Below are 282,992 nucleotides of genomic sequence, written 5' to 3'. Positions count from 1 at the left end.
AAACAAGAGAGTTAATTTCAGGACAAGCCTGTAAGAGTGGGCTTTTGGTCCGAATGGGAGCGGCTGGTGAAAGGCAGCTTTCCTTAAGCTATAGAATACTGTACCCTTAAAAGGCAATCTGAAAGAAAAGTCTTCAAACAGAGTTTAGACCTTTAAACAGAATTTCAAAGCTAGATTTGCATCTCAACATTGAAAATCCATCAACACATTTATGGACTTAAAAACACTCCTAGCCATTTGTTAATTACCTAAACAACATGGTAACTCCAGTAAATGAAAAGCCAGTTCAAAGGTCCAGATGTTTGCATGGTTACTTTAAAACAAATAGTTGTAGAATTAAAATTATAATTTCAATACAATGAAGGCAAGAAAAAGGGAAAACGAAAAATAGTAATATGCACAAAATATCTGTGTTAATGAAAAACCATCCAAAATATTCCTTTTCTTCTCAAAGTGTGCTTACATTTTTAAAACCTGAGAAACATCCCTAGACTTAGGATGCTCTTTTATTAACGCTACACACACAATTTGAAGAGAATAAAGATTGCTTCTTTCTAATCCCTCTACCTCTACATCTTTAACAAACTCTTACCAACAAAAATCTGTTCGAAAGTGAAATAATAGGCTGAACAAGAAGGAAAAGAGCCTCATTTTCCTCAGCCTCCCTACGGGTGAATGTGAAATAACCCCAATTCAGCTTTGGGTTTTAAAAGTAAAAGTTAACATACGCATTTAGAAAATAAACCTGAAGAGAGGGAATGTACCTCTGGGTAATAAACCCTTCTGATTCTGGAGTTGACAACAGAAACAACATGCTCATTAATATTTCACCGAATCACAGATTTCCCAAATAAAAGAGAAGCAAAAACATTAGAACTTGTGTTTTCAAGTGCTACTTAGGTTAAATGCCTGTCTTAAACCAGACAATTATCTTCAGTACCCAAATCATTAAAACTAACTGGAATGTTGTACTGCAACTGTTCAAAGTGGCGAAATTACCCATTTCTTCTCATGGCTAGCTCCCAAGGAATTGAAGGGAAACTCTCAAGTAAATCTTAACATTGAACAACAACGACTAATAGTATTTCATCAATCATTTTTAAAAAGCCTGTTCCCCTTCTATAGTTCGGTTATCTTTAAAACTCTGCCTCTCCAAAGCTATTTCAATGTTGAGGGTTAAAGATATGAATTAAACATTTAAAATCTGAAGAGAACAATCCATGTGATAGAATCCTTGCATTTCACAAAATGTTATTTTAAGCATTTGCAGAGTTAAATAAATGTAGCACACATTCTAAATCCGATCAAAGATTCCAAGAACCCGACATTTTATGTACCAAAAGGTCCAAACAGAACCGATGCAAATGTCAATCGCTCTCTCTCGGCTGATTCTTAAATGGTTTCACTCGTACCCAGAGGAATGAAATCAGCAACCCTCTCCACACACTCTAGTCAACACTCCAATTTTCAAAGCCGCAATTCGAAAACGTCAGTTTGGGCGGGGAGCAGTGAGGGTCTTGAAGAAATCAAAAAATTCATTTCCTCCTCCGACAGGTCTACCAAAAAATGGCAAACCAAATTCAGCCCATTATACAGCACGGGGACCTCCCTTCCAAGGGCACGGGACACAAACACAGACGCCGCTGCGAAAGCGCCTGGCCCGACAGAAACGTTAAGGGGGCCAGATAAGAACGAATTAGAAACCTCAAAAGGGTCCCGCTGAGACAACGAAAATCAAAGTACCATTTATTCAGGGGTAGACAGCAACGAACCCAAGAAAGTTTCCCTCGCCGGACTCTGGGGCCTTTCTTTCTATCCAAATTCAGGCTCAAGGCAAATATATTTGTGGAAGTCCCTGCCCCTATTTACGTCTCAGCTGCTGCCGGGGCCCCACCATCGCTCAAAGGGCAGCCTCTCCAACTTCACATCCGTTCCTCTGGCCCTCGGACAGAGGCAGAGGCGGCTACGGAGCTGAGCGAGCTCCGTGGGGCGGCGAAAACGCCGTGTTCGGGCCACCCATCCTTGGGCCTGGCTTCATCTGCGATGTCAGCACCAATGTATTTTTTATTTTTACAACGCATACTGGGCGGGTGTATGCATTGCGGGGGTGGGAGGGGGGGGGTTCAACAGAGGAAAGGAGGGGTTGGTAGTGGAGCCTAGAACCCTCCTTCCTCTCCCCTCCTGCCAGGATTGCCGGGCAGGGAGTGTCGGCCAGGTTTGGCGCACTGTCCCAGGCCCCAGGCGAAGGTGGCTAGAGGGACTGGGGCTTAGGCATCGCTAGCAAACGGCATCATTGGTGGTCTCCAGCGTCTGCCGAGGTAGGATTGCCTTTTTTCCTTTTCCTTTTCTTTTCTTTCTTTTTTTTTTTTTTTAAAGGGGCGTGTGATTTTCTTCTTTTTTGGAGATGGGAGGGAGTTTGTCCCTTCGAGCGCTCGGGAGGGAGGGGGCGCGTTGCTGCACTGCCAGGGTCCCCGGAGGGAGGGTGCGGGGACGTCTACAGCGCTCCAGTCATTATTCCTGGGGCATAAGAAAACACTAAGAGGGGACAAAGTGGGCGGCACCTCGAGCTAAGGCAGTGGCAGCAGAGAAGGTCGCGAGGGGCTTACCGGGGCGGGCGGGCGCTGTCCTGCCGCAGGTGAGGGAGGGCGCGGGCTGGAGGGAGGGAGGGCGCGCGCGAGGCAGGCGCGAGGCAGGCGCGAGGAAAGGGGGAGGGGAGGAGGGCGCGCGCGCGCACACCTGTCCTGGACAGCGGCGCGAGCTGAGCTGCGCCTCACTCGGGCTCCGCCGGCTGAGGAGGGAGAAAGGCGGGCTGGCAGGCGGGGGCGGGACGCCGAGGGGAGGAGGAGGAGGCGGCTCGGATGGCTGGCTCGGCTCTCGCTCGTTCTCCCTCCCGCTGGCAAGTCCGGCTCACACCCTGCCTCTCCCGCTCACTCACAGCCCCCTTGGCTCTCCCTCCTCCTCCTCCTTCCCCTGCGGGATCCGCTCGCCGCCGCCGCCGCCGCCGCAGACGGCAAGTCGTGGCAGCCAGACGTCGGCGCGTAACCCGGCGCTCCGTGCGTGACTCCGGGCGACGTCAGCGCGCGCTCCCCGCTACCCACCATCTCCCCCCCACCTTCCTCCCGTGGCTCGCGCCCTCCGCCCTCGCGTCCCTCCGTTTCAGTTGCCGCCGCGGCGGCGGCTGCCGAGCGCGCTCCCTCCGCCCCCCAGCTCGCGCGTGCGCGCGCCCTCCCGGCCGTTGGCGCGTCAACAGCCTGCGGCCCAGGCCTTGAGGCGGGTCTGAGAAGGGGGCTGCCTGCCGCTTCTCGGGCCGCACTTTCTCCGCCCACCTCCGGTAGCGCCCCCCGGAGGATTTATTCCTCGTTGGGCTCAGAGGGCGGAAGCCAGGCTCAGACGGGGACAGAACCCTGTAGGGCCTGCGTCAGCTCCAGTTTAGGGCCCTCAGCGTCGTTGTCGGTGCCGCTACCGCTCGGTCACCCCCCCACACACACACACATCCCGTTCCGCCCGCATCTTTCTGGAGGCGACAAGCCTTTCATCGCCCGGGAGGGTCTCACCTTGGCCTTCAGACGCGCGTCCAGAGGGGCTAGAAGGGCGGAATTAGCATGAAGAAGAAGGGGCTAGTCCAAGTTCAGGCTCTAGCCCCAGGAATCCTTGACAGGAAGCGTGGGGTGGCAGCCCAGCCTCCCACGCAGTGTAGGTGAAACTGGGCCCCTTTGAGGGACTGTGACTAAGGACAAAACCCTGATAAATATTACTTATGCGTCCTTGGGTCGAGAGGGAGAGAGTAACAGGGACGAGTTCATTTTCAGAAATTGCTATACTAGGGTGAAATGTAGAACTGTAAAAAGTCCTTAAGAGTTTTCTTGAAATCTTAACCAAATTTGACAAGGTTTTTGGTACATGTTAACTTTCCCCCTCACTTTGGATACTGCCACATCTCCATCCTGCAACACTGCGTACGAAAATTATGGACTGCAAAATAAGCAGAAAATAGCCTTGCCCATCTTTATCATTATTTAAATAACTCTCAGGGAAGTCAATCTGTGATTAAAGAAAACTGAATCATTGTTTTAGCTTATTTAACTGAATATATTTTGAGGTTACTTTGCAGTACACCGTGAGGTACTCTTATTAGGCAAAAGGAGACTTTTAAACTCATTTAATTATAGGACCTTTTCCAAGAAGCTTATCTAGCTAAGACTTAGAGGCAGATAGAAGAGAGGGGAAATTAACCCCATTTTATAGATGAGAAAATTGAATTACAAAAGTATGTCAGTTGTTGAGAGTTGCATGGAGTCTGTCACCCAGAGGAGGAAACACCATGCATGGGTCTTTTATTACCAGCTTTAGCCACTAAACCAGAAGTTCCTCAATAGTTTTACTTCTAGATATCTTTTAATCCCCCCCCCCCCCACACACACTTTATGTATTAGAGGAAGCGACTGAGGTCTGAGAGAAATTTGGGGGATATTCTTGGAGACCTCAAATCACAGATCATTTTAAAGGGTTTGAATTTGAAAATTTCTGCCATGGAAAATGACAGCAACACTTCATTGTGAAACAAGCTTCCCTACTAACAAAACAATGTTTTTTTTTAATCCCTAGGTATGAGAAATGTTTTCCTTATAAAGTTTAAACAAATGTTTTTATTTAAGAAGTGAGAAAATTTTTGACACAGCCTTAAGAATGATGGGTCATTTCCTTTGAATTACTTATTCACCTCATCTTTAGGTGGCAGCACTACTGTATAAATATCTCTGAAACTACAGTCTTCTGCAACTTGATATCCTAAAGAGGGTTTGGTCTTAAATGCTTCCAACTATATAGTGGAGATTAGAAGCTGGTGAAAGTACGAAATCATAGCAGAGGTTCTAGAGGAGGAAAAACAGGCTTAATTCCATGGATAAAATGCCTGGAGCTACTGAGGGAAAAGATTCGAAATTTTTTTTTAAGCTTCTTAATATATTTTTTAGCTGTATAAGGAGCAAGTAGCATCTTTACTCCAAAGATCTCTTACTGAAACAGCACAAGATTACCTTCCAAAGCAAATCGTAATTTCTCAGTACTACATATTTATCAAGCATTTACAAGTGTAAAGTTGTCTGTTGTATAGTTGCCGGTATTCGCTATAATTTTAAAATTCATTTATTAAACTGTGTCAAACTTATGAAGATCCTCAAAAGGGACCCTGTTGTTGACCCCTGTGGAAGGGAACTCATCTTGTCTCCTTTCCTAACTTCCTACATTATTTATTTATTTATTTTGTCTTTTTGTCCTTTTAGGTCCACACCTGCAGCACATGGAGGTTCCCAGTTCTAGGGGTCTAATCGTAGCTGTAGCTGCCGGCCTACACAAGAGCCACAGCAACGCCAGATCCGAGCTGCATCTTCAACCTATACCACAGCTCACAGCAATGCCAGATCCATAACCCACTGATTGAGGGCAGGGATCAAACCCACAACCTCATGGTTCCTAGTCGGATTTGTTTCCACTGAGCCACGATGAGAACTCCTCCTACATTTTTTCCTGAAAAAAAAAAAAAAAAATCATTCCTCAAACTCAGAGAAATGAGAAGATAAGCTAAAACAAACATAAAATGGTAAAAATTTACAGATATTCTATACCTTAATTTCTCCCACATTTTTTGAAGGTTGTGATATATGGGGTTTATGTGGAGCAAGTGTGTTCCAAGTAGGACTTTGCTGTAATCAATTTCTTTTTTTGTCTTTTTTTTTTTTTTTTTTTTTGCCTTTTCTAGGGCCGCTTCCCACAGCATATGGAGGTTCCCAGGCTAGGGGTCTAATTGGAGCTGTAGTCACCGGCCTACGCCACAGCCACAGCAATGCGGGATCTGAGCCACATCTGTGACCCACACCACAGCTCATGGCAACACCAGATCCTTAACCCACTGAGCAAGGCCAGGGATCGAACCCGCAACCTCATGGTTCCTAGTCGAATTCGTTAACCACTGCGCCACGACGGGAACTCCTGTAATCAATTTTGTATACTTACAGTAATTCTCTCCATACCCCTTTATTCAAGCAACCAAGCAAAATTGAATTTACACGCATTTTAAAATAGACTGCATTAGATTTATAATATAAATACAACTATCAAAGAATATAGAGGTATGACCATCAGGAGTGGAAATCAAATCATTTCTGAGTAGAGGATGAAGTGTTAATAAAGTCTTTCTGGATGGCAGCTTCCTTTTTTCTCAAGTCAAACTTGGGGAAGAAGTCTCAAGAAAATAGGTAGAACTCAAAGTTAGCAGTATTATGTTAAGATTTTTAAGCTCTCTTGTGCCAGCAAATCATGCAGCCTGGGGGCCTTAGCTCCAAACTTCTGCCAACTTCATTTTGGCAGTAAAGTGTTCTGTTGAACAAAGTTTGCACGTGTTTGGGGTGCGAAGTGGTTCCTCGGCCATTTATTGGTTTTCTTCCAGTTTAGGGACTTGAAGACAAGGGTCAGAAGCATGAGACTTATATAGTTCATTTGTGCCCTGAAACAGACTGTGATAGTGAATTTGAGTTTTCACTTAAACAGGGATAGCTTTCTCTTTGTTGGTGTCTAAGTTATTGAAATGGACCCTTTAGTTTACTCCTTAAATGCTAACACGATATTCAACTGATTCTTAGAAGCAGGTTAGCAGGATCCTTTCTGTTGAGGGTGTAGAGCTATGGAAAAATCACTCCTCATCCTCTTACCCACAATACCACCAAAATATATTTATCCAGATGAAACTTAGTAAGTAATAATATGTGACTTGAGAGCAAAGGGACTATTAATTAAACAATCTCACTGTCAAATTATATAGAAATATGAGTCTCTGATTTTTTTTTTTTTTTTTTTTTTTTTTTTTTTGCTTTTTAGGGCTGAACCTGTGGTATATGGAAGTTCCCAGGGCAGGGGTCAAATTGGAGCTGCAGCTGCTGGCCTACACCACAGCCACAGCAACACCAGATTCCAGCTGAGTCTGCAACCTACGCCACAGCTCATGGAAACACTGGATCATTAATCCACTGAGCAAAGCCAAGGATCAAACCCGAATCCTCAAGGATACTAGTTGGCTTGGGTTCGATATCACTGAGCCATAACGGGTACTCCCAAGAATCTATTCTTGACTGTCCCAGAGATCTATTGTGAGACATTATACAAATTACTTGGTCTTCGTGAAAATTAATGTGTTGTCCTCGAATACAAAGTTGAAAGTTCTTTTTTTTTTTTTTTGTCTTTTTGTCTTTTTGCCTTTTCTAGGGCCACTCTCGGGGCATATGGAGGTTCCCAGGCTAGGGGGTCTAATCGGAGCTGTAGCCGCTGGCCTATGCCACAGCTACAGCAACTTGGGATCTGAGCCACGTCTGCAACCTACACCACAGCTCACGGCAACACTGGATCCTTAACCCACTGAGCAAGACCAGGGATCAAACCCGCAACCTCATGGTTCCTCATCCAATTCGTTAACCACTGCGCCACGACGGGAACTCCCGAAGTTGAAAGTTCTGACACACACTCAGTAAAACATTATCTTTTGGGTAATGTTGATAGATTTATTCTGAGCCAAACACAATTTCTCTGGGGTCACTCAACAGCTCATGTTTACTCATGTTTTAGGGGTACAGTTCATGGCCACTAAAGCTAAAAAGGAATTAAACCCATCAATTTTACCTCATTAGCATACTGCTGAACCAAATGAGCCAACAAGTAAAAGCCAGCAAGGTAAAAAGGGAGGCTGAATAAATACGTATGTGTGTTGGGACTGGCTATAAAGTATATCAGTTTATTATATGAGAAATGGGGGGATTTCCAGGTGATGCAGTGAGTTCAGGATTTGGCACTGTCGCTGCTGTGGCTCTGGTTACTGCTGTGGCACAGGTTTGATCCCTGGTCCAGGAACTCCACATGCTGTGAGTGCAGCCAAAAAAAAAAGAGAGAGAGAGAGAAATTGAGGGTTTTGCTTAGGTTTACTTTGAATAACTTTCTATCCAAGGTTTTGGTTTCCGAGGGAACCAGAAGATGAGATTTTTTTTTTTTTTTTTTTTTTCCTAAGACCATGCCCTGGAGACACAGCTTTTCTCCACTAGTTCTTCTGTAATATTCCACATTCATGGTACCCAATATAAAATTTTTAAGGCATACTGTTAATATTTACCAAGGCATAATGTGTCTTGGGGGTAAAAATCTAATATAATTTACCTCAATTGTATATAAATAAACTTTAATCGATTCATGCTTTAGCTTTTCTGTTTTCCCAAATTTTTAGGTAGGCGATCCTTTCTCTATTCAGCGTGGTTGTCAGGAATGCGGCCTGGGTAGTCACATCTCTTAGGTTTAAAACTCTGCTTTCACATTCCTAACTGTGTGACTTTGGGCAAATTACTTAACCATGATAGGTCCCAGTTTCCTCATTTATCAAATGAGCATAATAGTACCAGATGCCACATAGGGATATTATGGGGGTTAAATATGTTAATTCAGAAAAGTCATTCAGAAGAGGATCTAGCGCATTAGTAAGTATTCCATACAGGTGAATTCACACCCGCTGTGGCACCAACTTTTCCTGCCCTTCTCTCAAGGCCCCAGCCAAGTTCTCTTAGTTTTTTTTTTTTTTTTTTTTTTTTTTTTTGATTTCAGGCTCATGGGCATTGGCCTGAGATGAAAACTGTCCTCTTCCTCCCCACTAGATGCATTGTTCTTGAAAACCTCCAAGTATTCTTCCCTCTTCTGGGTTTTGGATCATTTTACTCTCTATCTGAACGGCTGTTTATGGTTCTCTAGAGTAGTGTCCCTCCCATTTACACACTGAAAGGTTTTCCCCTGCTGACCAGGGTATGAGTTTCTTGAGAGTAGGGGCCGTGTCAATTATGTCTATTACTTCCATCCCTCCCCCCTCCCTGCTGCACACCTGCGCGGCAGCCACATCTGCGACCTACACCACAGCTCATCGCAGCGCTGGATCCCCAACCCACTGAGTGAGGCCAGGGACTGAACCCACATCCTCATGGATGCTAACTGGATATGCTTCCTCTGTGCCACCATGGGAACCCCTGCTCTTTTTTAAAATTTAGATTGGTCACAAATGTATATGTGTTAATATATTATTTAACTTGCGTGTTTTTGAGCTTTATAAAAATGCTATCATTCCGTATATAGTTTTCTGGGATCTGCCCTTTTAAGTCAACATTATGTTTCTAAGAGTCATTCATGTGGTTGTATAGAATGATTGTTGATTTTCAGTGCCGTATAACATTCTACAGTGTGAATATATCACAATTTATTCTCCTATTCACACATAGTTGGGTTGTTTCTAGCCTTTAAAAAAATTATAAACATTGCTGCTTCAAAAATTTTATGCATGCCTCCTGGCCAGATATACAAGTGTTTTTCTTGTTCATGTACCTAGGTCTAGGGTGCTGGGTTGTAGAATATGCAAATATTCAGTTTTATGGGATAATTAATGCCAAACAATTTTCCACTCTTCCTACAGTTTATAAGAATTCTACTTTTTCTTTTTTTTCTTTTTTTTGGCTATGCCCTTGGCATACAGAAGTTCCCAGGCCAGGGATCAAACCCAGCCATAGCAGTGACATTGCTGGATCTTTAACCTGCTGAGCCACCAGGGAACTCAGAGAATTCTGCTTTTCTTCTCTTTTCTTTTTTTTTGTCCTTTTGTCTTTTCAGGGCTGCACCCGCAGCCCATCGAGGTTCCCAGGCTAGGGGTCTAATCGAAGCTGTAGCCACCAGCCTCCACCACAGCCACAGCAATGGCAGATCTGAGCCACGTCTGCGACCTACACCATAGCTCACGGCAACGCTGGATCCTTAACCCACTGAGCGGGGCCAGGGATCCAACCTGCAAACTCATGGTTCCTAGTCGGATTTGTTTCCGCTGTGCCAGGACGGGAACTCCCTGCTTTTCAATACTTTGTATTGCTACACTTAATTTTTGCCAGTCTAGTGGGAGTCAAATTGTACATAACTACTTTTTATCGGACAGAAGATAGTCATCTTTACCTAAAGCTTTTTAAACTTCCTCTTCCTTTCTACCTTAAGAGTTTACAGCTTCATTTGACATTACTGTGCCTGAGTACTCCTTTGAGAGAAAGTCATTTATTTGTGTAACAGTTTCTAAGGGTATAGGAGTTCCCGTCATGGCTCAGCAGTAACAGACCTGACTAGGATCCATGAGGATGCGAATTCAATCCCCGGCCTCGCTCAGTAGGTTAAGGATCTGGTGTTGCCATGAGCTGCAGGGTAGGTTGCAGATGTGGCTCGGACCTGGTGTTGCTGTGGCTGTGGTGTAGACCAGCAGCTGTAGCTCCGATTTGACTCCTAGTCTGGGAACCTCCATATGCTGTGGGTTTGGCCCTAAAAAGCAAAAAAAAAAAAAAAAGTTTCTAAGGATATAAAAACTGAGATAGACTGGAGGCTGCTAACTGGGTAGTTTGGATATTGCTTGTAAGTTGATCTTGCATAAATAGCAAGTTACACACAAACTGAAATTTACTAATGCTCTGCAGAATTGGAAATACACAAAATTGTAGTTTTTATTCAATATTGGCCCATCATAAATTAATCTGATCTTGAGTTTACATCTATCTGCAAAACTATTTTAGGTAAAAGACTCCTGAAATCCGTTGACCTCAAATATTTTCACTGAATCAAGTTTAGTAAAATTATCTTTTGAGAGTTCCCTGATGGCCTAGCAGGTTGGGGATCCGGAATTTTAACTGCTGTGGCTCGGGCTCCATCCCGGGCCTGGGGACTTCTACATAGCATGGGCACAGCCAAAAAAAGAGATTTCTTTGTTTATTTCCTTGTATTTTAATTTACCAGAGGTTCAAATTACCTTCTTTCGACACAATTACATGATGCAATGCAAATTAATCTCTCAAAGAAATCTCAGTACTTGTCTTACTTCTGTTGTCCATGGACTTGACCACTGCACAATAACCAGAAAAATAAGCTCAAACAGATGGTACCCTAAAAGTCTTTTTTTAATTGAAAAAGCCATCTTGTATATAAACAGTTTTCATCAATAACTAAAAACACATGGAGATGAAAAAAGAATCCAAGGCAAATGGCAATATATGTATATTTTTGAGAACTTTTAGAGCTCCTTGTGTTTATTGTCTTTAAAACAAACAGTTTGCCATTCGTCTTTTTTTTTTTTTGGCCTTTGAATGAAAAATTTTCAAAGGCAGGGACTGGGTGTTTGTTTTCTATTTCTTTATTATATTGTTAAATATAGTATCTTATCCCAAAGGGAAACTCAGAGTATACGAATTGAGTGCAAAAGTCCCCTCTGTACCATTAATATTTGTTGACTGACAAAATGACTGAGTGAATATTCATGACCAAACAATAAGAAAGCTGCAGTCACTTTCTTCTTTATTGTACTGTTGCTATTTTTGGGATAATCATTCATCAGGGTGAATACATTCATGCCAGGTGAGTGTTTTTCAGCTTTATTTATACAGCTAATACGGTACTGAGTCAAGTTGCTGTCAGCCATTGGTTTCTGTCATGTTCTCTTTCACAACCACGTGCCAGCTCTTCCCTTCTATTCTGGGGGAGGGACCTCAGGTGCTGCAGAAGTAAGACGGCCTGCTGCCAAAGCACCCTCTGAGTGGGGACTTTTCTTTTATGTCATGCAGTGCAGGTGGCCTTTTCCTTGGTTTGCTTTTGTTGTTTTGCAAGGGGTAGTCTAGAAGAGAGGCTTAAGCCTTCCCTTTTTTTCTTCGTTTTTTGGCTGGGCCTGCAGCATGCAGAAGTTCTGGGACCAGGGGTCAGATCCGAGCCACAGCAATAACAATGCCCAGTCCTTAATGCCGAGGCCACCCGGGTTTTCTTAGCCTTTGCTTCTACATGGATTGCAACATAATAACATCCTCACTCTCTGTGAGGAGGTAGCCTCTAAGGAGGCTCTGATTCCTGCCTTCTAGAATTCGTCCCCTCTCCACCGTTGTCTGAGGTTTGGGCTGTCTGACCAACAGAATACGGCAGAAGTAGTGGTACGCTCCTGGCAAGATTAGGTTACACCAGAGACCTCAGGCCAACTTAGAACCTCAGCTAGTTCTAAAGGGAACTGTTTCTGGAGTTCCCGTCAAGAAGCAGCGGAAACAAATCCGACTAGGAACCATGAGGTTGTAGTTCGATCCCTGGCCCTGCTCAGTGGGTTAAGGATCTGGTGTTGCCATGAACTGTGGTGTAGGTCACAGACATGGCTCAGATCCTGTATTGCTGTGGCTGTGGTGTAGGCCTGCAGCGGTACCTCTGATTTGATCCCTAGCCTGGGAATTTCCATATGCCCAGGGGGCAGCCCTAAAAAGACAAAAGACAAAAAAATTAAAAAATAAAAAAATTTAAAAAAGAGAGAGAAAAACTTGGATACGTAAAAAGCCATAAGTAGGAGTTTCACTGAAAGATAGTGAATAAAAGAAGAGAGCACACAATAAAAAGAAATGAAATACAGACACATGCTACAACGTGGTTGAACCTTAAAAACATGCTAAATGAAAGAAGACAGCCACAAAATACCGCATATTGTCTGATTCCGCTTATATGTAATGTCCAGAGTCAGCAAATCTTTAGAGATAGAAAGTAAATTGAGGAGTTCCTGCCATGGTACAGCGGAAATAAATCTGACTAGGAACCTTGAGGTTGCGAGTTCGATCCCTGGCCTTGCTCAGGGGGTTAAGGATCTGGCCTTGCCATGAGCTGTGGTGTAGATTGAAGACGCTGCTCAGACTGGACCCCTAGCCTGGGAACCTCCATATGCTGTGGGTGTAGCCCTAAAAAGCGGGGGGGGGGGGGAGAAAGTAGATTGATAGTTGCCTAGGGCTGGAAGGTTGGGGTGGGGGAGTTTGAGGTGCAAAGGCTTCCTTGACAGTTTCTTTTCAAAAGCACTGAAAATGCTCTAACATTGATTGTGGTGGTGGTTGCAAAACTCTGTAACTATATAAGCTATTGAATTGTACCCTTTGAATGTGTGAATTGTATAGTGTGTGAATTACAGCAGACCCTCGCACATAGGGGCTTAAGGGTGCCAATCCCACCCCTTCCCGCCCCTATGTCCCCACCCCTCACCGTCAAAAATCATCATATAACTTTATATATATCTATCTCAATAAAACTGTTTTAAAAAGGATTTTGGCTTCTAATCTTGGCCTTTTTCTCTCTTCTATCACTTCTCGAGGAAGCCAGCCTCTAGGCCTTGAAGACACTCAGCCGACCTATGGAAAGGTTTATAAGGTTTCTAGCCAACAGCCAGAGAGAAACTGAGGCCTGCCAATAACTTTGTGAACCATCTTTGCTAATCCTATAGGTGGAAGGTGGGATCTTGCTGAAGTTTGAATTGGCAATTACCTATTACGAGTGATAGTAGGCATAGTTCATACAAGGCTTAAAGGCATTCGTAGGAGAACAGGAAATAAAAGCAGGCACTCCCTATTCAGTGACGTCAGGAAGTGTCTTTAACCCCCAGGCACAGTATGTGAAGGCTAAAAGTGGACAGAGAAAAGAAAAAGGACCTAAGTCGGAGGAAGGGAAGACTTCAAATGCTGTAGATGAGGAGGACACCAGCGACACGTACACAGATTTGTCCCGAGGAACCGGAGGGGCAAAGAATACGTGCAAGGAGGGAAAGAGCTAGAAGGCGGTGGATTATTTAAGAGTCTATGTAATGGTCAGGAAGTGCCCAGATCCTCTCTCCTCACTCCTACTCCAGGTAGTCAGACGCGCTCCTCTCCTTCACCAAGCAGAAGACAGAAGGTGTGGTCTCTGCAGAAAATGAACTTGGACGTGCCGGGTTCTGAGGAATGGGTATGCAAACAAGGCTGTGGTATGAAAATCATATTCGAAACAGGACAGTCTGTGCTTTCTCCTCCCCAGCTCCAGAAAGCAAGCAGCCAGACTGCTACTATCACCAAGCAGCAGATGGGGGGGAGTAGGGTGCAGGTGGGGTTCTTTCTCTGGAAAACTGAGCTGATACAGAGGAAATATTGACATATACTAAAGAGTGCTTTTTTTTTTTTTTTTTTTTTAAGCCAGCTGCATAGTGTAATAACATTCATAACATATCCACGTCTCTCACCCACCTCTGGCCCCACCCCTCACAGTCCGGCATCCTGGGGCCAGTCACTATCACGACCCTTCCCTGCTAGTGAAACTGACCGCACTGGCAGCCCGAACCCAGCCCGAACACAGTTCGGGACTTGAACCCACGGGCTGGGACTCGAACCCAGACTGGGACTTGAACCCACAGTTTTAAATGAGAATCACTCACCCTGTGTCTGGACTCACGGAGGTTCAGGGTCTTCATGCCTCCGAGCAGAAGGAATTCAGCGAGAGACAAAGTGATAGGCGAGAAACGGATTTATTCAGATAGGACGCTTGTGAGAGCTTCCAGAGGCCAGGCCAGGAAGCTTCTACCCTCCAGAATCCAGTGGGCACAGTTTTATCATCCAAGGGGAGTGGGGGTTGGAAAGGCCCGCCTCTTCCTTTGTGGGCGTAGTAGCTCCTCCTTAGTATCCGGTAAGGTGTGTATTCAAATCAGCTGAAGGGCCCCCCTCAAACCCTCGCCCTTGGTCTGAATCTGAATGCAGGCCTCATCCCATCCCCCACCCAACGACCTGAGGCAATTCTCGCAGCTCCACTAGTCCAGCAAACCTGCCGTGTTCCGATGGGTTTCTTGAACTTACTGTGGTTTCCCAACATCCCCCAGGTTTCCCTCTTTATCCATGATTCCCCTACTGGCATGTCCACAACCACCTGTGCCTACTCTATCCCTACCCCTTGGACCACTGCAGCATTCTCCTATCTGGTTACCTGCTTTCCTTCCTCTGCCCCTAAAGCTAATTCTCACCCTGGCAGTCAGAAGAATCTTTTTATAATGGAAGTCAGGTCCTGTCGCTTTTCTATTCAAAGCCTTCTAGTGATTACAGCTATCAAGGCAAATGAAAACCCAAGTCCTTAACATAGGGTACAAGGCCATACATGAGTGGCCACCACTGCCCTTTGCCTCCCTGACCTCATGTTCTTCTAGTTTCTACTTTGCTTTCTCTGCTCCAGCCATGTTGGCATCCTTGAAAAGGCTAAGCCCTCTCCCACTTCTGAGCCTCTGCATCTGCTGTTCAGCCCACCTGCAACCCTCTTTGCCCAGGTATTGCCTTGGCTAGCCACCTCACTGCCTTTAGGTCTTGCTCAAATGTAATTTTTTTTTTTAAGGATTTTTAGTTTTTCCATTATAGTTGCTTTACAGTGTTCTGTCATTTTTCTATGGTTCAGCAAAGTGACCCAATCGCTCACACATATATACATTCTTTTTTCACATTATCCTCCATCATGCTCCATCATAAGTAACTTGATATAGTTCCCAGTGCTAGACAGCAGGATCTCATTGCTGATCCATTCCAAAGTTTGCATCTATTAACCCCAGATCCCCAGTCCATTCCACTCCCTCCCCTTCTCAAATGTAATTTTTTTTAGGGCCGTACCACGCCTATGAACGTTCCCAGGCTAGGGGTCTAATCGGAGTCGTAGCTTCCAGCCTACACCACAGCCACAGCAATGTGGGATCTGAGCCATGTCTGCGACCTACACCACAGCTCAGGACAACGCTGTATCCTTAAACCACTGAGCGGGGCCAGGGATCAAACCCATAACCTCATGGTTCCTAGTCAGATTCGTTAACCACTGAGCCACGATGGGAATTCCCTCGAATATAATTTTAACAAAGAGGCCTTTCCTAGTCCCCAAATTAAAGCATGTACTTCTTTTTTTTTTTTTTTTTTTTTTTTTTTTTTTTTTTTTTTTTGTCGTTTTGCCATTTCTAGGGCTGCTTTTGCAGCATATGGAGGTTCCCAGGCTAGGGGTAGAATCGGAGCTGTAGCCACCGGCCTACACCACAGCCACAGCAATGCAGGATCTAGCCGCATCTGCAATCTGCATCACAGCTCACGGCAATGCCGGATCCTTAACCCACTGAGCAAGGCCAGGGATCGAACCGGCAGCCTCATGGTTCCTAGTCGGATTCGTTAACCACTGAGCCGTGGTGGGAACTCCAACACATACTTGTCATCATAGTCTCCCTTAGCCTGCTTTATTTTCATCAGAGTTTTATCACTACCAGATATTATGTATTTATTTGCTTAATTAGTTTTTGTGTATCTACCTTGACCAAATGTAAGCGCTTGAGGACAGAGACTTTCCATTTTTGCTCATTGGCACATACCCAGCACCTAATACAGCATCTGGTACATAGTAGGTACATTATGAAAATGTCCTGGCTGAATGAATCAATCACTCAAAAGGGATAATAATATGCTTTTTCTCTTTTGATTTGTTAATGTGATTAGTTATTGAAACAGATTTCCTAATGTTGAACTATCCTTGTATTCCTAATGTGATCCCATTTAATCTAGGGTTTAATTTTTTTGAGAAACGACTTAATTTTTGTTAGTATTTTCTCAGTAGCTTTTCTTTAATTGTGGTAACTTTATCATATTTTTATTCTTTTTGTTTTTGTGTATTTTTTTTGGCTGCACCCATGGCATACGGAAGTGCTTGGGTCAGGGGTCAAACCTGTGCCACAACAGTGACTCTAGCCACGGCAATGACAATGCTGGATCCTTCACGTGCTGAGCCACCAGGGAACTCCAAGATTTTGTTCTTATCCATGCTTTGGATGGAAACAAAGAAGCATTCTTGTTTTTGTTTTTGTTTATTTTTCCCTCAAGGCAGCCTAGCTTTATCTTGCTAGCAGAAGAGAGAAGAGTTTGTTTAATTTAAAGAACAAGGATTCTTTTAGTACATATTTTTGTCCAATGTCTGAGGCTGAGGCTCCTTTTAGCTCAGGTTCCATGTACTGATTTTGTCCATCAAATATAGTGAGAAACTCTCGAAGACGTTTATCTGCCGCAGAGGATTCTGACTTTCTCATTTTCTTTTTTTTTTTGGGGGGGGGTGGGTTTTTTTTTTTTTTTGTCTTTTTGCCTTTTCTAGGGCCACTCTCACGGCATATGGAGATTCCCAGGTTAAGGGTCTAATCGGAACTGTAGCCGCCTGTCTACGCCAGAGCTGCAGCAACGCCAGATCCGAGCCGCGTCTGCAACCTACACCACAGCTTACGGCAACGCCGGATCCTTTAACCCACTGAGCAAGGCCAGGGATCGAACCTGCCACCTCATGGTTCCTAGTCGGATTCGTTAACCACTGCACCACAACGGGAACTCCAGACTTCCTCATTTTCTTAGTTACAAATAAGTCTTTCTAGGAGCCTTAGTTTTCCCTTCATCATAGTCTTTCTGGTTTTCTCTTCAATAGAGTGTTGACCATAATTTAACTGATGCTTTGGGATAATTCTTTGGAACATCAGTTATGTTGCTGTAAGAGAGTCATTCTCATTGGCTGTTGCAGTAGGTATGCCCTTATCTTAAAGAGACTCGGACTTGTGCGTTTTGCTATCTTGTCCGCATTCGCACTTTTGCGCTCCCTTCCTTGTTAGTTTTTCTCTCTGTTTTTCCTTCTTAAGGCCACACTTGCGGTGTATGAAAGTTCTCAGGACAGGGGTTGAATTGGAGCTATACCTGCCGGCCTACACCACAGCCACAGCAATGTGGGTTCCCCGAGCTGTATCCTACACCACAGCTTATGGCAACGCTGGATCCTGAGCCCACTGAGCAAGGCCAGAGTTCGAACCCATGTCCAAATGGAGGCTCATTGTATTCGTTTCTGCTGGACCGCAACAGGAACTCCAGTTTTCTCTTAAAATCAGCACTTTTATTTGTTCTTTATTACCTCCTATGAGTTTTAAAAATATCAACACACTTTTAAAAATGGTGCCTAAAATGAAAGCCAATAGGCCTTGAGCTTGAGGGGATCCCTTCTAGCAAAATGAAAGGCATTAAAAACTTTTGACTTCTTTTTTGGCTTTCCAGAGTTTTTTTTCTTTCATGTTTCTTATTTTAGTCTAGATTACCTACTACACTATTAGATAAGTAGAGAGACAGTACAGAGTTTCCTGGATACAACTCATGGCTAGCTTTGGGCTTTGGGACCAGAATCATAACTTTCCTGAGCCTTAGCAAAATGGGAATAAAAATGACGTTACCCCATAAGGTTGTTGCAAGGCATGAATGGTTTAATACATGTAAAACATTTAGAATGGTGCCTGGAACACAGTACGTACTCAAATTTACCTTTGATTTTTATTGCTATATTCCTAGAGTAACTCTCCCTGATGCTCTTCAAGTGTCTGATGAACACGGTAAAGACGGTCAAGGCCATATTTAAATCTTCTTGTATTTCAAGTTCAGTATTATCGGTGTTATCATCTTCCTGTCTTTTTAGCAGAGAAATTGAGTCATAGAGAAAGAAACATGATTTCCTCAGTCACACAAAACCATTAAGGAATCATGAGTAAGACCCAATTCTCTTTAGTTTTCCCTCCCGAATTGTTTATAAATCAGTTACTGACATCATATGATTATCTATATACATTGAAAACATGGATTTCATATTCAGGGAGTTGGTTTTACTTTATTTTTATTTTTTGGCCATGCCCAAAACATGTGGAAGTTCCCAGGCCAGGGATCAAACCCACACCACAGCAGTGACAATGGCAGATCCTTAACCAGCGAGGCCACCAGGGAACTTCCAGGGGAGTGGTTTGGGATGCATCATTCATATACCACTATATTTCTGCTACATTTCATTGTTCATTAAGATAGACGACTTTTTTTTTTTTTTTTTCTCTCTTTTTGCCTTTTCTAGGGCCACTCCCGGGGCATATGGAGGTTCCCAGGCTAGGGGTCTAATCGGAGCTGTAGCCGCTGGCCTATGCCACAGCTACAGCAACTTGGGATCCGAGCCACGTCTGCAACCTACACCACAGCTCACGGCGACGCCGGATCCTTAACCCACTGAGCAAGGCCAGGGATCGAACCCACAACCTCATGGCTTCTAGTCAGATTCGTTAACCTCTGTGCCACGACGAGAACTCTGAGACAACATCATTATGACCACAGTCACTGAAAACTCGTGTTATCTTGAACGTATTATGAATTGGACTATACGCTAAGGAATTCACTTGCTCAAAGCCTAATTGACTTCTCTGTCTCACTTGGCGTTAAAGATAGGATTACACACTTGAGAAGTACCGAGTTCTCGCTACAACAGAATGATAGAGAGAGCAAGCAGCCTAGGTACACGGTACGGGAACTCCTGTAGTCTCATTTCTACTCCTGTATGCTCCTGTCCAAACAAATTACTCTTGGTGGTAATTTACTCCTTTGATAATGAAAAAAAAATAAGCTTCAGCAAAAAACTTTCACCTGTCCCCCATTGGTGTTAAAAGCTTTTTTTCCCTAGTGGTCCCTTGTAGGGTAAAGTCTTAATTTCTACCCTTGTCACATAGGATCTTTAAAAACTGGCCCCCAGAGACCCAAATGACTTAGGATTCTTTTGTTGCACATGACAGAAGAATTAACTTAAAACGACGGAAGTAAATATGGAGGCGTATTGGCTAGCATAACTGTACAATCTAGGGGCCCTTGATCTCAGTCATGCTTTGATTCAGGGGCTGGATAGTATCACTTATTCCCTCGCTTCATCTCTTAGTTCTTTCTTCTGTTGTATAGAACCATTTGGTGGCACAGAATGCTCACTTCTCAGCAGCTCCAAATTCACAGCATCCTTGCTATTAGCAACTTCAGGAGAAGAGGCCATGTGGAGGCCACTTCTCTTAGGAAAAGTTTCTTTGCATCATGTTGCCCCTTCCTGACCCATCTCTGCAATTTAAGGACTATGACATTGATTCACCAGGTCTGAATCACATATTCACTCCTGAACTGTGGTTAGAGATGCTTCTACCTAGAGTTCACCTTGTTGGAAAAAGAGGGAGAGGAGTTCCCTCTTGGCACAGTGGGTTCAGGATCCGGCCTTGTCACTGCCATGGCTCTGGTTACTGCTGTGGTGCAGGTTTGATCCTTGGCCTGGGACCTGAATTTCCACATGCCATGGGTGTGGCCAAAGCAAAGGGGGGGGGTGATTTGCAAGAGGAAATTAATGTTGTTATCCTTCCTTCTCTAAGTCTCTGCTCAGCCAGGTCAGTCTACTTATGCCTCCTGATCTTTCACGCACATTCTCACTGTCCCCTCAGAGAAGGAAGGGCTGTCCTCCAATTTATGTCCAAGTACGACCCATTTTTGAATCCTTCCCAGAGTGTCCTGTGGATACATGCATCTTTCCCTCTTGTGAATTCATTAATGAGACCAGTCAGGTAAATATATCAGGATGCAAATCAATGAGGATGATGTTATCATAAAAATAATCTTGAATTCTGGGTGCATTTGTGTGTGTGTGTGTGCATGTGGGACAGAGAGAAAGAGAGAAAGGGCAACTCTGGGAACGGTTAAGTTATGGAACTTAATTATGGATATGTATTGCTGTGACATACTGCACAATTTATGGTTAACGTGTCACTGTACTGAGAAGCCATGGCTGGGAATTGCTAATCTATTTGACTCACTGGATTATTGCTCTTAGATCAGAGCTATTGACTCATACTGTAGTAATTTTTCTCGTGTTAATTTTATGATTTTTAAACATACCACAAAATTGGCAAATATTACTGAAAACCTCACACTATATTACTTTTTAGCTTTTTCTATGTCATACCTCAATCCCAACAAGATCAGAAGTTTCTTTGTGCCTTTGTCGGCATTAAGTAGGCAATTAATAAATATTTGTAAATGAATGAATTAAAAGATAACCTGGTGATGGAAAACACTATAAAAAATAGTTCTAGATAATTATAGTGGCAATTTAACAGATCTATTAAGGAAAAAAGTAAATCTCCCTATTATTAAACTTGCTGCACTTCGGTGTTCGTTCCCACATGTTTTATTCACACTTTTATTATTGCACTTACTGTGTCAGATTATAATTTATCTTTTAAAATAACTCTCTCCTCGTCCAAACACTGAGCCATTAGAGAACAGCTCTGACTCTTCTTCATTCTCATAATCCTGAGACGTGGTAGGTGTCCAGTTAATGCTCACGGAAGGAATAAATGCCTGATAATTTTGAGATCAAAATGCTATTTTTACACCCTTCTCAAAGGGACATGTTTCCATCCTCTTTTAGATTTTAACTCAGTTTTCCTTTGAGTCCATTTATAGCAGAGGCAATGGGTAAGGCTGACTTGTTATTTTAGGCCACGAGGCGCAGTTGACTGTACTGCGGTGGCATAACTATGCTCTGAGGTCTATTCACCAATGAATACTTTAGACAGTAGCAACCTGACCAGCTCCTAGCAAGGAAATAACACGGTGGTGGTAGAGAGATATTACCCTGTCGCTGATGGGCAAGATAATTAGAAGGTTATTGCATTAATCTGAGTATGAGGGCATAAGAACCTGATGAAGAAGAAGAGAGGAAACACCTTCTGTGTATGTATTTCTATTACTTTTTGTTTTCTTATTTTAATATGATATTTTGATTTTCAACAGACTTCCAAGACTGTTCAGTGGGGGAAAGAATAAACTTTTCAGCAAATAGCAATTGTGCTGGAACAACCAGATAAACACATGCAAAGCAATGAAGTTAGACTTCTCCCTCGAACCACATACAAAAATTCATGCAAAGTGGATCAAAGATAGGGATCATTATATTTAATAAGGGCTAAACCTATAAAACTTTTGGAGAAAACTAATTGTCACATCTTCATGACTTTAGATTTGACAGTTATTTCCTACATATGACATCAAAAACTCAAGCAACATAAGAAAAAATGGACAATTAGACTTCATAAAAATTAAAATGTTTTATGCATCAAAGGACATTATCAAGATGGTGAAAAGACAACCCACAGAATAGGAGAAAATATGTGTAAGTCATATATCTGATAGGGATTTATATCCGGAATATATTAAAAAACTCTTCTGACTCAACAATAAAAAGACAATTCAATTTAAAGATGGACAAAGAATTCGAATAGGCATTTCTCCAAAGAATGTGTACAAATGGGCAACAAGAACACAACCAGATGCCCAAGATCATTTGTCATTAGAGAAATATAAATCAAAACCAAAATGAACCACCACTTCACACCCCCTGGGACGGTCATTTAAAAAAACAACAAAAAAGGTAGAAAGTAACACGTGTTGACAAGGATGTGGAGAAACTGGAAGTCTGTACATTGCTGATTGGACTGTAAAATGGTGCAGCTCACTGTGGGAAAGTTTGGCAGTTCCTCAAGAATATGGAATTACCACATGATTGGATAATTCCACTTCTGGATATACTGTTGACTCTTTCTTTCTTTTTTTTTTTTTTTTGTCTTTTTGCCATTTCTAGGGCCGTCCCATGGCACGTGGAGGTTCCCAGGCTAGGGGTTGAATCGGAGCTGTAGCCACCGGCCTACACCACAGCCACAGCCACGCGGGATCCGAGCTGCGTCTGCAACCTACACCACAGCTCACGGCAACACCGGATCCTTAACCCACTGAGCAAGGCCAGGGATCGAACCCGCAACCTCATGGTTCCTAGTCGGATTCGTTAATCACTGAGCCACGATGGGAACTCCTGAATATACTGTTGACTCTTGAATAACACAGGTTTAAACTGCCAGGGTCCACTTGCATGTGGATTTTTTTTCAGTAAATATGTACCACAGTACTACAGGATCTGAGATGTATGGACCCTCAGGGTGCATAACCAAGGCTATGGAGGGACAGTAAAGTTACATGTGGAATTTTCAACTGCCCAGAGGTTAGCACCTCTATTCTTTGTGTTGTTCAAGGGTCAACTGTGTATCCAAAAGAATTAAAGAGAGATGTTCAAACAAAAACTTGTACACAAACATTCATAGCAACCAAAAAGTAGAAAGAACCCAAATGTCCACCAACAGGTGACTAGATAAACAAAATAGGTATATCCATAGAAAGGAATCTTAATCAGTCTCATAAAGGAATGAAGTCCTAATACGTGCTACAACATAGATGAAACTTAAGAATGTTAGGCTAAGTGAAAGAAGCCAAGAAAAAAGGGCCAAATGTTGTAGGATTCTATTTATACGAGCTATCTAGAATAGGCAAATCTGGAATGTTAAAAAATTGGGATAGCCCAGAAGCAGAGAGTTGGCTGAGTAAATTAGAGTATCTCCGATTATGGAAGAGTTATATGCAGTTATAAAAGTCATTTTGAAAACTACCTGATGGGAGTTCCTGTTGTGACCCAGTGGTTAACGAATCCGACTAGGAACCATGAGGTTGCGGGTTCGATCCCTTGCCTCACTCAGTGGGTTAAGGATCCGGTGTTGCCGTGAGCTGTGGTGTAGGTTGCAGACGCAGCTCAGATCCCGTGTGGCTGTGGCTCTGGTGTAAGCCGGTGGCTACAGCTCCGATTTGACCCCTAGCCTGGGAACCTCCATATGCCTCGGGAGTGGCCCTAGAAAAGGCAAAAAGACAAAAAAAAAAAAAAAAAAAAAAAAAAAAGAAAGAAAAAGAAAGAAAAGAAAACTACCTGATGGACATGGAGAAATATCCTGGATGACATAGCAAACAAAAAAACATAAATAATAGAGCAGATACAATGAACATCTTCTTGATCAGAAAAACTGTGAAAGGACAAATAGATATAAACCAAAAGGTTAACCCTGGTATCTTTAGCTGTTGAAATTAAAGGTGAATTTTGACAGCAGTCCTTTAATTGTTTGTGTATTGTCTAAATTTTCTACTCTGAAAATGAATACTTATTGTAACTTGAGGAAAATAAATAATGACCGTTATTTATAGCAAGAAATCTACACCAGGATCCTTATAAAAATGTAGAAAAGTATTTGTTAAAGGAGAAAATAGAAATCATTTAGTATCTGCTACGCAATGAGAAACTCTGTAATTGCCTGTTTTGTATGCATTCGTGCTTACTTTTGCACTCACTTTGTGGGTGTGTGGAATATATGTGAATTAGTAAATCCATGTAAGTATAGAGTGTACTATGCCACAGCCACAGCAACACGGGAGCCGAGCCGCGTCTGTGACCTACACCACAGCTCACGGCAACGCCGGATCCTTAACCCACTGAGCAAGGCCAGGGATCGAACCCACAACCTCACAGTTGCTAGTTGGATTCATTTCTGCTGCGCCACGACAGGAGCTCCAACCGTTCTACTTTTTTGTGTGAGCGTGTGTGTGTGTGTGTGTGTGTGTGTGTGTGTCTTTTTGCCATTTCTTGGGCGGCTCCTGTGGCATATGGAGGTTCCCAGGCTAGGGATCGAATCGGAGCTGTAGCCACCGGACTACACCAGAGCCACAGCAACTCAGGATCCGAGCTGTGTCTGCAACCCACACCACAACTCACAGCAAGGCCGGATCCTTAACCCACTGAGCAAGGGCAGGGACCGAACCCGCAACCTCATGGTTCCTAGTCGGATTCGTTAACTGCTGCGCCACGACAGCAACTCCAACCGTTCTACTTTTAAAGCCTGCTCTCTAGAGAACTTGCCCTGGCTCTTTATCCTATCAGTTCCCGTCACTTGGGCTTCCCTCTCATTTTGAGACCCGTCAACAGACCACGGTTCACGGGTTTGTTCCTGTAGATGAAATTCAGTGCAGTGTTGACACCAGCCTTACTCTTTGCCTTCTCTTCGTTCCTTCCGCTCCCGAAGGGGCTGGGAGAGGATGAGAAGCATCACTCCTCCGCTGTTCCTCCTTTTAGTCAGGTCTTCAGCCTTTTCATCGCAAAGGAGAACTCAATTAATGGGAACCATCAGGCTTCCCACCCATTAAGTGGTGACCTGGACAAGGAAAAGAGGGCCATTTCAGCTTTGGGGGGCCCTTGGCTCCAATTTCTACAAGAATAGTAGAGAAAGGAGGTGGCTATTTCAGTCATGAAAGATTGTGTTCTCCGAGGCTAAACCTATAAATATTAAACGCCAATCTTGGTGGTGGCAAATGCCACCAAACTGGATTGCTTTTAAAACTACCCATAACCCTGGCAAATATAATTTCGGCTCTTTTTCTCACACTGCGGTATCCTTTTCCTGACGCCATAGTTTGACAGAGAAAGAATGGAACAAGCTTCATTTTGATTCATGAATGTTGTTTTTATTCGAAATGCCCCATGTGAGGGGAATGCAAATGGACACAAGATATATGCAAATTCACTTGCATACCCAGAGAAGGCAAATGAGGCTTAGTTCTTAGATTCCTTGATCAGGCTCCCTGGGTGAGAAGGCTAAGGAAAGAGGTGTCTGTAACTGAATTACAGAGAGCGTCATGTTTGAGAAGGGAGAGGAGAGATGTTGGCTGCCATACAGCTCCCAGCATTCCAGAACCTGCATATAAAAGTGAGTGCAGCTGCCAAGGCGAGAGAAGGAGCTCAATGAAAGACCGGCCTTCACGGGCCCGCGAGGGCGCCCAGGGCACAGAATCCACACAGCGGGATAAAGTGCAATCTCCAACTTTTCTGCTTTAGGTCTTGACCCCCAAACCCAGCATACATCTTTAAATCACTGACCACCTCTTCCTGCCTCCTCCCTCTGTCTTTACAGCCCAGGCCAGGCCAGGACTAGGGTCCCTCAGGGAGGCACACAGTTTAAGGGGACCCCCCCCCAAGTCAGTAACCAAGATAAATAATGTGTTAGTGGAATACTTTTTAAAAATTCAAAATTAGTGCTAAAAGCCCATGTTAAACAAAATACTTTTTTTTTCCTTTCTTTCTTTCCTTTTTTTTTTTTTTTTTGCCTTTTAGGGCCGCACCCGTGGCATATGGAAGTTCCCAGGCAAGGGGTCGAATTAGTGCTGCAACTGCCAACCTCCACCACAGCCACAGCAACACGGGATCCGAGCCGCCTCTGCGACCTACACCACAGCTTAAGGCAACCCTGGATCCTTAACCCACTGAGTGAGGCCAGGAATCGAACCCACATCCTCGTGGTTCCTAGTCAGGTTCGTTAACCACTGAGCCTCGATGGGAACTCCCCCAAAATACCAAATTTTAAATGAAGACAAAATGCTATTGTGCCTTTGTATGACCCTGCCTCTGTCACTTCACCCTGAACCTGAACTTGGTTCCTGTAAAATTTATTTGCAGGGTAGGTGGCTGGTTGTAGTTTGCCAATTGGATTTTTTTTTAGACTATTGCATTTAAATATGGTTTAGGAGTTCCCTTCGTGGCGCAGTGGTTAACGAATCCGACTAGGAACCATGAGGTTGCAGGTTCGATCCCTGGCCTTGCTCAGTGGGTTAAGGATCCCGCGTTGCCGTGAGCTGTGGTGTAGGTCGCAGACGCGGCTCGGATCCCGCGTTGCTGTGGCTCTGGCGTAGGCTGGCAGCTACAGCTCCGATTCAACCCCTAGCCTGGGAACCTCCATATGCCGAGGGAGCAGCCCAAGAAATGGCAAAAAGACAAAAATAAATAAATAAATAAATAAATATGGTTTATCATGATGACTGAGTTTTTTGGTGCCTCAAATTTGGTCCCCAAGGGGAGCGTGTCACTCACCCTACCCTAGTTCTAGCCCTGTTTCAATCCCTGCTTTTTTCCTTTTTTGACCTTATGATGGTTCTGTCTGTGAACAAGCCTCTTCCTGGACCTGGCTCTGTGTAATGAGACCTGGGAATATGCAGGATGTACAGGTTTTTGCAGAAGCTTTTCTCATTCTTTGCCTTCTTTCTCTGAAATCAGTTCCCTGTCAGAGCATTATTTTTAACATTTTAAAATTTTTTGCCTTTTGTCTTTTTAGGGCTGCGCTATGGCATATGGAGGTTCCCAGGCTAGGGGTCCAATGGGAGCTGTTGCTGCTGGCCTACACCACAGCCACAGCCATGCGGGATCCGGGCCGCATCTGTGACCTACACCACAGCTCATGGCAACACCGGATCCTTAACCCACTGAGCAAGGGCAGGGATCGAACCCGCAACCTCATGGTTCCTAGTTGGATTCAATAACCACTGACCCACAACAGGAACTCCTGGTACTGATTTCAGACAAGTAGGAGGAAGAGAAATTTGCTCTGCTTGTGACAGAGGCTCTTATGCCCAAGTCATGTCTGTGCACAGGACAGGCTGAGATGGTTCGCTTGGAAGAATGGACATTGTGTATATGCCACGACAAAAACGTGTCAGGATATCTCTGAGGCTCTTATGCCTGCGCTGTGTTTATAAAAGAAAAATTATTACTTTTCTTTCTTTTTTTTTTTTGGCTCTGCCCGCAGCACATAGAAGTTCCTGAGCCAGGGATCGAACCCACGCCATAGCAGCGACACTGCTGGATCCGTAACCACTAGGCCACCAGGGAACTCCTACTTTACTTTGGGTTGCCTTCACATTTATGTTCCGTGCTAGGTTTGTGTGAGAGTGGAGTCATTTCACAAGTATTTTAAAACTGTATACTTTCAAGTATACACAATAAGAGGGAGGAAAGGAAAGAGGAGAGAGAATTTAAACTTTGAAGGTGGATCTCAGCCATTCCCCTAAACGTGAGCACGAGAACGGACACATGAATCTGTTGTTTTCTTACAAAGCTCTGTCCATAGCCCTGTACTTTATGGACAGCTGTAAAGAATTTTAGACTAATTTGTCCATGTTCAGTTTTTCCTTACATGTTGATTTCAGAACCAAGTCCCCAGTAAGAGAGTGTTCCACCAGATAGCAATGAATGATTGTTGCTATTGTGTTTTGTAAGAGTATTTTTCCATTTTTAAAAAATGCATTTGGGGCGTTCCCCTTGTGGCTCAGTGGTTTACGAATCCACCTAGGAACCATGAGGGTGTAGGTTCGATCCCTGGCCTTGCTCAGTGGGTTAAGGATCCAGTGTTGCCATGAGCTGTGGTGTAGGTCACAGACGAGGCTCAGATCCCACGTTGCTGTGGCTCTGGTGTAGGCCGGTGGCTACAGCTCCGATTCGACCCCTAGCCCGGGAACCTCCAAATGCCATGGGTGCAGCCCTAGAAAAGACCAAAAAAAAAAAAATGCATTTGAAATCTCTTTACTCAACTACATCTACTGTCTTTGAGAGAAAATGTGGGGCCACAGCTTTCAAACAATGTTACGCTTAGATTTTTCTCCTCGGGGTTGGCAGCTGATGTCAGGACGGTGGGCTCCATACGTTGACTCCCCAGGTTCAAACTCTAGCTCTGCCATGTCCTAGCTGAGTGACCTTGGATAAGTTATTGAGTCTCGGGCTTTATTTTTTTTTTCTCATCCATAAGATGGAGATAATGCTAACACTGACCCATAGGGTTATTGGAAGGACTAGAGGAAATCATGCATTTGTCATGCTCTTTGCCCAGGGCCTGGCGTTTGGGAGGCATTCGGTACATCTTGGCTGCGATTACAATAGGGCCGGGTTGCATGGCTGAAGCGTAAGTCTGCAGTTTGAGGAGCTGCCAGTAAAAGCAGTGACTTCTGACGATGGTGGTAAGATCCAGTCAGGCTTCTTTCTAACAGAAGTCGGGTCCTCATAGGATTCTGGTTAGTTGTGAGGTTTTTTCGTAAGAGTATATTTCGTTAAGTTTATGGACCTGAACAATTGACTGAGTTCAAAGGACCACAGAGAAAATGTGGTACACTTGGAGCAAAATGGTTTGACATAGACTTCGGTAAAATCTGGGTCCTTTTTTAATTTGCACCCACAGTTACCTAATTTTGAGTTGCGTTTCCTTTGCCCAAGTGTTAATGGAAGGTGATCTTCCTCCCGTGGTTGACAGACTTGCTTTGAAGGTTTAAAACTCAGCTTTGCTCAAAGGTCTTAGCGGCTCGGCGAAAAGACCCCAAGGGCAGTTTTCTCCTCTTTTCTGTCTTCTCGTTCTCTTGCCTGGGGAGCGCTCAGCCCTCGTTCTATGATTTCTTAAAGGAAATAGAAAAAAATCCCACCACCCTTCCAATTATTTTATTTCTCCTCTCTTGGCCAAAACGTCCAGGGAAAGATTAAAAAAAAAAAGACTTGTGACCATATGTCCACTGTATCCATACTCTTTTGTAATCAGGGGTGTCTTTGGTGGTTGGCTTTGCAGCCTTAAGCTGAGAAATCCTCCAGCTTCTATTACTCCTTTCTAATCATTTCTTAATATCATTAAAATTGGTTTCTCTAGAGCAGAGGTTGGCAAACTATGGCACATCGCTGCCTGTATTTGATTTGTTTTGGTTTTTTTAAATTATAGTTGATTTACAATGTTGTGCCAATTTCTGCTGTACAGCAAAGTGACTCAGGCATACACACATATATATACATCCTTTCTTTAAATATTATTTTCCATCATGGCCTCTCCTAGGAGACTGGATATATTTCCCTGTGCTATATAGCAGGACCTTGTTTTTCTGTATTTGTAAATAAAGTTTTATTGCAGCACAGCCATGTTCATTTGTTTCCCTACTGTGTGTGGCTGCTCTCCTGCCACAACAGCAGAGTTGGGGAGTTGTCCCGGAGACCATCTGGGCCAAAAGCCTAAAACATTGCCTCTCTAGCCCTTGAAGAGAAAGTTGAGGGCCCCACGGCTGTAGAGCACCTGTAGCTTTCAGCTTTGTATTGATGCTCTGTAGCTGAATAACAGATCGTCCCCAAATTTAGCAGCTTAAGACAGCAAATACTGTTTCCCAGTTTCCGTAGGTCAGGATTTCAGGAGAGGTGTTGCTCGGTGGTTCTGATTTGGGGGGTTTTCATGAAGTTGCCGTCAAGACACTGACAGGACTCCAGCCATCTGAAGGATTGACTGGAGCTGAAGACATCCGAGATGGTTAATTTAAATAGCTGTTCGTAGGAGCCCTGGCTCCTTGCTCGCTGTAGGCGGGAGGTCTCAGGGTCTTGCCACACGGACCTCTCCATGGGGCTCCTTGCGTGTCCTTACAACACAGCAATTGGCCTCCCTCCAGCAAGAGATCTGAGAGAGGGCAAGGAGAAGGCCATAACCTTTCATGACCCAGTATCAGAAGTCACACCCCCCCCTTTTTTTCTTTTTGTCTTTCTGTCTTTATAGGGCTGCATCTGTGGCATATGGAGGTTCCCAGGCTAGGGGTCTAATTGGAGCTGTAGCCACCGGCCTACACCAGAGCCACAGCCACACGGGATCCGAGCTGCGTCTGCAACCTACACCACAGCTCACGGCAACGCCGGATCGTTAACCCACGGAGCAAAGGGGATCGAACCCGCAACCTCATGGTTCCTAGTCGGATTTGTTTCCGCTGCGCCACAACGGGAACTCCCACACACCCTTTTTGCACAAGACTCTAGTTATTAAAAGCAAACTGCTAAGTTCAGTCCACACTCACAGAGAGAATTAAGCTTCATCTTGTACGTTTGTATATTAATTTATTCTAGCTTTGAGGCTTTTTATTTTTTTATTTTTTGGCCATGCCGCAGCGTGTGGAAGGGTTCGGGCCAGGGACTTGAACCTGTCCCACAGCAGCGATCTGAGCCACAGCAGTGACAACACCGGATCCTTAACCTGCTGAGCCACCAGGAAATCCTGGGGCACTTTATGATAAAAAAGGCTGGTCCTTAGATACATACATAAATAAGAACTTAAAATTCATCATATATTTATTTCATTTTCTAGCTTGAATGTCTAGTCAATCTTTAGCTTCATTGATTTTGTCCCCTGGTATATAAGGAGACCCTGCCTTTTCTGAGTGATTTAAATGCATTATTTGTCGATGAGCGTCTCTCATTTTTCCTTTATCGGCAGTAGGATTTATGCCTAGTATTAACACTGCTTCTCATTTTATCATTTTTGGTTCAACTCCACCCCTGTAATAGCCACTATTGAAGGCAGATTTGGATAGACTGTGAAAAACTTGTTTTACCTGAGGCTCCGTATGCTTCATGATTTGCAAAACACTAACAGCCCACAAATCTTGCAGCAGCAATAGTCGGTCCACCTGCCCACCGCTGTATTGGCCATGACTCCTGGTCACCTCCCTTCCCTCCATGGAGAGTATGGTCCATCCCAGCCCAGAGGCTGCGGCCACCACCTCCACACCACTACCAGAAAGCAAATCGGCCACCACCAGCAGGCATAAGTCTCCCAGACAGGGGTGACCCAGGGCTTTCAGCTTCATCTTTTAAAGGAAGGTGTATCAAAGAATTTATGGACATATTTTAAAACCACTAAACCTTAATTCCAAACCATTTTTAAGGTTGTTTGTTTGTTTTTTTTAAAGACCTCCTACAAGAGGAGTTAAATTTTTTTCCATAATGGAGCAGTTAGTAAATATTTTTGGCTTTGTGGGCCATATGATTTCTGTTGTAACAGCTCAACTCTGTATTAGGATGGTAGCCTAGACAGCAGGTAAGGGAATGGGCATAACTGTGTTCCAATTAAATTTTATGTACAAAAATAGACAAGGACTTGGATTTGGCCCATGGGCTGTGGTTTGCCAACCCCTAGTCCAAAAGATTCTTCTTTAAGAACACAAAGTAAAAAACATCGAAGACACATAATTTAAAGTAAAAGATCTGTGCATCTTTGACCCTTATTTTCTTTTTTGGCCGCACCCACCGCATGCAGAAGTTCCTGGGCCACCGATGGAACTCACACCACAACAGTGACAACAGCCAAGTCCCTAACTGCTAGGCCACCAGGGAACTCCCTTTGAGCCTTCTTAACCAAGTCATAAGATCCTGCAAGATAAGAATCACGGTTCATAATTCCTTTCACTCTCTTTCAGCACTTAAAAATCGTTTATCATTTAATGGGTTCAGAATATTCCATTGTATGACTCTTCTATAATGCTTAACCACTTATTTCTGGTCTTTCTGGGTACAAATAAGCTGCAATAAATATGATTCTGCATATGTATTGTATATATATGTGAGTATATTGTAGGAGAGATTTCTAGAAATGTTAATCACTGAGTCAAAGATCATATGTACTTTTTTTTTTTTTTTTTTTTTTTTGGTCTTTTCTAGGGCCGAACCCACGGCACATGGAGGTTCCCAGGCTAGGGGTCCAATCGGAGCTGTAGCTGCGACCTACACCACAGCTCATGGCAACGCCTGATCCTTAACCCACTGAGCGAGGTCAGGGATTGAACCCGAAACCTCATGGTTCCTAGTCGGATTCCTTTCCACTGCACCATGGCAGGAACTCCAAAGATCATATGGACTCTTAATCTGACAAAAAGTTTCAAGTAAATGTTAATGTATAATTTATTTCAACAAATGTACAATATTTCAGGACAATTTAAGGTGTTGAGTGCCTTGAACTTTATTTATAGACTTGTGTTTCCTGTGTGAGAGTCATGGAACCTTGCAAGCCTTTTCTATGCAAAGTAGTACAATTCACTGCTAATGACCAAGGTACCTATTGTTAAGGTGGTGTCTGCAGGTCACAGAGCAGGCGGAAATGAAATATGTCTTTCCTCACTATGTTCTCAGAAACTTTTGGAGGTGTCTCATAGAACTTGTAAATTTCCCAGAAGAGGATAAAGACGACCCATTACCACTGCCCCGGCCACATTAAACCTCCCTATCCTGAAGGTCTTTGTGAAAACACAACAACATTCAGAAGGCAGCATATCCCCTGATCTCACTATCCTGTCAGTGTCTCCCATGGAAGGTGCCAAGGGATTGGCCTTACAGCCTTGGACCAAGAAAAGGTGACGTTTGAAAAAGTCATTCTGGATGAAGGGAATGTGCTGGAGCGGGGAAGAAGGGGCTAAAAGGTACTGAGTACTTTCTCGGTATCGATTCTTTACCCACGTTTCTTGTCAGAGTAGATATTATTCGCTCTCTTTCGCAGATGGGGAAACCTGCTCAGAGGATTCATTGACTTTATGTACCAATCAGTCAAGATGGATTTGAACTGGGGTCTTTCTGCCTCCAAAGCTGTTTCTGCTGTATCATGCTGCTGCCTCCCACTATGCTCGGAATGTACTGATAGTCTCATGCTAGGGACAAACAAGAACTCAGGGCACTGATCTCCCTAGCCTGGCCTTGTGACACTGATGAACTTCGGGAAAATCTCAGCCTTTGTGTGTCTAAGAACAAAGCAGGAGCTGCCTATCGGAACGCAGGCTTTTCAGCAGGTAAAGGGAGACCAGCAGAAAAGATAGGGTGACCAGAAGTCATTACTTTGATTTCAAGGTGAGAGAAACGGAATGATTTAATTTAGTCATATTGTCTGGTCAGTATGCTAATAAGATGATAATACATTTTCTTTTTAGAAATAGTGTGTGCATCGTCTAAAAAACGCACATGGGATAGTGATAAGATAATTCCCATCTAGAAATCATTCAAAGTTGCTGGAAGGCAGAAATTTTTAAGATGTATGTTCTGGGTACTCTTTGAACCACAAGCAGAATGCTGAGCTCCATTCCTTCCCACGAATATTTACTGTGTGGCTACTTTGCTGCAGGTAACTGTGCATGTGTTGATTCGTCTCAATTAGCAACAATCCATCCACTTGACAGATCTTTACCAAGTATGGTCTACGCCAAACTCTGTTCTCTCCCTGGGGAATCCCTGTCTCTGGACTCACTGAGGTTCGGGTTCTTCAAGTGTCCTCGTAGAAGGACCTCAAATATGCTAATCAGAAGCAATAAAAAAGAATGAGATGGCAAATGGAAAAGAAAAGGTGATGGCTGGGGGAATACCTGAGAGAAACAAACTGTTTGCTATTTATGGTTCCAATGAGGCAAAATCAAAACTGAAACTTCTTTGCTGGGCCTTTTTATGATTTTACTTTAAGGGAAAGATCTATTTTACTGTAGTTCAGCTTTTCTACCTAGTAAATATTAGAAACCAATTTTGTGATTCTCATAACTTCGTCTCTCCCTGTTCTTGGAAATTGTTCCTGGATTGCCTTTCTTCCAAATACATATCATCGTATGTATGAACATATACATTATAATATAACAAAAAAACTAGAGTTAAAATTGCACTTATTTGCTCTCTAGTTATTCAGAATTTATACGAAAAATCAGTCATAGGTTGTGCTGAAATTTATGTTATTGGGAGTAGAGGTTTTACAAGATGATAACAAAGTCATCAGAAAAACAAATGGCGATACTCAACTCCTTTAAAGTATTTAATTACCCAAATCAAGCAATTTAACACCTATTTCATATTTCCTGCTTCAGTCTGAATTCAGAATAACAACAAAAAAAGTTGAATTTATTCAGTAAAGAAGCTCTTGTTTACATGACATTCAGCCACGGAATTAATCCCCAAGGGGCTGCTCTACCACCTTAGATCAGCTTTCTGGGAACATTGACAGTAAGAGGTTAAAAAAATAATTTTGGAGGGAAGGGTTATGCTAAAAGGAAGTAGAGAATTAGGGTCTAGAAAATATTACTGGAATCAACACGTAAGAGGTTTTTTGGTGACATCCAGAGGTTAGTTTTGGTAGTGTGGAAACAAATTTTCAGCATTTTAAGGAATGACTACGTAGTAAGGAAATGGAATCTTCTAGAGAACATTCATTCCAAATAGTTCACAGGGAAATGAAAGAGAAAAAGGACGATAACATGGGGGATGAACAATAAGTGCAAATGAAAATTTTTGCAAAAAGGGGGAGCATTCTACATGATGGGAGGCAGCAAAAGAAGACTATTCTAGAAAGGGATGGATTAAAAAGCTGGGTAGAAATGGAGAAATTTTTAAATTAGACTTTGCAAAAGACAAAAAATTCTGTTCTTCAAAGGAAAGTGTGAGAAAATGGGAAAACAAGCCACACCCCGGGAAGAGACGTGTGCAAAACCCTTATCTGATCAAGTGATGGAAACCAGAATATGGAAAAGACTCACTACACGTAATAAGAAAACAACCCAAAAAAGGAAAAAATCGGCAAATGACTTAACAGACCCCATACAGAAGAAGATGTGCAGATGACAAAGAAGTCCGTGAAAAGATGCTCATTGGTCGTCAGGAACATGCCCATGAAAATGACAATGAGACACACTAAATTCCTAGCAGCATGGCTCAAAAAGAAAAAAAGAAAAAGGAAAAACCAACCAGACAAACAAAAACCTCCAACAACTGATAATGTCAAATGCTGGCGAGTATGCAGAGAAACTGGAACTCTCACACATTTGTGGAGGAAATGCAAAGTGGTACAGCCTCTTTGGGGAACAGCTTGGTAACTTCCTATAAGGTTAAACATACGTTTATTCTAGGACGTAGCAATCCCATTCTAGATGTTTGCTCAAGAGAAATGAAGACTTAGACGCCCACAAAACCCTCTATGGGTGTATTTACAGCAGCTTTGTCCATATTATACAAAGCCTGGAAACATGCCAAATGCTCATCAGCATGAAACAAACTGTGGTACACCTGTACCATGGACTACCATTCAGCAATGAAAGGAACAAACTGCAAATACACAGCGCCATAAATGACTCTCGAAGGCATTATGCTCAGTGAAATGAGCCAGATTCGAAAGCCTACATACTGTATGGGTCCCTTTATGTGACATTCAGAGAAAGGAAAACTATAGAGACAGAAATCCAATCCAGTTGCCAGGGGGCTGAGGGTAGGGAGGTACAAGTGTTGGGGGAAACTTCTAGGATGATAGGAACACTGTATATCTTGACTGTTGTATTGGTCACATGACCAGTATAAGTCTGGCAACATTTATAGAGCCTTACACCATAAAAGGATGAATTTTACTATATGTAAATTACACTTCAGTCCACTTGAAAAACAATTTTAAAGAGCTGGGCAGAGAACAAGCTCCTGAGTAAAACTAAGAACACGAGCATGCACGCTTTTTTCTTGCTTTAAAGCTTTGGCAAACATGTTTCCTTCCCTTAAAAATTCTCCCCCTTTCCCTTTTTCCTGAGTAACTTATTCCCCTTCGGTTTTCAGTACAGCATTACTTTCCCCCAGAAAGTCATCCTTGATCCCATAGACCTGATTAGTTTTCCTGCTATGTGTTCCTAACTGCACTCTGATCTAATCCCCATGGCAGAGTGTATCATACACTGTCGCAAGTGCTTATTTAATTGTTTCTCCCTTTTGGGCTGTAAGCTCCCTGAGAGCAGGGATAGCATCCATCTTGGGTGATTATTGTATCCTTGCATTTAGCACAGTGCCAGGAAGAATATTTGTGGAATATATAAAGCAGAAGGTTTGGAATGGTTCAATCAGAAATTGAATATGAAATTGAGGAGGGATGGAAAATACGTGAGTTATTCCCCAAATGACATCTTAAGTTCTTTTTTTTTTTTTTTTTGATCTTTGTTCTTTTGCTTTGCTTTCTAGGGCCATACCTGCTGCATGTGGGGATTCCCGGGAGCCGGGGATCCGAGCTGCATCTGCTCACCACAACACCAGATCCTTAACCCACTGAGGGAGGCCAGGGATCGAACCCGCGTGGTCATGGATAATAGTCAGGTTCCTTACAGCTGAGCCACAACAGGCACTCCATACATCTTCAGTTCTGATCTCGTACCGCAGTTCTATACCATAATTTAGATGGTCTAAGTGGTATCTTCACACAGATGTCCCATTGTAACTTGAGCCTTAATATTTCTAAGCAGAAGTCATTTTCTCCCTCCTAAATTTCATTCAAATTGAATTATTTTCCCAATTATTCTATTTCGGTCAAGTGCTATCTCTGTCCTTATAGTCTTCCAGAAGAGAAATCTAATTACATTTAACTTTTCCTTCTGTTTGCCCTCCGATCTAATTTGATATAAAGAATTGTAAATTCTTCTTTTAAAATGTTCCTCATTCACATTTGCTTTTTTATATTCCCATGATGGTCAGAGAGACTGGTACTAAACAAGGAAACACATATGCGAATACGATATCATGACTTATGATAAGTCCGTGGAGGAGAGAGACAGACAGCTGTTAGAATTATGGGATGGGGAGGACCTCATCTACATAGGGTGGTATTGACTTAAGAAATAGGCACAAATGAAAAGTTGAGACTTAAGTTTTATACGGGGCAAAATGAGGACTATAGCCTGGGAGGCAGCATCTCAGACAGCGCTGAGGTACCACTGCAGAGAGGTTGGGGAAGGTCAGCACATGTGTGATGTTGGTGAACGGAAGGTCCACACACCCAAGCACACACCTTACGGATGTTAATTTCTAGTCTCATGGAGGTTACTGCCAGTCACGGGAGGCAGACCCCACCATGAAGGGTTTTTAGCGATTTTTCTAGATACAGTTGGGCTCATAAAATCTTCTCTTGAAAATATCTATCTATCTGAAGACCTGCTCTGCCAGTTTTCCCCGAGCAGAGGGCCTCACCCCTGATCTCCACCCCGAACTCCTTTCGGGGGTGTTGAGGACCAGCAGGTGCAGGGGTAGAGGCAGATGGCAAGTGCCCACGCCCCACTCCTGTTCAGAGTGGGAAGGTTACATTTACGCTGAGAAAAGGAGAAAGCCAGCAATAGGGAGACTGGAAAGACCATACTGAACCGGAAGACAAGAACGTGTGGAGGATGTGAGGCGGGGAAAGTAAACGGTGTTCAATTGCAGCATTTTCCAGGAACTGAAAAAAAGATGATTATATCCGGAGGGCGGTGAGCAGTGCGGAAGAGGCTGGAGAAGCAGCAGGGACCCGACCACGTGAAATATTGTGAACTCTGGCAAAGGGTTTGGGTATTGTTCTTTCTAAGGGGAAGCGATGAGAGGATTTCATTTATTTATTTATTTAATTTGTCTTTTTAGGGCCGCACCCGTGGCATATGGAGGTTCCCAGGCTAGGAGTCTAATTGGAGCTGCAGCTGCTGGCCTATACGACATCCACATCAATGTGGGACCTGAGCCATGTCTGCGACCTACATCACAGCTCATGGCATCGCTGGATCCTTAACCCACTGAGCGAGGCCAGGGATCGAACCTGCAACCTCATGGTTACTAGTCAGATTCATTTCCACTGAGCCATGACTGGAACTCCCCAACTACTGAAGGATTTTAATACAGGGGATAACAAAATGCAAGAAGTGAGGGTAGCAAGAAAATTGCTAAATATGAGCTTATCTAAATAAGTATTTATTGTCAACAACATTAACGATGATACTAAAGTCTAGATTGAGAAGATGTTAAAACTGAAAACACTATAGCTAATAGTAATGAGCAAGATGGGGGGGAAGTGACTGGAGATGAAATTTTCTAATATCTTCTAATATTCAGGAAGAGAATTAGATAAATTTTACCTTCTAGTGCACATGTTAAAAATGTAAGGATAATTACCAAAAGGATAGAAATGTAAAGACTCCAAACCAATAAAGGAAAAGAGGAATAAATAAAACCAGAACGATCTAATAAAAGTCATGCAAGGAGGGAAAAAAATTTAAAAACTGCAGTATAAATAAAAAGATGCCATAGAATTGGATACGTAAATCCAAATATGTCAGTAATTTTTTTTTCTTTTTTGTCTTTTTGCCATTTCTTGGGCTGCTCCTGCGGCATATGGAGGTTCCCAGGCTAGGGATCGAATTGGAGCTGTAGCCGCCGGCCTACGCCAGAGCAACACAGGATCCGAGCTGCGTCTGCGACCTACACCACAGCTCACGGCAACGCCAGATGGTTACCCCACTGAGCAAGGGCAGGGATCGAACCCGCAACCTCACGGTTCCTAGTTGGATTCATTAACCACTGCGCCATGACAGGAACTCCATGTCAGTAATTTAAATAGATAAGTAGTACATATATTCAGTGGAATACTACTCAGCCATAAAAAATGAACTGATGCCATTTGTAGCAACATGGATGCATTTAGAGACTCATACTAAGTGAAGCAAGTCAGAAAGACAAATACCATGTGATATCACTTACATGTGGAATCTAAAATATGGCACAAAGGAATCTGTCTACAGAACAAAAACAGACTCACAGACATAGAGAACAGACTTGTGGTTGTCAAGGGGGAGGGGAAAGGGAGTGGGATGGACTGGGAGTTTGGGTTTAATAGATGCAAACTATTACATTTAAAATGGATAAGCAATGAGGTCCTACTGTATAGCACAGAGAACTACATCCAGTCTCCTGGGATAGCTCATGATGAAAAAGGACATAAAAAAAGAATGTATATTTATATGACTAACTTTGCTGTATAACAGAAATTGGCATAACATTGTAATTCAACTCTAATTTAATAAAATTAAAAAAATATATAAATATATTAAGCTCATCAGTTAAAATCAGAACTGTTTATATTAGATAATAAGGAAAAAAAGCCTAGTTATATGTGTTTGCCAGAAACATAGCTAAAATATAGAGGCATAGAAGTGTTGAAAGCAAATGAATGGAAAAGATATATGATAGGCAAATATTACCCCAAAGAATGCTGATGTAGTGATATTAATGCCAGACAAAATAGACTCTAAGGTGAAAAGTATTGTTGGGAATAAAGATTTTAAAAAACATATAGTAAAGGAGTAATTTGCAAAGGGTCTTTTTGGGGTTTTTTTGTTCTCTCTCTCTCTCTCTCTTTTTTTTTTTTTCTTTTTAGGGCTGCACCCATAGCACATGGAGGTTGTCAGGATAGGGGTCTGAATTGGAGCTGTAGCTGCTGGCCTACGCCACAGCCACATCATTGTGGGATCTGAGCCGCATCTGCAACCTACACCACAGCTCATGGCAACACTGGATCCTTAGCCCACCGAGTAAGGTCAGGGATTGAACCTGCGTCCTCATACATGCCAGTCAGATTCATTTCTGCTGAGCCAGGTGGGAACTCTGTTATAGCACATCTGAATCTGTATGTAACTTAAACATTTATCTTCAACCGATATAAAGTAAAAATTTCATTGACAGAATTGCAAGAAATAAACATTTTAAGTTACAATGAAAGAGGTTTTTTTAAAAACCACATTTCTTATAGAAACAGAAAAAGTAGATAAAAAATAAGGATAGAGAAGATATGAATAACAGTTAGCAAGACTAAATAGAGTGATTTGTAGTTTCTGCCTTAAGTACACAGGGGATGGTAATAGTGTCATTTTCTGAGGCAGCAAAGGCTGAAAGAGGAGAATGTTTTTAAGCTGAGTGGAAATGGGGTCAAAGGAAAGATGAATCAGTTCAGAGATGTCTGGCCAACCTAACACCTAATGAAGAATTGGGACAGAGGTACCTCATCTGATTCAGCAGCCATAGACTTAATGTGTCTTCTGTGACCACACTTCTTTTCAGAGAACCCTCTTTCTATTTGGGGATTTTTGTAAATTCGAGTTTGAAATTTACCTAAATTAATACTGCCAATTAATTGGTTATGCTGCCACCTAGTGGTATACATTTGGATAGCAGGTGCTGTGTTTGCTTCAGGAAGGATTCCTGTACACTTATTTTTAATTAAAGAAAGCAAGGACTATAAAACCATTGGTTTCATTGTTCAGAAATATTTCCATTATCATATCTATATTATGCACGCTTTTCATACCCAAATATCAATATTGCCGTTATGTTCAACTATTAATATTGCGAAAGTTCAGGTCCCCAAAAATGGAAAAACTGAATGCACAAAAATTATGCAAATAACTAATATTTGTTGAATGCTTACCGAGCGCTAGGTACCACTGCGAGTTCTTGATCTGAACTTCTCATTTAATGTTCACAACATCTCTATAACTACTGATTCTGATTTGAGGAAACTGAGGCATAAATAAGTAGTTTACTCAAAGCTACGTGGCTGGTAAAGAACAGAGCTGAGATTTGAATATAGGTGATACAGTTTTACAGCTCTTAAGCTGAACCATTGTGAACATGGTTTAAATCAGGAAAAACTGAATATAATCTAAATATTTAACAATAGAGAAATGGCCCTGTAAACTCTCCAGCGTCAATTTGATAGACTGTTAGGCAGACATTTAAAATGATAGATTCAAAGATTACATAATACCATAAGAAGATATTTATAATGTGAACCCAGCCAATATTATGCACACAGTATGAATTCTACATCCATATGTGACACTCGAATACTTTTTTATTTTGTAAGTTTTTAAAAACTTGTTTGGAATTAATTTCAACCCAATAAGAAGTTGCAAAAATAAAAACAGTACAAAGAACACTCATATACCCTTTACAGAGTCACCTATTATTATCATTTTACCTCTTTGGCTTTGTCATTTATTCTCTCTCTCCCACCCACCCACATACCACACATAATGGGCCCTTTTTTTTTTTTCTGAGCCATTTAAAGTAAGGTACATACATCTTAATTGCTTCAGCATATATTTCTGAAGAATAGGACCTGGCTCTATAGCTATTAAATTCATCAATTTGCATTGGTGGAATACTTTCATCTAATTCACTGTCTATATTCCAAATTTTGAAGGTGATCTAATAATGTCCTTTATAGGTTTTCTCCTTCCAGGACAGGTTCGGTTTTAGGGTCAGAGACACAGCTTAGGTGCCGTGTATCTTCAGCTGCCTCAAATCTGGAACACGCCCCCTGCCCCTTTGTCTTTTTTTTTTTTTTTGACACTGACATTTTTTGAAGACTGTACCTCCTCCACGCCTCCATGTTTTGTTTTTTTTTTTTTAAATAGAACCCTTTTCATTTGCTGTTTCTCTGATGTTTCCTCATGATTATATTATCAAACGCTTTTAGGAGGAATACTGCATGGATGATGTTGTGACCGTCTCCGGGTATTACAGCTGGAGCCACGTGAAGCCCATCTGCCCTCGTAGATACTGCAGTGTTAATTTTGATCATGCAGTCAAGGTAGTACTTGCTTTCTGCCCTGTACAATCACCTTCTCATTTTTTTCCCTTCCAATTAATAAGAAGTGGAGGAGGGGGGAGATAATTGAAGACCATGCAAATATCCCATTCTTCACCAAAAAGTTCTCTTAGATTTAGCATCTATCAATGACTCTGGCTTGATCCCATCTTTATGAAAATGTTGCAAAATGATGATTTTCCAGCTAGCACCCTGACTGCATTTGCCACTTGTCCCTCATAGGTGGCATGACAACTTTCGTGACCCCTATGCTCTCGTGCCTTTTGGGCCCCCTATTCCGTAAACATTTTTTAAATTATATTTTATGATGGTGTTGGTACGGAGATTAATATGATCCAAGATGTATTTACTGTTATTACTTTTCTCTTTTTTTTTTCCCCACACCCATGGCATGCAGAAATGCCCAGGCCAGGGATCAACTCCGAGCCACAGCCGTGACAACGCCCGATCCTTAACCCGCTGCACCGCCAGGGAACTCCCTCTTTTTGGAAAAAAAAAAAAAGAAAATGAAAACATTTTCAACAACAAGGTCCTACTGTATAGCACAGAGAACTGTATCCAATGTCCTATGATAAACCATCATGGAAAAAATATAAAAAATAATACATATGTGTATGTATAACTGAATCACTTTTCTGTACAGCAGAAATTAACACAACATTGTAAATCCACTACACTTCAATTTTTAAAAATTAAAACAATTTTCTTCATGGGCCTTTAAAAGTGTCTTGGGCTTCAGACACTGTGTCTAATGGATAAGTTGGCTCTGGGTTCTCAGGCTTCTCCTCTGAGCAAACGACCTCCCTTCTCCCTCATTCATTGATCTGTCTCTCTGTCTATCAGTCTGTGATTAGGGATTGCTATTTTTTCAATGGTCTATAATTGACTATTGTTTTTACTTAGTGTGGTGCTCAAATTGTCCTAGATTTGGACAGGGGGAGCCTCTTCCCACGGCCCCCCATGTCCTTGCCGTGTGCTTCCATCAGCTTCTAGCATTTTCTCTCTGGCATAACAAGGTGTTTCATGCTCCACCTCTTCCTACATGGCCCTACCCCTGGAATCAGCCACTTCTCAAAGGAGCCCAGGTCCCTTTTAGTGGGGAAAATTGTTAGAAACCACAATCTGGGCACCAGACCTGCTCCTTGCTACTGGGTTGTATTTGCTTCTTTGACTATTCTTTCTTTTGCCTAGCCAGAGCTGGGAAATACAGGCGCGCCCACGCGTGCACACACACACACACACACACAATACAGGGGCACCTACACAAATGGGTATCCACACAGACACATTCTCAAATGGTAGAAATCAGGGGTTCACACCCGTTTCGCTAATTCCAGTCTAGCTCCGCAAGATTCTCTCCTGCCTTCCCTCAGTCCATCCTTCCATACCTGCCTTCCACACCAAGGAACCTGGTTCCCAACAATTTGTTCCCCCCTAGAGTACATCTAAGACAGTATCACAATTGCTTTGCCCACCCCAGTCTCCAGAGAGTTCAGGACCAGGACTTGCTGGCCCGCTTCCGTCTCTACCCTCTCCCTCTCCCAGACCCAGGATGTCCTGCGTCCATGCGGTCCTTGGATTGGCCCTCCTTTTAATTTTATTCCTGTTTAATTTTATTCCTGTCATGGTATTCCCTTGAAATAAACAGTGTCCCTTTGTCCACCTGGATTTTGGTTTTAGTTTTTCCTCCCTTATTATTTTTGAGTATGCAGGACATTGATATGCTTTCAAAAGTCAAAACTATATAAAAATTTACACTCAGAGAAGGGCCATTCTCTCCTGAGTCCCTATTCCTTGCAGCAAAGACCTTTCGTTGTTTTCTGGTTTGTCCTTCAGAGGTTTCTTTCTGGGATGCTAGTGCATATTTTCTTGTTTTCCCTTTTTCTTACACAAAAGGGGCCTTATTTTGATAACACTGTTTTGCACTTTGCTTTTTTCCATTTAAGATCTCCTGGAAATCATTTCGTGTCAGTTGACAGAGACCTTCCTCATTCTTCTCTAGAGCTGCCTAGGACTCCATGGTACGGGGACACGATGGTGTAGTCCAAAAAACTAGACGGGCACTTTCCAAAATCTTGACATTCCAATGTAGCATCTTGTTCAGCTGGGTTTTTATGTTATTGGGGGTGTAACTTCAGGATAAATTCCTGCAGCTGGGATTGCTGTGCCGAAGGGCGCATGTCTACGCAGTTTTGCATATTCCCTCCAGCAACGTATGAGGGTATCTGTCTTCTCATAGCCTTACCAACAGTGTATGGTCAAGCTTTTGACGGTTTTGCGAGTCTAATGTGTGAGACAGGATATCTCAAAATGCGTTAATAATGTCGCTTGCTTTCGTTATGAATGAAGTTGGATACCTTTTTATAGGTTTAAAAACTATCTTTATCTATCTCTTTGTGAACTGTCTGTCCCTGCCTTTTGCCTAATTTTCCACAGATTAATCATCTATATTTTCACTGTTTAATTCATAGCCTCTAGTCACATATGGTATTTGAGCACTTGAAATGTGGTGAGTACAAATGAGGGACAGAACTGAAATTTTTCTCTCTTTTTCATTGCTTACAATGAAAATATCAACAGCCACACGTGGGTAGCCGCTCCCAGACTGGACAGCGCCACCTGATGGCTCCCTTGGAGCCCACCAAAGTTTGGAAGTTTGCTCACCTACTTTTCCCTAGAATCTGAAAAAACTGAGCTGTACTATGGTAATTCACGAATGAGCCCGTCATTTGCCCTATCTTTCAGTTTTTATCTGTAGCGATTTGATTAACATCTGCATCTCTCATTGGATCATGAGCTCCTCGGGGGCAAGTGCTGGGTGTTTTTCTTTTATCTTGTGAGAAGTAGAGTCCAGAATCTAGAGCATAGTAGGTGCTCAATAAATGAATGGATTTAAAAGCATCCCTGAACCTTTGGTATAAATGAGGATGCCACTCTCTACTCTGCATGTGTGTGTGTGTGTGAGCATGAGAGAGAGAGAGAGAGATGTTTCCAGAGAGAAACCTAAAGATGTGGAGAGGACACCCAGACCAGGTTTGGTTGCAGAATACTTTGGAATCAGAAAATTAGCTGTATTAATAAGAAGCCTCGTACACACTCATTCTATGCCAGATAGTATCCTCAATACTTTCTGCGAAGTGTTTTATGTTGTCCTCATAAAATAACCCTGTGGAATAAGTACTGTTATTGGCCCATTTTACAGATGGCCTGGAGAATAAGAGCAGTCAATTGCCCAAGGTCATAGAGCTAGTCAGTCCCAGGGCGAACATTTCAATTCGAGCAATTTGACTTCAGAGCTACCTTCTTAGCCACCAGACTGTATCGCTTTCTATTCAATTGTGTCCATATGGTGACAGAAGCTTAGGGACCTCAAATGTCTCCATCAGGCTTTTGTCTCAATTTAAGCTGCAGGAAGCCACTGTCTCCTCGAGTTTTAGGCCACTTTCCAGTGGGGCAGGTGGAGGGAGACGGGGATAAGGGGATATAGACATCTTCACGGGATGCCTTTTCTCCAAAATCAAACAGATATTTTTGCCTGTAGGATTTTCTGCCTTGTACTACTAAGGGGAAATAAAGACTTTTCTTTGATAAAACAAAACACAAAATAAAATAATCCCCTCTTCTCCGCCAAACCTCTGATCTGGTAGGAACGATTATTGAAAGCGAAGAGTTACTATAATCTTATTGTGAATTCGCTGGTTTTAAAGGTTATTTTTTTTTTTTTTTTTTGGTTGTTGTTGTTTTTTCTTTTTAGGGCCACACCTGCATGCAGCATGTGGAAGTTCCCAAGCTAGGGTTCGAATCTGAGCTGCACACTTCTGTCCCACACCACAGCCACAGCCATGCCAGATCCGAGACACATCTGCGACCTACGCTGTAGTTTGCAGCAATGCCGATCCTTAACCCGCTGAGCGAGGCCAGGGATCAAACCTGCATCCTCATGGATACTAGTTGGGTTCTTAACCTGCTGAGCCACAGTGGGAACTCCAAATTAGCTGGTTTTATTTAGCTTTCCCTCTCCCCTTCCTTCATCTCTATCATGCAGTTAGGGTTCCATACACAGTCCTATTTAGCTGATATCCCTAATAGTTGACACATTTTTCTATTTAGTTGTTTCTTTAATTATTTCATGTAAGGACATCATCTCTCCCCCCCCCCCCATTCCCATCCCTAGACTCGCCCTCCATCCTTCCCTGTCCTGCTCTGAACCATGGAACACTGGCCCTGTGGGTTATATCACCTGGCATCTCCTGCCCTCTGGCTTCCAGTGGGTTGGAAATTTCCAGTGTGCAAAAGCTTGGCACAGGGGTGGGAAGAAGAGTAGGAAGAGAGGTGGGGCATTTCTTCTCCCCTCTGTCTCCTTATTTGGGTGCCATGTTCTTGCAGTAGCTGCCCGACAGCGCCTCCTACAGGGCTCCAATATTCACTGGGCTCCCATCACACTTTCTTCGCCTTGTTCCTGCCTGTCTAGGGGAGCGAAGCTTTTAGGAAACTCTTACTAGGCCCTAGGTGCCTCTGCATACCTACTGCTTCCTGAACTGCCCACATCTTTGAAAACAGTCCCTTTAATATTTTCAGTAAACTGTTTTGAGTAGGACTTTTTTTTTTTTTTTTTAGAGCTGCACGTGCAGGTACATGGAAGTTTTCAGGCTTGGGGCTGAATCTGAGCTGCAGCTGCCAGCCTACGCCACAGCCACAGCAATGCAGAACCTGAGCCGCGACTGCAACCTACACCACAGCTCACAGCAACGCCAGATCCTTAATCCACTGAGCAAGGCCAGGAATTGAACCTGCAACCTCGTAGTTGTCAGTCAGGTTTGTCACCACTGAGCCACCACAGGAACTCCAAACATTCTTTTCTGGTTGGGTCCCTGCCTGATATATGTCCCATTTAGAAGACTTGCAAAATTCTTGAAAGCATGGAAGAGGCTTCTTAGATTTCCAAATAGGGGTAAGATTAAACAGGCCTCAGGTGGATGGTCCCACAAATTGGATTAGGAGATGTTATCACTATTCCCAGGAGCATTCGAGGGAAAGAGATTCTGACTGTGACAAACACCTGTGCACCCTGTTGTGTGTATCAGATAGAGTTCATCAAACTTTTTTTTCCAGCTTGAGCAAAATGACCTCAAGATTATCCATACCCTTTGCCCTGGGACTCTGAACATCAACAAACCTTGTGATTATTTCATTGGTTTCCTAGGTAACTGGATGCCGAGAAAGGGGTACCCTGGAGGTACCAATTTTCCAACCACTGCAAAAGTATAGTCTTCTCTTAATCAAGAAAATAAAAAGAATACAGTTCCTCGTCTTTCCCCTTTGACGTACATACAATTTCTTTCTTTCTTTTCTTTTTTTTTTTTTGGCTTAGGGCTTCAGCCCTGTATTCAAATGAAGATTCCTGCTACCCAGATCTGTAAACTCACCTGTCTCTCTCCTCCGATACGGTAACCATTTTCTGTCTTCCTCCCTGTTTTAACCGAAGAATCTCTTTTTCTGTCCAAGAGCAGCCCCTCTCCTTGGGCTGTGATGCTCTCCCTCTCCTGTCTTCTGAAGGGCTTCCCTCGTCAATGCTCGCCTTCTCCCCAGAACAGCTTCTTCCTTCTCACTGGAACATTCCCCGTGAGCTTACAAGCGTGCTCTAGCATCTCCTGGGTCGGTAAAAACCTTCCCTCCACTCCACATCCTCCTCCAACCAGTGCTTCATTTCTCTGCTTGTCTGCACAGCAGACCTTTTGGAAAAAAACTGTTTATCCTGGCTGTCACCACTTCTTTCATTGGCTCCACTCTGGCCCCCTTCCAGGAAGCCATTGCTCCACCGAAACAGCTTCGGTCAAGGTCATCCGTGTCCTTCGTGTTGCTGAATTCTGCTGCCCTTTCTCATCTTACCCAGGCTCTTATAATCATTGGACACTGTTAACCAGACTCTTTTGGAAATACATTTTTTTTCTTTTTTTTTTTTTTGGCTTCCATTCTCTCAGTCTCCTTTCCTGACTCCTCCTCCTCTGTTCAACCTCTAGTGTGTTGGGCTGCCTTGGGGCTAAGTTCTAGGCTTGCACCATCCCTATGTGGCTACAGAGTACTTGAAACGTGCCTAGCGTAAGATGAGATACGTAGTAAGCGTAAAATACACTCCAAGTTTCTAAGACTTGGTGTGAAAACTTATGTAAAATATCGCATTAATAATTTTTATGAGTACCCATCGACATAATATTCTAGATCTATTGGATGATTGAAATTAATTTCCTCAGTTTCTTTTTATTCTCTTAACATGGCTACTAGAAAATGCAAAATTGCATATGTGTCTTACGTAAGTTTTATCGGGAGGGGCTCTTCTACATCCTCTTCCCCATTAACTTTCTCTTTTCATCGTCTTGTCTCACGTCATAGCTTTAAATACCATCTAGATGTGGTCCCCAAATGTAAATCTCTAACTCTGGTCTCTCATTTGAAGTCAAGACTTAGACATCCAACTGGTATTTGAATTTCCTTTTTGAATGTCTAAAGGTATTTGAGTAGTATTAATACGTCAAAAATGGAATTTTCTTTTCTACCAGCCCCATTATGGTACCTGCTGTTTCCCATCTCAGGGGCACCATCATCTGTCCAGATGTTCAAACCAAAAAATGTCACCCTGGATCACTCTGTTTTCCTGACCCACTTCACCCAATCTTCCAGCAAGTCTTGTTGGTTCCACCTTCAAATTATACCTCAAATTCCATCCCTTTTTCTTCATCTCCACGGCCACTACCTAGGTGATGTAAGCCACTGACACCTCTCACCCACATCGCTGTAACATCTTGCTAACTGCTCTCTTTGCTTCCACTCTTTTCCTAACAGGCTCTCTCTCTGCTCCACATCTCAGAAGGATCTCTTCTAAATAGAAACTGGAGTTTCCTGGTGGCCTAGGGGTTGGGGACTTAGCATCGTCACTGGGTTGATGTTGTGGCTTGAGTTTGATCCCTGGCTCAGGAACCTTCACGTGCTGCGGGCTCAGCATCCATACGTATCTGACATGCTGCTACCTAAGCTGTTCATGATTTCTCATTGTACTTACAGTAAAATCCAAACCTGCCATAGCTTGCAAGGCCCAGCCTCAGTCTGATCCCTGCTTGTTTCCCTAACCTCATCTATGCCATTCTTTGGCCTTCTTCTAGCCACCTCTAATCTCGTTGGCCTTCTTTCCATACCTTGATCATGTCAAGTTTGCTTTTGCCTGAGGCCCTTCCGATGGTATTCTTCCCTCTGCCTCAAATGCTCAGCTGCCAGAGTTCTGTCTGTAGGGCTGACTCCTCTCCAGCCTTCGGATCTCAGCCCAGATGTCACCTCCTTAGAGGAACCATCCTTGCAAGTGGCTTTCTGTCCTAGTCACTTTCAATCTAATCATACTCACATATTCTCTTTCTTCCTTCCTCTTTTCTTTCTCTTACAGAAACGTTTCTTTCCTTTTCAGTGTCTGTCTCCCTTGAAGAGTGTAAACTCTTCAACAGCAGGGACCTAGGGTGTCTTACTTGCACCTACATTCCCAGCATCTGGTGTGAAGCTTGGTCCAGAGTAGGCAGTAAAAATAGATTTCAGTGATCCATTGCAAAATTAATAGTCATCGAATGGATTTTTGAGAAGAAAGAATGCATGAAACTATTTGGGGAAGAAATAAATCCATTTTGGAATTAATAATATGAAATATCTTAGAAACGAAGGCCTAAAACAAGGAGCTATGCATTCAGTTCCTTTAGTGCCGTTGAGTTTGTCACATTCAGCAAATATTGAGGGCCTAGCCTTTGCACACCGTGCTCTCTCTCTGCCCTCAGAACTGGGAGAGCCGAGACAGAGGGACTTTGAGCCCGAGAGGCAAAGAGGAGGGAGCTATTAAAGAAGGCAAGAATGCCTGGTGGGGAGGCCCGGGGCAGGAGCTAACTCCACAGATAATAGCTCCTGACCCTACTGTTGCCTAGGTTTTAACTCAAGCAGCAACCGTGGCGATGATTTCTTTAGCATCTAGGGTAGTGTGCATAGTAGGCTTGCAACAAATGCTTTTTTGGTAGAATGAATAATGACTTTATGAATTTTAGAGAAAACGCAGGAAAAGTGACGCCTTAAGACTTCTGACCTCAGATGATATGGGAAGTGTCTAGGAACCAAATGAAAAATAAGGCACAAGACCTGGAAATGATGAGGTAGAAACAAGGTTGAATTGGACACTCGAAGGTGCACTAGCCTGAGGATTTGGGAGTAAGGAAATAATTTCTTCTCCTCGTCCTGCTTCACGCCCCCAGAATTGAATCAACCCCAGAGTTCCTGTTGACCTCAGGAGAGGATTCTGAATACACAAATCAGGAAAACAGAGAGAGGAAAATCTTTGAATGTTAAACAGAAAAAACATTCAGCTTGAAAGACATCTCATTTTTTTTTTTTCCCCAATCCAAGTTACACGCCTTGATGTGTAAAAAAAAAAATGAAAGCTGGTGTGAAGCCCGGATGTATGATCTGATCACGGTAACACACAGGACAGATACATATGTGCCCAGATTGAGCTTCGGCTGTGGCCCAGTTTAGGCAGCTTCTGGATTTGAATCTAAAAGTGATATCTGGAAAAGAGATAATAATTTGTGCTCACATGGCGCTTTTTATCCAAAGGTCTCAAGCCACTTTACAAAGAAATAAGTATTATTATCCCAGATGGAACAAGTCAGACAGAGGGGCCGCTGCCCTCTTCTGTGAATTGGACTCCTGATGCAGCCCTGGGCTATAAATTATTGAATCATGTCCTCTCTTGATAGGGAGCTGGGACTACCAATGATGTGACTTAAAAAAAAAAAAAATAAAGTATACCATCAGGCTCTATGCTTAAGAATTTTAGCATGTGTTTGAAGCATATGAAAATGGGTGTTTTTAAAACTGTTGAGTTTGGGGTAAGGTATGGCTACTTAAAGTAAGAAAACAGCTCTTCTAATCAGACTAGTAATAGTTAACATATGCTAAGTATTATTCTAAGCGTACTATATACATTCTTTGATTTAATGCTCATGATTTTTTAATTGACGTATAATTGACGTGACATTATATGAGTTTCGGGTGTATATTACCACCATAATTCGACTTTTGTGCACATTGCCAAGTGATCACCCCAATAAGTCTAGTTACCACCTGTCACCATACAAAGTTACAACAATTTTTTTTTCCTTGGGACGAGAACTATAAAGATTTACTTTCTTAGCAACTTTCAAATTTGCAATACTGTATTTAGATGAGGCAGGAAGCGTGGTCACGTTACCCCTTGGACAGCTGAGATCCAGAGAGGTTACGTCACGAGTCCGAACCGTCAGTTAGGTGAGCGGTGGAGCTGGGACTCAGAGGTAGGCAGCCTGAGCCCATGGTCCATACTCTTTGCCAGCTACTCCGTGCCAGGTCCTGCGAAGCTTTTTGAAGAAATTATGTCACTGAATCCTCACAAACTCCCTAGAGGTTGATATATTATAATCCCAATTTTATTTGAGGAGGACACTAGGGTTAGATCGGTGAAAAGACTTGCCCAAGCTCACATTGCAGTCAGGGTGGAGCCAGGATTTTGAATCATAGACAAAAGAACACGAGGCAAGTAGTCAGGATTGTCGTGTTATTTCTGCCACTAATCGGCTGAGTGTCCGTGAGCAAATGCAGCCGTCCCCGTGGTCTCTGCCTCTTCCTCCGGGGACGGAGGCCATCGGGCTACATGGATGCCGGTTCCTTCCCCGTGCAAATATCCTCAGATTCTCCATATCTGTTTTCTATTTAGTCACTTGTTTGAAAATCCTTGGAGGAAAAGAAATGAACCACACAGAACCTGAGAGTGACTCTGGAAGCCAAATTTAGAAAACAGATCTCAAAGGAGAAAAAGAAAAAGTTTACCAAACGTCTTCATTTAGAAAATGAGACTGTCCTGCAAAGTGTTTGGCTTGATTTGCGAGACCCAGTGATCACGTAAAGGCCGCCCACAGCTCCCCGACAGGCCAGTTCCCTTGGATGGGAGAAGCCATGTACCTGATGCAGTGGCCCTTTCTGGTCACTGAATCGGCTAAAGCTGGAAGAAGCCCATCTCGTGTGGGAGGGATCTGGGAGCAGAAGCCAAGCTTTTCATGTGGGTGTTCTATCTTGAATTCAGTATGTCTATACCATTCTGTCTACTTCTGTTTTTGTTCTCAGTGATTATGATATAGTGACACAGCCCACTGCTACCATGAACCCGTTTTTTCACAATCCTGTGGGGAGTCACGGGATAGTGAACAGGTCCACCTTCCACGTCTTTGGTTCTGTTTGAAAGCATTGGTTTGATCCCCAGGACACGAAATCATTGCCTCCAAAAGATATCTGTATGCCTGTGTTCACTGCAGCATCGATCCCAATATCTAAGGTATGGAAGCAACCTACATGTCCGTCAGAGGATGAATGGATAAATGCGGTATGTATTTAACGGAATATTACTCAGCCTGAAAAAAGAAGTCCTGCTGTTTGCGACAACATGGATGACCATGGCGGACATTGTGCTAAGTGAAATAAGCCAGGCAGAGAAAGACAAATACTACATGGTATCATTTATGTGTGAAATCTTTAAGGGGTAAAAAAAAGGTTCATAGAAACAGAGAATAGAATGGTGGTTGCCAGGGGCAGGAGAGTAGGGGAAGGGGGAGAGGTTGGTGAAAGGTACGCACTTGCAGCTATAAAATGAATATGGTCTTAGAATACAATGTATAACGTGGTGATTATCGTTGATGGCTATTGTATCGCTGATATCTGCTAAGAAAGTGTCCTCATTTTTTTTTCAAAAAGGGAAATATAAGAGATGATGTTTATGCTAATGCAAATGTAGGAATCCTTTCCCAGTGTCTACACAGAGCAAATTTTCATCTCGTACACTTTAAATATACTACCATTTTGTCAATTATATATCAATACATCTGAAAAAAAAATAAAAAAATTCAATGAGGAGTTCCTGTCGTGGCTCAGTGGTTAACGAATCCGACTAGGAACCCTGAGGTTGCGGGTTCGGTCCCTGCCCTTGCTCATCGGGTTAACGATCCGGTGTTGCCGTGAGCTGTGGTGTAGGTCGCAGACGCGGCTCGGATCCCGCGTTGCTGTGGCTCTGGCGTAGGCCGGTGGCTACAGCTCTGATTAGACCCCTAGCCTGGGAACCTCCATATGCCGCGGGAGCAGCCCAAGAAATAGCAACAACAACAACAGCAGCAAAAGACAAAAAAAAAAAAAAAAAAAAAAAAAAATTCAATGAGAGAAAAAGAAAGAAAACCAAATAAGCCCCCAACGTGTGAGCTTGAGTTTGTGATAAAACTTGACCCCATCAGGAATTTGTGACCTTGGGAAAGGCATTTAAATTCTCTCAGTGCTCCTCATTTTTTTGTAAAACGATGCTTATACCACTTGCTCTCTAGTGTTACGAGTTTCAAAGAGCCTGACATTGGGGGAGGTGTTTTGGAGAGACTGGAGGTCCCTCAGATGACAAGGAACACGAGGCTCTGAGACCCCTGTCCCTTAGCGACGTGGTGGTGCAATGCAGAAAGCAAGCCTGAACAGGGATGCTCATCAAGCCTGCCATTTGGGAAAGCTATTAAGCCTCTCTAAGGCTCATCGCTTAGTAAAATGCAAAGTTGTAGAGGCATGGAATTACAAACACGAAGCTCCTGACACCCAAGAGGCCGCTTAAAAATGGTAGCTATTGGCACAACATTGTAAATCAAGTAACTTCAAAACAAACAAACAAAAAATGTTGGGGAGTTCCCATCGTGGCTCAGGGGTTAACGAACCCGACTAGTATCCGTGAGGACACGGGTTCTATCCCTGGCCTTGCTCAGTGGATTAAGGATCTGGCATTGCCGTGAGCTGTAGTGTAGGTGGCAGACGTGGCTCGGATCCTGTGTTGCTGTGGCTGTGGTGTAGGCCAGTGGCTACAGCTCCATTTGACCCCTAGCCTGGGAACCTCCCGTAGGCCATGGGTGTGGCCCTAAAAAGGACTAAATAAATAAATATTTTTTAAAAGGTGGCGCTTCTTATTTTATCAATTACTCATCTACAACGAAGAGTTAGCGCGTTCAGAATATCAAGCTTTCTTTTCTAAGATGTGCCGCAATTCACTTTGATCACTAGCGAAAGGCCAGAGGAGAATCGGGCTGTCCTTCTAGCAAACCAAGGGCCCTGGTCTTCTCTGCTAAATGGCTGAGGCTCATTCTGAAAGCTTATCCTCACACACTGCACCTTAGGGAAATCTAGATGGGAGCCCCTCTTTCTTTTATGAGTCTCTGCCAAAGTCCCCACCCTCTGTGGCTGCAGGAATTCTAGTGGACTGTTGGGATGTCAAAACTTATCTTTGCATTCTAAAGAAGTTAAAGTTACAGTGCCCTCATTCCCAGCTCCCCCTTTTTTTCTTTTTAGGGCCACACCTGCAGCGTATGGAAGTTGCCAGGCTAGGGGCTGACTCCTAGCTGCAGCTGCTGGCCTGTGCCACAGCCACAGCAATGGCAGATCCCAGCCGCATCTGTGACCTACACCACAGCTCACGGCAACGCCGGCTCCTTAACCTACGGAGCAAGACCCGGGATCGAACCTGCATCCTCATGGATGCTAGCTGGGTTCTTAACCCACTGAGCCACAACAGGAACTCCTAGAATCTCATTTTAAAGGAAAAATGTTTTCAAGGGATCCCATTTAATAAATAGTCCTACTGGAAGTAGCATTTGATTGAGAAAACACATGATAAAAAAATCAGCAACGGTAAAAAAAAAAAAATTGGAGGATCTGCTCTTAAAAACATTTTTTGAGAATAGGTGGTATATGAACTTGATAAGAAAAACTTCACAAGGTACAAAAGGGAACAGCATGAAATGGATTCTTCTTGCAAAAAATTCCTCAGGCACCCAGCACCCTTCCCCAGAGCCAACTATTGCTGCCATTTCTGCTGTGTCCTTTCAAAGGTAATCTACACTCCACAACTATTTATATGTTTATCCTTTTAAAAAAAGACAAAACTGGCAGCTTCTCTTGCCACTCTTCTTCAGCGTGTTACACTCTTCTTCATACTTAACTGTTTCTTATACTTTAAAACGGATAGAGGAGAAAAGGCAAATACACAGGTCTATCCATCACAAGGACATCTATTATTGAAAAGTTGCATTGCATTATTGTTTGTCTACACCCTCAGCATGTGGAAGTTCCCGGGCCCGGGATGGAACCAGCGCCAAGAGCAGTGATGAGGCTGGATCCTTAACCTGCTGAGCCACTAGGGAACTCTGCATTGCATTTTTAAGATACAGAAAGTCCTAGTGTGCTATAACTACATAGCACTTAGAGCTTCTCAGCCCTCCGACTGGGAATCACCGGTATAAGTAAAATATCAATAACATTAGACATTAATCTCCACCTTACCCGGCACCAGGCATTGTTCTAAGCACTTTACACTTATTATCTCACATAATCCACATCCTTCAAATCCTCCTAATCTCAGTTTAAATGTTATCTCCTTAGAGAAGCCTTCCCTTATCCAAGTAGACCTACCCTACCCCGTTTCCATTATTTCCTATCATTTCACCCTGTTTATTTCCTTCAGGACAGTTACCTATTTATCCATTTGTTTACTGTCGTCTCCCCAATTAGAGCTTTGAGAGCAGCAACATGTCAGTTGGGGTCACTGCCATATACACAGTGACCAGTCTCATTCCTCGGAGCTTGGCACAGTGGAGCCGTTCAACTGAATATGGATTCAATACATACAAAAGGAGCAAAAACAACAACAAAAAAAACCCCAGTTTTATGATGTAGACCCTATTATAAAATCTCTATTATACAAGTGGGGAAACTAAGGCCTAGAGAGGGAAATAGAGTCAAGCCAAAACTAGTAAGTTACAAAACTGGCTTGACACCCAGTCAAAGTTGCTTGACCCTAGAGCACAAGCTCTTCGCCCCCTACTCTAGTCTCAGAAACGGAAGACAAAGTACAATCTTGGCTGTGTGTGATCTTAAGTGAGTCTCTTTCTCCCCTGGGACAGTTTCTTCGGCTAAACAAATGAGGGTGGAGTGAGTACATTTCTGGTAGGTGTGATGGATGAAAATGGAAAAGGAGACACCGAAGGGGCAGCCCTCAAGGGGCTTGATGGAGAGTTGAGTTTCCATTCTTTAATTCCTACCTTCCTTCCACCATGAAGCATTTGCTGATTCTCATTCTATGCCAGGCACTGTGTTGGGTGGCTCTCTGGCTAGGCATTCAAAGACGACTGGGACATAGTCCCTGCCATTAAGGTGCTTAGTTTGATAGGCCTAAAGCAGACCCATTAATAGCTGCTTGAAGTACAGCATAGGTCTTTGCCATAACAGCAATATGTATGGGGCACATGGCAACACAGAAGAGGAAGGAGTTAATCCCATTATGTGATGAGGCGAAAGGTGTGGAGACCAGGTAGAAGGCTTTGCTGAGGTCCAGGTGAAGGGTAAGGAGCCTTTGGATGGCAGGAATTCACGTGGACTTGGAGAGGAACTAGATACATCAGGGATTTTTTTAAAAAGGTAGAGGCAAAGGACCTGGTGGTTGGTTGGATGAGAGAATCAAATGAGACCGAAGGACTTACTGGAACTGATTGGGTGGCCAAGTATAAAAGGATGCCATTAATAAGGATATGGAATTTGAAGTGGGGTGGGAGAAATGATGCTGCTGGCTTTGAATATGTTGAGTTTGAGGTGTCTCTTAGCCAGAAGGAAAAGTCTAGCTCTCTCCTTCCTTTCCAAGGAGCAGTCTGAGCCAAAGTCAGACATCCTCGGGCCACTTCCCTGTGGTCCACAGTCAGGGATAAGAGTCTCTCTCTACCTCGCTGCAATTCCTGAGCTCCATATCCTTCAAAGACATCAGCTGGGTATTGAAAACTGCCTGGATCCTCATGGATAGAAGGAGACTGGCTTGTGAACTTGCTTTTGAAAAGGAGATGCTGGCTTCAGGGGAACAAGTTCACCTGCCTCTTGCAAGCACCCCACCTTTAGAAGAAAACCATCTGGTATGGGGCAGCTCCGGCCCCGATGGGCTCTGGATCTGAGCCTGGCTCCCAAGAAGCCCCCGCCTCCCTGAGGGAGCACCTTTTTAACAAGAAGATGAGGTTATCCAGCATGCAGCCCGGTCCTGCCTGGCTGCTGGAGAAAGCCCAGAGACTTGGGGCTGGACCCTCTCTCAACTGCCACCCCTGGCTAGGTGTCCTCACAGCCGAGGCAAGACTCCATGGGGCCCCAACTCTCCCCAGAACGACAGGGCTGAGATGCTCCCCCATCTTAACTCAAATCGCCAGCGCTCACCAGGCGGTGGCAGGGCCGAGCACGTGGGTTCGACCGGGGGCTGGCCTCTAGGGTCCTCCCAGGGAAGGGTACGAACAACCCAGGAGGCTGGCCAGTCACCCTGGCCGGCCGTGGCGATAGCCCTGGCTCCTGCGGCCCGGGGCCAAAGGCAGGGGCACACCTCGTGTCCCACTCCCACGTTCGTAGGACCCTGCCAGCATCCGTTCTCTCTACTCCGCCCTCTGCTCACGCACTACCCTTACTGTCATGCCCATAAATCCCAAGAGCAAAAGGAGAGCACGATTCCTCCCGCGTCCCTGCGGGCCCTGAAGCCGGGCACTAAAGCAGCGCAGTCCCAAGCTTCCCCTGCAGAAGCCGCGCTCCCCACTCGGTTCGAGGGTAGAGGGGGCGCGAGAGAGCAAGTGGGCGGACGTCCCATCCTCCGCAGCCACCTCCAGGTCCTGGCGCGCAGGGTGGGAGCGCTGCGCGGCTCCGCGCTGCGCATCGCGGCCAGCTTGCCGCCTGGCCCCTGCCCTCGCTGGGCCGCCTCCCCGGGCTGCCGGTGGAGGGCTACAAGGTGCTAACGTTACGCTGTTTCCGGTTTTCCAGCGGGCTGTTTCCCCTCCCAAGGCGGCAGCGGCGGAGCGGCGGAGCCCCCCAAATGGCCTGGCCAGATGCGGCAGGTTTGCTGCTCAGCGCTGCCGCCGCCGCCACTGGAGAAGGCTCGGTGCAGCAGCTACAGCGACAGCAGCAGCAGCAGCAGCAGCAGCGAGAGGAGCAGCAGCAGCAGCAGCAGCAGCGAGAGCAGCAGCAGCAGGAGCAGCAGCAGCAGCAACAGCAGCATCTCCCGTCCCGCTGCGCCCCCAGAGCCGCGGCCGCAGCCACAGCCGCAGCCCCGCAGCCCCGCAGCCCGGAGAGCCGCCGCCCGCTCGCGAGCCGCAGCCGCCGGCGGCATGAGGCGCGACCCGGCCCCCGGCTTCTCTATGCTGCTCTTCGGTGTGTCGCTCGCTTGCTACTCGCCTAGCCTCAAGTCAGTGCAGGACCAGGCGTACAAGGCACCCGTGGTGGTGGAGGGCAAGGTACAGGGACTGGCCCCGGCCGGCGGCTCCAGCTCCAACAGCACCCGCGAGCCGCCCGCCTCGGGTCGGGTGGCGCTGGTGAAGGTGCTGGACAAGTGGCCGCTTCGGAGTGGGGGACTGCAGCGCGAGCAGGTGATCAGCGTGGGCTCCTGTGCGCCGCTCGAAAGGAACCAGCGCTACATCTTTTTCCTGGAGCCCACGGAGCAGCCCTTCGTCTTTAAGACAGCCTTTGCCCCCCTCGACACCAACGGCAAAAACCTCAAGAAAGAGGTGGGCAAGATCCTGTGCACTGACTGCGGTGAGTCGCCCCCTCCCTCTGCTGGAGAAAGGGGGGAGGGGCGAGCTGGCGGAGAATGGGGGTGGGGCGGGAGGTGCTGCAGGTGCCCAGGCCTGGCAGCGCCCAGCCGCTGGGGGGTGGGGCCACCCCTGGGCAGGGCGCTGGGCGTCCTGGGCGAGGGGTTCGGGGTTGGGGAGAAGGAGGAGCAGGCTCCAAGTGTGGCGGGGCTGGGGCCGGGCCGGGGGAAAGCGCTGGCCTGTGCCAGCAGGGATCTGCGGCTGATGTATGGCCTGTGGGGCTGGAAGGCTGCCATCCTAGCCCAGTAGCGGCAGGGAAAGCGGAGAGGTCCGGGCGGTGCTGGCCCGAGGCTCAGTGAGTCAGGAGTGGCCCTCGGAGGCCTGGCCCGCTCTGCTCCCACGGGCCTGTCTTGCCCAGGCTGGCAGGGTCTGCAGGAGCAGCTGGGCAGACTCCCAGGCTGTGAAGGCCTCTGCTTACAAGTTCTCCTGGGCAATCATGGCCCCCGCCCCCTCCTTCCTCTCCTGGGCTCTGGGCTCAGCTCGTCCACACCGCTGGGCTGGCGCAGGCAGAGTTGGACTTTTTTTGCTACTGTTTTCTGTCCTCCTTGTGGCTGGGTTTTGTTTTTTGTTGTGGTGGTGGTTTTGTTTTTTTTTCTGTCTTCACCGTGATTGCCTGCCTCTGCTAGGCTGGTAGCACAGCCCTCTCTTAACCTCTAGGACTAGTGAGCAGAGTCCGCTTTCCGCTGTTTCTGGGAGATCTTCCCAGGTCTGTTGATGGCGATGACGATGAAATAGAGTAAGTTACTTCTGCTGAATGCTGTAAGTTCAGCTCGGACATCTTACTGGCAGGATGTGTTGACTGCCTACCTCGGCCTCATGATGTTGGCTGCAGAAACAAAACACTGAAATCCGTAGCTCTGTGCAGCTGGGAATGGAGGTCTCCCTCGTCAAAAGTTAAAGAAATGTCCGTTTAAGATCTTGTGCCTGACTCCAGAGCACTTTTTTTCTCAGTTAAGATATTTCAAACCAAATTGTCCCCATTCTGGAGTGTTTGGTGTTAGCCTGTCTTGTGCTTATGCATACTGGGGCTTCCTCTTGTCCCAACTGCGCCTGAATGTAGGGCTTGCGGGGGTGCCTCCGAGCTGGGTAATCACTGAATTGTGATAGCTGTCCTGGTCTGCCATAGAAGTTGGTGTGTTTACCAGTTTACCAGCTGATTCTGGCTGGAGTAAAACAGGCTTTCCATAGCAAAGAACACGTAACAGCTTGTAGGAAGTTTGGCTGTCCTCATCTTTCTAGATCAATCAATGCCTTTGACTTTTGGAAGCTTTTCTTCTACCGCAGGTCCCCTGCCTCCTCCCCGCCCCTGTCCTTCAAGAGACAAATTTTAGTTTAGTGGTGGGTGTATGGCTAAGTGTTAAACTGTTGATCGCTTTACTTTAATCCGAAGAATCTTGCCGTGTCTTAAGAAGGAGGCAAGAAACTTTGGTGATAACAGCAGTTTCTCCTTTCTGATATTGTTCTGAGGAATAGCGTTGACTGTGGTCTAAGGCTGGTGTTAGGCTCTGAGATGTTTTATGATGGCAAGTTGAGACCAGGGGAGAATTTCTAATTCTTTATGAAGCAGTGTCGCCGAGATCCTCTGGAGAGCTGTGGAACTGTGTCGGGCAGTGGGAAATAGATCGTAGACGCATTTTTTGACCCTTGTCCAAGGACAGCTTCTGTTTTGGTTTTCGGCGGGTTGCTTCTGCATGTGCGCTGTGTGCACCGCCCCATCATCCCTCGTCTGGTCCCCTGAGCCCCGAGGGTCATCAGCCCCTGTCCGCCTCCTCCCGTGCCCCCGCCCGCATCAATCATGCTTTGTGTTTGTGAGCATTTCAAAGCTGAACAGCCGAAGGTGGAGCTCGTGGAAGAGTGGAGTGTCAGAAATACAGTCTGCTTTCAGGTTATGGTCCTCTCGTGTGATTAACGGGCGTGTGTGGGGTCGTTTTCAGAAAGATGGACAGGGAACTGCAATCCCTGCTCAGGAGGAGGCCCGCGCACAGCGCACGTTATCAAGGGGCAGGGCCAGGTATGGGAGTAAACATTGCAGAATGCAATGATTTGGGCTTTAAGTTGAGAATCTATGGATACAGGTCAGTCTGGGGGCTTTACGTAGGAGGATTAGAAATTAAAGACCATCTCCTGAGAGGAAACTCGTCGAACTGGTGATAAGAAGATACAAGAGCACAAACTGCCTTTTCTCGCTTCTACAATGGGGTTAAGGTACAGTCAACAAGGAAACCCATCTTCCTCACTAACCACAACACCTTCCTTGTGCTCAGCAGGAAATAACCAACACATTCATTTTCTGTTTTCTATCTCCAAAGAAAGCCCTCTGGGCCACAGGGTCATCGAGAACATTTTCTCCTTGGAGCAGATTTGCCCATTGCAAAATAGGGAAACTGGCCCTGGGAAACTGTCAGCCCGGCCGTTATATTGAGCAACTGTGGTTGAATTGTTACTTTGTTTAGCCCGTGGTGGCTCACGGGTGTCTAGGTCCTGAGAGGGATGGGTCCTGGGAAGCTCAGCTAGAAAACCATGTTTGGGTGGGGCCAGGGCTTTGAGATCCTGGACGCACAGAGGAACTCGTTGTGCTTAAACCTGGGCACTTGCCTCCGGAGCATCAATGCAGGGGTCCGACCGGATCCCTTCTCATTTGACTATAACTGTGAGATGTTGACCTGACGCCCGCGAAGTCCTCCTGGAATAGCAGAGGCTGTCAGAGAGGCATTTTTATAGATCTAATGTGTATCATGCATCTGAAATTACAACCTCTGGTGGTAAAGCGTGGAGTAAAATCTTTGCATATTTCAGTAGATTGCATACGTGGAGATGCCTCTTGGGATTTCTTTGGGAAGGACAGGAAAAGAATTGCAAAGGATTTTCAGGGGGCAGAAACTGTACAATGCTATTAAAGCATTGTGTCCTGCAAATAGTCCTGCATTTTTAATGAGGGTTGTATGTATTTTGGTTAAATCACCCCCGATCGCACTGCTTTCATATATATATATATATTTTTTAAGCTGTTTCCTTATTGAATAGCCACAAGAGATATAACTTAAAAAAAATAAAGCTCAAGAATGTATCTGTGTATGTGTGACTGGGTCACCTTGCTGTACAGTAGAAAATTGACAGAACACTGTAAACCAGCTATAATGGAAAAAATAAAAATCATTATCAATAAATAAAGATCATTTTTCCTTCGGGATTTTCTGAGGTGCCGTGTTCTCGTAACACAGAGCATACTCTGTTGTTAAAGATGGAGAAGGTGTCTTCCTGGGGGACTTTATACTCTTGAGGACAGTTGTAAATTACTGTGGCACCCAGATTCCCATATTAGAGGAAGGTCGTTCACAAAATTCAGTACAGCAAAGTAACTGCATCTTTTAAAAATGCTGTTTATTTAAAGAATCTTTTCTTCCCCAGCCAGCTGGAAACCCAGCTGTGCTGCAGCTTGAAGATGGGAAAGTGAAACTAGATTAGAAACTGACCAGTCCTAGCAGTGGGGACAAGCTTGGTTATAGATTTAAGGGTAGAATTACTGTCATAATGTCATGATTTCTCTCGGTGGCTGCTTTCCTCAGCAGACTGGGATTCTTGGGGGCAGGCACCATATCTTATCTTTGTGGTCTTTCTTCCAGCTCCCCTGTCCCACGGTGTTTGGTATTGCCCCTGGCTTACAGAGGGATTCTCCTAAGTGTCTTTTGAATGGATGAAGGCAAGAGAAGTTTAAAAAGCAAACCTCCAGATGAATACTAAAGCCATCTTAACTCTCCCATCTGTGACACTGAGGCCTGTGCTGAAAAGCCGAGTAGGAGGGTAGCCCTTACCTGTCGCTATGGGAACCTTTTTTCCAAAGGAGTCGTTATCAACTAGAGAACTTCGCTACAACGTGTGTAATCATCGCGCTGATTAGTGTTAATGGGATTTGAGCCGCAGAGAATCTGGGTCCTGCAGGAGAAGACCCTCTTTTATTTATTTATTTTTTGGAGGACAGATTGTCCACTCCCTCCCCCATCCCTGCCCCCGACCATTCCCATGTTTCAACAAAAATAAGATAGCTATCAGCTTGAAATAACAAACAGTTTGGGAGCTAGAGAGGGTGGCATATTAACTAACTAGGTGACTAACTTCTTCTCCGTCCCAGTGCTTTTTACCATCTTTTATTATCTAGGACATTTCAATTTCAGGTCCTAGTAGCAAACACGTTGTTAGTTTTCTCCTTTATAAAATTGTATTTATATTGTCACATATGTCACCGCTTCACGTGGCTCAAAACTTAGGAGGTACCCAAGAATAGACCTGAAGATCTCCTCGCCCCTGCCCTTCGCTACCCAGCTCTGAGGCAGTTATAAAATAACGTATTCTTGAAATGTGTATTTCTCTAAAAGAAACATGTTTTTCAGTCATCCCATGTTTTTTTTTCCTTAGCAGATGGAGAATGTTAATGTTGCCATGAAGCCAATATTATGGTAAATTCTTCCCAAGGAGTATATCTATCTTTTAAACCTAATCCAAGATTTTAATCCGTACCCCACCTTACGAATATGACCCCAGGGTCAGCAATTAAAATATAAACTTTTTTTTTTTTCCCAGATACTTTGCCATTAGGAAGTTTTCTGTGACACTGAATTTTGTGAGTGAGTTTTAATTGGCATGCTCAGAGAGAGCCACAGGTTTGTCACTGAGCATCAGGGCTGCCGCTCTGCCCAGACAGCAGTTCCTACTGTTTCACACTCTTGGTCGGTAATCTCACAGGAGCAGCCATGTGGGAAATCACACGATCCCGTAGATGGAAAGAGAAAACTCCACAGTGCCTGATGGTTTTGATTTTCATGTAGAAGCCGAGGACCCCAGATGCTGATGGAGAGTTTGATTTGACTCTAATTCCAGGGGGAATTACCCGCTTGAATCCTATTTTGAACCGTGTTGAAGCTCGCTGATTGGAACATAGTGTTCACATTTCAGAGGATCAGGGCATTGCCATTTGGATAAGGAGGACAAAAGCAAATATGCAAATCTAAACAGTGGGAAGTCTTAACCCTCAAACCTGTTGGCTTAGTGGCATCGGGCAATTGTGAATATGGATTTGTAAAAGGAATGATGATCTCACTACCAACCAAGTGTCCTCCGTGCGGTCTTTGACACTCGCTGTTGGGTCTGTCTTTTCAGGGTCTGAAGTGTTGTTAGTGTAATTTACACCGAAGGGCAAAGAATCCCCTCCCCGCCACCCCGCATTTTGATTGTGGATGGATGTGTGTGAAATGGGAATTCACTTGTTTCTAGTGAATGAACTCAATCCACTTACTTACTGGAATTTGTTTATAAAAATAAATCCAGTTTGTGCATGTCAAGAGATGATGGAGGGAACTCTTTAGGAAATTGGGGGACGTAGATGACTGGACCAGTGGACTTAAGACACATTTGAAACCACGACTGTCTTACAGGAAATTAAAGTAGGCTCCTTTAAGCACAAGGGCACACACAGATGAGTCTTGGTGTGGAGCGTTTCAAGCAAGCCTGTAGGAACCGAAGCAAACCTGGGGGATGATCGAAGGGCTTTCAGGATGACGTGGAAGAGGACACGCTGTTCGCAGGCAGAGAGCTGGGAAGCTTCGGTCAAAATCTGAGGTCAAAAGTCAGATCCACACTGAGATCATTTGCTGCTAATCGGCTATGATGGTTTCGCTAATTACGAAAAGAGGGCAAGTTAAGGCTCTGGCTAGTTGCTGCTGGCAGAGTGTGGGATGCACGCTCCGTTCTGCAGTAACATTCTCTTCCCACTTTGGACATGCAGTGGGATCCCAATAGCCTCTCCAGGGACCTTCTCTGGGACAGAGCCTGTGGCTCTTCCCTGTGCCACAGCTCGGACCCGTGCTGATCATGCTGCTTGCCTCCCGGGGTGGGGCTGGAGGCAGTTGACACTCCATCCACCCTTGCAGCTGTTTCCAGAGTAGCAGGGGCACGGGTATCCGAGAGGGTTTCTTTATTCTGCCGGCAACGCCGACCCCCCCACCCGCCGCCGGACACACATGATGTCATGTATAGGTTACTTTTTGTTCTCTTTTTGGAAGCAGAATCTTTCATGGGTCTCTTTTTTCTTCACAGATTTCCTGCCCTGTGCAGAGGACATTGGCTTCCCCCTCCTTCTTCCCTCCCTCCCCTGTTGGTACAGACTGAGGATCTGCCTTTGTCCTTTAGGCTGGGATGTTTTACTTGGTCTTGATCTTGATGTTGGTCCAACTGACAGAAGCCAAGCTGAACTAACAGTCCTCAGAACTGAATGAGAGGAAGGTTACCGCATGGCTAAGTACCAGGTCTAGACTGTGAGAAAGTCAGGACATGATTAATTCAATTGCGACAGTGATGCAATTTGGTATCCCAGAGGTTGTAGTACCCAAAGAGCTTTCTTTCAGTTCCATCTTTCAAAGGGTTGCTTCAAAAAATATTTGAATGTGTGCGCTGTGTAAAGAACTAGGTGCTTTAGTGGCATCAGACACAGTCCCTGTCCTCACGGAGCTTACAGTCTGGAGGAACGGAAAATAGAAACAGTAGTAATTCAATCTAGAATACAATAAATATCATGAGATAGACCAACATGGCACTTTGGGGAGGAGAAGAAGAGTCATAAAAGAAAGTTCTGGTTGGAGGATTAAAGAAAGTTTCTTAGCGAAGTAGTTTGCAAGAGGATTCTACCAGCCAGAGAAAGATGAAGTAGAGGTGCTATAGGGATAGAGATCCATTGACTAAATCAATTGCATGCAGACAAGCAGTAGCAGAGGGGCGTGTTTGTAGCATACCAAATACTCAGGGACAGATGGGCAGAGAGTCTGGAGGGGAAGATTAGGTTGATATTTCCACCTGTCTTGAGTGCTGGGCTGATGAGTTTATTTGTAATTATGCAAGTAGTATATGAAAGCTTAGGGTAAAAGCAGCTCAGTGATGTAGTTTCAGTGAATGTGTCTTTCACATATTTTGTTAACTTTATCACTCAGTATTGCATGTTTTCTGGATGATTTTGCCAGTGGTAGTTTTGTTTAATGTTGGTTCATTGCTAGTATGTAGAAAGGTAATTCATTGCTAGTATACACAAAGGTAATTTTAAAAATAATGACTCCGTATCCTGTAACCTTAATAAATTCACTTGTGTTCTTTAGTAGCCTTTTTTTTTTAGATTTCATAAGGACTTTTTTTCCTATGTACGTGACTGTATTATCAGTGAAAAAGACAAGGCAAATCTATTTGCCTTGATTTCATTTTCTTGCCTTATTCCTCTGGCTGGAACTGCCAAGTACAATGTTGAATAAGAGTAGTGAGGATGGGAGTTCCCGTCGTGGCTCAGTGGTTAACGAATCCGACTAGGAACCATGAGGTTGTGGGTTCGATCCCTGGCCTTGCTCAGTGGGTTAAGGATCCGGCGTTGCCATGAGCTGTGGTGTGGGCCGCAGACGTGGCTCGGATCCCGCGTTGCTGTGGCTCTGGAGTAGGCCGGTGGCTACAGCTCCGATTCAACCCCTAGCCTGGGAACCTCCATATGCCACGGGAGCGACCCAAGAAATGGCAAAAAGACAAAAAAAAAAAAAAAAAAAAAAAAAAGAGTAGTGAGAATGAATATACTTGTTCTGTTCCTGGCATAGAAATAGTGAAAGCATTCAGACTTTCACTATTAAATATGATCCTAGCTGAAGACTTTTCATAGATGCCCTTCCTTAAAAAAATAAAAAATAGGAGTTCCCGTCGTGGCGCAGTGGTTAACGAATCCGACTAGGAACCATGAGGTTGCGGGTTCGGTCCCTGCCCTTGCTCAGTGGGTTCACGATCCGGCGTTGCCGTGAGCTGTGGTGTAGGTTGCAGACGCGGCTCGGATCCTGCGTTGCTGTGGCCCTGGCGTAGGCCGGTGGCTACAGCTCCGATTCAGCCCCTGGCCTGGGAACCTCCATGTGCCGCAGGAGCGGCCCAAGAAATAGCAACAACAACAACAACAACAAAACAAAAAAAAAAAAAAAAAAAAAAAAAGACAAAAAGACAAAAAAAAAAAAAATAAATGTTTAAAAGACGTGATAAATGTAGCATAATGACTAAGAGTTTGTGCTCACAGCCAGATAGACCTGGATTTGGAAAGCACCTTCTACAATTTTTAGCCGGGTGATGTTGGGCAAGTTAGTTTCTGTATCTTAGTTTCCTATAAATGGGGGTAGTGATAGCACTTTATAGGACTGCTATAAGTATTAAATGAGATAATGCATGTAAAATCATTAATACAGCACCTCCTCAATAAGTGTTATCGACAAAATCTTATTAACTTAGACCAGTGCGAGCAGGAAGACTAGTAAGGGACCAGCGAGTGAAAATTTTAAGTTCTGGAAGTGAACTGGAGGCAGACAAGGGGAGGAATTCTCACCAAAAACTGTATCTTTCACCCAGATGTTCTTATTTATCTCAACTTTAGAGTCCCTGGGCTGGGCTGGTGGAGGTGGTAACGAGAAGAGAATGGGTTATGTGCGTGGTGTCGCTGCAGGGAAGCTATGTGAGTCCAGGATAGGAATGCTGGTGCTGGGGTGTCCCAAGCAGGCTACAAATCTTGATATGTTCACGGGTCTGTTAGTCAATTTTTTCAGAAGCCCACAGAGAGAGTTTTCTCTCTTTTACACATGGGAGGACTAAGACTCAAACTCCAAAGTGTCCCTTTCAAAATTCCATCATGCTCGTGGGGTCGACCAAGGGTCCATGATCTGGAGTCCTGCCAGGCCTGCTCTTGAATTTCAGCAGATCTTATCTTACACTGTATCGTTGTGAGGAGGAGTTGCTGAAACTTTCTGGAAGATAGCTGAAAGTGTCTCTCTCCCCAACCCCCCCAAAGGAAGCAGATCCCTGACCCATCCTGCTTTGATTTGGGGGTTTCCAGAGTTGGGGATGGGTTCACACTGAATTATTCATACTCTCTCTTTTCCTTGTTTCTACACTGGGTTGGGATGGACCTGATGGCTGCCCAGGGTCAGAGGAGTTCAGGTGTTGGCATGTAACAGGTGGCATTTTGGGAGTTTGTGGGGTTTAATTCTAATTAGGAAGTGGTGTATGGTGCCCATCGGAAGTATGAGACTTGGATTCTTAAATATTTGTAGGACAAAGACTCTTTGCTTTGGGATCTTCCTCTAAATATTTGCTGGGTAGTATTACCTCTCAGATCTTGGTCCAGCACACATTCCTCATCTCAAGAAGGATTCTTTGTTTTTGTTTTTGTTTTTTGTTTTTTTGTTTGTTTTTGATTCTTGGACTTTTAGTATTTACGGCCTGTATCACTTATATGACACATCCTTTAAGCCATGCCCTGTTAATTGTCTTTTGATAGGTCAGGTCTGAGCTCCTTCACATGATTATAAGATCTTTGGGGCCTAAAGCTTAAAAGATGGTTAAGTAAATATTTAATTACTGGTTATTGCCAAGTAAGGGAGCAGTGAGAACTTTGCTTTTTCTAAAGACCACTTTGTCCTAGATAATTTCAAGATTCCTCAAATGACAGCCCAGGGACTAAACCAACCATGGAAAATGTCTTCGGACATTTTGACAAAGGGCAAAATTTTTCTTCTCAGTTATGTTCCAGATTTGGGTTTTTTTTTTTGTTTGTTTTTTTTTTTTGCCCCTTGCTAGTCCATAGTTCCTTCATTTTCTTGCAAACAACTCTTGAGTTTTAGAATTATCTCTAGGTGGTTTTCCTCACACATGTCAATATTTTGGCTTGTGTTTCAGTCCTGTCTTTTAGTTAGCTGGCATTCTATAACATTCTCAAGTTTCACTTGCCGTATAAGCTTTTTGGATATTCCCCTATTCTCTCACTAGAATGTCCAACTTCTATTATTGTGGCCTGTTCGTGCTCCAGGCTGCATACCTTAAAGAGACAAGAGGTAAGACCGAGCATCTTCCGTAGTAATTGAGATCACGCATTAGGGGTGGTTGTACCATTTGGTCTATAGGCGGCTTGGGGGCTTCTGGATGCCAGTACTGGTTCTTAGAGCCTTCTTTTTCTGAAAGGGTAGGGATTTGGGACTCAATGTTTCTTCATGTCTCTCTTTTGGTATGTTCATTTTATTATTATTATTATTATTTTTTTTTTTTTGCAATTTCCTTGAAATGAGGCATTTTCTGCCATGTCTACTTGGCTGAATTATTGGGTGGGGATGGGTGGGGCCTCTCCAGAAGGAGTTCTCGTCTAGAGCAGGGCTCCTAAGGACCCCTGGCCATCACCTTGCAGAAGGCTCTGTCCCTCAGCGTCCTGGAGTCAGAGTCCCTTTGAGTGGTGCCTGTGGCCATAACCGTAATCTCAGCACAGCGCCTCGCCATGTTGCTTCGGGCGGCAATGACCTTCCCGAGCACCGCCCAGGCGATGGCTTCCCTCCGGAGTTAAACTTTCTGTGGTTTTAGAGAAGAGAGTTTATTTACCAGTCAGGGTGGAAAAGGTAAATAAGTAGAAGGTCTGTTGAGGCTGAATTCCTGCTTCTGGGTGAGAAATAAAACAATAGCAGGGCTGCGTCTGGTGCACCTTCACCCCAGCATTGTCACTGGTTGCCTGGATTTCAGAGAAAAAAATGATAAAGAGAAGAATTTTGTAAAAGAAAGAAAGGAGCCTCAGACCTTGGCCTGTCCCACTTGTCACAGGCTTCCAAAGGCAGCCTGAGTGCTCGCTTCTAGATGGCTTCCTTTTCACCGTCTGGTCACGTGGGTCTTGCATCTGAGATCCTCTTACTTGGGTGTCCACCCCTCCCGCCTTTTCCCATTGTGCCCCTGTTTTTCTATTTAGGCCTCTGTCCTGCTGGCTTCTCTCATAAATGTAACAGCCATTCCTCAGCCCCTGTTCCCAAGAACCAGAGAAGTTTCCAGAAGTTTCTAGGACAAAGTTCCCAAGCCTTCCTTGGACTTTAGGTCAGATGGACCTGGTAGGAAAATAGGAACAAGGCAAGAGATAGGTCCCCTGTGTGGCTGGAACCTTATTCAACAAATCGGGCTAAATTTCCTCTCAGGCCCGATTCTTTGGAATAAAAGATGGGTTTTTCCCAAGAAAGTGTCTCCCCAAATGAAATACTTTCTCCAGAAAGGCGGGTAACATTCACTGGCCCCTTGGTAACACGTACATTAAATCATCTTGGCCAAGCACTGACGGTAATCCCTCTCAGATGGCACCTCTGGGGCTTGGCCGAAGTGATACTGCCCAATACTGAGAAGATCTTAGGATGTGGAGCCAGGTAGAATGCTCTGGGCAGAGCAAGACATCACCACCTCTGAGGGAAACTCCTTGCTCCCGAGAAGGAATCTATTTGGTAGGGGGAAGGGAGGCACATGGGTGGCCCCCAGATTGGGAGCTTGCTTTGTTTCTCAGGATGTAGATCATCTGAGTAGGTTTCCACTGTGCGTGGTCTGCACTCAGCTGCCTGAGAGGGCAAAGGGGAGCTGGTGCTGAGACTGGTTCCCTTGGGAATGCTGGTTTCATCATTGGCGGTCTTACCCCAGCTTCTGCCCTTGCTCACACATAATGTGCGCTTTGTGCGTCTTCTGGGCGGTGTCACGGCCTCTGGGCTTTTGGTGAAGGGTCTGCACTTGGCCCAGAACTAGTTGTACCAGAAGAGTTAAAGGCATTGGTTTTAGATTAGCCCTGTGAAGGGATCACCTGAAGCTGTAGTGCTGTATCTAAAAGAAAACATCAAGTTGATGAAGGGTCCCAGTGGGTTCGATGGTCTTCATGGAGCCAATGTATATATATTCAAATATATATACTTGAAGTATAGTTGATTTACAATCTTGTGTTAATTTCTGCTGTACAGTGAACTGATTCAGTTATATATACATTCTTTTTCATATTCTTTTCCATTTTGCTTTATCACTGGATATATAGCTATATAGCTCCTTGTGCTACGCAGTAGGACCTTGTTGCATATCCATTCTTTGTATCATAGTTTGCATCTGCTAACCCCAACTCCCACTCCTTGCCTCCCCCCCGCCCTTCCCCCTTAGCAACCACAAGTCTGTTCTCTATGTCGGCGAGTCTATTTTTGTTTAGTAGATAGATGAACCATATTTTTAAAAGGAAGTATAACGGTTCACTTTTTTCATCTCTGAAGTTAAATGGCAGCCTCATAATTCCAGAGTAGCGGCGAGCATTGTTGCCATTGAAAGAAGAGCAGAAAGGGCCAGTTCTGTATCCTTTTAGGTGATGGCTAGTCAACCACCAGGGGAGGAGACACGGGAGAGGCACACACAAAAAACACGCTTACTGTGTTCCTTGGTCCTAGAGATGGGGACCGGGCAGTCACTGAATGCCACACAGGGTCACAGGGGAAGTGCTAGGTTTTGGGAAAAGACAGGAGAGAGGGGAAAATATTCGGTTGGAACCTTTGTTGGGGTTTCCCTGGGGAGAGGAAGGCAGGGCAGGGCAGGGTGAGCAGTCTGGACTTAGCTAGCTTGAATACTTTTGGTGGGTTCTGAGTGGTCCCTGGTTGCCTGGTACCTGGCCCTGGAGGAGGAAAGGGCTGATAGAGGAGGCGTGGCTAGTTTGCATATCAAAAGCCTGCACCTGGCCAAGTCCTGCCCTGTTTCCCTGGGAGGGCTCGTCCCTCCCCAGTCAGAAATGGCTTTTCAAGATGTCAAAACATCATAACACATAGAAAATAAAAAATGTACACAGTGCACTCAGCCTGCTCCCTACTTGTAGCTGTTTGGGGGCCCAAAGGCTTCATTTTATTTTGCGCTGCTTGGTTCCTTTTTGTCCAAGAGGGCAGTGGTCCTGCTAGTATCCTTCTTTTGAAAAATTTTTGGTTTGCCTGTGAATCTTATCAGGGTTGCCTGCATTAGACAGAACCCATACCTAAAAATCTTGTCAAGCTATGAACTCAAGCTTCCTTGAGCTCCCTGTGGGGCTGCTATGGGAAAATATTCTTCAGGCTCCAGGAATCACTACTTAATGGAAAGCCCTGAAGTTCCTTAGAGGGTCTTTTGTCTGTCTCAAAGATTTTTCGCGGCATTGTGTTTGATCTTCCTGAGATCTTAACAAAGGATACATTCACAGTGTCTCATGCTAAGCTCGTTACCGTCTCCTTACCGTATCCTATTCTGTCCAGGACACCCTCATCCTAGATAACAGCATCCATCTAGTCTCCCAAACCATTAGAAACCACAGAATCATCTTTGGTTCCTTTCTCACCTCCATCACCTATGTTTAGTGCCTCGTCAAGTGATGACAATTCCTTCTACTGCGAGTATCTCCAATTTAATTCTTTCCATTCAGGAGGCTCTAGTTGGGTCCTTATACCTCACTTAGGCTGCCACGGTAACTGTTTTGAGTGGAACTCCCCATTTTCAGAGTCTCTGCTCTCTTCCACCTGTCATCTATTGATGGAATTAGCTTTCTAAAACAAAGTAATTCTCTCTGCCCAACCCAGGCATCCTCAACAGCTTTTTGTTGTGCATAGAATAAAGTGCGAACTCCTTCCCATGGCATGCAAGGCTTTCCACAACGGGCTCCAGCTGCTGTTAAGCCTTTAGCCCACTTTTCCACACGTACCCTTTGCTAGAGCCAAAACGTACTCTTTTGAAAATTTCAAACATAGTTTACATTGTCCATCCCTAGTGCTTTTGCTCTTTGTTTCCTTGCTGTGGTATGTGGTCTTCCTTTTCTTCTCGGGCAGTTGCTAATCTCCTCATCCTTCAAGACCCAGCTCAGATCCCACTGCTCCCCAGTGCTTTTTCTGAGCCCCTCAGTCCTCTTGGACCCTGGCCTGTTTCCGTAGCCCTTCATAGCTCTTCCGTAACCATCACGCTCTATCGCATCACTTAGCGTAGCTGGATGGGGAAGCAGGTATGTGTGTATGGTCCTCTAGATGGCGAGCTCCTCGAGGCAAGATGGAACCATAGCAAAGGATGCATCTCACTCTTTGTGTGCGTCTCCTGTAAGTTAGGTGGCTAACAACTGCTAGGTGACTTGAAAAGAAAATGAATTTTACCGTGGGATGAGAACTGGCAGTTGGGAATAAGCATCTGGTTCACGGAAGGAGACTGGTCCAAGTGGGTAACATACCTTGGTAGAGATGTGGAAGTGGTGAATGTGGGCAGCCACGTTAGTTGAAAATGGGGGTGTGTGGCTTAGTTACAAATTGCTGCACTGGACTCTTTCCTATCATTGTTGCTGCTGTTTATAACAAAAACCACTGAATCTCTGATATGTGGATTGGAGTCTGTGTTTTATTAGTCTCTCTGGGAAGTACCTTAGGATTTGGCGGTTGTGTGTATCACTGTATCCCCGTGTCCTTTATGTTTCTTGGCATGTTATAGGAGCTCAATAAATATTAACTGAGGGGAAAATGAGTGAAGAAATGATTTCTTCTCCTGTGCGATTGTAGGGTACCAACACACACCATACACCCTAGAAGCAAGGCCAGGAGAGCCTGTCCAAAATCAGCCCTAGAGAAGGCTTTATTCATCACACGAGATTTCTCCAGAGTCCGCTTGGTACCCAGCGCTCTCTGCTTTGCCCCAGAGGAGGAGGAGCTATTAGGGCCTCAGGAGGTAGACCGGGTGTTTGGGGGCAAAGGGATGGCAGATCTGCCATGTGCATCAGGCAATCAGAAATGATAGGAGCTACTTTTAGGTGCCAGGAGGAAAGTCTGGGCTGTGTCCTTAGTTCAGGCAGAGGAGACTGTTCAGGCTCTGTCAGGGCTTTTGGTTGTTTTGTTTACAGATACTGAGGGTCCTTCCTGGAAGTCAGCCTCCCTGGTCCAGTCTCAGCCCACAGCTCTCTGTATGACCTTGGGCAGGACCTCCTCATCCCCTGGGCTTGGTTTTGAGCCGACAAATGGTGGTTTCCTCTTCGGCTCTGAGAGCTGGGGTGGAGAGAGTGTTTCAAGCCACTTGGGTAACGTGGCATGGCCTCGGTGTTGAGCCAGCATAGGTTTATAGTTTTCCTTTGAAAATTTTCACAAAATCTTGGCCAGAGGGACAGTCTGGATGTCTGGAGTGCTGGATTGCTTTCTTGAGGCTGTTTCTTTCTGAGCATCCAACACAAAACAGCCTCCCCAAGTCTAGAGTCTGTGATTGCGATAATTAGATGGGAGGGGTTGGGGCAATTTCGGGAGATGAAGGGGCCTGGCCTCTTCCTGCCTTTTGAAATCCACTAAAGGAGCCAGAATGGGGAAAATGATGAAGAGCTGATCAAAAACGGGGAGGGTCCTTCCTAAATGAGCTGGCTCAGGAATGAAATCATCTCACTCTCTCAGTGGCCCCCCAGGACCAGATGCTGGGAAACCAGAATTTAAACTATGGCTTTGGGGAGTTCCCATCGTGGCTTAGTGGAAACGACTCTGACCAAAATCCATGAGGATGCAGTGTCCATCCTTGGCCTCACTCAGTGTTTTAAGGATCCAGGGTTGCCATGAGCTGTGGTGTCGGTCGCAGGCACGGCTCGGATCTGTCGTTGCTGTGGCTGTGGCCTAGGCCGGCAGCCATAGCTCCAATTCAACCCCTAGCCACATGCCTGGGGTGCAGCCCTAAAAAGACCAAAACCAAAAGCACCCAAAAAACCAAAACCAGGAAACTACAGCTTTGGGCAGCTCTTGCCACACAGGGAGCGCAGGTGCCACTTCTTTTCTCTGCCCTTGCCTGCCTGTGGGCTTCCTGCCTGCTAGTGAAGTCTCAAGTGTCCTGAGGGAGGGGGCTTACTGGACCCCTGTGGCTGGATTCCAGGCAAGGGGTAGATGCAGGTGACGGGGGCCTCGGGGGATGTGGGTTTTGCAGCTGCTTGAGCTTTGGCTTGTCCTGGAGACTCTGTGCCTCTGTGTCCATGGGCGGACCAGCTCAAGGTGACCTTCCGTTTGTAGATGGGAGAGTTGCCCTGCGTGATCTCTCCAGATCCCTGAGAAACCCATTTTGCTACAGGGCTGGGTGAACCATATGGCAGCCTCAATTACAGTGATTGTTGGCGTTTGTCAACGGAGAGAGGAGGCTTTTTGGCGATAGCAACTCCCCCAGGTAGGGCTGCCCACACCATCTGTGTACGCAGCATATAGGATGAGCTAGATGGGTAAGCAGTCCCGTTCTCATCCTCTCCCTGCCTCCCAAAGGGGAGAGGCAAGTTCGTCATCAAACGTTGGCTAATAGATATTTATTTTTAGCGCCTCTATTGTTCTTTTCTTTGAGGGATGCTGGGGATGGCGAGTAGACGTCTATCTTGTTGCAGAGAGGTTTGCAGTCTGGTTGGGGATATCCGATGAACACAAATCCGTGGCAAGTGAGGTCAAACAGAAGGTATATAATACTTGCAAAAGGGAAACCAGATTGTAGAATTCAGAGACTCTAATTAGGGCTGAAATTTTCTAGGACGGCGTTAGGGTTAAAGGTTAGTTTTGAAGAATCGAATAGGGTGGCGGGCTTTAGGAGGATAAGGACAAGGCTTCTAGGTCAAAAGAACACTATGAGCAGAGGCAGAGACCAGCAAGCTGTCTTTCCAGAACTAGGAGGAGAGGAGTGTGCCTGGGGTAGAGATACAGGGGAGATAAGATTAGGGAAGGGGGGCAGGGCCGGATTAAGGAGGGGCCTCCAGAGACAGCAGAGGAGTTTGGACTTGGTTCTGGAGGTGATACGGCGTCATTGTAGGTACCGGTGCAGAGATACGGTATGAAGAGAGGAATGTTTGCAGATACGTTGTGTATGCAATTCAGAGGGGGCTGGATTGGGGGCGAGATACAGGTCTGAGAGAGCAAGGAAGGAATTACAGAGTCTTTGAAGCCCATGGAAACTGGCCGAAGAGGCAAGTAAACGATCCTGTCTCTTTCCAGAATCTGTGAGACATGGTGAGGAGCTGGGGAGCAGACCTACAAGGGCTCAGGGGTTCATCCTGGCAAGCTGGGGGAAGTAATAGTGCCATTAGCAAAAATGGCCAAGTTGCAAGGAAAGGAATCTGGAGGAAAATGATGACTTTGGCGGTGATTTTATTTACTTAACAAGTACTTAGAGGACACTTAGTACGTACTTGGCATTGTCCTAACCACTTTATAAATGTTAACTCATTTAGTTGTCGTAATAACCACACGGAGTAAACACTGTTATTATCCCCTTTATGACAAAAGGGGGAAACGCACGTGCACTGAGAGGCGCAAAATACCTTGCCCAAGGTCATGAAGCCGTGTGTAAAGGGTGGAATTAAGATTCCGAACCCAGGCCCTTTATTCTAGCTTTTCTCTGGTTGATGGGAGACCCAAGGAGAAAATACAAGACCGAGTAGATCACATATTTGTTGGGTGCTTCCTTTGTGCAGAACTCTTCGCGGGAAATGTGAAAAATGAGAATGACGTGGCTATACCATCAGGGAGATTGTGAAGTTCTAGAAAAGGGATGGAAGATGATCAGATTGTTGATAAGGGTCCTACATTTTGTGCTGTGAGAGGGTAGCGCCTAAAGAAGGAGAGAGGCGGATACATGTGTGTATACTCAATAGAAATTAGAGACGCGTCTACTTAGAGACATCAGGAAAGACTCAAAGGAGAAAGACCTTGGAAGATGGGGCAAGTTGGACTTTGGCTGCTGGCAGTAGGGAAGGAAGGTCATTCCTGGTAGAGAGAAGTGCTTGAATAAAATTGTGGAAGAAAGAAAATTCAGAACCTCTCTTGGGACCAGCACATGGCACAGCCTAGCTCAGTAGATGTTTGACCTGAACTAGGAGGGGAGGGGGCTTAGTGAGCTACAACCGAAAGCCTGGGTTGGAGAAGCAGTAAGAGAGAAGGCTGCGATTCCCTGGAGAGAGGGCTGGAGGAGCTCCCGTCGTGGCTCAGTGGTTAACGAACTAGGATCCATGAGGTTGCTGGTTGGATCCCTGGCCTTGCTCAGTGGGTTAAGAACCCGACATGGCCACGAGCTGTGGTGTAGGTCGCAGACAAGGCTTGGATCCGGTGTTGCTGTGGCTCTGGCATAGGCTGCCAGCTACAGCTCTGATTAGACCCCTGGCCTGGGAACCTCCATGTGCCGCAGGTGTGGCCCTAAAAAAAAGACAGGAAGGCTGGAGCCCGCATGAGATCAGAGTGGAGAAGGAGACCCTGCCGCTGAGGAGTGGAGAGCTGATGCCCAAAGAGCAGGGGACTCTTAGAGGGAAGACCTTAGAAAGGGAAGAGGGGAGGGCTGAGGATGGAGCCTGTTGTTTTACACATGCAAATATCTAGGCTATTCTTACTTCAGGATGGGCCTACATATTTCCTAAAATCAGGGCCCTTGGCTGGTGGGATGTGGTTGTTTCTCAGTCGGGGGAGACCCTTCTGGCTCTCTGCCTTTGCTCTTCAGGGGTCTCCCAGCCCCCGGGGGAAATGAATTCTTACTGCCTTTGCTCCCTAAGCGGATGCAGACAGGTGTCCTAGGACCCCTCCACCTGGCCCGGAGGAGAAACGGACAAGACATGAGACCGTGCTCCTGTTATGGATGCAGAGGGCATGTCAGGGAACCCCTGTGTGGTGTGACGCTTGAGTGCCTGAGATTCCTCGTCTAGGTCATAGGCAGTGAGCCTCAGAGGAGAGGCCGAGCGTGGTCCATTCCACACTATTTCATACCCCTTTGGGCCTTTAAGGGTCCTTCTTAGGGAAAATATTGAGTGGAGATGGAACTTAAAAACACAGAGGTCAGACGCTACCTTCTTCAGTGGACCTGCTGGGGCGCTCCTAAGCTCAGGCTCCAGCTCCTAAAACAACACGGTCCTAGGAGAGAGATGTCACTTTACACACCAATCTGCCACTCGCTAGCTCTGCGGCCTTAGGACAACTGGCCTTTGGGAGGCGGTTTTTTGTTTGTTGTCATTTTGTGTTTCTTTAACGGAAAACGAGGGTTAGTAATATTTACTGTCCTTACCTAGCGGGGGTATCATGAGCCTCAGAGGCAAGGAGTCTGTGGAAGTGCTTTGGGATGGCAGGTGCTCTCGCAGAGTGAGCCCTCATGACAACCACTAACCAGCTGGCTCGCCCTCCAAGACGAATACTCTAAGAGTGTATAGGCTCTTCCGCATAACCTCGACACAGTCCCTCTGCCAAGGCCTTACCGGGCAAGGCCACAGAGTGGGGGCTGACACACAGCCTGGAGTATTTCCTCGGGCAGGTACTCCCTATTTCATTGGCTCTCTGCCGCACCCCCCCAGCCCACGCCCAAATCACATCTCTTCCATTTGGCCATGCCTTGCAGTTGTCAGCATAGTAAGTGGGTTGGAACCTGCTAGTTCTTTTCTGGGAGTTGGATGGGCCATATATACAAACTTTCTTCTTTCTACACGAGAAGCTATTTCATCTCCACCTCTACTGGAGAAGAGCTTGCCAAAATGCATGGGGGCATTTTGCTGCCTCAGGAAGTGTAGAATTCAGTCTGTCCTGGAGCACTGCGTCCTGTGCCTCTTTTCTCATTGCACAGACCTCTGCAAGCCGAGATCTGGCTTAAATATATATGTCTTGATCTTGGGACCTACCCTGCCTGTTGATTAAAGATGAAAAATCTCTCATGACACTTTTGTCATCGTTTCCTGCTTCTACCTAAATGTGGAAGGCGAGATGCCTTTTGCTTAACTGATGGTTTATATTACTCCGGATTTGACTGACTCGGGCCCTGGGATGTTAGAAGGTGAGGAGCTGGGTCTCCTGTTCCCGCCCTGCGTGTACGCCCCTAACATAAACCCTCCAAGTGAGTCCGATAAATCCTGTTTTAGTTTTCTTTTACCTTTAGATGGCACCTCAGATTCCCAGCTCCTGTCTTAGTACCAATTCTGTTTTATTTTATTTATTTTATTTTTATTTTTGTCTTTTTGCCTTTTCTAGGGCCGCTTCTGCGGCATATGGAGGTTCCCAGGCTAGGGATCGAATTGGAGCTGTAGCCACCAGCCTACACCACAGCTGCAGCAACGCAGGATCCAAGCTGTGTCTGTGACCTACACCACAGCTCACGGCAACGCCAGATCCTTAACCCACTGAGCAAGGCCAGGGACCGAACCCGCAACCTCATGGTTCCTAGTCGGATTCGTTAACCACTGCACCACAATGGGAACTCCAGTACCAATTCTTGTGTCAGTCTCTGATTGAATATCTGGGTGTGGATTTTTTTTTTTTTTTTTTTTTTTTTTTTTTGCGTTTTAGGGCCGCACTCATGGCACATGGAAGTTCCCAGGCTAGGGGTTGAATCCAAGCTACAGCCGCCAGCCACAGCCACAAGTCACGCAGGATCCAAGCTGTGTCTGTGACCTATGCCAGAGCTCATGGCAATGCTGGATCCTTAACCCAGTGAGCGAGGCCAGGGATCGAACCTGCAACCTCATGGTTCCTAGTCGAAACTGTTTCTGCCTCGCCCCGACGGGAACTCCTGGACTTTCTACCTTGTAAATTGAATGGCTGGGAGCCTTCTGAGTTGCTCCCCCCACCACCCCTCCTCCTGTCCTCTGCTGTAGGTTCAGAGAACATAGACTAAGAACTTGCAGTTATGTGTATAAATCCTCAGCCAAAGGAGACAAGGAAGGGATGCTAATATCTACCGAGCTGGTGCTTTTCCAGCCATTACTTCACTGGATTCTCACAACAACCTAGAAAGGTGGGCCTTCCCTTCCCAGCCTTACATCTAGGAACCCGAGGCTCTAAACAATTAGGTGAGTTCCAAGCTGGCCACACTGGTTATAAGCGAGCTCATTGGAACCCATGCTTTCTAGGCAGAGCCGGTTCAAAAACAAAGAGACGTGATAAGGGGATTACCTGCTCTTACTGATTACCTAGGCATTCCTTCCCGGCTCAGGACTCAGGAGATGACAGGTCGGGGTTCTTTGAAGAGTTCTGTGGTTTTTCTCCCCCGCCCAGCCTTGGAAGTAGGCCGGTGACCCAGGCCCCTGGCTGGAGCTGTGCTGTATTCCTCAGCCTCTGATTGGCCCTCGGGCCCCTGCTTCCAGAGGCTCCTGATTCAGGTCAGATGCTGTTTGGTGCCCTAGAAATAACCGGGTTTCTAGCCCAGCAGGACTCCCTGGAGTCCCTGGGCCTGCTGGGGCACTGCTTGCAGCACCTCTCCCGCAAGCTGTGTTTATTTCTATTATGTCATTTGCTTATTATAGGCCGTCTGCTAGGTGTCAGTTTTCACCTCTGCATGCTTCCCTGCCTTTTCTTCTCCTTCTGTCTTTCCCAGGGCTTCGGAGATTCTGGGTGACAGGGACTTCGGAGGCAGCATCCTTAAATAGGTTCCTGCTACAGTTCTTCCTGTGGAATTAAGCTTTTCTGCTGATTTCCCCTCGGGGATGAGCTTTTGTTAGAAGCACTGGCACATAAACAAGGCTCCTTGCCACGGTCCAGGGAAATAGGGCCCAAAGGGTTGAAAAGAGAGCAAATTGGGAGAACAGGGCCTGGACTGGCGGGGCTGGGGTGTTGGGCTGGATTTGTAGGGGTCAGATGCTGAGCTGGGCTTTGGCAGCCTCTGTGTTTTGCTTTTCTGCTTCCTGTGACCTTGGCAAGCTCTTGTCCTTTTAGATCGCTGCGTCCTTCGTGCTGGTTCTGCACTTTGGACTAAAAGATGCTGATTGAATTCTGGTCCTGGAGTTGCAGCCATGGTTCTAAGTGAACTGGAGATGCTGCTCTAGATTCTAGGCTTGCGGGGAGGGGGCGCAGGTGGAGCGGTAGGTGGGGCGCCTGGACAATGACCTGAGAGGCTCTCACTAAGGACTATAGTGCATAAAATAAGGGCTTAGTCTGCCAGGCAGCTAGGCAGCCTCTGCCACCTTCCAGAGTCACTGCATGAAAGAGTGGGGATGATTTTCCCTCCGTTTTTTTTTTTTTTTTTTTTTTTTGTCTTTTTTAGAGCTGTACCCACGACATATGGAAGTTCCCAGACTAGGAGTTAAATCAGAGCTACAGCTGCCGGCCGACACCACAGCCACAGCAATGCCAGATCCTTAACCCACTGAGCGAGGCCAGGGATCGAACCTGTGTCCTCATGGATAGTCAGATTCATTTCCTCTGAGCCACAACGGGAACTCCTGATTTTTCCCTCCTAAAACATGCCCATCTGATTCCTCATCGGCCGCCTGGCCCTTTGTGACCCCACCTTCTCCGCTGTGTTCAGTCATATGCCCACATGGGACCTGGTCACACCTAGGCCTTCTCCGGGAGATCCTGTCACATCACCTGAGGACAGCGGGGCTTGAAGCAGCTCCCACTTGGCCTTGTTCAGACTCAGGAGCAGGGCCGAGGAGGCGGTATGATTTGTACTCGTGTCAAGAGGGGGCCCACGGGGGCTGTTTGCGCCTGGGATCTGCACTGCCCACCAAGACTGCGGGGGCCTGTAGCTGGGGAGGTTTTCTCTGGAAAACATTAGCAGAGCTGACGTTATGACTCTGTGTTTGGAGGGACGAATATAAGCAGACCTTCCCTCATCCTCTCCCCCGCCCTCTTCTTTTTTTTTTTAAATCGAATAAAAGAATCTCTAAATTCTGTGGTGCTTTACAGTTTTCAAAAGTTTCGCACACACAATTTCCTATAATCCCGTAATACCCTCCCCCACGCTACTCTCCCGCTCTTGCTCCTCCCCCTTCCCTCTCCCCACGGGTTTTCACTGGTTTATTCTCTGTGTCTGTGAGTCTGCTTCTTTTTTTGATTTATTTTTTAGATTCCACATCTCAATGATGTCTTGCAGTATTTGTCTTTCTCCATCTGACTTATTTCATTGAGTTTAATACCCCCCAAGTCCATCCGTGTTGCTGCACAGGGCAAAATTTCATTCTTTTTTAAGGCCGCATAGTATTCCTTTACATATATATGTATGAAGATAGGACTATATATGAATAGTCCTATCTTCTGTATCCAGTCGTCTGTGGAAGGACACTTAGTGTACGTCCTACCTTGGCAGTTGTAAATAAAGCTGCTCTGAACACGGCCCCCTTCCCTTCTAATGCACAGAGGAGCTGTCTCGTCATCTGAGGCCAGTCCTCCAGCTCTGCCCTGTGGTCCAGGCCTTCCCACCTTCTCAGGAGTCTGATTCAGTTGACTTTTCTTTCTCTCCACGGTCTCTCCTCTGTCTCCATTTCTGCTCAATCATTTCTATCTGTTCTCAACATACTCAAGCTCTCCTTGAGGGCGATAGGCTCGCTTTCTCTCCTCTTTCATCGCCCAGCTTCGGGAAAGATCAGGCTATACACCTTGTTTCTCTTTCATGACCTCCTCTCTCAGACCCCTTTGGCTTCTTCCCTGATCCCCCCTCCATTAAAACTGCTTTGGGGGAGCTCCAGGCGCCTCACCCTCGTGCACATCTTTCATTTCCCATCTTATTTCACCACTCTGCACTTGAATACCATCAACTAATCCTGACATCTTAAAATATGTTGTTCCTTTGGCTGCCATGATGGTAGACTTTTAAGTTTTCTTCTATCTCTATCCAGTATTTTACATTCTCTCCTTTTCAGCTCTTTCCTCTCCGTTTTTTGTTTTTGTTTTTTGCTTTTTTTGTGCACTCATGCCGTATGGAAGTTCGCAGTGACAACGTCAGATCCTTCACCTGCTGAGCCACCAGAGAACTTCCTCTCCTCAATTTTTAAACGTGAGATTAGCTCAAGCCTCCATCCTAGTTTCTCTGTCTTTCTCCCACCCTCCCTGTGTGGGCAGTTTTCCTGGCTTCACTTGTTGCATCTACACGACGCTCAGATTCAGAGCTTCAGTTCTTTAGTTGGAGACCTGAGCTCCCGATTCATAGAGTCACCTTCTCCCTCCTCTTCTCTACTTGACCTCTCCCAGCTCTCTTAAACCCAGCACATCCCAAACGGAATTAATAACATCAGCCCCTTTCCAAATGTGGTCATCCAACAGCGTTCCCTAACGTAACACCAAGGTTCCATTTTTTTTGGGGGGGGGGGTCTTTTTAGGGCCGCACGCAAGACATATAGAGGTTCTCAGGCTAGGGGTTGAATTGGAGCTGTAGCCACTGGCCTACACCACAGCCACAGCAACTTGGGATCCAAGCTTCATCTGCGACCTACACCACAGCGCACCACAATGCCGGATCTGTAACCCATTGAGTGAGGCCAGGGATTGAACCTGCGTCCTCGTGGATGCTAGTCAAGATTCATCTCTGCTGAGCCATGATGGGAACTCCCAAGATTCCATTTTGGTACCTCCTTCTTTCTTACCTGCCTCCCATGTCCCTCTCTCATCTTATCACTTTTACCTCCTAAATCTCTCTTGAATTGATCTGTTTTTCCCCTGATAGCACCCTGTCAAATACTGATCATCTTTTACCTGTTGGCTTCATTACCAACCTTTTCACGTTGACTTGTGCCCCCTACAGTTCACGCTCACGTCATGTGCTTTAAAAATACACATCTAATCCCATTTCATTCCACTGCCCCTGCTCTGCTCCCGTCTCTTTCCTTAACTTTGACATACATGACAGCCACATCCCTCTTGTCAGGCCCTGTGTGGTCTTACCTGTTCTGACCCCACTAAAGTCCACTCTGCCCACTGGGTCCTTGCTCTGCGCGGGGGCCATGCTGGCCTTCATAAGATATGCCTCCTGCCTCAGGGCATTTGTATGTGCTCTTTTCTGGCTCTCAAAGGCCCTTTCTTCTCCCCTAGTTCATTCCTCTCTGTCCTAAGCTCGGCACCGGCGTGACTTCCTTCAGAGAGACATTCTGAAAGCCCAGACTCAGCCACGGCTCCTTCACCGGCTCACACAATCCCTGCCACGACTGATTTCCTCCACTCCTTCTAGAATGTATTTGGGGTAGTAAGTGAAACGTGGCCGGATGTCAGAGGTCTCTCTCCCCGCCAGACCATTGGCTCTTGAGGGCAGAAGCTGGGTCTGCCATGTTCATGCTCAAGGCAGGGCCCATAGTTGGCACCAGGACTGGGTATTTTTATGAATGAATGACAGCTGAGCTAAGGACGAGGCGGGTAAGAAGAATTTGCTCAGAGGTGTATGCGGGCAATGCTGTCTTCTCAAACAGTCAAATTAGAGTAGTCAATAATAGTTTAGTTTTTATTACAAGGACCTAGTTAGATCATGTGGCTCAAATTTTTAGGTTTAAACATGAGGCAACTAAGGCCCAGAGAGTGCAATCACTTGCCCAAGGTCACGGAATGAGGCCGTGGCAGAATTCTCCCTCCTCCGGCCTGGCTTCCAGGTTGGCACCAGCTCTCCTTCTGCACCACCCCCTTCCTGCCTCTCTTGCCTATATGTCCGCTGGCACAAGCAAGGCTCTGGAGTCGGGAAGAAGTCGGATCGCTTCCTCCTTGACTTGAGGGTGTGGCAGTAGGAGCAGCCGACCCCACAATGGCAGCACAAGGAGCCATTTCACCCCCCTCCTTCTCGTGTGGGAAATGAATGATGCACTGCAAAGGTATCTGAGCCCGTGCCAGCCTCACCCATCAAGATGCGAGCCCTGAAAGGAGAAGCACAAGGCAGGTGTTTGTTGAAGTAACTTGATTTTCCAGTTTCTAGTTATCAGAATTGGGGCTTTGGAAGCCTGACGTGGACGCGAAAGCCTCCAGGAGCCCGGTTTGCACCTTTCGCTTCTGGACTCACGGCACACCATCTGGAAACCCTACCTGTGCTGTCCGATGGTGATGCTTCCCTGACCTCTTCATGTCTAGTCCTTGAGAATTACAGCCTGAAAGATCCAGAGATGGAAAGCTCCAGGCTAGGAGTGGCCATGGAGGAAGCAGGACACTTAGAGAAGGCTGGCACCTCACAGTTCCAGTCTCACGTCACTCATGTTCAGTTTTTGGGTTTTTTTCCTTTTCTTTAGCCACCATTTATTAGTTCTCCATTCCTGTCCGGGGTACTGAGGAAGCAAAGACGAGTAAGTCACATCCCTGCCCATGGAACGCTCACAGCTTAGCGATAGAGGGACCATTCGTTTATCATTCCCTCACCCATTAAATATTTGGTAGGCATCTCTGTGTGCCAGGTACCGTACTGGGCTTATACAGTCATCCTCTGGGCAGTATGGCAAAGTTCCCCCTGTGCATCAAAAAGTCTTCTAAGTGCTCTGAATATTGAACCAACAAAAGCCCTGCCCTCCTGAATTTGCTTTCGGGTGGGTGGGACCGCTAGCCTGGCATATACATAATAAGGAAATTAAATAGTGTTTAGAACTGGCAAATACTATGAAAAGCAAAAAAAAAAAAAAAAAAAAAAAGAATGGAGAGGAGTAAAGGGAGTGCCACGCGGTGTTTGCAGTTTCTATAGGGGGTTATGACGGACCTAACTCGCCAAGTGACATTAGAGCAGAGACTGGCAGCAGGTGAGGAAGTTAGACATATGGTTGGCCTGGAGAGAGGAATTTCACCCAGAGGGAATTCCACCTGAGGTGGAAGCACGCCTGGCGTGTTTGGGGAATGGCGAAAAGACCCATATGTCTGGGGTACAACGAGCCGAGGTTAGAGAAGCAATGGATGCCACATCAGGTCGGGCCTTGGGGTCCATTGTGGCGACCTGGCTTTTTCTTTTAGTGAAAAAAGGATCTCCTGGAACGGTTTGAGGAGTATTATGATCTGACTTATGTTGGACAGGGATCTTGCCGTCAGCTGTGTTGAGATTAGTCTCTCAGGGTCAAAGATGAAAAGAGAGAAAGGCGTTAGGAGGCCACTGCAGACTAGATGAGAGATGCCAGTGGCTTGAAGTAGTGCTGTGCGAACGAGAGAATGAGAAGAGGTTGGATTCTGGTTATTTTTTAAAAAATACAGCCCAGAGGATTTCGTGATGGATAACATACTTGGGGGGGGGGGGGGAGAAAGGGAGGTGTGTGGATCACGTTTTAGGGGAGGTAAGGAGTTGGGTTTTGGATGTGTGACCTGGAGAGTTGGATCTGGGCTGGAGATAGACACGCAGGAATTGTCTAAGGATTAGATGGTATTGCTTCATGACAGTAAACGAGATCGCACAGGTGCCTCTGCAGAGAGGCAGAGCGAGGACCTGGGCCAGCCCAGGATGCTACAATATTAAGAGCTTAGGAGAAAGGGCGGGGTTGGGGAAGGAAGGAAACCAAGCGAGAGCCGTGATCCCAAAGCCACCCAAAGGCTGCGCATCGCAGAGGCGGGGAGAGCTGATTGGTTCAAATGCTGCTGAGGCGTCAAGGGAGACGAGGAGTGAGACTTCATCCCCGGATTTGGCAGTGTGGATGTCACCGGGGATCCTGACAAGAGCAGTGCCTGTGCCGTAATGGAGGTTAAAGCTTTATTCGAGGGCATTTAACAGAAAATCAAAGAGAAGGGATTTATTGCAAGTTCACTGCCAAGGGAAACAGAGTAATGGGTTGGTAGCTGGTAGGGAAGTGGAATCAGAAGGAAGGTTTTTATCCTCTTTTTTCTAGGGCTAAAACACACATACAATCTGCCATGTTAACCTTTGTTTTGTTTTTTGTTTTTTGTTTTTTGCTTTTAAGGGCCTCACTCACAGCATATGGAGGTTCCCAGGCTAGGGGTCGAATTGGAGCTACCACTACCAGCCTACACCACAGCCATAGCAACATGGGATCCGAGCTGCATCTGCAACCTACACCACAGCTCATGGCAATTCCAGATCCTTAGCCCACTGAGCAAGGCCAGGGATCGAACCTGCAACCTCATGGTTCCTAGTCAGATTTGCTTCCGCTGCACCATGACGGGAACTCCGCCATGTGACGCATTCTTGAGAGTACCGTTTGGTGGCATTAAGCATAGTCACATTGTTATGTGTCTGTCACCACTATCCATCTTCATCTTCCCAAACCAAAACTCTGTGGTTATTATCTTTTTAATATGTTTATATGCCGGTGGGAGCGTTCCAGCTTGGGGAGGGGGATTACTTATGCTGGAGGGTGAGGGGAGGTTGTCGGAATGGTTTTCTAGAGTAGGGGAGGGGTGAGAGCTGGTTCACAAGTAGAGAGATTGGCTTTGGGACCAGGGATAATTCATCTTTAGTAACAGCAGGAAAGGCAAAGTTGTGTGCATGGATGCTGATAGGTGCGTGCATGCGGTCGGAGTCCGTGGAAATTCTCCTCTGACTGTTTCCGTTTTCTCAGTGAAGTAGAAACAAAGTCATCAGCTGAGAGTATGGGGGTGGAGTGTGAGAGGCTGGAGAAGAAAGAAGGTGTGAAATCGTCATCTAGGAGAGTGGGTGAGGGAAGGGAAGGGACTAGGGAGGGGCAGTTTTGTAAGGCATCTCTAAGGGCCCATGTCTGGTTCATTGTCATGAATTAAAATGAGACCAGTCCACGTGGCTGTGTGCTTTTCTCCAGCTGCATTCAGTTGCGTGGGTACAAGTACCAGGTTGTATTTAACTAATCTCAAAGTTAAGGTGGGACTAGTACACAGACACAAATGAATGACAGCCCCGTGCCCTGCCCTCAAAGAGCTTGCAGTCCAAGCCAGGAGAGAAGCAAGTCAAAAGCATCGACAGCGTCGTGGGATAAATGCTCTGAGTGGGAAAGTTCAGGGAAGGGACTTGGCGCGAATGGAGATGGAAACCCAGTCTCGGGATTCTCCCTGGAGGAGAGGGATTAGAGCTGGGACTTGGAAGAACAAATGGAAGTGAACTAGTGAAGCGAGAGGGAAGACATCCTCCAGAAAGTGGGAACAGTACATGTAAAGGGAGATAGATAAGACTGACCCAGTAGGTCAGTTTCACCCCAACATGGTTCTGGGCTGCAAGTTAGTTTGGCTCGTGCAGGGTTCCTTGTGCCTGAGAGGGCAGAGAGAGACACAGGGGCCTTGATCCACTGGGGAGTGAGCCATGCAGCCCAGGGAAGCTCGTGGTGCCATCTTGGTAGCATCTTCTGGGGAATCAGATTGGAGGGTGGGAGCTGGGTTGCTCCTGAGTGCCGGAGACAGTGGCCACTGCATAGGTAGCAGTGCGACGTCTTCCTTGGCACACGTTATCTTGTCTGGTCCTCACAACAGCCCGAGGAAGGCGGTACTATTGCATTTATCCCATCATCACACGGGGAAGTGAGACTCAGAGGTTAAGGCATGAGCTCAAGGCCACAGAGGTAGTTGGAAGTAGAGATGGGCCTTTCTCACTTCAGAGCCCACATTCCAACCATACTACGAGCACCCCCCACCCCCCTGCCCCGTCTTCATGCTTTTATCCTTTTGAGCCCATCCCTTCCGTCTCTGATCATACTCATTTGGCAGAAGATTATTTTTCCTGCATGGCTGGGGCACATAGGCTCTTCTTTTTCCTTCTAGGTTTTAAGTTGGCCTTTCAGCGCTGACCCATATGGGATTCGCTGCAGGGCAGGTATACATTTCATTTGGTTTTCGTTGTGCTCTTTTGGTCATAAGCCCAAGTTAGATTCTCCTAAGCTAGCTCAGGTCAAGATGCGCTTACTGCAGGGAAACTTGGGGTGGTGAGAAGTGAGGGAATGCCAAGGGATCCATGAATAGGGCCTACCCGGGGCTGGACCTTTGAGAGACCAGGTCAGACCCAATGGCTTGGTTTCTGGGATATAATAGGTGCTCATTAAATATATGCTGAAGAGAGGAAGCCGATCAAAATTCACACCTGTTGTGAAACCTCTGATTTTCCCACGTGTCGTCTGCATAGACATTGATCTTGTCTTCAGCGGCTGCAGCCAAGTGGGGTACCTGGACGATGGGACATGTCAGAGAGAGTGACACCTCCTCTGCCGGGGCTGCTGTGTGTGCTCCCGCAGCACCAGACTTCCTGGCGGCGGAGGTGCTGTAAAGGAGTAGAGAGAACGGAAGGTCTGGGTTCGAGGGCTAATTCTGTCTCAGCTCTGGGACTTGGCCCGATCCCGCGCTGCTGTGGGACTTGGTTTCCTGGTCTGTAAAGGGAGGGGGCATTTGGCCCAGCTTCGTTCCAGCGCTCGAGCCCTGGGAGTTGTCAGTTGGACCCAAGAGCACAGGACACAGCGGCATCACTTCTGTCTCCCCTTGAAACCCATGGAGAAGTCCCAGCAGGTGGCCCCTCTGATGGAGGAGCGAAGTCCCAAGACGGGAAAGACTGTTTCTCAGGTTTTGTTGGGGCTCTTTCTCTTTCTGCAACTCCAAAGATATTTGGAAGGAAGCTAGGTCTGGCATGGTCACCCAGGACACTCGAGGTGCCAGAAGTGAAAATGCACAAGAAGGACATGCAAACAGGGCTCCTGTCCCTCAGTGTGGCCAGCGTCTTGACATCAGGATGCCCTTCCCTGCCCCCGGCACCGGCCCATCTCCTGTATTTGAGCTCTTGACCCTAAGCTGTGTTCTGTTTGCGTGTCTTACGGCTCTGGTGTGAAACGAACAATTTATTTTTCTCCAGTTGCAGGAGGACGCTTGCTTAATATGAGTAATAAAGTGCTTGGTGCTTATACCCCGGGGCCCGTCAAGTGCCACGTCAGACCCTCTGTGAAGCAGAAGGCGCTGCAGCTCGCACAGGATGTGAGGCAGGTTGGAGGCTCCTGATGTACTTTTGAGCCACTGGAGCTCTTTCAAAGTCCAGGGTGGGGGGAGAACACTGGTGGTTCCCTGGTCCTAGAGCAGGGCTTCTGACGCTGGCCCTCTTGGCACTTTGAGCCAAAGAATTGCTTGTTGCCAGGGCGCACTGTAAGATGTTGGGCAGCCTGTAGCACCCCCTCCCCCACTCACAACCAACACAACTGTCTCCAGACCTGCCAACTGTCCCCTAGGGGGCAAAATCGTCCCAGTTAAGAACCACTCTCCTCCAACTACCACTGCACTCACGCTGGCAGCTTGCAAGACGAGCAAAGCTTTGGAAAACCAGGGTCTTTATTTTTGGTTTCACGTCTGACTCACTGAAGATCCCAGGGCAAGTTAACGGGGCTTCTGTAACTCTGTTTATTCACCTGAAAAATCGGGGGCAAGGCTGCTTTCCTTATTAGAATAGCAATATATGTTTGCTGGAGAAAATTTAGACGCAAAAGAAAAGTGTGAAGAAGAAAATCTAAAATCTTTCAGTCTCTCACCCACCTAGGGATCGTTACTATTAAGGTGTATTTTCTTCCTGCATTTTATCTTATTTTTAAATGTATTTCATTGACGTATAGTTGACCTTCCTGCCTTTTTAAATGTGCGTACCTCTCCTCTCCCCCCCATACACAGCGAGTCAGAAGCCTATCATCCCACATTAGCAAACTCTTCTTGAAAAATGTGATTTTTTAAATGGACCCATAGAAGGCCATCTTATGAGTGTCCCCTATTTTATTTAATCAACTTTGGCTTGTGTAGCGTTTATCATGGCCAGTGTCTCGTGACTAGAGTTAGCGCTGGGACCGCAGCCTTAAGCATTAATCTTTGTGTGCAGCTCTGATTTCCTTAGGATAATTCCGAGGAGGGCAATTTCTGAGTCAAGGGGTGGAAACCTCTGACATATCGTCATGGTACCTTCCAGAATGGTTGTGCTGTTTCATACCAGCAGTGGATGCAACAGCCAAATTGGGGCAATCCGTACTTAAAAGCTTTCTGCAACACCTCAGGCTTCTGCTGAAGCTCAACAATCCCCATTGTGTTTGTAAGAGCTCACAGAAGCCCTGCAGAGTCCAGCGGGGGTCTGCTCTCAGGGGACAGCTGGACAGAACATGAACCAACCGGGGTGGGTGGCGGATGGCGCATTTTAGAATTATTGACAGAACTAAGACCCAAGACCAGAGGGCTCTTTCTCTTCAGCCTGACCCCAGCGGGGGGCGATGTTTGCTAATGGCCCTTTTCTTACTGGCCTTCTGAAAGGGCCGCTGATTTTCAGTCTTTGCCCTGGATGTCTTTGGCGTCCTGTTTTCTAGAGTAGGAATTCGGTGGCCTGTGCCGAAGGCTTGGAGAGTCACATCTGAGAGTCGGCGCTTCCCTCCCTGCGTCTCACCTGCACCCTTTCTCCCCCCCGCCCCCAGGCTCCTGGATGCATTCAAGGTGCCCTTGGAAAAAGCGTCACGCCCAAGGTGCCCGTTCTCATCTTGACATGAGCCTAAGTTGCTTGAGGGGCCAGAGGTGGACTGGGTGACAGGGAGGGCATGTGGTACCTGAGATACTGGGTCCGTGTGGCTGTGGAAATGACCTTGATGGCCCTTCTGGTCTTGGTGACCGCAAGCGCTCCTGCCATGGCTGTCTCTGCCCAAGAGTGTGGAAATCAACGCCGCCAGCAGCGATGCTGTCAGAGGGACAGATTTTTTTTTTTTTTTTTTTTAATTTTTGTTGTTGTTGCCATTTCTTGGGCCGCTCCCACGGCATATGGAGGTTCCCAGGCTAGGGGTCAAATCAGAGCTATAGCCACCGGCCTACGCCAGAGCCACAGCAACGCGGGATCCGAGCCGCGTCTGCAACCTACACCACAGCTCACGGCAACGCCGGATCCTTAACCCACTGAGCAAGGGCAGGGACCGAACCCGCAACCTCATGGTTCCTAGTCGGATTCGTTAACCACTGAGCCACGATGGGAACTCCAGAGGGACAGATTTTGAGGCCGGGTGCTTGCTCCTTTCTTTTGGAGGCAGAGACTTGGGGGAAGATCAGCACTGGCTCTGCCGTGCTCCTGGGGTGACGGTGTCTGGGGACCCCCAGCTTCTAGTCTCAGACCACCTTTCTTTGGCCAGAGGAATTGCAAGTGGAGGTCTCAGCTGAACTGCTAAGTGGTGCTCGCTGATGGCTATGTCAGATCTATTGTCAGGTCCTTTCGTGTTCCCAGAAGTTCGCATTGGTAGGAGGAGAGCTATTTAAAGCTTTGGGGTCCTTCCTTTTGAATCCTCACTTCTGGCCCTAGGGAGCTCAAGGCCTAAGAGATATTTTGTCGGGGGGAGACCTACCCAATGATCCCTTTCCTAGAGGAGAGCGGGTTCCTCTTATTGTACAGGGAGAATTGAGGGAAAGGTGTCTGGAGTTGGGGGATGATGTTTAATTAATGGTAAATCTAGAGATTTCTAATTTTTAATTTTGAGCTCATTTTAGATTCACAGAAAATTTGCAAAAATAGGACAGAGGGTTCCCGTACCCCCCTCCCCTACCTTCCCCTAATATTAACATCTTACGTAATCATAGTAAAATGATCAGAACTGGGAAATGAACATTGGCGCAATACTATTAACTCAAGCGTAGGCCTTAGTTGAACTTCAGCAGTTGTCCACTCAGGTCCCTTTTCTGATCCTCAAGCCTGTGAGGACCCCATATTGAAGGTAGTTGGTTTTCCTCTTTCATTTCTTCTTTCATCTGTGATCGGTTTTTCATCTCTTCTTATCTTTCACGATATAGACATTTTCGGATCAGTTATTTTGAAGGCTGAAGCTCCATTTGGCTCTGATGCTTTCTCCTTGTTGAGGTGAGGTTATGCCTTTGGATGGAATTGCCACAGAAATGAGGTTGCATCCTGCTCGGTGGGGCACTTGGACAGGTCGTGTCCGCTGAATTGCTCCATTGTAAAGCTACCATCTTTCCCTTTATAGTTCATAAATATCTTGGAGGACATGCTTCGGAACCAGGTACATCCTTTTTCTCTTCCAACCTTTGACCACTAGGTCCTGACCCCCATTGGTGGATGCTGCTGGCAACAGTTGTTTGTGGAGCTTGTCTGATGGGAGTGTCTATTTCCTCTGTGCCTTCTGCATGTATTCATTATAGAATACTATATTGTATGAACTAGAGGGCTTAGAGACATAATCTTGATGAAATATATTATGCCCTAATCAAGCTTTTATTTGAGAGCAGTAACTCTTTCCAAAATATGATTTATGTCTTTATGCCTCTATGAATTGCCTATCTGTGCTCACAGGAAACTTGCAAAAATAGTTCAGAGGATTCCCACACACCCCTCCCTAACTTCTCCGAATATTAACGTGTTACATAACCATAGTATGATTATCAAAAGTAGGAAATTACCTGGTTTATTTGAAGGCTATTAAAACAACTAGGCAAGAGATAATGGTGGCTTGGATAAGTGGATAATTGGGGAGGTGATGAGAAGTGGCTGGGTTTTGGGTGTATTTTGAAGGTAAAATGCACAGGATTTGTGAAACGACTGGGTGTGGAGTGAGAGGAGAGAGGAGGGTGGGATGGCTCCAGGATCTTTGCCCCAAACGACTGGCCTTGCAAATTTTTTTTGGAGTTGGCGATGATTACAAGAGATCTCCAGGCAGTTCTGTCCATTAACTGACAAACTCCTCTTCTCTCATCACCTTCCCAATTACGCACTTGATCCAAGCCACCATTATCTCTTGCCTAGTTGTTTTAATAGCCTTCAAATTGGTCTCTCTGCTTCCACTCTTAACCCCGCTTCAGTCTGTTCTGAACACAGCAGCCAGATTAGCCAAAAAAAGAAAAGTCAGTCAGCTCCCATGGTTCTTCTGCTGAAAGCCTCCTCTGGTTTTCTGCCTCACCCGGAGTAAGATGACGCAGGGCCACTTGCATGTTCTGGGCTGTTACCCCTCAGACCCCAGGTCTCCCCGCTCCCCCCCATGGCTCCCACTTTACCCCAAGTGGCCCTCCTTTCCATTTGCTGACTCTGGAACTTGCGTTTCTGCCTCTGGACCTGTGTATGGATTGTTCCTTCTATTTGGAATATGCATCACCTAGAAATCTCCCTTCCCTCCTCCACGTAACCCCAGTGGGGGCTCCTGCTCCTTGGGCTGTTGCATCTAACACAGCAACTCCCATTTCTCCTTGTCCCTCTGTCTGTCCTATTTTTCATCTTGGCTCTGTCCTTATCAAACAATATATTATATGTTTGACTGATTTATCTTATAAATGCTGTCTGTCTTCTTCCACTAGAATTAAAGACTCCAAGAGGACAGGGATTTTTGTCCTTTTTGCTGTCACACCTCTTGTATTTAAAACAGTGCCTGGCAAATAGCAGGCTAGCAAAAGATGAGGCCAGCAAAGTAGGTCTCCGTGAGCTGGTGAAGGACCTTGCTTTGGGTCCTGTGTTAGAGTTTGCACTTCATTCTTAGGGGGTGAGGAGCCCCTGAAGGGTTTCTGAAGAGTGGGTTGAAGTGATTGCAGGTTATAGTGGATCAGCTCTGATGACAGATTAGAAAGAACTGAAGTTCCAGAGAGCAGTTCAGAAGTACCTACAGTAATTGTGGGGAGAGAGGACAGGGGTCCGGAGTACAACAGAAGCTGTGAAAAGGAGAGAGGTGATGCCCTGGAGAGAATTCGAAGGGAGAGTTAGTACATGGAGGAAGAGTTACTCTGGGGGCAGGAGAGAAGGGTTGATGGAAGATAATGCCAGGGTTTCTAACTTGGGCAATAGGATGGTTTATAGAAAGAAGTGTGTGGCCGGAGGTTGGGGTGGCAGGAGTGGGAGGGTGGAGGTGATGATAGAGATAGATCCTGGTAGATCCGCCTTTGACCTCTTTGAGTTCCCTGCTGTCTGACTCTAGAGCATTTTATGGCTGCTGAGCCAGGAGGGGCCGAGCCTGTCCCCAGGGCTGATACCCTGAACTCCCGGGCAGAGCTGCTTCTCTGCCCACCACCTCCAGCATCGAGGAGCCGTGTAGACCAAGCTGGTCCTGGCCATGGGGAGGAGGAGGTGCGGTGCCCGGGGAGCATCTCCCTGGGCCCAGAAGGGAGCCAACAGGGAGCAAGAAGGAGGCTCGCGGAGCCTGGAAGCCAAGTTCAGCTCAGCTCTATTTTGGGTGACATTTACAACGTTCCTTCACCCAGAATCATGCCGCCTGCCTGCCCGCCTTCAGTGTTTCCAGCTGATGGGTTCTCACGCCTACTTAACAACCGGCTTGGTTCAGGGGCTCCTAGCTCGCTGACTACTGTGTTTCAGGGCCCTCAGTGTTCAGGAAGATGCCCAAGGCCCTGGGGGGCCAGGATCCTAAGCTGCCTCCCCCCATGAAGCTGAATCGGTGGCGCAGAAGCTGGAAGCCAGGAGAGGAGGTGACGGAAACGTCCGAGTTCAGGCACCAAGGTGTGGAGGGAGGTGTGGAGGCAAGGGCCTTGCGTTTCCAAGCTTCACTTCCTCAGAAAGAGCAAGTTACCGAGGGAGACAGTGCTTGATAGTGATAGTATTTTGTGTTTCCGCATCGCGTCTAAGAACCTCCCGACACCAGATCTGCCATGGTCCCAGCTGAATCTGTGGGCATGTGCAGGGCATGTTAGGGCTCCGCTGATAGACGGTGGAAGGGACAAGTGTCATTCTTGTATAATTGAAAACTTATTATACACCCACTGTAGGAACTACACGCGAGTATAACGAAAAGAATTAAGATGACTGTGATCCCATTGCTCAGAGGGAACTATGACTAATTCTTTGGTATTGTTCCTTCCTGCATGAGTGTGTGTGTGTGCGTGTGTGTGTGTGTGTAGGCTCGTGTGTAGCACACATGCGGCCGTCTTTGCTCAGGCTCCCTCGGGGCAGGTTTAGAAGGCTCTGAGAACACCCTCAGCTCTGAAGCCTTCTCACTCCGAGTGTATTTCCCATGAAGTCTGGACGGTTTCCGTCCTACGACTTGCCACCTTTTTTCAAAAATGAAGTCGTGCTCATTGGAAGAGACTGTGGGTTCTCCCAGGAAGGGGGAGCTCAGCGCAGGGCAGTGCACAGTGGGGGAGATGAAACTGGGGTCGTATAATCATCTTGCCTCCTGGGCAGTGATTCCAAAGAGCCACAGAGCACCCGCGGGACACTTGCTGTCCCCTCCCTCTTTCCATGAGCCTTGCTGGATGGGGCAGTGACGAGCTGGGTCTGCTCTGGAGCTGGATGCCCTGACCTTGTGGATGCGCGAAAGCCAGGGGCATGACCAAGAAAGCTTTTCAGGGTAACCTGGCTCATCCCTGCAAAGATGCCAGGTCACCACAGCTTGTAAGCCCCAGATTCTCCACTGATAGTTTTGGTCCGGGTGCACCTGAAAGCAGCACGTGATGCGAGGACCTGGAGAAGAGGTGCCAAGAAGCAGAAATGCGGAGCAGCAGGAGCGGGAGGGAAGCCGGGGAGGAGGGAGGCCCGTGTGAGGGGCCGTAGCAAGGTCCCCACTGTGTGTGGTGGCATCTCCTTTCTACTAGGACTTCCTGAGAATCACACCGAGGGCCCGGGAGACCTTGTGCCGGCAGGATGCGAGGCTGAAGCATTCATCCACAGCTCCCATTCCCCGCTGCCTGGGCGTTGTCCCCCCTCACCTGTCAGAAAAGGCCCCATGGGGTTGTGTGCTCGAGGTGTGGCCCCATCAGCAGGACAGGGGTCTGAGCACTCACAGAACAGCCGAGCAGAAATAGCAGGTGCGCTGGGGAATGCACTGTGGGGCCTCAGAGGTCATGCTCTGACTTAGAACTTTTAGAACCCTTCTTGGTGTTGCTGATTTGAGCAGGTTCTTTCCTCTGTCTTAATGACTCTTCCTATCTCCCCCGATCCTGCAATTCTCTGTTCTTAGCCCGTATTTGCAAGTGATGGGGTGTTTCTTTGACTCTGGGTGGTAGATGGTGTGTGTGTGTTTTCAGCTCCCCAGCCCTGATGTCCTTAAGCTCGCAGTGGTGATCTCAGCCTTGTCAGGAGCAGCCAGGAGGCCTCCTGAGCTTTGAGAGAGTCCACCTCAGGTGACTCTGAGTTCGTTCTGCAACTTCTTGCTGCATCACCCATAGAGACAGACTTGGGGGCGATGGGAGGAGAAGAGCAGGGGAGGGAGGTAGGTTACCCTGAGCTGCAGCCCCTGGCTTGGTGGGGCTCCAGTGCCATGCAGACCAGACCCAGCCTGGCTCTGGTTTGGGGTTGGTCTGCCAGGAGGCCCCAGCGCAGGCTCCCCACCTGCCTGTGCCTGGGTTTGGGGGAAGGCCGGCCCACCAGGGCCTTCTCGGCATCTGGTTTGGTCTCAGTGTCTAAGGATTGACCATGATAAAGGCATTTCTGCTGCCCTCTGCGGCGTTTCTCAGAACCATGTTCTGACCTCTGAGCTCTTTTCCGGGCTGCAATAGCATTGGTCGCTCATGTTTCTAGTGCAGAAACCAGAGGCCCAGAGAGGTTACGTGATGTCCCCAAAGTTGCATCATTTGTCACTGGTGGCAGAGTGCCCAGTCTAGGCCTCCCGATTCCCAACTGCAGTTCTTGGCTGTCCACTCTCTACCTCCAGCCCAGCCCACCAACACAGAAGCATTTGGAGGGGCGCGTTTCCCCCCTTGCTCCACCTCTAGCCAGATGGTAGTAGCCCTGTAAAGAGAGGGCTTCCTCCCCACACACCTCGCTGCTCTCGGCCCCGGTCAAGGCAGAGCAGGTGTTCAACCTCCCTGGAGGGACGGTGCTCAGGGCAGCTGAGGGCCAGGGGGGATTCGGCTGGGCCCGTCCCCAAGGAGGACCCTGGCTCAGGGCTCTCCTGCAGCCCCAGGCCCATTTAGCGGGAGCCCGCGTCCCTGTGTGAGATCTCGGCCTGTGGGCTGCGGGCTTGGAAGTTCTGCCTTCTCCACACGCGGGACTCACCCGCCCGCCTTTCCCGGGAACATGCTCCGCTCCAGGGCCTGCCTCGGGCTCCGCGAGGGGATCCTCACTTAGGGCTCTGAGCCCTCGCCCTGGGGCTGGCTTCCGTCTCTGCTTTTTGGCCGCTAAAGCCCCACGTGGCGGAGGCGTTGCCGCGTCCATCCTTCCTCCGGGCTCAGGCAGTGGCGTGTTCCCTTAACCTTTGGGGCAGGTCTGCTTTGTTGACCTTTCTTCTGCCCCCTCGTGCCCTAAGGAGCCTGGAAGAACCGTGTGGAGGCAGAGGCGGCTCGCTGCGTAGCCCCTTAGAGCAGTGCTGCCAGACCACGCGTCCCATGGTTTTTAGAAGACCACTCCGTTTATCCCCGCTGCTCCCTGAGTTGTCAGAACTCTGACTGTTTAAGGTCAAGGGCAGGGGGCGGGGGGTGCCTGAGCTCTCGCAATGTCTTTGGAGGGGCAAAGAAAGGGGGGGGGGCTTTTTTTTTTTTTTTCCAGTTCTTCATTCTCAGGGACCACCCATAAGCCCTGATTAAAACTGGAGCATTTTCCTACAGATTTCCCTCCAGCTTTTCAATGAAATAATGTAACAAATATTTATTGGGTGCTAATTCCATGGACCGTGATTCTGGGACTTCAAAGCAGGACTTGGGGTGATCTCTGTCCTCAAGCAGCTTCTGCTGTAATTGGAGAGACAAGGGACACATAGCAAAGGCCAGGCGGGTTTGAAGTGGCAGGTCTCACGAGGAAGAGGAAGCACTTTGGAGCGATCCGGTCAAGAGCAGCTTTCCTGAAGAAATGAGACTCGGCTCAGGTCCTGGGGTTTGCAGGGACAGTAGGGGTTGCAGCTGTCTCCCACCGGAATAGGTCTTATCCCACCAGGCTAGGATCCTGGCGATAAGGTTATTTAGGTCCTAGGCATTCATCGGAGTATTGTTTATGAGACCAAAGATGCGGAGTAACCTAAATGTCCACCGATGGGACGTGGGTTGACCGACCCATGACCTCCCTGAGTCCCCATAGCGTGGAAGAGCCATGCAAACACTACACATCATTTTTGCAGAAGTTCACTAGTTGACATCAAAAAATGTTCACAATAGATTGTTCAGCGAAAGCAATTCAGGTTCCAAAACAGGCTATGTCCATAGGAGTCCATTTGTATGTGTTCACACAGCAACCTGCTCACATATGACTATTAATTTTTGGGCTTCTCCATTTTCCGATACTTGGCTCCATGTTCACGAACTCATGCATCGAACGAAGCTTTGACGTTTCTCCTTTCTTTCTATAAAAGAATCAGATTGTCCTATATCACGGGCGGGTGGTCAGGTCCAGTGGTCCCCTGTCTCTTATTCTGTGGGGATGACTGCCCTTGGCTCACTCTGGCCTTGGGGTCCTGAAAAGACAAGTTATCTGGGCAGGGATGGGAGGCACTGAGGAGCCTGCTCCCTTCTGGTCCCGATAGCAATGCCTGGGAGGAAGCCGCCAGGCGCTCCTTCGAGTTGTGGGAACCTGCGGAGCTCCTAGGCGCGTGGAGCTGGCGCCAGGTTTGCTCCTCCCATTGGCATCTGCGGGAGCCCAACTTTTTCCATCCATCCTTCTTCAGACTTTGCGTGTCAGTCAGGGAATCACTGCTGCCCGCTGTCCAGCTCAGTGCAGTGCTGGGAAGAAAAAGGTGCTTTTGAGAGTCCAAGCCTCTGGGAAGAGCTTACAAGAGGGACAGAATCCATCTTCTGGCCGTAGTGGTGGGGACAGCGTCTCTGTTCCCTGAAAAGCTCATTCAGATGATCTGTTTGGTCTGGACCCTGTCTCAGCAATAGCTGTCACCTGAATGTCACATTAGGAGAGTTGAGTGCTTGCTTTTTCTTCCCTTCTAGCGGTTTTGAGATTAATGTGCCCAGTCTTCTAATTTGAATGCTAATTAGTATTTTTTAAATACCCCTCTTATTCACATCATTTCCCAAATCTAAAACCTTCTGTCTCTTGCTGTTTTCTCCAGGCTCAAGTCCAGACCCCTCAGCCTGGCCTCCGAGGCCATCCACATTCTAACCCAAACCGCCTTCACGCCCCGACCCCCACTCCTGGCCTTTAACCCCTGGCAGTTCAGCGGAGCGCATCTGTTTGTTCTCTGGCCCCCAAGACACTTGCACTCTGGCTGCTCTATGCGTCTCTCTCTGAATTGCCCTCCTTTGTCTGCGCAAGTCCGTTCCACTCTTCCTCCCCAGCCCAGCTCAAGTCTCTCCTCCTGAAGTCTCCCCAGGCCCCTCGTGTGCACAGGGATCCCTCCTGGGCTAAAAGCTTTTAGCACTGTAGTCTGTACCAGTCTGTGCCACTCTACTTGGCATTTAAAAGTAATAAAGTGTGTCATCTTAAGCATTTCTAAGTGTACAGCTCGCGAGTGTGAAGTCTACTCACACTGTTGTATCACAGATCCCTAGAATTTTTCATCTTGCAAAACCGAAACTCTGTACCTCATGTCCCTTTATGTGGCCCTTTATCAAAGATCCTGTTGCGATATAAACACTCAAGTGTTTATTTCAAGCAGCGTACAGTGAGCATCAGTGTTCCAGCCCTTGGTGGGTTCTGGGGGGATACGAAGCTAGCCGAGACACAGGCACCCAACCCAAAGCGTGCACAGCTGTTATTGACTAAGAGCTGGCCCTGTCATTTGGGTATGTCTCATCTCCCCAAATCAGTGATATGGGAGGGCTCTCCCTGTGAGCCACCACAATTCCTGTTTTGGAACAAGGCAGAGAAGAATACTAAGTAAATGCAGATTTAGTCCTCGGGTTCCCCATGACGCCCTGGATAGGGCTGGGCACGCATTTACCGTGTGTCATTCAGTGTGTCATTTGAGCACATGCCGATGTGTCAATGTGTTCTTGAGCCAGTTGAGGGGTCTTTACGCGCCTAACGAGACTGTGCCTTTTTCAAAAGAAAGAACCTTGTTTGTTCTTTCATCATAACAAGGTTACTCATTATTTTGTCTTACAGTAAATACAATATGTGCTTGTCAAAGAAGTAAAAAAGCAGAAAATACAGACAAGCCAAAGGACAGAAATCCCAGACGTTGTCCTTGTAGTTGTTCTCGCTTCACCCAGAAATGACTGCTGTTAACTCTGTGATTCTGTCCTTCCAGATGTGTGACACGTCAGATTCAGACACACATAAAAAAAATGAATTTTTTAAAGAAATAAAATCCTATCATGGATACAGACTACTTTTATCAGCTTGATACGGTTTCAATAGATTTACCTGTCAATAAACACATTCCCGTAATTAATTTTGATACAACTAATATTTGTTGAGATCCTACACCCTGCCGGGCTCCCCTTTAGATATGAGGAATAAAGCAGTGAACAGCAGCAGATTGAGCAAGCACCAACCTACTTAAAGTTTACATTATGGATTGGGATGAGGGTGAGATGATAACATAAATAAATGAACAGAATCATTCCAGATACTGATAAGGGTTATTAAAAACAAGCAATGTGAAAGTGACTGGGGTGCTACTTTAGATCAGAGAGGCCAGGAAAGTCTCTTTAAAGAAGGAAATTTTGAACTGAGACCTTAATGATGCTAGGAAGCTACCATATAGAGATTGGAGGAAGAACATTATAGACAGAGCAGCTAATGCAAGGACCAAAGTTTGGGAATAAACTTGACATATTTGAGGAACTTAAAAAAAAAAGCCACTGTGGCTAAGAGAGAGTGAGGAAGAGGAAAATTAAGTCAGAGAGGCAGGTGTAGAAGGGACTTTTGTGGGCTCTGGTTAAGACTTTGGATTTTATGCAAAGATCAATGAGAAGCGTTGGAGGAAAGTGGAATGATTGGATTTGTTTCAGGAAAATTGCTCTCCATAAATGTAATTCACCTCATTAACAGAATAAAAGAGGGAGAAGCCCTCCACACAACGATCTCATTAGATTCAAAGAAAATCTTGATAAAAACCAACAACCAACAGAAGAAAAGAAACCACACGAGTGATCTGGTGGCGTCACCAAATAGACTGCAAGAGGGGGGAAAAAAGAGATCCAAGAGACACTGAAAAATTAGGTAAGTGTCTATTACTAAGTGAAAGACGCCAACCGAAAGGCTACGTATGGCGTGAATCCAACTATATGACATTCTGGAAAAGACAAAACTATGGAGATAGCGAAATGGATCAGTGATTACCAGGGGTTGGAGCAGGTGAAGAATGAACAGGCAGAGCACTGAGAACTGTTAGGGCAGTGGAAATACGCTGTCTGTGACTATTTACTGTCATTACACATTTGTCCCAACCCACAGAATGTACAATGCCAGGTGTGGGCTGTGACATAAGCTGTGGGCTTTAGGTGATTATGATCTGTCACTCTGGGTCCGTCAGCTGTAACACAGGTACCACCCTTGTGGGGGATGATGATAATAGGGGAGGCTATACCTGTGTGGGGACAGGGTTTCTGAGATATCTCTGTACCTTCCCCTCAGTTTTGCTGTGAACCTAAAATCTGCTCTAAAAAAGTAATCTTAATAAATTAATTAGGCAAAACTAAACCATAGAGTTTAGGGATTCATGTTTGGATGATAAAACTACTGGAAAAAGGTAAGGAGGTGGCTACCAAAAAGTCAGGAGAACTCTTACTCTTAGGTGGGAGGAGGGAGTAGCACGTATTTGGGAAAGGACACATGAGGCTTCCGGGGATGGCTGATTGCCTTTCTTTTCATGGATGATGGTTACAAAGGTTTTTTTCTCTCTCTCTCCCTCTCTGTCTTTTGGGACCAAGGAAAGCCTTTCCTGGAGTGTTAGTTTTATAACAATTAAGCTGTATATTTGCTTTGTGCTGCTTTCTAGATTGTGTTATTTTAGCTATTGAAAAAGTTTGAAAAATCAATAATCATTCATGATAAAATGGAATGAAAGGGAACTTCCTCACCAGATAAGTGTGCCTATAAAAATGCTAGAGCCAACAATTTCTCAAATGGGGAAATATTGGACATATTCACCATAAAACCAGGAATAAAACAAAGGTGCCCATTATCACTCGTGCAAAAATAGAAGAAAAAGAAATGAAAGGCATAAAAATTAGCAAGGAGGAAATAAAATGGTCATTATCTGAATTCTGTGTCATTATTTGCATAGAAAACTCCAAACAATATACAAATTATTAGGCATAATGGAAGAATTTAGCCAATTAGCTGGACAGAATATGTAATTTTTGTATTCTACACACCAACAGCAATCTAGAGAACAAAGAGAAAACATTTAAAAATATGATGAGACAAAAATGCAATACTTAAGAATAAGTCTAGCAAAAGATGTACCAGTCCTCTATAGGAAAAAAGTGTACATTTTCATTAAGAGATATTAAAGAAGAATTAAATAAACAGAGGGAGATTCTATACGCATACATGGGAAATTTTAGTGTAAAGATGTCAATTCCCAGTTCTCTCCTATTTGACCTACAGATTCCAATTAAAACTCCAACAGGGTTTTTCATGTGACTTGATAGGGTTTCCGAAATTCTGAGAAAGAAAATTAGGAGGGAAGACTTGCCCTGCCAGAGAGCAGGACTTCAGAAACTAAGGTAATTAAGACAGGAGATGCGGTGTAGGTACAAAGATGAAGGAATTGGCCAATAACATAGAGTTCAGAAACAGACTCACATAGACATGAAACTCTCATTTATTAGCAGAGTAGAATGTCAAATCAGTAGGAACATAGCTATATAATAAATGGAACTTGAAAAAAATCGTATTCAAAAAGGTGAAATAGGATCCCTGCCTCATGCCATACTGATGACATCAGTTGCAGATGGTTTAAGAATTGAAATATTAAAAACCCCCCTCAACTTCCCAACTCTTAGTAGAAAATCTAGGTGATTCCCTTTTAGAATTTGAGTAGGGAAAAATTTTTAAATAAGACACAAAAATATTGACTACAAAAGAAAAATAGATACATTTGACCACATTAAGAGTTTTTATATATCAAAAGACACCTTCAAGATAGTGAAAAGACAGTTTAAAGACTAGAAAAAAGATCTTTGCAACACACACGACCAGTAAAGGATTCGTGTTAGAATACATAAAAACCACGCCTACAGATAAAGAAAAAAAATGAGTGAATGATGTTAACATGTATTTCACAGAACAGGAAACACTAAAGATCAATAAAAAGGTGAAGAGAGGTTCAACGTTGGGAGTGATCAGGGACATGCAAACGAAGACTACAATTAGATAGCTCTCAACACCTATTTGGGAAAAACGTAAAAGTTTTATAACAATGAGTGTTGGAAAAGAGGTGGATCCATAGGATCTTCAAATTTTCTGGATGTAAATTAGTGAAGGATTTGGAAGAGAGTTTACCATTCACATACCGTAAAAGGCAGACATTCCCCTGCTAGATACATATCCGAGGGAAACTCTTGTACTTATTCAATAAATGAACCAAAGTGTTCATGGCAGCATTATTTACCACAATAAAAACCTAGGAAAATACCCTAAATGCCCACTAATTGAGAGCCTGGATAAACTAGGTCTGTAAACCCAATGGAATATTAGATAGTAGTTTGAATGAATGAACGATAGTGACATGCAAAAAATAGTGCATGCCACATGTCCTTTTTAGCAAATTAAAAATAACTTTCATAAAATATGCAGATTGAGAAATTCCCATAGATGCCGTGAGACTATATAAAAAAGAGAGAAAGGGAATGAGGATTCAGGATGACGGCTGCCTGGCATGGAGAAGGTAGGGAGGTGGGATGGGTAGGGGGCCTGATGGTTCAATGCAGGTGATTGTCAGCTTCCTAGTTTTACATAAGGTGGTAGGTTTATGGGTGCTCATTACATGAAAACAAAGAGTTACCCAGGTAGCCATTCAGAGAGCTAGTCAGCCCTGGCTGCTCTGTGCAGTGCGGGTTGAAGGGATTCAAAGTAGAAGCAGGGTGACCAGTTAGAAGGCTAAACAGTACGTAGTCCAGGGGAAAGGGGTGCTTTGTACTCAGATGGTGGCAGGTGTGTTGCAGAGTAATGGACAGAATCAGAAATCATTTGGGAGATAAGGGAGGACGTGCCCTGAAGGCATAGATGTGGGAGGCAAGGCATATTCCATTCCACAAAGCTACCGTAATTTATTTAACAATCTGCTCATGTAGCCTAGCTTGTTGACAGTATTTTTTTTTTTTTGGCTCCCTAAAAAGGTCTAAAATGAACATCATTGTAGCTTAATCTTCAAACATCTTGAATTCATTTCTTTTTTTTAAATCTTGAATTAATTTCTTCAGTTTAACTTCCAGAAGTGAAATTGTTATGCCAAAGGATATGCGTGTTTAATAAGGCTTTTGCTACCTGTTACCAAATTATCTTCCTGAAAGGTTGCACTGTTTCAGCTCCCACTAGCAGTAAGAGGCACTGCCCACCAAGGAGGCTTCTCTTCTCCATCAGGAGCTCTGTGTTCAGAACAGTCTCACTGCTGAAGACATGGGTATCTTTCTAGAAATAGCCCTAGAGTGATTTTTTGGTGTGTTTGCTTCGTCTCCCTCTGGCCAGGATCCGTGCCATTCAGAGAGCATACCCTGCTTCCTGTGGTGGGCATCCTTAGCGTTTCGGACTCCTGCAGTGGGTCCCTTTCTGGAGCATGCAGTCCAGAATGTGAGATGGCATCATCTCCCTCTCCTTGGGAAAGGCTCCTAACACATGGATCCGAGAGATCCCTTTCCTTCTTTTCTGTAAGAGTCTTCCACTCAGATTCTGCCTTTCTCCAACCCATAAAGAGCCTTGGGGATCACTAACCAACCTGGGAGTTTTTCTGAGCCAGGTGGGTCAAGGTTAAGCAGACCTGCAAGAGTTCACTCAACACATTACTGAAGTTCATGCCCCGCAGAGCCTCTAGAACGGCACTGTCCAATGCCAAGGCCACTAGCTGCAAGAGGCCATTTAAATTGGAATTTAAAGTAATGAAAAATAAATAAAAACGTAGCATTCAGAGTCTCAGTTCCGCTAATCCCATTTCAAGCACTCAATAGCCACATGTGACTAGTGGCTGCTATGTTGGACGACACAAATAATGGAAGATTTCCAGCACCACAGTGAGTCGTGTCGGACAGCACTGCCAAAGCTGGGTTACTCAGGAAAGAGTCCCAGAGGTCCCTTTAGGTGTGAGGTTGGGCTGGTCGGGTGAGGGTGCCTCAAAGTTCTTGGTATCAACCCGTCTGACTTGCTAGATTTTTCTCTGCTGACCCAGAAATCAGTTCTCATCCAATCATGGTTCTTTGTACCTTTTCTTCACTGGCCTCGAGCAGGGGACTCCAGTTCTCTAACAGTTATGTCTTACGGACTGTGCGTATGTGTGTTTCCTGAGAGAAATCTGACGGCGCGTGCATGACAGTGGCCAAACTAGGCCAAAGCCCTTTTCTTCCAGTGCGGGGTCCTGGGAGGGAAATAAACCCTCGGGGCCACGCCTGACATGTAGACAACCTGAGCTTTCGCCTGGGTTTGCTGTGGTCCCAAGGAAGTCCATTCAACTGGAGCCAGAAATTTCTCCCTTCCTATAACCTCCGTTTCTTCCTGCGCAGTCGGAGAAGGAAGCTGCATCCTAAGATGCAAGAGAGGAGTGATGAAGCTCCAGATTCCATCTCTCTGTGATCCTAGACCTGGGCCCGGCATCTGCCCAGGTCCACACTCGGCAGGTGTCCGGACCCCGCGGTGAGAAGCAGCTCTTTCCAGGGTCCTAAATATAGCCCTGGGAGCCCCACATGCCTCATTTGAGTCCTGGCTTATGCACTGACTCATGGTCTGACTCTAAGTCACTTCCCCTCTCCTCCCAATGGGTCATCATGGGTGGAGGAAGGATAACGGCCCTGAGTCACCTTCCAGAGAGGAGCTAATTAGGGCTCGTGGAGGCAAAGAGGTGACACGCTGAGAGGACGACAGAAGGGGGGATTGTAGATAGCGCTGAGGAGGGGCCTGGCTCCCACACGGCCTGGGCAGGCTGGGCTGGGATCTGCCAGCCTCAGAAGGGCCGTGAACCTCCTCGAATTACGAACGAGAGGACGTGGGTCTAGGCCGGCATGCATTCTTCTGCAGAGGCTCCATAGCTTTCATCAGAGTCTCACAGAATTAAGTAACCGTCCCAGGGTTCCGAGCCCCTGGCCCTCCTGGGTCCTGAGGAGGGGAGATGCCATTCCTGCCGAGGAGCCACACACGTGAAGAGCAGGCTGCCCCGGGACGTCGGAGGGCAGCTGTTTTCAGTGAAGCTCTTGGAACACCCCATGCAGAAGGGCCTGCCCAGCAAGTATTTAATGAGCTCTTCCCCACGGTCAGGCTCCTGGGGTGGAATCGAAAGGCTTTGGGGCTCATTTTCACCTCCCATCCCCCACCCAAGATGTTTGGCCGCAAGTGAGTTTTTTATCTGTGTGGGCACAGCCCAGGGGCAAGGCTGGCGTGCACATGCCCGCAAAGAAAACGGTCATTAGGGAGGCCATCTAGGGAAGCAGAAGGCATCTTAGGCTGGGTCTGAGAACACCCGGCTCCTGATTCTGATAATGACCTTGCATCAATCACCTTGTGACACTGGTTGTCATTTAGCTTCTCTGGGCTCATGATGCCACCTGTAAAATGGGCTGATTTCCCCTGTCCTAATCCTGACAGTGGTTGTTTCAAAAAATAAAAAGGAATTGAGCAAAAATTAGCATTTGTTATATCTTCTTCTCTTAAAGTTGATAAATGCTCATAGTAGGAAGTATGGAAAACCCAGAAACATCGCATGAAAAACAGAAAAATCGCTCACAATTTCACCCTGTTGAAATACATCCTCTTGTAAAGTCTTGATAGTTTTCAAGTTATTTTTCCATGCATATATTTTCTTCTCCTACTAGATCTTAATATTCATGTAATTTTATATATTGCTTTTCTCCTCCATGGTTGTAAAGTGACTATTTACCCAAGCCATTAACTGTTCTTTAGAAACCTGACTTTTAATGGCCGATGTTCCATCGTTTGAAAGAACCAAACTTTAACCAATCCCCAAGAGGACGCCACTTATAAATTGCTTCTAAATATTTCATTATTACAAAGAAGGCTGTGTTGAACAACCTTGTATTTAAATCACTGTCCTGGCCTCTCTTTCCTCATAGTAATGGACCATTGCATAAAGCTGACGCAGTTCTATCTATAAAATGATGTAACTGCAAGTCACTGATGAGAATGATGACAAGCTGTTCATTCATCATGAATGCGCATCCTTAGGCAGCCGTTGCAAGAGGCATTTCTGTGTATGTGAGGTGTCTCCATCATCCCGGAGAGGAGGTAGGGCTGGGGGTAGAACTTTGCAATAGGATTAGTGCCAATTTCTCTCTTTTAGAATTGTCGGATGCCAGGAAAAACAAGTCATTTATGGTAAGAAAGTTTTCAGCATGAGAGGGCAGGAAAAGTTTAGGCAAAGCATCCCTAAGAAAGAACCAACAGACAAGCTTTCACCCAAGTGTTTGAAACCCTGGGTTCCAGTCCCCGTCCTGTATAAGCTGTTAATAATGCGGGCAGGTCGCATTATTTCCCAGGCTTGGGGACACTAAACCGGTCTGACACGGAGGAATGTTGCCAAGATGTCATGAATTGTGTGCGTGTGTGTGTGTGTGTGTGTGTGTGTGTGTGTGTGTGAACTCACTGAAAGTGTAACAGCGCTAGGAGAGGTTGTTCTTTTGCCTTCTCTCATGAGACTGCGGGCTGCTGAGGGTAGGAGGAACCACAGAGAAACAGAGGCGATGAAGCCAAGTGTCCGAGGGATGGGGGAGAAGGGAGAAGGTGCTGGAAAGCACCCTGAAGACGAGCAGCCGGCAGCCGCAGGCTGGGCTGGGCTTGCCTTGAGACCAGGCTTTGCCCTGGGTCAGCTGTGTCCCAGGGACCACTCCCAGCCTGAAGCCCTGATGCCTTCCAAGGAGCAGAGACCTTTCTCATTTGTCCCCAGCTGCATTGCGATTCCACCCTCGGGAAGGCAGTTTTAGTGGCTGGTCTGGTCAAACTCAGAGCCACCTTCTCTTTCAAATCTGCAGATAGGCTGTGCCCTGGGCTGTGGGAACGGGAGAGGCTCTGATCCATCTGCCCACCTCCGGCACAGCAGCTGGGAGAACTGCCGCGGAACATCTCGTAGGAAGTGGCTCCTCCCTGTTCGCAGGAATGTGCAACCCTCCCCACCCACAGCGGCCAGATACCCAGTGTCATAAACAGAGGCCGTGGCCCTGAGCAGTTGGGCCAGTTAATCCTCCAGACGTCAGGGCCTGGCCTGGTAGAGATGGGAGCCGGGCTGATAAAGCCTGATGAAGGGGAGCCGCGGGAGGACACGTCCTGCAGAGAGGGTGGTGTGTACCCCTGGGAAGGCAGCTCATAAAAGTCACCCCCGGGGCGAGGTGGCTTCTCGGCCAGCAGAGAGTCTGCAGGCAGAAGGACTGGGCTTCAGAGCCTGTCCCCCAGCTCATTGTCCCCGAGGGAAAGCAGGCACCTTGCAGGGGGATGGGAGGAGGCTAGAAAGTGAACACTGAAAGGAATCACGGGCATTCACCAAGCACATCCTGAGCCAAGAGAGACGCAAAAGAGCAATTCCACGTGGTCCCGACCCTCAAAGAACTTAAATCTCACTCTGCAGTCCTGGCGGGCACTCTGCTGGTCGTCGTGCCGCTCCTCTGTTCCGCCTGACTACGACTTCAAGAAAAGCAACTAATGAGCAACGGGAGATGCTATAAACGGGCTCGGTCACGTGGTGCAGGCTAGGAGTGCTGTAGGAGTTCAGAAAAGGCAGAGATGCGTGTGGGCTGAAGGGATCAGAACAGGCTTCACAGAGAACGGAGCCAGGACCTAGTGCTGGAAGGTTCGGATCAGTTGTAAGGAGGGAGAGGAGGATGGGAGTGGTCCCCAGGGTAGTGCGGGGATGCTGGGGGTGGGGGAGCAGTGGGAGGGCGGAGAGGCAGCCAGATTGCAGATTGCTTTGAATTCCAGGCCCAGGAGTTTAGTCTTGACTTTATAGCAAATACAGAGTAGGAAGTACCCCTAGTGCGAGGAAGTGCAGGAAGCCGGGCCTTGCTGATGGCTCCCACGAACTCATTCCTCTCAGTGAGGCCACCCAACCCTCTCAGCCACAGAAGCATCTGTGAGAGCTGGGACAGCTTTGGGGATGGCTGCAAGCCCCTCCTTCTCCAGCAGCCCCTCTGCTCACAGCTCCATCTCCCTTCTCCCCAAGGTTGGCAGGCTAGGGCTTGTCAGCCTGGGGCCGAGGAGAGGGCACACTTCCTGGGGGCTTGCTCGGAGCTAGGCTGGGTGCCAGAGCGCAGACAGGAACAGGGCCAGCCTCTGTGTTTGGGGCTCACAGCCTGGTCACCCCAGGTTCATTGCCATGGGCAGCGCTTGACAGACGGCTCCCTTTAGGCTTCCTGGAACCTCCAGTGCCAAATTGGGTCTTCCTCCCAGCATCCTGGGACCACAGAGCCCTAGACAGAGTTCTGGGACCTGTCCCTTTCCTACTTCTCTATTCTTGAGGACTCGGGATAGCAGCCTAGCTCTACGCAGCGCGCCCGCCCCCCACCCCCCGCTCCGAGTTAGCATCCCTGTGTTAAGAGAAGCAGGGAGGCCGAGGCTGCAGAGGCATGGCTGACCCTGGCCAGCGCAGTGGGTTAAGGCTCTGTAAGGGTCCCGACTGAGGGAGAACCAGAGCTGGGGCCGGGTGAGGGGGCAGTGGCTGGCCCCCTCCCCCGTGGCAGTGCAGGTCGGGCAGGCTGCATTTTCCTGCCCCGAACTCAGGCTCTCAGTGTGGGAGGACTGGTTCAGGCCGCTTCTGGGAGACGGGGCTGTTGGAGAAGCAGGGTAGCCGGGGCAGGGTCCAGGCCAAGAGAAGCAGCCTGAATCCGGCCGGCTCTATTCTGGGCCCGCATTTCCACATCCGTCGCACCACAGGAAGCCCTTCTGTGCCCAATGGTGGGGAGCTGCTGCCGCTCTTGATGCTTTTTGCCAGATCTTTGCAGCCCAGCTGCGCCCCGGGAGCTGTGGTTAATCGCTGTGCCTCTCCTGCCCCCTCGGAGAGGCCTCTAGAGAAACCACTTCTCTGCACAGCCAGGCTCCTTGTAGGGGGTCGTCAAGCCAAGAGATGTGTAAATTTTAGCCACTTGGGAAAGGAGAACAGGAGGGAGAGTCCCCAGGGAAAAAGAGCTGCCTGGCAAGCTCAGAAAAGTTTGGGCTGGGAAGAGGGCTCACTGGGAGAGAGATGGGCTGGGGACTGGGCGGGGGGTGGGAGGGTGGGGGGGTGGGAGGCAGGGTCTGTATTGGAACCAAGGGATTGCGGAGATTGGCGCGGGTGTCACTTGGGGCCCCTCAGGTCTGAACAGACCCCGAAGGAGCCCCATCCTTTCCCCGGAGCTCAGTGGACTCGGGGTGCCAAAGTGCCCCTGGGAGGACCTGGACCCTTCATGGAACGCAGAGGACCTGCCTGGGAAGAGTGGGCACAGGAGCAGGGTGTTGTCCTAGAGGGGACACCCCAGATTTGCACTGGAGCAGAGCTCGTCTGCCCGTACATTCCTGTGTGTCTTGAGTTGGACTCTTATTCAAGAGCACCTCTTTATCCCGAGGACAGGGAGCAAAATAAGGTTCAAAGACGACGGACTTTTTTTCAGAGATGCAGTGAACATCCTGCGAATTAGAAAGAGAAGTCTCTCCCAAAGAGCTGGGACTGAGTAACCTGGGGACACCTGATTGGCTTGATCTAAGGTAGGGCCCCTGCCTTGAGTCAGGGAAGAGCCGGGCCACCTCGCGCCAGTGTTCCTGGCCCCCAGAATGGCTGAGTCCTTGCCTGAGTGGGGAGAGCATCTCATGGGCTGTCACCCCCAAACCCGTATGCCTCCAGATGTTCAGGGAGAGAGAGGAAGGCCGAGGCAGTGATCAGTGGACTTGCCGTGGATGGGACAACGTAGAGGAAACTGCCATGGGCTCCGATGGGCTTCAGGGTTTTGTTTCTGGCTTTGCCAAATTTTTTCGTTTTCAACAAAGCGTTTTTCACAGATAGTCCTCCCATTATTACATATATATTACACCTTTTAAAAAAGGACCTCAAAACTTAGTGGCTTAAAATAGCACATATTTGTTATCTCACAATTTCTGTGCATCGGGAACCCAGGTATGACTTAGCTGGGTGCCTCTGGCTCAGGGTGTCTCCAGAGATGGCCGTGCCCTGTCATCCAGGACTGGGGTCATCTCGCGGTCCAAGGAGGGGCTGAAGGATGTGCTTCACGTGTCGCCAGTAGGCTTCAGAAGATCGGCTTCCTCACTCACTTCCTAACCTCTTCACCGGGCTCCTCGCGATTCCCTTCCCACGTTTTCCCAGGACAAGCGATCCAAGAGGAAAGCCGTTGTGTTTTTATAACCTAAACTCAGACACGGCATCCGGTCCTTTACCGTTGACGGTTTGTTACAAGTCAGTAAGTCCAGCCCACGGCCACGGGGAGAATCTTACCCAAGGGCTTGAATACCGGGAGCTGGGCATCCGCGGGGGCCGTCTTAGCGACTGGCGGCCGCATCTCTCATTCCCACCTTACAACGACTCCATCCGCTAGACAAGGAGACATTGTCTACAGGGAGAGGGGAAAAGGCGCTCCAGCTGCCCGGGATCACAGGGAAACCAAGCGGGAGATTAGAACTGGAACCTCAGTATCCGCCTTCTGATCTAGCGGTCTTTCTCTGAGGCCTTGAAGCCGGTCCAAGCCACCGCCCTCGGTTGGGGGTTGGAGCAAACGCGAGTGGATGGAGCCTTAGGGACTTTGATGCTGGCTGATATGCTGCTTGATTCTTCTGGCTGTTTCCAGATTCTCAGGGGCATGGCTCGGGACCATCCCCTCCTATAACAAGCGCAACTTCTATTTCACCCCTTTTAACTTTTAAAAAAATAAGTCTTTACAAGTTTTAGGGTTACAGAAAACATTGTGACAACAGGCCGGAGAGTTCCCGTAGGATATCTGCCATTCGTCTGGTACGTGTGTGGCGACTCATGAACCAATACTGACACCTTGTCATTAGCCAAAGGCCCATTACTCCTTGGCCATTGAGCCAGGCTCTGGGCTCTGTAATGAAGTCTCCGGCCAATCCTACGGGGTTGGCGCTATGATCCTCTCTTTTTTACAGAAGAGGAAAGTAAGGCACAGAGATAAAGTCGCTTGGCAAGACCACCGAGCGGGGCAGCAGCCAGGCGAGCATCTGAGCTCACCCCCCGGGAGTGCCCTCGGCCACGTCCAGCTCCCTCTCCGCTCCCATCCTCCGACTCCCGCTCCTAGGGAGGGACATTTGCACATAAGCACGAACATCTGGCCCTGCTCGTAGGGCTTAAGTTTATGGGAAAGATCAGAGGAAGCGGGGAGACAGTGTTTCCGCGACTCCTCCGTCCGCCCCGGCGTTCTCTGTGAGATGAGGGATTAGATGGGTGACCCCGGTCGCCTCTGCCTCTGCCTTTCTGCAGCCCCGTCCGTCTACCCCCGAGCGCTTGTCCAGAGGATCGGGAGGCTGCTGGTGGGAAAGCGGGGGAGAAGGTGGGTTCTGCTTCCCAAGCACAGGGTCCTCGGCTCCTGTAGGTGGGTGGGATCGGTCCCTCAGGGTCTAAGATCGAATCTCTTGGCTGTCCCAGAGGTGAAGACCGCCAAGGCTGTAGGCTCTGCGTTGGAGCTTATTCTGTGAGCTGCTCCGGGAGCCTTCAGGACTAAGGCCTCTAGGGAAGCCCCTCTGAGCCAAATCTTTTCTGAAACGTAAAAGAAGCCCTGTCTTTGAGGAGTCCGAGTACTGCACAAAGAATGCATTCATCCATCTAAACAGTGACCTGTCAGGGTCCCAGAGGCAGCGCGTTCTCCGAGTGAGGGGGAACGTGGGCTTGAGAGTCGTGTAGACCTGGCCTGCCTCTTACACGCCGGTGACTTTGCACAAGTCTCTGAACTTCTCTGTGCCTCCATTTCCACACCTGCGGTATACGAAAAACGTAAGGATAGCTACCTCCTGGAGTCGTTCTTAGGATTCCATGTAATAATTACACCCAAAATAAATCCTTCACAAATGGTAGCTGTGTTTAGGATCTGTTTGAATAGTAGACCAATGTTAATTCCAGCTCTCAAAATTATTCTTTGACTCTGATGTCTGTTGCCCTATTGGAGTCTCAAGCAGCCAGGAAGTGCTGGGAAGCCCTTGGGTCCTGGGAGATGGAAGGCTTTGCTCTGAGGCGGGGGTGGGGGCGTTGAGCCTCTCCAGCCAGCTCCTTCTCCAGCAGCTGGCAAGGAAGCCTCTAGCTTTGGCAGGACAGCCCCTCCCAGCCCTGACTGTCCCAGCCGCCTGCCTTGGTGCCGCCCGATATTCCCCAGATGGCCTTGCGCTCCCAGGGCCACCTCCCCGGTAGTGACATGAGCACTAGCCACGGGGTCCTCCCGCAGGGCACCTCCAGACCTGGCACGTGGCTCTCTGCTGGCCTCTTTGGTTCCCCCCAGAGAGGCTTGAGCGCTGTGTACCAGCCTGGAGTCCTGGACACTAGGCTCAGTGCGGGGAGTGGGAGCAGCCCCTCTGTGATGGAAGGGCCTGGGCAGAAGGTGAGGCTGGGCCGGGCCACCCAGATGGGTCCGCCCCTCCAGCAGGAAGCGTCCATCTGTGCCGCTCGGGCCCCTAGCAGAACGGAGATGGAGGGATCTCACAGAATCTTCGCAGGGCTGGGCTGGGAAAGATGTTTAGACCTATTTTTTTCCCCCCCTTTTCCTTTTTCTTTTCACTGTGAAAGGCGCAGCATCAGGAAGGTTGGACTTGACGTTGACTCCAAGTCCACTGTTGCCTGGGGTTAGGCCGAGCGATTCTAGGAGGTTTAGAATGCGGAGGCTGAGGGACATCGCTCTGGTTGGTACTGAGGGTGACCTGACATTCGTATCTGTGTGGTACACGTGAGAAATAGCCATTGGTAACACACCCTCGAGGTGCTTGTGTATCAGTGTCCAAGAAACCTTTTTTCCAGAGGCTAGTTGGCTGCCAGCCCACATAGAGGCCCATGGCCCACATACAGACCAGGAAATGGGTTTTCCACATCCCGGGAGCACTCGCTGCATCGAAGGAGTCATTCCGTGGGCCTGTCCCCCTCTGGATTTAGGAAGGAAGAGGCCTGGACCTGTGGCCTGGCAGCAGAGGCGCCGTCGGGGGAGGCGGCCCCAGTGAGGGCCCGCGGAGAGAGCCGCTGTCCCCAGCCTTGGTGCTGAGGTCGGCTGAGCATTAGGCCATTCCCGAGGCCGGGATGCCGAAGGGCCGTGGGGGAGGGTAACGGCTGGAGCAGAGAAGGAGGCTGGATTGTGAGATGTTTTCATTTAGGCACCAACGGACGGCAAAACACTCTTGGTGGATTATTCCGTGCAGAAAACCACAATCGGGGCCCTCGCTGCGTGGGTGATTGTCTTGCTTCTGCTCCTTGCCCTGGGGGAGCTCTGATCTCTGATATCTCGTGGGGTGTGTGTTGGGTGGGGTTGCTGCTTTGTTGGGGGGGGGAGGGATAGCAATAGCATCTCATGACACTCAGAGTCATGCGCTGCCGACCGAAACCCGGACCCCTTCGTGGCCGGCCCAGGGTCTCCACCCCTTCCCCTGGCTCTGTGGGCCTTTCGGAGTATCCTGCTGCCTTGCACTTTGGGAATCGGGAGGCGGGGGAGGACAAGGGGGCAGTCTGAGTCCTCGTCGTGTGCTGGCCTTTGTGGCAGTGGTTTTGGTGAAGAGGAACCCGAGTGAGGACCTAGAAAGAAACGATTCGGGTGGGAGGCACAGATCTCTAAGCCATGGGATCATTTCTCCCCAACGAAGCCTTTATATCTCCTGGAACAAACAAGGCCGGGGAGCACTGGATATCTAGGAATTGCCAGTGGTTCATAATTTTTCTCTTTTTTTCAATTTCAAAAATTACTCCAGAAGTGCTTAGTATAGGAAAGTCAGAAAATATAGATAATTAAAAAAAAAAAAGAAAAGAACAACAAAAGCACAAAGTCTTACCGCTCAGCAATGAAACTAACCCTTTTGGAGTCAATTTCTTCAGACCTTCCACTGTGTGTAAAAAGTCATTTTAAAAACGGGACCGTACTATGCTTATTGTGTCTGACTTTCCCCCCTTTGTCATTGAAGAGGCTATTATAAACATGTGTCCCTGGCACCACTTGGGTTTTTATGCCATCATTTTAAAAAGGTCACATGATATTTCATGTTTGAAATACAGCTATAATTTATCAATTATTTGTCATCAGAAATTTCATTTGTTTTCAATTTTTTCGATTTTTGGTTATGCCAGCTGCGCTTCTAGATAAGCGGTTTTTACATATCCTCCCTTCCTTAGGAGGGATTCCCAGACGGGACAGTAAGGACCAATGATGGCCTCCTCGGAAGGCTTTTAATTCCTCTTGCTAAATTATAATCCAGAAGGATTATGCCAGTTTACCTCCCCTGCCAGTATTTCAGGGCCCATTTCTACACGCTCTCACCAATGTGCTTTTTCCACCTTTAGAAATCTTTTTTTTTTTTTTTTTTTTTTTTTTTTTGCTTTTTAGGGCGACACCCAAGGCATATGGAGGTTCCCAGGCTAGGGGTCGAATTGGAGCTGTTGCCACCAGCCACAGCAACGCCAGATCTGAGCCTGCACCGCAGCTCACGGCAACGCCAGATCCTTAACCCACTGAGCGAGGCCAGGGATCAAACCCACAACCCCATGGTTCCTAGTCGGATTCATTTCCTCTGTGCCATGATGGGAACTCCCACCTTTACAAATCTGATACATAAAATGTTATTTTAATTTATTGTGATTACCATTTAGACTGAACTTTTTAATACGTTTATTAGCATTTTGCGTTCCTTTTATGTCTTTGCCCAGTGTTCCATTCAGGTATTTATCCTTTTCCTATTGTCTTACAAGGTTCTTTTTACATCAAGAATACATATAAACGGCATTTTGTTTGATAACTGTTGCATGTGGTTTTCCCACTTTATCTGCCTTGAGTTCTGTGACATCCTTTGACCCAGAGTATCTATATTTTTTACTGTAGTAAGCATATCAGTATTTACTTTTGGACTACCTTTTGATCTGAGCTGAGAAAGATTTTTCTATTCCTATGTTACATACTCATCCACCATAACTCTTCTAGTGTTTTATTTAACACTTAAATCTTTTAACCATCTGCAATGTATTTTGTGTGTGTATTGTAGGTGCGGTATTTTAAAAAGTTAGTTCCCTTGTTATCCCAGCAGTTATTGGACAATATGAAATGCTACCTTTATCCTATGTGTATGTATAACATGACATTTTATATAAGTGCTGGCACCTCAATGACGCCTTTGTGAGCCGCTGCAATTGTTTCTCACCTTTATAATATATTCTACTGATCCATCTCTTCTGATGCCCCATCCACGCTTTTTAAATTACTGTAGCTTTACAGTACGTTTTAATATCTGAACGTGCACGTTCCCTTTTTTGGCTGCTTTTTGGTCTTGATCTTTCTCTCGGCTAGTCTCGTGTATTTATTCTTTTGACGAATTTGACAATCAGTTATGCGCTTGAGATGTTGACTGGAATGGGGTTACATTTAGAGAGGAGCTTAGGGAGCTTGACATCGTCAAGCACTACATGTTTCCATCAGTGCATGTCTTGGGGTTTGTTTGTTTCCTTCAGTAGAAGAATCAGAGCCTGGTTTTCTATTGGCAGATCTTACACATTTTCTGCCAACCTTATTCCTATCAGCTTGTGCTTTTACTGACACGTTTAATGGAATTTTTTTCATTGCATTTTCTAATTGTACATTGTTCATATAGGTGAAGCGCCTGGTTGTTGTATGTTGGTTTTGTAACTGGAAGGGAAACACGCTTAGCTTCCAGCTTTTTCCTTTGGTGCCAAAGGCCTGTTTGACCTAATTTGAGGCTATTTAATTTCCTCCTGGATCGGGGCCAGAGCTCCTCGCTGCCATCGCCTGTGGCTGTAGCATGGAGGTTGGGGAAAGAACGGCAGGGCCAGTCTGCTCCTTGTCAGCTGCCCGAGGCCGGCCGTGTTGTTGAACAGATGTCCACCTACTTCCCCTCCTCCAGCGCCAGCCACGTGGATTCTGGGAAGTGTGCGATACCAGCCGGTGAGAAGAAGTGCCACATCAAAGCTGAGGCGGGCGGACGGAGCCAGGGGGATGTGGCCCGTTTGGATTACATTCGGTGCCACCAGGGAAAGCTCTCGGGAAGCCGTTGAACGCCATAGGCTTGAGGGCATCAGAGGAGGTCCTTAGCGTGGCCCAGAGGCAGGGTGGGATCTACTTCTCCCCCATGTTAGAGAAGCCGGGGTCAGAAAAACTCCAGGATGGGGGCGGGGGGGGGGGCAGCAGCTGTGCGCTCCTTCTCAGAAGGACGGAGATGCGTGAACTCTCAAAACTCCAGAGCCAAAGAAGAAGATCTAGGTTGACGGAAACCGGCTTCCCAGTGGAGCCTGAAGCTCATTTGGAAAGACGTCGCAGGGAGTGGGAGCTAAGGCGTCCCAGCAGGTTTATACACGGTCCGCTTCGGGGGAATGAGCAGATGTGCGCTGCGTTTAGGCGCGTGGGCGTCCTTCCCGGGGTTGCGCAGCCTCTCGCCCCTCCCCTCCCGCCTTCCCCTCGCTCCCTGCCCGACGGCGCGGCCATCCGCCCCCTCCGCCTTGCCCTGCTCTGTCCTGCGTGGGTTGAATGCGGAGATGGCGGCCCCAGAGGCACCCCAGGGATCAGCCCAGCAGGGGGACACAGGGCCGGAATACCTGGGGAGAGGCAGGGAGGGATGGGGAGGCAGGGAGCCCCTGGGGGGTGGAGCTGAGAACTCTGCGGGTGTCCGGTTCCGGGCAGAGCCCAAATAAGCCTTGCCAGCGTTTTGAGTGTCCTTCCAGTTGAGGTGGGGACATGGCTCTAGTCCTGGGATCCTGCCTCCCTTTATCAGCTGAGTCTTAAAGGTCTGGCCCTGTGCCCAGACCTTCTCCAAACCAGGTCACTTCCTCTGTTCCCTTCCTTGGACCGCTAGACCTCAGTGGAGGCCCCTGTCCTTTTCTCCATCTTCCAAAGAAGCAAACACCGCAGCCTCGGCTGGTATCGTATTCCGGGGTTTGGGACATCTGGTTCCCAGAATGTTCTATTTGACAGCTAGCCCAGTCTCGCAGTATCGAACCATGACCCCGTGGCACGGCATAGAGAATGGGAGGAAGAGAGAGACACCCTCTTTCGGTAGAGCCTTTTAGGACCTTGAAGGATTATTGCATGCGCCTTTGAACTTGTGCCAGTACCAAGCCAAAACCATACTTCTCAGCTGTCATTACCCTTGCACACAGCAAAACAATGCTGGTCGCTGTTCTTAGGTCATGATAGCATACCTGCCCTTCGGGATTATGTATGTGCAATAGTTAACTGGAAGTAGAGAATTGTTCCGACCAGGATAGAAAGAGCATGTCTGTCCCTCTCCCTTCCTGTCTGAGAGGTAACTGTAGTAGGTCAAAGGTCATCATATGTCATGGGGGTGGGTCTGAGATCCCCACTAAACTCTACCATCCTTGAGGGCAGGTGTGTCTTATTCACCTCTGAAGTCCCCACTGCCCCGCGTGAATCAGTGCATGTTTGTAAAGAAAGGGAGAGAGAGATGGTGGCTATGTGGCATCTCGATGTTGGAAGGGACACTAAGATCCCTGTATAGAAGCTGCCCTTCTAGCGTCTCTGCCAACTAGGGATCCTGCCTCGCCTGCTTTCCTCTTAACTCCCACCCATCAGTGTGTCCCACTGAAGAGAGCTCCCTCCCCTTCCTTGCTTCCTTCTGCCCGATCTAGGCTGCACCTCGGAGAAGCCATGGGAGGTTCTGGGTCAGAGTCAGCACCGGTCATTAAAAAAAGTCAGGCTTGGGGACCCTCATCTTGGAGGGTTGCATAAGAAGGGTCCTTTCCCAGCACTGCCCCAGGGCCAGAAGGCTAGGACGCAGCCTCTGAGCCTCGGCTTCAGGGATTTCCCGCCCTCCTCCACCAGATGCGTCCAGCAGGACCTGCTCATCGTGTGTCATTACTTTGAGGACGTCTGGCACCAGGGCCCAGGGTGCGGGCTCTGGAGCCAGAAGCCCTGGGTTCACATCTTGGCCCTGGCAGTTCATTCACCTTTCTCTCCTCCAGATTCCCACTTGCAGAGCAGGATTCGTCCTCGCCCCCACCTCATAGGGGTTTAAATGGGTTAGTTCATATAAAGTGCTGACCGCAGCGCCTCCCATATACTAATCGCTACATAAGTATTAGCTGTTATTACCCTTGTTAAGATTATAGCTGTTCTTGTTCATGTTCTAGAGAAAATTTTGTAGGCAATTCCGCCTTAGCTCTTCCAGATATCCTGTGTGAAATTCTTGGTGTGCTTGTCTGCCACTCACTAGTGAGTGCACTTCCACTTGGGGAAGGGTCATTTCTCATGTGGTTCTGTTGCCACGGTGCCTGGCACATATCAGCCCTGGGGGAATGTTTCTTTAAGGAACGAAAAGCCTGAGGTTTGTATTTAGGCGTTGCCACCCACCAGCTGTGAAATTGTGGACCGTCATTTTACTCCTGGAGCTCGACTGTTTTCATGTGTGCGACGAGAATGACATTATGTATCTCTCCGGAGTTTGCAAAGATTAAGGGAGATGATGTATGTGAAAGTCTTTGGGGGGAAAAAAAAGCCTTATTTGGATAAGGATACTAGAGCTTAAGTTCCCTGAGGGCCGGGATCAAGTCTGGTAACGTATTCCACTGCAACATCTCCGCGGTACCTTGGATCTGGTTAGAGTGTCTCAAGTATTTGGTTAGATGAATGGGTGGTTGGAGGGTGAACGACCTGAAGTGAAAGAAGGAGCCTGTACAATTGTATTGTCTCATCTTTTACATCCCTGAGCTCTCTGCCTCTTCCGAAATGACTCAAGGACCACGTTCACGCCCCAGAAGAGTCCACCCTTCCTACTTTAGCCTGGGATACCAGGCTGCTAAGGGGCGGAGTGATTCTGGCCAGAGCTCCGGCACCCTCCGCCCCAGCTTTCCACCAGGTGGCAGGGCACCACCTGTCTCAGCACCGTCTCCAGCGCCTTCCTCCTCTCTCCACCAGGTGGCGCAACAGGCTGCGCCTGCGATGCTGCGCTGCCCTCTGGAAGGGGGCCCCTCCTCCTGGGCCCAGGCTCCCTGGAAAGGCTAACCTGGCTGCAGGTGCACCCAGATGTCTCCGGCTTCTCTCTCCATTTAGGGCCAGCTGATGCCCTGCTGCCCCTCTGGGGCGGTGGAGCAGGGCAACCTGGAGGCCCTGCTGTCTGAGTCCGGTGCAACCTGTCAGAGAATCTACCCCGTTGCTCATCAGTGTGTCTAGAGTAGGGCCGATGGGAACAGGCCCTCCGTGCAGGTCAGTCGGATGGAGATTCCCATGTGGGTGGCTGATGGATGCGCCAGCTGGGGACCCACCCCCCTCCCCCTGCCCTTTCCAGCCCCCCTCCCTCTTCCAAACCCCCGCTGTCTCCCTGCACCACCACCCTCCCCCCCCAATCGGCACTGATCTGCCCCGTTCCTCCTTCACACAGCTGGGATAATGGCCAGGCCCAGGCCGGCCTTGCAGAGCCGGACAAAAGGCAAGCGTGCCAGGCCTCTTCTCTGGGGGCGGGGGGTTGTCCACATCTCGGGCTGCTCCTTAACTTCTGGGGCTCCAGGCCCAGCTCCCCCCCGCCCAGGCCCTCTCAGCTCTGGGCCCAGACCTTGGTGTTCCGTCATCAGCTACTTCCAGCTTCTTGATCCCAGGCTCCTCTTTCCAGCCCCTTCTCAGACAGACTAAGAGACGTGGTGATGGTGGCCCCGCCTTGGCTATTTCATGGAGGTGGGATGGCCTGACGGGAGGCTGCCTGTGTCCCCTAGGAAACCAGAAGCCATCTCCCTCAGAGGACTGGGGGTCCCCCACAGCCTCCTGTCCCCAGGATCACAGCACCAGCAAGCCTTGGGGGACCACAGAGCCCTGCTCCCCTTTTGTAGTGAAGAAAGTCAAGACTCGGGGTTGAAGGAATTTGCAAAGTTACGCGACAGCGTTTTCTGACCAGAGCCCAGGCCCGCTGTGTCTGTGATGAGGCCTCGCCAGCCCCCCGCAGCCCTGTCCAGCTTTTCTTTCTCCGGGTCCACCTCACCCACAAGCAGCAGCATCTGCCTCAGCTTTTCTTCTCCCACCCTGTGGCCTTGGTGGGCTGTGGGATGTGGAAGCTCCTGGGTGGGGCTCTTGGGGAGGCGTGACCTGTATCCTGAGAGGCTCCGTGGGTTTTCTGGTCCTCCGTCTGGGAGGAGCGCTTCTTGGACCCCTCCCTGCTTGGAGCCTGAGCAGGACGTGCGCGCCGTGGTCTCTGGAGGTGCTTGCGATCTAGGGAGGAGGTTGACTCTGTCGCTCCCGTGACTGCACGGCCCATGGCCCCAGCAACACTCTGTCCTCTCCTATCTCACCCTGTCCCCATGGGCCCCGCGGCAGGGGCCCCTCCCACGCGGTTCCCATGTGCCTGGCATCCTGGGGCTCCTGCCGCTCCCTGGGGCGGGATGTTCCTGGAGAAGCAAAGGAAGATGCGCCGATGGAGCCGCTGGGGGAGGCTGGGTGCCCCGCACCGCCTCCCGGGCTGCTTTTGGACTCTGGTCCTCACCCGCCCGCCCACCCACCCATCCATTAGGGACGCAGGGAGGAGCATTCACCCTCTGCCTGAGCCCCGGTGGCCTGAGCTTCCGTTTCTGAGGACTCAGGGGATTTTCTCAATCACAAGCTTAATTCTTTTCCTTTCCTGCTTATAGCCCTTCAGCGGCTCCCCCTGCCGTTTTCCAGGCCCTCCGGGGCCGCCCGCTGGCCTTTGCAGCCTCTCTCCGCGTGGCCTCCCCATCATGCCACGCGGAGCTCCCATCTCTCCGGGTCTAAGCCGCACGCTGTCACTTATGGACCCTTGCCCGCACTGAGCTTTTTTTTAATGACATTCTCTCCTGCCCCCACCCTCCGTTCGGACCTCTCCGACGGACTGACCTGTGGCTGTCTTGGATATGCCTTCTTTACCAAGTGGGAGCATCGTCTTAAGGGAAGGGGCCAGGTTCTGGGGGGGTTATTTCTTTTATATATATTTTTAATTACACGGAAGTGTCCTCTGCTGCCACTTCCACGGAACAGGCACTCAGGGTAGACGTGTGGAAAGTGGGGTGAGCTGATGGGTGGGTGAGCAGGCGGGCCTTCCTTGCAGCACTTCCTGTCATTTGTCATCTGGACCCCCTGGGGCTCCAGGTCCTTCGCTCCTGGGTTTCTAGGCCATAGGGCTCCGGGGGCAGAGGTTCTGTGGGCAGGGGCCATTCGTTCATTAACTATCCCGAGTCCCTCCCGGGTGCCCAGCGCCGTGCTGACCCTGGGATATGACCCTCAATAAGGCAGACATGGTCCCTGACCTCATGGAGCCTGTAGCCTAGGGGAGGAAGCCAGCAATGGGAAGCAAAGACGAAAACAGCGCACGTACGTGTTGTGATCCGTCCTAGAAAGGAAGCGGATCGGATGCTTTGGGTGCCGTGGCCACGTCCTCTCTCCCCCGTGGCTGGTGCGCCTCTGGCCCTGCAGAGGCCGTCAAGCCCCCAGTCCCATCTCTGCAGATTTACTCCCGAGTCGCATTCCGGCCTTGGCGAGCGCTGTGCTGCGTGCTCCTGGGCACTTTCCTCTAGCCCTGACTGCGTCTGGGATGAGGGCCCTGCAGGGTGGGAGGAGGGGGCTGAAAGGGCAGCTTGTGCCCGGCTGCAGCGGGGCAGCCTCCGGGAGGGCCCGGTTCATCAGACGTGTCAGGGTCCTTGTAGCTGGTGTCTGCTTGCGGGAGGTGGGTGGTTCCTGGTGACCTACTGGAGCATCAGCAGGACTGATGAGGGGGTCGGGGGGGACGCAGAAGTCACCTCCTCTTGTGGCAGCTGGAGCTGCTGCTGCCAGTGCTGCTCCCAGGCTGGGCTGGGCTGGGCTGGGCTGGGGAGCGTGGTGCCTCCAGCTCTAGAGACAGCTGTGCTGGCCTGAGCCGCTTTCTCCTCTGAACAGCTATTTGTCTTCTTGGGAAACCCATGGCTTTGGTTTGGGTCAACTCACGTTGAAAGTGTTGGGGGGGGGTCCCCTCTGGGCTGCTTTCCATGGACCCAACCTGGGACATGGGGAGCTGCTTGGATTCCTCGGGGCCATTCCCACGGGCCCTCGGAGGTCTTAGAGGGGGGCATTGCCAGCTTACGCCCCAGGGCCGGGGGTGGGGTGGGGGGTGGCCTTCAGGAGCCAGGTGAGGAGGCTGGAGGGCCAGCCTGACCCCTGTGGAGTTAACAGGGTGGCGGCAGCTCCCGGCCCCGGGGCAGTGCGGACATACAGCATCTTGGCACCTGTGTCTCAAGGCACCTTTGTTTCCCCTTCTGGGGGGAGAGTGGATTCCAGCTACAGGTTAGAGGCGCCTGCTGGCCCGAGGCCAGAGACTCCACTCTCTCCCAGGGAGACACGGTGGCGACTCCTGACCTTGGGCCACACACCATCCTCCCGGGCGTAAACGTGGCCTCTACTGGCTCAGGGAAGAAGAAGCATTCTGTGGGGCGGGGGCCACGGGGGCTGTTGGGAAAGGCCCTCCCCGCTCCCTGGACTGGACGGGACCCAGCCCACTCATGACCTTCCGAGAGCGAGTGGAGCAGGGGGCTGAGGAGGAGAGACCCCGTGACCCGGGCAAGACCTCCGAGTCAGCGGTCCAGCTCCCGCCTCCTTTGTTCTGTGGGTCGGTCTATAAACGCCTGTGCCGAGAGGCCTGGTACGCAGTCCCCGAGCGTGCATGTGACAGTGTTTGTGCTTCAGAGAAAGGGCATGTTTATGGCAGGGCTGGAGACACGTGAGGGGAGCGCATGTGTTGGTGATTATGTCTTAGCCTCTGGGGGTTCGTGTCCCTTGAGGCTCTGAGTGTCTCAGTGAATGAGACCAGGCTGCGATGTGGGGTTTCTGACACACACTCTGGGGTAGGCCCCCGTGTGTGTGTGTACCACACATTCTCTCCGGAGCACCTTCTCCAGGCAGGAGGGGGACCCAGCGCGGAGTCCCGAGAGGGTAGCACCCGCATCAGAGGGCCCGGCTGGGAACTAGAACTCCTGCTCACTTTGCAGGCCCCTTTCTTGCTTGGCTTTTCTTCCCGCCCGTGCCGTTCGTTTCGCTCTTGGAGATACAGAGAGGACGCGAAGACCCTAAAAAGGCTGTGTGGCCAACGGTCTTGCCACATTTGGGGGCCGGGCACGGCCGGGCTTGTCCGAGAGTCAGAGAAGTGAGAAACTGGGCAGCACAGCGAGATGGTACAGCTCCTGGAACAGAGCTCCCCCGTTTTGTTTTGGTTTTTTTTCCTTGTTCTTTTTTCCTGGCTTGGAAATAATAGGTCTTCAACCTGAGATTAGGAGAAAAGGAAACAACCAGAAAAGGAACCAGTTTGAACAAAGCCAGATTGCTGGACGTGAACAACACCCCCTGTTGTGTTGCGGCCGTTCTCACCTGTTGTGGTTCTACGTGCCGGGCCAGGGGCTGGGGGTGGGGCAGGGCCCAGCGGGGACATGCACGCTCCCTGTCACCACCAGGGATGGGGAGGGGGGGGGCGGACAGCAAGGGAGGTACACGGGGCTCCGGAATCGGGCAGGACAAGGTCCAAGCCTGCCTTGGTTGGTTGCTGTTCAAGCCTCACCCGCCCGAGTCTCCGGTTCTCTAACCCAGACGGTGCTTTGCGGACCCAAGGGGAGGACCCACCGGAGCGGGGGGCACGGGGCCTGGCAGTGGGAGCATAAAGGGACGCCTGCACGTAGAGGGCTCCGTTCTTTCCATGGCATCAGAGGGGCCAAGAGAACGGGGATTTGCAAGGACACGGGGCTTAGCCGCCTGTAAAAGTAACCCTCGTTGTCCAAAGGCCACAGCGGACAGACCAGCCCGCTTCAGACGGGGATGGGTTTGCCCATGGGGGCGGCGCCTCTGCTTTCCCTGGACACACAGGCCCCTGTGTGTATGCACATGCGTGTGCAAGTGTGCGTGGGGCTTCGGAGGCAAAAACACGTTGCCCCAGCCCCGTGAAGGCGCTGAAGCTGGGAAAGCACTACGATAGCGAAGGAGGGAAAATACCCATTTTTTTTTACTGCGTAAAAATGGAAGTATAAGCTCATCGATGATGATGACAGCAAGAGGACTCAGTTCTACACGTTTTCAGGTTCTTTTCCCTTAGAGGTTCTTATAAGATATTGAGTGTAATTCCCTGGGCTCTCCGGTAGGTCTGTATTCTGTACTTATTTTATATACAGTAACGTGTATCTGTTCATCCCAGCCTCCTCATGTACATCCCCCTGCCACCTTTGTAACCTAAGGACATGGCCTAAGGCTTTCTCCAGATCATGCTGGGCAGCGGCTGTGCACATAACGTCAGGTTGTTAAGCAAAGTGAGCGGTGCTGGGGCGTCCGGTTCATGCAGGTCATTATCTGGAAACTTCTGGTTCATTTGCTTCCCGTCGATGCGCTCTTTTGATATTGACTGAGCGCCTGGCGTGCACGCCCCGTCAGTCACGGGAGGTTTGGGTCTCTAGAGAACAAACCTAGAGACAAGAAAGCTGAGGGGGAGCCCCCCCCCCAAAGGACCTTCACGTCTAGAGGGAGCTTTGATGCGACTCCATCTTGCCTGTGAACCAGAGAAGTTGTCTGTTTCAACCACAGCAGGAAGGAATCAGGCTAGATTTGAATTCGGCACATATTTGGCCCTGATGTTTTAAAAATAAATAAGCAAGCAAGCAAGCAAGCTTCCTGACAGGGCTAGGCCCAGGCAGAAGCAGCCCCATGTGTTGCCACCCGGTCTGCCTGGGGCAAGCGGTGGAGTAGGTGACCCCTTGAGGACCTGGCCACGCCCGGGCGTCTAGAATATTCCACTGGCTTGGATGCTGATGTACTCTGAGACCTTGGGCAGATGACTAAGCGCTGATGAGCCTCAGTTTCCCTCTCTGTTAAACAGTGAGGGGAGGGTTTCCCTCCATTCCTCCCTGCCTCCCAGGGCTTGGGAAGGGCGAGGAGCCGTCTCTGGAAGGCTGCTTTGATCTCTGAAGAAGAGGTCCCTAGATTTTCACTGCGGGGAGTTCCCGTGAAGGTAGTCTGAGCTGACTGCCCCGGCTCCACTCTTACTCCACCCCGAGTCCATGTGCCTCCCTCGCGGCTCAGGATCCCCAACGCGTCATCTTGGGGCCCCTCTCCCCCGCCCCCAACACACTGTGTGCCCGGGAGGAGCCAATTCTCATGGAGACGTCAAGGGGCTTCCCGCCTCCATTTCTTGCTGGTTCTCTGGGCCCTGCCCAGAACCTCGTCTAGTGTGTATCCTCTTCGGTCCTGACTGTCCGAAGTCTGCTGGTTTCTGGCCAGCCCATCCCCCCTCCCCCTCCGAGGTTCAGTTTCCTCCCCACTCCATGCTCCATAGCTTGCGTCCAGCAGCATACGCCTCACTCGGTGCTTGCTTTGTACTGACGCCTGGTACATGCATGGTCTGCCGTGGCTACTTAGCAGCATCAGCCGAAGGAAGACCTATGGGGAGCTAGACTGGGGACTACCAGGAGCTCGAGGGAGCGTGGAGGGGGGCAAGGATGCTGGGAGGTCAAGGGCTAGTTCTTGGGCCCGGAGGCAGCTACCCTGGAAGAGGAGTGCGGGTGGCCCTTGTTGCCGGTGTCTCCTGCCACCTGGCCGACGATGCAGTGACTTGTTGCTTTCGGGACAGGTCAGGGAAGCAGGAGCTTTGGCGGGGAGCGCACACGTTGGGGAAGCCAGAAGACATTCGCTTAGGGCTGTCACGCTCTGCCCCCCGCCCCCATCATCCTGGGATCCAGGTTCAAGGCCATTGCGTGTCCCCAGGCCAGGGCTAAGGTTAGAGCAGAGGCGACTACACAGGCTTCCTAGAACTGGACTAAACAGGCGGAAAAAGAGCTCTTCTTTTCGGGGGGCTGGAGACGGCCTGGTCTCGGCTGCTCTTTGGCTTTAGCGGCCCCTCTTCCAGTTCTCAGGAGCAGCCGGGGGCCACGCACACCCTAGAAACCGAACGGGTGATACAGCCGCGTGGCCGGGCAGGGCCTTCTGGAGCGGGTTTTATTGACCAAAACGTCCCTTCCCTGGTCAGCCTCCCATTAGAAGCTCCCCAGGCGAGGGAGGGCCCTGCCGCGTCGGACCAGACGTGGGGGTCACAGAGGGAGTCCAGGCCCATGCAGATCACCCCCTCCGGGTCACTGTCCCCGGGCTGGGGGGAGAGGGAGGGCCTGGCCCCGGGGAATGTCCTATTCTTCTGGCTGCCGCGGCCAGGACCAAGGCTTCCACATGTTTCTCAAGAGGCCGGATTGTCCTTGGGAGGGATGTGTCACACGCAGGGCTGGGGCCGGAGTCCTGGCAGGAGGGGAGGAGAGGGAGGCGGGCTGGGATTCTCGGGAAGACCAGGCCGGAGGGGTGCGGCCCCGGGAGGGGGAGGCTGCAGGAAGCTAGCAGGGCAGATGCCCCGATGTGTGGAAGGGCAGGTGAGGGCACCCGCCGGGGCTCCCCCTTCCCCACCGACCACAGACCCACTCGGCCCCGCCACCGGCAAGGCCTCGCACCGTAAACAGCCTGAGTCAGAGCTGGGCCGCAGCTTACGAGCGTGTTGGTTCTGTCATTAGCAGTAATAGCAGCATCTCCCCCCGATGCTGGTGCCTTTCATCCGAGCCTCTCAAAGAACTTGACAGAACAGCCAAGGGCTGTGTTATCCCCACATTACTAATGGAGAACCCGGGGCCCAGACGAGCCAGGCAACTTTTCCAGGGTTCACGGAGGAGCTGGGAATGGGCAGGTTCTGTCCGGCTTAGGCAGCGGGTTCTGGGTTCTTAGGCGCACACGCGATTCTTTCTTCTGCAAGTTGCCGATACCGAGCGGACACCAGCAGCAGGAGCAGCTACTGCTCACCTGGCACGTGCTGCGGGCCAGAGGAGGTAGGGGCTAGGGTGTGATTCGAACCGACAGAGAGGGAGCAGAGTCACAGCGGAGGGAGCTAACTTTCAGCTCAGACAGCAGGGGAGCAGGAGCATCAGGGTTCAAACCTCAGCCGTCTGGTGCCAGTGTTCTAGCCTCAAGATCACACTCCCGATCTGGCCCATCTCTCGGGCAGACCCTTTGCACCAAGGCAGAGCTCCGCCGCAGTGCCAGCCTGAGGAGAGGAGAGCCCCCGGCCCCTCCCGCCTCCTCCTGGGGGGAAGCGGGTCGGGGGAACGACTCCCCAAGAGCCAGGGCCGGGATCTTGGCTCTCAGGAGGTTGTGGCGAAATTCCCGATTGGGCCTAAGTTCTGGCGAATCGGAGCCTGGGATCCAGGGAGAGGCGTGTGGCCTCACCAAGCTCTATTCGCGCTTTCCTCTCTGCCAGCTGTTCGGGGGCTGGGGTGGCCCCAGAGCCCCCTGGGGCAGTGGCTAGCGTGGTCAGCGTGTTCTTCGAGGAGCGCCTGCTGCCCCTGCTCCCAAGACGGGGAGGAAGCCTTTGTCCCTGGCCCTGCGCCCTGGGCTCCACAGTGCCCGCCTTCTTCTCAGTGATGGCCACGGCCCAAGCACCGTCACACACGGCTTCTTGGCCTGGTTTCCCCGAGGCCCAGAGACCCTGCCCTGGTCTGCCCTGCCGCGCTTCTGAGAGTGACAGCTAGGTGAAAAGCCAGCCTGGGGACCTGGTTCTGGGGGGCCGGGGGGCAAGTCCCTTAGGCCCTCTGATGGCCTTTGGCTTCCTCCCCTGTGACCTGAGGATGTCACTCCAGAGCTGAGGCCTTTCCCTGGCGCTCAGCTTCGTGCCTGACTCCTTGGTGCTTGATGCCCAGAGGGGAGAGTCTCATGGACATGCCTGGGTCCTTTGAAGGCTTGAGTGGTGGGGGGCGGTGGGGGAGGAAGGTGGCCAGGAAACACTGGGAAATCGAGCTGGGTAAGGCCATTGGCCATCTCGACGACATGCTTCTATTTCAACTATTTGTAACTTTCTGCAAAGTTCATGGTTTGGGGATTTTTTTTTTTTTTTTTGGCCATTTTTTCCATATTTGGTCATGGCCTGGAGCAATGATTTTTGGAAAGATAGAGGAAAAATCCCTTCAGCTGTTTGTAAGCATTGCAAACACCCACAAAAAAAAATATTCTTTTTCCATTTAGAAGAAGCAACATGTAGTTATGTTTTCTTTTGCAGCTCAAATAACTCCCAAACAACTCCAAAGCCTTCAAACTTGGCTAGTAATTAATCCGTAATGAGGGGACTGTACACTATGTGCTCAGCAAGGTTTGGACAAAAAGAGGTTTTGGATTCAGAAAAGCAGGGATGCTTGACACAGCGCTGCCCTCTGCCTGCTCACTGGCCCTCGCCCCCTCAGCAGCAGCCCCACCTAACAAACGGATGGGGACATGTCTTGCGAGCCAGGCATGCGGTGGCCCCGCTTTCTGCCTAAAGATGCTGCTGCTTTGCCCTTTGAGTGGCCTTGGCCGATTTCACAGCCTGAGAGACTGAGGCTGAGCAAAGCTGGAGTCAGGCCTGGCGCTGCTCTGGAAGGTGAAGTGAACTGGGCTTTGGAAAGCGTACGTTTGGGGGCCTTGTCCCAGGAACTTTCCAGAATGGGCTAGAGCAGTCACCATTGCTGGCGTCCCAGGAGGCACCGGGCAGGAGAATTCAGAGGACTGGCCCCGAGGCACGGAGGGACAGTGGCTCAAGTGTCCGGAGGAAGTGAGGGACTCTCCCTGGGCTGAGAAAGGGAAGCGTCGCCCGTCAGGCCGCACACCTCTGGGCTGCTACATCCCTCAGAAACCAGTGTTTGGGGGTTCTCCCCTCTCCCAAACCCCTCTTGGCTTCTTTCAAGTGTTTTTCGATCCTGCTTGCTCCAGCCTGGCAGAGGCCATGCCAGCCTTCGGTTGCCCCTTCTCCCTCTGACATATGCATATAAACACTGGCAGTTCTTGACAGGGGAGCCTCAGCCCCAGGCACGGGCCGCATCCCTCTGCACATCGGACGGGGCTTAGAGCGGGCTGTGTCTGGGGGTGGAGTGGGGTGGGGTGGGGGAAGGTGCCGGTGTGGACAGACCGCAGAGGCCTGATACCCAGGGTCCAAGCCTGCCCCCCTTCCTGCATGCCCCTGGCAGAGCTCTCTTCTCCTTCTTGGCTTCCTACCCGCGTAGCAAGTGAGCAGGGCTGTGCCCTCCCCAGGCCCCTTCAGGGCCGGGGAATCTGACTCGGCCTCATGGTCTCAGGATTCTCCAGGTATGTGCACACACTTGCACACACATCGACACACACACAGCCGAGTTTTGACTGGGGCATGGTGACTGGCTAGTTCCCATCCCCACAGAACAAGAGAAGGACCTGACTCTGGGCTGGACCGAAGCCAGACACGGGGACCCACTTGGACCACCGGGGGAGCCTCGCAGCCAGCAGCGAGGGGGGCGTGTGGGTGGGGGCGTGGAGAGACAAGCCTCGAGAAGGCCCTGCGGGCTGGGCAGTAGACGAGGGCCCTCAACTCGCCTATCGGCCAATGCCAGGGGGTCATTTTCTCCCATCTGGCTCCACATCTGGAACCAGCCAGATGCTCATTTCAAAGCGCTGATGAGGCCTGGCGGATTGCCTCGGGGAGAAGGCCTTTTGGTGACACTGTCTTCCAGACCCTGTCATCTTCTCCAGATGGTAGCCCATTTTTCAGCTGTGCTTCCCCGGCCACACCCCCTCTACCATGAAGCTGGGGAGGGGAGGGGAGGGGCGGGGGGCGGCGGCCCGGAGCGGGCCTCGCTTTGGACCCGTCGCCTGGCACGGGGGCCCGCAGCGCATCTGAGTTGCTTGCTGGGCGGCTGTTGACCTCGGCGCCTCGGCGCCTCACCCGGTCTCCCGGAACGTCCACGTCCTGCCTTTGGAGATGTCCACACTGCCTTAGCCGCTCCATCTGACAGCCACGTGACCGCGGCTCCAGTTTATGGCCCTTGCCTGGGAAAGCCGAGCGGGTGAACGTCAGGAGAAGCTACTCGTCTCCCCTTCCCCCTGCCGGGGGCCCAGCTCGGCACCATCCAGACCCTCAGATCCTCTTCCTCAGCTTCCGAGAGGAAGGAGCAGCCACCAGCCACCCGGCACCTTTGGGAAGCCCACTCCAGGGACCGTGGAGGATGCCGGTGAGACAACAGCCGGGTCCTGCCCTCAAGGAACTTAGCGTCTTGGGGGAGGGAGGGGCCCTGCGAGAGCGGAGAGCCCTCAGAGGGACGTCACCGCCATATGCCGCCTGCAAGGGCAGAAAGTCAAAGAAAGGAGAGCACGGTGAGGCAGGGTCAGGGAAGGCTTCCCGGAGGAAGTGCCAACCGGTCAGGAGAGCGACAGCCCAGAGCTGGCTAACCCGACCTCTTCAGGCCCCTGATTACTACAATATGTGTAGGGGGAAGGGCGACCAGGCAGCTTTCAGGGCTGACAGTGACTCCCACCAGCTGGAGAGAGAGAAGTGGACAGAGAGGACACTGTGGGTGGCGTCGGGGACTTGTTGAGAGGACATTTGTTTCTTGTTCATCTTGGCTCAGGCTCCCTTCCTCGGCCTCCAGCGCCAGCCCGGCGGTGGGGTCCGGCCTTCCTCTCTCTGTCTCAGCATCTGCTTCCTCCTTGGGGCACCTGTGCAGACCTTCTACCTGCACGCTCCTATGTGGCAGGCAGGTAGACAGGCAGCATGATCCTCAGTTTAGAGAGGAAGAAACTGCGAGTTGGGGCCTTGTCCCCAGCTTGTCCCCAGGCCGCTTGTGGCTAGGGGCCGTCCCAGGGTCCTCCCTCCTCAAGGGCGGAGCACTCCTGCCACACCACCTGGCCCAGGGCACGCGAGGAGCTCCTGCTCCCCGCACAGCCCGGAGCCGTGCTGCCGCCCTCAAGGAGCATCTAGCAAATGTCTCCTTACTTATACTCCAGCTCAGTGAAGATGGGCGTGTGCTAAGGTGGCAGGTTATCAACCTCCTGAGAGACAAGTGTGACAGATACGAAGCAGTTAAAAATAGTTCCAGGCACATGTCTTAAGGGCCAAAGGGAGCAGCAGTGCCCTTCCCGTGATTCCCAGGTACCCACAGGCCTCGGCCCCAGCATCCTAGTTCAGCTGACGCAGTCTTTCCAGATTTTGCTCCTGCCAAACCTCTCTAGCCTCGGCTTTCACTGTTTCTTCTCACGGTGGTCCATGCTGCTTAACCCTACTGAGCTCATGGCGTTTCCCAGATTCATCACTCTCTTCCTCGCCTCGTGAGGTCCCTACTGCGGCCAACGCCTCTCTCGGCCTTCACGCTGCTAACTCCTACTCAGCTTTCAGGAGCCCACTGGTTTACCACCTCCTCTGAGACGCCTTCCCTGATTTTCCTTGCTGGTCTTGCCTCTGTGCTCCCGTTGTGCTCTGTGCGTAGGCTGTCTGAGCCCAGCACTCAAGACCACTCCCGCCTGTAACTTCCATTTGCTTGTTCGGTTCCCCCCAGACTGTAAGCTCTTTGAGGGCTTAACTCTCTTCTTCGCCATTTCCTCCCTGCTGCCCAGTGTGGTACCTACAGCATCGCGTAGGATGCTCACTTGACACGTGGTTTGGGCAGAAGTGAACTGAGCTAAGAAGTGCAAGAAGGAAGGGGATAACAGCCATGGTTGGGCAGGTCAGGGAGACGGTGCACCGTAGAGAAGGTAGAACTTGGGCGCGGACTAGAAAGGGAATGGACCGAACAAGAATAACCGCACAGACGGCTAACGTTTCCTCTGTGCCAGGCTCGGTCCCAAGCACTTGCCGACGTTCCCCTAACTTACAGAGCCCCTGCGAGCCAGGCATCATCGCTCTCCCACTTGTCCAGATGAGCGGAAGATAAGAGCAGAATAATAATGAGGTGGCAGAGATGAAAAGGCATTTCGTGACGAGTCGGAGGGACTTGGCGGGATGCGCACAGGGGCCTCTCCAGAGAGCAGCCCAGTGGAGGGCAGGGTTCAGGAGCCCCAGGACGGAGAACTGATGAGGTCCGGGCCGCTCACTCTTGGGGAAGCTTTACATCTGGGCTCTTGATTTAGGCATTGGGAAGCCGTGGCTGCTCTCTCAGCAGGAGGTTGGTGGGGTGGATCTGGGCAGGATGCTGATGAATGAGTTAGGGGGACGAAAACAGGCGAGAAGGCCAGAAGGAGGGCGCCGGCGGGACGCCCCTCGCGCCCTGCTCCTCTAGAGCCATTCTCATCCCCCCCGCCCATCACAGCGCCGACCTGGTGGCCTGGGGACCGCAGGGCTGGACAGCAGCTGCAGGTCCCTGGGGGGCCCCGGCCTGCTCTTCTCTGGCTTGGCGGAGGCTGGCTGCTCAAGGCTGTGACCGTGACCTGGACTGGGCTGGATTTCTGCTCCACGGTCACTTCTGCTAATGAGAAGCAGTTGTGCTTGCCTCGACTATGGAGGTGGGAGAGGGGGAGGGGAGGGGAGGGGAGAGGAGGGGGGAGAAGCCCAGGGAGGGCCCCCTACTTGCTCCTGCGTGACTCCCCCCACCCTGGGTCTCCTTGCCGCTGGCTGCCAGCAGCCACCAGCCCTTACCTCACAGGTGACCTGCCCTCAACTCCGCCCATTCTTCTTGGCTCTTTGGGTTCCCAGAGAGCCGTCGAGCCCAGTGTTGGGGGTCCCCTCACAGCTGCCTCCCGCTCCCCTGCCTTCTGTCGGGTACAGGGCCGGGGCCACAAGGGCCGCGCTGAGTTCTGGTTCTCAGGGCATCTCTCTCTCCCTCTTCCGTCTCCACCTCAGCTTCTCAGAGGCCTGAGGCCTCCTTAGCCCAACAGGACAGCTCACGCCCTCTTCTCGTCATCTGCCCAAACCCCTCTTATCTTTTGAGACCCCGTGTCCTCCAGGAAGCCTGCTGTGACCACCCCAGCCTGTCATTGTTCCAGAAAGAGCTGGCTGGGCCCAGGCCCAACGCCCCCAGGTAGTAAGGCAGCCCAGCCCTGATATCCTGGCTTGGAGTCTTTGTGGCTTGTCTGGCTGGTTCTCTCAGGAGAGGGGGTGGGGGGAGCGGGGACAGGGAGGTGTAGACCTTCTGCATTCTAGTGCTTTCCGGGCTGGAAGCATCCACCATACCCAGTCTCAGGAAGGCCAGGGAACGAGGCCCAGAGTTGCTGTCTGGCTCACCTACTTCTAGCTCTTCCCCGGATCCGTTAACCCTTAAACCCCAGTCACAAAGTCTTCAGTAGCTTTCTCCGCAGGGTGGGCCACACATCTCTCAGCTCAGCCCTCGGCTCCTCCCAGGTGCGGGGCTAGGCCCATGCGGGGTGGGGGGGCTAAGAGCTAGTTCAGCCTCTCTCGCCACTTGTCCCCTCCCCCAGAGGTGTGTCAGAGGCCGCTCCCGAGGCCTCGCTCTTTCTTCTCCTCTCTTTATTGAGGCCTTTTTTATGGCGATGCTGTAGCTGATGCACATATTCCTGAGTAATATGTTCAGGATTAGGCCGCACAATGAGGTTACAGCCCCCTCCTGTGCAGCCCCCTCCCAGGGGAGCTCGCCCGACATCTGGCCGGCGTGCATCTGGCTCGGGCTCACAGCTGGCCAGATGTTGGATCCCCGCGAACCCCGGCCTGCAGCCTCGTCTGCTCAGGGCTGGAGCTGTGCACACACGCGCACACGCACGCCCGCCCGCCCGCACACCCCACTCCCTCTGTTTGCAGCCCTGAGGCGCTGAGGTCATCCAGCCCTCCGAGGGGAGCCCGGCCTCGGTGTGATTATTCCTCCTGCACGGCGGTAGGGCGGGCAGGCCGTAGGGATGCATCTGCAGAGGTATGCAAATATCAGGTTCCCTGTTTCCAGCCCAGACAGGCTAGTGGGAAGGACCCACTTGAAACCAGGCTCTGAGGCTGGAGCCCAAGCTCCACCCGGGGCCCAGCGGCGCTTAGCAGGTTCCCTGCACACTTATTTTGAGGCGCTCCAGGCCTTAAGACTCTCCTGCCTCTCACTGAGCCTCCCCTCCGCACCCTTGGGCCACCCACCCGCCTCCTCCCCACGTGGTCTCATCTTCTGCCTTTGCATTCCCGCCTTTTGTCGTCTATGGCGAGTGCAGCTTCAAGCAGCAGAGGCTGAACCCGGGTGGACCTTCCACTGACAGGTGACCTGCCAAATTTGTTTGCCCAGTGGGGTTGGCAGAGGCTGGGCAGGGGGATCGGGGAGGGAAAGGAAACTGGCATTTAGTGGGTGCCAACTATGTGTCAGGCACTGAGCGAGGTGCTTTAAATATATTATCTTGGTTAATCTTCGCAAGCACCCTGCAAGGTGGCTATTATTATCTTTGTTTTACACACGAGGAAAGTGTGGCTCAGAAAGGTTAAATCTCTTGCCCAAGGTCACATGGCCGGGAAGAGGCAGAGCCAGATTCTAAACCTGGTCTGTGTGACTACACATCACAGGCCCCTCTGCCGTGCGGTCTCCCTGACAACTGGCTGGTGAAGGCCTGTACCCGCCCGCAGGTCCTCCTTCCTGGCCGCTGTATTCTCTGGCTCTTCCAGAGCTGAGACCCTGGGGCTGTGAGCTTTGGCTTTCCTGCCAGGCCAGGCAGGACTGCTGGGGAAAGCGGGAAGCAGGGGGTGTGCAGAGAGGGGGTGCGGGGCTGAGGTTGCAGGGTTATAACCAGTGGATTTTCTGCCTGGTTGGTCTAGGGCCCTGGGGACCGAGGTTTCAGAAACACAATTAGAAGTTGGGGAAACTGGGTGATAGAGGATGAAAGGCAGGCGGATGGGTCCAGGCGGCACCTGGGGGGAGCTTGGGGGCCTGCCATGGCTGTGGGGCAGAAGGAACTTCATTAGAGGGGAAGAAGCAAGCCACAGTGCCCAGGCTGCTAGGGTCGCTTTATCATCCATCGGCCCTCCAAAGGGCTCCCAGCAGGTGGAACATTCCACCGGCACTCCCAGGATCCCACTTCCTGACCACAGAATGTGACATTCTAGAGGGGTCTCAAGGGGTGGATGTGCGCCCTCCAGCCTGTCCATGACTGATGAGGTGCCCATGGCAGCTCTGGTACTCGGTCCCTGGGCTTAGAGAGAGGGGACAGCAGCCTCTTCCGTGCCTCACCTCATGCCAGTACATGGCTGAAGTCACGAACACTGCTCTCTATCTGTGCCTCGTACAAAACTGTCCTTGTGGGGATGAAACTGAAACACAAAGAAAGTAAGTGACTGGCCCAAGGTCACATAGCCAGGAAGTGTGTAAGTTATCCTGTCTGTGTCCAGAGCTCGGCTCCAGAAGGAAGCAACCTGGGGCAGTGGGAACAGCATCAGTCGAGGGCCCCATCCAGTCTAGATGGAAATCCCAGCATCCCCCTCTTCTCTGGGCTGTGACTCAGCCTCTTGAAGCCAAGGTTTCCTCCTCCGTGAATTCCCAAATTCAAGGTGAAGATCAAGACAGTGCAGCAGGTGCTCAATCAACGGGAGCTGTTTCTGGCAGCAGCGGCCAGGGTACCAGCTGTGCCTATGGTTGGAGTGGAGCAAGGATGTTCGGCTGGGACAGGGCCAGTGAAAAGCGAAGTGACGGGAACAGTGACGTGTGAGGTGAACCTCTGTTTTGAGGACACGAGGGGTCCATTCAGGCTCGGTCTCTCAGGAAGCCCAGAGCTGAGCTTCTTTCCCACCATGGGTACAAAAAAGGTTCCATATGTCGGCGCCCTGCGCTGGACGTGACCAGATGTCAGGTGTGCACTCTGGTTCAATCCTGGCTGCGGAGAGTGTTTCCCCAGCAGCTGGGCGCAGTTAGGCATCTGCAGGAGGCATGGTCACCCGGAGCATGGCAGGACCACCCCTCCCCGGTTCCCTAGGAACGAGGTCACTGCACAGCCTTCGAACTGGCAGCTTTTTAAAGAGATGGGAGTGGGAAAGGGCTCATAGGTTTCAGGGAAAAGAGAGGCTTAAGCTCCCCCTGCATCAGGAACTGTCTGCTTTGGAAGAAGCTGAATGTTGTCCAGGCGGCATATCGTAGCCCTAGGGTGCGGTGTGGGGCAAGTGTTAGAACCTCTGGTGCTGCCAGGCAGTTCCCTGGGGATGAGCAGACCGCCCCCCTCTCCCACTGTCCCCTGGGGTGGGTCAGGAAGGTCCAGCCAGTCAGGGATGCTCCAGTGTTGACCATCTGTGCCTGGCATGGGCAGCTTGTTCTCTGCCGTGTGGCTCAATCCAGTTGACATTTTTTGGGGGGGGGCAAGTTGGAAATGTTGAAACAGGCTGGCCCAAAGGCAGTTCTACCCTGGGGAGCCCAACATTCTTTTTCTACTCATTATCCTTTGAAATCACCCTTCTCATCGGGTCTCCCCTAGGAACAGAATGGGACACCACTCTCTTAATACGTTTTCACTGGTCTCTTTGTCACACGCGGGCTGGTCCTAGTGGCAGTTTACTGCTTGGATGGAGGCAGGAGCCGGGCAAAGACTGCAGCCTTCCTGGCTGTCCTTTAGGAGACCCCCGCCTCTGACCAGACCCCTGCCTCCGAGGGCCTCTGTTACTCCCCTTGTCTTCGTCCCCAAAACCAAGGTGGGTGGAGCTTGTGTGGAGGAAGCTTCTCAACATGAACACCGAGCCCCGGCCAGGTATCCAGCCGGGTCTCACGTGGAGGCAACCCCCCCATGTGAAAACCTGAGAAATGCGACTTTAGAGGCCTTGAGGAAAGCTCTCTGCTCCCAAGAGCAGCCAACCCTGGGCTCATGCCTCAGCCTAAGACGTTCTTCTCAGGGAAATTGTCAGCTCCCTAGTTAAGACAAAAGAGAAGCAGAGAAGAAAGACCATAGACGTCTGGTAAGAAATAGGCTAACGTGTTTATAGTCATCATCTTTGGACGGTACAAGTTCTAGGGATTGTTCTGTCTCATTTACATTTACCCATGAATTAGTTTTGGAAAAAAGCAAAAAACACAATTCAAATCTCCCTTAAAGATCAAGTTAAGACATCAGTCGTTGGTGCTGCCCTAAAAATTAGCTCTGGGTCTTTCCCCAGGAATAGAGAGTGCTGCAGGGCCGGAGATCACCTCTGATTCCCTCAGCTTAATATGGCACATCCTGCCTGGTACCCAGCACCATCGAATGTCTGTGGAATTGACTGACTGACTGATTTTGAAGAACTGATGGGTGGAAACGGCAGAAATTTGGTAGAGGAAAGAACAGGGCTCCTTGAGATGCTTCGATGGGCAGAGTGAAGGGCTTCTTTTTCTCTCAAAGGGAAAAGGGAGGCCGGAGACCGTTTCTGTGATGGTCACACTAGTCCTGCCAGTTTTCTTCCTCAATGAAAGGCTGACAGCCTGGATCTTCGGGGAACCCTATCGAGGGAGATTTCAGTGATTAGGTCTCGGGAGCCTCTGGGTCGTCGACGTACAATTTCTCCACATCTTCGCCAGCCCTTGATAACGTTTCTTCCAGCCGTCCTAGAAGAGGTGAAGCGGTGCCTCGTGGTTGGCTTGTTTGAGAGGTAGAGCTCCGTGTTAGATTAAGCTGACATGAATTTCAGCACAAGTTATAACTCATTACACTTAAAATCGTGCTCTGTCACAGTGCCGACGTAAAGCAAGAAACACTTGAACGTGCTGCATTACCCTCTCCTGTTATCCTTGCCTGGTACTCTCTGCTTCATGTAAACTTTAACATTGAGCTCGTGGCATCAAAAGTCCTTCCTAGAAGGTGCACGCGGACTGTATCCCTTTGGACTTTGCACGTGAGCAGCAGAGGTTTGTGCGCATGTCGATAAAGGGTTGGCGTTGACATTCCCAAAGTCTCCTCCGCTGTCGCAAAGGGACCTATAGCTTGGTTCTACGTCTTTGAAACCCAAACTCCCATTCATCCTTCCCAGTTGTATGCTGTCCTGCCACATGTCAGCGAGGGCTTAAAACACATAAAACTGACCATCTTGACCCGTTTTAAACATACAGTTGCGCGGCGTGAAGGAGCTTTACGCTGTTGTGAAGCCCATCTCCAGAACACGTGCATCTGGCAGATCTCCAGCTCCATACACATGGATCGGCTTCCATTCTCTCCTCTTCCCAGCGTCTGGTGACCACTGTTCCATTGCCATTCCTACGAATTTGACTACTCTAGGTCCTCTTAAGTGAAATCAGGCAGCATCCATCTTTTTGTGACTGGCTTATCTTGCTTAGCACAATGTCCTCAAGGTACCTGTATTATAGCGTGTGTCAGAATTTCCTTCCTTTTTAAGGACTAATATTCCGCGGTACACATAAACCCCTTTTTTCTATCCGTCCATCCCTTCATGGACATCTGGTTGATTCCACCTGTTGGCTACCGTGAATAGTGCCGCAGATACCCCCAGAAGTGAGATAATTGCGTCATATGGCAATTCTAGGTTTAATTGCTTTGAGGAGTCACCTTACTGTTTGCCCCGATGGCTGCACCATCTCACCAACCCTTGCTATTTTCTGTTTTGGGGGATAGAAGCCGTACCTCCTGATGGGTGTGAGGTGACATCACTGTGATTTTGAGTTGCATTTCACTGATGATTTGGGATGGTGGGTGTCTTTGAATACACTTGTTGGCCAGCTGTATATCATTTTTAGAGAAATGCCCATTCAAGTTCTTTGTATATTTTTAATTAGGTTTTTCGGTATTTTTTTTTTTTCTTGTTGAGTTGGAGTTCTTTAAATATTCTGGATATTAACTGTTTCAGATTTATGATTTGCAAATATTTTTTCCAGTTCCATACTTTGCCTTTTTATGTACTGACTGCATCCTTTGATGCTCAGAAGTTTTAAAGGTTGGTATAGTCTTATTTGCCTATTTTTGCTTTTGTTGCCCATGTCATACCCGAGTGTCTCATAATTTTGATTTGCGTTTCCCTAATGGCTAATGATGTTGAACATCTTTTCATGGACTTATTGGCCCTTTGTCTCTCCTTTGGCAAAATGACTGTTAAAAGTCCTTTGCCCATTTTTTATGATCAGGTTGGTTTTTTGTTGCCCATTTTAAATTGCTCATTTTTAATTGAATTATAAGCTTTCTTCATGGAGTTAGAGAGGATTGTCATCTTAACAATATTAAGTCTTCTGATTTATGAGCATAAGAAATATTTCCCTGCATTTAGTTCTTATTTCAACAATGGTAATTTTGAGAGTAAGTTTTACACTTTATTTATAAAACTTATTCCTACATATTTTATTCTTTTGGATGTTATTATAAAGTAAGTTGTTTTCTTAATTTCATTTTTGGATGGTTTATGGCACGTATATAGAAATTATACTTTGTAATATATTATAGAATGCAGACTATAAAAATGATATATATTATTCTTACAAATATAAGGAATATATTCCTTGTATCCTATAGCCTTGCTGAACTCATTTATTCTAAATTTTTTTTAGTGAATTCTTTAAGATTTTCTATATACAAGAGCATGTTATCTGTAAATAGAAATAGTTTACTATTTCCTTTCCAATCTGGATGCTTTTATTTTTCTTAGCTATACATTTTTTTCACAGTTGAAAAAAAAAATCAAAGAATATTTGTGACATATGAAAATTTTATGAAATTCAAATTTTGGAATGGAGAGCCACACCCACTTGCTTGTATATTGTCCCTGGCTGTTTTTCACACTTTGATAACAGAATCGAGTAGCTGCAATAAAGACCATGTATGATACTGTCGTCACTTTACTCCACTACAAATCACGGTGATGCACTTTTAGCTTCAGTGTTTCCAGTGACAGTGGCTAACTGTTCTACAAAATTTTATTATTTATTTATTATTTATTTATTTATTTATTTTGGTCTTTTTAGGGCCGCACACACAGCATATGGAGGTTCCCAGGCTAGGGGTTGAATCGGAGCTGCAGCCACTGGCCTACGCCAGAGCCACAGCAACTTGGGATCCAAGCCACATCTGCGACCTACACCACAGCTCACAGCAACACCGGATCCTTAACCCACTGAGTGAGGCCAGGGATCAAACCTGCAACCTCATGGTTCCTATTGGGATTCATTAACCACTGGGCCACGACGGGAACTCTAACCAAATTTTTTTTTATTACCAGTGCACACTCATGTCAAAACAAGAATAGACAAGTGGAGACTTTGAATGTCAGACTTTTGAGGCCAATGAGGACTGTGGATTATTTTGTTATCAAATTAAATGACAAAGACTCATTTATTATGTAACAACACTATAGCTCTGCTAAAAGAATAGACATCATCACCACTAAACTAATTCGTCACAATACCCCCAATTCACAGCAAAGCCCTGGTTGGAAAAATTGGAAAATTTAAAATGAAATCTCATTACCGGAGAATTCTTCACAAAAATAAAAAATGAAAATCAGGCTCCAAAGGAAGTTTCCAAGTGGCTCCTTTGTTAGTAAAGCAAGGAAGGCTGTTTACAAAGGGCGAGTTAATTAAATCGTGTTTGACTGTAGCAACCAAAGAATGTGTCCGGAGAAAATAAACTCCCTTAAGACTATTTAGCCTTTCGGCAAAAACAGTTGTTCAAAGAGCTAAGGACATTAGGAGCAACATAAACAGTAAACTCAAAGACAAGGCAAACGATTTCAAGTGGTTTTCCTTGGCTCTGGATGAGGTGATGGCGTTAATGATACTGGACAGTTATTATTGTTTATTCAAGGAATGGATGCCAAGGACGAAGTGACTGAAGAATGAGCCTCAAAGGACGGTCTGCACAGAGCAACTATCGACGAGAATAGTCGAGAAAACGTGAATTCAGTGCAACCTGAAGTGGAATCTGCTAAGATGTGCTGTAACTGCTGATGCCAAAAACATGTATCAAACAGAAAAGCCTTCGTTGGGCAAATTACACAGCTCCTTAAAATGTTAATGGTGTTTACAGCTTATAGTTTTTCATTGCATGAGTCACTGGCAAGTACTCTGAGGACAGTGTTTTAATCTGCCATGTGCTGTTCAACCAGTAGTGACAACAGAGAACTTTGTATCTTTACAGAAATAGGTATAGATCTAAGGATATACACTCTTGGGAACTTCACTAGTGCACTTCTGTGAGTTTCTGTCAGAAATAAGAGCTGAATATATTAACTTCTCCCACCATACAACATTTTGGTGGCTTAACAGTAGTAAAGTTTTACGGTGATTTGTTGAGCTCAGAGCTGACATAGAAATCCTTCTAACCAAGAAAAACCACCTCAGTCACTCAATCCCTGAAAGGCTTTGGAATTTAACCTTTGCAAAGAAGAGAAGCCAACGGAACACTTCCCAACCCATTCTATGACGCTGGTACTGTCCTGATACCAAAATCAAACAAAGACATGAGGAAAAGAAAACTACAGATCAAGATCCCTCACAATCGGAGTTCCCATCGTGGCGCAGTGGTTAACGAATCCAACTAGGAACCATGAGGTTGCGGGTTCAGTCCCTGCCCTTGCTCAGTGGGTTAATGATCCGGCATTGCCGTGAGCTGCTTGCAGTGTAGGTTGCAGACACGGCTCGGATCCCGCGTTGCTGTGGCTCTGGCTTAGGCCGGTGGCTACAGCTCCGATTCGACCCCTAGCCTGGGAACCTCCATATGCCACAGGAGCGGCCCAAGAAATAGCAAAAAGACAAAAAAAAAAAAAAAAAAAATCCCTCACAACCATAAACACAAGTGTATTAATTATATTTAGAAAAATCAGTATCTTGAAGGACCAAGCAGTGTTTATCCCAGGAGTGTAAGATTGTTTTAACCTTAGAAAATTAATGTAGTTAACTCTATTAACAAACAAAACGATCAGCTCCACAGATGTAGAACAGCATTTGATGGAATCTGACAAGTATTCATGACAAAACCTTTCAACGAACAAAAGGGAACTTCCTCACTTTGATATAGGACATCTACAAAAAACCTAGAGCTGACATCATACTTGACAGTGAAATATTAAAAGCTTTTGCCATAAGATTGGGAATAAAACAAGGCAAGGATGTCTGCTTTTGTCACTTTCACTCAACATTGCAAAAAAACAAGAGGAAAAAAAGTTGTATAGATCAGAAAAGAAAAGAAAAACAGTCTTTATACACAGCAACAGGGTTGCCTATGTAGAAAATTCTAAGGAAACTACAAAAAAAGCTTCCAGGATAAGTGAGTTCATTTGCAGGATACATCATCATTATACAAAAATCAAAGATGACTCTATCTTCAAGGAGTGATTATCCAGGACACAAGGGAATTTTATTCGGGGTAATACCAACATTCCCTAACAGAACTGAAACTTAAACACCACCACTTGCAATAGCATAAATATGAAAAACTTAGGGAAAACTTTGACAAAAGATGCATACGACTACACACTGAAACACCGCTGGGGAAAAAATAAGATCTGAGTAAATTGTGATATATTGTGTTCATGGAACAGGAGACGCAATACTAAGATGTAAATTCTCTGTAAAGTGATCCATGGATTCAATGAAATCCTAATCAAAATCCCAGCAGGCTTTTTAGTAGAAGCTGACAAGCTTATTTCTAATATGTATGTGGAAATGCAATGCACCCAAAATAGTCAAAGCAATTTTGAAAAAGAAAAAAGTTGGAAACCTTTCACAACTTGGATTTCTTATAGACATCTTTCTTATAAACTTATTATAAAGCTACAATAACCAAGACAGTGTGATAGTGGCACAAAAATAAACATGTAGAACACAAGAGAGTATCCAGAAATAGATCTACACAGATACGATAAATGAAGTTTTAACAAAGGCCTTAAGCAAGTCAAAGGAATTCTTAAGGGGAAGTGATTTTTTTCTTCAACAAAAGGTGCCGAAACAATTAGAAACCGAATGCCAAAAAAAAAAAAAAAAAATGAAACCTGATCTTGCCTCACGCCATTAAAAAAAATTTGCTCAAAATAGATCATAGACTTAAACATAAGAGCTAAAACTTCTAAGACGTAAACACAGAAGAAATTCTTAGTGAACTTGAGTTTGGCAAAGATCTCTTAAACAGCACTCAAAAATATGAAACAGAAAGGAAAAATAAATTCGACTTCAAAATTTAAGACTCCTTTTTAGATTAGTGTTATGAAATTGAAAAGGCCAACCAGATTGGAAAAAAAAATATTCAAAACCTATCTAACAAAGGAATTATGCCTACACTATATAAAGAACCCTTATGTCCAGAAGGGAGTGGTGCATTGGGGTTTTTTGATCTAGGGGATAGTTATTTCCAGGGTTTTGCTGTTAAGATTATCAATTAACAGTAATTCCTGTAAAGGATACATGCACTAATTCCTATACAGGACACATGCATTGATCAAAGGATACATGCATTTAAATTTTTGGCAGATTGAAACCAGCGTCCCTCCATATAGATGACAACAGTGTATACACGAGAGCTATAATAGCACCTGCTGCATGGCTTGCTTCACACACCAGAATTATCCTGCATCCTGTACGCCCAGCACCTGATACGGCCTCCAGACTTTATCTCCCCCCACCTGTCCTTCTTTGAAATGACAGAATCGTACTTGACCCACTGGGCTTCCCTCCTTGACCTTGGCTCCAGCATTTCCCCTCCGGCCTGGGAACAGGGAAAGGCCTCTTCTCCACCTTGTCCTTCCATACCCTGCTCTCAAGGACCTACTCTCATCCCACCTTTCCAGATGCACGTGCCTGAGGACCGTGAGCCTCGGAGAGCTTGTTCATCTCTGAGCTGCTGCATTTCGATTTGTGCCCCACAATCAAAGGCTTGATCACATCCTCTTTGTTGGCTAATGTTCGGGTCATTTCTGTGGCCAGCTAGATTCAAAACTCCTCCAGGATTGGGATTTTTTTTTTTAATTCCCTCTAGAATATCAGCAAATTGAGTTCCTTCTGTGTGACACCTTGGCTTGGGCACTTTATATTATCGTTTCATCTCGTCTTTACAACAAGCTTGTAAGGTGGATGTGGGTTTCCTCATTTTACAGATGAGGAAACTACGCCAGAGGGTCAGGCGGTCGATCCAAAGTGACCTGCCTCTGAGGCTCAGTGACTAGGCTGGCATTCCGACTTGCACCATCTGATTAAGAGCCTCTGTGCCCTTGGCTTTTTGCTCTAGTTGGACATATAACCTCTTGCTTTTTTTTTTTTTTTTTTTTTTTAAGCATAGTCTCCATTTTATTGTCTTTTGAAAGGATAGAACTCCTTCAGCCTCTAAAGGACCCAGCTCCTTACATGGGCTTTGGTGGAGGTCGTGGGGCAGCGCCTGCAGGTCTAGATCGGGGTGGAGGTGTTCGATCCTTCCAGGCTTCCCCGAGAACCATTGCTGACTACCTTGCTCTGAATGGTACAACTCACGCAATGATGCCGTTTCACGTACAGCCTGGGAAGCACGTAGGCATGAAAACACTCGCTTAGGAAGTGTCCCTGACCGCCTCGGCCTCTGCAATGTTTCCCATGACGACCTTTTTAATGGCCTTACTCTGGGGCACGCGTTGGGCAGGGTTGGTGCAGTGAATAGGCTACACGTGGCCACGCCCCTTTTGGGCACAGCCCTTGTTCCTTCTTTTCTTGGTCATCTTGGAAGCGAAGATGCTTGGCTCTTCGCTGGCCACCAGTCCAGGTGTCACCCTGTACAACAGACCCGGACACCCCTGTTTGTTCTTTGGATGGGCTCTGCTGGCTCCTCCTTCTCGAAAGCTCTTGTCACTGCTGTAGCGCAGGCCACCCTTCCCATCAGGATCCACCCAGGGGCTGCCACTCCCCTCACCCCTCCCTGGCAGCCCACCTGGCCCTTGCTGTCCCCTTAGGGGCTTTCCCTGGCCAATCTGGCCAAGCAGGGCCCTGAGCAAGGCCAGCAGCAGACACGGAGTGTCCGGAAGCCAGCGAGGCATGGCACTGGGTCAGCAGAAGCAGAAGCGTGTTCGGTAGAGATGGAAAGCAGCCCTCCTGCTGGGAGGAGAGAGACACAAACCAGAGGGAAGCTGGGTCAAAGTTTGAACTGAACTCTGCTCCTTTGCTATCTCTGAGACCTAGAGGGGTTTGGTTGTCTTCGTTGAATCTTTTTCCAAACCTACCCTATACATGGCGGAAACAGACCAGCCACGAACCATCTCTTTGCAGGGACCCTTTCGGCATCAGCGTGCCTTCAGCGCCCTATAGACGCAGTCACCTCTGCGCTGCCGGGTTACTCGAGCATCCACAGACTGGGAGAGGAAACTTTTTTAATCCATCTGCCTCCCTTTCCCTGGGGAAGGTATGACACAGCGAGTATGTACAAAGACACCGGATCTGCTTTAAGCTGGGTCTTTGGTTCCGTCTGAGAGCGAGTATATACAGTCATGACTCGGAATGGGACATTTTCAGGAAAGGGGGAGAAGGGGCTTTGGGAACACACACTAATCCTGGTTTGCCCACAAATGACCCTACCAACGTGTCCATACAGATGCCCTCTCAGAAGCTGAGGGGCAGATCTTGAGTTAGGAATTACGTTGAAATGGCTCATACCAGGTGCCAGGATGCAGTCAAACAAATGAGCGGTAAAGGGCCCCGCTGCTGCTTTTCACCCTTTATCCTCCAGGTAGAGTCAGAATCAACTGGAATATGGAGGCGACCCTGCTCACTGACAGAATGACCCAGAGCTGAAGGGAAGGCTGACGTGTGAGGGACTCGGCAGGTGCCGGGCGCCATCGGAGGAAGGCGTCTGAGGGATGGAGGGGCCCTGAGAAGTGAGGGTAGCCACTGTCTTGATAAAGAGGAGAAGCAATCCCGAGGCGAACAACATTTTGAGAAAAACCCACGAGGGGCCTCCTGGGGTGCCATTTCCTTGGTACTTGGCTGGAGGTGTGGCTTCTCTGCTTGCCAGACGCTTCCGTCCAGCTGGGACCACATTCCCACCTTCCTTCTGCGGCCTCCCAGCCGCACCCTAATCTCACTTATTCTCCCGCCTTCCTCAGGAAGCGAGAGGTCTATTCGGCGTCATCTGACAAGCACCATGAACACCCCCCGTGTTAGGTGCTGGGAGGGCGGTGAGGAGCAGAAAGGGGCCCTTGGAGTTAAAGATCACAGTCTCATCAGGTCAGTGAGGCCACGGGAATCAGGATGGTGGGAGGCGGGATGCAGCATCTGGTCCCGTTCTTTAGGGATGCCTGGGTTCAGAGATGGAAGAGATGGCATCAGGAGCCAAGGGGCCAGAAGAAGCATCGCTAGGAAGGAGCAGGGTGTGGTTGAGAAGCAGGTGGACAGAACCATCAGAACAGACACAATACGGACGCCTTGAGTGGCAGGCCAGAGGATGTGGCTGCTACTCAAGGGACCCTACTTTGAGCAGAGGAGTGACAAGATAAAAGCTTTGGGGAAGGTTTCATCTGGCAACGTTCTGTGGGACTTTTGGGGGGATGGCGACGAGAGAGCCAGCACGCAGCAGGGAAGGTGGGAGACTCTGGGAGGCTTGACTGCAGCGGTAGCGATGAGGAGAGAGGAAGCGGTGTGAGACGGACATCATGCTGGCAGAATTTGCCAGACACAGCCAGGGGCTGAACGTGACACCAAGGGGGTCACAGACAACGCTGAGTGTCCGCTGCAGTGGCCAAGAAAATGCTGAGGCAGGTCACGAGCAGGCTCTAGGAGAAGATAAGAGTGATTTGCAGCTTCTGAGCTCCATCTTCCAGGATCCAGCTGGAGTTCAGAACCTAAGACTCAACCATCAGAAGAGGCCGGGGTGGGAAACTCACTTGGGTGTCCTAGGAGGAGCCGTGGCTGTCGCCGTGAGGGTTGCGGAAGGCCGCGGGAGGGGAGTGAGTATTCCAATGGCCAGCCCAGTACCTGGCCGCTCTCACATCCTCGAGGAAGAGAGGGGTAACTGAGTGGATGAATGAGCTGCGGGAAGAATCCTGAGACGCGCTTACACAGACAGAGTGCGAGAAAAAGCAAGAGTCCATCACTGAGGGTGAGAGAGACACAGCCTTCAGAAAGCTGGGGACACCAAGAGGAAGAGGGGGCCTGGGAGAGGGAGACCTGGGAGGGGAGATGTCCAGGAAGGAGGTGGCCCCCAGAGTTCATTTTAGCAGAAAAGTGGAGACTCTGTCCGGACGGCTGGCTTCGCTGCTGTGAACTAGCCACGCGCCAGAGCTTGGCGTCATGATGGGACCCGGGGCGCATTCACGCCCATCTCATCATCTTTCCCGTTTCGTCACGATGGCTGCTCCAGTCATCAGAGTGTTGGCCACGGCAGGGGGCCTGGGGCAGGACAGGCTGGCGGGGGGTGACGAGGGCTCCTTTGTGTCTCTTGCCTTTGGCCGGCCGGGGAGGAGTCCAGGGCAGGCAGTGGGGTGACAAGATGAGGGCTGAGACGGTTTTGTTTTCTAAGACAAAGGGGCTTTTCCCAGGGCAGGGGGCAGAATAGGGCCTGGCACCCCATCTCTGCAAAGGCTGCATCTTGGCCTCCCCGGGGGAGACTAGACACAGCTGTGAGCTGGTGGCCGTCCCATCCAAGGTCAGTGGCGTCATTCTGGGGATGGCTTCCTTTGGACCTGAGAGAGGGGGAGATGTGGGGCCAGAGAGTACTGTCCTTTAGGCGTTGCTGGATCTTTTTATAATTTTCATTTTCCCCTCTGCTGTACTCCTGGGGGGGAGATCCTACAGCCTCTAAGCAGGGAATGGAGGTTAAGAGGGGGGTGAGGGGAGGGGGTGAGGGAGGGGGAGAGTTGCTGCCTGGAACGCCCCCCAGTGAAGGTTCCAAAGAGGATCCAAATAGGATGGGGCTGTAGGGCGGAGGTGAAGCATCTGGGCCCATCGCGAGCCCAGTACCCCCAGGAGGAGGGGCTGGGGAGTCTGCTACTCCCACCATGTGCTCTCCCAGTATGGGCTCCTCAAGAGGCAGCTGGGACCTTTGCCGGGTACCCCTTCTTGAATGAGGCTCTATCTTGGCCTCTTAGAACAGGATTGTACGAGGATCTTGACTCTGCGGAAGAATCCCGACATGGAGCCCTGGCCGAGGGCTGCTGGCACAGACCCCAAGCGCCATCCCCTCAGGAGCCAGGAAGCTTCTCTTCCTTCTCCGGTCACAGAGGGTGCAGTGTCCAGCTGCCCGGCGGACAGTCTAGATGGAATGTGCTCAGAGGTGAGCTCAGGGGATGCAGGTCACCGGTGGGGCCCGCTGCTCCCACTTGGATCAGACCTCCCCCCAAGTAGAGGGAGCGGAGGTTCCCTCCCTGGAGGGGTTGACTGAGCATTCGCTTATCACCTTTGGGCTGGAGGCAGATCACTTCTAGACCAGCAAAGGAACAAAGCAGAACAGCCCAGGCAGACGGCTTTCCTGCCCAGATGTGCCTCTGCACAGGAGCCCTGCTCATTCCCACGCCGTGGTCCACTTGATGGGAGCCACGGCTCTGTCCTCTGGTCACTGTGCAGAGGCCGTAAGCACAGCACCGTCACTCGCCGCAGCCAGCCTGGCGTCTGGGCAGCAGGGGGATTCGGGAAGGGGCAGCGACTTTGGAGGGCCACGGAGAGCCAGGCTTCTATAATCATGTGACTGCGCACGAGCACGCCTGCCCTGTGTGCACTGTTCCCTGCAGAGCCTTGTGCCCTTGCACTGCCTGTGTAGCCTTATCCTTCCCCATGGGCACCTCGGCCCGGCTCAGAAAGCACAGAGGCAATGGTTAAAGGCAGGGAGCCCACCGACCAGGCTCTACCCTCTCCCTGGATCAGAAGGCGGCTCTGGGGTCTCCCGATCCTGCTGCCCTGTCAGGGGTGATGGGATGACTCAGAGGCTGCAGTGGCCACATTTACTGTGCCTGCCAGGGGCACGTGGCAGGGGTTGAGGTGGAAGGAAACAAGGTGAAGGTGCCCTGGGTGCCAAGGATGGGCCCTGCCAGCTGGCAGGTGCAGCCTCCCTGTGTCCAAGGATGGCCGCTTGGAAGACCCCGTGGAGTAGGGTGCAGTGGGGGCCAGGTGGTTGAGGACAGATGGACCGGAATAGTGTCCTGCCTCTTCCCTCAAGTCCTCGGCCTCTGCAGAGTCCTCTTCAGACACCAGGAGCCTATCCCAGCACGGTTCCTCCCCTGGGCTTGGCTTGGCTGCAGGGGTGTTGGCACCGCCCAGTGGGCTGGCTCAAGGGCTTGAACTGTGCTACTCCAGCAATGGCCCCCGCTCCGGGGGTCTAGGCGATCTACAGAATAGAAGGGGGTCTGGAGAGGCTTCTGGTCTACACAGCAGCAGCAATCAAAGAAAGAGTCGCCAGGAAAGGTGGGAAGCCTTTCCCAGCCACCTGGCGACATACAAGTGTCCCTGCCTGTGACCTTAGGGTTCCGTAGGTCCAGCCCCAAAGGATCTGCGATGGCTGCTGCTTTGGAAAGCAATGTCTCAGCTTCCCACCGGCATAGAAACTTCTCGAGGGCAGAGGTGGGTTCTGCCCGCAGCACAGCACAAGAGCAGTAGGAGACGGCAGGCAAGGAAGTACTGCGTTGGTGCCGCGCAGGCAGCCACCAGTCGATTCTCCCGCAGCATCATGAACCCAGGACTTTCACTCCATATGAACTTTTCCACCTTGACACTGGTTTGTAGTCAGGACTTAGCTCCTGGGTCAACAGTAAGACAGCCAGACAGAGGACGTCGCTGTTCAACCGACAGACCCCGCGGGCCCCGCTCTGTCCCCAGAGCTTGCTGAGCCTCACGCCTTCCTTGACCTCCGTCCCGCCTCTTGCTCCTGCCTCCCGCTGCCTCTGCACAGGCTGCCCCTGGTCTCGACCGCTGCTCCTGTCCCGAGGCTCAGGGAGGCCCCAAGCAGCGCTCACCGTCTCTTCTCAAGATCCCCCCGCCAACATCGTTCTCACGCTTCGTCCCGACCCCTGCCCCAAGAGCTGTTAGCAACTTAGTGCCCTGGCCCTCCTCCGAGGAGCAGGCTCAAGTGAGCGATGCTCTGTGTCCCAGAAGCAGCAGCGAACAGCCATCCGTGAGGCCCTGGAAAGGGAGGTGGCCGGTGGAGCCTGTGCCAAGCCCCATCGGCCCAGGGAAGCCTGACGGAAAGATTCTTTCTGGAGGAAAGAGGAGATTAGCTGAGCCTCCCCAAAGAAGACAAGCAAAGAGAACACAGAAATATTTCCTTTAAAAGGGAGCAAGAGCAGATGGAAAGAGGGTTTATATTAATGAAATCTCCGGATATTAAGGATGAAATGAATGCCAGGGAAGGTTATTATCATTTCATTAGAACACAAAGGAAGAAACAAACACGTTATTATGTGAGACCAAGAAGTTATGAACAAGGGAATCCAGCAGGGAAGTTATTAGCTGGGTTAATTAAAACAGAACAAGCCGGTTGAGTAATTCCGTCTGTAGGACACAACAGGGAAGGCATAATTCATTGCCCTTAAGAAAAATATTCAGGTTTTTTTGTTTTTTTCCTTTTTTTCATTTACCAGAAATCTTGCCCTTTTGATATTGTCTGGCAAACCAAAAAGATTTATTCTTGTGAAAACCTAGTTGATTTATCAGCGGGAGGTTTTATTAGGTAGAGTTCGGTTCTGATCAGAGGAAATGGAAACCCACACGAAACACTTGAGCTGTCCTCTCTTCTCCACTTCCTCTCGCCATCCTGAAGCTGGGAGTCCTTGGCCCAGGACATGATCCCTGGAGCCGCCGTGGCCAGTCTTTCTAGCTAGCCCTCTCGGCACCCAGCACAAGGGGGAAATGGCCAACAGGAATGTCGCTGCAGCACGGGGCCACCCGGTCATAGGGCCTGGGGAACCACCTGCATATCTGAGCTGCTGCCCCGCTTCAGGGAGCTTAGAGGTCCCACAGGTGGCCCAAAGGGGATTCCATCGGCCCTCAGGATTTTGCTGGTCTCTTGTTTGTCAGGCTTTGTGAATTACAACCGGGGCTCTGGGCTCAGTTCAGCCTTTGGAGACTGATCTCCAAAGCTTTTTCTCAAGGTGGGTCCCCGAGAACCAGAGTGCCCAAGGTCTTTGACTCAGGGATAGGACACGAGAGCTGGAGGAGGCCTTGTCGAGGGGACAAGTCCATCTAAACTCTTTGTTAAAAGGGAGGATACTGGACCCCGGAGAGAAGGGAGAGCCTGAGACCGTAGTTTCTGAGGCCACAGAGCTCATCAGGGGCTGAGCAGGACAGGCTGACCAAGGTTTCTTAGCAAGTCCTGGTAGCTCACATACGCCCTGTGCTCAGGCCTATTTCAGGGCTGTCTTCCCCAGACATGCCTAGGAGACCTCTGGAGAGCACAAGATACATTTCAAGGAGAGATCATGTGCCATGATCAGTGTTTCCCAGGTGTTACTTGCTTTGTTGTTGTTGTTAGTAAACTTTATCTTTCGAGCAGTTTTAGGTGCACAAAATTGAGCAGAGGGTGTAGAGTTCCCATAAGCCCCTCACCCGCACACTCACAGCCTCCTCACTGTTGACGTGGTCGTGGCCCATCACAGTTTGCAACTGATGAACTTACATTGACACATCAGCCAAAGTCCAGAGCTTCCATCAGGGTTCACTCTTGGTTCCGTGCCTTCTATGGGTTTTGACAAGTGTGTAATGACAGGTACCCCCATTGTGGCATCATAAAAAGTTTCACTGCCCTAAAAATCCCAGGTAGTCTTCATCCCTCCCTTCCCTGTATCCCCTGGAAACCACTCATCTTTTTTACTGTCTCCATAGTTTTCCCTTTTCAGAATATCCTAGAGTTGGAATTGTACAGTAAGTAAGTAGCCTTTTCCAGACTGCCCTCTTTCTCTTTGTAAGATGCATTTAAGGTTCCCCTATGTCTTTTCATGGCTTGATGGCTCATTTCTTTTTATTGCTGAGTAATAGTCCATTGTCTGGGTGTTTCACAGTTTCTTTCTTCACATATTGAAGGACGTCTTGGTTGCTTCCATGTTTTGGTGATTATGAATAAAGCTGCCATAAACATTCCCACGCAGGTTTTTGTGTGGACATAGATACTCAGTTCATTTGGGTAAATAGCATGGAGCAAAATTGCTGGGCCATATGGTAAGAGCACGTTTAGTTTTGTAATAACTTGCCAAACTGCCTTCCAAAACGGCTATACCATCTTACACTCCCACCAGCCATGAATGAGAGCGTTCCTGTTGCTCCACATCCTTGTCAGCATTTGGGCCATTCTTACAGATGTGTAGTGGGGTTGTCTTGTTTTCATCTGCAGTTCCCTGATGGCATACGATATTGACTCTCTTTTCATTATGTTTGCTTGCCATCTGTATAACTTCTTTGGTGAAGTATCTGTTCATGACTTTTGCCCCTTTTTTTCAGGTTGATTTGTTTTCTTATTGCTGAGTTTTAATAGTGCGTTATTTTGGAGCACAGTACTTTATCAGATGTGTCTTTTGCAAATATTTTCTTTCAGTCTGTGGCTTTTCTCATTATCTTGACATTTTTACAGAAGAAAAATTTCTTTTTTTCATTTTTTAAATTGAGGTATAATTGACGTATGTGTACATTTGAGGGGTTCAATAGTGTCAAGTTGATACATTAATGTATTGCAATATAATTATCACCACAGTTTTAGCTAACACCTCTATCATGTCACATAATTATCGTTTCTTTTTGTGGTAAGAACATTCAGAAATTTTAATGAAGTCCAGCTTATCAACTATTTTTTTCATGGCTTGTGTCTTTGGTATTGTGTCTTGAAAGTCATCACCAAACCCCCGGTCATCTAGATTTTCTTCTTCTATGCTGTCTTCTAGGAGTTCTACAGTTTTGCATTTTACATTTATATCTATCACTCATTTTGAGTCAATGAGTGAAGGGTGTAATGTCTATGCCTAGATTTTTTTTGCATGTGGATGTTCATTCATTCCAGCACCACTTTTTGAGAAAACCATCCTTGCTCCATGATAGTGCCTTTGTTCCTTTGTCAAAGATCAGTTGATTGTATTTATGTGGGTTCTGTTCCATTGATCTATTTGTACTCTTTTGCAATACCACACTGTCTTGATTAATGTAGCTTTACAGTAAGCCTTGAAGTTGAGTAATGTTTGTCCTGTGGCTTCGGTCTTTTCTTTCAATGTGAGGTTGGCTATTCTCGGTATTTGCCTCTCCATATAAATTTTAGAAGCAGTCTGTCAGTATCCACAAAATAACTTGCTGGGAGTCTGATTGGGTTGTGTTGAACATATGTATAAAGTTAAGAAGAGCTGCATCTGGGCAACATCGAGTTCTTCCTATCCATGAACATGGGATCTCTTCCCATTTACTTAGTTCTTCATTGATATCTTTCAAAGTTTAATGCACATTTTGTTAGATTTATATCTAAGTATTTCATTTGAGGGGGATGCTAATACAAATGGCAGTGCATTTTTAATTTCAAATTCTACCCGTGATTGCCGGTATGTAGGAAAGTGACTGACTCTTGTATGTTAACTTGTATTTTGCAACCTTGCTGTTACCATTTTGTCATTTGCTATTAAAACAGAAACCTTCTCAGAGAATGGTAGCTAAACATTTTTTAGTCTCACGTTCTTTGTCTCCTTTGGGTTTTCTGATATGTTCTTTCCTCTTTCTGGAACAGTCTCCTTTCCCTCCCCGCTCAGTCTCCATTCCAGATATCCCTTTCTTTGTACTTGATTAATGTCTTCAAAGTCTCAGAGAAGCTTTTTTTTTTTTTTTTTTTTTTTTTAAATGCTGGGAAGACGTCTCTGACCCTGTGAGTCTGAGTTAGCTGATAACCCCCCCCACTTCCCTCCTTTCTCTGAAAGATGGAATCTCTGCCCTCAGGAGACTTATGGTTTATTTGGGAGATAAGCCACAAAGATGATAATAATAAACAAACATGTACCTCTGATCTAGGGACTTTACCTGGATTAACTCATTTAATCCTCACAAATGGGAAGATTGAGAACTGCTGCCCAATACACTCAGCAACTCTCCTTAGCCTATAAAAGAGAATCCAGACACCTGATTGGTGTAAGCCCTCAACAACTGGTCTACCTCTACCTTTCCAGGCTAAGCTGGTTTGCTCACCTTGCTTTGCCGTAGTCAGTACATTCCTGCCTCTGAACCCTTGCAGATGGCATTCTCCCTGTTTGGTATGTTCCCTCCCCTCTTTGGCTTGGGAGAATTTTACCCATCCCTCCAGGCCCAGCTGTAGTCTCGGTCTCCTGTGACCACTCCATGCTTCACAGTTCTATAGCACTTATTTGCCAGACCACTCATTTTTGTTATAAAACTAAGTCAGTTTACGGGAAGAAAACTTGTGCAACAAACAGGTAAATCCTTACTGCCCTCCATAATCGCTGGATGTGGGCTGAGAGCCTCACACAGCTGTCTCTGGCACAGTCTCTGCCCTGTTTAATTGCTGTATTTTATTTACAAACTTCGTATGCTGACAGAGCCAACATACTTGTTACCTAGTATTCCCTGGTGTACTAATCCCTAGTATTCATTGCATGTCTTGTAGAGCCCTGCATTGTACATTTTGATTCAATTTTGTTTCCACAAATATGTGTGTGCCATGTATGGACGAGAGACCCCATCTCTTGTCTGTTACATGGCACTTGTGAGCTCCTCGAGACCAGACTGTCTTCAGCATCACTGGCCCCTGCACTGTGCTTGGCTTGCTTGTATTAGGTGCTCAGAGAGTCCTGCTCAGTAGAACCAAACTATCACAAAGCTCGGCACTTAGCCATGTAACTCGCCCCCCACCTCTACCCCGACACAAGCTAAACCCCTGAGGGCTAAGACGTGGAACAAGAGAGTACCCGGTACCCTTCTCCAGAGGCCTGATCGCTCCACCACTGCTTTGCCCATCTTGTCACACCCCTGGTCCCTCCTCTCTCCAGGGTATCATCTCGCTACAGAGATTCAGGGAACCTTGAGGATCCTTTTCTCCAGCAGCTAAGGCGTACAAGCTACGCATAAGGACCGGGTCCTGGCAACCGCTTCTTGCTTTTAGTAACACAGAGCCACGTGGTGCCCAGTGGGTTATGCAGGCGGGAGGGTGAGTGGTCCCGTCCCTGCCATTCCCCTTCCCCATATGTTACTTTTAACATAAGCTCCAACAAAACACACAGAGCTGCTTGCTTAACCTGGCCTGGCTCCTCTGCCCTGGGAGGGGCAATCCTTTCAGAAGCACATTGCCATCCCTTTTGTGGGCAGACATAGCTAACTTCAAGCAAAACTTTTATGCGAAAAATCCTCTGAGACCATGATAGATAGTGTTAATTGGTTAGTGATTATTTGTTTTATAAAATGACTCAACAAGTGTTGCCTTCAAGTAACAAAGTCCCATCAAGCACTGAAATGTGATTCATTGACCAAAGCTTCGAAACAAACATCTGTGATGTGTCCCCCGGGCCCCTCCCCTCCACGCACCCACCTTGCCCTTGCCAAGTGTTCTCCCTCCGGGCTAGTCATGCAATTTTCCTCCTGGTTGACCCACCCTATGTTCAGAAAAGGCTTCTCTTTTCCCACCCACTGTGCTGCTGGCATCTTACACTGGCGAGTTCTTCCTGGCCTCCAACTCGAGGTCTCTTTCCACAGGTGCCCGCTTCAGGCTTCCTCTTCCCCATCCACCCCTTCTCCCTGGCCGGCTGGCCTGCCCTGATGACAGTCTTCACGCCCTTCCACAGTGACTCCTCAGACTTATCTTCCACCCTTCTCTGGCGCTGCTGGTCATGTCCCGCTGACAGCCCACCTCCACCCCGTCTGAACAGCTCAAGCAGCTCTGCCTCCCACTGGCCCTGCTTCCATCAGTTTCTAGTCATTGATGTTCAGAGTCTCAGCCTTGTCTTGGCTGCTTACTAGGCACATCTTGGACCCTCCGTTTCCTCACTTGTTTTAGGGAGGTGGTAATGGCCCCTCTGCCTCACTAAGAGGACGGAATAAGACAAGGATGTGGATACATGTTTTTAGCTGTTAAAGGGCACGAAGAGCAGGTGTAATCATGTCGTCATCATCTTTGGCTTTGTATCGGTCACGACAGCCATTGTGTCACCTTACATTACCATTTCCTTCATCCCTTTCATCTGTCCTTTTATCTCAGTTCTCAATATGACCACCAAAGAGTGAGCCCTTCCAGCCCTGGCCTGCTCAGTTCTCTATCCTTTTAACCCAGTGGTTCTCTGACTACAGTCCACAGAAGAATCACAGAGAGGACCTGATGAAAAATGCAATTATATCCCTATAACAAGGGTGTTGGGACAACTGGGTACCCACATGGAAAAGAATAGCTTGCACCATATACAAAAATTAACTCAACCTGGATCAAAGATAAAAATGTAAGAGCGCTAAAAATACAAAACTCTTAGAAGGAAAAACAGGCATAAATCTTCGCGACCTTGGATTAGGTAATGGTTTCTTTTAAAAAGATACCTGAAGTACAAGCAACCAAAGAAAAATGAGGTCAATAAGAATTCATCAAAATTACAAAGTTTGGAGTTCCCGTCGTGGCGCAGTGGTTAACGAATCCAACTAGGAACCATGAGGTTGCGGGTTCGGTCCCTGCCCTTGCTCAGTGGGTTAACGATCCGGCGTTGCCATGAGCTGTGGTGTAGGTTGCAGACGCGGCTCGGATCGTGCATTGCTGTGGCTCTGGCGTAGGCCAGCGGCTACAGCTCCGATTAGACCCCTAGCCTGGGAACCTCCACATGCCGCAGAAGCGGCCCAAAGAAATAGCAAAAAAAAAATTACGAAGTTTTCTGTTTCAGAGGACACTATTAAGAAGTGAACGACAACCCAAAGGTTGGGAGAAAATGTTTGCCAGTCATATGTCTTATAAGGGACATGTGTCTGTAATCCATAAAGAACCCTTACAACTCAATTATAAAAAGATAAATGACCCAATGCAAAGTGAGTAAAGGATCTGAATAGACATTTCTCCAAAGAAGAAACACAAATGGCCAACATGCATCAGAAAAGATTCTCAGTGTCATTATTCATCAGGGAAATGCAAGTCAACACCACAATGAAATAATTTAATATTCCTATTGAAACATATAAATGGGTGAATCGTATGGTGTGTGAAGTATATCTCAATAAAGCTACTTTAAAAAACCATAGTGAGATACAGTGAGATGCCATTTCACACCTCCCAGGGGAGCCAAAATCAAAAAAGTCAGATAATGGCAAGTGTTGATGAAGACATGGAGCCACTGGAACCGTCGTAAATGCTGGTGAGGATGTACAAAGATTCCGCCTCTTTGGAAAGCAATCTGTTACTTCCCCCAAAGTTAGAGAGGTACCACATGACCCAGAAATCCCACTCGCAAATAGGTATACACCCCAGATACATTAAAGCATACATCCACACAGAAATGTGTACACAGGTGTTCGTAGAAACATTACTCATAACAGCCAGAAAGTAGAAAATCCAAACGTCCAGCACCCCATCACTGGGGAAATGCGGTACCACACAATGGAATACTATTCAGCTCTTAAAAAGAATGAAGCTCTGGTACATGCTACCATAGAGACGAACCTGCAAATATTATGCTAGGTGGAAGAAGCCAGACACAAAAGACCATACATTATTCTATCCTCTGGCAAATATCCAGAATATGCAAATCCATAGAGACATAAAGTTGATCAGTGGCTGCTTAGGGCTACAGGGGATTGGGGGCGAGGGGTGCTAGCGTACAGGCTTTTAGGGGTAATGAAGATATTCTAATATTAATTGTAATGATGATTACACAACTCTGAATATACCTCCCCCTCAAAAAAAGACCCAGTGAGCTGTGTACTTGAAAAGGGTCATTTGCCTGGTATGTGAATTATGTCTCAATTACCTTTAAAAATAGAGTTGTGGGGACAGGTTGCAGAAAACTCTAAATGCCAAGCTGAGCAGTGGGGACTGGATTCTCTAGGGCCAATTTTTCTCCAAGTGTGTTTCATATGCCATCTGCACCAGCAGAGCTACAAATACCAAGTCTGGCCCCACCCCCGGGACTGTAACTCTGAGTGTCGTGGATGGGCTCAGGCACGCCGCCTTCACGGGAAGGCCCCCAGTGAGGCTGGAGCAGGTGGCTGCGGCCCATCGTGGGGAAATTTTGCTCTGCTCCATCTCGCTGCCTCCAGGCTCCTCCCGCTCCATTCTGCCCTGCATGTTGCTGCCAGGGGAGCCTCCGAAAGGAGAGCTGGGCTTGGGTCCCCTCCTTGCTCAGAGACCTTCTGTGTCCTCTCATGTCTTTGGCATGAGCTCCAAGAGCTCTCCGAGCTGTCCCATTCTCACCCACCTCGCCCAGCCTTCTCTCTCATGACACCCTGTGTCTTCCGTGTCAGTCAAGCTGGAATAGTCATCATTCTCTGAGCCTATCCTGCCAGTTCGCAGTCTACGCCTTGGACCAGGCTGTCCTGTCGTCCAGAGCCATCTCTCCTGTCCTCGCAGCTCAACTTGGCGATACAAACGTTCCCGTGATCTTTTCATTTTAAGTAGATCATCTGAAATTCACCACCTAGCCTTTCATCAGCTTTTAGGCTCTGTGGTCCTGCTGCTTGTAAGTCAGAGAACAATACTCCAAGTTGGCATGAGAGACGCATGCGGTCAGCACAGCCTGGCACACCGTAGGAGCAAGGTGAACAGAGCCTTCAAGCCTAGGTTATGGGCACGGAGATGGCAGTGCGGGCTTGCAGGGAGCAAACTCCGGGTGGCAGTGTCTCCTGAGGAGTTCAGTGTCTTCCCCTGCCCGGTGACCCAGTCATCAGGGACCTGCATGAGACACTGTAAAGTGGCATGACCTGGGGGTCCTGGCCACCACCACGCCTGGCAAGCCTTGGCAGCTCAGCTGGCGCTGGCTGCTCCCAGTAGCTGGAAACGGCTGCCCTGAATCCTCATTTCAACTGGTGACCCCAGAGCGCAAAGGCTCCCCACCCTGGTGTCCACCAAATCACCCCATCCCACGGCAGAAGGCTGGGGAGGGAGTTCCAGTCGCTTTGGTAATGAGGCTTTTAAAAATAAAATGATTGTCAGATAATTATTTTACAGTGCAACAAGAGCCCCCTGGTAACCATGTCGGTAATTACTTTAAGCCGTTCTATTTGGGAGAAGCTAATAGGAAACAAACCATTAATTAGCATTTTGTCTTCCCTCCCACTGTCCCTTCCCCCTTGAATTGGGGCCTCACCCTGGGGCCGAGGAGCACAACCATGGAGGCGGGAGACACTAGAGATACAGGGCCCAGGCTCACCAGGCGGGAAGGATGGAGAACGAGGAAGGCGTCAGAGCCTTCGGGACTCTGGTGTAACCCGCCCCGGGCCTACCCTGGCCTGGGGCCCACCTGAGCGGTGGCCCGGGCCTACCCTGGCCTGGGGCCCACCTGAGCGGTGGCCCGGGGTGGCTCTGGGGCCTGGAGTAGCTGTAGCCAGTAGCCGCGAGGCAAGCTGAGCCCAACGTGGGCATGTTCCCAGGGGCCTCGGAGCCTGTGGGTGGGGCGGGCACCTGGGCAAACAGAACTAAGAAACGGGCAGGAATGACTCAAGGACAGCTTAAATATGCAGAAGTGCAGCCCATACCTCTGGGCAAAAATAATCCCAAACAGAGTTATGTAACGGATGGGAGGACCGTGCTGGGAGAGGGGAGGCTGCGCGGTATAGACGGGTGTCAGTGAATGAGGGAGAGAGAGAGGACCGCGACAGTCAGAGGATGCTGGGGCTCTTGTTTTTAGGGCGGGGGGGGGCGCATGCGCACGCATGCGCATCTTGGCGAGGGGGCGTCCTTCGTCTTCAGGGAGCCCTGGAAAGCCGCTAAGGGAAGGCGGCTCGAAGGGGGGCTGAGGTCTGTGCCCACGGTGCCCATAAGGCCACTCCAGATGTGTGGGCTCCCTGGTCCCCAAGTGGGCCGGACAGGGACATGGCCGGGGGCCTCAGGTGTGGGGGGCGAGGCATCCTGATTTCTCTTCCAAGTCAGCGCACCTCCCTCTGACAGCCGGGCTCCCATCCCCAGTGCCTTCTGCTCTCCGCAGTCGTCCGTCCGCTTTCTCTCTGGGAGGTCCAGCTTGACGGGCCGCCCCAGGTCTCACCAACGCTCCAGTTTAGGAAAACTATCCATAAACCGCTGCTGCTGCCTTACACTTGCTGTTTTGCCCCCTCTGTGAAAGCGTTATCCTCCCTCTAGACTATGAGCCCCTGACGACAGGGCCTTTGTGTCCCGCAGCGCCCAGCACCGTGCCTGTACCTATGAGCAGGTGCTGAACGAACCACGTCTGACTCCAAGGAGCAGACAAAAGTCAAGCAGGGGTGACGCCGAGGCTCTGGTGGAGAGCCCCTCAGGGGTCAAGAATGAAGCCGCTGGCCACGAGCTGAGCCCCACGGCCGGGTTGGCAGCATGGCAGCTGCAGACTGGTTTGGGGGGAACACTGTGTGTAAAGTTACATAAAGGAAGCACGTGGCTGGACATCCCTCTGAACCCAGGACAATGTGGGTAATTAGATGCAGGCTGGTGGTAGGCACTTGGCTGATCGTGGTTTTCAGAAGCCACTGCTTCCGAGCGGGTGGAAGAAGATTCATCAGAAGCCTGGGTGTGACTGGGACGGGGTGTGGGAAGCAGACTTAGGGGTGAGTATGAATGCCAGTGGGCCACCGACGTCCCCATCACTGACATCCTCCCCCTTGTCACTGTCGTGATGGGAAGAGGGCGGTAGTGGTTGTTTCGATGCTGCGGCCCGCAGCCCTAGCAAGGCGGCAAGGAGCTCTGCAGCATCCACGGGTGCAGGTGCTCAGAGCTGCTTACTGGGTCCCGTGGGCAGCCCCCTGTACACCCACAGGCTGGGCTTACAAGAGTGGGCTTTCCCAGAAACAAGTGGCTGAGCTTCCGAAGGTGGGAGGGAAGCTGCTAGAGCTGTAGGGGCAACAGCTGATGGCCGGGGATGGAGCTCCCAGAGGCAGGAACGTATTCAGAGACCCGGAGCTCTTTCCTGAAGGTTTGTTGTGAAGGTGGCTCTGGGAGAACCTTTGGGTTCCCCTTGGTCCACAGGTGAGCCGCCGTGGGGCCTGGAGGGGAACTGGGGCTTCCCCAGGAGCCACCAGGAAACAATAGGCCACTCTGCAAAGAGAACGCAGGCTTCCTGGCCCCATCTTGATGGCCAATCTACTTAGAATTTGTAGCTCCTGCTCCTGGGTGAATTGTGGTATTCACAGTTCCAGCATATTCCAAGAGCCATCAGCCTACAGATGTTCATGATTCTTGCTTTGGGGTTAGTGCCGAGGCTTTCCTAAGCCGTGAGCAGGGGCTCTGAGCAGAAGGCACGTGGTGATGTGGGGTAGGAAGAAGAAAGAGGGTAGGGCCAGAGTCGGGCTGTTCGCGTCCCTGAGGCCTGCCACAGCCACCACGCAACTAGCACCTGAGAGGCTGGCCCGTTGGGAACTCCTGAGAGGGCCAGGTCCAGATGTGAAGCAGCCCCCCGAGCAGGCCAGGGAGGCCGGGCTGTGGTCCCAGCAGCAACCAAGCCTGGGATGGCAGGGCTGGGCTGGGCTGGGCTGGGCAGGGCCAGGCTGAGAGGCAACAGAGAATTTTTTGCCTCCAGGCTCATAAATGCCTATATTGGGCAAGGCTTCGTGTTTCCTTGGGCGGTGACCAGGAGTCTCTCCAAATTTGCCAGCCTGGCTCGAACAGTCTCTCCTTCCACCTAGAAAGGGACTGCAACCCTCTAGCTGAGCCCCGTCCGCCCTCAAAGGGACACCTGGACACTGACCCCTCCAGCCTGGATGGAGAGTCCCTGCTGAGCCGATTCCATAGAAGAGGAGCGGCTCCTTGCTTTCCCTGCTCCAGGGCCTGCAGGGCAGCGGGCGCTTTCTCCCGGCAACACCGGCTCCGGTGGGCGGCTGATCCACCCAGCCATTGTGTCCCCCGGACGGTGTAGACAGTAGCCAAGCCCTTGTGCGTGGTCCCCACAGCCCCCCAGGCCAGCAAGCAAGACACTGCGTCGTTCTATAAATAAATTGCTTTCACAGGACTTGGGGTGTGAGTGCCAGTTGTCATTATCACTGCGTAATTACGCAGTTAGCTTGAAGGAGGCGGCAGGCGGAAGGACTGAATCACCCCACATCCTGGAAGGTAGACAGGCTCCCACCTCTCACCCCAGGGAGAAGCGGGGCTCCGGGTCACAAGATGAAGCGCCAGAGCCTTCCAGGGGTTTCCGTGTAGACAGGGCAGTTTGCCTCCAGGCTAGGCCCTGGAAGAGGCCAGCACCAGGCAACAACAGGACGGCAGGGCCTGACACCCGTGCCCCAGGCTTGGTGCTGGCCCCCCAGTTCCCTCCCCGCAGCCTAACAGAGGGGCTCAGAGACAACAGCTCGGGCCTTCGGCCAGGCCAAGAGGCCCAGCATGTGGCTGGGAGATGGGCCTGTGGCCAGTAACTTCCCCTTCTCCACCTGTCCGACTGGGGGCTGCCGACTTGCTGCTCCCGGCCCCCCACCTCTCGCAGGCCAGCATGGAACCCTTCGGTTCCCCAGATGGGACGACCTCTCCGGATTGTCCAGTCCGAGGTCACATTTTCCCAGTGGGAAGGCCGGCCGGAGAGGGAAAGAGACCCGCCCAGCGGGACCCAGCAGGTCCCCGGGGACACTGGAAGTAGCGCCAGGCCCAGCCCACTGCCCGGGCACCACTTCTCACTTCCTCTCCATCCTGCTCCCAGCCCTGCCCGGGCCTGCCTGTCGCCTCACCTCTCCCCTGCTTTGCCCTCCCACGGCCTCCTCCGCCTTCTTCTCCGGGCCCTGGAGCCAGGGGCGGCTCCCGCCCTCTGTCCGGCCAATGCCGCCTCCTCTCTCCTGGGCCCTCCCAGCTGGTCCTGGGGCTCCTCCTGTGACGGGCCTGCCCCTTCTCTTCCGCCTCCAGCTCTCTCCCCAGAGGGTGTGAAAGGAGGATGAAGGCCTGAGCGGGGATCATGGACCCGTGCGCCCGGGCTTGGAATGGGTGGACTGAGGCAGGAAGAGCCTGCTCCACCAGGGGAGTGGAAGCAGAGGTGCCCACCCATCAGCCCCCACAGCCAGGCCCGCTGCAGGCTCTGGGATGGGCTGTGTCCCACGGGAGCCAAGGGCAAGGGGGTGGGGTCAAAAGGGCATGACAGGGAGACGTGGCCCTGCCTTGGCACTGCTGGCTGGGGGGCCTTTGGGCCCAGGGAGCCGCCCCAGGCTGGGTCCTTTTCAAGCGTCCTTATTTCTGGAAGGTCAAAACTGAATTTCCTCATGCACTTAAGGCAGGCTCTGTGAGAAAGTCCCCTGGGGCCTCCCCCACCACCCAAGGGGAAACCAAGTCCAGCTGAGTAGCTCCCAGTCTGCGGAGGGCAGGTTTGGAGCCTGGCTGGGCTGGCTGAGCTCAGTCTCTGAGATGCCCGGGCTCAGGGAGGCTCGGGCACCTGGTGTGGGTGTGGCTGTGAGTGCGTGCGTGTGCTGCATGGCAGGCCCAGTTCGCAGGGGAGTAGCCAGGCCTCTCAAGGCTGTGTGTGGCTCCAGGCGGCTCGCCTGCCGTGGCCTTGTGCTCTTTCAATCACCAGGCTCCGGAGGCCTTCCCGGGCCGGCGTCCCTGGGGATCTAGAAAAGTGACCTGCTCAGATTAACCCCATCTCAGGGACAAAACTGGGCTCCAGCCCCGGCATCCTAGCAGCTAACACCCAGCCCCTTTCTGCCCCGACCGTGCAGCACCCTGCTTTTCGGCTGCCCAGCTCTCTGCAGGCTGGCAGAGAGGCGGAGGCATGAGCGAGCCTGTGCGAGAGAAGCAGTCTGCTGAGGCTGACAGGGATGCTGGAGCCACAGGCCAAGGGCACGGCCGGCTTCAGCCAGGATCCCACTGTCTCCCAGACCCCTGCCTAATCCCCCAGGGTGACCAGGAAGTCCTCTGGTCCTGCAGAGAGTGGCAAGACCATCTGTCTCCTCTGGTGGCCTCGCTGGGTGAGGAGTGAGAGAGAGGAGCCTTGGGACTCGGAGGCACTGAAAAGGGGGTGGCTAAGAGGCAGGGGAGCCTCACTTTTTCCAAGGACAGACTTTAAATTCCCAGGCGAATGTGTGGTGGCCCAAGGCTGGCTCGGGGCACCCTTTCCTGGGGCTGGAGGCAGCCCAAAGGAAGTGCCTTAGGCTGCCCCTGGCCTGAGGTCTCGGACACGCTGCAGGAGAACCCCACCAAGCAAGCAGTCCGGGGGTGGGGGGAACCCCAGCTCAGTCCCGAGACTCCTTTCCAGAACTTTACAGGCACTCCTCTTGGAGCCCCAAAGTCTCGTGGGGGAAGGGGTAGAATTTTCCCCCCCTTTTCACTCAAAGGCATTTCTGCACATGACTCAAACAAGTCTAAACTTTGCTAAACTTCAAAGTTTGCCCATGGCACAGCCTCAAAGTGGAAGGGAAAATGTTAAAAAGGAAAAAAAGAGTGGCAGCCGGTGAAACATTGTGTTGTTGCTCCTTAAAGGAATTGAATTAACTTGTTATGTCACTGCTCATGTCCCATTGTGAAACCAGGGTCGGGGAGAGGCGGCTTCTCTGGATGATGTGGTCTCTGGGCCTGTCCCCAGGTTCAGCTCACTCCCACGAGAGGTCGTACAGGGCATTGCGCAACCTGGGTAAGACGCAGGAGTTCCCAGGGCAACAGGCCTGGCTCCCAGGGTCATTTTCAGGCTCCTGGCAGGAGCCCCTGGTCCAGGCTGGGGGCGCTCCCAGGGCCTGGTAACCTTCCCCCCACGCCGAAACCTTTTGCTGCAGGAGCTGGGAGGTCTGGGCTGGCACAGCCCCTAGGGCTCTCTCCACCTGCCCCCAACCGAGGCGCTGTGGCTGTCACAGGGCTGTGGGGACCTTGCAGGGCCCAGGGCCAGTGGGTGGCCTTGAAGAGGCCCTTTCTCTTCTTTTTCACAGCTTCTGGAGCAACGCAGGGGAGCTGTGCTCAGGAGACAGGGCTCTGGGTACCCGACTGCTTAGGTGCCTCCCCCTGCTCTGCCACTGATGGGTCCTTGGACTTGGACAAATAAAATCACCTCTCTGAGCCTCAGTTTCCTCCTCTGCCAAATGGGGATAATGATAAACACCTCGCAGCGTCGTTGGGAAGGCTGAGCGAGTTCACCCCCAGCGTTCGCTGCTCTCCCCTCTGCCCTCCACCTCCGGCCCTCCCTTCCTGACACTCGCACTGGTCAGAGCCTGGCCCCTAGGAAGCTCCGCTTCCTGGAGAGGTGTGCTCCGTTTCCTGGAGTGCCTGGGTCCCCTGCCTCCACTCCCACCCCCTTCCCATCCACCCCCCAACTCCGGCCTGATGACTCTCTCTAATGCACACACCCTGCCTCAAGAACTCATCGGGGGATCCACGCTGTTTACAAAAGCCTCAGCCCGGCCGTGGCCGTCGGGGAAGTGCAAGACAGAAGCTTCGATGCAAGGACCTGGAAAACGGGGGAAATGACTGACCCTCCCTCACCGGGGGTGCCATGGAGATGATGAGAGGTCACCGTACAGCTGCTTGGCGCAGCGAGCTCTGTGTGCTCGAGGTGGCCCGTGAGGGTTTGCCACAGTCAATACTAGCAGCTCCGAACATCAGCCTGGTGTGCTGTCTCCTGAGCCCGTGCCCAGGGACTGCCCCCGACAGGTCCTTGCCACACCTCACCCACTGGCACCCCGTGCCTGCCCCTCGTCGGCATCCTCCCCCACCGGGGATACCTTTCTTCGAGTCCCTCCTTCCTCAGCACCGCATCTGGATACCCCACACCATGCAGAGTGCTCGTGGCCCCGTCTTCGAGTTCCCACGGCATTGCTGACTCGTGTCTCGCGTTGCTACTAAGCGAGCTCTGGCTGCAGGCTCCCACCTGGATCCCTTTTGTCTTGCTGCTGCCCTTGGCCAGTCTTCACCAGTGGGAGGGGGGGTCACTCAGCTGTCCCCCAGGGAGGTACTGAGCACCTCCCATGTGCCAGGTGCCAGGCTCCCAGCCCTATAGGGGCCTGACTCCGTAGGGGAGGCAGAGGTGGAAATTGAAAAGACAAAGTGGTATCTTCTTATAGACACATAAGTTCTGAGGAAGCAGAGGCTCTAACGAGGGGCCTCCCCACCCCTCACAAACCCTGCTTTAAAGCTTCTGGAAGGAGACCATTGCTCTTAGGATAAACCCCATTGTCATCACTGGGCCTACAGTATCCTGCTGGATGTCACGCCCCCCGCTCGCCTCCTCTCCAGGTTCCTTCCACACACACACGCCACCCCTGCCAATACCTTACGTGCAGATACACACCCCATACACACTCACATACACCCATGCTCACACCCCTTAGCACACCGACTGTCTTTTGAGTTTGCAAAGGCGCAAAAGCTCTCTCCTGCGCCACAGCCATTGGCTGTACCGTCGCTTCTGCCAGGAATGCTCTCCCCACCTCCCTCAAGTCCAGCCAACTCTGGCTCATTCTTTGAATCCCAGTTTAAATACTTCCCGGGGAAAGACGTCCCTCGCTGCAGTCTGTTTCCTCTCTCAACCTGTAGGTTAACATCTAGAAATGTGTTGAGTGAAGGCCTCCTCAGTGTTTAACACAAAATCATTTGTCTGATGAGCCGTTTGTCCATCCCCGCCCAAGACTGTCCTCGGCATGGAAGCAGGCCCGTGTGCGTCTTGCTCCCGGGCAGTCCCCAGCCCACAGCCCTGGGCCTGAAACACAATGAGCCTTATTACACATTTGCTAAATGACTGAGCAGAGAGGTTGGCCAGGCCAGGCCGGGAGGAAGGCCGTGCTGGGAAGAGAGATTCGTGTGCGCAAAGATATGGAGAGAAGACAATACGGCATGTTTGGTTTGTAGGCCGAGGCGGCTAAGGCACGGGATTAGAGGCTAGAAGGCCTTGAGCTGGGGCCCAATGGAAGAGGGTTTGGCTATCCACGAGGAGCTTAGGTTTAACCCACAGGCAATAGCGAGTGAGGGGATCCGGTTTGTATTTTAACAAGCTCACCCTGATGGCCTTGAGGCGGTCAGGACGGAGAGGGCAAGACCCACCTCAAAAGCGAGGAGACCAGAGGCCGTGGCTCAGGAGGAAACGGAGACCGTGACCGGGTGGCTGCGAAGGGATGGAGGCCAAGGCAGAAGCGCAAACGAGTGCGTCTTTAGAGCCGGAGAGACCTCAGCTCTAGCGCCGCCCAGGACCCCTCGAGGCCCACCTCACAGAGAGCGCTCCCTGTACCTCCGTGGGCACGTGGGAGCGGGCCGAGCCCTCACACTGGGTCTTCCCCAAACTGTCGCCTGACGGGACAGGCTTGAGGCCTCAAGAGCACAGAGATAGATGAGCCGTGCACACAGGCATCGCCTGCATCTTCTGTGTCCCCCACGCCCGCCCCCCAAGTTTGGCCTCAAGGTCTGGCCAGGCCCCCAGGCAGCCCTGGAGCCTCAGAGTCCCTGGCCTTGACCCAGAGCCCTCGCCGGCTCCAGGCTCTCCTAAGGAGGACACTGTCCAGAGGCGGCCGGGGACCCTCTCCTGAGGCGGCAGGGGGCTGGCTGAGATGATCTTTGACTTGGCTTCCAGTTGGGATGGCTGTAAGGGGACACCTCAGGCAGAGCGAGGCAGGCAAACCGCAGGCTCAGGCTTTCTGGGAGCCAGGAGAGGGAGAGCCTTCGCTGTGTAACCCTTTCAGCACCACGCCCAGGCAGGAGGCAGGAGAGCGTTCTTTCCCGCAGCCCTTGTCCACTGGCTTCTGAGAGGTGTGTGTGGGGAGGGGGCCAGGGTTCGAATTCACCGCTACAGGCCTTAAAGAGAAGAGCCAGCTGGTGCTAGCGGCCCCGGGCTCTCGGTGTGTGTGGGAGGGGGCGCTCCTAGCCACGGGGGTGGGGGGGGGGGGGAACAAGCAGGTTTCTGCCTGCAGCCGGCAGGGCTCCAGGGCCACAGGTCCCTAGGCAGGCATCAACGGTGGCTGCATACAAGGTACTCCCCCAGTTGGTGGCATCTCAGGGGGGCTGCGGCCAGCCTTGCAAGGATGAGGAGGCCCAGGCAAACTGCCCGTGAGCTGGGGGCCGGCGGGCTGGTGGGGGCTTGAAGCGGCAGAAACAGGAGCCCAACAGCCCCATCGGCCGGCCGGGCTCGCCCGGGGGCTTCGTTTTCGTCCCTTCCTGGGCCCTGCTCTCGCCGTCTCCCCGCCCCCACGCTGCCCCGAGCCCGGCCCCCGCTGGGGGAATCTCTACGCCCCCTCCCCAGTCGCGGCTCGGGCCCCCCCGCCCAGCTCCAGCCCCGTCTCAGCAGCGAGGCGGCCTTGGCGCTCCGTGTGGGCGCGGGTCCTGGCTGCCTTGATGGGCCCGGCGAGGGGTCCAGGCCGGAGCCGGCCGCCCCGCAGCGGGGGGGGGGGGGGGGGGGGGGACCGTGGGCGGCGGGCGCGGGAGGGGAAGAGTTAAGGTTCGCCGCTCCCCTCCCCCGGAGGGTGTGACCGCCTATAAGAAGGCGCCGCGCTCGGCACTGGGGCTGCAGGCGGCGGCGGCGGCGGGGGCGCAGCGTGCGGCCGCGGAGAGCTCCGGCGGTCCCTGCCTCCCGCGCCTCGCGGCGGTGCCACCGCCCCGGACCCCGGGCAGAATGTCAGAGGCCAGGAGGAGGGGCCGAGGCCGCGGCAGGAAGCACCGAGAGGGGAGGAAGCGGGAGCCCGAGCCCGGGGAGAAAGGTAGGGCACCTCGGCGCGCCCGGACACCCCGTTTCCCCAGGAGAAACCTGCCGCTGGCTCAGCCGCCCCGAGCGCCGCGCCAGGGCGTCCCAGGCAGAGCGCGGGGCCGCCAAGGTGACAGCCAGGCACCCGGGGGGGAGGGGGGGGGCGCGGGTGCCTGCTTCGTGCGCGAGCGGGTCGCCACGGCCCGCAGGCAGGCAAGGGACCGCACACAGGAGCTGGTCGGTGGCCGTGCGCGCCTGTCCCCGGGCTGCCGCGTCCCGCGTGGACTGGCTGCAGAGAGGGGCGTCCGCGTGGGGCCGGGGGGCCGAGATCAAAAGACAAGGATCGGGCAGCTGTCACTGCCTTCCCGTCCCGTCCCGTCCTGTCCTCGGAGTGCTGTGCGCTGAGCTCGCTCCCACCCATGTGCCACACCTCCAGGAGTTCTGCTCAGCCATTGGAGCAGGGGCAGCAGCGCCTGCCACCTCCAGAAGACTTGGAGGGGTTACTCCTGGGATAGGTAGTTCCCCGAGAACTGAACCAGGCGTCAGGCGGTTGTCCCTGCTCTGGTTTCCAGGAGTTACTTCCTCCGGCCCTTGGGTGCTGTTTCCAGCAAGGAGATGAAGGGATGCTCTGAGTGAGCAGAGCCTGTTCTGAGAGCCACTTTGGTAGCTTCCCTGGGCAGCTGCCCGGTGAAGGAGGAGGGCTCCTCCTTCAGTGATGGGAAGCCTGACCTGGGCCTTCTCAGGGATGGGCCTGAGGTGTGCAGGTCCTCCCCTCTGGAAATAGGCTTCTCTTATTGGGAGGCAGGTGGGAAACCTCCGATTCTCATTTTTGCTTCTGCAGGCAAGCCTTTTATTCATGTCTATTCGGTACTAGTCAGCGGCCCGGCCTGTTCCATGCTTCATCGCCCTTCAATCCTCATCATAAACGGGGGGGGGGGGGGTGGTCCCAGCTCGGTCTTACAGAGGGAGCAGTTCAGGCTTATTGAGGCCAGAGTCGCAAAGTAGGTTTCAGGGATGCTCTTGGGGCTTCAAATCAGCCTTTCTGGACCATGATGCCTATTTTACTGGACCTCTGTCCCTCACCAGAGTTCCTGCCAGGGCTGCCGCACAAAAAGGTCTTCAAAGGGGCACTGGACTGGGAGTTGGGAGACTTCTATTGTGGTTGAGAATCTGGCTGAATTCCTATCCTTTTCTGAATTTCCGTAAGAGGAAGAAACAGGTAGCAAGGTAGCCTCTGAGGGTTCTTGATGGCGAAGAGCCTCGGCGGTAAACGCTGCCTTCAGCGCATGTGAACAAAGGCCCTGGGGGAATTTAAAGTCCAGCTGTGTCCTCTTCTGCACAAAGAGGGTCCCTTTGCCCGCTGCTGCTGGGCAAGGGTGACGAGGAGTCCTCCGTGCCCAACCCTGTGGCTGAGGGCTAGGCTCCTGTAGTGTGGGGTGACCTGCAATCTGAGACCTGAGGGAATTCAGGGTTCCTGTTTTCAGGATCCAAATTCACTCCTCTTCTCCCCAGCCCACCGTACACATCCTAGTATGGATGCCTTGGAAGGCTGGCTAGGTCAGGGCACCCTCCCAAAGTCAAGGTTACAGGAGCTGAGCTGGCAGCCAGCTTCAGGGGCTTCGGCAGGTGGGAAGGAATAGTGCGGGGAAAACGGGCAGCTGTGGAGGATACAGGTGCTTTGGGACAGAGGTGGGAGAGGGCGCTCCCGCAGGCCTCCCAGGGATCGCTTCCCGCATCATTTACTCCTGTGAGAAAGTCCTTCTTGATGTCTACCTATAATCTTTTCCAGTCTTCTCTTCTTTCCTGCTTCCCAATGGGCAGCTCTTCAGAATGCTGCTTTCAGGGAGTTGGCGGGTCAGCAGATATCAAACAGACCCACGGCCTGAGCTAGAGGAATTTTGGAGACCTGGGATGCTCTGGAGTAGGGGGCGGCCATGCTCTGAAACAAGATATCGGGAGAAACCATGTCACGGAGAAGCAACAGCTTAAATCCCTGCTGTGCGACTGGGCGAGGCCAGGGTCCGATTTCAGAACCAGTAGGATGTGTGCATAAGCCAACAGTGGCCTACAGGGCTGCAGGCTTCCTTCACAACTGCCCCCCGGGGGTCCTCCTCGTGCATGCTCAGAATGCCCCAGGCAGGGGGAACGCAGACGCTGGGCAGCTGGGAGAGGGGTCTTAGCCAGGGCCAGGCCATGTCTGGTTGAAAGCTTGGGAGGTGCCAACATGGGGCGAATACCCAGCTTATCCACTAAACCTTCAGCTTAGATGGGGAGGCAGTCCGGAGAGTGGGAGAGAGAAAAGAAGGAGGGGGGACATTAACTGGCTCCCCTGTCCCTGACCACATACCCGGCAGCCCCCATCTCCTCCTTGGCAGAGAGGGTACTCAAACGCCAGCGGCGCAGGGAAGCGGCAGGTGTCGCTGAACTGCAGGGGTGAGCTCTGCTCCACGGCAGAGTTCATGGGCCTGACGCCTGGTAGCCCCTACCTGGGGCTGGGTCCCCCCCCCATTTCCCCTTATCCGGGGGGTTGGGGTGGCTGCTGAGCCTTGGCGGCAGTGCTTGGGGCAGGGGAGTGGATAAGCAGCTCACTCGAGTACCTGGGGTCCAAGCCTCCATGGGGCCGCAGCCTCTGCCCACCCCCACCCCCACCCCCACCCCCCCTTCTCTCTGGGCCTCTGCTCTGCTTTCAGCTCCCACCTTCTCCAGGGCAAGGGCAGCACCTCAGCCCTCAGCCCTGCCTCCGAGACTGGGGAAAGAGGGCCTCCAAGAAACTGATAACCCCGGGAGGTGCTGGGTGGTTTTGAAGAAGGACTGTGGAATTCGACTCGAAATCTCTAGCCTTTTCCGTGTGCCCTGGGAAGGACGGGCCAGGGTGCGACAGAAACCCACCGTTAGCGCCCTCGTGTGAACTGGAACCCTTGTCTGGCCACAGGAGGGCAGAAGGCAGGCTTTGGTCGTCACGGGGCATGAAGGTGGATTAGCATCACTAGCTGAGAGCTCTGGACACATCTCATCTGAATGCGCGCAAAGAAATCCTTGCGAGGCTTTCTCTTTCATCTTTCCTGCCTCCCGCCCGCGGTAAAGATAGCGCCCAGACTTGCAGGATCAACTCCCGTCTCGAGGCTGTCCAGGGCCAGGTCAGAGGTGGCCATGTGCCTGCCTGTGTGCATGCGGCTGAGCCACATCTGGCAGCTCTTTTTGGCAGCCTCCACCTCTGGCCTTGGCCTCTGGCTGACCCCGCTGAGCCGGGCACCTGGAGCGGTCCCTCCTGGCCCTCTGGGGCTCAGCCTGTGCCTCACGCTCTGCTCCGGCTCCCGGGCACCTCGGGGTTCATTAGAAACAAGAACAACAAGCCGAGAGGGACTTTGTACTTCGCGGCAGGCTTTCATCCCGAGAGCTCAAAGCAGCTCACCCAGCAGGCATCATCCGTCCTCAGCCCGGGTCCAAGGCCCTCCGTGGCAGGGATGAGGGGACAGAGAGCTCTAGGCTTTCCAGACCGGGGCTGGGGTCACATGGTGAGTCACCCAAGGTGGGGGGGCATCGGGTGGCCAGCAGGAATGGGAGAGAGGTAAAATTGGACCAAGGGCTTCAGGCTGCAAACAGAGGGGAGAGTCGACCTGAAAGAGTCTGAACTGGGCCTCCTCCCCTCAGGGCCTCTGGGTCGTGTGGGCTCTATGAGTCGCTGGAGGAAGCGGAATCCCTAAGTCACCCCCACTGCTGCCCTCCGCCCTCGTGCTGGGAGCTTCTGGGCCAGGTCAGACCAGCCCTGACCTCACGGCGGGGCCAGAGCGAGGCGGGTGTGGAGGAAAGGGTGCCGGCCCAGCACGGTGGGGCCCCGCCCGGTCGCCAGCCCCCTCTCCCGTCTAGGTCTTCTCCGCATCCCGGCCCACAGAGCGGGCCTCGCAGACAAAGAGCGTTTTTTGGTTTTGTTTTTCTTAAAAGGCTGGCAAAGCATCGCCCAAACTTGAGACCTGGGGTCCATCGGAGCCATGAGCTGCTGTGTTTCCCACCACATCTGAGCCTGTAGCGCACCATTTATGACTTAGAGGCGAGTCATTCCTCTCTGACTTCCTCCAGCCCAGGCCTGGCCTGGCCATCCATCCACCCATCCATCCAGACTCCCGGGTCCCGGCCAGGTGGTAACCACACCAACTGCACGTGCTTCCGCTCAGCGTTGTATGTTCTGCTCTGCAAACGCGCTGAGCTCGTTTATGGGACCTAAATCAGAACTCCTGCCCTCAAGCTCAGACAGCTCCTCATACAGATACCTGGGACTGCAGCCAAGGGTAAAGCCCAAGAGAAGGCTGTGCGCCGTAGGATGAGGGAAGGAGGGGTTTGTTCCCCTGGGAGGCTGTAGGGAGGGCTTCACAGAGGAGGTGACGTTTGAGCCGAGTCTGGCTGGTGAGGGGCAATTCGCCAGGAGGAGAAAGGGCCTTCCAAAGACGTAGGGACAGTCCATACGCCACTGGCCTGGAGCTGGGGAGGTGGAGGAGCAGTGGGGAGAAAGGAGGCAGCTGTCATTTCACTGAGCACGTAACCACATGCCAGGCCTGGTTCTCTCAAGTAGCGATATTATTGAATCGTCCACACATCACAGGGAGAGGCCATGGCGTGCCTGTGGTCCAGCATGGATTAGTGGCAGGCTGGGACCTCCAGCTCAGGTCTGGCCCCTTCTCTGCCTCGCCAGGTACAGTCCACCTGGCTCCAGGCCCGTGCAGTCTGTGCCCCTCAAGACAAACCAGTGAGTAGGAGCAGAGAGGGTTCTGTTGGTCTACTTGTTGGCGCAGGCCCTACCCATCGCACTGCTGGTCAGCTGTGCGCTTCCTGGGCCCCTGGGCAGGGTTTAAGGTGCATAGATGAGCGGGTTGAGTCCCGCCCTCACACGGAGCTTGCAGTGTGACTGCGGCAGCACCAACAGGCAGGAGTTCCTGGGGAGCCTGAGGTTTTCGTGGTCAAGTAGTCTCGCCAGAAACCAAGTTTGGTCCAGATGGCCCAGCACGATCTAGCATCAGTCTGGGTGGTTTTCTTTTGCCCCTTACGCAAAAGGTGAATGTTTAAATTACTGAGAACCTGGTTTAACGCCGACACTTGCAACTTGCTAGAAACTCAAGTTTCTGAGCCCCACCCCTGACCTCCTAAATTAGAAACTGTGGGGCTGGGGGCCAGCGCGTATGTTTTAGCAAAGCCCTGTGGTTGGCTGTGATGCACGCTGAAGCCTGAGGACCGCTGGTGGAGCCTCTTGGGGCAGAGCCACTGTACACATCACGCGTGTGCCAGGCACGAGGCTTGGGGGGCTTCAAGGAGAAGGGCGAAGGGAGTCGCCACCTTGTGGGCCGAGAGTGAGGGGGACAGGCCTCACTACTGCTGCTGCAAGGCTGAGCCTGGCGAGGGCTGGCCCGGAGTGCCCTGGACTCACTCCCATCGGAGGAACCTGGGAGCCTCCCTGGAGGAGGTGAGGTTGGCGTGGATCTTGGAGAATGGACGCAGTGTCGCGGGAGCTCTAAAGCAGGGCATTCCAGCTGAGGGAACCATGCAGGCCCAAGGGGAAAGAGGAGATGCTCGGGAAATCCAGTGCAGCCCCAAAGATACGCTGTCCGACGCCGTGTTTAGGAGGCACAAAAGCAACCGGGCCAAACGGGTTTTCTGAATGTCGGGCTGGTGAGTTTAGCAGGGAGTGAAGCTGCTGGGTGGGAGGCCGACCCAGGGTGCCCGAGCTACCCTCGAGGCATCGTTAGCCACCTCCAGTTTGTGGAAGGGTGGCCAGAGGGGTGGGCACAGCCAGGGTTCCTGCTGCAGGTGCAGCTGACTGGGCAGGACGTGTGGTCATGGATGCAGGGTGGGGGGCACTGGCTTTGCCTCAGGAGGGCTCACCAGCTGCCGACGCTTTAGAAGGACTCGGGAGGTTTGGGCCTGGCCAGGAGCTGTGACTTCCGGTGTAGTCAGCTCATGGGCCAGTCCTTTCACGGCACAGAGGGGCAAACTGAGGCCCAGGCAGACACGTCCATGCACCAACCAGGCAAAGGGCTTGGCAGCCACTGGGCAAGAACAAGAGTGACAGCTGCCCTGCCCGAGACATCGCCCCATCCCCCAGCTGGTCACCCCTTACCCTGGCTGTCCAGTCAGGTGGAATTTCTCCCAGGGCTCTGGGATCTCCCACCTGCCCCCTGGATCCCTTTGCCTGGAACACGGCCTCCCTCCTCTGGGCCAAGTCCCGTCGTGTCGCCCTGCGGGTCCAGCACAGGCTTCGCTTCCTCCGCAGAGCTCGTCCTCCCTGCCCTCGAGGTGAGGAGCGGCTAAGGCGCAGCCTCCGTGCCCCCCCCCCACCCCCACAGCACCGATCCCACTGGGGGCAGTGCCCCCGCCGGGTCCCTCAGCACCTGACGTGCCCCGAGTGTCCAGTACACACCTGAGCAAATGCACCAGGGCGGCCGCTGTCAAGCTCTCTGAGCCCCGCACACAGGCACCTCGCCCGCCCCTTCTGCTGGCAGGGGGACAGTCGCTGCCCTGGCTGAGCTTCCTGCCCACAGCCAGGGGCCCCTCAGTGGTTGGGCGGCTGGGGAGCCCAGCTAGAGTCGTCCTTCAGTGAGGCCCCCATGGCACCACCGGCCCTGCTGTCCTGGGCCAGCCGCCTGTCGGGCCGAGCAGGAGGGGCAGGGCTGCATGAGGAGGACTCCTGGGTGGCCAAGGGCCCTGGGCTTAACCTCTGGGAGGCACCACCCTCCCCTGAGCGCTTGCAGGCGTCTTGATCTGGGCCACTCGGAGGCACCCATGGGCCACAGCCCAGCCTCACATTATCAGTTCACTGGTTCGGCCGGTGAGCTGTGAGCGCCCGCTCAGTGCCAGACACCAGGAGGAGAGCCATGCTCCCCCTCGCCCCCTCCCCAAGGTCCCCACGGCCTAGGAAAGTAAGAACCCGGTTTGCTCCCAGCCCAGAAGGGCAGATGAAATGCTCAGGGAGTGTGAGGCAGAGGCTGCCCTGGCCTGGGCGTTAGAGGCGGCGGCGGCATCAGAGGAGATCTCGAGGGATTTAGATTAAAACTGCCAGTTACGAAGCTTGCGCTCTGTTCCAGGCACTGTGCTCCATTCTTGACATACGTAATCCCCACTTAATTCTCACAATCTTAAGAGGTGGGTGAGACTGTCCCTGTCTTACGGGCGAGGAACTAAAGGCTCAGAGAGGTGAAGGAACTTGTCTAGCTAGACGAGAGCCAAGGAAACTTCTGAAGGTTAGGCTCACCCAGAGGCACGTCTTCCCAGTGTGCCCTGCTGCTGGGCGGCAGCTACGGCCTGAGCCAGGGCCTGGCACACGGTGGGGGATCATGAAGCTGAGTGAGGCGTGAGGGCAGGTGACTGAACTCTCCCCGAAGGACAAGACCACAGAGACCCTGGGTTGTCCCAGATGCCAAGGTGACCAAGAGGGAACCCAGGAGAAAGCAGGGTCTTGGGAGAGAAGATGTGGGAACTGGATTTCCACGTGCTGTACTGAGGTAGTCAATTTCCGGACAGTGACTTGCTTTCGGGCGAGTCCTTCCAGCACCCCCCGCCCCCCCGTGCCCCCTCTCATTTGCCTGGACCCCAAGGACCGCATCTGAGGCCTCCCAGACAGCTTAGGCCGGGCTTTCCAAGGACGCCTTGCAGGGAGGGTGGCCAGGCCACCTAGGCGCCTGTGCCCAGTGAGCCCCTGGGCCTGCTTCCCTGAGTCAGGCCTGCGAAGACCCTCTCCCCTGAAAGCCAGCCGTTCTTCAGTTCTCATATTTTCATCTTAAAAATCCACATGAGCTTGACATTCTCTCCATCGCAGGGCTGTTTGTTTTAATGCAGAGGTGCTTTCCTTACTCATGAGCTTGGCAAACCCCTCAGCAAGAGGCCCCAAGGTCATCCCGTGGCTTCGCCTGCATCCCAGTTGGGGAAGCCAGTCTTGCCTGGGCCGCCAGGCGCCTCTGCGTTCCCCGCCCCCACTCTGTTTGCAGAGCAGCAGGAACGACTTCGTTCCCAGAGCAGCAGGAACGACTTTGTCCGGCCGGGCTGCTAAGGCGGGATGCCCCGGAGGGGCGAGGGGCTCTGGGATCCCCTCCTCGCCGCTCTCTCCCTGGGTTTGCTGAGCATGAGGCGGCCTAGGCCGGCAGCAGCAGGCCTTCTCCCGAGGGTTCTCTGGGGCCAGGGCGTAGCCTTCCCCAGAGGGAAGAGTCAGCGGAGCTGGGCGAATGGTAGCGGCCTTCTAGGCCGGTCCTCTGTGCTTCGTCCCTCCCTCCACCCCCAGCGGCTAAAGAGGCGGTAACCTCTTTATTGATAATCCCTCCAGAGAGCTGTCTCTTCCCCATTGCTCTGAAATGGGCAGAGTGTGGATTATAGATGAGCCGGCGGAGGCCCAGAGAGGCTAAACTAGGTACCTAAGGGTGGGCCGGGCTGCATCATCGGGGGACCAGGACAACGGCCTGAACTCCAGTGTCCCTTAGTTACCACGCTCTCCGCCCTCTGGAGCTGCTTTCCCTGCGCCAGCTCCAGCGTCTGTGGCCTGTGCCCCCAACACCGGTAAGAACTGGGGAGGCTGTGCGTCTGCGCTGTGTAGCTCTGTCTCGGGAGGGTTCCCAGGAGGCAGGGGGCCAGGAGGGCAGAGTAGTGGCCCAGGTGGTCAGGCTGGGCCCGTTCACGCACTGGCCTCGCACCGCACGGCTGAGTGTCAGCGCACGGATGCTTCTGGATGGGCAGGCGGGGCTTTAAGGCAGGAACCATCTCCGGAGGCCCTGGAGCTGCCAAGCTGTGGTCCTCCTCCTTCCTCTGCTCCCTCCTTTACCCCCTGCCTGGCCCAGCAGCTGTCTCCCCTTTCTGGTCCCATCCCCAGCCAGCCCTGACCCCTCTTTTCTACCCTGTAGCTGAGATTTGCAGGCCCCTGGCCTGCTGAGCCCCTCGGGCCTGGGCTGGTGCAGGGACGGGGCCCGACGTCAGGGGCCATGCTGTCCTGCTTAGACCATGGCCCTGACGCTGGGAGGCGCCTGGTACATCACAGCCGCCGAGGTGGCCAGTGGTGGGACGTGTGTGAGCAGAGGGCCCGGCAGCAAAAGCAGCTCAGGGAAAGCCCAGAGGCCCAGTGGGGCCGGCTCTCAGCTCATGCTCCTCTGCGGGCTCCAGGGAGGTTAGGAACAGGCCCTCAGTGTCCACTAAAACCAGCTGTGCTTTTAGTTGTTGTTGTTTTTTTCTTTCTCATTTGAACTTGGAGTCTGTAATTAACCTTCCATAGGTGGCAGGCACTTGGTGGGTGGGAGTGGGGTGGGGTGGGGGCCAGCCCACAGTCCAGCAGCAGCAGCAGGACAAGGGAGGCTTTGATGCCGCCGGGCTGGCCGCATCGTCTCCAGGTGTTGCCCTGCAAAGGGGACTGCTCAGCCTTAGTCATGAGGTGGGGATCATTAACCCTTTTAAGAGTCCGTGGCCGCTGCCCCCTGGCTGCCGGGGGGAGGCTGGGCCAGGGCCTCCTGGCTGCATGGCCTGACCGTGTCCCGGGCGCCCGTCTTGCTCTCAGATCTCTGCGGGCTCCGCACCCACCACCCACTGCCGAGAGGGATGAGGCCAAGCTGCTGGCAGCGGCGGGACCGCCTGGCCTCGGGGCTGCGGTGTGGGGAAGGAGCAGCCCTGGTTCTCCTACTGCGGCTGCTGTCTTCGGCCAGGGGCTTTCTGGGGATTCCCTGCCACACGGAGGCACAGGCCAGGTCCCCACAGGCCAACCCGGGGCAGCTGAGACCTGTCTGAAGGTTCCAGGGGACCCCTCCCCTCCCTCCCTCCTTGCTGGAGATCGGTTTGCAGAGACCAGGCTCAGCCTTGAGAGACCTTCCTCTCGTTGTTCTAAAGCCAAGGCGCTCTCTGCACACCCGCGCCCCCAGACTCCCACTCCAGGCAGCCCAGGCCTCTGCTGAGGTGGCCTTGCTCCGAGAGGAAGCCACTTCTCAAGGAGGAAGGGAGCTCAGGCAGGGCTTGGTCTGAGGAGGAAACGACGTCCCGGAGGTGAAGGGAGGGCTGGCCAGCACCCCGGGACCACCGGGGCCAGCAGCGGGCCCCGCCCCCTCCACCTGCGCCGAAGCAGCAGCCCGGGTCCTGGGTGCTCCGTCACCCATGCAGGGTGTTGGGAATTTCCGCCCCCTTCTTTTGAGCACAGACCTTCCTCCTGCTGCTTCTACCTGAGGCCTCTCGTCTTGCCCGCTGTGTGTGCTGGGCCTCTGACCGTCCCCTCTCTGTGCGGGAAAACACCCCCATGCAGGCACCCCCTTGCCTTTGGCTGCAAAGCTGAATTTGTAGAGAAGTTTATGGCAGTACTGCTAATATCAGTAAAGCGCTGGAGAGAATTTAAGAAATTCATCTCAACAATGGGATATTATGTAGGCCTTAATGCAATTTAGAGCTCTTATTTCTAGATTTGGGGAAGTGTCTTTATGATATATTGACCAAGAAAGTCGGCTATAAAAAGTTTTAGAAGAGAAAAGCCTTGCAGGAGGTATTTGAAAATGTTGACAGTGGTTCTCTCTCTGGTGGGAACAGAGGGATTTCAACACGCTTTTTCCTCGTGTTGTGTACTTCTCCCGCAGAGAGCATGCGTCTTACGTAAGGGACAAGCTAACCTCCTCGGTGGGTGGCAGCATTTCCTCTGTACATGGCTAGGTCCCTTCGTACATGGTAGGAAGCACAGAACCTGGCACGCAGTAGGCACTCAGTCCCCGCAGGGAGCCAGGCTGGCGGCAGAGAGCCTCCCCACCGAGCTGCTTCAGCCCTTGTCCTGGCTGATTCCACCCGAGCAAGAAAGCCCATTTCTCTGCTTGGCTCAGCTCTGACCCCAGGCCACCCTAGGGGCACAGTACACTGGTCTCCACACCTCACACTAGCATTGCGTTCTGGGCTCTGAGCCATAAGAGGGACCCCCCCCCCCCAGGCAATAAAAGGCCCGGGCTCAGAGGGGTGCCCAGGCCAGGGCTGGAGCTGGCCAGGTTGCATCTCAGGCCCCATAAGCTGTATCTTCAAGTCTGCAAAGGTCTGCCCTGCCAGCAGCCTCTTAGCCTTGTCCTGGGTGTCTCCAGGTGTCCCCAGGGGCTGGTACTGGATCCACAGGGACACGGTGAGAGAAGCAATGGTGGCTTCAGATAAGAAGGAGCTTAAAATGCAGAAAGTAAAGTGAGATCCAGCCATTCCCCGAGAAAGCACGCCTCTGGTGCATCCACACCACTCCTGGGCTGTCTTGGGCAGGTTGTCCCTACTCCTCGCCACAAACAGCCCGACTTTGAGGCACCAGGCCCAGAGGCCCTTGGCCGCCACCACCCTGCCCCATCCAAGGGACTTGCCCGAAGCAAAAAAAAAAAAAGCAGCCTGTTCCCAGGATCCTATTCCTTTTCAAAACAGGCATCCTTGGCTTTCAAACCATGAACTGTGATACCTATGAACAGGGACCAGAGCTAGATGCTGCTGCTAGGGCAGGAGACAGTTTCCAGGATCTCAGATGATGCCCGTGAGGAATTGTTACGAGACAAAGACGACTCTGGGGAAAGAGCACAGCGGGATCCAGACGTCTTGTTAGCAGGACTACAGAGCAGTCCACATACATCATCTTAAAGTTTCTAGTAGGTACAGAAAAGGAGGGTGGGGGGAAGCAAACCAAACCCAGACTTCTCATCCTGGCTCACGCAGCCCCACGGCAGTCACCTCCCTTCTGGAATCTTCTAGCCACCTGCACCTCTTCTATCCCTTGAACTCACTGAGCTCCTTCCCACCTCAAGGCCTTTGTCCAGGAGCTTGTCACTGCCCCGTATTTCCAGAGACTGTGGGCTGTTATCTCCCTCCTCCCCCTAAGGCGGGCCCCCCAAAAGCAGGCGGCTTGCCTGCCTTATTCACTGCTGCGCTCTCGGGGCTGGACCAGTGCTGGCATGCCGTGGGGTGAATGAATGAATGACTGAATGGGGAGCAAGGGATCCGGAAGGGCTTGTGCCGAAGGGAGCAGACTATCAAGGGGTGGCTGGCAGGTCACACAGGCTCTCACTGGATGGGGTGGGTTCCTTATGACCCCAAGTGCTGTCCTGGATTTTCTACTGACGGCAGAGAACGACCTTGAAGCCCCCAGGCCTCTGAATTGGGCTCGTGCCTGCCATTTCCAGGTCAGACTCTGAAACCATCCCCGCCACCATGAAGCGGTGGCCACGGGCTCAGGGCTCAGTTCTGTGCCTGGACTCGGGGAGCATCACCGCCGCCCCAGCTCATGGGGAGGAAGGTGGCCTGGGGTGGGGCCAGGGAAGCTCCCTCGGCTTCCCAAGCAGGGGAAGGAGGCTCCTCAGAACCCGAGAAGGGCTGTGTCCCCAGTTCTCGAGGAGGGGGAGGAACCGGGTGGGAAGTCACCAGATGACCAAGACGTCAGATTGATTCCTGGGTGCCAACCCGCCCTTGGGGCAAAGCCACCCGGGAAGATGAGTTCGGTTTGCAGCCAGTCCTCGAGCTCTGCGCTCGCCATGTGGCCTCTTGCCTAGAGCACGTTACCCATGTGTTAGGTATTTTGAAAACCCACACGCCAGGACCCTCTCTCCCAGGTCCTGCTTCAGAAAGTCCAGGACATGCCGCAGGCACGTTCATGCTTTTTAAAGCTTCCCACGGGTTCTCATTTGCATCGAGTGTTGGTAACAGCTGGTGAGGAGTGACTGGCACCCTGGGAGCGAGCAGGTGAAGGAGCAGAGGCTGTAGGGAAGGGGGAGGGAGCCGAGGCCGGACGTCACACTAGAACAGCGAAGTTCCAGAAGGTCCCACAGGTGGGTCGATACACGCAAAACCTCCAGTGTCCAAAACATACATAAACCAACATCCAACACCAAAAAGGGTTAGCGGTAGGAAACCGGGGCAAAAAAACCCTGTCACAAAACATGAATAGCCTTAATATTTAGAAAGGACTCTACAGATGATCGAGAAGACGAGCACCCAATAGAACACCAGTACAGACAAGAACAGGCAATTCACAAAAATAAGCCGACACACTTCTGAAAAGCGGTCAGCCTCACCAGGAGTCAAATACATGCAAATCCAAACAACAAAGAGGCGTTATCTTTTGCCTAGTTAATTGGCAGAGATTGGATGCATGATAATATCTGGCGTTGGTAAGGGTGTGGAAAAAACAGGCACTGTCATTCACCGGTGGGAGTGCAAATTGGCGTGACCTTTCCAGAACGCAATTTGGCAACGTGTGAAGCCAAGGGAGACGGCGTGCGCTTCTGACACAGCAATTCCACTTTTAGGAAGACGGCCTTAGGAAATAACCGTGCAGAATAATAATAGCCAGCCTGTATTAAATGTTCGGTGCCTGCCAGGCTCTACATGCCTTATCTCATACGCTCCTCACAGCCGTCATCTCATGAGGTCAGGGCTGCTTTTGAATCACTTGTGGGTTTTTTTTTTTTTTTTTTAAACAGATGAACAAATGAGGCCCCAAGGGATTAAGACAATGATGCAAAGACACAGAGCTAAGGAGTAGCAAAGTCTGGATTTGAACCCAGGCACTCTGAGTCAGGAGCTTCCATGCCCGCACAGCCGCATACACTGAACATGTGCAAAGGATAGTGTGCACGGGTTATCTACCCTGGATGAGGCTGCAAGGAGGGTCCAAGAGACTCGTTTGGAAGGGGGAAGGGGTGGCAAGGAAGGGGAGAATGTCAGCTGAAGGCCCCACCATAGGAACTGGTTACATAAATTATGATGCACCCATATGGGAATAGTATGCAACCCTGAAAAGGCTACAGAGGAAAAAATGTCAATACTAGCGGGGTTTGTCTAGGCATCGAAGATCTCTGAAGGGGTAGAAAAGAAAACCGGTTGCCTCCTGGAAAGGCGGCCATGTGGCTACAGTCACAAGTCAGGAGACTTGTTTTTAAGCCATATGTACCCTTTTTCACTTCTTGAATTTGAACCATGTGACTATGTTATCTGTTAAAATTCTCTCTCTAAATACATACGTTGTAGAACTTGTTTCCCCCATAACTATTTCCTTGAGATGCTACTAAGGGTTCCCCCCAAAAGCTCCGAGACCTCAACTTGGAGTCAGGCTGAAGTCCATCAAGACAGTTGAGTCTGTCCCCACATGTTCCCCCAACTGACAGGCTTTTTCTCAAGTCATCATTTCTGGACAGGGATGTCCTATCGAAGTTGAGGAGACATTAATACTGAATATGCCAACTTGAAAGGCTTGCAGTGTTTCATTAAATGAAAGGAGCACGTTACTGGCTTAAAAATAGGCGTGTGTGTGTGTGGGGGGGTATTCTGCTTGTGAGACCTGGGATAACGGGTGGCTTTGTTTTCTTTTATCCATCCATGTTCCTAAGGTTTCTAAAATGAACAAAGTCACTTCGCAAGTACTGTATTTTGAGTCTACGTATACTTTTAAGCTTTGGGAGCCCCTTCTCCCCACACCCCCCACTCTCATCACCTCCCCACTCCAAGCAGCAGCACTGGGTTTGGCTCAGGGAGGGGCCCGCAATCCAGAGCCGGGCCCTCTGTCCTGTTTTCATCCAGAGCTAGTTTGGGCTGTTGCTCTGGGCTGCTGGGGGAAGCACCAGGGGCCTAGATGGGGCCAGTCGGTCCTCAGACACCCCCCTGGCCACAGCTTCACCTCGGCCCTCTGTTCCTTAAAGAGAGGCTTCAGGGCTGCAGAGGCAGATGCCAGCCTGTCCTGAGCCGGTACATCGCAAATCCCGACACTTGGGCATTGTTCCCGGCTCTGTGGTTGCCTGTGTGACCCTGGCCAAGTTTCTTGACCTCTTTGGAGTCTCCTCTTCACCCTCCTGTCAGCAGGGACATCTGCCTTCCAGAGCTCAGGGACCAAGGGAGAGCATGCGAGGGCCCCGGGCACCCCCCTCGAGGCCGTCCCGGGGGAGGGCACCATCGCACCCTGCCGTCACCTTTCCAGGAACCGAGCACTTTTTCTTCCTGTTTTTAGGTTGCTGGGGGATAGGGAGCAGGAGGTGAAGCAGGAGGTGAAGCAGGGGAAAGCAGGGCACATGGAAACAGAACGGTGTTCGAGTGGGAGAAGCCCCTTAGCTCGGCATCTGCAGCCCTGCAGCCCTGCAGCCCTGCCTGGGCCTCGCCCACCAGTGTAGCCCAGGCTCCGTCCCCGCCCAGCCACCCCGCTTCACCCCTTCAAGGCAGCCCCCCCTCCTCCAGACCACACGTGATTCTCCTAAACTGCAGCGCTGACCCTGCCGAGCCCGGCCCCCTCCCTTCCCCTTCTGGCCCAGCCTTCAGCTCTTAGCGGAGCGAGCGCTTCTGTCCAGCCTAGGCTGGGGCCACTCCTCAGGGCGTCAGCAGCCCCCCGCCTCCATCAGCCACGCTGTGGTGTCAGTGCCGGGGTCCAACGCCCCTGCCAGACTGAACTTCCTGAGGGCAGGACCCGTGGCTGTATCCCCTGGGCCCAGCAGAGGCTTAGGGTCTTGGGCAGGGGTTAGATCGTGAGTGCCGTAGTCACGGAGACCTGGGTTTGAATCCCAGCTCCATCACCTTGGGGAAGTGGCTTCACCATGCCGGGCCACAGTTTTCCCCATCTGGAAATGGGTTTGATCATCGCAGGGAACTCTGAGCGTTATTTTATCGGCTCAGGTAGAGAGCGCCCCGGGTACCATTTGAGGCATGAGGGAACCCACAACCCCAGGCTTAGGGAGGTACCCACCCCGACATCATCACAGACGCTCTGCAAAGGCTTGCCGATCTAGACTAGGAAAGGACGGCAGAAGGGGGGCCCCCAGGCTCCCCCCTTCACCTCCCCCAAGACAGTGGACCTGCCTCAGCTGCTCATGCTTGGCACTGCCCCCCGCCACCACGCTCACCTCCCGCCTTGTACCCCCACAGCCACCCGGCCCAAGCTGAAGAAGATGAAGAGCCAGACGGGACAGGTGGGCGAGAAACAATCGCTCAAGTGCGAGGCAGCAGCCGGGAACCCCCAGCCCTCCTACCGCTGGTTCAAGGACGGCAAGGAGCTCAACCGCAGCCGCGACATTCGCATCAAGTACGGCAACGGCAGGTGAGCAATGTCCCTCCGTCCCCCCCATCCAGCCGCCCTCCTCCTTCCTGGGAGGGGCCTGAGAGGGAAGAGCCCAGGCTGTGCCCCCAGATCCACCCCGGAGCCTGTCCCAGTCAGTACCCCCTCATCTCCACGCCCCGTTTCTCCTGGCAGCTCCAGTCCCTCAGGGGACATTGGCCCCGTGTCTTGCAGGCGGTCATTGCTTCATTCATGTCCCGGGATGGTTGGAGGCGATGATGTCATTTTTAACTGTGGAGGTCCCCCTCTTATCCCCAAAACCTCTCCGAGGACCTGCCAGTGTCTCAGAGCCCCACTGGGCAGCCTTTGGGGAAGGACTCGGACTCCAGAATGTTTCTGGGAGGTCACATATGAGGAGAGGCTCAGCAGGCGGTCAGGGGGCAGAGAGCCAGGTTAAGGGGGAAGGGCCATGGCTTTGGTGCCAGCAGAGTCTGTGTCTCAGACAACCCCGCACCCTGGCACAGGAATCCTCCTCCTCTTTGCTGGCTGGGGGAGCGCGGCCCGCCGTCTGCTCCCTGGGCCCCGACTTCCCTCTCTGGCTGGGCACCCCCAGCCTTTCCTGCCCCTGTAGAGGAGCTGTCATTTCCTCAACCCCCCCAAAATGCAAATGAAGATTTTAGAGGACCCCACCCCCACTGCCACCACCTGCCCCACGTCAGCAAGGGATGGAAAGGTGGTCTGGGCTCAGGCTGCTCCCGGTTTGCCGTGTGGCCCGAAGCGCACCCACCCTGCCCTGAGCCTCAGTCTCCCGAAACTTTAGAAGAGGGGCTGGGGAGGTGCTTCCAGGTTGACTCGTTCCAGTAACGGGGAGCAAAAACAGGACTGGTCACCCTGGAGGGCAGTCTAGGCAAAAACAAAGTCATTTAAGAAGGGTCTGCTTGTGCTCAAAGGCTTGTGGCTGAAAGACTGCTGCTTTGTCAGGGAGACCAGCAGGTGGGGGCCCCAGTCTACAGAGTTCGCAAGAAATGCAGGCTGCCCATCGAGCTCCCCTCCCGAGCCGCCTCACCCCTTCCGGCCAAGGCTCCAAGGCCCGGAGAGAAGAGCGGACAGGCTTCCGGAGCCGTGGGGGCGCGTCTCCCTCCCGCCACTTGGCTGGGACAGCAGAGATCAGGGCAGGGTTTGTCTTCGCCTCAGTCGAGGACGTGGGGCGTCCTCATTCCATGTCCCTCGCACTCACCGTCAGAGCCCTTGTGCCACCAACTCACTCCTTCCTCTGGTGACTTAGCCCGTCTCTACCAGCAAAGCACCAGCTGCATCTCTGCTAAGAGCTGTCCCTCCGCCCATGCTTGCCCATCGTGCTTCTTCCCTCCACCGCCACGTGGAGAGAGTTTCGTGCCCGCTGATCCCTGCAGCTGTGGCTTCTGACAGCCCGGGGACCTCAGAGCTTCCTGGCCGCCAGGCCTCTCAGCAGCTGTTGGCCTGAGTGCCACCTGCTCCCCTGGCCCTGCCATCCACCTCCTGGCTCCCTTGTGCCTCCAAGCACCGTCTCTCAGGCGTCATGAACGCTGGCACCTTCCTGTATTCGGGGCTTCGCTCTTCTTCCTCCCCCCCGCCCCCCGGGGGGGGATTTCACCCTCTCGTGTCTGATGACCCCAAACCTCCATCTCTACTTTGATGGCTTTTTCTCTTTCCCGAGTTCCAGACCCAGGCTGCCAGCTACACCCTCAGATTACCAGCCCTGAGGTGCCGCAGAGACACCTCTAAGCCAGACCACCACAGTCTAGCCTCTCCAGCCCTGCCTCGCCCTCCTGCGCTCCCCCTCTCAGATGTGGCAGAACCAGACTGCCCGCTGCCCAGCACCCGCCCCCCGTGCCACGGACACATCTCCCAAAGGAGGCACCCTCCGCCCTGCCTCTGGCCTCTCCCTCCCCTGTCTCACTCTTGGCCACCCCCTACCTCTTCTGGCCCCCGGGCCCCTCTGTGAATTCATTTCTGTGGCGCACCTGGACGTGCCGGGCATCGAGCGTGTGCCAGGCACTCAACCAGAGGCTAGAGACCCACTAGAGATGAGAGCAGACGCAGTCCCTACCTTCGGAGCTTCTAGTCCAGCTCCTAGAAGAGAGCCCAGTAGAGGCCTCTGGCCTTTCTTTGAAAGCACGTGTGCCTTGCCTTATGCACCCGGTTTTGCGCGCAATTCGAGAGGTCCCTAGAGTCGCTCACCGACCCCGTGACTCTGAGGAGGATAACCTTTCTACCAGGGTACATATCTGATCGATCATTCGTTATTTAACAGTTCTTGCGAGCCTGCTGTCTGCCAGGAACAGCCTAGGCCTTGGGGCTCCTCTGACAGGTCCTCTTCCTGGCCTTGAACTCACGGCCTCACTGTTCCCAGATACCTCGGTGCTCCTGACTCCTGGTCTTGCCTTTCATGACCCTGGACTTGAGCCCAGGCTAGAAGCACCACCCACCCCTTGTCCTCTGCAAAGTTCTCCAAGGCCCGGCTGAAATGTCACGTGCTCTGGGTCACCCTCGAGCCCTCTGGCAAGTTCTCGTCTCTCAAGATGCCTTAGGCACGGCCTCGCTGCATGGTTGGGGCTGCCCGTCGCAGCATGAGGGCGTCTCCGAGGCCACCTCTCTCCACACTGTCCCCCAGGTGGCCTGGCAGAGGAGGTCTGCGTTCCGTGGCAACTGACGAGGGTGTCTCAGGATCGGCCCTCCCCGGCCGGCTGATCCTGGGCAGGACCCTTAGGGTTGACTAGGCTTTGAGCGAGGGGCTGGCCAGGTCAAGCCTCAGTGTCATCGGGCAAATCGGCCCCCGTCAGGACCCTGTCCCATTGGTGGCATTTCTGAAACTTCCTTGCTGCGCCCCCCACGCCCCCAGGCTCCCCCTGCAGGGAGGTGACAGGTTCGGGGAGCAGGGCCAGGATGGAGAACTGCTGAGTCCGTGTCTCCAATCCCACCTCCCCACACACACACGTCCCCCGGCCTGGGGGCAGGGGTCTCCTTTCTGGCAAAATCTCCTTCTGCCCACACTGCAGCGGGACTCTGGCCCTCCCAGGCCCCATCCTGCCCAGTCCACACTGGGCCTCGACATCCCTCTTGCTCTGCGGAGGCCCCCCTTACCAGGGGGTGCTGCCCCGCCAAGGTGTCTCACCCTAAGCCTTCCTGGGCCAAGAGCAAGCCGCCCCCCAGCCCGGGCCTGGGGCCCTCCCCGCAGAACCACGTGTTCCCTCGTTTATGAGGGGCAGGCTGCAACAGGCCCCTGAGCCAGGCACGGAGGAAAACGTGCGGACGGGCGGAGGAGGCAGCCGCCCAGATCCTGGCCCCTGCCAGCAGAAAGCTGGCGGAGGGAGGGAAGGAAGGAGGGCAGGCGCCCATCGCAGGGCAGACCTGGGTCACCCTGGCGAGGGGGCACCAGGCCTGCCAGGAAGGTGGGGAGTCCCAAGTCCCTGGGGCTTCCCGCTGGAGCTGGGGGCGAGGAGGAGAAACAGCAGCCCCTGGTCCTTCGGGGCCGAGACAGCCCAGGGCCCCCTGTGCAAGGCTGGGGCCACCTTCTTGGAATGCGTGCAGCCAGCGAACCCTCCCCTGTCTGGCTCCTCCCTGAGCCCCCGCCTCCTTTCCACGGATCTCACCCCCTCCATGCGGGAAGGCCCTTCCTTCTGCTTTCAGCTCCCATCCCTCCAGGTAACTGGGAGCCTGGCTCCCTTTGTCCTGTTGCATGTGACGTCAGGGAAGTGTCTCTGATTTCCGCTATGGGTGACAAGGAGGTTCTGGCTCTGTGTCCCACATACCTCCTTGAGTTGGCGACCCTCAACTGAGGGTCTGGCTCATCCAGTGTCAGGGAAGAGCTGGGGGCCAGGAAGCCTGGTCCTGGGGCAGCTGGGATTTGCAGCATCTGATTAGGCTGGAGCCAGGGAGGAGATGCTGCCTCAGCCAGAGGGGCCCTCCAGGGCCCTGTTTAATAAAGAGAACAAACCTGAACTGACAGGAGGGGGGTGAAGGCAGACACCAGGCCAAGGAGACAGAGACCAACGTGAGCCAGGAGGGATAGAGCGTAGTCAGGCAGCTGTCACCGTCCCGTCGGCAAGGACATCCCTGCAGCAAAAGGCCCTTTGGCGAGACAGCCTCATGGAGGCTCACTTGCAGGATCTTGGAGCCAGGAGGTCTGAGAAGAGGCCCAGCCCCAGAGGTCAAGGTGGAGCTCAGGAGTTGGGTCCCCAAAGCACAACCCGAGGAGGGCTGAGGGTCGTCTTGTCACCCCCACCCTTGGCCCGGCCTCTCTGCTCAGCGTCCTCCTGCTCCCCACCTCAGCTTCATGGCCGTTTTCCCATCCCTGGGCTCAGGGCAGTTGCACCCCCCACTCCAACCCACCACGCGCCTTCTGGGAGTCTGGTTTTTTTTTTAACCCAGGACTAAAAGAGAGGGTTACATCACAGTAAGAAGTTTTCAGGCTACCTCTCGTTTCCCTCCCCCGGGACCAGTCTGGGATCCCCGGGCTTATTCCACAGCTCCGTCTGGCCCCAAAGAGCATGAGGGCAGAGGAAGGGGTGGGGGCAGGGGAGCCCACGGAAGGAAAGGGGTTTGGCAGGGCCTTCAGGAAGAAGAGAGGAACCAGGGCCAGGTGCCCTGGAGTCACACACAGCACTGGAGTCCCTGCCCGGGCTGGGCCCACACCTCCCAGCCCGCGGGCCCGGACACGAAGCCCTCCATGGAGGCTGAGCCTCTGCATCAGGCTCTGCAGACACACCTGAACTGCGTGGGACCCAGGTCCTCGCCCGCTCCAGCCCGTCCTCCACCAAGTGCCCTCAGACGAGCCCGGAGGCCCCTCTGGGGCTGCACTTTCTTCATGGGCCCCACCCTGTCGTCCTCCAGCTCAGCCGTGAGGGCCAGGGCAGGCCTTGAGGAAAGGAGCTCTTTGCTCCCCGAGGCAGCCAGCCTCCCAGCACTCAGTAAACATCTGCGCAATGAATGAGGCAAAACCCCTTGGAAAGAGGCCATGGAGCGCCCCTTAGCGGCCGGGCTGATGTGAAGGCAGGGGAGACACACAAGTTTGGACTGGGACGCTGGGCGCAGTCGCCATGGGAACCAGTTAGCTCCCTGCCCCTCCCGGGTACCTGGGACTAGGCCCTGCTCGCCTAGAGTGAGGCCCCCGGCATCTCCCCCCTCCCACCCCACTTCGAAGGCAAGCCTAGGGTAGCTGCGAGCCAGCAGCTGCTCTGCTGCAAGGGGGTGGGGGAAGACAGGCCAGGACTGGGAGGAGGACACTAGGGGCAGAGGGGGGAGCGGGCCTTTCAAAGGGATTCCAATTTCTTCTCCTAGAAAAACAGTGACAGAGACGGTGCCGGCCCTGGAAAAGGGGATGTGAGAATCCATAGACTTAGAAACCGTGTAAAGCCACGAGCCCCACTCTGTGTTCTCCTGAGCGCCCAGGTCTCCCTGTAGCCCTGGTGCTGCGGTCCACCCGCACCCCAGAGATGGCTGGTGCGAGGGACTCCGCCCTGCGTAGACTCTGCGGCTCTGCAGGGAGAGGGGAGCGAGGAGGAGCCGCAGCTCACGCCTCTCCCCCCTCTTATCCCCCCCCAACCAGAAAGAACTCGCGACTGCAGTTCAACAAGGTGAAGGTGGAGGACGCCGGGGAGTACGTGTGCGAGGCGGAGAACATTCTGGGGAAGGACACGGCCCGGGGCCGGCTCTTCGTCAACAGCGGTAGGTGACCCCCAGCCAGAGAAGGGGTCCCGGGGGGCGGGCCGGTCGCCCCCCACCCCAGCCCTGAGGAGGCTCGCCCTTGGCCCCCTCCCGCCTGCAGCTGCCATATCAAGCCCCGAGATCTGAGCTGATTCAGAGAAATGCAGTCGAAGCATAAATGTTTAGCTTTGTTATCTGGACCTGGAAGAGCCGCCAGCTCTCATTTTAAATACCCTGAAAACTAAATATTTTGAAATCAAGAGGTGGAGGTGGGGGTGGGGGGAGGATATTTTTAGAAGGCAATTATGGGAGCCTGGGCTGCCAGGAGCAGGGCTCCGGGGAGAGGCAGGTCCGTGGTGTGTGCGATCCGCTTGCCTTCTGCTTTGCTGGGCTCCACGGGGCCTCAGATGGGAGGCTTGGATGTCCCAGCCTCCGGGGGCAGCCTCTGTTCAGGGATGGCAGGCCCCTTCCCTTCATCCCATATCTGCTCTTCCTCCCCCTGCCGTCTCTCCCCAGGCAGCTTCTCGCCCACCACCACCCCCCAACCCACTGCAGTGGCTGAGAATGAAGCCGGGAGAGGTTAAATATTCTGCCCAGAGACAAACTGAGAGCGCGCCACAGGCTAAAAGCACTTGGCAAACAATGCCCCTGGAAGCCCACGGGGCCGTAGTTGGCCTGTTGAATTTCACTCCGGCCTCAGGGCTCACCAGGGTGCCAGGCTTTAGTTGGCAACCGCTAAATAGCACAGCAAAGACCACAGACCCCGCTGCGAGGCTTCGACTGCCCCCATGAGCCCCAGGCTGGGCAGGGCTGCCGCGGGTACCGGGCTCTCCTGCTCCTCCCAGCCCGTCTCAAGCCTGGGAATGCTGGCCACGCTGGTGGCCCAGCACCTGCCACCCCCAGCCAGAGGGGGCAGAGACTCTCAGGTCCACTTTGGATTTGAAGTTTCCTATTTTTCAAGATTCTCTTGGTTAAGCTAATAAGGAGGTGGCCTTAAGTTGGGTTCTTAAGGAATTTTTCAGTTTGGAAAATTGAAATGTCCAGAGGTAGACCTGGCCGTAGACACGGCAGAGTCCAGAGCAGGGGTCAGGACGCGCTCTGCTCCTGCACGTTGGCCTTTCTCTCCTGCCAGATGGGCTTCTCTCACCTCTGGGGAAGGGGCCATGGCCTCAACGTAGCTCCAAGGTTTGCGTCTTCCCAGCACCACCCCAGGGAAAAAAAGAGCTTTGTCTGTTTATACAAAGGATGGATTCCGGTCCGTCATGCACTCAGGGGGAAGGGGTGCCATCCTCGCCAGGCCTGTGGGAGGGCAAGCGGACACTGAGCGATAGAGTCCCATGAGAGGTGGCCCTGCCAGAGCACACGGCCACTTCCCTGGGGGGACTGCCACGCCAGGCAGAAAGCCCCAGTAGCATCCTCTCCCGCCCTGGGCTTAGAGCCCGAGGCAGGCACCGCTGTGAAACCCTTCATGAGTCGCAGCCCCGCCCCACGTGTGGGCTCCTGTTGGTGCTCAGCCGCCCCGTGCTGTGACGGCGAGGGATCAGACAGGGGCACTCTGGGCTGGGCCCCGAGGGCTCTGTGCCTCTCATCCCTCCGGCTTGACAGAGCTGGGGACAGTCGAGAGCTGTAGTCTCTGACCAGCTCTGCTATGCGACCTTGAGCGAGTGACACCAGCCCCCTGGTCCTCGGCTTTCCCCTGGGAAGGTGGACGAGATGTGCTCTCTCAGCCCCTTCTCCCTGGAATCCTAGGCTTCTCCGTTGTGTGTCCGCCACCCCGGGCACCAGCTACAGCTGCACGTGCAGACACTGCACCTGCCTCAGCTGCCCTTCAGTGCACTGCAGACAAGAGCCTACCCTTGATGTGGGGAGATGAACTGGGCCACGGAAGGGGACTGGGAGTCCCCCCTGGGGACGTTTTCCCAGGCAGAGATGCTCAGGCTCCTTGTTTACCCACGGAACTCAGCAGACCTGCTGCGGCAACCCCGCCCTGGGGAGGGGGTAGAGGGCGGGTAGTGGCAACCGGCAACCGGCAACCATGCCTGCCCCCCTCTGACTCATCCCAAGGTGGGTTGGCATGGCCCGCCCAGGCCCCAGGGAAGCCAGAGCTACAGGGGTGGGGCGGCCAAGAGAGGGCCCGGGAGGGCTGGCAAGGAGCAGTGGCTGCTCAAGGGCATTGCCATGGCCTTGAAGGGTGAGCAGAGGTTTTCCCCACGAGCAAGGGGAAGGCAGCTGCACAGGCTGGGAGAGCATCGCCACAGCGTCCCCTCCTGCCTGGCCAGTCCCTCTTCGGGGGCCCCAGTAAACTCACTCACAGAGACGCTTGTGGCAGATAGAGGCCTCCTGGGTTGTCCCTTCCCAGGTGTTTGCTTTTAAGTCAGTTGAGGCATCACTTACATACCATAACATTCACCCTTTTTTTCAAGTATACAATTCAGTGGGTTTTAGTATATTCACGGCTGTGTAATCACTGCCACTGATTCCAAGGCATTTTCTTTCCTTGGAAAGAAACCCCGTGCCCACAGGCAGGTGGTCACTCCCATCTCTCAGGTCAGAGCCCACCCTGCTTGCAGTCACAGCGCAGCTGTCCCGAGTTGGCCAAGAGGCCACCGCATCAGAAAGTCCGTGGTGCTTTTAACAATACAATCACCTTGATTCAATCTGCTTCTGGGTCAGAGAAACCGGCTTTCTCATCCCCAGGAGAGAGAACTTGGGACTGTCTCTCAGGGTGGCCATGCAAGTCCCAGGATGTCGGCTTCAGCCCAGAGGATAGACAGGTGTGACCTAGGGTGTCACAGGACCACAGATGTCCTGGAGAGGCTTCTAGGCCTGTCCCTTACCTGGGGGCTTAAAAAAGCTAGCCATTTAATCATGGGCCCACATACATTTACTCTCACACCCTGGGCAAGGCCTCACTCAGCAAGACGCCGTTCTGAGCTCTGAGGGGTCACAGACGTGGCTCCCAACAAAGTCCCCCCCAAAAGGCACGAGGCTACAACCTGAACTCAAAGCATCTGCCTGTTCTAACTCACAGAAGAGGAAAGACAGGCAGCTAACCGACAGGAGAGGGGGCGTTCCAGGCAGGTGGGGGGTGCCTTGAGAGATGGAGAGACCCTTGGTCCGGGCCATGAAAGGTGAGCAGAGGTTTTTCCCACGAGCAAGGGGAAGGCAGCTGCACAGGCTGGGAGAGCATTGCCACAGCGTCCCCTCCTGCCTGGCCAGTCCCTCTTCGGGGGCCCCAGTAAACTCACTCACACCAAAACACTCGTGGCGGATAGAGGCCTCCTGGGTTGTCCCTTCCCAGGTGTTTGTTTTCAATCCTTTCAATCCCCCAGCCCCTGGCAACCAGAATCTACTGTCCCCGTGGACTTATCTATTCTGGGCATTTCCTATTCATCGAATCATAGATGATGTGGCCTTTCATGACTGGTTTCTTTCACTTAACGTTTTCGCCGGTCATCCACATTGTAGCAGCTGTCAGTACCTCTTTGGTCCTTTTCATGGCCGAGTAATATTCCATTGTAGAGGTCTACCACGTCTCATTTCGACTTTCATCCATTGGGGTTGTCGCAGCATTCTGGCTGTTCCCACACTGGGGTTCTCTGAGTAACACTGCTCTAACATCTGCGTCCAAGTTTGTGCGTGGACACACGTTTTCTGTTCTCTTGGGAGAACTTAGGAGTTGAACTGCTGGGTCACATGGTAACTGGGTTTGATTTTTTGAAGAACTACTAGCTGTTTCCAAGTGGCTGCATCAGTGTACATTCCCAGCAGCAAAGTATGGGGGTTCCCATTTCTCCCCACCTTCACCTCCGCCTGTAATAGCCAACCTCCGTGACAGCCCCTCCGAGGGGACGGAAAGTGGTGTCTCACTGTGGCTTGGGTTTTCATTTCCCTGATGACCTTCCAGGAATGTTTACATTTAGTCAGAGACACTGCTTTACAGAAACGAAGGTACCGTCAGCCAAGGAGACCAGACTAGACCCTGAGGAGGCGGGGGTAGAAGAACCGAAAGGAATCGGTTACACACCTACTACCAGCGTGGAGCACCGTGCCAGACTTTGGGGTCCACTCACTGGTGCACAAGACAGACGTGGCCTCTGCCCAGAGGGAGTTTACATCCTGGTGGAGGAGCTGAGATGTAGACCGCTAGGAATTGCACAACAAGTTCTTTAATTGGCGGAGTAGGTACTCCACGTTAGGAAGCTGCAAGGAGGATGAAGGGAGGAGCCTGAGCAGCCTCCGAGACCCTGACATTTTCAAAGTTCTGGACAAGAAGGGCCCTGGCTTCTTAGAGAAGCTGGACTAAGTGGGTGTTGTTGGAATATACTGCAAAACAGGGGCAGGCCACGGAACCGCAGAGGTGGCAAGGCCCAGCTTAGACGTGGGGAGGGCTTGGGGGATTTTTCTGGGCACAATGGAAGCCCTTGATCAATGGGCGAATTTTAAAGACCACTTTGGCAGCTTCAAAGCAAGAAGGTTAGAGATGAAGGTGAGAGTGCGGGCAGCAGAAAGGGCAGTGAGGAGGTGAATGCGGCCACGCAAGGAAGACCACGGAGGCCTGGGCTGGGCAGGCGGTGGCGAGATGGCCAGAGGCCCCAGGAGACGGTAGGAAGGCAGCCCTGGGTGACAGACAGCTCGGTGAACAGAGGAGGACCCCCTCCCCCCAAGTCAAAGCTGCCCTCTAGGTCTTGGGTTTGTGCAGTTCACGGAGGGGAGCAGACTAGAGAAGCAGGTGCCTGGGGCCCAGTGCCTAAGAGCGGAGTGTAGGGAGGCTGGCGCCATCCCTGTGGTGCTGCCAGGGGAGCAGCCAGATTCTCCCACTGGGGAGCCCCCCTGTCGTCTTCACATCCCCAAGCACGCGGGGAAGCAAGACGGCCGGGCAGACAAAGGGAGTGGGACGCGTAGCCACAGGAGCCCATAGCTTCGGTGCGGAAACTCTCCTGGCAGGAGCCGTCACCACCAACAGAGTTGGCTGCGGCAACGTGGGGGGGTCGCGCCATCACAGGGGTGGAAAGGCCTGTGGTCTCTGCCCCCCCCACAGTCATGGGGGAGCAGAGACGCGGCCCTGGACGGGCCCAAGTGTGCAGCCGCCTGCTGCTGGCTCCACGCAGAGGCGCAGGGCCTGGAGCCGGGCTGAGACCTCCCCGGCTCGGCCGGGGCCCCCGCGCATCCTCATGGGGTCATCCGCCTGCCCAGGCCAAGCCTCAGCGCCGACCTGCTCTTCCACCAGGGGCCTGGTGAGAAGGCTCAGCCAGGCGTCGCTATTACCCCACACGCTGGACTCCGGGCAGGACAGCCTCTAGGGCCCTCCCAGCAAGGGGATTTTACAACTCGCAGGCGTGGTCACCTCGGCTGTCCCTCTGCCCTGTCCCTTCCTTAGTTCCCTGGGTCTCCCTGACCCAGCAGCAGCAGCAGCATGTGGGTCCCAGCCGGGTGCGGGCTTGAGCAGAGGCGGGAGACGTCAGCAGGGTGGGGCCGGAGGACCCCGGAGCAGCCGCAGGCACGCCGGGGATGGAGGGGAAGGTGCGTGCTGGCCCTGCCCGCTGGGTCTTATCAGCGAGCTCCCCAGACATATACAGAGGCAGAGCTGTGTACACACTCCCGGCCCCGCGCGCCATCTGTCTCCCCGCATGTCTAAACACTGAGAGTGCCCGCTGCTGCCCTCCTCCTCCCCCACCTCTCCCTGCGGGGCTGGTGGAGATCCAGCACCCGCCAAGGTAGGACGGGCCACCTCAGCCAGGTCGTCACTGCCAGGCAGGCAGGAGAGGCCCTCAGAGCCCCCGAGGCTGAGGGAGGAGCAGGAACCCGTCGCAAGCTGCCCAATATGGACACACAGCCTAAGGGGGTAGGGGACCGATGAGACCTGAAACTCAAGGCAAGAATTTTCGCTTGAAACCAGGCTTCTGGACACCAGCCCATTGGGGAGCAGAGCTGTCATGATTTTCATTTAGCAGCAGATCTGATGCATCAGAAGCACCATCTCGGTTAGCAGCCGTGCTCTCACCTAGTGGCCACATCCCGGGTGCCCCCAGCCCCTCCCCAGCAACCCAAAGCCCGGGATGTATAGCCGGGGCTGCCCAAGGCCTGGAGGCAGTAACTGACTAGGTGGGGGAGGTGGGAGCTGCCTGGCCAAACTGGACATGAAGGTGGCCCCGGAGGCTTGTGGAGATGGGCAAAGTGGCTTTTGTAGCATTTCTGGGAGGCTTGTCCCTAGACTGGGGCACAGGGGTGAGAGGTGGAAGCTAGGGTTCTCCCCACATCTCAGAAAATGGCCATGCTCCCCTCAAAGCCCAGCTGCCTCCAGCCACACCCTGGCCCACGAGAGCCCAAGCAGCACACGTGGACGTAAGTGTGTCCTGCCAGCGCCCCTGGGACTTGTTCCCCACACAGACCTGGTGTCTCATCCACCTGTAATGGAGCCCCAGAGAGGCAGACAGGGCCCTCACTCCAGAAGACAGAGCGGCACCTGTGAGCCTCTCATACCCTCCAAAAAAAGAAAGCCCTCCCGGCCTTTGGAGGTCTGCCCAGAATGAGGGTGCAAGGTGGCGCTGGGCAGATGGTCAGAGTCACGGTGGCCTCCCCTTGGCCTTGGCGGCAGAGGGACCGCCGGAAGTTCCCTCCCCAGCCATTCCTAGACTGGTCCTCCAGCGTTGACATAGTCCCCGAAGGAGGCGATTCCGGGGGCCCAGAGTGGTCTCAGTGGGTCACTGGCGCGTGTCTCTCGTACCTCCAGTGAGCACCACCCTGTCATCCTGGTCGGGGCACGCCCGGAAGTGCAACGAGACCGCCAAGTCCTACTGCGTCAACGGCGGGGTCTGCTACTACATCGAGGGCATCAACCAGCTCTCCTGCAAGTAAGTGACCAGCGGGGGTCGACGTGCAGGTGGGGGGGGGGGCGCTGGCGCGGACATGGAGGGCTCTAGGAAAAGTGGGCTTCGAGCCACTGGTAAGGGACCTCTCCAAGGGGTGTAGACAGGGAGGTTCGCCCGGCTTCCTGGCCCTCTGCTGGAGTGTAGCGAGATCTAAGCGCCAGAGGGCTCAGGGCTTCTGCTGTCCAGTCTCCCAGGCCCCTCCCCACCCTCCACCGCCCACCCTTTACCAGCACCTCCAGGGAGCTGGGGAGGCCAGTCTGGGCCCCAGGCACCGGCTTCTCCCTCTCGCCTCTCCCTTTCCCATCCCAGCAACTCTCCCAACTGTGTTCCGATGAGCAGGCCCAGGGTGCAGCTCCCCCATTGGTGAGGAGCCGGCAGGGTCAGGACGGGCCAGGCTCCGGAGCCCCTGCAGCTCCGAGGAAGAGGGCTCTGTCCCCTGCCACCGCCTCAGGCCCTGGCTGTTCTCCCTGCCCAGCAGGCCCCCAGGGCCCAGATGTGCCCTGGTGGCTGTCTGTGCCTCTCCAGCCCCTAGCCCCCCCGCCGTAGGGTGAGGGGACACTGGCGAGGGCGCCACCCAGGGTGCGGCTGAGTGGGAGGTCAGGGCTGAGGAGGAGCTCCCGCTGGGACTCCCCTGCCTCCCCAGGGCTGAAACCCCCTGCCCCCCACTCCGCCCACAGGGCAGGTGGGCGCACAGGGATCAGGGGGGGCTCATTTGGGCCCAGCCGGGTCTTCTGGGAGCTGGGCCCCAGGGCTTTTGATAGCCTCTCGAGTGTGGGAGCAAGAACCATGGGGGTTCCGGAGGACAAGAGGGAGGGAGGCCTAGGTGACAGCTTTGGGTTTCAAAGCAGCCCAAGCCTAGGGCCCTGGTAAGGGGCCAAAGCTGCCCCATTCCCACGGCATCTGGGCAAAGGCCAGAGCACGGAGGAAGGTTCAGAGGCGTCTGCCTGCCCCACAGATACGGTCAGATGCGACCCTCTTTTTGGCTCTCCCGGCCTCCGGGCTCCAGCTTCAGAGCCGCAGCCTCCGCCCCGACCACAGCCTTGGCCAGAGACCCCTCCCCGTCACGATGTGCTGACGAAGGCCGCGCCCCCGTCCCCTCGCCCTGAGGCGGGTGATGGGCACAGCTGTGTCTCTCACTCCACGCCCTCCACCTGCTGCCATCTGCCTCCCAGCCTCCCCCACCCTGGACCTCCCCACAGCCACAGCCCAGGGATGTTCTCAGCCCAGACTTGGCCCTCATTCTTCTGCCTCTGGGAAGTTGCCACATTAGTGCCACAGACCTTGGGGACCATCCCTGCCTAGAGAACGCTGAGCGCTTTTGAATAGACCTATAGAAACACCTAAGGTTCTAGAATACCTCACAGACACAGCCTAGCCCTGGACCCTCTTGTCCCCAACACACATGGCAAGCCTCTCTTCCCGAGCCCTTGGGCCCCCAGAACCTCGAAGAGAACCAGCACTGTCACGGAAGGCAGACCTGGCCCCAGACAGGGAAGGGGTCAGCCACCCAGGTCAGACACGTGCCAGGGCAGAGGGACAAGCGCCCCCAGGCCTCAGGTGCCAGAGCTTAGCGCGGGGAAAGAGAGCAGTGAGCTCTGCGGCCCCCAGAGGGCCCTGCCAGCAAAGCTGCACCCCTAGAACCCTCTGGGTCCCGCCCAGCAAGATCTGAGCAGAGCGCAGGAGCCTGAGCCATTGTAAAGAGGCCGTTTTGTAGCCCCTCCCCGCTGGGCAACTGGGGTTCACTGCTTAGAGCCTGAACCCACACCCAGAACCATCACCTCCCCATCGCCATCCGCCCGGGGTCCCCCCCAGCCAGGGCTCCTGGAACCCACTTCCCTGACTCCCTGAGCCCTCGGGGAGAGGGGCATTCCCGGCAGGGACCGCGGTCAGGAGGGCAGGTCCTCAGAGCCGTGCTGGAGAAGGGCAGAGGGAGGGGGGCAGCGCAGAACCCAGAGGCCACTCTGGGGGTGGGCGAGCCGGGGGGGAAGGGGGGCAGGCCTCTTGGGGTTCCTGACATCACCCTGAATGGAACGGATGGAATAAAAAGGAGAGAACGTAGGAAACGGAACTCACGTCTTAACCATTTGTGCTGTTTGTTTACTTTTTATTTTGATTTTTTTGCATTTCCGCTTAGCTTGGATAATGAAACTAGACTGGTCAGTTTCATTCCAGTTTCTACCAAAAACTCAGTTTTCCTTCCTGGTTTTCTGACACGTGTGGTTGTGTATTGGGTCAGAGCCCTGCGGGGAGTGTTGGAAAGCAGGCACCCTCCGGCCCTGTTTTGGTTGTTTTTTTTTTTTCCCCTGGAATTCAAGAGCCAAAAGACACAGTGTCTGTCACTGATACTGAATTTTGTTTCCAAAAAGAAAACTTAGGGGGATTTGAAAACGGGGGTCCAAATCAAGGTGACCGTCTCCTGCCTGGGCCAGACGGGCCCTCTGCGCTTCCTCGCGCTGCTTTCTCCTCCTCTCTCCGTGTTTTTATAGAGCACGGTTGGTGCGTGACTCTGGGGGACTGGTTCAGGGGATGATGACAGAACAAGACTCTTTCCAGCCCTGTGCACATACCAGTGGCATGCCTCCCTCTGCCATCGGCTCATCTCCCCACCCCTCTGCTCCCCTGCCCTCCCCCCTCCCTCCCCGTGCAGGTGACCCCACCCCGCACCCACCTGCCTGCTCATCCTCGCCGCATCGCCACCCTCATGAGGCCGGAGGTGCCTGGGGCGCACCCTCATCCTCCATTCTCCCGTCCCCCGGGTGAGGGCAGCACACATGGCATTATCCCCAGGCTACCAAAGGGACAAACAGAGGCCCGGGAGGTGGGGTGGGAACGCAGGGAGGCGGCGTCCCAGCCTCTGTCAGCCCAGCAGCAGCCGGTGGGATCTCCTCTCTGCCCCCTCACCCCTGCTCTTCTCCAGCCCTGAGCACAGACCTGCCCGTAGTCACAGAGGATGGCGCGAGGGGAAGGGCTGAAGCCTGGTACCTGCCGCGCCTCCCAATCTGCCCCTGTTTCCCAGTAACCGGAACCCCAGAGGCTCAGTTCCCTGTTTGAGCGGGAACTCGCCCCCCACGCCAAGGCCAGCCCCTGCTCCTGGCGGATAGGCGAGTGTAGCCTGGACCCCGACACCAGGTCCTGGGAGCAGGGTGGGGAGGCTGCCAGCCCACTGCCAAGAAGCCCCAGCACCCCCTCAACGAGCAGGGCTACGGAGGGCAGGTTTGAAAAGCCCGCAAAGGAGCCAGCGCCCAAGAGCAGCACAGGGGTCGGTCCTCGGCCGCGCGCATCCCCTTCGTTCCACCAGCTTCCCAGGGCGGCGGGCTCAGGACGACATCCCACAGCTCCAGGAGACACGTTCGTGCCCTAGACGGCGTCCACGGCGCCGCCTGGAGTTGTGCACCTCTGTGGCCATGACAGATAGGAGGACACAGTCGGGGTGGTTCCAAGCTGGGGGTGAGGCCAGGAACGCAGGGATGTGCTCCATTCTCCAGCTCCCAGAGCTGCAGGGGTGCCCCGAGCAGCAGCAGAGGGATGACTTTCCCCTTCGTCTCCTCCTGCGGCACCGCCCCCGCTCTCTTCACACACGTTCCCAGGAGCCCAGCTAATCGCAGACACTGGATACCGTCACACCCATCTCTTATCCCTTTGCGGATTCCAAGAGTCGTTTTGGCAACTTCCTGGGTCTTCATCTTCCACCCCCCAAAATTGCTGCTGCTCAAAAAAAGTCACTCCTATGCCTTTAATCCCCATCCCAGGTGGGAGCAGCAGTTGGCAAGAGCTGAGCGGGAAGCCTTGGCCGCTACCCCTATTTTCCTGGGCTGGGATGACTGGGTGAGGGGTCAGAAAAGGAATACTGACAAGTTGGTAGGCTCCTCCTCCAAGCCGCCCTGTTCAACAGGAGTCAGCTCCACCTGCAGGCTCCCCACCCCCAACTTCTCCAGACCCACTGCCCCTACTCCTGCCCTGTAGCCAGGCACACCTGCACACACTGCGCCCCAAGGACCAGCCTCCCGCCTCCCCTGAGGGAGACGCCAGAAGCTCCTGAGTCTCCAAGCTTTCTGCTCACCCACCACTCCCAACCCTCAAGGCTAAACTAAAGGCCACGGGGGTTTCCGTGTCCATCACACCCAAAGGCCATCACCCCCCTCTAAGTTCAAGGGGCTACTGATGCTTAGCACACACTAGGAACACTAAAAGGTGGAGCACATCCACCTCCTGGGGGCAGTTTACTGTTCTTGACCTGTTATTGCGGGGATACTGGCGATGGGCTTGATTTAAGTTAGAAGAGGCAGAAAAGCAGAGAGCCATCTCTGAGGAGGGGGCTGGCCCTGTCTGTGAGCATCCCTCAGTATCCAGCCTTGCTGGGGGTCAGAAGAGAATACAGGGCTGGGCAGGCCTCCCAGAAATCTACGAGAGGGCCTCCCTTGAGGGGAGAGTGGCAGCCACAGAGCAGAGGAAGTCTTCCTAGGGGGGCAGGATGAGGCCAGGGAGATAAGTGGACAGAGGCGACCATGAGGAAGGCTGACCTCCCACCATAGCCAGGCAGCCGTGCAGGAGCAGGTCATGGGGAAAAGACAGTTAGTTCGTCCCAGGAAGCCAGCAGATTCCGCTGCCTCGGAACAGGCTGCAGAGTCTCCAGAGAGCCTGCTTCTCCTGCCTCCCCCGCCCCCACCCCGTGATTCTTGCCACCTGCTGCCAGCATCCCCACACCCGCCCTCAGCCCGCCAGCTCGGAGATGCTGGTAGGTCAGGCTCCTCTCCAGCCCACACCTGTTCCCCCACTAAGCTTTTCCCGTGTTGATTGCTCTAGGGCAGCCTTCTCCCCTTTTTCTCATCAGAAACTGACTTGCATGGTCACACACACTTGCAACATACTACAAAGTTGAGCTCTTTCCTCCTGCAAAATTTTTCATAGCCTTTCTCATGCCAGCGTGCACTGCAACCCTACAAGAAGCCTGGGAGTGGGTTTCCTGAGCTTACGTGGCCACAGAACCCTCTGTGAAAGCAGACGACACCTCTCCAAGGCCCCTTTTGTCTGGGGGCACAGCACTCCCGAATTTCCCTTGGAGCTTTCAGGGGAGTCTGTTCCGGGGATGAGAAAACTTGTCAGGGCCCTGGAGAGAAGCCTTTGGTAGGGCCTAGAAGCTCAGAGGTTCCCTGCATGTGGTATTCCAGGAGGCTCACAGCCCCTGCCTGGCACCCAAGGGGCTACAATCCTGGCTTCACAGGGCCCCAGGCATGTCAGAAGGGACGCCTCAGCCACTCTTAGGGCTTTTCAGTAGCAGGTTCCCAGTCTCTCGCCCCTCTCCCCCGCCCCTCGCTTCCTTAAGTCATCTTCTTCCCCGCCCCACGCCCGCTTCCCCCCCAACCTGGAGCCACACCTTTGAGAGAGATTTTAAAGGAGAGTGCCGTGCCCTCCACCCAGCCCTGACTCCAGCCCCCTGAGCGACGAGTGTCCCCGGCGCTCGACTCGGTTTTCTCATTCATCACTGTGCACTTTGATTTCTGACCGACGCCTCGCGGATGATGCCAGTTTGTTCTGTGATTTTTCCCCTTTTCCTTCTCCAGATGTCCAAACGGATTCTTCGGACAGAGATGTTTGGAGAAACTGCCTTTGCGATTGTACATGCCAGATCCTAAGCAAAGTATGTTTGAAGATACAAACACGAGTCCCTGCTCCTTAGAAAGCTTCTGGGTGCAGTCCCCCCACCCCACCCCCGTTGTAGGGCTTAGGGCCAGGGGTGTTGGTTGTTTTGATCTTTGGCTTTTTTTTTTCTTTGTATTTTGGTTCGTTTTTTTTTGTTTTGCTTTTTCATTTTTTGACCTAATCCTCGGGTTTAAAGTTCAGGGCTGCAGGTAAGGGGCAGTGTGGCAAGGCCGGTACAAGTGTTAACAGTGGCAAGGAACCCAGCTGGCATCGGCAGGAGCCCGTGCCGGGGTGTTGCAATGTCTATGTCTTGCTATCCTGGCTCGCTCTTTCTGGTTTTCTTTCTTTTGGTAGGTGTCCTGTGGGATACACCGGGGACAGGTGTCAGCAGTTCGCAATGGTCAACTTCTCCAGTATGTCTCTTTCTTCTATTTCTCTTCTTCCCTGGTGACTGACAGTTTTTCCCACCCCACCCTGCCCCACCCTTTCCCCTAGGAAGAATGGGGCTTTGCTTAGAAAGATGAGGGGACTGAGGGGGTGTCCTAGGCTCTCTCAGTCTTCGTCGGAAACCTGCGCTTGTTACCCAACCAAACTTGGCTCCGCTTGCCCACCTAAAGCTACACTACGAAGCCGGGTTGTAGAGAAGGAAAGAGAAAGCAAAGAGGAGGAGGGGAAGACGCTCTGCTGCAAGGCGTCCAGCAGAGAACGTGAGGGGCTCCTGGGAAGGGTTTTTAAAGACTGAGCGAGGCGGGTGGGTCACAAGGGGCGTGCCCAGCTCATGCTCGATTCTGATTGGTTGAACGTTGGACAAAGTGCTGGTTCAGGAATCTCAATCATCAACCTTCTAGTTCCAATGGGTCTGGGGTCTACCTGCTGGCGGTCAGCAGGTCAGCACGTAGTTAACGTCACGCACCTGGTGGGGATTTAGTGTCTGCAAAACAGCTGAAGGCGCTGATGTTATCTACAGCCCTTGAGGAGAAACCAAAAGCCCTTGACTTTGTTTTACAGTTAAACCCTTATTATTTTGCTGTGTTTGACTGTTTTCCTTCTTTTGGCATTTTCTTACTTCTCTGATTAAATGTGCTCTTTGGAACTGGATGAGGAAGGCCTGGGAGGCGAAAGTTTATCTACAAACAAGAGGCAGGGGTCGCTGGGGGCTGGGGTCTTTCCTGGGGAAGGCCCTGCAAGGTCCTGGTCCGTTTCATGCGGGGGAGACTGATAGCCCCCACCCCCCTGCCTCAGATGTCACTGTACTGCCTGGTCGCAGTAACAGTGAACTCTTTCTGCAGCCAGCCCCAGACCCGCTCAGGCCTCTTCACCACTGGGGTCGGGCAGCCTGGGCAGAATGGCAAGAAGCATTTTCAGAACCTCAGCTGCCTCTAAGAGCCTGTTCGAGGAATGTCAGGCTGCCCTGGGGCTGGGCAGTGAGTGTGTGCACGTGTGTGCTGGTGTGTCGAGAAGAGAAAAACAAGTTCTCAGAAAGCCTGCCTCTGGGGCTAGCCAGGCTTTGTTTTGGTTCGATTTGGGGTGATGGGAGAAAGTGGAAAGGAGGATGGAAGGGAAAGAGGTCCCAGGGCAGTGGTTTCCATGGAGACCAGAGTCATCCGTGCAGCCAAACGTGGCGAGGTTGGGGGCTGGGGGAGGGTGCTGAGAATGCTGGAACAGGGCAGATAAGGACTGGAGGGGACTGGTGACTCTTCCAGGCCTTCTCAAGTTTGAGTCCCCGCCCAGCACTTCATTTGCTTCCTTTCCTCCACTTCTGGGGATGGAGTTTCTGGTTTGCACAATTGCTAAGAAAAGTGTGAGCCCTGAAGCCAAAGTATGAGACCCTAACTGTGGAGCGGTGTTTTTTGGGGGGTGAGGGGCTAAGAGCACTTCCCTCATGTGCCACCAGGTGGAGATGGAGCAGAGCAGAAAAACCACAGGCCGGCCACGGACTCTGTCTGGGGCCCAGCGGTCTGTTGGCCTAGATGGGGGGGCCCTGTCTCCCGTCCTCCAGAGCACGCCAGGCCTCTTCTTGACCCACTGCCCATCTCCTCCTCTCCGGGGAGGCCAGATGGGTCCCATGGGGAATTAGAACCAGGTTGATGGTGCCAGGCCATGGAGAGGTGGGGCTCCACAAAAGGCTGAGGGCAGGACCCAGGGGGCCATTCTGGTAGCTGTTTGGAGAAAAGCCTCCTGGGAAAGGAGGCTTCCAGTCCTCCTCAGACTACACCCCAAAAGCCCACACACCCCCAGCCCCCAACCAAGAACCTGGAGGCTAAGACTTGGAGAGGAGAGAGGGGCACTGGGGAGGAAAAGGCCGGTCAGCCCCGATGGTCAACTATCTTAATAGAGGCCAGGGAGGAAGGCTCCAGGGATAAGAGCCGAGCCTGTGGGCCTGTGGCCCAAGCGAATTCTCCAAAGCCCAGCCTCCAGGAAGAACTGCAGAGTCAGATCCAGCCCCACTGGAGACTCGCGGTCAGGAGGGCCGAGTAGCCAGGTGGGTGAGGCGCAGGGGAGAGAGGCAGTGGAGGGCCTGTTCCTTTGCCCCCTTAGGCCCAGAGCCTCCCTGGCTCACGGGACTGACCTGGACCGGGAGTCCCAGCCCATTCTGATCCGGGCAGCAGAGCCTCCCAAACTCGGCCACTATCCAGGCTTCACTGCCAGCCGGGCTGCTTCAGCTTTCAGCTCAGATCTTCTGGGAGGGTCAGCACGGCCCCAGGAGCCCAGAGAAGAGCCTAGAAACACAGCCTTTCCACCTAGTGTTACTGGGCTCCTTGCTGGTACCTTTCAGTAAAGGATTTGTACCCTTCAAGCACTTTGCCCAGAGCACTTCAGGCACTGCTCTATCGGGTCGTTATTGAAAAGGGAGTGCAAAATGCCAGCTGAAGTGTTCAGGCTTTGGATTCAGAGAGATCTGAAGGAAAATGCCAGCAGCTGAGTTTCCTGTTCTGGGGCCTCATTTAACCTCTCTGACTTTGTTTTCTTATCTGTGAAATAGGGGTAAGGGCATTTATGCCTCAGGGAAGCAATGCACACAGAGGGGTGTGAGCGGCGGGGTCGGGGGGCGGTCAGAGGGCCGGCATCAGTGCCCTGGAGGCTGACTCCTGGTGCATCTGAGCAAAGTGCCTGACCTTCCCCCTCTGCCCGGACAGCCTCTAGACCAGGGTACCTTTTGCAGAGGCCGCGGGCACAGCCTGCGGCCACAGTAGCACTTGGAAGCTTCTCCTGCTTCCCCTGACAACCCCTCCACGTCCCAAGGGTCAAAACTTGTGGAAACTCTTCATGTACAAGAGCACACACACCTGCACGCGCGCGCACACACACACACACACACACACATACACACACACACAAGCACCTGCCTGCCATACACACAACCACACAAGTGCTGACACCTGCTCACACACGCACAAACACAAGGGCACATGCTCCGCGGTCTACATCATGGCCTCCTTGCTCTGATGCCTGTGACTGTGTCACAGGACACATCCAGGAGGAAGACCTGGCCTGTTGTCTGGTAAGCCTGGCTTGCCAGACCAGTTGCCCTGGTTACTGGTCAATATGCAAATTTCTGCCCAATTAGGACCTGTCTGTGATTCATTCCATCCTAGCCAAGTGGCAGTCAGTGGACAGGACAAGTCCCCTCAGAATCCATCCCCAGTGAGAGGGAAGTCCTGCCGGCCACCACTGTCCACCCAAAACAGTTCTGGCCTTTGACTCAAAGGGGAGCCAGTCCGGAGCCCCAAAATCTGCTGCTGCTGCTGCTCGGTTCCCAGAGAAGTGATGCAGGAGAAAACTCTCCGATGGCTTTGGGAGCCCTGCTCACTCCTCCAGATGGTCACTGTCCTGACCAGTCAGGCCTGCCCAGGGACTTGATGGGCAGCAAAAGCCATGGCTTAGCCCCAGGAGACCTGAGACCTGGCCTCCACTCTCCCTTCTGCCTCCTAACTTGCTGTGTGACCTTGGGAAAGTGTCCTAGCACCACTGGGCCTCCGCTGCCTCATCTAATACAACCACCACTAAAAGTGGGGCCCAGGCCACAGTTCTCCGAGCGTCTGGGGTGCTGTGGTCACACCAGGCTGTCCTCTCTGGGGATCCTGGCTGGATATCCCAGCGTGGAAAAAGACCAGAGAGTAGGATGGCTGTGACTGAGAGAGCCCTGAGGGAGACGCCGGGGCTCAGACCCCCAGGTCCATGCCAAGCTTGCGGTGTGGGCCCCTGCGTCCTGCCGGCTTGCCCTCCGCTCACTGCGTACAGATGAGGACACAGAGGCTGTGACTTGCCCACACGCACCCAGCGGACTAGGGACAAAACAGAGAGCCAGGGCCTGCAGACAAGTGCGGCTGCAGGGGGCCCTTCACAAACGCTGGGGAGTGCGCTGGGCTCCCGCTGCAGAGCCCCGTGCCCCCGAGGGGCCAATGCGTGGCACAGCCAGGCTACAGACCTTCCCCCAGATGCCGTGGCCGGGCCTGTGCCCCACTTGAGGGTGAGAAACTGAGAGCCAGACAGGCAGGGTACACTGAGAGCCGCATGCTGGGGCGGTGACAGCTGGCCCTTGGGCAGGGCCGTGTACTCTCACCCTTCGATGGCGTGTGTAGCTACCTCGGAGGGCCCTGAAATCACACAGTGACGACATGGCCCCACTTGCAAGAGGGCAATTAGCCACCACTGAAGGGACACAGGCGCTCTATGAGGCCACTAGTCTCCTTCCCTGAGTTGCAGCTGGCTCCCTAAGAAGGAAGTCAGGCTCGGACCCCGAGCCCCAGTCCCTGCAGGCTGCTCGGCTGCTGGGGGTGTCAAGGGGCAAAGTGACCTGCTGCCCAGGGCCTCCTCCTCCCCCTGCAGACTCTGAGTCTCCACACCAGACACACGGGCAGCCTGGGGGCCCGAGGGGGCAGGACAGGGACAGGGGCCAGTCTGAGGACCCCGGACCCTTGTGCTGAACAGCCATAAGGGTCCCATGAATGAGCGCGGGCCAAGCAAGCTGCCCCCGGGAGGGGCTTGCAAGTGCCCACAGCCTGGCGCTGGAGCTGGGGGGCGGGAGGACAGGGACGGCTCGGACCCTCGCCCCCAGTCACCCTTCCTCCTTGGGGACATCTGCCAACTGACTCTTGCGCCTCTGCATCCCCACCAGGTACTAACCCCCCGGCTCATCTCTAAGGAACCCGCTCCGCCTGCTGAGCCTAACATGTCCCCTGTCCACCCCTCTCAGGGGCTCTTGGGGACTGGGGGCTGGGGAGGGGACACCACTAACTGCTCTCACCTCACAGGCTGGCTGCCGGTGTCTGAAGAATCCTGACCAACGTTTCTCTCTCTCTCTCTCTCTCTCCCACCCCGCCCCCGTCCGTCTGTCCCTCTCCCTCCATCCCCCCCTTCTGCACTGCCAGAGCACCTTGGATTTGAACTAAAGGGTACGGAGCCTCTGTGTGTCGGTCAGCACCATCCACACAGCCCCTCTCCACAGCCTCTGACACCATATGTGCTGGATGTTTGGCTTTCTTTCCCCCCAAAATGGAAAAGGGATGATCCTAAAACTCCCCCGTCCCCATTGGGACGGCCTAGAATCAACTAGATTGATTTGGCAGAGACGCACAAGCTCATGAAGATGCTGATTCTTTATGCCCCCCGGCCTGGGGCCTCTGAGGGAGGCAGCCCCTGAGCTGTGTGCAGCCCCATGGCTGGCCAGACAAAGCCAGGCCCCTGGGAAAGCGGGCGTCCAGAAGCCACCAGGTCCCAGTTGGGAGACTGTGCAGAGAGGCGCCCCTTCCGACCTGACCCCTGTCCTCCCCCCTCTTCCCATTTCCATGTCAGGCGCTTTGCATTCCGCATCAGGCTGGTGGCTGACGGCGCCCCTCCATCCCTGCCCCCTGCCCTGTGTCTGTCTGCCAGGCCTGGCCATCCGCTTGAGGCTGTCACTCCTTCATGATCTGTCCCCGTGACGCCACGCGTGTTTGTCTGTGGGCAGTGCCAGCACGACGGGAGGCTGGCCGTCCTCTGGCCCCTGGATGATGCCGTGGGCAGGAAAGGACTTTGAGGGGTCTGTCTCTGCAGACCTCCGGCTTTGTGCTAGGGGGCCCCCACCCGGATCCAGACACATTAGAGCAGGAGACAGGCAGGGGCTCAGAGGGGTTGGGCTTTGTGGGGTCAGCCCTCAGGTGTGTTCGGAGCCTGCTGTCATGAAAAGGCTGTTCTCAGAGCAGGTTTGGGGAGGCCCTGGCTCCCTCGCCACCTCGCCGCAACCGGCCGTTCCCAGTAGAAGATGCGGCTGAGAGTCTGTGTGTAAGAGCATGTCTGTCTGTCTGCTGTGACGGGGCGAGCAGGAGAGGGGCCGAGGCTGTGGGTCCGTGTGATCACGGCCGGGTGTGCGGGGTCAGTCGGTCGGTGCGCATCTTTGTGTCGTTGTGGGGATGACGTGTGTACACCTCGCTGGGCCTCTCAGTGCCGGGCCCAGCGTGAGCACTTGGAAGCATGCGGGTGCGGCGGTGAGTGAGAACGGAGGTGTATACGCGTCCGAGTCTGTAAGGCTGGCCTGCGTGGTCCCTCCCCACCTCCAAGGACATCTACTGAGGCCCAGAGGCGGCCAGACGCAGGCCATCTAGTGCACAGAGTCCCTGCCTCCCGGTACTCAGAGTCACAGGGAGACAGATGGACAGATACACAGGAAAGACACCAGGCGGTGCTAAGTGCTGTGCAGAACAGAAGAGGAGCTGGGACAGTGCGGGGCCGGCGTGGGGAACTACTTGAGCTGAGTGGCCAGGGAAGGCTTGTCCAATGATGTGACACGTGGGCTAAAAACGGCCAGCCCTGCAAACAACGGGGGGAGCGTGGTGGAAGCAGGGGGCACAAGCTAGGGACAGTGTGGCTGATGGGCTTGCCTAGGTCAATGGACAGAAAGACGGCCAGTGACCAGCGCACAGTGGACATGAGGAAGAGCACCACAGATGAGCTCTTCAGGAGGGGACCAGGGGACCCTGGGCCTCGTAGGCCAGGGTGGGGCTTTGGGTTACATGCACACTGCAGCGGGACAGCACTGGGAGTTTTTTTGTTTTGTTTTTTATTTTTTGTCTTTTTTTTTTTTTTTTTTTTTTGCTATTTCTTGGGCTGCTCCCGCGGCATATGGAGGTTCCCAGGCTAGGGGTCGAATCGGAGCTGTAGCCACCAGCCTACACCAGAGCCACAGGAACGCGGGATCAGAGCCACAGGAACGCGGGATCCGAGCCAAGTCTGCAACCTACACCACAGCTCACAGCAATGCCGGATCCTTAACCCACTGAGCAAGGGCAGGGACCGAACCCGCAACCTCATGGTTCCTAGTCGAATTCGTTAACCACTGCGCCACGACGGGAACTCCAGCACTGGGAGCTTTTAAACAGGAGGGAAATGATGCGCTTTATGGTTGGAAACCAGTGTGGCTTTGGGGCAGCGAATAGACTGGGTGAGGGGACAGGGTGTGGAGGATCAGAAGCAGAGGACGAGCCAGAGGCTGGGCAGCTGCCCAAGTGCGCGAAGGCAGCATCTCGGACTGAGCTGGAAGCGGTGGAAACGGCAAGAGGTGGTCAGATCCAGGATCTACTTGGGAGGTAGAGCTGAAACGATCCGCTGGTGGATCAGGTATCAGAGCGGCTGCAAAGATCAGGAATGACTCCAAGATTTGGGGCAGTGCAACAGGAAAAGTGGTGCTGCCACTGAAGAGGTGGGAAGAGGCGGGCGCGGCTTGGCAGGAGGCTGGGGCATCAGTGCTTCTGCCTGGCCACAGCCCTTGGAGGTGGGGAACCAGAGCAGCTCAGGGAGAAGGGAAGGCAGGAGAGAGAAACATGAGATTCAGCTGCATACGGGCAGTATTTCGAGTCTGAGTCTGGCTGAGAGGGCAGGCAGAGAAAGGGAGAAGCCAGAGAGCTCTGGGCCCTTCTCCCCTGCAGCCGGCCACGCAGACAGACAGATGAGCCCGGGGGGAGGGGAAGCCCCGGGAGAAGGCCCTCCAGGGGAGGTGCGCCTGGCAGGGGCAGTCTGCTGAGAGGGAAGCGGATGCCCACAGCCCCGGCAGCAGGTGGTTATTGGTGGCCATGAGCAGGGTGGTCTCAGAGGAGTGACGGAGACAGAGGCCTGACTGGAGGGCTGAGGGGTGGGCGGGGATGAGGACAGGACGAGGACCACAGGGCCCGGGAGGTGGGGATGGGGGGCTGTTTGTTCAAGACGCCCCATGACTGTCAGTGGCCATGATCACGTGTGCGTGTGTGCGCCTCTCTGGACACGAGTGAGTGTATCTTTGTGAAGGGCCTGTGTGTCAGGCATGGCCCTATAGTTATGTGAGTCTGGGGATCTGTACCCCGTCTTAGCTGCTGGGGGTACCTTTGCCACAGGAGGCACTGCGAGCCTGGGGCTTAGCGACACGGCCCAGGGCTGCTCCAAGGCGCTGGGTCCTGCCGGCAGGAGGGGGCCGTGTGGAGCGGCCGGCCAGCAGGTGCGGGGGACGGGGTGGGTGTCTAGGCTGAAGACCTTGACCAGGTCTGGTGCTGTCACTTTTTTCCCTTTCTTCCTCCTGGCTTTCTCTGTTCTAGAAGGGTAGGCATCGCCCAACACAAAGTGGGAGGCAGAGGGGAGAGTTTTGAGGGCTGTGAGGCCCGGCCTAGCTCAGCTCCTTCGGGAGGGCAGAGACTGCTCCCTGAGCACGAGGCCCGTGCTCGGGGCTTCTCCCAGGCAGGGGCAGGGAAGGCGGCGTGGACCAGGGCCACCAGCCTGACGGGGCTGCAGGGATCAGCCACGGCCTGTCTCCCCGTTCCAGCCTCAGTGGGCCTGGTCTGCACTGTCCCCGCTCCTGGTCCTGGGCCTGATGTCCCGTCTCCAGCCCAGAACAAGCCACCCTCTGCCTTCTTAGGGAAGCCCAAGTGGCCGGCCAGGCCTGTGCCCCATCTGCATGTCTGCCGCCGTGGAGACCAGCCTCCCCCAGGCCACACAGGCTCTTTGCAGCCACTAGGCCGCCGAGGGCTGCCCTCCCCGCGGCCTCGGGAAGCTCACCTCCATCCCGCCTCCTCCATCCCCTGCATTCTCCATTCACGTGGTCCAGGCCGAACGTGGGTTTGGGGAAGGCAAACTCAGGGTAGTCACTTGGGACCAGATCCACAGGTGGGCGGAGGCGGGGACAGGAGGAGGGAGGGAACTGGCCGGGGAGGGAAGAGACACAAGGGAGCCAGGCAGCCCGTGCAGCTCGAGCTCTCGGGGGTTGGGGGGCAGGGGGCGGGTCTGCCTCCCGGCCCGCCCCCATCACACCCTCTCCTCTGCAGAGGCCGAGGAGCTGTACCAGAAGAGGGTCCTGACCATCACCGGCATCTGCGTGGCTCTGCTGGTCGTGGGCATCGTCTGCGTGGTGGCCTACTGCAAGACCAAGTGAGTGTGGGCCGCCCCCCGCCTGGCCTCGCCTCCCCCAGGCCTGTGCGCCCCTCGGGGGCTCCTGCGGGGCCCAAGGGCTGGGCCACGAGGCAGGAGCAGAGGGCGGGGATTCAGGCCCCAGAGGACGGCGCTGGAAGAGGACAGGTCTGGGTTCGAATCCAGCTCTGCCACCTCCCGTGCGACCCTGAGGAAACTGATGGGCCCCTGAGTTCTCATCTGTAAAATGGGTATGACCCTACGACGTACCTCAGAGGCTGCTGTGCGCAGGTATTGTCCTGTCAAGGAGGCAGGCGCCGGGGCGGTGCTGGGGGCAGGGAAGCGCACAGAGGGCGGCGCCTTTCCGGGGGGAAGGAGAGACCTCACAGGGCACTGTCCAGTCCTACTAGGAGCAGTCGGGCAAGAACCGAGAGAAGGTGGAACGGGGCCACCTCTGGGCAGAGGAAAGGCTGGGTCAGAACCTTGGGGCCAGGGGCAGAAAGGGGCCTGGGCAGTTCCCGCAGAACAGTGCAAGGTAAAGACAAACGCAAGGGAGCGTCAGCGGCCTTCGTGGCACTTGAGCAGCCCGGGCTAGTTGGAGCAAAGGGCTGGGGTCAAGGCAGAAAGGCACCTGAGTCTAAAACAGCAGCTGGAACAGCAGCTGGAACCTGGATGGCACATTAGGACCTTGAACACAAGCTCAGGGAGCGTGAGTGGATCCCGCAGATGACAGGGAGCTGTCGCGGGTCGCAGAGTGATGTGGCACAGAAAGAGGTTTGCCATTTCCGTGCTTATCTGGAAAGCAAAGGTTGGGGCAGGGCCACCCTTTGAGGGACTAGGCCCTTGGTTCCTGACTCCTGCTGCCCCCATCTATGAGATCTAAGGCCCTGGCAGCCAGGGGATCTGGGGCTCAGGGAGCCCAGAGGAGGAGCCTGGGCCCACAGAGGAACGTGGGGGCCAAGAAAACGGGGGCGGCGGCGGGGGAGCAGGCTCCCTGTTCTGACCTCCACTGCCTTTACTCACTTCTTCAACCGACTTTCATTCAGGGCCTGCCGGACAGCAGGCCCATGGCCAGTGCCCAAGCAAGATGTCCAGTGTCACAGGATATATTTCGGGGGTGCCTCACCTCAGCGGGAGGGCAGCAAGGGCCTCCCTGAGAAAGGTGCATTTAGGCAGAGAAGGCTGCAGTCGGATGCGACCGTCTGTGCAAAGGCCCAGAGGCCGGAGAAGGCAGGCACCACAGAGGGTCAGAAACAAGCCCTCCAAGGCTGCACAAGCTGGCCGGAGAGAGGTCACGAGCGGTGCAGCCGGGGGAGAGATGGGACGCTGAGACCCAGGAGGGGTTTTCAGCAGGAGAGTGACACGATCAGACTTGGGGATTACAGAACAAGTGTACTGAACACTGTAAACTAACTATAATGGAAAAAACAAAAAAAAAGGTATTGAGCACCTAAGATGCGCCGAAGCAAAGCAGCCCCACAGGCCTGGCCTCCCTGCCCACAGCGCCCCCTGTGATTCTCCTCCTGGCACTCCGCTGGGAGCATCCTGCCCCCCCCCGCCGCCCCGATCCTGCAAGCTCCCCGGGGGCAGGGACCGCGCACATCTCTTCTGCTCCAAAGCGGCACCTGGCACGTAGTAAAACCCACTAAATACCAAACGAAGGAGCCAGTGAGCAACTGGGCCAGCACCGCGCTTGCGTATTTTCTCTGCTGTTAATCCTCAGGGGCCCTTTGAATGGGTACATGAGCAGCCCATTTCACAGATGAGCAAAGTGGAATTTGGAGAGTTTAAGTAACTTGCCCGGGTTGCATGGCTAGAACAGGGTGCAGCTCCACTCTGTCGGCAGCACCAAAACTCATTACCACCCCATGAGCTCCTGCTGAATGGAGGCCGGTAGTGATGATGCAGGGGGGAGAAGGAGGGGTCCTGGCTGGGGGCAGCCTGGGCACGGGCAAGCAGGAGCGGGAGCCCACCACGGCAGGTCCCCTGGAGTGACAGCCAGTGTGGGTCAGGGGATGGCGGGGCGGGGGGGCGCCAGGCTGATGCCCCCTCCCCCGTGCAGAAAACAACGGAAGCAGATGCACAACCACCTCCGGCAGAACATGTGCCCAGCCCACCAGAACAGGAGCCTGGCCAACGGGCCCAGCCACCCCCGCCTGGACCCTGAGGAGATCCAGATGGCAGACGTGAGTGCTGGTCCCGGGCCCCATGCTGAGCCCACGCCGTGTGCCAGCCTGCTCGTGCCCCCTGCAAGAATGGGAGGGGGAAGTGGCCAGCCCGGCCTGGGCTCAGCCTCGCCTGCTAGCCTAGCCTTGCCTCACTAGGACAACCTGGCCTCGCCCGGCCCGCTTCCTTCAGGAAGGTCTGGGGATTGACTTCCAGAGGCCATCGCTGACCCAGCACCGAGCCCGGTGGACCCCCTCAGTCTGGGGCTCACGGCCTCACTGCCCCGCCCCCACCAGGAAGGAGGGCCGGCCTGGTCATGTGTCACTCCCTCTCCGTTGCAGTATATCTCCAAGAACGTGCCAGCCACGGACCACGTCATCCGGAGGGAAACGGAGACCACCTTCTCCGGGAGCCACTCCTGCTCTCCTTCTCACCACTGCTCCACCGCCACGCCCACCTCCAGCCACAGGTGGGCACCAGCCAGGCCCGCACGGCCCCGCAGAGCAGGCCACACGCGTCACACACCTGCCCGGGGACACACACGAAACTCCCCAGCCAGGCTGGGCTCTATATCCAGAGTCCCTCTGAGCAGGATAAAGGTTGGGGGGCTTCAAACCAGACACCACCACCAAACATTCATCCAGATTCTCAGGGGACCAGAGTCTGTTTTCTAGTCCAAACCGGGAGCAACAGCATCACTGGCTCCCTAACGTGGAGTTTTCTTTGGCTGCATCAGCACCTCTTGAGCTGCCATAAAGTGGCCGCTCACTCAGCTACCCCTCCTAGGTTTGCCTGCAGAGACCCAGTCCACCTCAGCCTCCTCTCCAGAGGAAGGGAGGCCTGTCCACACGGCGCGGGGGCTCATTGGGCTCAAGAAAGAATGTGGTTGGTCCCTTTCTTCCCTGGGGAGTAGCATGCAATTGGCAGGGTCCCTATATTGGCCACCAGGACTGGTCTCTTGAGAGAGGTGGCCAAGGACCATAGGAGTGGGCCAGTCCCCAATGGGGGGCTAACGGGAGACTGGTTTCGGGGAGGCAGGGAAGAGGCCTCTGCACAGTGCAGCTGACCACCCACCGCCGCCCGCAGGCCTCCAGCTCTCTTCCTCCCAGTGAGGGGGGTGGGGGGCATTCACAGTATGACCCGTCGGCCCGCAGCAAAGGGCAGGGGGCCGAGAGAGCTGAGCCAGCATGAAGAACCAGGGAAGGGGTGGCCGGGGGCCACCTGCTGGGCTGCCCTGCCCCATCCTGGCCCCTCACCTCACCCCCACTGGCTTCTCCAGGCATGAGAGCCACACGTGGAGCCTGGAACGTTCTGAGAGCCTGACCTCAGACTCACAATCGGGCATCATGCTGTCATCAGTGGGCACCAGCAAATGCAACAGCCCCGCGTGTGTGGAGGCTCGGGCGCGGCGGGCAGCAGCCTACAGCCTGGAGGAGCGGCGCCGGGCAGTGGGGCCCCCTCACCACGACTCCACAGACTCCCTGCGTGACTCCCCGCACAGTGAGAGGTCAGTGCCGGCCCCGCGCCCCGCCTTGGCCAGGGCTGACCCTTAGGTCACCTCAGGGACACCCCAAGAGCCTCACCCCCATTTTCCAGATGGGCAGACAAGGTCCCTGAGAGGTTAAATGCTCTATCCAGGGTCCTCGGAATATTGCTGACAGGCCGGGACTGCAGCTGAGCCGGCACGCCCTGGCATGTTGTAACCATTTAATGTCATTGTCCTGCTGGGACAATTTTCAGAGGAGGAGGAGCTGTTATTAAGAAACTGCCCTGGAACATGAGGAACAAACAGGGGCTGTCCTGGACAAACCAGACGCCACAGGGCTGTCCTACCCTGGGGTCGCCTAGAAACCCCATGTCCCAGCAGGAACAGACACCAGGCCTCGCCGACTGGCGAGGGGGAGGGGAGGCTGTCTGTGATGAGACTGGCCAGGCCACATGGGGCTGCGCCAAGAACACCTGAGGGCCCCAGCAGTATCAGCGGCCAGGCCCCCGGGGATCCCGAGACCAGGGAGTTCATGAGCAACGGATGCCCTGAAAACCAGGCGACTCCCCTTCTTCCCTGACTTCAAGTCAGGAGTCACAGGGGGCAGCCTCCACCTTCCTCAGCCCTCGCAGGGCCCTTGGCAAGTGGGTGTGTCGGGGGGAGAGCAGGGAAAGGGTCACGGGACTAAGAACTCCTATAGGGCAGAGAAGGCTCCACTCAGTCTGGTCCATGCCAGCCTCATGCTGGGCAGGCCAACCTGGGATCCAGAGATGGTCCGCCTGGATCTTGCTCCCAAGGGAGCTCCCAGCCACCACACAAGCCACTGAAGCGCACAGCTGCTGATAGAAAGGGCTAAGCCTAGGAGCCCCCACCAGGGCGTGGGAAGCTGGCCTGACTGCAGTGTCTGGGAAGCCGCTCAGGTTTCCAGGACCAAGCTTTCCAAGCCCAAGCTTTCCAAGCCCAGGCCTACCACGTGTGTGATCTGGGGCAGGGGGGCCGCCTCTGTGCCTGTTTGCTCAGCTGTAGGACAGGGCGCGCTACACCTCTCATGTGTGGCTCTTATGAAGGCCACGTAAGACCATGCACAAAGCTCTTTGCCTCGTACCTGGCACGGAGCAGGTGCTCACGAGGTGCAGCTCTTGTGATCAATCGTTATAACAGCAGTAGGACTCCTGAGTGGATGGCGGGTAGAGAGGAGGGGAAAGGCGGCCAGACAAAGGCAGACACCTTGAGCTGTTCCAACAGAGGCACTAAGACCATGGCTGGTGAGCGAGGCGCCTAGAGCAGGGCGGGCTGTGGGGAGAGTGGAACTGGGCCCAGACAGATGGCCATTGGCCTTGAGTGGATAAGCAGGAAGGGCCTCCTAAAGCGGAGAGGTGGCTTTTTTTTTTTTTTTTGGCTTTTTGGCTTTTTGCCATTTCTTGAGCCACTCCCACGGCATATGGAATTCCCAGGCTAGGGGTCTAATCGGAGCTGTAGCCACCAGCCTACGCCAGAGCCACAGCAACACAGGATCCGAGCCGCATCTGCAACCTACACCACAGCTCACGGCAACGCCGGATCGTTAACCCACTGAGCAAGGGCAGGGACCGAACCCGCAACCTCATGGTTCCTAGTTGGATTCATTAACCACTGCGCCATGACGGGAACTCTGAGAGGTGACTTTAAAAGATGGTTCTGAGACCTGCATAGGCTGAAGGAAGAAAGCCCCTGCAGTTGGGGGCTGACCACAGTGAACAGCCAGTTCCTCGACAGAGTAGAGCAGGGCCGAGAGTGAGTTCCTGGAGAAAAGGACTGGGTGGGACCTGATGGCCTTGCCCCAGGAGACAGGGAAGAGACGGGAGTCGGGCGACTCAGGGAGACACGAATGCGGACTGGGAAGAGCAGCGAGGGGCCCGGCTCCACAGTGAGGGAGAGAGGCCCCAAGCTGGCCAATGGCCGGGCCAGAGGCTGGCTGGCTGAGCAAGGGGAATGTGGCGAATGCAAAGGAGGGAAGTGTGCCCGCGACCCAGCCTGGGAGATACTAGCAAACTTGAAGGAACCAGAGGTCGTTAGCCCCAGGCGGAAACTGGGTAGCAGTGAGCTCTGGGCCGAGGACCCTACCTGAGTGAGATGGGAGCAGTCACGTCGCCGAGGCAGCTTTTAGCTTCCACTTTAAAAGGAACGTCTTCCCACTGCAGCCGCCAGCCAGGGGCTGAACGGTCCTTGAGGGGAGGTGAGTCCGAGGCGCGGTGGTGGCTGAAGGCAGGGACTGGAATGAGGAATTGGGCAGCGTGAGTCCTGGGTCCCGCCCAGCCTGGGTCCTTCCCAGCTCTACCGCTTCCCGGCCCTGCGAACCTTGAGTCACTTAAATGATCGGAGCCTGGGCTCCCTCGCGCGCGCGTAGGAGGGGACTAACATTAGCCTCTTCCAGACTTCCTGTACTCGCTGAGATGGGACACGGGAAGGGTCCCGGCCTGAGCCTGACTCCCAGTAACCACTCAAGGGTACCACTGCCTGTGAGCGGGCCTCCAGCCGATAGGGAGTCATCCCGACAGCAACACGGAACGAGCACTGGGTTATCCCTGATGAACAGAGGAGGAAACTGAGGCTCGAGAGATTAAGGAAATGGCTCACGGTCCCTGAGGAAGGCCCGCCCGGCTCTCGCAGGAGGGCTGCGGGGCGAGACCGCGGCGTTGCCTCGGGTCGGCCCCATGCCCCGGCCACAGGCCCACGCCTCTGCCTCTCCCCGCAGGTACGTGTCGGCCCTGACCACGCCCGCGCGCCTCTCTCCCGTGGACTTCCATTACTCGCTGGCCACGCAGGTGCCCACTTTCGAGATCACGTCACCCAACTCGGCGCACGCCGTGTCGCTGCCGCCGGCCGCGCCCAGCAGCTACCGCCTGGCGGAGCAGCAGCCACTCCTTCGGCACCCGGCGCCCGTGGGCCCCGACGCGGGGCCCGGGCCCGGCGCGGACATGCAGCGCAGCTACGACAGCTACTACTACCCCGCGGCGGGGCCCGGGCCGCGGCGCGGGGCCTGCGCGCTGGGCGGCAGCCTGGGCAGCCTGCCCGCCAGCCCCTTCCGCATCCCGGAGGACGACGAGTACGAGACCACGCAGGAGTGCGCGCCCCCGCCGCCGCCGCCGCCGCCGCCGCGGCCCCGCGCCCGCGGCGCGTCCCGCAGGACGTCGGCGGGGCCCCGGCGCTGGCGCCGCTCGCGCCTCAACGGGCTGGCGGCGCAGCGCGCACGCGCGGCGCGGGACTCGCTGTCGCTGAGCAGCGGCTCGGGCGGCGGCTCGGCCTCCGCCTCGGACGACGACGCGGACGACGCGGACGGCTCGCTGGCGGCCGAGAGCACGCCCTTCCTCGGCCTGCGCGCGGCGCACGACGCGCTGCGCTCGGACTCGCCGCCGCTGTGCCCGGCGGCCGACAGCAGGACTTACTACTCCCTGGACAGCCACAGCACGCGGGCCAGCAGCAGACACAGCCGCGGGCCGCCCCCGCGGGCCAAGCAGGACTCGGCGCCCCTCTAGGGCCCCCGCCGCCCGCCGCCCCCTCCGCCGCGCCCGCCCCACTGTCTTCGAGGAGAACAGAGACCGTCGCCTGGAGAGAGAGAGAGAGAGAGAGGAGGAAAAAAAAAGAAATAAAAAATATTTTTATTTTCTATAAAAGGAAAAAGGTATAACAAAATGTTTTATTTTCATTTTAGCAAAAATTGTCTTATAATACTAGCTAACGGCAAAGACGTTTTTATAGGGAAACTATTTATATGTAACATCCTGATTTACAGCTTCGGAAAAAAAAAAAAAAGAAACAACAAAAAAAAAGAGAGATGGGCCAATTTTTTGACTCTTTACTAGAAAACCTATATTGTGGTGCCTTTTGCTGTACGCTATTCTGGAGCTCCTGGAGAGAAGTGTGGGTGGCGGGGTGGCAAGAGGGGAGGATCCCGAGCTGGTGAGCCCTGGCGGGGGTGAGAGAAAGCGGGAGAGAAGGGGCTGCGGGTTCCCGTGGGGTCGAAGCAGGGGGGGGCCAAGGAAGGAAATGAGGTCCCGGTAGCTTTGCCCCCGAATAAGACCCAGAGTCCTGGGCCCTTGAGAAGAGGGCGGGGATCCTAGGCTTGGAGCTAGAGTTGGGGTCAGGTTAAGGTCCAGGGGGAGACTAAGGCCCAGCGACAGCAACCAGAATGGGGAGGGGGCCTCCCCGCTCCTCACAGCTGCTAAAGGAGGGGGCACTGAGCAAGAGGTCTTCCAACAGCCCCGGCCCGGGGAGGGGGGGCAGCTCTGCCAGGGCCCCAGTGTTCGCGGCTCCTCCTCCCTCATGGCCTCCAGGACGCCCCTCCGTCCTCTGCAGCACCTTCGTTTACAGGTCGTCTTTTCTATTTTCCGCCTGCATGTCCTTTGCATTTCAGATTCTTTAGATTGGATGCATGGTCACGCTGGGACCGAGAAGAGCCACTCGACAGTGTATTTGATTCCCCTTTTAGCAATAAAGTTAACACCTTTTCCTTCTCCCAGCCCGACCCCCCGGCCCCCAAACCCACCTAGGACTTCCACTTCCTCTCCAGCCCTGTCCTCTGCGCCCCCCCACCCCGAAAAAAACTGGGTCCACTGCTAATTTGTCAAAAAGGTAATTGTTAAAAAAAAAAAAATCCTCAACCAACAAATGAGAACCCTGCCCCTCGAAATGTCCAAACACCTGACTGTTGACACTTGAACATTTTTATATTATAAATAAAAGCAGAAATAACTCCTGTTTGACTGTGTCTGCCTAGCCTTCAGGCGAGGAGGGAAGACGGATGAAGACCCGTGAGGGAGATGCATGCTTGTTGGCCTGGAGGTCTGAGTGGACCAGGGCAGTCCCTGGGAGGAGGAGACCCCGCCTTCCGTATCCCTGGCCCCAGCTCCCAGAGCAGGCTCCAGCCCTCCTTCCTGGTCTGAGAAACTCACAAGGTGTCTGCCCCCCCCCAACCCCAGCGGCTGGAGAACCTGGCCAAGGACTGATGCAAGTTACTCTGCTTCCCAACTCAGCCTCAAAACCCTGGCCCAGTTCCTGCCCCGGAACTACAGGGGCCAGAGTGAAGCAAGAGTTTCCGGGCCCAGGTGGGTGAGGAGGAAAGAGGTGTGAGGTTGGCACTGGGGCCTCTGAAGCAAGATGACCCTTGGGGCCTCAGGCATGTCGCAGGCAAGGTCCGGACATGAAAAGTGGCATAATGGGTACCCTCAGCTGCCAGGAGGGCCACAGCTGCTGCAGCTTGTAAGCCCACAGGGCGCTGGAGTTTTTTTACCCCCCTCAGAGCCGGAGCCTGTCTAAACGTGCAGTCCCCGACCCAGAGCACAGGATTGCCAGCCTGCGGAAGGCAGAGGGAGGTCAGGGGTGAAGACGCCTCTCCCCTCATTGATAATGTATTAAGCCAGCGCCCAACACCAGAACCCCTGGGTTCCAGCCAGTCACAAAGGAGTCTTCTAGCCACAGAGGTGGCTGCCCTGTGAGAGCGTGTGCACAGATGCCCCTGGAGTGTGTGTGGTCAGTTCAGAGACCTGCCAGTGGGAAGGCTGGAAGGGCTCAGCGATCCACAGGGCCCGAGTTCAGGGCCAGCTCTGCCCCTCACTAGCTGTGTGGCTTCACTAGGCTGCACTTCCCCCCGCTGGGAAATGGCGAAGCTAGTTCCTACCTCAAAGGGCTGCTGCGGAGATTCTGTGAAGCACCCAGGGTCGCTTCTGGCACGTGACAGAGGCCTATTAATGGCTAATCTGGGGACGACCATATCCTGTGCCCTGCGTTCTGGAATCACACAGTCAGAGAGTGGCAAAACTGGATGAAAGGGAGGTGACAGGAAAGGAACTAGACCTGTGTTCATTGTGGGGATGCTGGGGGGAAAGTACCTGTTACAAAGAAACAAAGGAAATACATGAACTAAGCGCAACGCAAACCCGCAAATCACTGACTTCGCCAGCCCCTGTCCGACGATCTCAGCCAAAGGCCCGTGCTGGCTCGGAGTTTGTTATTGGCTTTACATTTTTCAGAGAGCCAGTAATTTCTCTATGTGATTTCTGACGTCTGTGTGACCCCGATTAATTCCGAATGACCTCTTGGGGAACCTACTGACCTTTCCATGACCCAGCTTAGTGTCCTCATTTGATCCTTCTGAGGGCCTGAGTTGCTGTTATCTGCTGAAGTCTCAGTTAGAATCACCTCCAGGATTCCAACCTGTACACTGACCTCCGCGTAACCCCCAGTCACTCGGGATGACCTCTTGGTGAACCTACTGACCTTTCCATGACCCAGCTTAGTCCCCTCATTTGACCAGTCTGAGGGCCCTGAGTTTTTATCTTCTAGATATTTAGTCAGAAACCACCTCCATGACCTCCGTGAACCCCCCCTACTTCCGTGTAACCCCACTTCACTCTGAATGACGTCATTAACTCACTGACCTTCACATGACCCCCATATGGTACCTCATTATCTGCTCTGGATTCTAAGATCCTTGCTGGGAGTCTAAGGCCAGGCCCTAATCAAGGTTCCTTGATTCTTTCCTTATCCCATCAGCCACCTATTCAAGTACAGATGTCAATGGAACCTAGAAGCAGGTGCAGCCAGAGAGCCCCCTTTTCTACTCGGCTTCTCAAGTTTCTGCCTTTGGGCATCTTCAGTGTGACTTGTCTGGAAGAGGTGTAGAGTGACTGTTAAGTGACTTTCCCACTACCCCCCTGTCCCCCAGGAGAATTGGAGGGGGGGCTTCCTGGGTCAGTCTTCCCCACCCCTCCAATTCTTTCTTCTCTTTGCCAGGTCATTTCTGACTCACCCCCCCAGCCCTTCCAGAGTCCCAAATGGTAATGACGACTGCCTGTTGCCCTCCCCACTAGACTGTGAGCCCCGTGTGGACAGGGATCTGGTCAATCCGGTTTTTAGCACAGCATCCCCAGCACCCACCACCCTGTGCAGAGCTGTTGCCCTTTGTTGAATGCGAGGATGAAGGCTCAAGTGATACTGTCATCAAGGGACAGCCCCCAGGGGTTCCCGAGCCATTTCCCAGGACCACCAGGTGGCGCAAACCACTCACTGCAGCTCACCGGCAGTCCTCCGAGGCTCTGGCTTTGGACAGTCCTGGAAAATGGGCAAATCAATAGGGGCGGAGGTCGTGGGGGGAACAGGATGGCCATTAGAATGCAGAAAAAAAAAATGAGAACTTTGCTTTAGATTTATTTTCATCTCATCTTTTTTAAATTTCTATTTTTGTGTATGTTTTATAATGTACATAATATTTTAGTACAGTAGTACATGTATATAATTTACAATAAATAATTATACAATTAAGAAAGTGAACTAAAAATTTTTTTTACCGTTGGGAGGCACAGCTAGCGCTCAGGGAAGCACACTTGTCTGCAGCGGCTGGGCCTGCGCCTCTGCTTTCACCCACCCGCCCTCACAAGGCGAGGGGTGGGAAGCTGACCCCCAAAATCAAAGAACCTTTGAGACAGTGTGGAGAAAGTACAGAGAGGTTTCTTTTTATGTGGCCACCTCGCTCCTTCAGTTTCACTGAAATGAACACTTACCTCCCCTCGGCACAAGGAAGGGGCCAGATGGGTTCCTTATAAAATACACTCAGCTGATCCAAATGAAATCATCTGGCTTTAAATCACTACCTCTCCCCATAGACTCACACGTGCCTTGCATCAAACAGGAGCGGGCTGGTAACTGTTGGGAACTTACTTGCAAGGCTGGCTTCTCTTATCAACTAAATGTGTTACCACTGAGGTCAAGTTGCTGGCCCAGCTACAGACATCTAAAGAATACGAGGGATCCGCTGCTCTGAAGGTGCCATCACCTCCACCACTCTTCCGTCTGAAGAACGCAGGGTTTAAAGGATGCTAGGCTGTGATCGTCACATGACAGATTTCTCTGTTCTTCGCAGACATGTCCTTCTCTAGTGTTTCTGAGCCACTAGAAGAGTGGAAGAAATGTCAACCTAAAAAACAATCAACAACTTGTCATTCCACCTTTTCCCGAGACCGAGAATCAATGGTTTCCATAACCTTCCCCCACCAAACATCTTTGGGCCTGTTGACGAGTGGCTGTTTGCAAGGCAGAATGTCTTTTATTCCCATTGCAGTAGATCTGTACAAGAGGCCACCTCTGGAGCTCAGAGACCTGGCAGCACCAACATAAAGACCAAAATATAAACAGGGCCACGGTCCCATCCCACTCACACCCCACGATGCCTATGGGACAGATGGGGTGGCGCGTGCACATGTACACACGCGCGCGCACACACACACACACACACCACACGATTTATTCCAAAGCATCAACTGTAAGAGCAGTTTAAGTCACAGGTCAGCCGGAAGAGGGGGAACAAGGGGGTGAGAGGAGGTCACGCTATCACTACCTTCCCTCTCAGAGTGTCAGGGCCACCAAGGGCCAGAGAGAAGCCCTCCTCGCTCACAAGTACGTTGTGAAATAGGCTTTTCCTTCCTCTTATTTCATCCTCTAACGGATACCACTTCCAAACCCATCTTTAAAGGGGGTCCTTTTATATATAGAATTCTCATACATATCCGCAAGTACGTCCGTATAAGAGAAAACAGTAGTGGCCTCGACGGAGGGAGGCGAGGTGGACACACACGAACGGAGACCGCTTGGCCCTGGGGGACAGGCCTGGGTTGCTGCCACGTGAGGCGGGAGAACGGGGTGTGGTTCCAGAGGTGGCCGAGGGAGGGAGGGGCGACAGTGCTGGTGGTCTGCAGACCTGCTGCTGGTCAACTCGGAGGGAGGGAGCAGGGGAAAGGATGGGAGTCCCAGCGGAGCCCCGGGGGCAAGACCTGCCCTTGGAAACGGGGGAGATGGAGGGAGGAACTCGGGAGAAGAGGAGCAGCGGGAAGCCGACCGCCCGGCCCGCTTCTCCAGTGAGACGGTGTCCAGAGCATGCACGCGACGGGCCTCCCAGGTGAGGCTCGGTGCTGGAGAGGGGCGTGAGGGCTGGGGAGAGGGGCCGAGGCTCGGAGCAGCCCCAGGACGCAAGAGCAACACCGTGAATGGCACCTCCGTCTCCACACCCCTCTGGCGGCCCAACAAGTGCCCGGAGCTGGTCCGAGTGGCCCCCGGCTGGAATTGTGCTCACTGACCCCTCTGGGGGCGTTGGCCTGACTCTGGGGCCTGCCCATCCATGCCAGCTAAGTATCAGGCCCAGTGGTAGCCCTCGTGGCCTTGCTGCCAGTCACAGTTCCATGGCCCTGGCTGAGGGCAGGGCTCGAGTGTGTCTTGCGGAGGGAAGGGTCTTCGCCTTCCAGGGTGGCCAGCCGGGCCTCGATCCGCTCCAAGTCGTCCGAACCCACTTTGATTTTCACGGCCAGCAGGTGGATATAGGTCTCATAACGGCTTTTCTGGGGAAAGGGCAGAGAAAGGCCAAAAACAAACGTCAAAGGACAAACCACAAAATGCAAGAAAATATTTGTACCTTATACAACAAAAGACTGACTCCCTTGATAGACAAAGAGCTCTCGCCAATCAATAAAAAGGAGATTAAAATCCAGTCAAAAAACTTAGACAAAGGACAAGCAAAGAAATTTCCCTCATGATTTTTAAAATCCAAATTCATTGACAAGGACCTTTTTGGATATTATGCCAAAAGCACTGGCAACAAAAGTAAAAACAGACAAATGAGATTTTATGAAAATGTAAAACTTCTCTGAATCAAGAGAGTGAAAAGGTAATCTATAGAATAAGAAAGAATAATTGCAAATCATAAATCTGATAAAGGTCTACTATCCAGAATATTTAAGGAAAAAAAAAAAACTACAACTCAACAACAAAAACACAATTTTAAAATGGGCAAAGGAGGAGTGGATAAAGACGATGTGGTACATATATACAGTGGAATACTACTCAGCCGTTAAAAGGAAAGAAATAATGGCATTCACAGCAACATGGATGGACCTAGAAATGATCATGCTAAGTGAAGTCAGACAATGAGACACCAGCATCCGATGCTATCTCTCACATGTGGAAGCTAAAAAAAGGACACAATGAACTTCTTTGCAGAACAGATACTGACTCACAGACTTTGAAAAACTTATGGTTCCCAAATGAGACAAGGTTACAGGTGGGGGATGCACTGAGGGTTTGGGATCGAAATGCTATAAAATTTGATTGTGATGATCGTTGTACAACTATAAATGTAATAAAATTCATTGGGTAATAAAAAAATTTTTTTAAATAAAATAAAATGGGCAAAGGACTTGAAAAGACATTTCTCCACTGAAGATACACAAATGGCCAATAAGCACACAAAAAGATGCTCAAATCAGGATCAGGAAAACACACATCAAAACCACCATGAGATACAACCTCACATGCATTAAAACAACTCCTATCAAAAAAAAAAAGAAAAGAAAGAGAGTTCCTGTTGTGGCTCAGTGGTTAATGAATCTGACTAAGAACGATGAGGTTGCGGGTTCGATTCCTGACCTCACTCAGTGGGTTAAGGATCCAGCGTTGCCGTGAGCTGTGGTGTAGGCCGGCGGCTACGGCTCTGATTCGACCCCTGGGAACCTCCATCTGCCACGGAAGCAGCCCTAGAAATGGCAAAAAAAAAAAAAAAAACACCCAGAAAATAACAAGTGTGTAGGTGAGCATGTGCTGGAAGAATTCATGGGAACCCCAGCATACAATGAGTGGGAACGTAAAATTGTACAGCTCCAGTGGAAAGCAGTCTGGCTACAGCTATTCCTCAAGAAGTGAAAAAATAACGTTACTCAGCAATTCCACTTCTGGGTGTGAGAGCAGGACTGAAAGCACGGTCTCAAGAAACATTTGCACGCCCATGTTCATCACGGCAGCGTTACTCGCAAATCACAGATGAAAGCAACCCGAATGTTCCCCAGCCGATGAAGGGACAGACAAAATGTAGTACAGACCACGTATTCCGTCTTAAAGAGGAAGGAAGTTTGGACACCTGCTACCACAGGGATGAACCTTAAAGACATTATGCTAAGGGACACGGGCCCGTCACAAAAACACAAATTCCACATGATTCCACTTAAACAAAGTACTAGATTCATCACATTCACAGAGACAGACAGTAGAACTGTGCTTGTCAGGGGCTGGGGCCGGGAGGAAGGTGTTTAATACTTATGGAAATTTCCGTCTGGGAAGATGAAAAAGTCCTGGAGACTGACGGACTGCCCGACGCTGGGAACGGATGAACACTCCTGAGCTGTGCACTTTAAAATGGTTCAGTGATGGCTTTTATGTTTTTTCACCACAATTTTGGTTGGTTGGTGTTCTTTGGCCTCACCCAGGGCGTGTAAAGTTGCCGGGCCAGGGATCAAACCCACACCAGAGCAGCAACCGAAGTCGCTGCAGTGACAACACCGGATCCTTAACCTGCTGTGTCACAAAGGCCCCCTCACCACAAGTTTAAAAATTTAACCCAGGAGTTCCCGTCGTGGCGCAGTGGTTAACGAATCCAACTAGGAACCATGAGGTTGCGGGTTCGGTCCCTGCCCTTGCTCAGTGGGTTAACGATCTGGCGTTGCCGTGAGCTGTGGTGTAGGTTGCAGACGCGGTTCGGATCCCACGTTGCTGTGGCTCTGGCGTAGGCCGGTGGCTACAGCTCCAATTCAACCCCTAGCCTGGGAACCTCCATATGCCGTGGGAGCGGCCCAAGAAATAGCAACAACAACAACAAAAAGACAAAAAAAAAAAAAAAAAAAAAAAAAAAAATTTAACCCAAGTGAAACCCATCAGATTAACAAAGATCGCGGCTGCTGCTGGTGAGGCGGTGAACAGAGAGGCTGCCGTGAGCTCTTAAGAGGGGCCGAGGCCTTGACTCTGAGCTTCGAGCCCTCTCCACGGGCAGGGGAGGCTGCGGTCCTGGGAGAGGTCGGGACTAAAGGCCAGGAGAGCCCGTCCTCACCCAGCTCTGCCGCCTGAGCTGAAAGACTCGTCACGTCTGGCTTCCCCTCCCCTCCCCTCCGCCCCCCATGAAGCCAGGGTGGGGGGCGGTGAGAAGGCCACAGCTCTGGAGCCATAAGCAGCCGCCTGGCCCAGCATCCTGGCCCCTACACTCCTTTTTTTTCTTTTTTTTTTTTTTTTGCTGGCTCCTACATTTCTTAATGTGTCACCTCAGGCGAGTGATCTGACCTCTCCAAGCCTCAATTTCCCCATCTGTAAGATGGAACTAATAAGGAGGATTCAATCCGTCGAGGAACACGCCTAGCAATCATCGGGGTTTTTGCTAACATTGCAGAGAGAGTGGATCTGAGAAGGCTTCCAAATGCTATAAAGCCTTAGGTTTTTCAAAAGGTCAGGATCTGTCCTGGGAGCACTCCTCTCTCCCCGACGCCGCAACAGAAAACCATCGCAGAAGTGGGGAGCCTGAGGTGGGCGACTCCCTGCCCTTCCTGCTCTGGGGGCTCCCTGGCTGGGTCTCAGCCTCTTTTCTACCTGTGCACCCCCACGTGCAGGGCAGTCCATGATGGTCCCTGCCTTCCTCCCGCAAGCTGGCCCCTATCCTCCACCCAGCAAAGGGGAGGCTCTGTCAGGTCGCCTGCAGAGCTCTGTGGGGCAGAACCAGGGTCGTGGACGAGATAAGATGGACAGAAAGAAGAGCCCAGGAGGGGAGAATGAGCTGCTCTGCCTGATAAACCCACGAGAACAACGCACAGGAGACGCGAGGGGGAGAGCCACACAGAGAGGGCTGAAAGTTTTGCGGTTTGGTTGAAACAGCTTTCTGAGAAGCTGGGCCTGTGAGGACAGTGGAGGTGAGGAAGGGGCTTGAGGAAGGAGGGAGAGGGTGCAATTGTTTGATGAACAACTGGTAGCCAGGGAGTTCCCATTGTGGTTCAGTGGGTTAAGAACCTGACTCGTATCCTGGTGTCACTGTGAGCTGTGGTGTAGGTCACAAACTCAACTCGGATCCTGCGTTGCAGTGGCTGTGGCACAGGCCAGCAGCTGTAGCTCCGATGTGACGACCTCTGGCCTGGGAACCTCCATATGCCACAAGGGCCGCCCTAAAAAGAAAAGACAAGGAAAAAAACCAAAAAACACAATTGGCAGCCAGGCTATGCAGGGACTGGCCCACAGGAGACCATGGGTCCTGACTACCTCAAGGGAGCCCCAAAGTTGGGACCCCCAAAGCAGGAGCCCCTGGCTGGGGGAGGAGGTAGAAGACCGGAGCCGCCTCCCCCCGCGGCCCAGCCCGTCCTCCAAAGCCCAGCCCGTGAAGGGCGCACCTCGAACGTGAGATAATGCTCCTTCAGCCGGCTCTCCTCCGCCTCCTTGGACTTGAAGCCCCTCTCGACCGGGTGACTCCTGTGCTCAGCCAGCTCCGCAGTCACCTGCCTCAGCTTATTCTCGTGAGAACGCAGCTGCTCCTCCTGCAAAGACACGTCCTGGACCTTGAGATCCGCTCTCAGGACGTCACGGGGCGGGAGCAGGGGGGGTCTCATCCAGCCCCCAAAGAGCTGGACAGGAGCCGCTTCACCAAAGAGAAAGTGGGGCCTGGCCTGGGTCACTGGATACCCAGGGCTTGAGCCACGTCCAGGCTCCTCCGCCTCCTCCCTCCCTCCCCGCTGCCGCTGGCACCCGCTCTCCTAGGGCCTCCCCGGCGGGCTCGGGAGACGCCAGAGCCACACACTTGTGTGTGCACGCAGACACTCCCTGACAAGGACACACCCGCCGGCTCCCATGGACCTCGCAGGCACACGCATGCACCGACCGGGGAGGGGGGGGGGGCAGCCCACTCCAGCTCCCGGCTTCACACGAGACACACACTCTCACATTCACGTCCAGACACATCTGATGGCTGCACACCCAGGATCACACCCAAAGAGGGACAGAGACACTGTCCCTCACAGACAAGCGCAGGTACACTCCCACCCGCCACAGAACAGCCAGCCCCCTTTCTGTCAGGTGGGCCCTGGATGGCACATGAGCGTGCAGACTTGAGTGTGATGCAGCTGTGGGTGCACAGCACATGTGCCTACACAGAAACCTGCGTGGGGGAGCATGGGCACCGCATGTGCAGCCCCAGGGGCTCCGTGGGGAAGACTCCAGACGAGGGCCCAGCAGGAAAGGGCCCTGGGCAGCCGCGCAGCCAGGCGCTGCCCATTGCCCAGCTCAGCGGCAGTGGCCTCCACCGGCCGTTTTCTCCCCAAACCTTCGCAAACCTGAGAACGGATGAGTGGAGCTTTATGAGGACTAGAAACAAAACACTGAAGGGCAAGCGGCGGCAGCAAGAAAGCCCTGGATGAAGGCTCCGCCAGGCCTCTCTGTCCCTCACTCCCTCAGACACACACATCCTCTCCCACTCACGCCCAGACACACACACAACCCACAGGCCACACCGCCACTGGCACACCCAGGCCACCCACCACAGCACGGCCAGGCCTCTGCAAACGGGGGGCGGCGGTGCAGGAGATGGAAGGTACCATCTGCCCCCCGGACAGGCGCCGGGTGGGCGGAGGCAGCCGGGCCAGGTGGTGCCGGGATCCCAGCAGCTGGTACCTGGCAGAGGCGAGTGGTGCAGGAGGGCAGCAGGGGCCGAGAGAACTTCTTCATGGAGCTGACGGCCGCTGGGAAGGCGGGGGCTGAGAAGACGGCAGCCACCAGGTTGATCCTGAGGACCCAGGACAGCATTTCTTCCTTGCTCCTGGGGACGCGACGGGAGGGGAGAGGGCGCTGGCTTCTCACGACGGGACGCCCCAGTACCCGGCGCCAGCCCAGCACAGAGAGGGCACGGAGGCCTCCGCATCGGTGGGCAAAAGGAGGGAGGGAGGGAGGGTGGCGGGATGGGGCTGGATGGCCCCGTCACATCTGGGGGGGGAGCTCCCCCTCCTGTCCCAGCTCCCAGGCAAGACCTGGGTTCTCACGTGAAAATTAAGCTGCCCAGCCAGGTCCACAGCGAAGGGCCCGGAGCCAATGCGTCTGAGACCAGCAGGCCCAGGGGGGTGTCAGAGGCCGCGGGGGACGGGCCGTCCCCACCCGGCCCTGCCCCCCACCTCGCCTGGCATGTCCACTCCTGTCCTGAGCTCACCTACTAGCCTCCCCCCTTCTAAGCTCCTCTGACACACGGAACCCCAATCTCGAGCCACAGAAAGATGGGGTGCAGGGGGGTGGAGGGAAGGCCTTAAAGGGCAGGCGAGGCTTTTACATCCGTCCCCCTGCCCCATCCCCCACCACTTTAAGCGGAGGATGATTCATAAAGATTCCATGGGGCCCACAGGGGACTGCAGTGTCCCCATCAGGATCACATGGAGAGATGGTTAAAACACAACGGCTGGCCCGTCCCCGGCGTCTCTCTTTCAGGAGGTCTAAGGTGGGGCCAGAGAAACCGCATTTCCAGCAAGTTTTCCAGGAGCCGCTGGGGGACCACCCTTGAGAAGCCCTGCTGCCGGGGAGGGCCCAGAGCGTTCGTTGGTGCCAAGCGGACACGTTCTTGCGGGGGAAGCGAAGGGCGCCTCCCCGGAGGCGGACGAGAGAGGGTGCAGGGCGGGTCCCGAGCCCAGGGTGGGAGCGAGGGGGTGCCCCCTCCTACTTACGGCGCCTGAAAGAGGAAGACCCTCCAGTCGGCCGTCTTCAGCTTGAGCACGTTGGACTTCTTGCTATAGTCAGAGGCCCTGGTGGCCAGAGCGTGGTGCACACGGATGGCGTTCTTCAGGTCGCCCTCAGACAGCGCTTTGTCAGGCCTGTACTCGTCCTGCAGGCCATCGTCAGGCTGTGGCTCACTGACCCCACCGTCCCTATCCATCCCACAGCCGCTGCCACTCTGAGGCCATGCCCCCCCCCAACAAGAATCACACAGGCGCTCCTCCCAGCACCCCAGTTGGTCCCAGAAGCCCAAAGAGTCCTTACATTGGGTATCCTCTGAACCCCTGGACATTTAAGAGATTCCTCCCCAAAACCACCAATGCACCGGTGAGCCCAAATCAGGCCCTGGATGGGGGCGGACCCAGGATCTGCCTAAGCCCTAGGTCCTGCCCAGGACCCTCTGGGCACCGCAAAGCAGGAGCTGGATGGGCGCTGAGCTGGCCCTTCCCAGGTAAGGGCTCTGGGGCAGTGGCTCACCTTCTGCAGGTACAGAATGGTCCCTTTGAGCACCGCGTAGAATTTCTTCCAGCCACGCCTCCCTCGGGGCGCTGGGGAGGGGGCACGGGTAGTGTGGCCACAACCACTCCCCCCCCAGTATCTCCTCCCTCGCCTCCCCCACATGTCCTCCTGTGTAGGCACCCCCAGAGAATGGCCAAGGGGGGTGCAGACCCTCTGGACTAGCAGCATCCCTCCCCCTGCCCCTGCCCTGCCAGACACCCACTCCTCTTGCCATCCATGTCGGCGTGAGTCTTCCGGGTCAGCACGCCATGCTTGTAGGTGGTGGCGCTGAGAGCCTGCGGGACATCCAGGAAGGGGTTGCTACCATCCAGGATCCGTGTCACCTTCTTTGTGCCTGTCCCAAACTTGTCATCCACCAGCTCAGACAGTGACTTCCTCAGCTCCTCTTCATCACTGGGAAAACACTAGGCCTGAGTACCCGCTCCATGGAGGCCTCAGCCCCACATCAATAGGCCCTCCCCCAGCAAACACTCCTTTGGAAGCCGGTTAGCAGTGGAGGGCAGAGCCAAGGAGCCTCCAATTCCAGACTACAGATCCAGACCTCTGACCCCTCTCCCGAGCCTTCGGTTCTGAGCCCTGGCCTCTGAGCTTAGGTTTTTGGCCTCTAAGCTCCAATCCTCCCCCTTGATCACAAAGTTAGAGACCTTACTACCTTCAGGCTTCCTTCCTGGTCTCCCGTCTCTCTCCAACCCTGAAAGCCCAGACCAAAGCTGCTGCCAAAGCCCCAGGACATGCTTGGGGAGGGGCGGCCAATAGATGAGGCCCCAGAAGTCTAGGTTCCCCATCGGAGCCCTCGTGGGAGAATGCCAGCTCTCCCCAGTTGTGTTGGGGTTCCTAACAACCCCTGCCTGGGATCTTCATGTGGACTCGAAGACCCAGGCTGCCCTGGGGACTCCAGCAGGGTGGGGCAGCAACTCTCCCCAGAGCCTCTTGGTCTCCCCAACCCTCCAGGTCACCACACTTCTTTCCAGATGGATGGGCATCTCCAGGCCTCACTGCCCTGGCAGGGGAAGAAGTTAGGGGGCAGTCACTGCTCCCCAATGCCAAGAGCAATCACCCCCTAAACATGGTCATATTATGGGGGCTTTAGGGGGACCAGTACCTTGTGCCTAGCCTACCTCCCAGAGGGGAAAGAGCTATATTAGGAATAGTGGCAATATCCCCTGAACAGAAAACCAGTTGTGAACATCATGGAACTAAAGTCACAGTCCAATCAACTCCAAAGCTGTGAACAGTGTGCACTTCTTATCAAGGCAGAAAATGAACCCAAGGGGAACTCAACTCCAGAAGCTGGACAGCTAGACGGGGGTCACCGGGGCCCTGGGCAGAGAAATCAGCACCATGGAGAGTAACAGGTGGGCCTTCCCTGTACCCCCAACCACCCCCTCCCGCTCCCACTAATTCAATCTCCCCATACCTGTGCCCATGGGCACTACTCACATGGCCCATTCCAGCTTTTCATTCTTGATGGAGGTGTAAAGGGTCTGGGGGAGGGGAGAGAGAGAGAGAGGAGTTCAGTGAGGAGTCGACCTCCAGCAACGTGGATGCGGCGAGGGAGCACCTTCACAGCCAGTGGGGCGAAGTGGGTGTTTGAGTCCCACCTGTTTATCAGATGGGGCTGGGCCAGTGGGTTACTGTTTAGATGACTGGATAGACTTGAGGTTGAGTGAGTGGCTGAGTTGGTAGGCAGGGAAATGGGTGGGGGGCTGGGCAGGAGTGTATGTGTGGGTGACGGGGGACTGGGTGGATGTATGGGCGAGTGAATGACTGAGATGCAGGGTGGGTGGCTGGATGGGTAGATGGATGGATGAGAAGACAGGGAGAAGCAAATAGGTGGGTGAAGGCATTGGGATTATTTGATCTCACTTACAAATACGCTCTTAACAAGTGCTTCTTGACAGTGAAGAAGATAATTATGGTACGAAGAGCGATGGAGACGATGTGTATTTTTTGACCTTCAGACTCACTATTCAACTACCCACCTGGTATCCCCAGGTCCTTCGAACTCACTGTCTAAAACTGAACTCATCATCTACCCCCAAAAAACCTGTTCCTCTGCCTCCTAGATGGAGAACTGACCAGGCGTGAAAGGCCCCAGAGGCCCACCCTGCGCTTCAGCCTCAAAGAAAACTAAAGAGTCGCTTCATTCCTAGTGATGATGAAGGAATGAGTGGGCTCTTCCCCGCGGTGACAATAGGATGGTTGTGGTGAAGGTGGTGGCGGGTATAGAGGTGGAGGTGATGGCCAGGGTAGCTGTGACAATGGGTGGCAGTGTTGAGGATTACCGTGACAGTAGGAATGTTGGTAGATCACTAAAAACAAATCTCACGAAGCCTACTCCTCTGCCTAACTCGGGGAACAGTCAAGAGTTGAGCCAAATGGTCTCTGTCTCTGTCCCAAAGTCATCCTGACCCTGACCCCAGAATCAAGAATCTGGAGTTCCCGTTGTGACTCAGCAGGTTAAGAACCCAACTAGTATCCACGAGGATGCAGGTTTGATCCCTGGCCTCACCCAGTGGGTTAAGGATCTGGCTTTGCTGCAAGCCACAGCATAGGTTGCAGATGCAGCTCAGATCCAGCGTGGCTGTGGCTGTGGCTATGGCCTGTGCTGGCAGCTGCAGTTCCAATTCAACGCCTAGCCTGGGAACTTCCATATGCCGTGGGTGATCAGGGTTTAGTGGGGGCAGAAACCTCTCTCCTCTCCCCCCACCCCAGGCAAGCTATACCTTCAGCAGGTCTTTGGCAAAGTCTTGGCCGTCATTCAGCTGGTCCAAGTTGGCAATGAACTGCTGGCAGGACATCTTCTTGCCAATGTTCTGGAAGGGAGAAAGGGTTCTGCCTGAGAGGAGGGATGGAGGCTGGCGTGGTCCCCGCCCCCCGCCCCGCCCAGCCACAAGCGATGGGGCGGCATCAAGGGCAGTGATGAAAAAAGACTGCCTGGATTTCCCTCTGTGTCCAAGAGTTTACAGAACTCTTTTTCGCATTCAAGATTCGATTTGGTCCTCCAGCAGCATGAGAGGTTGGGGTTCTCCTCAAACCCGGATGGAGGAGTCAGCTTAGATGAAGTATTATAAGAGCAGACATGTGCCTGGTGCCTAGCAGGTTCCAGGTGTTGTACTCAACATGCATTATCTTATTTCTTTCTCTCAACACAGACAAGGGGAGGTGGGTGTTATCAATATCCCCACTCGACAGGTAAGGAAACTGAGGTGCAGGAAGGTGAGGTGACATGCCCATGATCACCCAGCAAGGAAGAAGAGGGCTGAGTGTGCCTGACACCAAAGCCCGTGCTCTCACCCGCTACTCCATGGTTAACTCTCCCAAGGTCACACAGCACCAGGACTTGAACCCAGGCCTCTCGGCTCCTGAGCAGAAGCTCTGTGTGTTCCGTCACAACTGTCTCACCCTCTCACCTGTACAGAGGGGCGGCAAGACCTCCAAGAGGTACATGAAGTGAGGGAGGGTTTGGTCTCAAGAGAATCAAAAATCACTTTCCACCAACACACAGGGGTACCCCATGCTGAGCTGCACTGGGACCACAGGAACCCGGGCAGGTGGTTTGACTCCAGGAGGCACGAACAGAGAGCTGCAGGTGACTGTACCCCAACGTTCTGCCTTCCTTTTTGGACCACTGATTAGAAGAGGGGCTCCAGCCCTCCAAACCCAGCAGCTGAGGTGCATACGTGCACCCGTTCAGGCTCTCCCTGCAGTGTCCACATTTGGTGGCTCTTCACCCTTGAGAAGACAAAGACCCTGGGCCACCAGATATTGCTGGTATAGGGTTTTGTGGATTGAGGTTTGCTAAAAGTCAGTGTTTCCCAAGATTCACTTAGAGGTGAGAAAAGAATTCCCCCCAAAAAGATTTTGTAATCAAATAATTTTATTCACATGTTTCAGAGTCTTTAATGTGCTTCTGTGTATTAACAGTCTCCAAAGAGAGGAGACCATGTAGGTTCCCGAAGTTATTGACCTTGGCAACATTTTAGCAAAGAGGCTCTATGAACATCCCAGGGGCTATTCACACACCACAGAACATAATTCCGAAAACAATGATAGAAAGCTTTTTATAAGTAGCTGACAAGCAAGAATTTTCTACACCTTTTCCAAAGGGTTAAGGAGAAATGCTTATACGTGTGTGCGAATACAGTATGTTTCATACGTCTATGCATAGTTCACATGTACACGTATGTGTGTGTGTGTGTGTGTACACGTATATATAGCCACTTGTGCGTATTCATAACGGAGGAGTATGGGGACAAGGCCAATAATATCGTCTGGGTTCCACACATGGACTAGTCCCCGGCCATCAGTCAGGGTTGCAAAATCACAAACTAACCAGGCAAGATTTCCAACCCTAGTCATGACAGACTGTCTAGTTGCAGATGAACCTTCCCATCAAAAACCAACTGCCGGTCAAAATACTACTAAAACACCTGTGTGAAGACATTGGCCACCCTGCAAAGAAAGGAAGCACGGCGAGGAGAGCCCGACAGGAGCAGCGTTCCTCTTTGAAGCATTTGTCGATTCTCAAACAGTGGCCAAAAGGCTGAGCAACTGAGTGATCAGCAGGACGAGAGAACAAAAAGTGGACCTCGGGGCCCACCAAGGGTAAGAAGCCCCGAGACACACCCCAGTCATACCTCAACAAAAAAGGTAAACCTAAGACAGAAAATACTCAAGGGAGTCCTTCAGACAAAAGGAACGTGAGCCCAGATGCAAACATGGAGAGGCAGAAAGGAACGAAGAGCAACAAAAAGGATGCTACATCTAAATGAATATTTTGTCAGGTCATGATATGAAGTTTTCTGGGGAATAAAATACAGAAAGAGATAAGTAGTATCTAAAAGAATCAGGAGTTCCCGTCCTGGCGCAGTGGCTAACGAATCCAACTAGGAACCATGAGGTTGCGGGTTCAAACCCTGGCCTTGCTCAGTGGGTTAAGGATCTGGCGTTGCCGTGATCTGTGGTGTAGGTCGCAGATGTGGCTCAGATCCCGAGTTGCTGTGGCTCTGGTGTAGGTCGGCGGCTGCGGCTCTGATTAGACCCCTAGCCTGGGAACCTCCATGTGCCACAGGAGCAGCCCTAAAAAAGCAAAAAGACCAAAAAAATAAAGAAAAGAAAAGAAAAGAATTATGACAGTAGTATATAAGCTGAGAGGACAATAAATGAAATTAAAATGTTTTAAGGGTACTTCATTTCCCAGGAGGCAATAAAAGTACTTTAATAAGTCAGGGATGCACACTGCAAACCACAGAAAGAATTCTAAAAGAATTCATAACTAATAAGCTAACAGGAAAATTGAATTTTTTTTTTGGTCTTTTTGTCTTTTTAGGGCCACGCCTACAGTATATGGAGGTTCCCAGGCTAGGGGTCAAATCCAAGCTGTAGCCACCAGCCTACACCACAGCCACAGCACTGCCAGATCTGAGTCGAGTCTTCAACCTACACCACAGCTCATGGCAACGCCGGATCCTTAACCCACTGAGCAAAGCCAGGGATCGAACCCGCAACCTCACGGTTCCTAGTCGGATTCATTTCTGCTGAGCCACAACAGGAACTTCAGGAAAATGGAATTATAAAAAGATACTTAAGTAATCCAAAAGCAGGCAAGAAAGGAGGGAAAAAAAGGCAACACAAAAGAGATGAATCAAAGAGAAAGAATAACCTGGCATGTTTGAACTCACATACATTTGTAATTCATTAAATGGAAAAAATTAAAAGGCAGAAATGATCAGACTTGATTTTTAATGAAAATATATGATATAATAGACACCTCTTAAATATAAAGGAACAGAAATCCTGAAAGCAAAAGGATAGAAAAAGATACACATGCAAACACTAACAGAAAAACTCCAGTATAACGACGCTAATAACTGACAAAATAGACTTGAAGGCAAGAAGCATTACTAGAAATAAAAAGAGACTTTTCATAATGATAAAAGGGTGAATCTCCAGAAGATATAAGCATTCTAGGAGGTCCCATCATGGCTCAGGGGTAAGGAAACCAACTAGTATCCACAGGACACTAGTATCCTAGGACATGGGTTCTATCGCGGGCCTTGCTCAGTGGGTTAAGGACCCAGTGTTGCCATGAGCTCTGGTGTACATCTCAGGTGCAGCTCGATCTAGCATAGCTGTGGCTGTGGTGTAGGCCAAAAGCTGTAGCTCCAATCTGACCCCTAGCCAGGAAACTTCCATATGCCCAGGTGTACCCCTAAGAAGACAAAAAAAAAGACAAAAGACAAAAGCATCCTAAATTTGTATGCTCTTACTAACACAGTCTCAAAAAATAAAAGACAAAAATTGACAGAACCAAAAAGAGAAAGACATTTACATTCAATGGAAAAAAATAGAGAACCCAGAAATAAACCCTGACACCTATGGTCAACTCATCTTTGACAAAGGACGCAAGAACATAAAATGGGAAAAAGAAAGTCTATTCAGCAAGAATTGCTGGGAAACCTGGACACCTGCATGCAAATCAATGAAACTAGAACACACCTTCACACCATGCACGAAAATAAACTCAAAATGGCTTAAAGACTTAAATATAAGACAGGACACCATCAAACTCCTGGAAGAGAATATAGGCAAAACATTCTCTGACATCGATCTTATGAATATTTTCTCAGGGCAGTTTCCCAAAGCAATAGAAATAAAAACAAAAATAAACCAATGGGACCTAATCAAACTGACAAGCTTTTGCACAGCAAAGGAAACCAAAAAGAAAACCAAAAAAAGTCTTCTTTGCAGATTTTAACACTGCTTTCTTAGCAACAGGAAGAACAAGAATACTAAAGAATTTGTTAACAACAATCAATTAATAGCAAAATTAGATAACCTAGATAAACTGAAAAAAATTCCTAGAAGCACACAAACTACCAAAAATGACTCAAGTAGAAATAGGAAAATGGAATATGTCTAAAAAGAAGCAGTTTCAATCAATAATCAAAAACCTCACAAAAGAGAAGCCCAAAACAGGATAGCTTCATCAGTGAAGTTTACCAAATATTTAAAGAAAAATTAACACTAGGAGTTCCCATCATGGTGCAGTGGAAATGAATCCAACTAGGAACCATGAGGCTGCGGGTTCGATCCCTGGCCTTGCTCAGTGGGTTAAGGATCCGGCGTTGCCGTGAGCTGTGGTGTAGGTTGCAGACGCAGCCCGGATCCCGCACTGCTGTGGCTGTGGCGTAGGCTGGCAGCTATGGCTCCGATTCGACCCCTAGCCTAGGAACCTCCATGTGCTGCGGGAGCAGCCCAAGAAATGGCAAAAAGACAAAACAAAAAAGGAAAGAAAGAAAAAAAAGAAAGAAAGAAAAATTAACACTAATACTTCTCAAGCTCGTCCCAAAAATTTAAAGAGGGAATACTCATTCTATAAGGCCAGCATTACCTTGATACCAAAACCAGACGAAGAAATCACAAGAAAATAAAACTAGAGAACAATATCCCCTATTAATATAAATGCAAAAAACCCATAACAAAATACTAGCAAACAGCAGCATATTAAAAGGATTATATACCATGACCAAGCAGAATGTATCCCAGGACTGCAACAGTGGTTCAACACATAAGATCTATTAACATAAACCACCGCATTAAGAGAATGAAGGGGGAAAAAACACATGATCATTTCAATCGACGCAGAAAAAGTGTTTGGCAAGATTCAACACTTCTTTCACAAAAAAAAAAAAAAAAAAAAAAAAAAAAAAAAAAAAAAAAAAAAAAAAACCTCAACAAACTAGGAATAGGGCGAACTTGCTCAACATGCTAAAAGGCAGTTATCACAGTTAATATCATATAGCAAGGCGAAAGACTGAAAGCTTGCCCCCTAAGATCAGGAGAAGGCAAGGATACCCACTTTCCCACTTCTATTCAACATTGTACTGGAAGTTCCAGCCAGAGTAATTAGACAGGAAAAAGAAATAAAAGGTATCCAAATTAGAAAGACAGAAGTAAAATGATATCTACTCACGAATGAAATGATCGTTTACATAGAAAAAAATCCTATGTGGGAAAAGAATCTGCGAGAGAATGGATGTGTGTATATGTGTGATTCTATCTCTTTGCTGTAGAGCAGAAATTATCACAACACTGTAAATCAACTATACTTCAACAAAATGTTTAAAAATTGGGGCAGTGGGTAGTTCCCATCATCACTCAGTGGAAACGAATCTGATTAGTAACCATGAGGAGGCGGTTCGATCTGTGGCCTCACTCAGTGGGTTAAGGATCCAGCGTTGCCATGAGCTGTGGTGTAGGTCACAGATGTGGCTAGCATCTAGCATTGCTGTGGCTCTGGTGTAGGCCAGCAGCTACGGCTCTGATTCGAGCCCTATCCTGAGAACTCCCATAGGCTGTGGGTACAGCCCTTGAAAGACAAAAAAATAAAAAAATAAAATGGAGGAGGGAGAAAATCCTAAAGAATCACCAAGTGAGAGTTGTGAGATGTAAGGTCAACACACAAAAAGCAATTACATTTCTATATGTTAGTAATGAACAAGCACAAAATGAAATCTGGAAAACAATTTCATTTACAATAGCATCGAAAGGAATAAAATAGCTTAAAATAAGTTTAACCAAAGAGGGGAAAGACTTGTACACTGAGAACTAAAAAGGATCGCTGAAATAAAATAATGACATAAATAAACAGAAAGACATCCTGTGTTCATGGATTGAAGATTTAGTGTAGTTAAGATGGTTAATCAAGATAGTTAATATAGTTACTTCCCAAACTCATCTACAGATTCAGTACAATTCCGATCAAAACCCCAATGGCCTTTTATGCAGAAATGTAAAATCTTATCCTCAGATTCATGTGGAATTGTAAGAAAAAAATCTTGGAAAAGAACAAGGACGGAAGACTCATGCTTTCTGATTTCAAAACTTACTACAAAGCTAGACTAATCAAAACAGTGGGGCCACTGGCATAGAATTAAGACTCCAGAAATAAACCCATACGTATGCAGTCAAATGATTTTTTTATTGACTAAATTTGACAGGTAACATTGTGTCAGTTTAAGGTGTACCGTGTGTTACTTTGATACACATCTATCAGTTGTAATACTAGGGGCAATTGACTTTGGGCAAGTTCACCAAGACCATCCAGTGGGAAAGGATAGTCTCTTCAACCAGTGGTGCTGGGACAACTGAATATCCACAAGCAAAGGAATGCAGTGGGACCCTAGTCTCACACTATATACAAAAATTAACTCGAAATGGATCTAAGATCTAAACATGAGAGCCAACACTATAAAACTCTTTGCAGAAAACATGGAGCTAAATCTTGATCTTGTACTTTGCAATCATTTCTTAGATGTGAAACCAAAGCAATAAGCAACAAAAGAAAAAATAGATAAATTGGATTGCAAAATCAAAAATTTTTGTGCACCAAAAGACACTATGAAGAAAGTGAAAAGACAACACACAGAATGGGAAATTTTTTCTACCATTATATCTGATAAGGGTATAGTATCAGAATAGTTAAGAATTCTTTTTTTTCTTTTTTTGTCTGTTCTAGGGCTGTACCTGTGGCATATGTAGGTTCCCAGGCTAGGGGCTGGACCAGAGCTATAGCTGCTGGCCTCCACCACAGCCATAGCAACACGGGATCCAAGCTGCATCTGCAACCTATACCACAGCTCATGGCAAAGCCGGATCCTTAACCCACTCACTGAGAGAGGCCAGGAATCGAACCGCAACCTCATGGTTCCTAGTTGGATTCGTTAACCACTGAGCCACGATGGGAACTCCAATATAAGAATTCTTAAAACAACAACAAAAACACAAACAACCCAATTAAAAAATGAACAAGGAGTTCCCACTGCGGCTCAGCAGTAACGAACCTGACCAGGATCCATGAGGATGAGGGTTCCACACTTGGCCTCGCTGGGTGAGTTAAGGGGTTAAGGGTCCGGCGTTGCTGTGAGCTGTGTGGTGTGGGTGACAGACACGGCTCGGATCCGGCGTTGCTGTGGCTGTGGTGTAGACCGGCAGCTGTAGCTCCAGTTCGACCCCTAGCCTGGGAACCTCCACATGCCGCAGGTACAGCCCTAAAAATACAAAAAAAGAAAAAGAAAAGAGTAGAGCAGCGGTTGCCAAGGCCTGAGGGGGAGGCGAGCAGGGAAGGGGCATTGTCAGCGGGGATAGGGCCCCAGGGGTGGACGATGAAAAGGCTCTGAAGAGGGTTGCGCGACCACGCGAAGAGACTTGATGCTACTGAACTATACACTTAAAAACGATGATGATGGTAAACCTTAGGTATATTGCACCACAATTTTTTATTTTTACCACGATTTTAATAAAAATATAAAATGCCCCAAAATGGGCAAAGTCCTTGTGTTCAAGGACCACTGTCAATGTCCACTGACATTTCGCCAAAAAAAGACATACAAATGGCCAACACGCACATGAAATGACATTCCGCATCATCAGTCATTAAGGGAGACGCAGATCAAAAGCAAAATGAAATAACACTTCACTCCCACGAGAACAGCTATCATTAAAAAGGAAAGAGGAGTTCCCACCGAGGCGCAGCAGAAACGACTCTGACTCGCATCCACGAGGACTCAGGTTTGATCCCTGGCCTCGCTCAGTGGGTTAAGGATCCGGCAGAGCTGCAGCCGCTAGTCTAGGAACCTCCATATGTCACAGGTGCAGCCCCCAAAAAAAGAAAGGAAAGAAAAGAGGTGTTGGTGAGGAAATGAAGAAACTGAAACCCTTGTACCTTGCTGGGGGCAAGTTTAAGTGGTTTGGCCACTGTGGAAAATAGTTTCACGGTTCCTCAAAAAGGTCAAAATGGAATTACCATATGATGCAGCTGGTGGGCTAGGAACTGAAAAAAACAGGCAAACAAAAGCTTGTAAACAAAGGTTCACAGCAGCACTATTTACCGTATCCGAAACGTGGAAACGATCCAAATGTCCATTGAAAGACAAACAGATACACAAAAGGTGGCTACCCGTGCAATGGAATATAATTGGGCCATAAAAACGAATGAAATGATGACGTGTGCTACAACGTGGATGAACCCTGGAAACACCACAGGAAGTAGCAGAAACCAGACGCAAAAGGCTCCATGCTGTGTGATTCCATCTGCATTAAACCTCCCGAACAGGCAAATCCATACAGACAGAGAGCGAATTAGTGGTTGCCAAGAGCCGAAGGAAGGAGAGAATGAGGAGTGCCCACTAAGGGGCACAGGGGTTCCTTTTAGGGTGACGAAAAAGTTCTAGAACTGGAGAGTGGTGACGGCTGCACACTATGTGAATGTGTGTAATTCCCCCGAATTGTGCACCTTAAAACAGTTAACAAGGTAAACGTACGTTTTGTGTATTTCGCCACAATAAAACATCGTTCAGGACATAGAAGATTTTTACTATACAATGAGAGACTTGACCTTATCAACCCACATAGACCGTTATAATCAACAACTGCAGAGCACAGTCAAGTCCACGTGAAACGTTTACTAAAATCAGTCTCTCTCCGGATGGGAAAGTAAGACCATCGATTGCAAAGAAGTGAAATCGCACTGGGTAAATTATCTGATTTAAAATAGAACAACAGTAACCAGGCAAAGAGACATGTACCCAGAAAAGAAAAAGAAAGGAGGGAGAAAGAGAAGAAGGAAAGAAGGGAGGGAGGGAGGGAGGACATGTGGCCCAGAACATTCCAAAGCCAAAGGGAAGTGGATGATTTGGGACCTTCGGGTTCCCAGTTCCTCCCTTCCTCCCAGCCCCATTTGGATCTGAAGGGCTCCTGGCCTGCCCTTGACTCTCAAACTTGTCCCTATAGCCTCTGTCTCTGATCAGAAAAGAGTTACGGGGAGTTCCCGCTCTGGCACAATGGGTTAAGAATCCCACAGCAGCGCCTCGGGTCGCTGCAAAGGTGCAGGTCGATTCCCCGGTCCAGCAGTGCTCAGATTCAATCCTAGGCCCGGAGAACTTCCACATGCCACGGGTGCGGCCATAAATTTAAAAATACAAGAGTTATGGTTGGTCTGGCCACGGCCCCAGGCCAAGGCCTTTTGCACAGATCTGCGGTGACCTGCCCGTGCAGCCCGCAGGTCAGAAGAGTCCCAGCCTGGCTTTAAGGCTCCCCTCTGATGCAGAATGAGACAGACTGAGCACAAAGAAAGTAGATGCATCCTTCAGGGCGAGGGGTGGGGCCAGTCAGCAGTCCTAGGGGCGGGGAAAGCCCCACCACTGTTTGCACATCTAGACCAAACCTGAGGTATACTTGGCGCTCCTTTCACGTTCTTGTATGAGGCTTGGTCACCATCTGAGAATGGGCAGACCCGCCCCCACACCCCAGTCTTCAGAATAGCATCCCAACCCGTCCAGCTGTCCCTGAGTCCTCCACCATCGAGCCCCAGCCCACCTCCGCAGCAGGCCCGCTGCTAACCTTCAAGCAACCCAAGTGTTGAGAGAAACTGAGCCGTTCTTGAAAAACACCGCATCTTTGTTTCTGCCTGGAAGCTCGTGGCACAGCCTCTCCCACCTGTCGCCTCCCCTCTGCTGGCCTCATCCCAGATGCTTCTCCCTGCTCTACCCCAACATTCACTCCGGTAACCACTGCCAGGGACGGGACACCCAAAACACATTTTCTTTGTCCGAGCCCACAGCATGTGGAAGTTCTCGGGCCAAGGATCCAACCCGCGCCACAGCAGCAGCCCAAGCCACTGCAGGGACAACGCCAGACTCTTAACCTCCTGCACCACAAGGGAACTCCCCAAACGCATTTTTAACTTCTCTCCTTGTCTCCACCTCCAATTCTGAGCCAAGCTGCCATCTTCTCTTGTCCGGGGGCTAAACTCGCCCTTTCCAGCTTACTGTCCTGGGAAGTGAGCTTTCCCGCCCTCAGCGAGGGCCATTCTCCACCTCTGCCCTACTGCTCATCCCCAGGAAAGCTTCAATTGTCCCCTCTCTCTCCTGCATCAGCCAGTTTCTCCTTGTCTGCTGGGTGGATCCTAGTGCCACACACGCACGCCCTTGTCAGATTTAAAACAGTCCCTCCTAGACCCCTCCAGCCACTGGCTCATTTCAGGATCCCACTCAAAGCCAAATAGCACAAAAGAATTCTCCACAGCCTCTGCTTCCTCACCTTCTAGCCTCATCTCCACCCACTCCAGCCTGGCATGTATCCTCTCCATGCCACCTAAAGTCTTTTGTAAAGGTCTCCAATGACCCAGACCATCCAATGATAATGACCCATGATGGCCATTCGAACCCCAAAGGTCATTTTTCTGTTATCATCCTTGTTGACTTCGTGCAGCCTTTTCCACCATTGGCTGTTCCCATCTCTCCTTTTTTTTTTCTTGGCCACACCCATGGCATGGAGAAGCTCCCAGACCAGGGATCAAACCCTCGCCACACCAGGGACCCAAGTTCGCTGTGGTAACAATGCTGGATCCTTAACCTGTTGCACTGCAAGAGAACTCCCCACTCCCTTCTCCTTGAAACTCTTGCTTCTCTTGGCTTCTGAGATGCCACACACATCTGGTCTTCCTCCATCTCCACAGCTGCTTCAACGCCTCTCCTGCTGCTCTGCTTGATGTCTGGGTAACACCAGGCCCTGGGGCGAGGCCACCAGCCTGCCTCTCTTCCTGAGACACTCAGCCAGTCCCGTGGCTTTCATACCATCCAGATGACAGTGACCTCTTCACCCCATCCCTCCCGTGCATGCCACCTCCTGGGCATCTCCATGTTCACGTCCAAGAGGCATCTCAAACACGGCAGGTCAAACATGGGCCTCAAGCCCCAGCTCTCCCACGCACCTGCCCTCCACGCACCTACAGAAGGTCCTTCTCCATCCCAGGGAAGAGCACCACCATCCAGCCAGACGCTGAAGCCGTCCTTACCCCTCTCTTCCCCTGATCAGCCCCATCCGCAAGTCCTGTCAGGCTCCCCTCACCTGGGCCCCCTCATCCGTCCCTCCTCTCCAAGTTCACGGCCCTCTCCGCCCAAGCCATCATCATCTCCCACCTGGGCTCAGACTACAGCCCTATGGAAACACTCTGACTGTCCTCCAGAAGGTAAACACATGACCCAGGGACCCACTCCAGGTATGCGCTCAAAAGAGCTGAAAACAGGTGCTCGAACAAAAACGTACGCTAAGTGATACAAGACAAAGACATACACTGTGTAATATCATCTATATGTGGAATCTAATAAATACGACTAACTAGTGAATAAACCAACAAAGGAGGAGACCCACAGAAAGAGAGAAGACACTAGTGGTCACCAGTGGGGAGAGGGAAGTGGGCGGAGCGATACAGCAGTGGGGGGAAAGGAGTTACTATGGGATTATATGAAATGATATGAAACTTTTCAAAACTGTAAAGCCCTGTAGAATTTAAAGATTCTTTTATTTAACGCTGCGGGCACAAGTAAAAAAACCCAGCAAAGCCGCTTTCATTTAATAATAACCAATGATTAATAAAACCTTGCACACCACTGTTCACGGCAGCACGGTTCACAACAGCCACAAGGCAGAAACCAGCCTCGCTTGTCGTCTGCCTGGAAGCCTTTTCCCTGATGTTTCTCCGGCTGCCTCCGGCTGACCTTCCAGGTCTCTGCCCCAACCTTGCCTCCTCCGCGAAGCCTTCCCTGACTCCCCCGTCTAGTCCCCGTCGCACACCCATGCTAATCATCATCCCGGGTTTACTTACGGATTTTCTCTCTCCTCTACCGAGAAGGCAGGGCGGCTCCTTCCTTCTGTTTATGGAACACGGGAGGCGCTCCGTCCCTAGAAGCCAAACGCCTTCCTACGGGAAGTCCTCCTGACACCCCCGCCAGGCCGTGCGCATCTGAAGAGGGTGCCGCTGCTCCCCCGAAAGACCCTTTACTGCCTCCCTCTCGGACCAGAGCTACTTTGGGGGGGCCCTTGCAGGCCCCCTATTCCTGAGATCCCTGCCTCCTACCCGGCACTCAGTCTCTGCGGAAGAGCAGCAGAATGAGAGGAGGCAAAGCCCAAGGCCGGAGACCCCACTTCCGCTGGGCAAGCCCAGAGTGACCACCCGGCCCTGGGCGAAGAGCTTTGCAAGCGCTGTCTCCTTGGGTCTCAAGGGGACTTTACGACGGGGACACGGAGGTTTAGGAAGGTACCTAACTTGCCCCAGCCACGCCCAGCCACAAGCTGTCCTGCAGAAAACTAGAGAGAACTCCAGCCCAGCACCCTCGGCCTTGGGGTCTTGCAGCAGGAGAGGGAGGGCTCCGCCCGGGCTGGCGGCTCCAGAGATGAACCATCCTCTACCGCCCTCGTCCCATCGTAACGCAGGTGATGTTTCTCTTCAGCTGCGGGCATAATGCGGTGCCACGGGCAGCTGGGGCCGGCCAAGCTCGGGGTCACTGAATGCTGCCCCTGTGAGCTCTCAGCCCTGAGGAGAGACATCCAGGCCTTGGCACGGCCGTGACTGGGTCCTGAGATGGCCCTCGGCCCCGCCAAGAGTGGGGATGGGGAGACGAGGGGGTGCCTCATACTCCTTTTAAGGTACACAAGCAACCCCTGCTCTGCACAAACCACCAGTGAGCAGTCTTGGGGGAACCGCAGCCCGTTAGTGGGTATTAGCTCTGGCGACACGGCCGTGGGGTATACACAGCTTCTCTCCTGTTCCACGCTCCTGATGGCCCAGGAGGACGTAATCCAAGCTGTCACACAGTCACTCCCAGTGCCAAGGTCACTGAGGCGCTCACCCTCCTCGGCCCGGGGCCCCCCCCGTGCGCCCACGCCCGCTCAGGCGGCCACCAGGCTGTGGCTGTCACACTCGATCCTGCAGGGATCTGCAGGCTGGGCCTTCAGGCTCTCCATCCGTTCAATGTTAATATCAATAACGAACAGGATCATCATTATTAGGCAACAATATTATTCATAATGACATCAGTCTCCATAGTAAAATCCGTACTAGGGGCCAGACCCTGACACTTGGTGGTGCCCCGCTCAGCCTGGCCCAGGATGCTATGGGCCACCTCCCAGACACAGAACCTGGGACCCAGAGAGGGCTGGTGTCTTGCGGGGGGGGGGGGGGTCCCAAGGCACCACCTGGAGACAAGAGTAGGATCTGATGTGGGCCCACCCCGGCTCCTCCTTCCACCCCATGTGCCCTGGGCTTGTCCAGTTAACTCCAGAAGTAGATGTGCTGGCCTGGTGTCCCCTTGAGTCACTGAAATACCCCCAACCCAACAGAGGGACTCTGACACCCCTGGATGAGCAATGACGGGACAGTGATCGTGGGCCAGACAGGGGGATGGGGACACAGAAGGGAGCATGGAGAGGGGGACCTCGGCTCACAGCGCATGCAGACCGCCCGCCACACTTACCACCTGAGCGAGGGCAAGAGAGCCCAAGGGGGGGTCCCCGGAGCAGACAGAGGAAAGAAGAAGGAGTTACTGAGCCACAAGCAACGGTGAGATGCCCAGGGCCCAGGCCCGACACAGGTTTACAGCCCGGGGCCCCCACCTGTCACTCCCCCAATTGCCTAGTGGGGGGGGGGTGAGACTCTTGAGAGCAACCTACCATGTGACCCGAGGGGGCTGTCCAGAGCCTGGCACGTCACCAGGGCTGCACTCAGGCTTCCAGCACAAGGGGGAGGAAGAGCCTGTCTACGTGGACGTGGCGAGGAGCACACATCTTATTTAGCACGTCCTGAACTTGCGCGGGCCTCAGCTATTCTTACTGCCCTGCGTGGGGGCAGGATCTCGAGTGGGCAAAACCAGGACAGGGCCAAGTCTAGGAACCAGGCTGCCCAACTCCCGGGTCTGCTAAAGAAACGGGGGCCAGCGAGCACGGGGTCTCGGGAAGGTGGCTGCAGGAAGGGCTGGCCCTCGGACGACTCGGTGTGCTGGTCAGGGGGAGGACCCACCCTCCCTGCCTCCTCAACTCACATGTCCATGCAGGTCCGTGTTCAGCAGCATCAGAGCACAGGTGAGCGTGTGGATCCCGTCTAAACGAGAGAGGGTGGCACCCTCAGCCTAAGGACCCAGCTCCTTCCCAATTCCAGCCACCCCGTCTTTGGACAGAGGCAGCCTGGAGGCCTTGGGCGACGGGAAGAGGCCGGCCGCCTGCCAGCCTCAGGTCAGGGCCCAGGGCCTGCAGGCTGCTCCATACCCACCCCCCTACAGCCCCAGAGTCACTCGCCGGCCTCTCCCTCCCAGGGGACGGACCACCCCGGGCCTGCTCTAGCCCACGTTCCTGCCTCCTGCCAATCTCACCCTGAATCTCAGATCCAGGAATGGCCCTAGGTCCCAGGCTCTGTCCCTTCCATGGCCTGAGCCTCCTCTAATAACCGGCCCAGTCCCCCAGTTCCTGGGACTCGAGTCCGTTCCTAGGACAAGTCCTGCCCCTAAGGGGCCCCGATCCAGACCTCCACACCAGGGCCCTCACCACACCGACAATCAGCACTGGGACAGGGGACCAGAGGGGACACAGAGGACGGGGGCCCAAAGAACTGAATCTAGGACGGGGGACTGTCAGGCCCAGGGAAGGACAATGGGCAGGGCAGCTGGGCGGACCCTTGTCCGCAGACAGTCCCCATTCCCGGTGCCACTGGTCGCTCGCTCCTGTTTCCTGAGCAGGTGGACCAGGGGTGGGAGGAAGCCAGGACCTGGCGGGGGGGGCAGGGAGGAGGGCAGGGCACGCTTGCCTTCTGAAGTGCTGTCGTCGGGGTTACACTGGCAGTAGCGGCGGGAGAAGTGCGTGAGGACTCGCTCGCGCTCCTGCGTCTCCCCCATCAGTGGGAAGGCCTTCAGGAAGGTTCTGGAAGGCAATTCAAGGATGCTGAGGGCCTCCCAGGGCCCACATGTCAGTCCGGATCCTCGCTCAGGGTAGGAGCCCCTCCCAAAAAAACCTGCCCGAAGGGCCAAGGCCCCAGAACCCAGCACCTGAGCCCAAGGAGGCACCCTGGTCGCCAGGACGGCCTCTGAGGGTGGCGTTTCAGCCCTCATCACCCACCAGGCGCTTCAGGAAGGAGACAGGGGACAGACTGTGACCACAAAGGCAGCCCAACATCTCACTGCCAGCATCCGCTCCCCTCCTCGCTCTCTGGTCCTCGGAGGAGCCCAGACCACCGCGCTGCTCCCCAGACCCTGCTGCCTCTGCCGTTGCCACTCCTCCCTCCGCAGCGACCACCCCAGGTCCAGCTCAGGCCGCCCTCCCTTCCCCACCCCAAGTCTGAGCTGTAGCCACGTCTCCACCATCCCTCCTCCTCCTCCACCCTTGGCGTATGCCCAGGACACGGGCAACAGCCTCCAGCCAGGGGCCCGCCACCCTCCTCCCTGCAGGTGCCCAGCGCTCTTTCTAGACACACGCGCACTCGTGCCCGGATCTTCCTGGCCACACCACCTCCCTCCTGTCCCTCCAACCCTGCGCCCACCTGCTGCCTCCACACCCTGGATGGCACGGGCACTGCCATCGCTCAGTGCCTCTGAGCAGGCTGGGCCCCACCTGGAAGGCCATCCCCTCGTCGGCCAGGCCAGTCCAAATCCTTCTCAAGGCGCAATTCAAACATCACCCCCACTTGTGGTGTTGGGGGGGACCCTGGCATCGGATACCGAACCAGGGGGGCTAGAGGATGGACTGGTGTCCCTCACCTGGGCCAGGCACACCCCTTCCTGGGAAGGGGAACTGCCAGCGGAGACAGCTTGGGCCCCTGTCTGTCCGGGCCCCTGTCTGTCCGGGCTCATGAGACTGGTGTGTGGCTACTTTTGCCATGGCTACTTGCCTTCGGCAATGCCTGCTCTGCCTCATCCTCCCTCGCGCCGCCTCTAAGGCACCCTGGGACCCGTTTCGGCCAGGCTTTACCCTCAGACGCTTCCCAAGACACCCCAAAGGGCAGACCACTCTCAATTCAGTCCCGACCAATCGACTGCTGTTCACAACCACTCCACCTGCCATCTGGCCTTCTTTCCCCATCTCCGTGGCATCCGGCTCCTCCCTCTTCCCCTCACACTCCACTAGGGCTTTCTAAACCCCGTCCCTATCCAACCTGAGCCTGGCCTACCCAGGGGCCGCCCATCCCTGCTCCCACTGGCAGCACAAACACCGCTTCCCAGCAGCTGTCACCGAGCCCCAGTCAACCTCCCGGGCTGCCTCCAGGAGCAGCCTTGCTGCTGCCACCCCCTCCACTGCATCTTGGCACCACCAGCCCTCCTCCTCTATCCTCTGTGCTTCTCACGGCAGTCTTTCCTCTAGCCCCATGGACCCACTTCGGGCCTTGTCCTCTCTCACCCGACCCTCTCCAGAAGCCTCTGGATCAAAGGCCGCCTGCACGCTGCTGCCAGCACTGCCTCCCAGAACAATGCTTGACACCCAGCACCTTCTGTGGCTCCCCAGTGCCTGTGCACTCAAACCTTAGCTATTGGGCTGTATATATAAGGTCCCTCCACCCAGCACCCACACCTCTGGCCATGAGCCAACCCACTGAACACGCTCCCCACCCAGTCATCCCGTGCGAGCTTCAGCCACAGCTCAGGACCGAGCAGCTTGCAGCTGACCAGCGCTTCCACTGAGAACGATGAGAAAAGCCAGACAGAATATATCTCTCTTAAACCATCAGAAAACTGCTGACGCAACAAACGCCAGCAGGACCAAGATTCTGGAGAGAAGAGAACGGAGGAGAGGTGGGGGTGCTTTTCCCCCGGGGGGCAACGCTGATTACAGGCCCAGGCGAGATGCAGGACACTGAGTGGCTCCAAGGAGTTGAGGAGACAAACTGGGGGACCCGAGGGGCTTTAAACACGGGACCAGTTTCCCCTCTGAGATATCTGCCAAAATCTAAAGCTGCAAGGGGGAGGACTCTAAAAAACTATGTAGAAAGCCTCTCTGAGAAGTAGAGAGGTTTGTGGGGTTTTGGGACAGCCTTGCCGCATCAAGGAGATAAAATGAGAATTCAGGCCCCACCAAAGGGAGAAAGGCCCACATGAACACACCCGCCTCCCAGGGGAAAGTCCGGCAGCCTTCACCCTACAATCACTGCAGGAGGAACCCTGAGCCTGACCAGACTTTAGGGCAGCCTCTCCTCTGCTCAGCCCAGGATGGAATAGGATGGCACCCCTCCTGCCCACCTCCAGCTGCCCAGCAAAGGACAAGGTAAACCCTCTGGAGGAACAGACATTGACCCAGGGCTGCTGCGATTCTCAACAAAATGTGCAGCATCTAATAAAAACAATTGCTAAGCACGCAGAGAGACAGGACACGCGATGGAAAACCAAGAGAAAAACAATACGATAAAAACAGAGATGCCTCATATGAGGCAGAAATCCAGGAGAGTAGACAAGGACTTTGAGATAACAATGACGAAGATGTGCAAGAAAAGAGAGGGGCGAGTTCTCCTCCGGGGCTGTCGTTGCCGTGGCTTGGGTTCGATCCCTGGCCTGGGAAAGTTCACGGCCAAAAAAAAAAAAGAAAAAGAAAAGAGAAGAGAAGGAAAGACGGAGAAAGTAAGTAATAGGAAATGAAAAAGATGAAGAATTGTCCCAGAGAATTAGAACTTAAATTTAATAAAGTAAAATTTATAGATCTGAAAAATGAAGTAATAGAAAGTAAAAGCTCGGAAGATGTGGTACATACACACAATGGAATATTACTCAGCCATTAAAAGGAGTGAAATATCAGCATTTTTTGCAACATGGATGGACCTAGAAACTATCATGCTAAGTGAAGTCAGCCATACAATGAGACACCAACATCAAATGCTTTCACTGACATGTGAATCTCATGTGGAATCTGAAAAAAGGACAGACGGAACTTCTTTGCACAACAGATGCTGACTCACAGACATTGAAAAACTTATGGTCTCCGGAGGAGACAGTTTGGGGGGTGGGGGGATGTGCTTGGGCTGTGGGATGGAAATCCTGTGAAATCAGATTGTTATGATCATTATACAACTACAGATGAGATAAAATCATTTGAGTAATAAAAAAATAAATAAATAATAAAATTTAAAAAAAAAAAAAAGAAAGTAAAAGCTCAGGAGTTCCCATCGTGGCTCAGCAGAAATGAATCTGATGAGCATCCATGAGGACGCAGGTTCGAGCCCTGGCCTTGCTCAGTGGGTTAAGAATCCTGCGTTGCTGTGGCTGTGGCATAGCCCAGTGGCTACGGCTCCAATATGACCCCTAGCCTGGGAACTTCCATATGCCTTGGGTGTGGCCCTAAAAAGACAAAAAAAAAAAATAGGGTAACTGAGCTGGAAGCAGGTCAACAGAAAATACCCCAACTGAAGCAGAGACCAAAGAATGGAAAATACATTTTTGGAAGCGTGAGAGACACGTGGGAGGCGGAAAGGACTCCCACCCCTGAGCTCAGAGACTGCTGCCCCCTCCCCACAAGGGCTCTGGCCAGGGTCTCCCGCTGGCCCGCCACCTGGTCACTAGACCCCCGAGCTCCCATTCCATGCCCTCCACTTCCTGGGGCCTGCACCTGCCCTTCCTGGGGCTCCCCCCAAGTCCCAACAGTAGGAGCTGAAAGCAAACTCCATTTTGACTCTCTCCCCTCTCAGCAACCGTGGGGAACTGGCCCAGAGCTTCTTCAATTGTAGATGGCACGATGCCCCAGGGTGTGGCTGGGACGCAGTCAGCACGGTGTGTAAGGGTCTGTGTGGCAGACAGGACGCGCCCAGCCCTCTGGCCCCTTCTTCTCAGGGCTGCACTCCCACCTTCTCATCCTCAGCAGCCCCGCACAGTGCTCTCTGGGTCACTGGACTGCTGCTGTGCCCAGGGACCTTTCCCATAGCCTCCCCAGAGGGCTCGAGAGACTTGCCCAAGGCTGCACCACAAGTTTGTAGTAGAGCTGGCATGAGTATGCAGATGTGGGACTGCCCCCCTTGTGGGCACAGCCCCATCCCAGCCCCACTGACCTGAGCGCGCGGTCCAGAGTCAGGCCGGAGAAGTCGAAGAAGCTGAGGTACTCCCCTGCCACCAGCCTGCTGAACTCATTGCTGTCAGGAGAGCAGAGGGCGTCCGTGAGAAGCAAGGCACAGCAAAAGAGGGGGCACCTGGACAGGGGGGCCCTGGGGACCCTGGCCCGCCCACCCAGACCTGCCTGCCCCTCCGCTGCCTCCCCTGCTGGGCAGTGGGGCTCTGACAGATCAACCTTGGGTCAGCAGGGTCAGGAAGGCTTCCTAGAGGAGGTGACAGCTCGTCCCATCCCTCCAGGAAAGGGGGGGGCAGCCAGGGAAGGGAGGAGGGGTGGGAGGACGCCAAGTGTCCTTGGTAGAGGGAGCCATCCAAGATGCCAACAGCAGGGCCATGCAGCCAGAGCCGAGAGCAGGAATGGGGCGGCAGAAGATGAAGCAGGGAATGGGGCTGAGGGCCAAGGCAGGCCTGGGGCTGGATCTGGAAGGCTCCACAGCAGGGGCGGGGGGGCAAGGTGGTCAGATCTGCGGGTGGAACCGGCCTGCGGAGGAGAGACCAGCTGCTGGGCCCATTTCAGAGGCAGAATCCGCAGGACGTGGAGCTGGAGGGAGTGGCTGAAGGATGACAGCGAGCGTGGAAATGTCCCCGGCCCAGGACAAAGGGTGGGGCTGGAAGCACCCACGTGAGCATCGCCGGCCCCAACCCACTGGGAAGGGGGTCGAGCTTGTGCGAGAGGAGGGGGCGCGGACAGGTCAGAAGACCCAGCTCGCAATCCGAGGAGAAGCCTCCGGGGCTGCAGATGAGAGGGACACACAGCGGCCGGACAGGGCGGGGTTGACGTCCTGGAGGCCAAGGAAGAGGGCGTTTCAAGCCTGGAGCCATGAATTCTTGCCGAAAAGAGAAGGAACAGCCACCTGAACCCCACCAAGCCCCGGGGCGCTCCCTCCCCGGTTTACAGAGAGGCGTGAAATCACACCACCAGGATACAACGCCCAAAAACCCTTCAGGAAAAATGTCTCTGTTTCCTCAACAAATACATGGCATTTAAAAAAAAAAAAAAAAAAAAAAAAGGTCCTCGGAGTTCCCGTCTCCCGTCGTGGTGCAGTGGTTAACGAATCCGACTAGGAACCATGAGGTTTCAGGTTCGGTCCCTGCCCTTGCTCAGTGGGTTAACGATCTGGCGTTGCCGTGAGCTGTGGTGTAGGTTGCAGACGCGGCTCGGATCCCGCGTTGCTGTGGCTCTGGCCTGGGCCGGTGGCTGCAGCTCCGATTCGACCCCTAGCCTGGGAACCTCCTTATGCTGCGGGAGCCGCCCAAGAAATAGCTAAAAAGACAAAAAAAAAAAAAGAAGGTCCTTATCACGACCTTGTAAATTAACTATACATCAATAAAACTTTTAAAAAATTGAAAAAAAAAAAAGGAAGGTCCTACTGTACAGCACAGGGAATTATATCCAATCTCCTGGGATAGAAGATGATGGACGATAAGGTGAGAAAAAGAATGTGTGTACATATGCATGACTGGGTCACTTTGCCACACGACAGAAATTGACACAACATTGTAAATCGGCTATACTTTCACTTCAAAAATTAAAAAAAAAAAAAAAAAACCAAGGAAGGGCTAGAGTTCCCTGCTTGGGGGCCTAGCGATTAAGGACTCGGCATTGTCCCTGCCACGGCTCAAGGTCAACGCCTGGCCCAGGCGTGGCCAAAAAAAAAAAAGAAGGGAACTGTCAACTATTGCTGACTAAAAGAGGCCTAAGAGACATACTGGCCAAAGGGGTAATGCATATACCGTGTTTACATTCTGATTTTTTTTTTTTAAGGGCCGCACCTATGGCACATGGAGGTTCCCAGGCTAGGGGTCAAAGTGGAGCTGCAGCTGCCAGTCTATACCACAGCCACAGCAACATAGGAGCCAAGCCACATCTGCAACATATGCAACATCTTACAGCAACACCAGCTCCTTAACCCACGAATGAGGCCAGGGATTAAATCCATGTCCTCACAGACATTGCCGGTTCTTAACCGGCTGAGCCACAATGGGAACTCCCTGCAACATGATTTGAACATTTTTGAGACAATCAGAGGAAATTAAACATAGACTGAATGCTAGAGATTAATTTTGTCGGAAATTAAAAAGGAATTATGATTATGTAAAAAAAAATCCTCATCAGTTAGAGACTCATGCTAAAATTTGTGGATCATATGATAAAGTGTCTGAAATATGCTTTAAAATATTCTACCAAATGGGGAGGAAGCTGCTGGGGAAGAATAGAGGAAACAAGAATAGAAAAATGGTGATAGCTCTGGGGCTGAGTAATGGGTGCACGGAGGTTTAAGATAGGACTTTCTCTGCTTTTGTGTATGATCAAAATTTTCAAAATAAGAAGTTTAATTAAAGAAAAAGAAGGGAGTGGCTAGTGTGGCACAGCTGTTAGACAGAGAAAGGGGAGGCCTGAGGGCAGCCACCAGACTCTAGGACACGAAGCTACTACTGACCCTGGCAGGGGGGCTGGTGAAGGGTGGGGAGCGGGGGCCAGGAGCCAGCCTGGAGCGACAAGCGGGAGGGGGGACCGAGGCCCTCAGCGCGGAAAACAGATTTTGGCTGGAAGGGGCTGAAGGAGGAAGGACATTTGAGGAAGGAATTTTGTTTCACACGGGAGAGACTTCAGCACGGCTACATGCTGAGAGGAAAGCTCTAGAGGAAGGAAATATTGGGGGGCGGGGGGGGACCGACCCTAATGACCCTAATGCAGGCTCCGGGAGGATGTCACTAGGTTCAGGGCTACCGGCCAGCAGGAGAGGCGAGGGTGTCAGCAAGGTGATTTCTAGGCGGCCCTGGGCAAGGGTGCTGCGGAAGGAGGGAGGGAGGAAGAAGAGGGGTGTCCTCAGGACCCCGCTGTGGCCTAAGCTCCGGTCAGTTCCGACTTGGGGTCAAGGGCCTGGGAGGCCTCGATTCGCCTGGGAGCAGCTCTCTCTGCAGGCCTGGGTGCTCCTAGTGCATCTGGGAGCGTCAAGTGGGCGACGGGGACACCCCAGATGGCAAGGCGAGAGGGCCAAGCAGGTAGGTGGGCTGCGGGGGGTCAGCCTGCTGCCCTCGGAGCCGCTGCTGCCGCCCTTCTGCACGCCCACCTGACTGGCGCCTGCCCCCCACTCCAAAGGCTGGGGCTTGTACTTTGGTGGCTCCCGTCCCTTCGGCTGTCCCCACGGACAGGAGGGCTCAGTGAGGGCCAGGACCCCCTCCCTTCCCCAGCTCCCGGGCCCCGGCGTTCCCAGAACAGGCCCAGGCTCTCCTTCCTCCCTGGCCTCTGGCCCCTGCCGGGCTGCTCTGTCCCCACTGCCATCACCACATCCCATTCCCCCAGCCCCAGGGGCCGCCCCGCCACCACCTCCCTCCCTGAGAACACAGGCTCTTGCCCAGGCAGCTCAGGAAAGAAAGAGATTTAGGGCGAGGCCCAGGGCAAGGACAGCAGCAGGTGGAAGAGGCCGTGGGCACTGCTGGGAGCCCCAGCACCGGGCCCCTCTGACAGCAGCCAACCAGACCCACTTCGGTTTGCCCGGGGTGGGGGTGGGGGTGGGGACGGAACTCACTTCTTGCCCAGCTGCCGGGCGACGTCACAGCGCTGAAAGCCCTCCAGGTGGTAGAGGCGGCGTGCCAGCCGGCGGGCTGCTTCGCTGACGCCCTGGCCCCCATTGGCCAATGGGTCTGTGCTGCCAGGCTCCAGCCCCTCTGAGCTGCTCAGCTCTGAGTCTGAGTCTGACAGGCCACCCTTAAGGCTGGGGTCACTGCGGGGGGCGGGGGGCAGGGGGGGAAGAGGAGGGGTTCAGAGGCCCTGGCTGGAGGCTGGAAGCTCTCCCCAGACCTCTGAAAATCCAGGGGCCAGACCAGGAAAAGAATCTTCCCTGCCTCGGGACAGAATCACGCCAGACCTTCAGAAAAGCTGGCAGGGGAGATCACGAGATGCCCAGCACCCTGACCCCATTTGGGCTGGAAAGGTCTGGAAGGGCAGAATGGAACCTCGGGCTGAGCATGTGAAGTCCGGGCGGGGAAGGCGGGCACAACGACCTTGCTGGGCTGTTCGCTCTGGGTCTTGGGTTGCCCTCACTTGCCTCGCCTTCTCGGGTCTCAGTTTCCCCATCTGCTCAAGGGCTCTCCCGGCTCCCAGCCTGGGCCCCGTCTCACCTGGCCGAGGTCAGCAGCTGCTCTGTGTCCTCCTCCTCCTCCTCCTCGTCCTCCTCTTCCCCGCTTGGGCCCGGAGAGCCGTCTTCGTGGAAGCCGTTGGGCACGGCCGCGAGAGACAGGCGGCTCAGGACATTCTCAGAGCGGCTGCTGGAGATGGAGCGCCGCAGGGGGCTGCCCAGCTCCCCGTCGCCACCAGCTGCCCCCACGTCCCCCTCGGACCCCATGTCCCCCAGGCCCAAGCCAGCCCCTGGCTCGGGGCTATCCCGGGCCCGCTGCTGGATGAGGGGTGTGAGCGGAGCCTCGAAGCTGACGCAGCTGTCACTCTCGTCGGTGAGGCTGAGCACGTCGAGGGAGTCCAGGCTGCTGTACTGGGTGCCCCGCAGCAGCTCTGACTCCACGATCTTCTCAAACGTGGCACTGAAGCCGTCCCGCACATCCGGCTCTCCCGGGCCATCCAGCCTGCAGGACAAAGGACCGGTCACCCTCCTGCCCGGTGACCCACTTACAGGTGCTGGGATCCCCCAGCTGGGAGCTCCCTGGCACGGATCATGTCCTGTTTATTCCTCCAGCCAATATTTCCTGAGCCCTGGGTGTCAGGCGCTGGGCCGGGTCCTGGGGTACAGCAGGCAAAGGATGGCCACTGTCCTGCCCTCCAGCATCCACTGTGTCTGGCCCACAGTAGGCATCATTCATCTAAATGAGTGAATGTGGAGCGCCCGCCATGGCGCAATGAGTTAGGCATCTGACCTCAGCGTCTCGGTTCACTGCGGAGGTGCGTGTGGGTTCAATCCCTGGCCTGGCGCAGTGGGTTAAAAGATCCAGTGTTGGTGCGGCTGTGGCTTGGATCCCGTCCCTGGCCTGGGAACGTCCCTAGGCCATGAGGCAGCCACAAAAATAAATAAATAAATAATACAAAGAAAAGAAAATTAGCTTATTAAAAATCAAAATAAAAAATATATGCATGAATGGGAGGCCTTCTCTCCAGCCTGGCCTGGGAAGGGGACGGGGGCTGCTCCCCCCGGGCTCCCCCATCACAGAGCGTTCCACCCAGGGCCATAATGTTGCCGTCCCCACCGCCTGGCTGGTTCTTAGCTCGGCTGCCCACAGTCTAGCTCTCAGGCCTTGCTTTAGAGAGCCTGGGGGAGGCAGGCCACAGCGTCCCCCACCCTGGCCCCTCATGAGTGTCCATCCTCGGGACACCCCTTCCTCTCCCCACCCCTCTCAGCATGTCACGTTCTGCTTGTTCCCTGCTTTCGCCTGTTTTCCAGCCCCACCCAGCTCCCCACGTTCAGGGCCAGGGAGCACCCGGCACGGCACACGGGAGGACCTCTGAACCCTGCTGAATGACGCGCTGGGTGAAGAAGCAGACACCTGTTAGCCCAGGCCCACTACACTGCTTTTGGAGGGCCCTGTGTTGCCCCCGGAAAGGGCCTTTGCACCGGCCGTTTCCTCTGCCCAGGGGCCTCTTCCCCCAGCTCAAGCCCTCCTTCTGCAGCCCTTTCTCACCCGTCACCCTGTTTATAACTGGGACCTCACCCCAAACACCTCAGCCCCTTTTTCTATCTTTTTTTTTTTTCCGGCCACACCCACGACATATGGAAGTTCCCCGGCCAGGGATCGAATCTGAGATGCAGCTGTGACCTACACCACAGCTGCAGCAACACTGGAACCTTAACCCACTCTACTGGGCCAGGGATCAAACCAGAGCCTCCAGAGAGAAACACTGGATCATTAACCCACTGCACCACAGCGGGAACTCCCGTTTCCCCACTTTACTTTTTCCAAGGCACTGTCCCCTTCCAACATACTATATAATTATCTGTCCTTTTTATGATGTATTATGTCTTCCCACTAGACCATAAGCTCCATTAAAGGAGGAATTTTTGTATATTCTGTTCGCTGATACAGCCCCAGCACCTAGAATACAGCACCACACACACAGACGAAGCAAGGCCTCTTATCCACCGGGGAAATACACAAGCAAGCAGGGAAATGAGGCAAGGACGAGGACTCAAGAGATAGAAGCTGAGACGAGGAGAGAGAGCAAGGAAGAGAACTAAAAGAAAGACAAGAAAGAGAGAAAAGATACAGAGAGCATGAAAACCAGGGAGAGTTAGAGAGGCAGAGATAGAGAGAGACAAAGAGAGACAAAGAGACAGAGACAGAAGCATCGAGATGGCAAGACGAAGAGACCCAGGAAAAGAAAGAAGCCGGCGGAGCCCAGCCCCCTTCAGCTGAATCACGGCCCCCCAGTCGCCCCAAATGCTCCCTCCACCCCCTGAGGATCCGGCTGGGCCCCGCTTATCCCGGCCCCTGGGGCTCATCTGCATCTGGGGGACCCGGAAGTGCCCCTCCTTGGACCTCCCGGGGTGCCTCCTGGACAAACAGTAACTGGAGAGAGAAAAGCTGAGCCATGGGGAGAGGCAGATATGGAAAAGGTGGTGCGATGCCCTGCAGGGGGCTGGGGAGGAAGGCGCCGCCTGACCCCAGGAGGACGGAGCCAAGAGAGGGGCCTGCCCGCCCCCAGAGCAGACACTCCGAATCCACCAGCAGCTTTCTCTGCCAGGCCGTGCTGGGACCTGGAACAGGGCAGAGTCCTGCCCTTGGGGGCTCTCACCTCCTCAGAGCCATGAACACCCAGCCCAACACACGCACGCGTGCACACACACACACACACACACACTTACCTCTCACCTTCTCGCACTCCTAGCAGACATGAGGGGCGGTTTGACAGGGGCTTGAAAACTATCAGCCCAACATCCAAACTTGCATCTGTCCCCATCTTCAGCCATCCTCCAAAACTCCACCACCTACATACCAACTGCGTGCTGCCCCCACCCTCTGCCTGCACCCTGCTCAGCCCTGCTCGGGTGGAAACCCTCTTAGGGCACAGCTGGTTACACAGGTGCTGACCCCACGTTCTCACATTCCTGCCCTCAGAGACCCAGGCACACTCAGCCCAACATAGCCACGCCCAGGCCCGAATGTGTATCCCAAATGCACAGGCCAAGCTCACCAACACGCTCACACATCCCCGTGCACACACCTGTGTGCCCCTTCCACACACACGCACACACACACGAGCTTGCACACCTCCTGCACCCTTGCCTGTCCAGGTCAGGTGCACACTCAGACTTCTGTATAGCCCCCCCCCCCCCGGGGGGGCTTCTAGACCTTGCCCTGCTCCATCCCTACCTCCCTTGTCCCACTGGCACCTCCAAAACACCATGCAGGGGCCGGGCCACCCCCGGCTGAGGATAACAGAAATGAGGCTGTAACTCCAGGCAGCAGGACTTGGTCCCTGGTCCAACTCGCAGACGGAGCTCAGGGAGGAGCAGCTGACCAGGTGAGGCCTTCCCCGCTCTCTTGAGGCCGCTGCAGAAATGGGAGAGCCTCACACCCAGAAAGCAGAGGGGGGATGACCCTCCCACGTGGTGGCCTTTTGGAACCGCAATGCCCAGCCTGGGGGAGGGAGCGCGGCCCTCCAACCGCGTATAGAAGCACCCACAGCGGTTGAGGGGCTGAAGGTGAGGGCCTAACCCGCCTGGCCTTTGAAACCTGTCTTATGGTTCTGTCCTTCCAAAACAGGGACATAAAATCCCTTTTTTTTTTTTTTTGCTTCTTAGGGCCGTGCCCCCGGCACATGGAGGTTCCCAGACTAGGGGTTGAATTGGAGCTATAGCAGCCGGTCTACACCACAGCCACAGCAATGCCAGATCCGAGCTGTATCTGCGACCCACACCACAGTTCACAGCAACGCTGGATCCTTAACCCACTGAGCGAGGCCAGGGATCTAATGCGCATCCTCCTGGATGCCAGTCCGGTTCCTTTCCACTGAGCCACAGCGGGAGCTCCAGAATTCCCGTTTCACGTATGAGAAAAACCAGAAGCAGAGAGGCTAAGTGGCGAGGCCCAGGCCCTGCAGCACTGGGGCAAAGGCAGTGAGCCCCACAGGAGACACCCACTCACCCCAGCTGAGGGTCCTCAGCGTCTGGACAGAGGCTCCCGGAGGCATCTTCCCCCTCGGCCAGCCCGCCAGCCCCCCAGGGCCTGGACTCCGTAGAATCTTCCAGAATGTTTGAGTCGGGCCCCAGGGCTAGGCCATTGGTGAGAGAGAGGCCAAGGCTGAGGCCATGGCGGGCCGCGCCCAGGCCCTGTGTATGCTCCTCAGTGTCCGCCAGGGGGTCCTGCTCCTCACGCCCTGGGCTCTTGCGGCTACCGTTCGGGTCCTCACTGGATGCCATTCCGTTCTGGTCCCCAGGCTCCTCCTCAGGTTCCAGGCTGGGGTCCCAGGTGGCACCGTCTTCCCCAGGCAGGGCAGATGGAAGCTTCTCCTCATCCATGGCAGCTGCTGCTCCCAGCCGTGCCAGCTGCTTTTGAGATTCCGCTAGACCTGGCTTCGAATGAAGAGATGGGGGATCAGACAGAGCAGGGGCTGGGGGTCTGAGGCCCAGCAGACCCAGCACCAGGCAGCCTGCCTGGGGACAAGGGGATGGCCCAGGTGCCCTCCTGGGGGGCCTCCTGGCTGGAGGCTGCATTCAGGCCGTGGTCTCACTGCCCTGCTCAGGCCAGCCCCTCTCGCCTCTCCCGTGACCTCCAGCCACCGCGTGCTCCAGTCCTGCCTTCGCTGTCACCTCCTGCATGTCCACGGGGCCCTTTAGAATTCACCAACACCCTCGGAGGAAGGCCCAGGCCGGGAGGGACTGGGGAAGGGACCAGCACTCCTCCAGGACCCCTTCTTCTCCCGCTGGGGAGTGAGGGGACAAAGCCCCAGGCTGACAGCAGCCACCTTGCCCCTTGCGCATTCCCTGGCCTTGGCTCCAGGAGCGAGCCAAGCGGCGCCTGGAGAGAACTGTGCTGGGGCTGCCCTTGGAGTGAGAGTTAAGAAAGGAGGCAAGGAAGTCAACAGCTGGGTCAGAACAGAGGCCACCCCAGAGGAGCCCAAGCCCAGCCCCAAGCAGGCCATCGTGAGGCCCAGCACGAGGCGCTGTCCAAGGTGCTGGGTGGAGCCGCGCCACCCAGAGACCGCAAGAACGCGGGGTTGCCTCCTCCTCTGCCCAGCGCCCAGAGCCCTGGCTGGGCGAGGAGCAAGGAGGAGGGGGCCTGCCTGGCTCCCCTCCACATGCGGCCCCCAGAGCTCACCCAGCCTGGAGGAAGGACTCACAAGGTCGCTGCCATGGGCCCCTCCGGGGAGAGCACCAGAGCGGGGGTCGGCCCTGCTCTGCCCACTCACTGCAAGACCCTGTGGGGTCCAGGCTGGGATTCCTCACCACCCCGCCAGGCCCGGCCCACTCCCCCCTGCCCTGCTCAGGTCTGCTTCTCCTCTGCAGAATGAGGACACCAGAGTTAGCTGCCATCTCCGCCACCCACTCTTTTTCAAACAGATCAGAACCAGCTCAGTTTCCCAGAGGCTCCCGGTCCGTGTCAGGTGGGAGGGCAGTCAGGATGCACTGGGTTCCGCGTCTCCCCTCCGCCCTCTCTGCCCCACCCCCAGGACCTCTGCCGCCAAGGACAGGGACCAGTCCCTCCAAAGGACTTCCTCCCTCCCCTCTTCAGGTCTCAGCCACCCCCCCCTGCCCCCGCAGCCCCACTCTCCTCTGGAGGAGGAGGGCAGAGGGCTCCGGGGAGGCTAGAGGAGGAGAGGCCGGCCAGCCTCCTGGGCTGCAGCAGAATGAGCTCAGGTACAGCCACAGGCACTGAAGTGAAGGCTGGACGTCCTGTCCCCACCTGGTCCTAAGTGTCACCGAGGAGATTGTTGAAATACAGACTACAGTCCTTCCCCCAGACCTCCTGAACCAGAATTTATGGGGAATGGGTATAGTCATCTGCTATTCTTTTTATTTGTTTGGTTGGTTGGTTGGTTGGTTTTTAAGGGCTGCATTTGCCGCACATGGAGGTTCCCAGGCTAGGGGTCAAATCAGCACTGCAGCTGCCGGCCTGCGCCACAGCAACACCTGATCCTTAACCCACTGAGCAAGGCCAGGGATCGAACCCATGTCTTCATGGATACTAACGGGTTTGTTACCAATGAGCCATGGGAACTCCTTTTCTCTTCCTTTCTATGGCCACACCTGCGGTGTATGGAAGTACCCGGGCTAGGGGTCAAATCACAGCTGCGGCTGTGGCCTATACCACAGCCACAGCAACACCAGATCGGAGCCACATCTACAACCTACACCACAGCTTACGGCAATGCCATATCCTTAACCCATTGAGCGAGGCCAGGGATTGAACCCACAATCCTCACAGACTATGTCAGGTTCGTAACCCACTGAACCACAAGAGGAACTCCCCAAATCTGTTATTTTTATGATAAGGCAAGTCTGAGAACCATGGGTTAGATTCCAGGAGAAACTTCCCACTTAGATAAGCCTGGAGAGGAGGGTGCGTCGACCTTTCTGGGGGCTTCGGGCCCTTGAGGGGCGCTCTTCCACTACAAGGCCACTGAAGATTCATGCACACCTTGGTTTTCAAACATGGGGTGGACACGAGCGGGTGGGACCGACGGGCATCTGGGCCCAGGCCCCCCCCCACACACAAGCATCACTTCCTAGACTTTTGAAGAAGCAGAAGATTCCACTCTAACAACAAATCAAAAACTTCTGCAGACTGAAAAAATCTGAAGAGCCAGACGAGAATATTTAGAATATCTGGGCCCGATCCTAGGTCACTGGGGACCCCACGGGGCTCGGCACTAAGTGGTCTGCCCTAAATCCCTGCTGCTGCGGTTGCTATTTTGATCCGTCCCCTCAGCTCGTGTGCTCAGAGGACGGAGAACGGGAGGCCATCTCCTCAGCTGAGACTCCTGCGGGGGTTGGGGAGCCCTCAGAACAGGAGGAGGAGGGAGAGTGGGGCCTTTGGCCTGCTGCCTGAGTGCGAGTCCTCTGGCCTGCGTTCCAGCCCACGGGCCTGGGTGAGCAATGGACCTGGGGCACCCACTTCCTCCGGAACGCCTCAGGCTCCCAAACCTACGCCTGGAGCGAGCTCAGCAGGGTGCGGTGCCTCCCCTTTGGCCGGGGCCTCTACCTGAGCTCCCAGTGAAGCTTGAGATTTGAGAGTATAGACAGCTTCATCTGGTGCTCAGTCTACACCAGCCCCGAAGCCAGACTTATGGACAAATCAAGGACCCCCACATCCCGCCCCAGCTTCCAGCAGCTGCCTCCGGCTGGCTCTAGCCCTACCTGCCCTGCCATGTCCTCCTGCAGCTGGGAGTGAGATGCAGGTTCTGCCAGCACTGGGCACTGGTCCGTGTCCTGGGCTTCTGGAGATGAGCAGACAAGGGGCAGCATTGAACTCCGCTTTGGGCGGGGGCCCAGAATCCCTGCCTGGGCTGAGGGCCAGCTGCCCCAAGAAATAGCTGAGCCGGGATGCCCCTCTCTCACTGAGCCCAAGGGAGGGGTGCATGCGGGGGGGCGCTTTCAGGGCAGGGGTGTTTAGCAATGCCCGAGTCCTCACTCTGCATCACCATGTGCCCTGGGACTCAACACTGTCCCCTCTGAGCTCTGTGAACCCCTGTCCAGAATGCGAGCATCGCCTCTGCTCTCCTTCCCCAGGGCTAGTGGGAGAAGGTCATGAATGCTCAGAAGCCTGAGAGCCAAGGAAGAACAAACTCACTACAGAGGCCAAGGAGAAAGGCAGCTAGGGCCCCCTCTTTCCACAAGCACAAGTGCCACATGGGGACACTGAGGCACAGAACCAGACAAGGTTCTACCCGAGGCCCCACACTAAGTAGCTGCTTCAAGACTCAGGAGTAGCTTCCCTCTGCCCCTGAAAAGGGCGGCAGGTGCAGGATGAGTCCCCGTTTCCCAGAGCCTCTGTCAGAGCCTCCCAGAAGATCAAGGGCTCAAACCCTCAGGTGGAAGAGTCTACGCAAAGCAGTGACCTAGCCCACTTCCAGCCCTGCTGGCAAGAGCAGGGGCGGGGGATATAGCTGGGCCACAGGGTGCCCATGCCAAGGAGATGCCTGCAAATGACAGGCTGCCAGTGGCCAGAACCCTTGTGTCCTCTCTTGGCCTGAACCAGGCTCCATTCCAGGCAGGGGCTCCTGTTTCTGCCCTTGGGATGACCATGGGCTTAGCAGCCTCTTTTTCAGCACCAACCAAGATGAGGCCCGGAACGGTAGCGGAACCTCGGCTGGGCCAGGGCTGAGGTCAAGCCAGCCCTTTTCCAGGGCTCAGCTGCTCCTGCAACAGCCCCGTCCCCCCACACACCCTCTCCGTGGCCTCTGCAGCCAGTTGGGAAAACACAAACTACATCGCACCCCTCCCTCCCTAGCCCTCCCCCAGCTCCCCTCCGCAATCCGGCCTCCAGCCTGGCCTAAAAACGCGCTGCCTGAGCTGGTTCGCGGCCCTCGCCCCATCCCCCGCCCCCCACAGCCACACTGGCCTTCTTTCTGCTCCCTGAGCTCATTCCCACCTCAGGGCCTTTGCACCAGCTGTACCCTTGGCCTAGAATGCTCCTTCCCTGGATCTTGAAACGACCGCCCCTTCTGTCACTCAGGGCTCAGGTCTAATGCTGCCTCTGCGGAGAAGCTCCGACTACCAGGCACGCGTTCGCACCCCTTCCCCGCGCATCCTACCTCCTGAGCTCCATTTCGCAGACCTGAAACGCCCTTTTCTATCTGCTCCCTTCTCTTCTGCCATCTCCCTCCCTAGGAGTGGGGGGACCAGGTCACGTTCACTGCTGTCTCCCCCAGAGCCTAGCACAGGGCCCAGACGCCTGGACACTTTTTAAACACTGGGCAGCTGATAACCTGGCAACTGTCATCACCCCCCTGCAGGCAGAAGCCCAGGGAGGCCGAGGCCCATGCTCAGGGTCACCAAGCTGGAAAGTGACCAGGCTGGCTTCTGCTTGGAACGACGCTGGGCTGTCACAGGGATGACCTTTTATCCCTAGGCTGGAGTCCAAGCCAGGGACTGTGGAAAGCCCGAGGAAGGGGCTGGAGGCCCAACATGGCCCAGAAGACAGACAGCAGGTGCCTGGGGGCCGGCAGCTGTGTGCACATCTGTGAGCAAGCGTGCAGTACAGGCATTTGTGGGCACGTGGACACACACACACCAATGCACATGGAGGGAGCTGGGCAGCCCCTCCTGAGTAATTCCCGGGGTGGTGAGTGGAGATGCGGAGCCTACAGGCCTAGGGGCAAGGGCAGGGCAGCTGGACCCACATCACCGGGCAGCTGGGGTCAAAACCATTCCGCTTTGGGAGAGACCAGGAGCGGGGAAGGGACAACCCTTCAGACTAAGGCGGGGGGCAGAGGGAAGACAGGCAGCCACACCGGCCACCGCCAGGCCCAGTGGCATCAGGTGTGTGCTGTGGGCTTGGGAAGAGATGGGGAGGACGGGCGCTCGTGGTGGAAATGGGGACACAGGGAGCAGGGCTGGGAAAGGGGGCGCGGGGTGCGGAGCCTTACCCAGAACAGGCAAATCTAAGCGCCTGTGAGACCTCCCAGGGGCCCGGAGCTCCGGCCGGGTATATAGAGGGGACCGGGAGCCGAGAAAATCATTCTGAAATGTCAGTGTAGAGGCAAAACCGAGACCACTGCTGTCCCGGGAGCAGGGCTGGGAGCCAGGCACTCAGGCGCCGCCTCCCACGAGCTCGGGGAGCTTAGGCGACTGGGACTCCTCTCCGGCCTCATTTCCCCGGGTACGTTACACACTTCCAGCCAAGTTCGAAGCCCAGACCGCTTCGAGCATCTCATGGAGCTCTGGTCTTCCTCCGGAGGGACTCACAGAGGTGCACAACATTTGAGCATTTTTTGAGAGGCACAGGGACCCTACATAGCCCATCCCTGGGACCTGGGCAGGAACCCCCACCTGGACAACCCCCAAGGACACTGAACACTCAGAGTTCCATAAAGGCGATTTACAAAAAAAAAAAAAAACAAAGCTGGGAGCCCTTCATTCTCAGACCTGTTCTCTGCCCCCAGGAATCTACCCTGAACACCCGCACTGGTCCCACTGCCCTCCCCCCAGTTTCTACTACACTAAGGGCCTCCCGAGTCACCCAGATTTTAGCTCATGGGCTGGGATCTTCACACACACACACACACACACACACACACACACACACACACACGTGTACACACGTGGACAGTTAAATAAGATAATCAGTGCACAGGGCTGGTGTGTTGTACCTGCTCAGGACAGATCCTGCCGGCGGCACCCACACCATTCCCAGGACCTAGGCCTCCACGAGAACCGACAGCTTGGGCAACAGGGAGTGGACAGCAAGACCCCTCGGTGGGGCCCTAGACCACACAGCTCACCGTGCTCCCCCACAGCCTCCGCCAGCCAAGGGGTCTGGAGGTCAGGTCCCTCCTGTCATCCCAGGACTTGGGCACACTCCTAGGCACAGATCAATCTGGGCCTGTGTCCTCGATGTCCCCAGTGCTCCAATGTCCTGGGGCAGGGAGGCTTCCAGAATAATCGGGGAGGGCTGTCTACTCAGGAGCCCTGGGAACTGCCCGGCCCCATTTCCCAAAGAGATCCTAATTCCACCACCCACTTGGTCTCCCAGCTGGGAATCTTGTTGTGCAGCAGCAAGGACCTCAGAAGGGACAGTCCAGGACAGAGGGTCGGCCCCCTAACTGTGCAGCCAGAAAGACTAGGCTTCAAATCCCACACGCTGTGTGACCTCAGGAAAGCTGCCCACCCCCCTGAGCCTCAACAGCCTCCTCAGCAAAGTGGGGGAGGCTAAGGGCATCTGCCTCGCAGGTCTGCAGAGGAGCGGGCTGGCTGCCCACGCGGGGGGCAGAGGGCACGGGAGGGCAGCTCCGGACCCCCAGTGGCCCCAGCAGCCACTTGTCAGGGGCAGCCTGTCAGAGGAGGCTCTGCAGGGCTGAGGCAGGAGAAAGGGCCTGTGGGGGCCAGGGGGCGGGCCAGAGAGGATGCCCCACCCTTCCCCGAGGCAGGTGCGAACACTGCAGGCCTGGCCCCTCTAACACCCCTGCCCCAGGCCAGTGTCCCCCCAGCTTTCCATCTCAAGGCCCAAGAGCCACACCAGGGGCAGGGCAAGGACCCAGGCCTGGGGCTCCCTTCAGAGGTGCCATCCCTGCAGGTGCTGTCCATGTGGGGTTAACCTGGAGCTGGGCCCCACTCTGCCTTTTTCCTCTCAGCTTGGCCCCCAGGGAGCCAGCCTTGCTTTGGGTTGTGGGCATCTGGAAGGCCTCCTTTCTCATGGCTGGCCAAGCAGAGGTTCCTGGGGCTGGGGGCCCATTTGCATATTATCTGCATGTGCCCCACAGCCTGCCGGGACTTTCAGGGGCCCCTGGGCCCAGCTCTGCAAAGGTCATTCTTTGACTTCTCCAGGCTTACTTCACTCCCTAACCCCCAGCCACTTGGCACCTTCATTTGCCTATCATTTGCATACATCTGCATGCTAGTTCGGAGAGCCCTGACACTGATGAAATTCACAATGTCTCTTGTCAAACCCAAATCATGTTTATAGCTGGTGCCTCTACCCCCCACCAACCTCCCTGCAGGGCGAACCTTCAGTTTTCCTCCGGACCACAAAGGACTAGGCTGTTCTGGTTAAGGGGCTGCTGCTGTCTCCCTGGAACTTCAGCCGGCACCTGGGACTCACTCCGCTACCTGAGCCACATTTGATCCCTGAGCCTGCAGATTGACAGCTGATCCCCCAAAGCCACGATGGACTGACCAAGGGCAAGTCTTCTCAACCAGTCCTGCCTCGGCAGACGCCAGGACAGGAGCAGACACAAGGGGCTCCAACTCTGAGCGGCCTGCCCCCAGCCTGGTTCAACAGCCAGGAGAGGTGAACCTTAGAAAATTCATCCTCCTTCTCCGAGCCCACCCTCCCTAACCCACCCTCTCCAGACCTCACATTCTGTGCACCCCAGCTCTCCTTCCCTGCCTCTGCCCCCCTCTCCACGACCTCTGGATTACGTCGCTCCAATTAACCCCCTTCTTGCTGAGCCCCCTTCCCCTCCTGCCCTCCTCCTCCCCAGTCCTCTCGTGCCTCTGCTTGAAGCTTCAGCACAGGGTCTGACAAAGGCCGTGGGCTCCTTGCTGCTGGTTGAGCAGCAGGCGATGCAAAGCAAGCAGGTGTGAAAGGGTCGCTACTGGGCCACCCCACTATCGCCTCCCTGTCCTCCTTGGAAAGCGGCCCTCCCCCTCAGCCACAGGCCACTGACAGGGGATCTGGGGGCTGGTAAAAGTCTCATTCCTTGATGGGCAGGCCGTGGGGTTAGAGAGGAGTCAGGAGCGACCGCCGTGTTTGGATCCTGAGCGCCAGGAAGCGGGGAGGTGCCATTCCTGAAGTGGGGAGACGGGGTGGAACAGGTCTGGGAAGGCAGAACAGATCAGGCAGAAAGGAGGTCAGCTTTGGGCAAGTTGAGTTGGAGGTGTCTGAGGCTGAGCAGACGTGGCGCGTCGACATGGCCCGTGGGCTGCTGGAGCTCAGGAGTGAAGTTAAGATTTGGGGTGTAAATCTCGGAGCAGACAGCATGGTGGCGGTGCTTAAAGCCACAGGACTGGATGAGATTGGCCCAGGAGTGGGCACGGACGAGGAAGGGCAACGCCGACACGATGAGGTCAGGGCTGGGGGAAGACGACTGAGATGGAGCACGCTCCAGGTCAGAGGGAAACCGGAGCATGGGTGTCCCGGAGGCCAAGGAATGCATTTCAAGGAAGAAGAAGAGACTGAATGGGTCAAAGGCTGCAGGTGAGGAGAGGTGGCCCTTGGGTACAGCGACTTGGAGGTCACTGGTGACCTTGAGAAGAGCAGTCAGTGGAGTGGAAGGTGGTAAAAGCCCAACTGGAGCAGAGTCAAGAGAGAGTGAGAGGACGTGGGGACAAGGAGTCTAGACAGCCCTTCTGGGGAGATGCAGGGGTCGCTGGCTGGAAGGAACCATCTTGTCGGACAGGAGACACAACAACAAGATGCCCACTGAAGGACTGATGCTGCAGAGGAGGAACCCGCAATGCAGGAGGGGACATTTAGGGAGCGGTTGGCACCCTGCCCGCATTCGAGGCTCCGCCTCTACTGCGCAAGGGCACGGGATCGCCTGCACGACAGGAGGGTGGCCAAAACCAGGAGCACAGACACTTCACCCACCCACAGAGACAGAGGAAGGCAGAACAGTGGGTGCAGAGGCTGGTGGGTGGGTGACCGTAGCGCTGGGACGCTGAGGATATTCTGTAGGCTCTGTTTTCGCAGAGAAGCAGAGGCGGTGTCCTCAGCTGCGAAGGAGGACTGCAGAAGAGGAGCTGGGGTGAAGGCAGAAGAGAGAGAGCGAAGCGGCCATCGGGTAGGAGGAGAGGGGACAGGCTTGGGACCCTGCAGAACGGCAGGACAGAACTAAGGCCCCACCAGAAGGCCATGGCTCTGAACTAAAAGTGAGCCCGGCTGGGGCAGTGAACTCTCGCAGCCCGCTCAGCTGCACAGGGGAGCAGACCCCGCACTGGATTTCCCCAGAGCTGGGGGCAGGTCACACGAGGGTGAAGAAGCCAAAGGAGGGCTTGTAAGGCAGGTGGGGGCTCTGCAAGGGACAGCTTCTGCCGACTTGGAGAGTGGCAGCTGCCTCTGCGCCAGCCCCGCCCCCTGCTCGAAGTCCTGCCCCTGCGGGTGCCAGAAAGCCCAGCATCCGCTCTGCTCCCTGCTGTGGGTCGTATGTGGCCGTTCCGCCACCCTCACCCCGAAATGAGCCTCTGAGAGGAGCTGGGGAACCGAGCTTCCTACACACTGTTCCTCTGACCTGGAAAGTGCCTCAGACCTCACCCGCCCACAGCGGCCCTCCGCACCAATGCCCCCAGGCCAGCGCCTATGGCTCCTCCCGCCACGAGTCAGACACCAGGGCCATCACTGGGCCTCCTAACCTCTCCTTAGCCCAGCCCTCCTCTCCACCCACCTGTCGCACCCTGGTCCCCGCAGGGCTAACGTGCAGCCAACTCCATCCCCCCATGCACGGCCTCTGTGCGCCCCACACAGCGGCCCGAATCCGTGCACCAGCATCCTGTGCTGGACCGCGCCACGGCCTCCTGACCAGCCTCTTTTTCACCTCGCTGGCCCTGCCAGTTCCATGCCACCCTCCCCAGGGCGCTTTTCCCATCACTCACCTCTCTAAAACCCGCCAGGAGTCCCAGTGCCCTTGAGGAAAGGCCAGCTGTCAGCCCACGTTTCAGGCCAGCTGTGGTCCAGGTGCCCCCCCCCTTTCTTCCTTGGGCTTCTCCTCCGCCCTGACGGCACCTGTCTTGAGGTGCGGCTCACGCCACGCCCACCCTGACGTCTGTTGAATCACCCTTCTCCAGCGTATGGTCTGAGGTGGGGGTCCAGTCAGTACTGTTGACCTGGTGTGTGGATGAAGCTTCTGGAGGCAGGGAAGAGGGAGGGATGGGGGGAGACAAAGGGACTTCTTAGCCAAGTGGCCTCACCGAGCATCGCCTGTTAGAACACAGGCTAATGGCACGTGCCTCCTGATGGAAGGCCAGGAGAAGGACACGACATCACCTAAGGGACATCCTTGCCCCAAAGGGTTTAACCTGCATCTACTCACGAGGAAGCAAGAAGACAATCCCAAATGTGGGATATTCAACACAAACACTGACCAGGGCTCTTTAAAAAGAACAACGTCATAATAGACTTTCAGGGGAGTTCCCATCGTGGCACAGTGGTTAACAAATCCGACTAGGAACCGTGAGGTTGTGGGTTCGATCCCTGCCCTTGCTCAGTGGGTTAAGGACCTGGCGTTGCCGTGAGCTGTGGTGTAGGCCAGGGGCCACAGCCTCGATTCAACCCCTAGCCTGGGAACCTCCATATCCCTCAGGTGTGGCCCCAAAAAGAAAAAAAAAAAAAAAGACTTCCAAGAAAAATTAGGGGATTGTTCCAGATTAAAGGAGCCTAAAGAGACATAACTAAATGCAACGTGGGATTCTTCATCAAAAAAGTTTTTTAAGCTCTAAAGGACAGTGCAGGGAGGACAACGACGGAGATTTGAATATGGATTACAGGAGATGAGACTGTATCTTTAAACTGCTTGGATATGATTAAGACGATAGTCATTATGTAGGAAAAATGTCCTTGGCTCAGGGAATTCATGCTGAAGTATCTAGAGGTGAAATGCTGTGATGTCGGCAACTAACTTTCCAAAATTTCAGCGACAGAAAGGAGTGACAGCGGCCACAGGATCGACAATTAGCAAACGGAGGGCTCCAGGTGAAGGTGACACAGGCAAGCGTTCACTGTAGCATCAGGTCTGACAAGATAACCACTTAGGGGAGGAAGGCCATGGAGGGAGCCACTCTGAGGACGGGAGCTCGAGGCCCAGCCCGATGGGGCAGGGGCAGGGGGGACGGCAGCTCGAGCTCCCGCAGCCCGCACGCTGGGCGGTGGGCCTGGCCTGGGCTGGGATGGGCTGGATGCCGGGGTCACCCCATGCCAAGCAGACACCGCCCCAGAGCGGCTCACCCTCTAAGCAGGCTCAGGCACCCCTGTGAGCCAGCCCACTGAGGACAGGGCCCTGCAGGCCACAGCCAGGTCCCAGGGACACCCGCAGGGCAGCCCTCTGCCAGGGCAGGGCTGGCAGGAACTGGGGCCCTAACCCGGCTCTGCCTGAGCCGTGGCCCGAAGCTGGGTCTGGCCCAGGCCTGCCCCCCCCAACACCCCTCCAGGGGCGACAGCCTGCGTGTATCTTCCCGTGAGAGGAGCCAGGCTAAATACGGAGCCCCAGACATAAGATGCCGCTCAAAACAGATTTTCCTGGAAAAGCCCATCTGGCAACGCATGTCTGGAGCATCGTCTGTTGTGAAAGGCAGTGTCGTTCTCCTGCAAGCCGGCGACCGGAACGGGAAGGCCTCAATCCTGCTCTCCGGAAGGCCTAGCCGAGTGCCTCAGTCTCCCCCAGTTCACCCCCTCGCTCCAGATGAAAAGGGGCTCAGACCCAGCGGCCTCCCGACGTGCGCCTCTTCGGAACAAGAACGTAAGACTGGACACGAGCCCATGCTGCAGACAGCTCTGCCCAGGTGCCTGATTCTGCCACTCGCTAACTGGGTGACTTTGAACAAGGAACTTTGCCCGGAGCCTCGGTCACCTCCTCCACAAAATGCCCATAATCCCTGTAAAGGCTGTTGTGTTTCGAGAGTACTTAGCGATTACTCAGTACAAGCGGGGTGAGGCGACAGCTGCCACCCCGCACTCAGTCCTGGCGAAAGCACCAAGTCCTTCTGTCCAGCGAACTCTGCTCCCCCTGCTTCAGGAAACACTACGGATCAGGTCGGCCAGGGGAGCGCAGGCCCCTAGCTGTCAGGACAGGACAGGCGGCAGGGAGGCCTCTCAGACTGGCACAGAGCGCTGCTGGCCCTACAAGGTACCCAAGTCACCCAAGCACCTGGGGTTTCAGCCCCGGCAAAAGGCACCAGCAGGAGAGGCCTTCCAAGGACAGTCCAGTCAACCTTCTATCTCTAGTTGGGCCACCACCCACCTACTCGTCCCAATGATCTAGGCCACAGGCTGGGGACTGGCCATGTTTCGACCAGGACCAAACTTTGTAGTAGCCCCAATCAGAAGCCACTGCCTCTCGCTGTCTGCTGGGCAAAGGGGGCTCCTAGAGGAAGCTCTCTCTTCCAGAGATGTGACATGGGGAAGGGGGCGGCTGGCCCATTTTGCTGATTCAGAGATCACAGGTCATACAGCTCTGGCAACCCCGGAGGTAGGTTCCTAAGCTCCCGAGGAAGGGGTGGAAGAATGACTCTTGTCTGCTGGGCCAGGGGTTGGGCTGGAGCTGATCCTGATGCCCCCGCCCCACTCTCCCTCCAGCTGCCTGAGTATTTCCCACGAAGCAGCTCTTGTTTGCAGGGTCTGGAAGAAGGAGCTGGAGAACCCAGGAGAGTCCCGAGCCCCTCCTCAGACCCAGGCTGCCCACCTGCCCTCTCCCTGCTCCCCATCCCCCACCCTCAAGTTCAGCCTGCCTTATCCTGAGCCTGCCAGGGATTTTAGACCCACTTCCATTGTGGCTGGTGCCTCTGCCCGCCCCCTTCTCTCCCAGGGCCCCCCCACGATGGCCCTAAGATGAAGGGATAGGCTGAGGCAGTGGCCCCATGGGCCTGCGCAGAGACAATGCCCCCCGTTCTGACTCGGAGAGCCCAGGAGGGGCCAGCTAGGCAGGGTGGTCCCCATCAGGACCCCGTGCCCCACCCCAGACCCAACAGCGACTCCAAGGACCCTCCCTCCCTGCAGCGGCCACAGCCATTATGTGCCTCCTGGCCTTGCCCACTGCCTGCCACGCCCCCACGCGAGCCTTGCTCCAGCGGCAGAGCTCAGAGCCGCTGAGGCCTGGCCACCAAGCCAGGCTGTCAAAGTTGGGAAACTGGAAACAGAAATAAATCCTCAAAGCTGCTCTGTGGTAAAGGTGGCTGCCAGCAGGCCCCACACCCAACACCCAAGGTTCCTGGCCAACAAGCTCCCACTGGTACCCCATCAGCGCACACAGATACACTAGGATTAGGCAAAGGGGGTGGGGGGTGGGGGGTCAGGAAACAATTGGGCTGCCGGCCTTGACCCTCCCTGCAGGCTGGCCTGGGGTGCTCTAGCAGTACCCTCTCTCCCTGGCCCAGACTCGGCCATCCCGGGCTTCCTCTTTCGGTCCCATCTCCATGACAACCGTATCCTTCGGATGCTCCTGCCGCCAAGGAATTGATCTCGAATTGTAGCTTTGTTAGCAGACCCAGGCGGGCACGGAGGGCGGAGGGCGGCGCCGCCACCCAGCGTGCTCCCCCCCAAGCAGCCCCTCCAGGGCCCCAGCACGGATTTGGGAGGGGCGGGTCCCGGAGCGCGCTGGCTCTGGGGACGAGGTGGCCCCGCGGCCCCACTCACCGCTCTGGCTCCCAGTCGCTGGGTCCAGCCGCTCACGGTGGGGCCATGCGGAGGCCGCCGCTGGACGGACCGTCCCGCTCCGCCGTGGCTTGTTGGGGCTCCTGCGCCCGCTTCTGTCCCTTCAGGTGCCCGAGCGGCCGGCGGCTGTGGAGAAGCAGAGCAGAGATGGGGGGACTGGCGGCAGGAGGGAGGGAAGGAAGGAGAGGAGGAGGGAGGGAGGAGCGGGAAGGGCGGGGAAAGGCGGGGGACTGCGGGCGGGGGGCGGGGGGAGCTGAGGAGGGAGGCGACAGCGGCCGCTGAGGCCACCCGCTGGCCGCTCTGCACGGAGGCCCCGGATCTCCTGCGCTCTGACCCGGCGGGGAAGGGGCGGCCAGCCCCGAGGTGCACCAGCCCTCGCGGGCCCTTTAAGAAAGTGGGGGAGGGGAGCGCTGGGAGGTTCCGCGCCCCCCCCACCCCCCAGCCCAGCCGAGCTCCCCCTGGCCTCTAACCCTGGTGGCCCGCTGGACAGGACAGCACACCTGGTGGGACCCTCGGGGGCGGGGGGGCAGACCCTGAGCCCTCAGGAAGACTCGGCCCTCCTCCAGGTGAAGGAGGGAGGGGGTCCTTGCCCTCCCACCATCTGTTCTTGGTCTGACTCCTTGCCCTCCCCAGCCCCCTGATACCCACACACACACAGCCGTCCAAGGGAGACCCAGCCAGAGGGAGAGAAGTGTGGAGTGAGGTGGCCCATCCCAGAGAGAAGGAGACTGAGCCCTACTTACCTACCTACCTATGGGGACAGAGGGACAGACAGACCTGGGGCACTGGGTGAGCAGAGGGGCTGGGACAGAGCTGGAAGGAAGGCAGTGAGGAGGGGCACCCCAGAGAGGGACCGAGGGGAGAGGCCCTGAGGGCGGGGGAGGGGAATGCAGAGTCCCAGGCCCCAGAGCCCAGTGCTCCGGGCTGCCCCAAGACCCAGCTGGTCACCCTCCACCTTGAGGCCCTCCCCCTCTCCCAGGGGACAGTCTAAAAGGACTTCCTGGCGGTCAGGCTCCTACAGAGCAAGGCTCCAGCCCGCAGAGAGGGATCTAAGGAGCTGGAGAAGTGTGGGGAGGCGGGGAGGGCGAGCATCCCCCCCACCGCCAGGAATCCGGTGCAGCGGGCCTTGCACAGGAAGCCACTTCCCGCCTCTCCCCTTCCACCCCAACCCCCTGGGGGCTGTTCCCCACACCGGCTCCTTCCCACCTGCGGACCTTTGAAGGCACCCCACCTTCTGCCCAGGCAGGCCTTGGTCGTACTGTGCTCAGTGAACTCCTACCCAAACCTCAAATCCCTGTTTAAATGCCTCTTCCTCCATGAAGCTTTCTCGGACCTTCTTTCCACCTGTACACACGCAGACAGTTAGGGACCCTCTTGTTAAGGAGGAGAGGATGAGCTGAGAGGGGCTCTGAGGGCGGCTAAGCTGGGTGGGTGGCGCTGAGCTGTGATCTGCGCCCTCCCCGACTCTCCAGGCTGGAGCTGGGGTTTCAGCTGGGGTTTCACTGCGACACTTCTACGAACTGGGCAGCCAGCACGTGTCAGAGTCCACGGTAAATGCTTTCCACATGTGACATGTAACCCGCAAAACAATCTCACACCCTATTTCACAGATGAGAAAACTGAAACACCAAAAGGACAAGCCAGGAGGTCTGACCTCGCGGACACCGCTGGGCCGCGGACACGGCACTGGCCACACCTCGCATGGCCCTGCACACCCTGGGACATCCCCGCAGCGCCCAGAAACAAGGGGGCCACTGCAGTGCGGGGCCCAGCATCTTGAAGGACACAGAGAGAACGGGGCTTCTGCCCTCCTGCCGGCAAGGCTGGGCAGCCGTCAGCAAGAAGCAAGGGCTGCAGGGGGCAGCGGGGGCGACAGGGCTTTGCACCTCGTCCCTGGGACCCACGGCCTCCAGTCACAGCTGGGCCACCTCTCCGAGCCTCCATGTCCCCATCTGCGCAATGACGATGGTCGCGGCCCCCCTGACGGGGCAGGGAGGGGAAGGAAGGGAGCCGATGTGCTCGGGGGTCCACCGCCCAAGACCACAGAGGCGCCCGGCCGGCCTCCGCTCTTCCAGCCGCAATGACGGCCTTCCTCATGGACGGCAATCTCACGTCTGTCCACCTAGACGGCCCGAGAGCCCCGTGAAGACATGGTCTGCGCTTGCTCACAAGGTACCTCAGCAACCCCCGCACCGCATGGCGTAGTAACTATATGTGAAAAAAAAAAAAAACCAGAGAGAGGGAGGGTCTGGCTGGCTCTGCGCCTAATGTGAGCCAGGCTGGTACACAGGACTGGGCTCCCTGACCTGTCAAACTCTGCAAGCCTTCTGCAGGGGGCATGAGCTGGCCAGGACCGGGAGCCCTGGGTTCTAGTCTGACCACTGCTGCTTCCTGGCTGTGTGGCCACGGGCAGCTGTATCCCCTCCCTGAGCCCCATTTTCCCGTGACTAGTGGAACTTGTCGACAGGCTCAAAGGACTGTCACGAGGCACAGGTGGCTCTGTGCGAGAGAGGGCTGTGGCTGCCACGCGCACAGGAGGGAGGACTATTGTCACTATTCCTTGTGGCCACTTTTGCCTTGAAAGGAACAAGGTCAGTGTCCGCTCAACCAGCAGCCAGAAGGCAATACGTGCCCCAGCATCCCTCCAGGGAAAGAAGCCTCGGCAGCTGCGCCCACTCCTCCTGAGCGTGCGTCTCAGGGAGGCCGGCCCTCCAGGTGGACAGCGGCAGGGGACATGGTTCCCGGCCGACTCGGCCCATCACAGCCTTTGCCACCCCGAGGCCTCTTCCTGACCACCTGCCTCCTTAGGCCCAGGCAGGGGCTCCTGCTCTTCCTCAGCCTCAACAGGGTGGGGCATCCATGGAGGAGAAGAGCCCGGAACCTGAGAACTGCCAGCCATGGGGGAGGCACTCGGGTCCAGGCCTGACTCAGAGAACACTTGAAACCACCATTGCCCAGGTGCCAGCTGCGGGACGGAGGCCTGGGCAGGAGAGGCTGGGGAGGGACTCCCGGGCAAGCCCAGGGCCTCTGCAAGCACCAAGTGTGTGCCAGCCATGCTCCAACCCTGCCCCCAAGGTGAGGGCGACGGGCCACCTCTCCAGGATCTCTCCTGACACTTCCCGCCTCCAAGGTCATAGGCCAGGAGCCTCCCACGCTCCCACGCTCCAGCCTTTCCTAATGAGCTCACTTTGCTCTTGCTGGTCCCCCTCCTGGGAGGCCTTCCCCTCCCCGGCCCTCACCTGACTGATTCCTCCCAACCCTAGAGCCCCTTCTAGCTGCTGTCCCTGTCCCTCCTCCCCCCACCCAGCACAGCAAAGCTCCTAGAAAAATCCACGCTCTTCAACTCCTTTCCCATTCCCTCCTGAACATGCTCCAATCTGACCCTGAGCCCCTCATCCCCACTCCCTCCATCTGGTCTCCACTGACACCACTCATCAAGGTCACCGACACAGCTGCTGAGTACCGAGGTTCAGGTCGGGCACTGCGCAAGGCCCCCTGCGGGGGTGAGGGCTAGAGAGGGAGCTGAGAGCCAGCCCGCTGTGCTCGCACCATGCTGGCTGCCTGGTACAAGGCTGCACTGGCTGGGCGAGGGAAGCCTTCCCCTTGACACCGAGCCGTCTCCCTGCTGTGTGCCCACTTGACCGGCTCTAACTGGAGGGGCCGCCTCTTTCTGCTCTTTGTCCAAAGGGACCGCTCAGACGCCAAATCCCAAAGTCAATTCTCAGACCTCATCTTAACTTATTGCCGGCATTTGGCATAGTAGGTCACCCCCTCCTTCTGGAACTATGTTCTCCTCTTGTCCAGCAGGAGCCACACTGTCCTGGTTTTCCTCCCACCTTGCTGGCTCTGCCCTTCGTCTTCCTTTGCCCATGCCCCTCCCCTCCCTCCCCTCTAAAGGTGCCCCAGGGTGCGGTCGTCCGTCTTGTCCCCCTGCTGTGCCGTGGTGTGCCCACCTTGGCTTCAAGGCCCTTCGCAACCCCGATGAGTCTCAGCCCCGATCTTTTCCCCCTGATGTCAGACCCTCACAGCCAACGTGTGGTCTGAAGGGTCCACTAGGATGTCCAAAGAGCAGCCCCGACTTGGCCCAACCACAGCTTCCTCGGGGCAGTGAACGCCACCAGCATCCTGCCATCGGCGCAGGCGGAAAAACGGGGCGCTAGCTGTCCTTGCCTGTCATCGGCTCACACCCCCCAGCCAATCCCTCAACAAATCCTATGGGATTTGCTTTCAAGGTAGGTCTCCAACTGGCCACTTCTCATCAGTTCCACGGCCACCACCTGGCCTGAGCCTCCATCCTCACTCCCGGGATTATTCCTGTCGCCTCCTCACTGGTCCCCCAGCTTCCACACAGCCCCCTACCCACATTCCGGCACTGCAGCCGGATGGGCCCTGTTCAATGGCAGTCAGATCAGGTCACTCCAGTGTTCGAAATCCTCAAATGGGGAGTTCCCGTCAGGGCTTACCGGAAACAAATCCGACTAGGAACCATGAGGTTGCGGGTTCGATCCCTGGCCTTGCTCAGTGGGTTAAGGATCCGGCGTTGCCGTGAGCTGTGGTGTAGGTCGCAGACACGGCTCTGACCTGGCGTTGCTGTGACTCTGGCGTAGACTGGCAGCTACAGCTCTAATTAGACCCCTAGCCTGGGAACTTCCATATGCCACGAGTGTGGCCCTAGAAAGCAAAAAAAAAAATCCTCAAATGGCTCCCTTGTCACTAAGACTCAAGCCAAGTCTTACAATGGCTACAAGGTCCCACATGCTCTGGTCCCGGTCACCTCTCTGGCGTCACACCTCCCTAGCCACACTGGCCTGCTTGCTGCTCCTCTGTCACATCAGGAAAGCTCCAACCTCAGGGCCTTTGCACTTGCTGTTCCCTGTGCCTCCTCTAACCTCTGCCCCCCCATAGTTGCATGACTCACCCCTCACCCCCTTCAGCTCTCTGCTCAAATGTCATCTTCCCCAACACCCTCCCTAAAATACCAACCCCTCCCTCACCTACGTGTCCCCTTCACCGGCTTTCTTTTCTTCCACAACACCTGTCTGTACACCACGTGTCTACTCACTTCTCCTGGTTCTGGTCTGTGTCCTTCCCGCCACTGCCATCACTGCCCCCAAGCTCCAGAAAGGCAGGAAATGTGCTCCTTCACTTCTGTGACAGCGCCATCCTCCTCCTGCTTCACGACACATATCACACGGTCTGAACTGGACGGTCCAGGAGGGCCAGGACCCTGCTCCCTCCTCGCTGGGTCCCCAGCTCCTCCTGAGCCCAGAGCCAGCACAAAAGGCAATAGAGCCCAAGGATGGATGCACGAGAGGTCATGGGCGAATCCACGCATGGCCCTTGGGACTCTGACAGGGCTGGAGGCAGAGAAGCCGTGCAGTGAGGAGCCAGGGAGGCTGGGAGCCAGAGCGGCTGGAGGTGGCAACCTGGGAGCCCAGGGTCTTGTCTGTTCAGCCCCAACGTTACCTGTGACTCCTGTGCTAACTGGGAGGGAGGGTGAGGCAGAAAGACCATAGCCCCTGGCAGCCCTTGGCTGTGAGGTTAAGGATTCATGCATTCATTCAACAAGTATTTACTGTGTGCTTGTGTGCCAGGCCCTGGGAGGGGGGTGCAGGGCCCAGACTAAGTCCCTCCCTCCACAGCTTACAGCCTATCAGATGATTTCCTGGGGGGAAAAGCTCTCTAGGTGGAGCTTCCGGGGGCTTCTCTGCTTCACCCCATTTTATCACAAGATGAAATCACATTTTAGGTGTGGGTTTTACCAGTCTCCTGCCTCATGTCACCCAGACTGTGAACCCTAAAAAGCACAGGGACTGGGTATCTTGTCAACACTGGATCCCCAGCATCTAGTAACGGTCTCGAGTGTAGCAGGAGCTCAGCAAGTATCATATGAATGGATGGATGAATGACACCTGAGCAGAAGAGAAGCAGGCCCCTGAAGAAGGTGAAGACTGGGGCTTGCAGCCAAGAGGAGAAGGCAGGGCACTCCTGAGCAAGGCCCCTTGGAGGGAGCAAGGCCATGGGCAGGAGCTGAGGGAGCCTGCTCAGGCTCTGAGAACTGCCCCACCCCCTCCCCGGCAAACCTGGCCCTGCCAGCACTGGTCCGGGGCTGGTGGACAAAGCCCCACGAGGAGTGCCAGGGACTTGCAGTGCCTAGAGCCAGCCGGCTGCGGGCCCGGGGCACAGGCAAAGCCTGGCCCAGAACTTTGTCTGAGGGCCTTTGTGGGCCTCTGGGAGCCCGTCCAGGAGAATGCCCGGAACTGGCCAGGGTGGGATGGGGTGCCCGCCACGGCTTCCGGAGGTCCAGCTGGCCATCCAGGCCTGGCTTAATGAGGGCTTAGAGAAAGATCTCCTTCTGCGCCCCAAATCCTTACCCTTGGGGAGCTAACACCAGCCCATCTCAGGAAGTCGGAGCTGCTGGGATGAGAGTGCCCAGTAGATACCAGTCCGGTTTCGGAGGCCCAGGCGATGGGGCTCACCTGAGCTAGGATTGAAGCGCACCCTTCCCCGCACTGCACGTGTTGCCCCGGGAAACCCAGCTGGAGGGAGGGAGACAAGCCTCTTTCAAAGCGGAGGGACCTGGGACAGGGCGCCGCCAACCGGGAAGGTCCAGGGAAGGCGAGCTCGGGGCTAGAAGGGGAGCCGCGCGAGGCCCACGAGGCTCTCTGCCTCCCTCTGGTGGTCACACTCCGAACTACCAGAGCGTCCCGCGTCACAGCGCCACGCACCCAGGTCCTGGGTCCTCCGCG

The 282,992-nt window shown here is 52.6% G+C and overlaps 2 protein-coding genes, 1 long non-coding RNA gene and 1 pseudogene across 34 annotated transcripts in view; 1 reads left to right on the top strand and 3 right to left on the bottom strand.

The window, feature by feature from the left end:
* Positions 1-57,590: 57,590 nt before the first annotated feature.
* NRG2 (neuregulin 2) lies at positions 57,591-220,106 on the top strand. Of its 8 annotated transcripts, XM_085014750.1 has the most exons (12): positions 57,591-58,318; positions 184,945-185,116; positions 190,662-190,780; positions 197,493-197,613; positions 203,193-203,293; positions 207,528-207,593; positions 208,644-208,667; positions 212,538-212,640; positions 214,682-214,805; positions 215,127-215,254; positions 216,065-216,292; positions 219,006-220,073. In XM_085014750.1, the coding sequence occupies exons 1-12, from the start codon at positions 57,616-57,618 to the stop codon at positions 219,784-219,786; spliced, it is 2,670 nt and encodes an 889-aa protein (XP_084870876.1). In that variant the 5' UTR covers positions 57,591-57,615; the 3' UTR covers positions 219,787-220,073. The 8 variants fall into 8 exon arrangements, with proteins under 8 accessions (XP_084870876.1, XP_084870869.1, XP_084870874.1 ...); XM_085014743.1 differs by lacking the exons at positions 203,193-203,293; positions 207,528-207,593 and adding an exon at positions 203,626-203,684 and having other exon boundaries at positions 219,006-220,106; XM_085014748.1 differs by lacking the exons at positions 207,528-207,593; positions 208,644-208,667 and adding an exon at positions 203,626-203,684 and having other exon boundaries at positions 203,193-203,269; positions 219,006-220,106.
* Positions 144,808-145,172, bottom strand: LOC146405781 (small ribosomal subunit protein eS26 pseudogene; annotated as a pseudogene).
* Positions 210,628-212,301, bottom strand: LOC146405780 (uncharacterized). Its single transcript, XR_014838881.1, has 3 exons — positions 212,272-212,301; positions 211,606-211,810; positions 210,628-210,879 (listed from the first exon to the last, which is right to left on the bottom strand). It is a non-coding gene; the product is annotated as an uncharacterized LOC146405780 (long non-coding RNA).
* A 3,330-nt stretch (positions 220,107-223,436) lies between the features above and the next one.
* PSD2 (pleckstrin and Sec7 domain containing 2) overlaps positions 223,437-282,992 on the bottom strand; it is a 684,196-nt gene continuing 624,640 nt past the window's right edge. For 5 of the 25 annotated variants that reach the window (XM_085014757.1, XM_085014754.1, XM_085014759.1 and 2 more), the window contains 15 exons: positions 276,226-276,369; positions 262,369-262,792; positions 258,400-258,858; positions 257,808-258,002; positions 254,217-254,297; positions 250,005-250,117; positions 249,247-249,305; positions 235,090-235,179; positions 233,804-233,847; positions 232,566-232,756; positions 232,322-232,392; positions 231,796-231,953; positions 230,762-230,906; positions 229,489-229,632; positions 223,437-225,636 (listed from right to left, as the gene is read on the bottom strand). In XM_085014757.1, the coding sequence (XP_084870883.1) occupies positions 225,427-225,636; positions 229,489-229,632; positions 230,762-230,906; positions 231,796-231,953; positions 232,322-232,392; positions 232,566-232,756; positions 233,804-233,847; positions 235,090-235,179; positions 249,247-249,305; positions 250,005-250,117; positions 254,217-254,297; positions 257,808-258,002; positions 258,400-258,858; positions 262,369-262,742 (2,334 nt within the window). In that variant the 5' untranslated portion in view covers positions 262,743-262,792; positions 276,226-276,369 and the 3' untranslated portion in view covers positions 223,437-225,426. Of the gene's footprint in view, positions 225,637-229,488; positions 229,633-230,761; positions 230,907-231,795; positions 231,954-232,321; positions 232,393-232,565; positions 232,757-233,803; positions 233,848-235,089; positions 235,181-249,242; positions 249,306-250,004; positions 250,118-254,216; positions 254,298-257,807; positions 258,003-258,399; positions 258,859-262,368; positions 262,797-272,474; positions 272,726-276,225; positions 276,402-282,992 lie in introns of those variants that run through there. The other 20 variants (XR_014838856.1, XR_014838855.1, XR_014838859.1 and 17 more) reach the window with 17 other exon arrangements.

Source organism: Sus scrofa, chromosome 2 (genome assembly GCF_054392235.1).
Source record: "Sus scrofa isolate SSC_HxYL_T2T_F1_AM1 chromosome 2, Sscrofa_HxYL_maternal_Yorkshire_Landrace_v2.0, whole genome shotgun sequence".
Lineage (NCBI taxonomy): Eukaryota > Metazoa > Chordata > Mammalia > Artiodactyla > Suidae > Sus > Sus scrofa.
The sequence above is the reverse complement of the archived record's forward strand: the minus strand, read 5'-3'. Positions and strand labels throughout refer to the sequence as shown.

Coding starts and splice junctions, on each gene's coding strand:
- NRG2 (XM_085014750.1), top strand. CDS start 57,616: ATGCGGCAGGTTTGCTGCTCAGCGCTGCCGCCGCCGCCACTGGAGAAG. Junction 185,117..190,661: donor ATCAAGTACGGCAACGGCAG/GTGAGCAATGTC, acceptor CCCCCCAACCAG/AAAGAACTCGCGACTGCAGT. Junction 214,806..215,126: donor AGGAGATCCAGATGGCAGAC/GTGAGTGCTGGT, acceptor TCTCCGTTGCAG/TATATCTCCAAGAACGTGCC.